This window comes from Peromyscus leucopus, chromosome 20 (assembly GCF_004664715.2).
Source record: "Peromyscus leucopus breed LL Stock chromosome 20, UCI_PerLeu_2.1, whole genome shotgun sequence".
NCBI classification, from domain to species: domain Eukaryota; kingdom Metazoa; phylum Chordata; class Mammalia; order Rodentia; family Cricetidae; genus Peromyscus; species Peromyscus leucopus.
In genome coordinates, this window is record NC_051080.1 from 21,392,953 (window position 1) to 21,636,745 (window position 243,793).

The following is a 243,793-nucleotide window of genomic DNA, read 5'->3' on the forward strand; positions in this document are numbered from 1 at the left end:
TTTTGGGAAAGCTAGTTTCACCCCCAACCATGGGTGTGGGAGAACTGTCTTCACTCATCACCTGAAGAGGGTGGTCCCAACAGCCCTTATTGACCAACTCAGCTAAAACCTGGCCCACATCTGGGGCTGAATTGACACTCCTCAACATCTCCCCCATCTATGACCTACTGGAGCTCATGAAGAGACTGGTCCTTTGTAACTGTATCCACAAGGAGCTTCATGACTCTGGGCAAATGGAGGATATCTGACAGGAATTTCAGTGAGGGGCCAGCATTGATGCTGTACCAGAAGCCAGAGGCCTTGAACCTGACCAGCAACACACTACACAATGAACATTTGCAAGTAAAGCTCTTTGGAGTATGCTGTATGATACCACAGCTCCCAATGCCACTAAGATAGATGAAAAGGTGATGGAGAGTGGAAAAGATGGAAGAGCAAAGAGATTTTTTGTTGTTTTGTTTCACTTATTTGCATTTTTGTTTGTTTTTGGTTTTGTTTAATTAATATTCTTATTTGTGTTTTTTATATTTTATTTTTTATCTTTATTATATCTTTTTAAGTTTTCCTTTTGGGGGATGCTACAAGGATGAAGGGGATTTGGAGGTACAGGGAAATGAATTAGATTTGGATGCATTATGTGAAATTCTGAAAGAATCAATAAAAAACATCATGCTTAAAAAAAGAATGCAATCTAACATCAGGATTTAGCAATATATTACATATGAATAGAGGAAAATAATGGCCCCACCCTCTGACCCCTAGAAACTGGTCCCCAGAAGCCCTTGAGAAGCAAGGGTGCACTGGCTGCAATGGATGTTTTCTTTGCAACCCTGTCCCATACCTTGACAAGGTGGGGGATGCCCACTTTTCCTGAAAGTTCTACACTGCTACTCCCTTCCAGCACAGCATCCTTGGTCACTTCAAAGGCCTCTGTCACCACATACAGGTCCTTTATTCCCATCCTGCAATCCTCCACAAATGATGGCTCCCGATCCAGAAGTTTCCTAAAGGTTTAAAATGAGAATGAAAAAATCCAAATGGCTAATTTCATAGAAACAGAGAACAAATCACGAGAGACAGAAAAAATCCCAAACATAAAATGTGAGCCAGCCTTTAAGAGCTAAAGAGATTGAGTCAGCTTCAGGATGGAATGTGGTTCAGTCTATAAAGTGATGGCCAGGCAAGCATGAAGACATGAATCAGATTACTCAGGAGCCACATTACAGCCCAATGTGGTTATAGTTGACTACATGCTACCTGTGCTTGAACTCTGCTAAGACAGTAGACAGTAAATGTTCTTGTCATAACAATAACAGTTCCTGAGCTGGCAGGACAGCTCAGCACGTAGAGGTGGTTGCTGACCTTAGTTTGATTCCCAGACATACACAGCAAAGGGAGAGATCTGACTCCTGCACTTGTTCTCTGACTTCCACATGTAAGCCATGGCATGAGGGTGCACACATATGCACACACACACACACACACACACACACACACACACACACACACACGTGCAGAGAGAGAGAGAGAGAGAGAGAGAGAGAGAGAGAGAGAGAATATAAATAAATGTAATAAAGAAATATTTGAAATAATGGTTACCAGATGGAGTGATGATATATTACTGGCTTATACTTATATGCCTATCTGACACCAAAATGCTGCACATAAAACATGCATTTCTACTTCTAATTTATATCACAAAAGAGATGTGGTAGAAAATCATTGTAATGGGTTGTCTGAACTTGAGTTCCCTTCTATTTCCAAAAGTTACCTCTGTTTTCAAAGTCTCCGTAAATAACTGCCCAATCCATATTTGTGTTATCTCCTAATATTAAATCCCCCACTGTGTTACCTTAGCCCTTTGAAAACAATTACATATGAAGTATAGAATTTCAGGAAATTTCTAGAAAAAAGAACTTAGCAATATTTGAGTAGCAATTATTGTATGTGGCCTCTTTTGACACTGTTCGCATCATAGACTATACAGAATGCTTGGTTTACAATGTCATTTGACACCACCTTACTCTTTACATTTGGAAAGTCTGACATTTTGGTGAACTGGAAACTTTCTCTGATAACATCAGCTGTCTCAGTGTAGTGGTTAAATACAAACAACTGAATTCGTAACGATGTTTATATAACACAAGCCCACAGCTTAGTGGCTAGCAGTGTTTGCCTTTGCATGATACTCAGATGAGTTTAAATAGTGGTTCTATTCCTCCCTGTCTGTGTGATGGATAAATTACTTCACTTCCCTCAATCACTATTTCTCCACCTGTATTTTGGACATGATAATGTTATAGTGGCTCATGGAAAATGAAATAAAAATATAAAGTTTAAAAAAAGAGATGTGTTAGAGGTCAAGTCCCAAAGTGCTGGGGTATTAAAGTGATTATTACAGTTTTCATCAAATTTTAATCAATATTCTACCCATTTACTTCTATGATTCTTTCCTCACTACATGCCCATCCTCCGTACAATGAACAGAAACTTCTACCACATCAGAACCTTTGTCTGTGTGTCTTGTTTTTCTGTCTCCATCACATTAATAGAACAGTAAAGGTAATTCTGTATTAATGAGTATTATTAGGGAATGCTATGCCATTATTTCAGAGACTTGTAAAAAAAAAAGTAAAATAATGTGAGTTGTCATAAAACCTGCTTGATGCCTCTTTGCCTGTAGCAACACATCCTGAAACATTGTTGACCCATGCTTTCACCTGTTTTGAAGACTCTCCAGTTTTGAATCTGGGATGCTAGTACACCGGACCTCGATGTCGTATACACAGGACTGAACAAACCCGGTTGACGCACTTCCTTCCACAATGGCGTTGACACCTGCGTTAGCCTTTAGTTTCCAGGATAGATTGTGTTTGAGGGGGATGGGAGATGACACTTCAGGCTCTGAAGAGAAAAAGGAACTGAAGTTTAGCCAAGAATTCACTGTGGAACAGCTGCTCTGGGGAATGGGAAATACAAGGTCAGTCCCCCTCCTCAATTAAAACTGAGTCAAGAAGCTAGCTAATAATTATATGTATAGTATATAATAATAATTAATATCTGAAATATGAATTACTACAGAGGACAAATTCCAGAACCAATGAAAACGTAGTCTTAATCCTAAAAAAGAATAGCATCATTTGGCAGTGTCCAGGAGTCCCCTGAGATCATCTTTTCAAGAACAAAATTAAGCCATGGAGAAGATAGCTGAAAAAGAATACCTAGGACCAGCAGACAGATTGACCTCAGTCTGGATCCTAGTTCTACTAGTCTGAACTGTGTGACTTTGAACAAGTTGTTTTAGGAACCTCAATTACTTTTTTGTAACGTGGGTATCATATCTCCCTCTAAAGAGGCTCTTGGAAGCATGATATGACCAGATGCCAGGATGGGCCCAGAAAATGAGTGGATTCCTAAAGGACCTTCCTTGTCCTTTGCCTTTAAGCAGGATGGCTCATTAGCTACCTTGTCTGCACACTGCATAGGTTCTGGGAAGCAGCACCACTGAAAATACTGATTTTCACACTTCTCTGCCCCTTGGCTGACCATACCTGGGACTGGACAATTTGGTTCTAAGATTTGCAGAAGGGAGTATCCAACTGGAGTATCTTCAGATTTCCAAAACAGTGACTGAGGATTCTTCTGCAGTATCTCAAACTGGCGGAACTTCATCGCATCTGACAGACGTTTGACAGGATTCAGATCTCTTCCTTGAAGTTTCTTGACCACATCCTTGCAAACCCAGGCAAATGAGTAGGGCATGTTGCTAGTATCAGACAGAAGGCAGTGCAAAGTTTAGTTGAGAAAAGAAAGAGTGTAATTGATTCACAGTGATTCCTGGTATTTTTCATAAACCACCCAAGTGTGAGAGAGCCCCCAAGTCAGCACACAGCAGAGATATACACATCCAAGTTATCCTTGAACTATTCCAAATAGGCAAAATATAGACTCAGCCTAGATGCACATCAAAAGATAAATGAAGGCAGAAGCTGGAGGGATGGCTTATAGGTTAACAGCACTGTCTGTTCTTCCAGAAGGCCCAAGTTCAATTCCACCATTTATATAGCAGCTCACAATCATCTGTAATCTCAATTTCAGGGGATCCTATGCCTTCCTCTGACTTCCTCAGGAACCAGGCATATATGTAGTGTAACTCTATTCATGCAAAACATACATATACATGAAAATAATTAATAATTAATTTTTAAAAAGATTAATAGAGAAAGAAAATGTGGTATACATGCATGGTTAAGTTTTATTCAGCCATAAACCATAAAATTACACTAGGTACTGAATGGAATTCGGGACCATCATCCCAAATGAAATAGACTAAGCACAGAGATATAGATATTGTATGCCTCTCTCATACACACATACTACATTTTATGTATATAAATATACACAAACATATACAAGGATATGTACATATGTTTATGTATATATACATAAATATATACACATAAAATATGTATTATAGAGTATGAGATGAGAAAGGAAAATTTTTCAATGAGATGGGGCTGTGGAGATAAGCCAGGAGAACTAGAAAACTTAATGGGGTAAACATGAACAAAGCATATACTGGGCAAGTCTACTACAATGAAACCATTATTTCATACTAATTTAAAAATAACAATAAATACCAAAAGAAGTAAATGTGCCAATGACTTGGATAATACCATAAGTTCCTTGCCTAGTGGATTAGAATCCTTCCCTGGCATGAATAAGGACCTGGGTTCAAGACCCAGTACTATCAAAAAGAAATATAAACAACCAAATAGACAATGAAAACACAATGTCACCACTTACCATACAAATGTTAACCAAAATCACAAAAAGATACTATATCTGTCAGGATGCTATTACCAAAAAGTATAAAGGCAATAATTGTCAGTATTAAGGTTTAAAAAAAATGGAACCCTGTACACAGTGGGAATGTAAAATATTATCATCTGTCAGAATATGTCAGCAAGTTGACTAGATATATCGGTGGAGGAGTGTGGATTGTAGAGACCATGAAGAAGGCAGAACAGAGTCAAGAGGACTGCCAGTCAATGTTGTAAAGTGCCTGAGTTCATTTCACAGCCAGCTTATATATAATCTGTAAGGACAGAAGTAGAACAATGCGCCGGGCAGTGGTGGCGCACGCCTTTAATCCCAGCACTCGGGAGGCAGAGCCAGGCAGATCTCTGTGAGTTCGAGGCCAGCCTGGGCTACCAAGTGAGTTCCAGGAAAGGCGCAAAGCTACACAGAAAAACCCTGTCTCGAAAAACCAAGAAAAAAAAAAGTAGAACAATGCACAGCACAGACATTCACCCACTATCTATCTTGTCCTTGAGTCAAGGAGCAGGCAGTTTCATTTTCTATCATGATGTACTTCTGATATGCATCAGCAGCCTGCATATAGCTAGATAGTATGTTCCTTCCCATGGGCTAATCAGGACTTTCTTACAACCCTGGTGCAAGCAAGTCTGAAATCTGTTGACTCAGAATAGACTTCACATTCAAACCAGGAAACTGAGTCACTTGTGGGTTCCCACACTCCTCTAAAGAAATAAACAAGATTTGCCAAAAATTTAATAGAATTGAAAACCAGGTGTAGCAGACTTAAAGGAAAGAAAGGTTCACAAAACGCAATAATTTGATAAATCTTAAGGATGCTGAAGTATATGTCATTCAAGGGTAAACAACCATGGATCTATTTATATGAATTACCTCAAATTCTCCAAGACTCAGAGAGTGCAAGGATGCTATCTACCACAGGACAGAGGAAGGGAATATGGTTAGTCAATCAGCTTAGTGTTTTGTTTGCACAAGATGAAGAAACTGCAGGTCTGTTAGCAAGGTTTGGACCTATACATTTTCTATATTTTCAAACCTGTTGAAGGTAGAGTTTATGTCACATATTTTACCACAATACATTAATTATTATAGAATATATTGTCAATGCATAAAATAATAACTCATGAAGAGGACCACAAAAGTTTTCTAGTGAGATCTGAGCTTGCTTTATCCACCAGGGTTGCAATAGAGGATTGCTTGACCATGTGCATGGGAAAGGTCTACACTTGGCTGAACTAGTGGGAGATCTTTTGCACCACCCCTTGGCATTCCTATAAGTAGCCCTTTAGAAGAAACAAAAGGAGCTGGTGGATATTGATCCAGGCCCTCCTGAGGCTATCCTGTGTTTCTATCTGTTTCTCTCCCCTCTGTCCTTCTATCTAATATCTCTTATCCCTCTCTCCTCAAGAGTACCATGTTGCAAATGTGGGAGCTGGTCTCCCACAAGTGGTGCCCAAACAGAGACCAGGGACTTGGCAAAAGGAGAGTGGGGGCATCATGAGTGTAAGGGGACATGCCTGAAAATGAATTAAACATAAAGGCAATGGTATTTTAGTCTCAAGAGTGAAAGTAAGGCAGCTGAATGCCAAAGTTGAAAATGGAGCTGTAGTAAATATCTCTCTCTATCTAAGGTTTCTTTCTTTTTTTCTCTCTCTCTTAATTTCTATCTATAAAAATTATATATGTGTGTGTATGTATACGTATGTATATATATATATATGTATATGTATATATGGTAAAATGTGGGAGTACAGTATAGAAAAAAACTGAGCATAAGAAGGAAAAATATGAGGTAGAATATAGGATTATAGTATAAGAAGAAATTTAGGATAAGATAAGCAACAAGACAGAGAACTATGTCCTTGATTTTCCAACTATGGGACTATGAACGCAAACTCCTGGGAGGAATTGGAGTCATGATAAAGTACTATAAGAAAAATGGGCAGAAAAAGATTCCTGTGGAAGCTTTTGGCCTGTGGACAACTTAGATCTGAGTCCTGAGTGGCAGGGAAAGAATTTTCCCTGAGGTGGATGTGTGTGAAATAAAACTCTTTATTCCTCTGACATTGTTACTGTATAAAAACATTGTACACCAGAATTAGTTTCCTCTTGGACATGAAGGCAAAGTTTAGGGAACAGAAGTCTTGGGAAAAACTTAGTAATCTTTCTCTCAAAAACTGAAAGCTTTCTTGGGAAAAACTTAGTAATCTCTCTCTAAAATACTGGAAGCTCTTCAGGTCTTTCTCAGATTTTTTTTCTTCCTATAAGAGCAAAAATACATTCAGCTGGAAGAACATCTATCAGAATGGGAGAATCACTTGTAATTACTCTAGAAAAAAACAAGAAACCTCTTGGAATAGAGCAAATTCTCTCTGCTAGTCCTATCTCCCCTTCAAGCCAGCAGATACTTTGGACCCTAGCCCAAATCTCCTGTGGCTAGACCCTAGCAAGGGCACCCAGGAAAGTGCAGTCAGAAGGCTGAGCAGGGACAGCACACCCCCACACCCCCATGGAATGACAGCTGAGGAAAAGCTGCTGGCATGAAGGCAGCAGTGCAGGTTTTGAAACCCTCCCTGCAATGAGGGAGGCAAGGTCTAAGCTCCTAGAAGTAATGACAGCATAAGAAAAGCTGAGGGAAAAAATGACTGTATAGAAACAGGGACATAAGTCCCTACTCACAAAGCAGAGAGCAGTCAGCAGAGTATTGGGCTGTGGCTGAGACACCAGGGACTCTGCATCTTGGGAAAGGGGACAAGTGAGAACAAGCAGGGAATCTATTGGGGGTGGGGAAATCTTTCTAACAAAGCTCTTTTTTCAAATACTTTTTTTACTTTAGGCCTCACACAAAGGAGTAAGCCTCCCACAATCGAGTTAGTTTATACAGAAATTCTACTGCTATATGAGCTACTTAAACAGCTAAAAGTGTCTTTATAATTAGCATGAGTTTTTGTTTATTTGAATGGATACTTTGAAGTAATTTGAAATGACTGCTTTCTCCCATGAATCAAAATAGTCTCTTGAAATTTTTATAGAACATCTGTCAGGATAGAGTTTTGATTTAGAATATGGGTTGGTGCAACTAAGACTGCTGTAATTGCCGTAGATCCATTCCAATCAGGATATTCCATCGTTATTATCCTCTGCTCCTTTACTGGGAGGTGTGGCAGCTACAGAGATTGCTGTGGATGTTTACAAGCTCTTAGTAAAGACCTAGGTCAGAGCCGCGTTAAGCTCTGTACCTCCTCCTGCCAGAGGATTGTAGCCAAAGATGAGCAACTTTCTTCTTGATAGCTTTGAGTATGCTTCATGGAAAATATGTCTCCATGACAGGTAAGGAAGATCAATTAAGAAGGACAAACTAAGACAGGCACAGTCTATCTGAGGGGTGGAGGGGGGGTGCTTTATTATATCTAGAAGAGAATTGTGGAGGACCACAAAGGTTTCCTAGTAATATCTGAGCTTGCTTTAACCAGTAGGGCTGCATTAGAGGATTGCTTGACAGTGTGCATGGTCACTAGGTGATTGAAATGGTCTGCACTTGATTGAGCTAGAGTGAGGTCTTTTGCTTCACCCCTTGACATTCCTATAAATATCCCTTTAGAACAGACAGAAGGGGCCTGTGGATATTGATCCAGGCCCTCCCAAGACTATCCTGTGTTTCTATCTGTTTCTTTCCAATCTATCCTTCTATCTAATATCTCATCCCTCTCTCCTTAAGAGTACCCTGTCATAAATATGGGAGCTGATCTCCCACAGCTCTACATAGTTGGGAATTTCTAGGCTGATAATCATAATCTGCAGATGTTCAAGTGTCTTTGCATATGACAACACACTCCTCCCATATCATTTAAATGGTTTCTAGAGCACATAAAATGATATTTATTAGTAACACTTTGAGTTCCTGTAAAAAAATATCTGATGAAACAACCTAATGGAGGAGAGGTTTATTTTGACACAGGGTTCCAGAAGGCTCAGTCCACAATCCCTTTATCCTGTGCATTTAGACTAAACATCATGGTGACAGAAGAACATAGAGGAGATAATAGTTAATTTCTTGGCAGGCAAGAAGCAGAGAGCCATACAAGGAAGGGACATATAGTCCTAAGTTCATGTCCCCAGTGTCCTATTTCCTCTAGCTAAACCCTCTTTATAAAATTTCCACAGAACTCCCAAAATAGTGACAGTAGCAGGAGCCCACACATTCAATATAACCAGGGGGCAGGGGACATTACACATTCAAAACATGGGAGTCGACAAACCACATACACAGTTGTTGCAGAATACTGGCCCATGCCAAACAGAGTCTCAACATGTTCTATTCAGATGCAAAGCTTCTGAATATTTTCTTTTTAAAATATTTCATTTTTATTTAATGTATGTCTGTGTATGTGCCACATATGGATGCCCATAGAGGCCAGAGAAGGGCAGGAGATCTTCTAGAATTTGAGTTACAGGTGATTGTGAGCCATCCATTGTGGGTGCTGGGAAATGAACTGGGGTCCTTTGGAAGAGCATCAAATGCTTTTAACTGCTGAGTTTATTCTCCAGCCCCTAAATGTTTTCCTTTTTGACATATGTATGTGTGTCTATGTGGTATATGTACCTATAAGTATGAATGAATGTTTGGATGCATAGAGGATCACATTTGCATCGAAGTATGTACACATGTGTGCATATGAAAATCAGTGGTTGTTATTGAGTGGCTCTGTCAATCATGCTCCATCTTCCCTAGTGAGGCATAGTTGTTTGCTGACCCAGGAGCTACCCATTTCAGCTAGTCTGACTAGCCAGCTTGGACCAGAGATCTCCTATCTATACCTTCTGCATGCTGAAGTTGCAGGTGGACACCTTGCCCACTGGGCTTTACATGGTTTCTGAAGAAGTCTGACTCTCACACTTGCTTGGCAAGTGCTGTACCTGATAAGCCATCTCCCTAAGCCCTTTTATGAATATGATCAGTCAATAGTCAGTTAATCCACAGCTGCAGGATCCATGTGTTCATAAGGCCAACTGTACCACAAATAAGCAGCAGAAGACAACTTAATTAAGGCAAATATGACTTAAGTAGATTTGTGATGTGGAAAAATTCTTAAGTATAAAAATTCCAACAGCAAAGAGTGTGACTTACATCTGAAGGTGTTCATAGCAAAATTCAAATAGGAGATATTTGAAGCTTACAATTGGATACTGACTCAAGACTGCTACAGAATCAAATAATAATAATAAAAGGTTCTATGTGGGTCATCAGAAAGACAGAGAAGTGGAGAGGTTTCTACATTGGGCAACATGATGGAGGTGGTGCTGTTTCCCTGAGAGCCATCACAAAGTAGAGAAAGAAAATAAATTCATACCTGTGGGAAATCTGCTCCCACTTTTTCCCCAGGGTACTCTTAAGTAGAGAGAAATGAAAATATTTAGATAGAAATACAGAGGGGAGAGAGATAGGTAGAAACATAGGATATCCTCAGGAGGACCTTGGTCAAAGTCCACCAGCCTCTTCTGTCTCTGCTAAAGGTATTTTAAAGGAATGCCAAAGGGTGGAGCAAAAGACCTCCCCCTTGCTAGATCAAACCATACCACATGGTGCAGCCAAGTGCAGACCCTTCCAAACACCTGGTAACCACACATGTGGTCAATGCAGCCCCTTATGCAGCCCTGCCGTGTAAAGCAAGCTCAGATCTCACTAGGAAACCTCTGTGGACTCCAACACTTACCTTAATTTTGAGAACCAGGGAAAGATTAAAAGAGACAGTCATACAAACCAGCACTCAACAGTAGAAACTATCATGGAAATAAATGTTTTAGACAAAGATATGTGGGTAGAAATCAAAATCTTGGCTGTAGATACTCAAAATCTTGCATATGTCAACAGGTTTTACAGCACTTTGTAGAAAAGACTAAAAAAAGAGTAACATGCTCACATCACTTTCTTTACAGCAAAAAAGCAAGATTTCCAATGAAAAAGAACTGAATGTTGGATAATATGACTATAATAAGACAAGAATTGTCCCTGATCATGCACAAGTACACATGTGACCATTTTCAAAAATGTCTCGAACACCAAACCTGAACAAAGATGTATCACAGACCCTGCCTTTATCCAACACACTCTTGCAAGCAACCCACTAACTCTCTTAGGGAGAACTTAGGGAAGAAATGTTTCCTTCCTCACAGGTCATGTTACATAGGAACCAACCATCAACTCAATTCACAACCAACCTGAATGACTGTCTCTAACTATACAGCCTTCTCTCCTTACTCACTCCTTCATCCCCATCAATACTTACCAGGTTGAAACAGGTTTTCCTCCTCTAGAAAAAGTGCAATTGAATGCGGCTTCTCTGAATCCTTGGACCTTCTGATTCAAGTAGTTTGTACAAACACCAGAACCAAACCAATGTGATTCTCTTCACTGGGTTCCCTTTGTTTTAATAGGTCTCAGTCAGTTTTCAATGCAATACTCTGAACATGTAAGCACAGGCATAAACTCTTCTCTCTAGGAACTAAGCTCTGAGCACAGACTAGTGTTTAAATCCACCATCCAAACAACTATAGATAAGCACCAGAGAGCATCTGAAGGTGTACCTGGAAGACTCTCATTGCTCAAAGAAGGGAGGGTTCTTAGGAAACAGAAAACCAGCTGAACAAGTCTGATTCAAGATTTTTAGGAAATCAGGTTGGAACTATTCATTCATCTTCTGATAAATGTGCTGGGTGTAACGAGTGCCTGTAGATCTGCAAGACAGTGGAGTCCAGATGCACAGGCACTGGTAATTATTTCAAACAGGAAGAGTCTGGATGCACAGGCACTGTGATAGTAACTTCACACAGGAAGCGTCCGGGTGCACGGGTACTGTTAGTTACTTCACATAGGAAATGTCCTGATGTACAGGCACAATGTTAGTTACTTCCCACAAGAAGAGTCCGTATGCACAGGCACTGTTAGTTACTTCACTCATTGCTATGACCAAATGCCTAACACAAAATCACTCCATGGAGGAAAGGGTTATTTTCCTAAGATCAAGTCTAGATCTTTTTGTTTGTTTGTTTGTTTTGTTTTGTTTTTTTGTTTTTCAAGACGGGGTTTCTCTTTATAGCTTTGAGCCTTTCCTGGATCTCACTCTGTAGACCAGGCTGGCCTCGAACTCACAGAGATCCGCCTGCCTCTGCCTCCCCAGTGCTGGAATTAAAGGCATGTGCCACCACCACCAGGCCCAAGTCCAGATCTTAACATCACAAATGAGTTAAGGCCAAAATATTAATTCCCTAGAGAAAAACAAAATCAAGTTTACATTTTAACATCTTGAAGCTCACTAGAAATCATAGAACATAATTTTGAGATTCTGGTTTCACTTTGATATAGGAAAGGTTTTTAATATAAATACTTTTAATACCACCAGTGATTAAATGATAATGACTCTCATACAGATATCAATAGAAACATAAACCACCACAATACTTCCAAATTAATAGTAGTATGTACCAAAATCACCCAAAACGTTGACATTCTTGAACTTCTAATTCCTCATAGAAAAACATGCCCTAAGAAAATAATTCAATTGTTTTCTGTTAAATGGACAAAGTCATTATAAAGAAAATTTCTGTAATCATTTAGATGCTTCAAAACCCATGGAACCAGAATTATAATAGAAAAATATACATGATTGAAAATTTAAAAAAAAAAGAAGAAAATAATTCAAAAGTTAACAAATATTTGGATATAGATATTCACTAAGACATCATTCAAATACTGAAGATATTGCTAGGTATAGTGGCACACACCTTTAGTCCCAGCACTTAGAGGAAAGGTAGAAGCAGAAAGAAGTTTGAGAGTTTAAGGCCAGTGTGACCTCCATGGTGAGTTCCAGACCAGCCAGGGTTACATAGTGACACCCTGTCTCAAAGACACATACAACCTCACATAAATCACCACAGACTGAAAACTGTGGGGACCTAAACTGTGAACACTATAAAGTTAAGTTTTCACAAATACTATACCCATACAATCCACTGTCTAAAATACCTAAATCTAAAAAAAAAAAAAAAGACATCCAGTAGTAGATGCAATATTGTGGGATTTACAGAACTCAGTGAAATTCATACCTGCTCTATTTAACTATTTCTGAAATATACCTCACTCTCATAAGAATGGAGAGGGCTTTACTTCATACTTTCATAGAACTCAGTGTCGTGTTGTTGAACCCAGTACAAATAGGTAAAGACCCAAAAGAAAAGGAAACAGAACAGAAGACAAGAGGCATCAGCATTCCAACGTTGGAGGGTACATGAATGTCATGGATGGCCAGGGACTAGGGTAGGGCTGGGTTGCAGAAGGAACAATAGTGATTGGAAATGTGTGAACAGATCCCTCAATCTCAGATAGACTCCTCTCCAATTTTATAGCCAAGCAGCTATCCTTGCCCAACTGAGAAAAAGGTTACCTGTGAACTGGGTGAGAACTGTTCAGCACTACCTGTAAAATTCATGAACATGTCTTTAATTACTGTTGCACACGTGCACACATATTTATACATGAATACAGTCTGCTGAGTCCATTTTGATCTGCTTGTGTGTGCATATTGTTAGGCCTGACTACTTGGATTGGATAACCTATCAGGGTTTGTCCCTAAGAAGATTTAACTTATTGTAGTCACATTTTTCTTTAGGCCTCCAGCTCACAAATAACAACATAGAGACTTATTAATTATGAAGGCATGGTCTTAGCTTAGGCTTGTTTTTAATCAGCTCTTATGAAATAAATTAACTCATTTTTTTTAGTCTACATTTTGTCATGTACTGCCCATCCTGCTTCCTCTGTGTCTCCTCTTGTCTCTCTCAAATGACTAGATCCCCCCTCTTCCTCCTCCTCCTCCTCCTCCTCCTTTTCCTCCTCCTCCTCTCTCTGTCTGGATGCCACCTGTACCTGCTGCCTTTCTATTGGCTGTTCAACTTCTTATTACACCAATCACAGCAATAAACCTTCACACACTGTACAAACATCCCACAACATTTTATATAAGATTTAGATCAACCTTAAACAAAACTCAAATAGTTTTAAAAGAGTCTAGATTGAATGCACATTTTTCTTAAAGCCAGTTTTTATAAACATTACCCATATCAGAACAATAAACTACAAGAGAACTATGTTAATTTAAATACTTATTTCTTGAATGTAGAAATTGTAAAGCCTATTGTCATCATATACACAAGTGTCATCTTTTGCATGCTATATATAATTCACTCAGATCTTCCAGAACTTCTTAGGCTTCCTGGCTTCATCTTTATCTTTTCCATTCTGGAAATATTCAACTAGATCAACTAAGAACAAAGTGTTATCATGAAGAAATCCTACTTTACTAAAAATATATTTATTCTTAAATACTTTTAATATTTTTCTTCTTAAAAGAACACTTGTTCTTTGTTATCAATATCATGAGACATAATAATATTAACTAATCACAGGTATTAAGCCTCAGTGAGTCAACATCTCCACTGCCTAGCCCAAGCACACTGATGCCACCTTAACTGAATCGGCCACCTTCTTACTTTCCATGACTGGTCCAGCACCTGGTGGGATGTATGCTTTTCAGCTTAAGACCGAGGTGCTGTAACTTTGCATGAGCCTCCAGGTCTAGCAATTTTAGGGTTTTTTCCTTTTGGAAGCTGGTCAGAGTTGGAGGCACATGGCTGGGGAAAACACTTTACATCCCAATAAATACATTATATAAAAAAAGTATCAATTAAAAGAATCCTCCATGGAGTTCTGGTATATAGCATTTCATTATCTTAACAATGTACAAAAGGTCCTCTGACATATAAGACAGTTTACATATATATTTATGAACGTTGGAAAATAATAATATTTGTGGAGCACAAAGGAATACACGAACAAAGTGAATGTAATTACACAAAGCAGATTCTTTTTGTAAAGGGGGTACCTGCCTCAAAACTCATAGGCAGGGCTTAATTGTTATTGTAATGTAGGTAGGGACTCTATCTTTCCCCCCTTGGCTGTGGTCTGACCTCACAGTCTTTCAGAATGGCTAGTTAAAAAGAATCCTAGAAAAGGGAAGGGAGAAGGAATCAGCTCTACAGGCCACCAACTTGAGAGAAAGCAATGGGGCTTTTACATAAAGGTAAGTTTCACAAGGTGAGGGACTTCAAAAATTTGTATAAAACTTTAACAAAATGAGTGTCTCAGTATCTAATGCTGTGAAGAAACATCAAGACCACAGCAACTCTTATAAAGGAAAACATGTAATTGAGGATAGCTTATACTTCCAGAGGTTTAGTCATTATGGTGGGAAGCATGGCAGTGGCAGGCAGACAAGGTGCTGGAGAAGAAGCTAAAATATCTACTTCTTGATCTTCAGGCAACAGGAAGTGAACTATGACTCTGGGGGAAGCTTGAGCATAGGAGGTCTCAAAGCCCACCCTCCCCAGTGGGGGGCCTTTTTCTTTGGGGGCCATTTTCTTTCACTCCCTTTGGGGGCCATTTTCTTTCAAACCACCATCGTGAGGAAAATTCAAATATTTCATTTGCTTTGTATAAGGTTTAAAAATGTGGGAGTGTTTATAGAATAGTGGACCTTGGTGGTCTAAATACTTTCAAAAAGAAAAAAATCCCACATGGGTACAAGTAACATTTATGAGTACATACAAAAAATAGACATATACACACTGAAAACACATGAATGAATATATTTTACAATTGAGAAAAGCAAAACACAGCGTAGGCATTAAGTAAGAGTTTTTCTGTAAACAGAAGGTGTGGCTAGAAGCCAATTTGCACAGTTTATCTCTGTTGTTGTTGTTGTTCCCCTAGGCTGAAAGGTGCTTGGCAGTTGGGTGGAAGAAGCCTGCAAGGGGGGCTGGGGAAGGGATGGTGTTCTTAAGGGGAGGGGAGCTTTGAGTCTGTCTTCAGGTGTGGCTCCCAGAGTGAGAAGGGTAAGTGAAAAAGGTGTGGCTGAAGGCTCTTTGGCAGACTAGAGAAGCAATTTGTAATTCTGTGAACACAGATTAGCATTAAAAAAAAAAAAAAAAAAAAAAAAAAAAAAAAAAAAAAAAAAAAAAAAAAAAAAAAAAAAAAAAAAAAAAAAAAAAAACCTCCAGAGTGAGACAGGTGTGGAGGTGCTGTAAGAAATCGTTACAATTCATCAGGATCTGGAGTGGGTAGAGACAGACTTGACATGTTAGAAGTCCTGAGACTTTGGCACTTGCATTGATCTAGTCTGTCAAGGAGGGACTGTAGGTGGAAGCATGGAGGGGTTTTCAGATAGAGGAAACAATGGCTGGTCCCTATGGCTTGCAGGCCTTGAGACAGGAAGGGGCTGGGTGCCCATATGAAGGGTGAGGGGCTAAGCAGGCAAAGTTAATACTCCCTCCACCCCGGAAGATTGGATGGGGGAAGCAAAGAGAAGTGGAGAATTTTGCAGCACCCATTTGCTACTACATGTTTCAGGGCAAAGGAAAAGCCATAGACTGAGATGTTGAGTGTTGCCATTCTGAGAAGAGAGAACTGGGACTCGGAGAGTGTGTGGCTAGGAAGGCAAGTTGAAGCAGCATTCCCTGCTCAGGAGGAATTGACATCTCTAGCTAGCTTGAAAGGGTCTTTTAGGTTCAAGCAGAGACAGATCTGGAAGCCTTTGGCCCATAGTCCTTAGAAGTCCCAAGCTCATAGAGCCGAGTTCACAGGCACAGTGCCTTGGCCTCCCATAGATTAGCCTGGAGGTTCCTACCAGCCTCTGTGTCAGCTTCCCCAGGGTGTGCAGGCTGAGGATCTTGTCCCATTGCCTTAGGCCCCTCCCAGTCCTACCTTGTCCACCACCTTAAGTCACTCCCTGTACTACTTTGTCCCACCACCATGGGTCCATCCCTGTCCTGCTCTCCTAGATCTTATGGCCTCATGCACTGATCAGCCTACCTCCTCACTCTGAATCCTGTCTTGGGCTGACTCCTGACCCTTAGGCTATCCTCCTGCTCCCATGCAGAGTGTTGCCAAGCCCTGCACCAGGGGTCCAGATCCCACTCCTCCTCTCTCTTCTGGGTTCCAGGAGGATGACACTGGAGGATCCAGGCACTTTCACCTTGCTGACACCCTGCTGCCACAGAAATATTAAAAAGTATTACTCACCAGGTTGAAGCACGTTTTCCTCCTCCAGAGAAAGTGCAATTGAATGTGGCTTCTCTCAGTCCTTGCACCTTCTGATTCAAGTACAGTTTGTACAAATTCCAGGACCAAACCAATGTGATTCTCTTCACCCTGTCTTTTTTGTTTTAACAGGTCTCAATCAGTTTTCAATGCAAAAATCTGGATTGTAAGCATAGGCAAGACCTCTTCTCTCTAGGAACTGAGCTCTGAGCACAGCATCCACCATCCAAAAGACTATGGATCAGCACCAGAGAGCATCCAAAGGTGTACCTAGAAGGCGATCCTTGCTCAGAGAAGGGAGGATTCTTAGAAAACAGATTATCAGCTAAACATGTCTGGTTTGAGATTTTCAGAAAATAAGGATGGAACTATTCAGTGACCTTCAGATAAATGTGCTGGGAGTAACACGTGGCAGTAGGTCGGCAAAACAGAAGAGTCCAGATGCAAAGGCATTGTTAATTATTTCACACAAGAAGAGTCCTGATGAATAGGCACTGTGGTAGTAACTTCACAGGCTAAGAGTCCAGATGACAGGTAGTGTGATAATTTCTTCACTCATTGCAATGACCAAATGCCTGACACAAAGTCACTTCATAGAGGAAAGGGTTATTTTCCTAAGTTCAAGTCCAGATGTTAACAAATCAATTTTACATTTTAATAACTTGAAGCTCACTAGAAATAGTAGAACATAATTTTGAGATTCTGGTTTCACTTTGATATAGGAAAGGTTTTTAATATAAATACTTTTAATACCACCAGTGATGAAATGATAATGACTCTCATACACACATCGATAGAAACATAAACCAACACAGTATTTCTAAGTTAATAGTAGCATGTACCAAAAATCACCCAAAATGTTGACATTCTTGAACTTTTAATTCCTCATAGACTAACATGTCTTAAGAAAATAAAGTAAAAATTAACAAATATTCAGGTATAAATACTCATTAGGACTTCATAATACTGGAGAATTTGCAAGGGGTAGTGGCACACACCATTTAGTCCCAGCACTTGGAGGCAAAGATAGAGGCAGGAAGAATTATGTGAGTTTAAGGAAAGTGTGTTAGGTGATGACCACTACACTACGGAAACTCCCTGAGGCAAGTGTGGTCTACATGGTGAGTCCCAGACCAGCCAGAGTTACATAATGGCACCCTGTCTCAAATACACACACACACACACATAAACACACACACACTGAAGAACTGGGGACCTCAACTGTGAACACTTCGAAGTTAGTTTGCATAAATACTATACCTTTGTAATCTACACTCTAAAATAAAATATTGTGGGCTTAACAGGACTCAGTGAAATTATACATGCTTGTGTTTAACTGTATCTGAAATCCACCTCACTCTCATAGGAAGGAAGAGGGCACCTGGGCAGTGGTGGCACATGCCTTTAATCCCAGCATTTGGGAGGGAGAGCCAGGCAAATCTCTGTGATTTCAAGGCCAGCCTGGTCTACCCAGTGAGATCCAGGAGAGGCAACAAAACTACACAGAGAAACCCTGTCTCAAAAAACCAAAAGGTTGAATGTTTTACTTCACACTTTCATAGAACTCAGTGTCGTGTTGTTGAACCCAGTACAAATAGGTAAAGACCCAAAAGAGAGGGAAATAGAACAGAAGACAAGAGGCATCAACATTCCAACGTCGGAGGGTGAATAAATGTCATGGATGGTCAGGGACTGGGGTAGGGCTGGGCTACAGAAGGAACAGTAGTGGTGGAATTATGGGAACAGATCCCTCAATCTCAGATAAACTCCTCTCCAATTTTATAGCCAAGCAACTATCCTTTCCCAACTGGGACAAGGGGTCCCTGGGAATTTGGTGAGAACTGTTCAGCACTTCCAATAAAATTAATGAACTCTTCTTTAATTATTGTTGTACACTTGCACACATATTTATACCTGAATACAGTCTGCTGAGTCCATTTTGTTGTGCTGTGTGTGCATATGCTTAGGGCTGAACACTAGGATTAGATAACCTATGAGGGGTTTGTTCCTGTAGAAGACTTTAACTTTTATTTTAGTCAGATATTTCTTTGGGCCTCCAACCAGCTCATAAATAACAACACAGTGACTGATTAATTATGAAGGCTTGTCCTTAGCTTAGGCTTGTTTTTAACCAGCTCTTAATACTTAAACTAACCCATTTCTATTAATCTATGTTCTGTCACGTACCAACTGTCCTGCTTCCTCTTTGTCTCCTCTTGTCTCTCTCAAATGCCTAGATTCTTCCTCCTCCTCCTCCTCCTCCTCCTTCTTCTTCTTCTCTCTCTCTCTCTCTTTCTCTGTCTCTCTCTCTCTCTCTCTCTCTCTCTCTCTCTCTCTCTCTCTCTCTCTCTCTATGCCTCCTGCACCTGCTGCCTTGCTATTAGCTGTTCAACTTTTTATTACACCAATCACAGCAATACAACTTCACATACTGTATAAATATCCCACATATTATGTAAATTTAGATCAAGCTTAAACAAAATCCAAATAGTTTTAAATGACTCTTGATTGGATGCACATATTTTTCTTAATATTTATAAACATTACCCAAAGCTGAACAACAACACAGGAACTCTATTTATCTAAATACATATTTGTTGGAACTTTGACCTTAGAAATTTTAATAACCTATTGTCATCATATTCACAAGTGTCATCTTTTACATACCCTACATAACTCAAGTGGATCTTCCAGAACTTCTCAGACTTCCTAGCTTCTTTATCTCTTCTTTTCTGGAAATACCCAGCCAGCTCAACTTAGAACAAAGTCTTATCATGAAGAAATCCTACTTTACTAAAAATATATTTATTCTTAAATATTTTTCATATTTTTCTTTTTAGAGGTCCCTTGTACTTCTTCAATATCATGAGACATAACAGCATTAATTAATAACAGGTATTAAGCCTCAGTGAGTCAACATCTCTACACACTAGCCCAAGCACACTGATGCCACCTTAGCTGAATCAGCCACCTTTTTGCTTTCTATGAGTTGTTTAGTACCTGGTAAGGTGTATGTTTTTCAGATTGGGCCTGAGCTGCTGTAACTTTGCATGAGCCTCCAGGTCTAGCAATTTCAGGGATCTATCCTTTTGGCAGTTGGCCAGAGTTGGAGACACATGGCTGGGGAAACCCCATTTTAATCCCAATGGCTACATCATATAAAATAATGTATCAATTGAAAGAATCCTCCATGGAGTTCTGGTACATAGCATTTCATAATCTTAACAGTGGACCACAGGTCCTTTGACACAAGAAGACAGTTTGCATACATATTAATGAATGTTGGAAAATAATAATCTTTCTGGAGCACAAAGGAATGCATGAACAAAGTATGCAATTAGGTAAGACAGTTTCTCTTTTGTAAAAGGGGTCCAAGCCTCAAAACTCATGGGTATAACTAAATCTTAAAAGATCTTATTAAATAAAAAGCACGAAGCCAGAAATTTGGGTCAAAGTCTTAGAGAGATCAGGGAAATGTGAAAAGCCATGAGCTAAACTCACTTCACCAACTCCACAGATTCCAAGGAGTCCAACTTCCCCTCTACCCAGGCTTATATGCCTAGCTTTTCTGCCCTCTATGGCTCTTAGCCAGTTACCTCACTTCCTCTTCCTACATAGCTCTGTCATTGTCTGTCTGTACAGACCTCCAGGTCTCTATAGTTGGTACTGGGATTAAAGGCATGTGTCACCACATTTAGGGCTGTTCCCTAGTTTGGCCTTGAACAACACAGAGATCCTGCCTGCTAAGGGATTCAGGGTGTGTGCTGCCTGACTTCTTCGTTTAATTAAGATGGCTGGCCAATTCCCTCTGATCTCCAGACAAGCTTTACTTATTAACGCACAAATAAGACATTACCACATTTCAGCACAAATAAAATATCACCACACATGGGAAGGGCTTAATTGTTATTCTAATGTAGGTAGGGACTCTATCTTTCCCTCCTTGGCTGTGGTCTGACCACACACACAGTCTTTCAGAATTGCCTACTTTAAAAAGAATCCTAGAAAAGGCAAGGGAGAAGGAATCAGCTCTAAAGGCCACCAAGTTCAGAGAAAGCAAATGAGCCTTTTGCATAAAGATAAGTTTCACAAGGTGAGGGACTTCAAAAATTTGGATAAAAGTTTCACAAAATGAGTGTCTTAGTTAGAGTTTCTAATGCTGTGAAGAGATGCCATGACCACAGCAACTCTTATAAAGGAAAACATGTAATTGAGGATAGCTTATAGTTCCAGAGGTTTAGTCATTATGATTGGAAGCATGGCAGTGTACAGGCAGACAAGGTGCTGGAGAAGAAGCTGAAATATCTACTTCTTGATCTTCAGGCAACAGGAAGTGAACTGTGACTCTGGGGGAAGCTTGAGCATAGGAGGCCTCAAAGCCCACCCTCCCCAGTGACACACTTCCTCCAACAAGTTCACACCTTCTTCAATAGGGCCACCCCTCCTAATAGTTCCACTCCCTTTGGGGGCCATTTTCTTTCAAATGACCATCATGAGGAAAATTCAAATATTTCATTTGTTTTGTATAAGGTTTAAAAAGGTGGGGGTGTTTATGGAATAGTGGGCCTTGATGGTCTAACTACTTTTGATAAGAAAAAAATCCCACATGGGCACAAGTCACATTTATGAGTACATACAAAAAATAGACATATACACGCTGAAATCACATGAATATATTTTACAATTGAGAAAGGAAAAATACAGCATAGGCATTAGGTAAGAGTTTTCCTGTAAACAGAAGGTGTGGCTAGAAGCCAATTTGCACAGTTTATCGCTGTTGTTGTTGTTGTTGTTCCCCTAGGCTGAAAGGTGCTTGGCAGTTGGGTGGAAGAAGCCTGCAAGGGGGGCTGGGGAAGGGATGGTGTTCTTAAGGGGAGGGGAGCTTTGAGTCTGTCTTCAGGTGTGGCTCCCAGAGTGAGAAGGGTAAGTGAAAAAGGTGTGGCTGAAGGGTCTTTGGCAGACTAGAGAAGCAGTTTGTAATTCTGTGAACACAGATTAGCATTAAAAAAAAATCCTCCAGAGTGAGACAGGTGTGGAGGTGCTGTAAGAAATGGTTACAATTCATCAAGATCAGAAGTGGGTAGAGACAGACTTGACATGTTAGAAGTCCTGAGACTTTGGCACTTGCATTGATCTAGTCTGTCAAGGAGGGACTGTAGGTGGAAGCATGGAGGGGTTTTCAGATAGAGGAAACAATGGCTGGTTCCCATGGCTTGCAGGCCTTGAGACAGGAAGGGGCTGGGTGCCCACATGGAGAATGATGGGTAAGCAGGCAATGCTAATGCTCCCTCCACCCCCAAAGGTGGGATGGGGAAGCAAGGAGAAGTGGAGAATTTTGCAGCACCCATGTCACTACATGTTTCAGGGCAGAGGAAAAGCCATAGACTGAGATGTTGGGTGTTGCCATTCTGAGAAGAGAGAACTGGGAGTCCGAGAGTGTGTGGCTAGGAAGGCAAGTTGAAGCAGAATTCCATGCTCAGGAGGAATTGACATCTCTAGCTAATCAGATAGGATCTTTTAGGTTCAAGCAGAGACAGAAATGGGAGCCTTTGGCCCATCGTCCTAAGAAGTCCCAAGCTCATAGAGCCTAGTTGCACAGGCAAAGTGCCCTTGGCATCCCATACATCAGCCTGGAGGTTCCTACCAGCCTCTGTGTCAGCTTCCCCAGGGTGTGCAGGCTGAGGGTCTTGTCCCATTGCCTTAGATCCCTCCCAGTCCTACCTTGTCCCACCAACATAGGTTCTTCCCTGCCCTGCTCTCCTAGGTCCTATGGCTTCCTGCACTGGTCAGCCTGCCTCCTCCCACTGAACCCTGACTTGGGCTGACCACTGACCCTTAGGCTAATCCTCCTGCTGCCATGCAGTGTTGCCAAGCCCTGCACCAGGGGCCCAGATCCCACACCTCCTCTCTATTCTGGGTAGCAGGAGGATGAAACTGTATGATCCAGGCATATTCGCCTTGCTGAAACCCTGCTGCCACAGAAATATTAAAATGTATCACTCACCAGGTTGAAGCAAGTTTTCCTCCTCCAGAGAAAGTACAATTGAATGTGGCTCCTCTCAGTCCTTGGACCTTCTGATTCAGGTACAGTTTGTACAAATTCCAGGACCAAACCAATGTGATACTCTTCACCCTGTTCCCTTCGTTTTAACAGGTCTCAATCACTTTTCAATGCAATATTCTGAATATGTAGGCATAGGGAAGACCTCTTCTCTCTAGGAACTAAGCTCTGAGCACAGAATCCACCATCCAAAACACCAATAGCACCAGAGAGCATCTGCAGGTGTAACTGGAAGGCTCTCCTTGCTCAGAGAAGGGAGGATTCTTAGAAAACATAAAATCAGCTGAACATGTCAGGTTCAAGATTTTCAGGAAATAAGGTTGGAACTATTCAGTGATTTTCAGATAAACGTGCTGGGTGTAACACATGGCTGTAGATCTGCAAAACAGAAGAGTCCAGATGCACAGGCATTTTTAATTATTTCACATGAGAAGAGTCCTGATGAATAAGCACTGTGGTGGTTACTTCACAGGAGAAGAGTCCGGAAACACGGATACTGTGGGAGTTTCTTCACTCATTGCTGTGACCAAATGTCTGACACAAAGTCACTCCAAAGAGGAAAGGGTTATTTTCCTAAGATCAAGTCCAGTTCTTAACATCACAAATGAATTAAGGCCAAAATATTAATTCCCTAGAGAAAAACAAAATCAAGTTTACATTTTAACATCTTGAAGCTCACTAGAAATCATAGAACATAATTTTGAGATTCTGGTTTCACTTTGATATAGGAAAGGCTTTTAATATAAATACATTTTAATACCACCAGTGATGAAATGGTAATGACTCTCATACAGTTATCAATAGAAACATAAACCACCACAATACTTCTAAGTTAATAGTAGCATGTACCAAAATCACCCAAAATGTTGACATTCTTGAACTTTTAATTCCTCATAGACAAACATGTCTTAAAAAATAATTTAAAAATTAACAAATACTCAGGTATAGATACTCATTAGAACTTCATAATACTGGAGAATTTGCTTGGTGTAGTGGCACACACCACTTAGTCCCAGCACTTGGAGGCAAAGGTCGAGGCAGAAAGAATTCTGTGAGTGTAAGACCAGTGTGGTCTATATGGTGAGTCCCAGACCATTCAGGGTTACATAGTGACACCCTGTCTCAAAGACACACACACCCTCATAAGCCCACACACACTGAAGAACTGGGACCTGAACTGTGAACACTTCGAAGTTAGTTTGCATAAATACTATACCTTTGTAATCTACACTCTAAAATAAAATATTGTGGGTTTAACAGGACTCAGTGAAATCATACATGCTTGTGTTTAACTATATCTGAAATCCACCTCACTCTCATAGGAAGGAAGAGGGCACCTGGGCAGTGGTGGCACATGCCTTTAATCCCAGCATTTGGGAGGAAGAGCTAGTCAGATCTCTGTGATTTCAAGGCCAGCCTGGTCTACCCAGTGAGATCCAGGAGAGGCAACGAAACTACACAGAGAAACCCTGTCTCAAAAAACCAAATGGTTGAATGCTTTACTTCACACTTTCATAGAACTCAGTGTTGTGTTGTTGAACCCAGTACAAATAAGTAAAGACCCAAAAGAGAGGGAAATAGAACAGAAGACAAGAGGCATCAACATTCCAACGTTGGAGGGTACATGAATGTCATGGATGGTCAGGGACTGGGGTAGGGCTGGGCTACAGAAGGAACAGTAGTGGTGGAATTGTGGGAACAGATCCCTCAATCTCAGATAGACTCCTCTCCAATTTTATAGCCAAGCAGCTATCCTTTCCCAACTGGGACAAGGGGTCCCTGGGAATTTGGTGAGAACTGTTCAGCACTTCCAATAAAATTAATGAACTCTTCTTTAATTATTGTTGTACACTTGCACACATATTTATACCTGAATACAGTCTGCTGAGTCCATTTTGTTGTGCTGTGTGTGCATATGCTTAGGGCTGAACACTGGAATTAGATAACCTATGAGGGGTTTGTAACTGTAAAAGACATTAACTTTAATTTTAGTCAGATTTTTTTCCTATGGGCCTCCAACCATCTCATAAATAACAACACAGTGACTGATTAATTATGAAGGCTTGTCCTTAGCTTAGGCTTTTTTTAACCAGCTCTTATAACTTAAATTAACCCATTTCTATTAATCTATGTTCTGTCACGTACCAACTGTCCTGCTTCCTCTGTCTCCTCTTGTCTCTCTCAAATGCCTAGATTCTTCTTCTTCCTCCTCCTCCTCCTTCTCCTCTTCTTCTTCTTCTTCTTCTTCTTCTTCTTCTTCTTCTTCTTCTTCATCATCATCATCTTCTTCTTCTTCTTCCTCTCTCTCTCTCTCTCTCTCTCTCTCTCTCTCTCTCTCTCTCTCTCTCTCTCTTTCTCTCTGTCTGGAAATGCCACCTGTACCTGGTGTCTTGCTATTGGCTGATCAACTTTTTATTACACCAATCACAGCAATACACCTTCACACAGTTTACAAATATCCCACAATATTTTATGTAAGATTTAGATCAGCCTTAAACAAAATCAAATAGTTTTAAATGACTCTTGATTGGATGCACATTTTTTTCTTAAAGCCAGTTTTTATAAATGTTACCCAAAGCTGATCAACAATACAGGAACTCTATTTATCTAAATACATATTTGTTGGAACTTTGACCTTAGAAATTGTAATAACCTATGGTCACATATACACAAGTGTCATCTTTCACACACCCTACATAACTCAAGTGGATCTTCCAGAATTTCTCAGACTTCCTAGCTTCATCTTTATCTCTTCCTTTCTGGAAATACCAAGCCAGCTCAACTTAGAACATAGTCTTATCATAAAGAAATCCTACTTTACTAAAAATATATTTATTCTTAAATATTTTTCATGTTTTTTCTTCCTAGAGGTCCTTTGTACTTCTTATCAATATCATGGAAGTTAATAACATTGACTAATCACATATATTAAGCCCCAGTGAGTCAACATCTCCACCTCCCAGCCAAGCACACTGATGCCACCTTAGCTGAATCAGCCACCTTTTTACTTTCTGTGACTTCTCCTGCTCCTGGTGGGATGTATGCTTTTCAGATTGGGCCCAAGCTGCTGTAACTTTGCATGAGCCTCCAGGTCTAGTCATTTTGATGTTCAATCCTTTTGGCAGCTGGCCAGTGTTGGAGGCACATGGCTGGAGAAAGCCCCATTTAATCCCAATGGCTACATCATATAAAATAATGTATCAATTAAAAGAATCCTCCATGGAGTTCTGGTACATAGCATTTCATAATCTTAACAGTGGACCACAGGTCCTTTGACACAAGAAGACAGTTTGCATACGTATTAATGAACGTTGGAAAATAATAATCTTTGTGGAGCACAAAGGAATGCATGAACAAAGTGAATGTAATTAGGCAAGGCAGTTTCTCTTTTGTAAAAGGGGTGCAAGCCTCAAAACTCATGGGGGTAGCATGAATCTTAAAAGGTCTTATTAAATAAAGAGCACAGAGCCAGAAATTTGGGTTAAAGCCTTAGAGAGATCAGGTAAATGTGGAAAGTCATGAGCTAACCTCACCTCACCAACTCCACAGATTCAAGGAGTCTGACTTCCTCTCTACCAAGGCTTATATGCCTAGCTTTTCTGCCCTCTCAATGGCTTTTAGCCAGTTACCTCACTTCCTCTTCCTACATAGCTCTGTCACTGTCTGTCTGTCTGTACTGACCTCCAGGTATCTATTGTTGGTACTGGGATTAAAGGCATGTGTCACCACCCTTAGGGCTGTTGCCTAGTTTGGCCTTGAACAACACAGAAATCCTGCCTGCTAAGGGATTCAGGGTATGTGCTGCCTGACTTCTTTGTTTAATTAAGATGGCTGGCCAATTCCCTCTGATCTCCAGACAAGCTTTACTTATTAATGCACAAATAAGACATTACCACATTTCAGCACAAATAAAATATCACCACACATGGGGAGGGCTTACTTGTTATTCTAATGTAGGTAGGGACTCTATCTTTGCCCCCTTGGCTGTGGTCTGACCACACACACAGTCTTTCAGAATTGCCTATTTTAAAAAGAATCCTAGAAGAGGCAAGGGAGAAGGAATCAGCTCTACATGCCACCAAGTTCAGAGAAAGCAATGGGGCTTTTGTATAAAGGTAAGTTTCACAAGGTGAGGGACTTCAAAAATTTGTATAAAACTTTAACAAAATGAGTGTCTTAGTTAGAGTTTCTAATGCTGTGAAGACACCATGACCACAGCAACTCTTATAAAGGAAAACATGTAATTATGAGTAGCTTATAGTTCCAGAGGTTTAGTCATTATGGTTGGAATCATGGCAGTGTACAGGCAGACAAGGTGCTGGAGAAGAAGCTGAAATATCTACTTCTTGATCTACAGGCAACAGGAAGTGAACTGTGACTCTGGGTGAAGCTTGAGCATAGGAGGCCTCAAAGCCCACCCTCCCTAGTGACACACTTCCTCCAACAAGTTCACACCTTCTTTAATAGGGCCACCCCTCCAATAGTTCCACTCCCTTTGGGGGCCATTCAAATATTTCATTTGCTTTGTATAAGGTTTAAAAATGTGGGGGTATTTATGGAATATTGGGTCTTGGTGGTCTAACTACTTTTGATAAGAAAAAAAACTCACATGGGCACAAGTCACATTTATGAGTACATACAAAAAATAGACATATACACACTGAAATCACATGAGTAGATTTTACCATTGAGAAAGGAAAAATACAGCATAAGCATTAGGTAAGAGTTTTCCTGTAAACAGAAGGTGTGGCTAGAAGCCAATTTGCACAGTTTATCTCTGTTGTTGTTGTTGTTGTTGTTGTTCCCCTAGGCTGAAAGGTGCTTGGCAGTTGGGTGGAAGAAGCCTGCAAGGGGGGCTGGGGAAGGGATGGTGTTCTTAAGGGGAGGGGAGCTTTGAGTCTGTCTTCAGGTGTGGCTCCCAGAGTGAGAAGGGTAAGTGAAAAAGGTGTGGCTGAAGGCTCTTTGGCAGACTAGAGAAGCAGTTTGTAATTCTGTGAACACAGATTAGCATTAAAAAAAAAAACCTCCGGAGTGAGACAGGTGTGGAGGTGCTGTAAGAAATGGTTACAATTCATCAAGATCAGGAGTGGGTAGAGACAGACTTGACATGTTAGAAGTCCTGAAACTTTGGCACTTGCATTGATCTAGTCTGTCAAGGAGGGACTGTAGGTGGAAGCATGGAGGGGTTTTCAGATAGAGGAAACAATGGCTGATTCCCATGGCTTGCAGGCCTTGAGACAGGAAGGGGCTGGGTGCCCACATGGAGAATGATGGGTAAGCAGGCAATGCTAATGCTCCCTCCACCCCGAAAGGTGGGATGGGGAAGCAAGGAGAAGTGGAGAATTTTGCAGCACCCATGTCACTACATGTTTCAGGGCAGAGAAAAAGCCATAGACTGAGATGTTGGGTGTTGCCATTCTGAGAAGAGAGAACTGGGGGAGGAGTGTGTGTTGCTAGGAAGGCAAGTTGAAGCAGAATTCCATGCTCAGGAGTAATTGACATCTTCAGCTACCCAGAAAGGGCCTTTTTGGATCCAGCAGAGGCAGAGCCGGAATCCCTTTTCCCATAGTCCTAAGAACTCCCAAGCGCCCAGAGCCAAGTTGGGCAGGGACAGTGTCCTTGGTTCCCTTAGGTCAGCCAGGTGGTGCCTACTAGCCACTGTCCTCACTTCCCAGAGGTTTGCAGGCTGAGGATCTTGTCCCACTGTCTTAGGTCCCTCCCTGTACTACTTTGTCCCATCGCTTTAGGTTCCTCCCTGACCTCCTCTTCTAGACCCTGTGGCCTCAGGCGCTGGTCAGTCTGCCTCCTTTCTCTAATCCTTGACTTGGGCTGACCCCTTACCCTGAGGCTATCCTTCCTGCTACCATGTAGAATGTCACCATTTCTGTGCACCAGGGGCCCAGATCCCACTCCTCATCTCTCTTCTCAGTCCCAGGAGGGTTACTCCAGAAATCCCAGGCACTTTCGCCTTACTGAGATCCTACTACCACAGAAATATTAAAAATAATCACTTATCACCTTGAAGCCGGTTTTCCTCCTCTAGAAAGTGCAATTGAACGCCACTCTTCTCAGTCCTTGAACCTTCTGATTCAAGTACAATTTATACAATTCATACAAACTCCAGAACCAAACCAATGTTTCTCTTCACTGTGTTTCCTTCATTTTAACAGGTCTGAGTCAGTTTTAAATGCAATACTGTGGACATGTAGGCACAGGCACAAACTCTTCTCTCTAGGAACTAAGCTCTAAGCACACTCTATGTCTCAGTCAACGGTGCTGGTAGAGTATGGACAATCATCTTTCTCTAGAAGACATTTTCACTTACTGTACTGTACTGGAGAGTCTGGCTTTTCTGTCAATTGCTGCTAATTAGAGCACTGACTCCAGGATTTTCCCTTGACCAGAATTTACAAAGTAGATATTTTGGGGTAAGAGAATTGTGTACATGTGTGTGTATGTGTTTATGGGTGCATGTGCATGAACATTATCCCTTCTATTCTGAGAAGTTGACCTCCACATTGAGGAAGAACTTGGAGCTCTCAGACCTACTCATGTTCTGGCACTCACACAACACACAGATCCACACTTCTGCCCCAGGGCAGAGTCTGAATCCATGGTGTGTGTGTGTGTGTGTGTGTGTGTGTGTGTGTGTGTGTGTGTGTGTGTGTGTATGTGTGTGCTGGAGGATGGTACATTTCAGAGAGCCATGGAAAAACTCCTGTGTTACATTGTTCAGGCCTACTCTTTCTGCTGTGGGATGTTCTATATTTCAAATGTGTTGCTCTGATTGGTTAAATAAATAAAACACTGATTGGCCAGTAGCCAAGCAGGAAGTATAGGCAGGACAAGTAGAGAAGAGAATTCTGGGAAGTGGAAGGCTGAGGCAGAGAGACACTAAAAGCTGCCGCCATGACAAGCGAGATATAAGGTACCGGTAAGCCATGAGCCACATGGCAACTTATAGATTAATAGAAATGGGTTAATTTAAGATATAAGAACAGTTAACAAGAAGCCTGAGCCATTAGGCCAAAGAGTTTAAATAATATAAGCGTCTGTGTGTTTATTTTATAAGTGGGCTGTCAGACTGCCGGGCTAGGCGGGACCTGGAGAGAAAACTCTAGCTACATCTTTCAATGGTGTTGTGCTTCTATTATTATATGGAGAATTAATGAGGCTTTAAGGATCACATGGTGGGCCTGGTGGCTCCCTCTGAGCTTTTGAGAGTGGCAGGACCTTGGCTGGCTAGAGATTGATGACTAGAGATGGCTGGAATTAGACCTGGACTTCAGCCTGCTAAAGACACCTCCATTTGAGCACCCAAGTTGGATCCCTTCCCACATGGGGCTATTGCTGCTTCTACAACTAGCAGTATTGGAGCTTGGCCATGCTTACAGGTAGCTAAGGATGGTGGGACATGTGCCTAGGACAGTGAGAAGTATTCCTTCTGGTCTATAGTCAGGAGAGAAGAGGAGGTTCAGATCTTTGGACAACCCACCCCCACTTGGCCACCTCATCTGCCCAACACAAGTGTTATTCTCAATGACCAGTTGCTTCTTCTTGTAGGCCACCACTGAACCCTTTAGGATAGGCACAGAATCCGTTCTCTCCCTTTGCCACTCTCCCTGGGCTTCACCCTGGGGAGACAAAACATTCCTAGGGGGTTATAGTCCTTGTCTTATAAAAATTATGTTTACTTTTAATCAAGGCAACATATGCCTATAATTTAAAAGTCAAATAAACCTAAAAAGCTCATGAGAAAATACTAACAGTCTCTCACTTCACTTCCTCCTGATCCCCATGTCCAGTTACTGCTTCTCCCCCTTGTATGCCAGTGTTTACCTACGTTGATAATTGGGAGGAGGTGTGCCTGGAGAGGCCTGACAACTGAACCCAGAGCACCATAAATGCCAGGTTGGTATTTACCACTGAGCCACACAACCTGTTGTATTATATTTTGATTGTGTTCTGACAAACAAAGCTTGCCTGGAGATCAGAAGGCAGAGCTAATCACTAGTTAACCATAGTGGCCAGGCCGTGGTGGCACACACCTTTAATCCAGCATTTGTGAAGAGGAAGCAAGAAGATCCCGAGTTCAAGCCTACCATGGTCTACTCCAGATTGAACCAGTCTGAAAGAGAAATAGATCTAGGTGGTACACACCTTTAATCCCAGCACTAGGGAGGTGGAGACAGGAATATAAGGCAGGTGGAGAACAGGATCTCAGCCGCATTTGGTCTGAGGATTTGTTGAGGTAAGAAATCTCTATTGGCTGCTACTCTGCTTCTCTGACTTTCTAGCTTTCACCCTTTATATCTGACTCCTGGTTTTTATTATAAGACTAATTAGGATCCAGTTTCAACAGCTGACCCTATTACAATATCTTCATTTTTCCAAACTAGGTATATGGTTTACTGTCTCCCTCTGAGTTGAGGGTTTCTTTCTCCTACTTGGCTCTCAGTGTTTACTGCTCCACCCGTATTCACATCTGGGTTTCTGTGTAGGTGTTTACTCTCTGTCAGCTGTTGGGTGAGACTGCTTCTCCTCATTCCAGATCTTGTCTCCATCAGGCAGTATGATGTCTTCTATCTTTTCTGGCCTGTTATGGATTGTCTTCTAGGGAGTTGAGAGGTACATGGCTAAAAAAGTGGATACCTAAAGACATCTTTAACTTGCGTTTGATGCACATTTTAAAGGAGATGGAATTCTAAGCTAGAATTCCTTGGAATTTAAGTTGCTTTCCTTTTTTAATATACAATTTATTTTTCTTAAATATTGTTTAATGTTTAAGAATTTCATATATATATAATTCTGGTCAAACCCACAAACCTCATTAACTCACTTCCAACTCCTCCCTTATCCCATCCCCATCACTTTTCCCTCCCATCTTCATGTGCTCTTTTTGTTTTTTAATTTTTATTAAACCCATAGAGTCCCCTTAGTGCTGTCAGAACATGCCTGAGTGTAGGACCATCTACTGGAACACAGAAGCCTTTTGGGGCCTGAAAGAGGACATTTAGCACTTGCCATTCTGGGTCTGGGTTATCTCATTCAGGGTTATTATTTCCAGCTACCTCCATTTTCCTGAAAGTTCCATAATTTCACATGAATAAAATTCCATTGTACGTGTGTGTCATACTTTCATTCTCCATTCATCAACTGATGGACACCTAAGCTGTTTCCATTTCCTTGGCTATTATGACTAGAACAGCAATGAACATGGATGAACAAGTATCTCTGTGATCCCATAGATTCTCTCGTGTATATATGTCCAGGAGTGCTGTAATTGATGCACATGTAATTGATGCACATCTACTTCTAGTTTGTTTGTGTGTCATTTACTCTACTGGTTTTTTTTTAATTTTTTTTATTAATAAATTTTCTATTCACTTTACATACCAACCACAGATCCCTCCCTCTTCCTTTTTCCCACCCCCCAGCTTCCCCCACAACTCACCCCCTATCCCCACATTTCCCATGGGGAGTCAGCAGAGCCTGGCACATTCACCTGAGGCAGGTCCAAGCCCCTCCCCCCCCTGCACCAAGGTTCTGCAAGGTGTCACAACCTAGGCACTGGGCTCCAAAAAGCCTGCCCATGTACCAGGGATGTGTAGTTGAAGTTTTCCTATGTCCACCTAGCTCCTGTATCCTTGGGTTTCTGCAGCTACTCAGACCCAAATAAACACACACAGGTTAATATTATTTAAAACTGCTTGGTCTTTAGCTCAGGCCTACCACTAACTAGCTCTTACACTTAAACTCAGCCCATTTCTGTTAATCTAGATGTTGCCATGTATTCAATAGCTTTACCTTTGTGCCTGTTACATGACGCTCCCTGGATGGTGAGCTGGTGTCTCCTGACTCAGCCTTCCTCTTCCCACAATTTTCTTCTCTGTTTGTTGCACCTATACTTCCTGCCTGGCTACTGGCCAATCAGTGTTTTATTTATACAGAGCAATATCCACAGCAGGGATGGATCCCAATTGCCCTGACTTGAGGACCCCAAACAGTTCAAGCTAAACAACTGTCTTCCATATCTAGAGGGCCTAGTCTAGTCCTATGGGGGCTCCATAGCTATTAGTCCACAGTTCATGGGTTTCCACTAGTGTGGCTGGTCATCTCTGCACATTTTCCCATCATGATCTCAATGTCCCCTGCCCACAGAATCCCTCCTCTCTCTCATTGATTTGATTCCCAGAGCTCATGCTGGTACCCTGCTATGGATCTCTGCATCTGCTTCCATCAGTCACTGGATGAAGGCTCTATGATGACAGTTAGGGTATTCACAAGACTGGTTACCAGAGTAGACCAGTCCAGGCACCCTCTCAATCATTGCCAGTAGTCCAAGGTGGGGTCATCCTTGTGGATTCCTGAGAGCTTCCCTAGTACCCTGCCTCTTCCTATTCCTATGACATCTTCATTTATCATGGTATCTCTTTCCTTGCTCTCCCACTCAGTCCCTGTTCCAGCTCAACCCTCCCATTTCTTTATGTTCTCATTCCCCATTCTTTGCCCTCCATTACCCACTCCCCCCCACTCCTAGTTTGCTCATGTAGATCTCATCTATTTTCCTTCACTGGGATATCTATGTGTCTCTCTTAGGGTCCCTCCTAGTTAGCTAGCTTTTCTGGAGCTGTGGGTTGTAGTCTGGTTTATCCTTTGCCTTAAAACTAGTATCCACTTATGAGTGAGTACATACCGTGTTTGTCATTCTGAGTCTGGGATACCTCACTCAGGATGATATTTTTCTAGTTTCATCCATTTGCCTGCAAATTTCATGATATCATTGTTTTTCTCTGCTGAGTAGTACTCCGTTGTGTATATGCGCCACATTTTCCTTATCTATTCTTCAGTTGAGGGGCATCTATGTTGTTTCCAGGTTCTTGCTATTACAAATAATGCTTTTGTGAACATAGTTGAGTGTATGTCTGTAGCTTGAGAGTTTTCTCTCTGGGTCTCACCAAGCCCCAGCAGTTTCATATCTAACTATCTTTTATCATAACTAAGGAAAATTATAACTTTCTAGTCTTCAACTACATCAAAGACCTCAGAAGGATATACTATTACCTGAAAAATGGGAAAAGGATGCAAGCAACTTTCGGGAGTCTTGCAAGAGTAGACAGAGACAGCTGGCAGCCTGGACATTCATCCAAAGTTTCTTTGTAAAGTTGGGGCATCTGTCTTCAGCCCACCAGCCTAGAGTCTCTCAGTCATTTTTCTCAGTGTCCTTTAAAATGTCTGGCAGTTTCCTCTGCGAAGCAGGAACCTGAAGGACCATTTTGCCAAGCAAAGTTTGGTGGTCATCTTTCCATGGGTCCTTCATGTCCAGTTGATCAAGCAGTCCAGGCAAGAACAGTTTCTTGTCCTAATGGCTATTTTTGCCAAGAAGAAGATAAACTCCATATGGAGTGTTTTCAATGTCCATCCTCCTCTCTAAAGTAAATCTGGTGCTGCCAGGAATAGACGTGTCTCACCGTCTAGAAAGTCTAAATTTTTAAAACATTTTAAATGCCATATTCTGTAGGTCTTTGAAGTATCTAAAGATTACCTATCTATCTGAAATATATCTATATATACCTAGAAAACTAAACTAACATGACTATAAGTTTGATTATCATAGACTATTAATTATTAATCTGTATTTCTTAATTATCCATTACAATCTAAATGAGTTACATAAACATAATACCTCAAACGAGAAATAGAAAGATGTATACAATATAACAAAATTAAGTTTAAATTTGTATCAATAGACTAAAATCCATAGCAATGTAAAACATTTTAAACAAGTTGCTCTTTAAAAGTAGATTCAATAATCTACCCCTTTATCTCATCATTATCTATACTGTCCTCTTTTGTTCTTTAGGAAGAGATTGTATTTATAATAAACTTGTTTTAAATAAAAATATTGGTTTTTCTCTGTCCCACACCAGAGGGCTCTTCTGATATGGGACAAAAGAATTTTTAACCTTTTTTTTTTTAACAATATATTTGGGTTTAGAGAAGGAGTTAGCCAATTCCATCTCCAAAGCCAGCTTGGTATATTTGGGAATTTGGGCATAGCTTCTCTTACTACTTCCTGCTGGAGGGGGTGCTGTATCTTATGGGGACACAAAGAAAATTTTAGAATTATGAAGTAGATAGTTAGTTTTTAAAAATAAAGTCTTTAAAGAGACAGTAAAGGCAGTATAAAAAATAAGCCACATAAAGATGGACATTACACAGAGAATGTGGAGTGTGTTGTCTTTGATATTTTTAACTGCAGAAAAACATTTGACCATAAAAAGCTGCTGAGTTAAAACAAATGTGTATATTTTAAAAGTACTTTGATTTCAAAATTTGGATGTAAGGATATGTTGCTTTGGAAAGGAGGCTCTGCTTTTGTTTCTACAGAAAGCCAGAGGCTATGGATTTGTTCCAGATTAAGATACATCAGGTTTGACCATGCATGTACACCTATGTCTTCTTCTGACCTCCTCAGGCACCAGGCACACAAGTAGTGTACATCTATACAGGCAAAACATTCATACCCATAAAAATACGTAATTTTTTAGAAGATGAATGGAGGAAGAAAATGAGGTGTACATGCATGATTAAGTTTTATTCAGCCAGAAACTGTGAAATTACATGATGTACTGAATGGTACTCAAGACCATCATGCCAAATGAAATAGACTAAACACAGAAATACAGATATTCCATGCTTCTCTCATACACACATACTACAATTTTATGTATATAAGTATACATATATATATAGTTATATACACATATATGTATGTGCATATATATATACACATAAAGTGTGTATGTATAAAATATATGACAAAGGCACAATTTCAGGGAGAGAGGGACTGTGGAGATGGATCAGGAGAACTAGAAAACATAATGGGGTAAACATATGCAAAACATATACTGTGTGAGGCCACCACAATGAAACCTATTATTTCATGCTAATTTAAAATAACAATAAATACCAAAAGAAGTAAGTGTGCTATGACTTGGAGAATGCAATCAGTTCCTTGCCTAATGGATTATAATTCTTCCCTGGTATGAATAAGGACCTGCATTCAAGACCCTGTGTTACCAAAAACACTTAAAAATAACCAATAAGACAATGAAAACATATGCCACCACTTACCATAAAAATGTTAACCAAAATCACAATTAGATATTATATTTGTCAGGATGCTATTATCAATAAGTATAAAGACAATAACTGTCAGTAATAATGTTTTAAAAATGGAACCTTTTATACTATGGGAATGTAACAAAATAAGATTTGTCAAAAACTTAATAGAATTGAAAACGGGGTGTAATACCAGCACTCAAGAGGCAGAGACAGGTAGATCTTTATGAGTTCAAGGCCAGCTTGGTCTACAGCGCAAGTTCCAGGACAGTCAGGGATATACAGAGAAACCCTATATCAAAAAATAAAATTGAATTGAAAACAATGAAATAGCACAGGCATGTTCATTGCAGTGCTAGTCACAAAGACCAAAATGTAGAAACACTCTAAATGTCCATCAACAGGATAAGGAAAATGTGACATCGTACTGTGAACTATTATCAGCCTTTAAAAGGAAGAAAGTTTACAAAATGCAATAATTTGATGACTCTTAAGGATGCTGAAGTATATGTCATTCAAGTGTAAACACCTACAAATCTATTTATATGAATTATCTCAAATTCTCTAAGACTCAGAGTGCAAGGATGCCCTCTACTGTAGGAGAAAGGAATGGAACATGACTAGTCAAACAGTTTAATGTTTCTTTTGCACAGGATGAAGACACTGTAGGTGTGCTAGCAAGGTTTGGACCAATACATTTTTGTAGATTTTAAAACCTGTTGAAGGCAGAGCTCATGTTATGTATTTTACCACAATATATTAACTGCTATAGAAGATATTGTCCATGCATACAGTCATAACTCTACATAGCTGGGAATTTCTAGGATGATAATCAGAATCTGCAGATGTTCAAGTGTCTTTGCATATGACCACACACTCCTCCTGTTGATTTTAATGCTACAGCACTGTATTATTCATTAAGCAATGCTGTTACTGTACAAGAAAGGCCACAACACAAACAAACAAACAGTGTCAAAGCTTTATTAGGAGAAGGGAGGGACACAAGAGAGGGTGACCAGACCTGTGGAAGGCATGTGCACAGAGAGAAAGTGGGGAAGAGAAGAGAAGAGAGGGGAGGAGTCTGTGACCCGATTCTTATGGATTCCCCTGCACATACACATATGGGCTTACGGAGCTATGCCACGCATGCACATAGATTGCATGATCACACTGTGCACAAATTACTTGATCACACAGTGCACGGAAGTAAGGCCCCTTGCTTGACTACTGTGCATGTGCGATCATATAGCTGAGGGAGTGGCCAGGAAGTCCTCTCACATCATTTAAATAATTTCTAGAACACTTAAAATGATATTGTATCAGTAAGAGTTTAAAGCTGCTGTGAAAAAATACCTGACTTCTTAATGGAGAAGAGATTTATTTTGACATAGGGTTCCAGAAGGCTCAGTCCACAGTTGCTTTAGCCTCATCATTTTGACTGAGCATCATGGTGACAGGAGAACATGGAGGAGGAGATCTTGGTTGATTTCTAGGCAAGCAAGAAGCAGAGAGCCATACAAGGAAGGGACTTGTAGTCCCAAGTTCATGCCCCTAGTTTCATATTTCCTCTAGCTATGCCCCTCATCTTAGAGTTCCCCCAGGAATCGCAGAATAGTGACAGTAGCAGGAGCCCACACATTCAACATAACCTGGGGGCAGGGGACATTTCACATTCAAAACATAGCAATAGACAAACTACATATATAGTTGTTGCAGAATACCAGCCCATGCAAAACAGAGTCTGAACATGTTCTATTCAGATGCAAGGCTTCTGAATATTTTCTTTTTAAAATAGTTTCAATTTTTATTTAATGTGTATGTGCCACATATTGGTGCCCATAGAGGCCAGAAGAGGGTAGCAGATCCTCTAGAACTTGAGTTACAGGTTACTGTGAGCCAGCTATTGTGGATGATGGGAACTGAATTGAGGTCCTTTGGAAGAGCATTAAATGCTTTTAACTGCTAAGTCGTTTCTTCATCTCCTAAATATTTTCATTTTGACATATGTACATGTATCCATGTGGCATATGTGCACACATGTATGAGTGCATGCTTTGGTGTTGTTAGGCCCACACTTGCATGGATGTACTCACCCATTTGTGCATATGAAGGCCCATGGTTGTCACTGAGTGACTCTGTCAATCACTCTCCATCTTCTGTATTGAGGCAAAGTCTCTTGTTGACCCTGGAGCTCTCCATTTCAGCTGGTCTGGCTAACCAGCTTGCCCCAGAGATCTATCTATACCTCCCCCATGCTGAAGTAAGAGGTGGGCACCTTGTCCACTGGGCTTTTGGTGGGTTCTGAGGATTAGAAGTCTGACCTTCACACTACTCAGCAATTGCTGTACTTGCTGAGTCATCTCCCTAAGCCCTTTTCTGAATATGATCAGTCAATGGTCAGTTAATTCCAAAGCTGCAGGATCCATGAATCCATAAGGCCAACTGTACCACAAATGAGCAAAAGAGAACACAATTCAGGCAAAGAGTGGCCTAAGTATATTTGTGATATGGAAAAATTCCTCAGTATAAAAATCCCAACAGCAAAGAGTATGACTTACATCTGAAGGTGTTCACAGCAAAGTTCGAATAAGAGATATTCAAAGTTGATACTAGGATGATGACTCAAGATTGCTACAGAAATAATAATAATAATAATAATAATAATAATAATAATAATATGTTCTATGTGGATCATGAGAAAGACAGAGGAGTTCAGCATTTCTAAATTGGGCAACATGATGGAGGTGGTGCCATTTCCCTGAGTATCATTTCCAGTGGAGAAAGAAAATAAATTCATACCTCAGCACCTTGATTTTAAGAACCAGGAACAGACTGAAACAGACAATCATACAAACCAGCACTCGACAGTAGAAACTGTCATGGAGATAAAATGTTTGAGACATAGATGTGTGGGTGGAAATCAAAATCTTGGCTGTAGATATTGATGAACTTACATATGTCAATAGGTATTATAGCACTTTGTAGAAAAGATTTAATAAGAATAATCTGTTTACATCACTTTCTTTACAGCAAAGAACAGGTTTTCCAATGACAAGGAACAGAATTTTGGATTATATGACTATAATAATATAAGAATTGTCACTGATCATGCACAAGTCCTCATGTGACCATTTTTCAATTACATCTGCAACACCAAACCTGAATAAAGATGTATCAGAGAACAAGCCGTTACCCTTATGTGCTCTCGTGTGCTCCCCGCTAATTCTCCTAGGAAGAACTTAAGGAAGGAATGCTTCATTCCCCACAGGTCACATTACATAGTAATAAGCTGGTCAACTCATTTCACAACCAGCCTGAATGACTGGTGACCACACAAGCTTCTCTCCTTATTCACTCCTTCATCCCCATCAGTACTTACAAGGCTGAAGTCAGTTTTCCTCCTCTAGAGAAAGTGCAATTGAATGCAGCTCCTCACAGTCCTTGGACCTTCTGATTCAAGTACAGTCTCTACAAACTCCAGGCCCAAACCAATGTGATTCTCTTCACTGTGTTCCCTTTGTTTTAACAGGTCGGAGTCAATTTTCAATGCAATATTCTTGAGATGTAAGTGCACGCACGACCTCATCTCTCTAGGAACTAAGCTCTGAGCACAGAACTAATGTTCAAACCCACTATCCAAAAGACTATGGATCAGCACAAGAGAACATCTGAGGGTGTACCTGCAAGGCTTTCCTTGCTCAGGGAAGGGAGAATTCTTAGGAAACAGTGTACCTCTCTCTTCCCAAAGAAAACCAGCTGAAAAAGTCTGGTTGCTGAGAAACTCAGGCCCCTGTCAAGACCCCTGCCTTGGCTATTCCTCAGCCATGACAGGCTGTGGAAAAGACCAAACAGGATGTAGACCCCTGGCATAGCATGATGTGCCCTTGAGCCCCTGACCTTGGGCCTAGCTCTAGTTACAAGAAAACTCCACTAAGTGCCCCCATATAATAGGAGAAGCCAATTAAAAGTTTCAGCTAGTAGGCTCATGATAAAGAAAAAAAAATGAAGTTACCACTGCAACTGCTGAAAGAGATAATAATGTCCTTGCAGCTGCAAGCTAACCAAGGACAGCACCTCTCTATGAGAGGTACATCAATCCTGAGTCTGTTTCTATGTAGTACATAGACTCCAACCCCTTCCTTACTATAACCCCTATAAAAACCCTGTCCCATTGCTACTCAGGATTTCTCCTGCTCTGCTGCTGCCTCAGACAGACAGGAAGGCCCAAATTAACTGGCAACAAAAAAAGACTCTTTGCTTCTGCATTGGATTTGGTCTCTTGCTGGTCTTTGGAGGACTCTGGATACAACAGTTCCCAATTTTCAGGAAATGAGGTCGGAACTATTCACTCATCTTCTAATGCATGTGCTGGGTGTAACACGTGGCTACAAGATGGGAAGAGTCTGGATTCACGGGCACTGTGTTAGTTACTTCATTCATTGCTATGACCAAAAGCCTGACACAAAGCAACTCCACAGAGGAAATGGTTATTTTCCTAAGATCAAGTCCAGAACTTAACATCACAGATGAGTTAAGGACCAAGATAGTAATTCCCTAGAGAAAAACAATAGCAAGTGTACATTTTAAAATCTTGAAGCTCACTATGAATCATAAAAAATGATTGAGATTTTAGTTTCATTTTGATTAAGGAAAGTTTTTTTTAATATAAAAACTTTTAAGTACCACCAGTGATGGAATGATAAGGACTCTACTACAGATACAGATAGAAACATAAATCACCACAATATTTCTAAGCTAGTAGTAGTATTGCCAAAGTCACTCAAAACATTGACATTTTTGAATTTTTAATTCCTCATATACAAATATGCCTTAAGAAAATAATTAAAAAATTAACAAATATTCAGGTATAAATATTCACTAGGGCATCATCAAAATACTAAAGAACTTGTTAGATGCTGTGGCACCTTTAATCCCAGCACTTGGAAGCAAAGGTAGAGGTGTGAACAATTAATTCTATGACTTGAAGGTCAGTGTGGTCTACACTGTGAGTTCCAGACCAGCCAGGGTTACATAGTGACACCCTGTCTAAAATACACACAACCTCACATACACCCACACACACCCTCACATAAACACACACACACTGAAGAACTGGGGGACCTAAACTGTGAACTCTATGAAGTTAAATTTGCATAAATACTCTACCCTTAGAATCCACTTTCTAAAACAACCTAAATCTAAGAAGAAAACAGACATGCAGTAGTAGATGCAATATTGTGAGTTTAATGGGACTCAGTAAAACTCATACCTGCTTCTGTTTAACTATTTCTGAAATCAAACTCACTCTCATAAGAAAGGAGAGGGCTTTACTTCACACTTTCATAGAACTTAGTGTTGTGTTGTTGAACCCAGTAAAAATAGGTAAAGACTAAAAGAAAGGGAAATAGAAGACAAGAGGCATCAACAAGACAAAATGGAGGGTACATAAATGGCATGGATGAAGAACCATTGGAGGATCAGGGACTGCGGTAGGGCTGGGCTGCTTCCTCACCATAAAGTAGCCAGACCAGAAGGAACAGCAGTGGTTGCAAATGTGACAAAGACCTTGCAATTCTTAGACCACTCTCCAATTCTGTAGCCAAGCAGCTATCCTTGCCCAACTAGGAAAAGGGTTCCCTGTGAATTTGGTGAGAATTGTTACAATTCAGATAGCTGGAAAAGGAGGCTAAGTTGTTTCTTTCACAGCTCTTTCTTGCTGGGTTAGGGGAGAATCTTCATTAGGAGATCTTAGAACAGTTTCTGGTATCAGAAATTTTGGAGAAGAAAACTGTCAGCATGTCCTTCGGGTGGTATCCTCAATAAAAGAGTTTAGTGGTCCTGCCCCGGACCTCCCATCTGGACAAGAGGTGAGTGCCTGGGCTCAGCCTAGATCCCATCCCTGGGCACCAGCCATTCCAGGGAAGACCTGCCCAACTTGGCCCCAGGTTCAAGCCATCTGGCAGGATCCCCTCTACCCCCACCAGGAAGGCTCTCCTTCTCCAAGACCCCCAGCAGACTCTGCAATCTCCATGCCCATCCGCCCGAGACCCCAGCCACTTCCTGAGACTTAGAGACCAGTCCCAGCTCCCATCCTGCCCCAGACCTCCCATCTGGACAAGAGCTCCCATCCCGCCCCGGAGTTCCCATCTGGACAAGGGAGAGGGGCTTCCTGAATCTGTCAGCTCTGTCTGGACCAAGTGCACTGATAAGACCAAGAACAAATCCACAAGGAGATGGACAGACATCAAGGCAGTCTTGCATCAATGCAACAACAAAATGAAGAGCAATAACCATTACCAGAACCTAGCCCTCCTCCAACAGCTAGACCTGAACATCAAAAAATGGAAGAAGCAGAAGAAACCAGCCTTATGAATAACATCATGAAGAGTGTAGAGGCTTATATAGAAGGAATCGCAAATGAAATTGAGGAAAAGACAAACAAAAAATGGGAAGAATGCTATAAAAAAAAACAGAGGAAAAGCAGAAGAAATAAAGCAGAAGAAAACAATAAAACCCTGAAAGAAAATCATGAAAAAGCAATGAAACAGATGAAGGAAACAGTCCAAGACATGAAAAGGGAAATAGAAAAAAATGAAGAAGACACAAACAGAGGGAATGCTGGAAATAGAAAATCTGAGTAAACGAACAGGAACTTCAGATGCAAGTATAACCAATAGAATGTAAGAGATGGAAGAGAGGATCTCTGGCATTGAAGATACGGTAGAAAAAAATAGATTCATCAGTCAAAGAAAACACTAAAGCCAACAAAATCATGAAACAAAATGTCCAAAAAATTTGGGACACCATGAAAAGACCAAACTTACGAATAATAGGGATAGAGGAAGAATACCAACTCAAAGACACAGAAAATATATTCAACAAGATCATAGAAGAAAACTTTCCCAACTTAAAGAAGGAAATGCCTATGAAGATACAAGAAGCCTATAGAACACCAGAGTAGACCCCCAAAAAAAGTCCCCTTGCCACATAATAATTAACCAACTAAACGTACACAATAAAGAAAGAATATTAAGAGCAGCAAAGGAAAAAGGCCAAGTGACTTATAAAGGCAAACCTATCAGAATAACACCCAATTTCTCAATGGAGACTTTGAAAGCCAGAAGGACCTGGACAGATGTAATGCAGACACTAAGAGACCATGGATGCCAGCCTAGACTAATATACCCAGGAAAACTTTCAATCATTATAGACGGAGTGAATAAGACATTCCAAGACAAAGCCAGATTTAAACAATACTTACAAACCCAGCCCTACAGAAAGCACTAGAAGGAAAATTCCAACCTAAGGAAGTCAGATACACCCTCGAAAACACAGGCAATAGATAAAGCCACAGCAGTAAACCCCAAAGAAGAGAAGAACACACACACTACCACCAAAAAATAACAGGAATGAACAATCACTGGTCATTAATATCCCTTAATATCAATGGACTTAATTCACCCATAAAAAGACACAGGCTTACAGAATGGATACAAAAGCAGGACCTATATTTCTGCTGCATACAAGAAACACACCTCAAATTCAAAGACAGACACTACCTAAGAATAAAAGGCTGGGAAAAGACTTTCTAATCAAATGGTCTTAAGAAACAAGCTGGTGTAGCCATCCTAATATCCAGCAAAATAGACTTCAAACTAAAATCAATCAAAAGAGATCAAGAAGGGCATTACATACTCATCACAGGAAAGATCCGCCAAGATGAAGTTTCAATTCTGAACACTTATGCCCCAAACAGAAGGGTACCCACATATGTATATTACTAAAGCTTAAACCACATATAATACCCCACACATTAATAGTGGGAGAAAACCCATGTTGTCAGAGAAAGTAAGCAAAATCCATGAAAAGGGGGTCTTTCCTCATGGCCTCCAAGTCTGCTAATATCTAGTTACCTAGCATTATCATTTCAAGAAATGAGACTCTAAAACCGCCTGGGAGGGGGACATGCAGGCAATCTGGCTGCTTCCAACTGAAATTGGGGCTTAGTTTCTCCCATGCTTGCCCTCTCAGAACTTGAAGATAAGATGCTGTTATTGAAGACACCACGCACTCAGACACATGACTTGGAGGAACTGAGATGAACTGACCTGGAAGCTATCTCCTTGAGGACTTTCTCTCATAGTATGTGAAGGTGTTATGCAAGCCACCAAAGCAGGAAACACCATTAGTCCTGCCCCACTAAAAAGCCTAAAAACTCCCACTATGACCATCATGACAAGGCATGCCCAAGGATACAGTAGTGACATTTCTATCTTCAGGACAACTAACAACCTTCCACTGGACTTAAGGCCGGCTCAGTTGTAGAGAATTCAGGCCTGGCACTATAAATCTAGACAACTACCCATGGTTCATGAGGTTATGGACCCAAAAGAAAACCTACTGCTGCCACTTTCCTAAACCAGTTTGATTTGTAACCACATTCTACATACTTATCCTTTCCCTCACAATTGACTGTAGCTCTCATTCCTCCTCAAAGAAGCTTCTTTCTTCAGCACAGACTATAGTGTTTTGAATGAGCACATCCCCCATGGGTTCATAGATTCACAATCTCAGTCCCCAGCAGATAAACTGGGAAAGATCAGGACTGTGACCATGTTGGGTAAGTGTATCATTTGGAAGAGGTGTGTAGCTAGGGGTGGGCTTTGAAGTTTCCAAAGCCTACACCAAGCCAAAGTCCCTCTCTCTTTCTTTCCCTGCTGCCCCTGGATTCTGATGTAAAACTCTCCGCTATTTCTCTAGCACCAGGCCTGCCTGCATGTCACCATGCTTCCTGCCATGATGATAATGGACTAACTATCTGAAACTGTAGCAAGCACCACTTAAATGTGCTCTTTTATAAGGGTTGTCTTGATGATGGTTCTCTTCATAGCAGTAGATAGTGACTAAGACAGGGACCATTACAGAAATTTGCAACTAGTCAAAAATGCATAGAATAACTGACCATGAGATACCCACCCACAGTTGATATGTCTATAATATTAGTGCCAAATCTAAGGATCAGTAAACATTGTGGAAGAGAGAATGGAAAGACTGGAAGAGCCAAGGGAATCGGAAGGCTGCTGAGAGATTATGTCCCTCAAAATATGAGAGGAAAGCTGTACTCATGAAATCTCAAAATTAGAGTCACCTAAACAAGACCTACTCAACAACAACACAAGTTGGCATTGCAATGTGGATGGGGAAAGTCTCACGAGGCCCTAACCATATATGGAAAACTATAGGCAATACATGGCTGCTGGGTAGAGTATCAGTTTTTTTTAGGAACAAACCCCTGATAGGTTATCCAATCCCAGTGGTCAGCCCTAAGCATGTGCACAAACAAGCTATACAAAATGGACTCAGCAGACTGTGTTCATGTATAAATATGTGTGCATGTGTGCAACAAAAATTAAAGAAGAGTTCATGAATTTTACAGGGAGTGCCGAACATGGAGAAGTTCCAGCAGGGAGATGGGGGTGAAGGTGATGCAAATACAGTACTCATATATAAAATTATAAAAAACATTAATTGTAAGTTTTAAAAAGAATTATTTGGGGTCTCTATTGTTGCTGACTTTCAGGTACTGGAAGTAATGAAAGTGTCCTAGTTAGATTTCTGTTACTGTAATAAACACCAGGACCAAAAGCAAACTGGAGAAGAAAGGTTTTAATACATCTGACACTCCCAGGTCACAGTCTATCTTTGAAGGAAGTCAGAAAGGCACTCAACAACAAGAACCATACAGAAATTCTGCTTAGTGGCTTGCTCTCTCCCCTATGCTCAACTAGATTTCTTGTACAGCCCAAGTCCATCTGCTTAAAGATGGTCCCGCCCACAGTGGGCTGGGCACTTCCACATCAATCATCAGTCAAGACAATTTCTCACTGAAATGGTCACAGGCCAAAATGATCTTGGCAATCCCCAATTGAGACTGCCTCAGATAACAACCGACTCTATGGCAACAGGAAGCAATACAGAGGGGAACAACAGGGCACAAGAAATCCCATAGGGGAAATGGAGAAAATGGGGGCAGGGAGTGTAATTAGAACAGGTACTGGAAATAAATACAGAAGGAGGGGAGAGGATAAAATGAGTAAGGATGCCTGAAAAAAGTAATAAATAATCACACTATTAACTATCTATCTAAAAAGATTGCCAATTTATTTCTGGTGCAATTCAAAATGACTGACACCATCATCTTTCACCCAAAACAATTCAAAATGCACACAATTAAGTAAAAGTAACATTTATTTTATGTTATATAGAAGAAAACATTTAAATCTTTAACCAACTATTTAAGGATCTTTGACGGATACCAGCATCTTTATTCATGGACATGGCAAGGATATGGCTTAGCTATTACACCCATAAACTGACAGTAGCAATGGTTACCTTCTCACGACAAGAAAGCCAGGGTCACCAACATTCCATCATGGATAGAGGAGTGTCCTATAACGTAATCCCTCCCTAAGACACTGTTGGCAGTTAATGCTGCTGGGGGGAGAGGAGTTATATTCCTCAGCAGTGTAGCCTCTGGAAAGTCACCCTTACTCAAGTTAATAAGCCCACAGTGATACAAACCACCCTAATTAAATGCAACAGAACATAAGGAAAAAGTTGAATAAGAAGTTGTTAGGAAGGAGCTTGGAGGAAGGATATACAAAAAAAGGACATGGGGGTGAATATGATCAAAATATATGATTTATATAATTGTGAATGAATATAAATTGAAAAGAATAATCCTCAGCATCCTAATTCCCACCACCCTAGAACATGCACAGAAAACACCACTCTTGTGTGTACCATGGTCCACATCTCTAATGTCTCCAGGACTCAGCATGGTCTGAGCTGGGGCCAGACCCTGAAGAAGATTTAGGCGCCTACAAGTTGCTGCAATAATGACAGACTCCCATAAAGGGCAGACAGAGGCATCTTGGCTTCCAGATCCCAAGTTGACCTGGGATTATTCAGCTCCATCTTCAGACCACACTCCTTCAGCAATTCATAAGTAATGGCCAAGCCCTCACCCTGGAGTGGGGCAAGAAGTTGAGGCTGGAGAGTGAAGGGGATATTCCAGGGATACTTGAAGTTCGGCTGCAGGATACTCTTTACCTAGAAGAAAAACTCTCAGATTTGACAGACCAGGCTCTGACACCAGTGTGAAAAAGTTTCTGTCCTACAAGCAATGAACCACACAAGATAATGAACTAAGCAAGACCTGGATCACTGTGCATTGGTTCCTCAGCTACAACATGGTAATTATAAGGCCTGTGCTGCACAAGAGTGCCGTGTGTGTGTGTGTGTGTGTGTGTGTGTGTGTGTGTGTGTGCATGCACAAGTGTGTATATGGCTAGGCACACTTTTGTATTTACAGATAAATATATGGGGAGAGAAAAGGCAATTTGAAAATTATAACTGTAAACAGAAAAAGGTGTAACTGACATTCATCTCCTTCATCCCTACAAAGATGCCTTCTTAGGTGGCTAATTTAGATCTAGTAGGCCTGGCCTCTGGGACCACCATAAATACAGAGACTCTCCTGACAGGATCAAACCCAACCTGCCTGATCCCCAGAGAGAGAAGGCAACCAGGGACATTCCCAACTCCTCTATTTGTAGAAACTATATTTTTTTCTTCTAGAATGTTCTTCATCTTCCTGCTTTCCTCTCTCCCACTCCCTGGATTGCTAGGCTTTGGGGTTTCTTACCAGCTCTTGTTGATGGAAGAGGAGCCTCTTCTCCATAGACTGGGCCAGCAGACTGAGTTGGGTATCACTCAGCACTGAAGGAAAGGATGTGTGAGGAAACAGAAAGACAGCCTCAATATTTTCCTCTCAATATGAACTAAGACACCCAATGAGAGGAAAACTCTGGAACAGAGGAATATGCCCCATTGGATTTGAAGGTCAAGCTCACAGTCTCTAGAAAGCTCTTCTGCCCTTCAGACGGCTCCAGATCATAAGAGACATGACCCAGAGCCTGACAATCTAGAGGCTGAGACAGGAATCATCTTATACCAAGGATGTGTGAAGAGAATGGTGACTGCTCACTTTCTACACCTCAGTCTCCATCCACAGTGCATGGACTGTTATCATCCTGAGCCTTGTTGATGTCACAGAGCAGGGTGACATGAGAATGATCATGATAATTCAAGAGCCTTGGGGGAGGTGGATCTAAAAGAGCCCTCTGAGAACCAACACCAGGACTCTCCCACACTTCCCTCAAATCATTCTTACCCATTAGGGCTTGAAGGAGATAAAGAATGAGGTTCTTTAGGTCAATCCATGGGGGTCTTGAGTCCTGTCGCAGCACATCTAGGATCACAGCACCTGGGCCATCCATATGCCCCGACTGATCCAATTCCAGCTAGAGGAGATAGATGTTCTCTTAACGACAGCATTCCCCAGTGCTGTCGATGAATGACTTTATACATGCTGAACGAATCCTCTACCATGAAGCTGCAGCCTGGCTCCCTATTCCTTTCATTTTTCTCTTCTGTGTGACAGGGTCTCAGGTTGTTGCCCATGCTAGCTTTGAACACACTATGTAGCCCAGAAAGGCCTTGAACTTGCAACATTCTTGCAAGTAGCTTCAGCTTCCCATGTCTGGCTCAAAACCATTGTTGTATAATGTGCCTATGTCTACTGGAGTTAAGCAAGGTGTGGGCGATAGGTTCTGACTTCCCCAGGGGCATCCTGAGCAGATTTCAGGGACCACACTCTCTAGCTCTCATCATTGTGCGTGGAGCCAGAATCCCCAATCTTTGACATCTTGCTTAAGCACGTGGGCATCATGTACATCCCTTCACTCTCATCTATCTCGGCACTTCCATTACCCAAACTGACCCTTCGGCTTGATCACCTGTAGGCAGCTATGGAATTCTCACCATGTTCATCAGGTTATACAGAATCTCCCTGTCACTGAGCATGGGCAGGAGGCTAGAGAACACGACATCTTGAACATCCTTTGAAAGCATGGACAGTTCCCATGTTTTCTCAGAAACCTCATCTTGCAGGCGCTTGAAATCTGGTCATAGACAGCAACACCAATCACAGAGTGAGAGCAATTCTTCATTAAATATTACTGGGATGCTAAGCCCTTCTCCTTCAGTACCATTTCCAGTGGTTAAAAGTTCTCCATTGACCTGACTGAGCCCCACTGAGGCAACTATCATAAAGGTAGAAAGAACTACAGAGCAACCAGTGTCAGCGCTCTGGAAGGAGGGAGCACAGCACTGGGAGTGGAGATGGAAATTCTGAAAACTAGTTAACACAAGTGGGAGAAAAATGACCACGTGTTCATGTCGGGGATATGTCAGGAAGAAAATGTACTGTTAGACTCCAGAGGTGACAGTCCTCTGTGTTTTGGATCAGTTTCCATGTGTGATAAATGGGGACATGGTGAGGAGTCAATGAGTCTGTCTTTGTCAGGCACCTGGCACGTAAGAGCCACACTTAGTAATAACTATCTCCACCATCTGTGAAGAACTAGCCCAGCATGCATTGGAGGGTATTCTGGTTCTGCCAAGTGTCCTACAGGGTTTTCGGTGAGTGTGAGAGGATGCCATAGTGGAAGCTTCAAAGACATGGGCACTTTCATCCAATCATTTCACATTGCCCATGCTGGAGTAATGCCTGCTTCCTGGGAAGTCCTCAGTGAACAATGGAGCAGGCAGTTGCTCATATGTGAGTTGAACTAACTAAAAATGTGAACGCAGACCTTAGTTTTCTGAGTTCCAAAGAAAGTTCTTATTTGAGTTCCAAGCCTGTGGTTTCCTGATAGAAGCCTAGGTTTTATAAAGAAAAACAAAAAACAAAAACAAAAACTCACCTAGATGGAAGGGTTCCTCTATCCTTCCTAGAAAGAGAAGCACAAGCTTTCTTCATGCTCACTTTGCTCAGGACACACACACTGTGTCTCTCCTGCCATCTCCTCCTGCCCCATTCCCAGTCTATGCTTTCTCCACACCAGCCTTCCATGATCTTTCCCATCCCACAGGAACCAGAGCCAGGGCTAGGGCTAAGCACCGGAGCATCACCTGGATCTCCACAACAACCCCACCAGACACATACTCACCAATTGGAGAGATATAATTTATCTTCCTGACTAGAAAGAGAAAATACATTACCCCACCCAAGAATTAGTGTTTGACCTTATTTCCCCTGTATCTCTGACATTTTTTTTATCCTCCATCCCCACACCTTGTTTTGAAGACCAGATCTCAAGTCCTCGGGCAAAGACAATCCAGTGGGTTTTTTATTATTATTATTATTATTATTATTATTATTATTATTATTATTTAGTTTTCAGCATGAGGGAGCAGGTCCGACTCTCATAGCCCCAGAACCCTTCACTTACCTTGCCTTCTTATTGAATGTGGCCCTTGAAAGAGAAATTAAAGGGCTCACTCACCAAGACTCACTCTCTCCACTCCTTCCCTTACCTCAGACCTTCCCAACTCCTCCATCCACCCTTGCTTTTCACCTTGCAATTCTACTTTCACAGGAAATTTCCTATGATAAATCCATCCCCAGGTAGATCCTGTACAATAAAGACATACCTGTCTCAATGACTCCAGAACATATTCCGACCATCTCATCTGAGGCAGCAAAACCTCTTAGCAGCCTAGGTACCATACCTAGAAAGGTTTTCTTCTTAGCTTTAGCAGAAAGGAGAATGGCTGAATGGAAAAGAAACTCAATTAGGAGAGATGCAGTTACACCTGCTAGAGTAGTTCCCACACACCATTTAGAGATTCTCAGGCCAAACCCTAGGGATGATGTCAACCCAAACACTAGCCTCTGTGACCTGTAAATCACACCCTTTGAGAGTTGCCCTAAAACTTGCATTTTATTTTATTGAATTGTTTTCATTTATTTGCTTATTTATTGTGTGTGTGTGGATGCCACAGAGTACATAGAGTGGTCAGAGAAAAACTCTGGAAGTCAGTTATCTCCTTCCAATATGTAGGACCTTGTCGGAGTCTCTCCCTGACCTGTTGAAGGGTTCTTGGGGGGACGAGAGAGGAATGAGGAAATATTAGATAGAAATATAGATGAAGAAGACAAGAAAGACAGAGACACAGGATAGCTTTGTGAGAGCCCTGGGTCAATACCCAGCCACCTCCAGATTTAGTCTAATAGGCATTTTATACACTATGAAGGGGAGAAGCAAAAGACCTACCCATTTCAAGATAAAAGCACAATATACAGCCAAGTGTAGACTCTTCAAAATATCTAGTAAACACATCCCTGGCCAAATCATTCCATCATGCAGCCCTGCTGGGTAAAGCAAGGTCAGATTGTCTGGCCTTGAGTAAGGCCTTACTAAGGAGGCTCTGTGGGCCCCTACATAGTCCCCCTTATTTGTGGGGCATACATGAGCTGCAAAGAGGGTGCCAAGGGGAAGTTAGACAAATAGAGCTTAAGCTGTTTATGCAGAGTAGACACAAATGGTGCCAGAGGAAGTTAGTTTAAGCTGTTTAGCAGAGAGTAGATACAAAGGATGGTGTGGAGAGGAAGTTAGCTTAAGTTGTTTACACTTAGAGTAGATACAAGGATGGTGCTGAGAGGAATTTAGCTCAAGTTGTTTATGCTGAGATAAGATACTAAGAACAGGAGATGATGTCAGTGCATAAACAACTCGTAAACAAGAAAATGAATATAGGGTGACCTTTAAAATGATTGGTTGGTTCCTTCACCCCTCCTAGAGTTCTGAGGTTTCTGCTATAAAAGAGGCTTACTGCCTAACAATAAATGAGTTCTTGCTTGACTTGACTCCCCAATGCGTCTGATTGTCTCCTGGTAAGAGGAAGGCTGGGAAATGGGTGAGCGGTGCACTTACCTTTCCTGAGTTCCAGGCCATCTCTTCACAGGTGACCTAAATTCCCAGTAGAGCAGGACCTCACACTTCTTTAAAATATAAAGAGTCCCTCAGACCCCTCAGATGGACTGTGCCTGTATTAGGTCTTCTTTTTCAACCATACAGTTTTACCCATCCTTGAAACACACTTTCCAACAAGTATGCTCTGTCTTAGGTTGATAGCTCACAAGAAGGCCTTACCCATCTCTGACTACCAGTCTCTGGAAGGGGAAGGTACAGAGCCTAACTTCATGAAACTCTGAATCAGCTTTCCACCAAGGGCTTGCAAATAGCTGTAATAATTACAGCACTACTCCTGCTTCTTTGGCTGCTATACCTCCTAGTAAATGAGTAGAGGATGATCAAAATGGAATGGCCTTTTTAAACAGATCTAAGATGACTACAGCCTTTTTAGGTGCATCAAGCCATTTTTTAAATCAATAAACTCCTGATACAACTGCACCAAATTAATCAGTAAACTCCTGATGCAACTGCATCAAATCTAAGGACTCCTTAGCATCACCATACCATGGTTCACTAACATTAACAAGTTAACATCATAATTCTAGCATGAACATTACTGTACAGAATTACAATTCTCACAAACTTACATCCAAAAGCAAACTCTTAATAGAACTCTTTATACTTCATAGACACAAAATAATTCCACAAACAGTTCCATTCCTACACAAAACAGTTCATGAGTCACCACAGTTAATAGAGTAAATAAGTGTAGGTGAAATCAAAACTGTCTCATTTCTGAAGTCTGAAAAATTCAAAAACTCCTTTCTAATACCAGTCTTCACATTCCACTGAAAGCTCAAGATCAGGGCCTGACTTGCCAGCTGCCCCAAAGTCTTTGTATAGCTGTTCAAATCATTATGAATCTGAAGCAAAAAGCTCCAAATACAAAGAAACCCATGACCAAAAACTTGTTGCAGTTCCCTTGAATGCAACAACCCAGTTGAAACAAGAGTCTCTAAAATTTGCTCTCAGCTACAACAACACTTTCTGGCCAGAAGAATTCCCCTGGAAAATCTACCCTAGAGCAAAGTTGGCATCAATGTCACTGTAGCTGAGTGACTGCAGACCTCTTCAAAATAGCTCTCCTTACAACCAGAATGAACCAGGATGCCATCTCTTAAAGTAGCCACGCATTTGTTCACCACCAGCAAATAGAAACTGTGCAGCTTTAGCAGCTAGCTCTGTCTTATTTTGGCTTTTTTTATAGTCCCAGTCCTTCTGCGCCTCCTATCTCTGAGCCTGCCAGTCTAGAGACCCTGGTATCCTGAGAGTTGAAGGTTCTCAACTGCCTCACACTGCATGGGCTCAAGTTGCCTCCCTGCCAGTACAATCTGAGGCTGCCCTTCAGCACCCTGGTCCCATTACCTGCTCTACTGGTTGCTTGCACAATCAAATGCCACCCCCAGGGTGGCTCTATGGTTCCAGCTGTACCACTGGGGGCTCAGGCTGTCCTAGGTTTCAGCCCATCTTCTCTCCATTCAGCCTGGAGCACAGCTCTGTCTCAACTCAGCAACCTAGCGGACTCAGACCCTGCTTATTCCATTACAGGGGGTATTTCAAAACCTCTTCAGCATTCTCCATGCAGCAGCCATTGTTCACCTTTTCCATACTGTCTCTGCTCAGCTTGTCAAGGCTGAGGAATATAGCCTCCAGCTATGTCAGTCTGGCTTCTACAAACATCCAAGCCAACTGTGTTCTCCTCACCACAGTTCCTTCATGGCAGAAAGCACACAGACCCTCTCTACTCAAGATGGCTCTCTTGGCATCTGCTGCCTATGACTCCATGATGCTCCATGGCTCTTAGCCACTGATGCTGGGCCCAGGCAGTCACTGCTCTCGCTCTTGGTTTCTAAATCTGGAAGTCTCTAAAGTGGCTTCTCATTCTTGGACTGCTAGGTTTGAAGTGTGTGCTCAGTCCCAGATGGTGCTTTCTGCCACTAAAGACAAAAAAGTCGTAACACAAAACGTCCTGGAAATTTGGGACACCATGAAAAGACCAAACATAAGAATAATAGGGATAGAAGAAGGAGAAGAATACCAACTCAAAGGCACAGAAAATATATTCAACAAAATCATAGAAGAAAACTTTCCTAACCTAAAGAAAGAAATACCTATGAAGATACAAGAAGCTTACAGAACACCGAATAGGCTGGATCCAAAAAAAAAGTCCCCCTTGCAACATAATAATCAAAACACTTAACACACAGAACAAAGAAAAAATATTAAGAGCCGCAAAGGAAAAAGACCAAGTAACATATAAAGGCAAACCCATCAGAATAACACCAGACTACTCAATAGAGACTATGAAAGCTAGAAGATCATGGACAAATCTCATGCAGACACTAAGAGACCACAGATGCCAACCCAGACTATTATACCCAGCAAAACTCTCAATCACCATAGGCAGAGTAAACAAAATATTCCAGGATAAAACCAGATTTAATCAATACCTGTCCACAAACCCAGCCCTACAGAAAGCACTAGAAGGGAAAATCCAACCCAAAGAAGCTAAACACATCCATGAAAAATCAAGCAATAGATAATCCCACACACCAACATACACCACAGAAGGATAACACAACACAACCACAAAAAATAACAGGAATCAACAATCACTGGTCATTAATATCCATCAATATCAATGGTCTCAACTCACCTATAAAAAGACACAGGCTAACAGAATGGATAAGAAAACAGGACCCATCCATCTGCTGCATACAAGAAACACACCTTAACTTCAAAGACAGACACTACCTCCGAGTAAAGGGCTGGGAAAAGGCTTTCCAAGCAAATGGACCTAAGAAACAAGCTGGTATAGCTATTCTAATATCTAATAAAATAGACTTCAAACTAAAATCAATCAAAAGAGATCAGGATGAACATTACATATTTATGACGGGAAAAATCCACCAAGATGAAGCCTCGATTCTAAACATTTATGCTCCAAATACAAAAGCACCCACATTCATAAAAGAAACACTACTAAAGTTTAAAATGCACATCAAACCCCACACATTAGTAGTGGGAGATTTTAACACACCACTCTCACCAAAAGACAGATCTACCAGACTGAAACTTAACAAAGAAATAAAGGACCTAACGGATGTTATGACTCAAATGGACTTAATAGATATCTACAGAATATTCCATCCTAACACAAAAGAATATACCTTCTTCTCAGCACCCCATGGAACCTTCTCAAAAATTGACCACATGCTTGGACACAAAACAAATCTCAACACATACAAAAAAATTGGAATAACCTCCTGTATCTTATCAGACCACCATGCCTTAAAGTTAGACCTCAACAACAACAAAAATTATAGAAAACCCACAAACTCATGGAAACTGAATAGTGCCCACCTGAAACATCAATGGGTCAAGGAAGAAATAAAGAAAGAAATTAAAGATTTCCTAGAATTCAATGAAAATGACAGTACAACATACCCAAACTTATGGGACACTATGAAAGCAGTGCTAAGAGGAAAATTCATAGCTCTAAATGCACACATAAAGAAGATGGAGCAATCCCATACCAATGAATTAACAGCACAACTGAAAGCTCTAGAACAAAAATAAACAAACTCACCCAGGAGAAATAGATGCCAGGAAATAATCAAATTGAGGGTTGAAATCAACGAAATAGAAAACAAGAGAACAATACAAAAATCAATGAAACAAAGAGTTGGTTCTTTGAAAAAATCAACAAGATAGACAAACCACTAGCCAAATTAACCAAAAGGCAAAGAGAGAGCACCCAAATTCACAAAATCAGAAATGAAAAGGGAGACATAACAACAGACAACGAGGAAATCCAGAGAATCATCAGATCATACTTCAAAAACCTGTACTCCAAAAATGGAAAACCAGGAAGAAATGGACAATTTTCTGGATAAATACCACATACCAAAATTAAATCAAGACCAGATAAACCATTTAAATAGACCAATAACCCCTAAAGAAATAGAAACAGTCATCAAAAGTCTCCCAAACAAAAAAAGGCCAGGACCAGATGGTTTCAGTGCAGAATTCTACCAGACTTTCAAAGAAGAACTAATACCAATACTCTTCAAAGTGTTCCACACAATAGAAACAGAAGGAACACTACCAAACTCTTTTTATGAGGCTACAATTATCCTGATACCCAAACCACACAAAGATGCAACAAAGAAAGAGAACTACAGACCAATCTCCCTCATGAACATTGATACAAAAATACTCAACAAAATATTGGCAAACCGAATCCAAGAATACATCAAAACAATCATCCATCACGACCAAGTAGGATTCATCCCAGGGATGCAAGGATGGTTCAACATACGAAAATCAGTCAATGTAATACACCATATAAACAAACTGAAAGAAAAAAACCACATGATCATCTCCTTAGATGCTGAAAAAGCCTTTGACAAAATCCAACACCCCTTCATGATAAAGGTCTTAGAAAGATCAGGAATACAAGGAACATTTCTCAACATAATAAAAGCAATTTATAGCAAGCCAACAGCAAACATCAAATTAAATGGAGAGAAACTCAAAGCGATATCACTAAATTCAGGAACAAGACAAAGCTGTCTACTCTCCCCATATTTATTCAATATAGTACTAGAAGTTCTAGCTAGAGCAATAAGACAACAAAAGGAGATCAAAGGGATACAAATTGGCAAGGAAGAAGTCAAACTTTCACTATTTGCAGATGATATGATAGTATACATAAGTGACACCAAAAACTCTACCAGGGAACTCCTACAACTGATAAACTCCTTCAGTAAAATGGCAGGATACAAGGTCAACTCAAAAAAATCAGTAGCCCTCCTATACACAAATGATAAAAGGGCTGAGAAAGAAGTCAGAGAAACATCACCCTTTACAATAGCCACAAATACCTTGGGATAACACCAACTAAACAAGTGAAGGACCTTTTTGATAAGAACTTTAAATCTCTAAAGAAAGAAATTGAAGAAGATATCAGAAAATGGAAGAATCTCCCATGCTCATGGATAGGTAGGATTAACATAGTAAAAATGGCAATCTTACCAAAAGCAATCTACAGATTCAATGCAATCCCCATCAAAATCCCAACACAATTCTTCACAGACTTGGAAAGAAAAATACTCAGCTTCATATGGGAAAACAAAAGACCCAGGATAGCTAAAAGAATCCTATACGATAAAGCAACCTTAGGAGGCATCACCATCCCTGACCTCAAACTCTACTATAGAGCTATAGTAATAAAAACAGCTTGGTACTGGTATAAAAACCGACATACGGACCAATGGAATCGAAGTGAAGACCCTGACATTAATCCATGCACATATGAACACCTGGTTTTTGACAAAGGAGCCAAAACTATACAATGGAAAAAAGAAAGTATCTTCAACAAATAGTGCTGGCATAACTGGATGTCAATATGTAAAAGATTACAAATAGATCCATATCTGTCACCATGCACAAAACTCAAGTCCAAGTGGATCAAAGACCTGAACATAAATCCAGTTACACTAAACTTAATAGAAAAGAAAGTAGGAAGCACTCTTGAACACATTGGCACCGGAGACCATTTCCTAAATATAACACCAACAGCACAGACCCTGAGCACAACAATTAATGAATGGGACCTCTCGAAATTGAGAAGCTTTTGCAGGGCAAAAGACACAGTTAATAAGACAAAAAGACAGCCAACAGAATGGGGAAAGATCTTCACCAACCCCACATCTGACAGAGGATTGATCTCCACAGTATATAAAGAACTCAAGAAACTAGACATCAAAATACTAAACAGTCCATTTAAAAAATGGGCTAAAGAGCTAAACAGAATTCACAAAACAAGAATCACAAATGGCTGAGAGACATTTAAAGAAATGCTCAACATCCTTAATCATCAGAGAAATGCAAATCAAAACGACTCTGAGATACCACCTTATACCTGTCAGAATGGCTACGAACAAAAACACCAATGACAGTCAATGTTGGAGAGGATGTGGAACAAAGGGAACACTCCTCCACTGTTGGTGGGAATGCAAGCTTGTACAACCACTGTGGAAATCAGTATGGCGGTTTCTCAGAAAATTAGGAATCGAACTACCTCAAGACCCAGCCATCCCACTCTTGGGCATATACCCAAGGAATGCTGATTCATACCATAAAGATACATGCTCAGCTATGTTCATAGCAGCACTATTTGTAATAGCCAGAACCTGGAAACAACCTAGATGCCTGTCAACTGAAGAATGGATGAAAAAAATGTGGTACATATACACAATGGAGTACTCCTCAGCAGAGAAAAACAATGAAAGCATGAAATTTGCAGGCAAATGGATGGAACTAGAAAAAATCATCCTGAGTGAGGTAACCCAAACCCAGAAAGACAGTCATGGTATGTACTCACTCATAAGTGGATTCTAGATATAAAATAAAGAACAATCAGACTACAACCCACAGAACCATGGAGGCTATATATATATATATAGCATGGAGGTCCCTAGGATGACTGTGGCTTATAATAAATTTTGGTTTTACTCAATTACTGAGCAAGCCTCAATGAAACATCTCACTATTAAGATGAGAATACATACTCTATCAAGATGATAATAGAAAAATAATTAATTAATTTTAAACAATAAAAAATAAATAAAAATAGAAAAATTTGAAATATTAAACATTTTACTAAAGTTAAAAAAAGGGAGAACTAGGGACTCATCATTCCTCTCCACATTCTATTCTTTCCCTTGTTTTATATATTTTAAATTTTTTTATCGGTGGATTCTGCTGGAGTTTATCAGTGGATTCTGCTGGAGGATCTAATGCAGATAAGCACTGGAGGGCTCCTGTTGCAAATCACCCTCTGGAGTGATGGAAGGATCTTTCTACTAGCACGTGGAGGAGACCTGATCTAGTGTTGGTGTGGCCCCGGAGTTTGGTTTATGTCTTTCCTCAAGACAATGAGGTTCCTCTTTGGATTCCTGAGCACTGAACGTGCCCTATGGCTGATGCTGAAGAAGATCAACATGACAGAGACCTAATGGGTCATCATGAAAAAAATCTACCCTTCTGATGCCAATGGATATTGAGAGCCCAATATGGCCAGCTTTGGCAAGCATTAATGTAAGCCTAGAAACTGTAGCCATAAGATTGGATTCTCCAGAAGAGCTGCCAGCCAAAGTCATGCTCGGATCAAGAAAAACGGGCCTTGGCAGTTCGTGTTTCTGGAGCTGTATCCGTGCCAGTGGATGTCCACACAATCCAGAAGAGAATTTGACATTGCTGCTGCCGCTGTTGCTGTTATAACAATGGCGCACACCACTGCTACTGTTTCTGGGATTACCATTTCATAATTGCTTACTACAGCTAGCACAGTGGAGACCCTGGCAACAAAAGTAGCTACTACAGTTAGTTAATCTTTCATTCTATTGGGCATGATAAATTTAATTCAGTAGTTATATACATCTCGATTGGCTTTAAAAATTATAAATTTATAAACTCAAAAAATAAATAAATAAAAAATAAAAAAATACTCCATGCCTTGTCATATAGGTTTCTTGTTAGCCTTCTAACTGACCCTTCCTTATCCACACTACATCTGAAAATCTTGCATTGTTTTACATTATATCCATAGAGATATGCTGAGGTCTGAGACTTGCCTTAGAACAAAGTTCAAGCATTTGACACATGAAATGAGGCAAGAGAGAAAAATGACAGCATTTAATGTGTGAATTAAAGTTAAACAAAAAGCAAACTTCAGAGTGTCTGCAAGTCACATTCTGAGCACTAGGGGGCGAGCAGGGCATCTTATTTACACAATCAGGCACAGCAGGAAAGGGACCAACTGGGACCACGAGCTGATTGACAAGTACAAATTTAGTCCTCATAACAGACCAAAAAGGACTTCATAATTGCCACATCACTGACCCATCACTTCAGAGTAAACTGTCCTTCTCGTGTGTCAGGGGGAAATGAGACTTTCTCCCCAAGCTGACATGAAGGCAGGAGGTTAAGTGACCTCCAGCAAAGCATCCACCCCAACCTGTCTTCACTCCTTAGGTTTACCAAGCTCTTTGCCTGATCTGACAACATTCTCTGCACCTTCAGAAACCATCACCCCAGAGTCCCCTCCCATGATCACCTCTTCTCATGCACATCCCCCCTCTAGTCAGCTCCCCTAAGTGCCCTCTACATGGAACATCACTTCTCTCCTTCTATGTACACCTCAGTCTTTGCAGTTTATCAGGTGGGGAACTCTCCTGGATTGGGCCTCTACAAACATGGCCTTGGTTCTCTGGCTACAGCTTCTGATCTAATCAGATCTGAGGTTTTATTTGTTTGTTTGTTTCTGGTTAATGTTTTTATTATTTTATTTTATTATATCTTTCCCTCTGAAAATGAAAGCTCTTTTCATTTACTATGATCTGTAATAGTAACAACATCTCCCCCAGGCATTTCAAAGGCATCTCCAGCCTGTACCCACTCCCCACCCTATGACTCACTCAAGGGTGCCTGTAGGGTGTGGATAATCTTTCTCCATAAGCCACGGTCCACTAACTGTACTATACTAGAAAGTCTATTGCTGTCAACTAGAGGATTGACTCCAGGACTTTCCTTGGCCAGAATTTACAAGATAGATATTTTGGGGGTGGGGGAAGATTGTACATATGCGTGCATGTGTGTATGTATGCCTGTACATGAAAGGCATTCCCCCTTTTTCTGAGGAGCTGCCCTCCACATTGAGGAGGACCTTGGAGCTCTGAAACCTACTTATGTTCTGGCACTCACATAACACATATTCCTAATTCAGACATCTCTGCCCCAGGGCAGAGTCTGAACCCATGGGGGAGGGGTGTGCTTACCTGGATGCATACATGTGTTTTGTGTGTGTGTCTGTGTGTGTGTGTCTTTGTGTGTGTTTCTTGATGAGAGCCATGGAAAACTCCTGTGCTATGTTGTTCAAGCCTTCTACGTACAGTTTCTTTTGTGTAGTGCTCCTATTATTTTATAGAGAGTTAATATGGGTTTTAAGATCACCTGGTGGGCCTGTGGATTCCCTGCTGAGCTTCTGAGAGTCGCAGAACCTTCACTGGCTAGAAATGAATGACTAGAGATGGCTGGGATTGGGCTTGGACTTCATCCAGCTAAAGACATCTCCATTTAAGCACTCCAAGATGGATCTCTTCCTACAGCTAGTGGTATTTGAGCTTGGACATTTTAGGGGTGGCTAAGGATGGTGGCACATGTGACTTGGACAGTAAAAAGTGTTCTTCCTCGTCTACAGTCAGGAGAGAAGAGGAGGTTCAGGTCTCTAGACATCCCACCCCCACCTTACTCCCAAGTCTACTCACCACATGTATTATTCTCAATGACCAGTTGCTTCTTCTTGTAGGCCACCACTGCACCCTTCAGGATAGGCACTGAATCTGTTCTGTCACTTCGCCACTGTCCCTGGGCTTGACCCTGGGGAGACAAAACATTCCTAGGAGTTTATAGCTCTTTGTCTCTTAAAAATCATGTTTACTTTTAATCAGGGCAACATATGCTTGTAATTTAAAAGTCAAATAAACCTAGAAAGCTCGTGAGAAAACACTAGCAGTCTATCACTTCCCCTTCTTCTTGGTCTCCATGTCCAGTCACTGCCTCTCCCACTTCTATAACAATAGTACCTGCACTGAAATTTGGGAGGTGTTCCCAGAGAAACCTGATGATTGAACCTAGAGCAACCATGATTGCCAGGCTAGTAGTTACCACTGAGCCATACAACCAACCCTATTACAATGTCTTCATTTTTTCAAACTCATTCTCCTACTCAGCCCTCGATGCTTGCTGTTCCACCCATATTCACATCTGGGGTCTGTGTAGGTGTGTACTCTCTGATAGCTGTTGGGCAAGACTGCTTCTCCTCATTCCAGATCTTGTCTCTATCAGTCAGTGTGATGTCTTCTGTCTTTTCTGTACTGTTATATATTATCTTCTGGGGAGCTGAGAGGTACATGCTTGAAAACCTTGATATTCAAAGACACCTTTAACTTGCATTTAGTTCACATTTGAAGGACATAGAATTCTAGGCTGGAAGCTGGGCAGTAGTGATGCATGCCCTTAATCCTAGCACTTGGGTAGTAGAGACAGATGGATCTCTGTGAGTTAAAGGCAGCCTGGTCTACAGAGTGAGTTCCAGGACAGCCAGGACTGTTTCACAGAGAAACTCTGTCTTAAAACAAGAGAAAAGAAAAAAAGAATTCTAGGATGGAATTCCATGGAATTTAAGTTCTTTTCCTTTTTTAATGTACAATTTTCTTTTCTTAAATATTGTTTATATTTGAGAATTTCATATATATACATATATAATGTATTTTGATCAAACCCACATACCCCATTAACTCAATTCCAACTCCTCTTTTATTCCATCCCCATCACTTTCCCCTCCCAATTTCATGTACTCCTTCTGTTTTTTATTTTTAATTAATCCATTGAGTCTCCTTAGCCAGAACATGCTTGAGTGTAGGACCATCTACTGGAGCACAGCAGCCTCTCAAGGCCTGAGAGAGGACATGAGCACTTACAATTCTGGATCTGGGTTACCTCATTCAGGATTATTATTCCCAGCTATACCCACTTTTCTGAACGTTTCATAATTTCCATAAATAAAAAAATTCCCACAGGAATAAAATTTGTGTGTGTGTGTTGTGTGTGTGTGTGTGTGTGTGTGTCACATTTTCATTCTCCATTCATCAACTTATGGACATCTAGGCTATTTCCATTTCCTGGCTATTATGAATAGAACAGCACTGAGCATGGATGAACAAGTATCTCTGTGGTCCAGTACAGAGTCCTTTGGGTATATATGTCCAGGAGTGCTGTAATTGAAGCATGTGGTATATCTACTTCTAGTTTTTTTGTGTGTGTCATTTACTCTATTATTTCTATGCTTATTGTTTCATCTGGATAAACTGCCAATTGGCGAGACTGAGATACTGAAGTCACCTGCTGTGTGATGTCTTTCTGTATTCTGTGAATATATATGGCTCCCATCATATAATTTTTAAAAAAAAAAAAAAAAGCTGTTTTGGACTATGGCAAGAAAGCTTACAGCCAGGCAGGAAATCTGAGCAGAGAGACAAGAGAGAAGGGGGCGGAGCCAAGGGAGATTCTAGCCCTTTGCCAATGTAGCAGCAAGATGCCAGCAGACAAGTAACACCGTGGCCATGTGGCAACATGTAGATTAATAGGAATGGGTTAAATTAAGATGAAAGAGCTAACTAGAAAGAAGCTAAAGCCATAGGATATACAATTTGTAATTAATATTAAGCCTCTAAGTGATTATTTTTTAAGTGGCTGGGAGAGCTCAGATGGAAGAGATTCATCCAGACCTGGAGGCTTGGCAGGACTGGAGAAACTTCCGGCTACAGTCATCTACCATTGAGGTTAATCCGTTGCTTTACATTTAGAAGTATTTGCATTATGAAGCTGTGTGGAACCACGTTTGGTGCAAATATTTTTAGAATTACAATGTCTTCTTGATAGGTTGATCTCTTGATCAGTGTGGAGTGACATTATTTCTTCTGATTATTTTTGGATTGAATTCTATTTCATTGGATTTTACTGTAGCATTTCCTGTTAGTCTACTTGGCTTTGCTCTGAATACCTTTGTCCAATCGTCACTCTTAAGATAGTTTCCATCTTTGGTGGTTGAGTATGTTCCTGGGAGACAGCAAAACAGATCCTGTTTCTTAGTCCAGTCTGCTAGTCTGTGTCTTTTATTAGGGAGTTGAAATCACTAATGTTCTAAGTTTATTGATTCTGTCATTTTGTTTATTTTTATGGTGTTTGTTGTCTTTTGTTTAATCACTGACCTAACACTATTAATTTTTCCTGTCACTACCTAGATATTCTTATCCCTTTTTTGGGCAGAAATATTCTTTTTAGTTTCCTCTGTAGGGCTGGCCTGATGGTAATAAATTCCTTTCACACGCTTTATTGTGAAATTTTATTTCTCCTTTGACTATAGCTGACAGTTTTGCTGGGTATAGTTGTCCAGACTGTCTGTATTCTTTTGGGATTTGCAGTATATTAATTTGAACTCTTCTTGGTTTTAAATTCACCACTGAGAAATCAGCTGTTATTTTGATGAGCCTGTCTTTATATGTGACTTGGTCTTTCTTTCTTGTGGTTTTCAATATCCTTTCTTTGTTCTGTACATTTAGTGTTTCTACTTTTACATGATATGATAGTTTCTTTTCTGATTCTATCTAGTTAGTGTTCTACATGCATCTTGCATCTCAATAGGCATCTCTTTCCCTAGATTTAGAACATTTTTTTCCATGATTTTGTCAAACATATCTCCTGTGCCTTTGTCCTGGGTCTCTTCTCCTTCTTCTATACCTATTTTATAGATTTGGTCTTTTTATAGTGTCCCAGAATTCCTGCATGTTATGTGTACCGGGTGGTTTTGTGTGTCAACTTCACACAAGCTAGAATCATCAGAGAGGAAGGAGCCTCAGCTGAGGAAATGGCTCCTTGAGATCCAGTTGTAAGGCATTTTCTCATTTAGTAATCAATGAGGGAGGGCCCAGCCCATGGTGAATAATGCCATCCCTGGACTGCTGGTCCTGGGTTCTATAAGAAGGTGGACTGAGCAAGTTATTGAAGCAAACTAGTAAGCTGTTCCCCTCTCTGGCTTCTGTATCACCTCCTCTTTGAGTTCCTGTCCTGGCTTCCTTCAGGGATAAACAGCAATGCTGAAGTGTAAGCCAAATAAACCCTTCCTCCCCAACTTGCTTTTTGGTCATGGTATTTTGTAGCAGTAATAGAAGACATTATGTTTATGGGGTCTGTCATCAGCTGTGGTTGATCAAATTCCTCTTCCTTGACTTCAAGCTCTTTCACTTGATCTGTTCTGTACTGAGACTTTCCACTAAGCCTCTTAACTTCCTGAATTTTTTTCATTTCAAGTTTATTTAAATTTGAGTTTTCTTTAAAAATGCTCTTTATCAAATTCCTTATTTCATTCAACTGTTTTATTTTCAGTCTTCATCCTGGCATTTATTCATATCTTTTTAAGGTATTTGAAGGTATTTATAATTGATATTTGAAATTATTGTCTTTTTTAAGATTTTATTTTTTTATTATGTATACAGTGTTTAGCCTGCAGGCCAGAAGAGGGTACCAGATCTCATTATGGATGGTTGTGAGCCACCATGTGGTTGCTGGGAATTGAACTCAGAACCTCGGGAAGAACAACCAGTGCTCTTAACCTCTGAGCCATCTCTCCAGCCCTGAAATCATTGTCTTTGGTATCATCTAAAGTTGTTTTTCTCCTGGAAACTTAACTATGGGAGTACTAGTTTTTCAAGGAGACACATTAATTTGGTTTTTTTTTTTTTTTTTTTTTAGGGAGGGTTGTTTTGTTTGTTTCGTGTGTGTGTGTGTGTGTGTGTGTGTGTGTGTGTGTGTGTGTGTGTGTGTTTGGTTTTTTGCAATAGGTTCTAGGCATATGAAGTTAGGCTGTTGGCACATTTGTTTGTTGAGTTGGCATTGCTATTACCCCAACTGTCAGTTTTTGAACCACCCGAATGATGCTTAAGATTTAGTCTTGGGACCACTTGGTGTTGATGTGAAACTGGAGTATCAGAAGTAGTCCTAGCTCAGCTAGAGCTAGGTGCAGCTTCTGAACACAGGAACAAACCTTCCAGAGAATTAGCAGGGACTCACTGCAGACACTCAGAAGTCTGTGGAAGGCTTCCATGGTTCTACTGTGGTCCTTAGGTGTCAGGAGCTGGAGTCAATGGAGGTCTCATGCTCCAGTGGACAGTTGTACAACCATGATCACACAGAGTTCTCAAACTCAGTGGGTTATGGAGCAAAACAAAAGACTTGAATGGGGGAAAGCAACTTGAAAGGAAGAGGGTGGGTTGCTGAGTGTGGCAGGAAGGTAAGAGAGACCAGGGCAAGAGTAATCAGAATGCATGTTATATATCTATGAAATTATCAAAAATAAATTTAATTAAAATACTTAGTGAATACAGAATTGAAATATAGAGAAGAGAGATTATGTTCCATATTTTAGCTAATAAATGAATTCTATGATAATTTTTAAATAATGTTTGGTTGTGGTAAGAAGACTGTGTAAATCCCATGTGCTTAAAGTATTTAAATTTTGCCCCTTCAAACATTCCTTATCAAAGTCAGGTATAGTGGATATACCTGTAATCCCACAGCATTTAGAAAGTGGAAACAGCCTAGCAATGGTGACACACACCTTAAATCCCAGCACTCAGGAGGCAGAGATAGGCCAATCTCTGTAAGTTTGAGGCCAGCCTGGTCTACAGATTGAGTTCCAGGACAGCCAGGCCTGTCTCAAAACACAAATAAACAAACAAAAAAGGAAGACCCAGAGTTCAGGGTCAGCCTCGGATCCATAGGCAGTTAGAAGACAAATCTAGGCTATATAAGACCTTGTCTCAAAAATTATTTGTAATCAGATGGTCATAGAAAGTAGATTAACAGCAGCAGTTTAATTAAGGTATTCCCATGTTTTTCCAGCCATGAAACTCAGTGTGCAAATAATACAGAATCCTCACATTTTTATTTCTGAAGCAAACTATTATTTACTCAAAACAAAACATGGTACCAAACAACTATGTCTAGTTTCAAATGTATCAATATGTGTTAATCCTATGTATTAAAGCATTATAAATGAAGGCGGTAGGATGCAATCTAACCAAGTGAACTAACTGGCTGGCCCCTCACTGGCCTGCCCCCTCATAGGAGAGCTGCTCCCTTCCCCAAATTTGGGAACGCTGGCCAGCCCCACTTTGGGTGTAGTGAGAGCTGGCTTCACCCTATCTCAGATGAGGTCCCAACAGTCCTTGCTGACAAATTCAGCTACCCAGACCAACATCCAGGGCTTTGAGTTGGCACTCTACCAATATTTCCCCATCTATGACCTACTGGAGTACATGAAGGGACTGGTCCTTCGGAACCATAGCCACAGAAGCTCCATGACTCCAGGCAATAGCATGATACCCGAGAGGAATTTCAGAGAGGGGCCAGTATTGATGCTGTACTAGAAGCCAGAGGCCTTGAACTTGACCAGCAACACACTATACAATGAACATTTGCAAGTAAAGCTGTTTGGAGAAAATACTGCAGGACACACCACAGTTCCCAATGCCACCAAGATGAATGAAGAGGTGACAGAGAGGTGGAAAATATGGAAGAGCAAAGTGGTTTTTTGTGGTTGTTTTGTTTCACTTGTTTGCATTTTTGTTTGTTTCTTGTTTTTGTTTGTTTGTTTGTTTAGTTAATATTCTTATTTGTGGTTTTTATTTTCTTATTTTTATTATTGGTTTTTAAGTTTTCCTTTGTGGGAGATGCTACAAGGATGAAAGGTGGATATGGAGGGACAGGGAAATGAGTGAAATTTGGAGTGCATGATGTGAAATTCTCTAAGAATCAATAAAAAAAAAAATATGTTTAAAAAAAGAATGCAAGCTAAAACCAGGAGTTAACATATATTACATATGAGTAGGGAAGAATAAGGACCACACCCTTTGACACCCTAGAAACTGGTCACCAGATGCCCTTGACAAAGATGGGTGCACTGGCTGTACTTGATGTTTTATTCTCATCCCTGTCCCATACCTTGGCAATCTGATGGGGGATGCCCACTTTTCCTGAAAGTTCTACACTGCTGCTGTCTTCCAGCACAGTACCCTTGGTCACTTCAAAGGCCTCTGTCACCACATACAGTTCCTTCTTTCCCATGCGGCAATTCTTCACAAATGATGGCTCCTGACCGAGAAGCTTCCTGAAGGTGTAAAATAAGAATGAAAGGATCCAAATGGCTAATTTCAGAGAAAAAGAGACCAAATCATGAAAAAAAAATGTGATCCAGCCTTTAAGAGCTAAAGAGATTGAGTCAGCTTCAGGATGAAATGTAGTTCAATCTATAAAGTGATGGCCAGGCAAGCATGAGGACATGAATCAGCTTACTCAGGAGCCACATTACAGCCCAATGTGGTTATAGTTGACTACATGCTACCTGTGCTTGAACTCTGCTAAGACAGTAGACAGTAAAAGTTCTTGTCATAACAATAACAGTTCCTGAGCTGGCAGGATGGCTCAGCATGTAAAGATGGTTGCGGACCTAAGCTTGATTCCCAGACACACACAGCAAAGGGAGAGATCTGACTCCTGAAGCTGTCCTCTGACTTCCACATTTGAGCCATGGCATGAGGGTGTGCATGAACACACACACACACACACACACACACACACACACACACACACACACACTCAGTATATAAATAAATGTAATAAAGAAAAATTTAAAATAATGGTTACCAGGTAAGGTGATAATATGTTACTGACTTACACTTATATGCCTATATCAAAACAAAATGCTGCACATGAAACATGCATTTCTACTTCTAAATTATACCTCAAAAGAGATATGGTAGAAGTCAGCTAAGTCCCAAAGCACTGGGATGTTAAAGTGATTGGTACAGTCTTTGTAACATTTTAATCAATATTCCAATCTTACTTCTACTGATTCTTTCCTCACTACATGCCCATACAATGAACAGAAACTTCTATCACATCAGAACTTGTGTCTATCTGTCTTGTTTTTCTGTCCTTATCACATTAATAGAGCAGTAATGGGTGATTCTGTATTAATGAGTATTATTAGGGAATGCTAAGCCATTATTTCAATGACTTGTAAAAATGATAAAGCAGAATAATGTGAGTTGTCATAAACCCTGCTTGAGGACTCTTTGCCTACAATAACACATCCCTGAACTTAGCTGACCCAAAGTTTTACCTGTTTTGAAGACTTTCCAGTTTTGAATCTGGGATGCTAGTACACTGAACCTCGATGTCGTATCCACAGGACTGAACAAACTCTGCTGATACACTTCCTTCTGCAATGGCGTTGACACCAGTGTTAGCCTTCAGTTTCCGGGATTCAGTGTGTTTCAGGGGGATGGGAACAGACACTTCAGGCTCTGAAGAGGAAAGGGGACAGAAGTTTAACCAAGAATTCACTGTGGAAAAGCTGCTCTGGAGAATGGGAAATACAAGGTCAGTTCCCCTCCTCAATTAAACCTTAGTCAAGAAGCTACCTAATAATTATATGTATAATATACAATAATAATTAATATCTGAAATATATTTTACTACAGAGGGCAAATTCCAGAGCCAATGGAAGCACAGTCTTAATCCTAAAAGAGAAAAGCATCATTTGTGAAGTGTTTAGGAGTCCCCTGAGATCATCTTTTCAAATACAGATCCAGCCCTGAGGCAACTGGGTGAAAATGAAAAATACCAGGGACTTGCAGACAGACTGACCTCAGCCTGGATCCTAATTCTACCATTTTGAGCTATGTAACTTCAAACAAATTGTTTTAGGAACTTCAATTACTTTTTTGTAACATGGGTATCATATCTCCATCTAAAGCTTGGAAGTATTATATGGCCAGATGCAAGGAAGGGTCCAGAAAATAAGTGGATCCCTATAGGACCTTCCTTGTCCTTTGCCTTTAAGCAGGATGGCTCATTAGCTACCTGTCTGGACACCTCGTGGTTCTTGGGAAGCTACACTACTGAAAATGCTGATTTTTACACTTCTCTGACCCTTGGCTGACCATACCTGGGACTGGACAATTTGGCTCTAAGATCTGCAGGAGGGAATATCCAACTGGACTGTCTTCAGATTTCCAAAACAGTGACTGAGGATCTGTCTGCAGTATCTCAAAGTGGCGGAACTTCATCGCATCTGACAGACGTTTGACAGGCTTCAGATCTTTTCCTTGAAGTTTCTTGACCACATCCTTGCAAACCCAGTCAAATGAGTGGGGCATGTTGCTAGCATCAGACAGAAGGAAGTGCAAAAAATTTAGTTGAGAAAAGAAAGAGTGTAGTTGACTTGTGGAGACCCACGGAGGATTCCTAGTAATAAATTACTCAGGGTCTGAGACTCTGAGCCTGCTTTACCAAGCAGGGCTGCATAAGAGGATGATTTGACCATGGGTGTGGTTACCAGGTGTTTGGAAGCGTCTACACTTGGCCGTGCAGTGTACATTGATTGAGCAAGGGAAGGTCTTTTGCCCTGCCTCTTGTCATTATTATAAAGAGCCCTTTTGAAGAGGCAGAAGAGGCCATTGGTTATTGATCTTGAAGCTATCCTGTGTCTCTTTCTCCTCCTCACTATCTTTCTATATAATAATTTGTTATCCATCTCCCACCGTCATAGGTGGTAGCTGGCCTCCCACAGATGGTGCCACAACTTGGAACTTGGGAGCAGAGGAGACAAGGAAGAGAGAGTAGGGGAAACCGTAGAATCAGTTGGACATGTCCAGTTATAAATTAAGGTTAAGGTGGTGGTATTCTAGTCTTTGGGAGTAAAACTGTATATAGATAAAGCAAAGCAGCTGAAAATTAAGCTGAAGCAAATAGTAAAAGTTTGGCTACGGCAAGTATTTCTCTCTGTCTAGGTTTCTCTCTTTTCTCTCTCTCAATTTCTATCTATTAAATTAGGTAAAAAATATAGGGTTTAAGTATAGGGGTATTATGGTGGTATTTTATTTGTACTGAAATGTGATTTTATTTGTATGTTAATAAATAAAGTTGCCTGGGGGTCAGAGCTAATAGCAAGCCATAGCAGAAGCTGGGCGATGGTGGTGCACACCTTTAATCCCAGTACTTGGGAGGCAGAGCTAGGCGGATCTCTGTGTGTTCAAGGATACAGCTAGCATGAAGACACACACTTTTAATCTCAATACCAACCATAGAAGACCTGGATGTCTGTATAGATGGGCAGCGACAAGGAGGTCATGTGGTTGGGTTTACAACCAATGAGAAGGCAGAATAGAAAGTCAATAAAAAGGACACACACACACATAGGAAGTAGGTCTCTTGCTGAGGAGAACAGCAGTGGCAATGAAGGGTAAGATTTTTAGCTCTTAGCTTTTGCTCTGACCTCTTGAGCTTTTAAGTTTGCAATTGGCTCTGTGTTTCTTATTTAACAAGACAGTTACATCTACAGGATATTTTGTAGAGAAAAACTTGGGGTAAGAGTAGAATTTCCCTAGTGCCAGACCTGGCACACAGAAAATGAGTAGCCACTGCGGGCTTAGCATTCTGAGAAAGAAAAGCCAGTATGGGGCAGGGATATAGTAGGCAGATGTTTGAATATTCACCTGTAGAAAGTTTGAAAACTAGGGGAGTTAAGTTAGAACCACAACAAGTACAGAGGTTCTTGGATTTTATAGAAGACCTGTGTCCTTGGTTTTCTGACTATGGGACTCTGGACATAGACTCCTGAGGGAGAATCAGAGTCAAAATGCAACAAACTAACAGGAACATGGGCCAGAAAAGATCCCAGTGGAAGCTTTTGGCCTGTGGGCGCTAATTCTGCATAGTTTAGATCTGAGTCCCAAGTGGCAGGGAGAAATTTTCCCTGAGGCAGACATGGACAAGACAAAACCCTCTGCTCTTCAGGAGTTGGTGCTGGATGGGGACATTTTTTTTTACAAAATCATTCTATCAGGATCAGTCCTCTATTGGCCATGAAGCTGAGTTCAAGGAACAGAAGTTTTAGGATGAGACAAGGGAGGAACTGAAGGGCTTGAGAGACTTAGTAATTTTTCTTTCTCCAAAACTGGAAGGTCTTCAGGTCTCTCCTTCTCAGAAGGGTACTCCTTTTCCTTCTGTAGGGGTGGAATTAGACTCAACTGGGGGAGGGTTGTCTCTCAGAATGGTAAAGTCACCCATAATTGCCCTGGCACAAAAGCCTCCCGGAGCATGGCAAACCCTTGCTGCTGGTCCTGCATCTCCCCTTCAAGCCAGTATTAGAGAAGCAGCCAGCAGAGGGAAGGAGGTGCAAGGATTTCAAATGTTCCCCATAACTGAGCAGCCAAGATGCCCAGGGAAATATAGTGTGGGTGCATGTTCCAATTCCTTTTAAACAACTTAAGGAATTAAAAATAGCATGCAAACAATATGATCCAACAGCCCTGTTTACACAAACTTTGTTAGAAAGCCTTGCTCTAGAAGCCTTGACTCCCGGGGACTGGAAACATGGCCAGAGCTTTCCTGTTAGGAGGAAATTATTTGTTGTATAAAAGTGAGTTTGTGGAGCAATGTCAGGCCACAGCTGAAATAAATCAGGTCCAGCAGATTCCCATTACTTTTGACATGCTTGCCAGAGAAGGCCTTTATCAGGAGATAGGTCAGCAGTTAAATTTGGCTGATATGTTAAATTAAATTAAACTATAAAATAAAATTTTTTCATGTGGTAATGTATGCTCAGATTAATGCAGCTGCCTCAGAGGCCTGGAATAAGCTTCTGTGGTCTGGAAGACAGAGTATTTATCAAAGATAAGGCAAGGGCCTGATGAATTGTTTCACAACTTTGTCTCTAGGCTAATGCAAACAGCAGGCAAGTTAATTGGGGATTCAGATGCTGAACTTTTGCTTGTTAAGCAACTTGTCTATGAAAATGCCAATGCTGCTTCTCAGACCACTTTGAGACCTTGGAGAAACAAAGAAAACATCTTTGACAGTATTTGACTTTGCTCAGATATAGGGCCCTCATACAGTCAGGGGATAGTTATGGCTGTGGCATTACAGGAAAAAATATATTTTTTTTCTTTACCAACAGAGAAATTATGACTACAGACAAGGGAAAGCTGTCGGACCACCAGGAAGCTGTTTTGGGTGTGGCCAGATGGGACATCAGGTCAAAAGGTGTTCTAAAAGGGGAAAAAGCCTAAGGGCAGATAATGAACCTGGGTTGTGCCTGAGATGCAAAAGAGGGAAGCACTGGGCTAATATCTATCAAAAATGGATACCCAGGGGAATCCTTTTCAGAGAAATGGATGGAAGGGTCAGACCCAGGCCCTGACAGAGTAGATTTTTGGGATAATTCTGCAGTTGGTCTCCCAGCAAAGGAGTATATTCAGGACCTCTACAGAGCCCCCCCACAGGTAGTGCTGGATTAGATCTCAGCTCTTCCATCTATACAGTTTTGACTCCTGAACTGGGGGTGCAGGCCCTCCCTACTGGTGTTTATAGGCCTTTGCTGGAATGCACTGTAGGGTTGTTGCTGGGAAGAAGTAGCACCACCATGCATGGGGTCTTTGTTGCTCCTGGAGTAATTGACGTTGATTACACTGATGAAATTAAGGTGGAAACTCACTCACCTAAGGGAATTTCTGTAATAAAGACAAGTCTGAAACTCACACAGTTAATTTTATTGTCTCATGTGCAAACAAGAAATACATTTAAGGAGGCTAGAGAGGTAGCTCAGTAGTTAAGAACACTGCCTGCTCTTTCAGAGGTCCTAAGTTCAACTCCCAGCAACCACATGGTGGCTCACAACCATCTCTAGTGGAATCTGATGCCTTCATCTGGCATAAAGTTGTACATGCAGATAAAACACCCATATACATAAATAAATAATAAAAATCTTTAAAAGAAAAAAAAGAAACCCAGTTAAAAGGGATAAGAGAGTAGAAGCTGAATTTGGTTCATCAGATGCCTATTCGCTACAAGCATCCAGAACTCACTTTGGTTATAAACAGAAAAAGTTTTCCGGGTCTTCTAGACATGGATGAGGACATGTCTGTTATTACTGCTAGTCAATGGCCTTCCATGTAGCCAAAGATGGAAACTATTACACAACTGAAAGGGATTGGTCAAACTCAGTGTCCTGGGCAGAGTAGCAATGAACTCTCCGGGAAGGATGAGGAAGGTCATGAAGGAACTTTTCAGCCATACATTGTTCCTCACTTACCTGTAAATTTGTGGGGTTGAGATGGTATGAGCCATATGAGAATATATTTATATAGCCCCAATACAGTAGTCACTAAACAAAAGGTTCCTGAGCAGGAGTTAGAGTATTTTTAGGAAGGGTCATTGAGCAGCCTGTACTCCATGCAGATCCTATAACTTGGAAATCTGATCATCCTGTGTGGATAGATCACGCCCCTAACAGAAGAAAAACTACAAGCCATCCAGCAGTTCATGCAGAAGTAGTCGGATGGTGACTATAAAGAACCCTCTAATTCTCCTTGGAATTCTCCTATTTTTCTGATCAAAGAGAAGTCAGGAAAATGGAGATTGTTACAGGAGCTATGGAAAATTAGTGAGACCATACAGCCAATGGGAGCTTTGCAGCCTGGAGCCATACCAAAAAAATACTCATAAAATTATTTTGGATTTAAAGGATTGTATTTATACCATCCCTTTGACTCCCAAGATTGTCTAAGATTTGCACTTAGCGTTCCCTCAGTTAACTTTAAAGAGCCCATGAAAAGATTTCATTGGAAGGTTTTGCCCCAGAAAATGGTCAATAGCCTACCATTGTATCAGAAATTTGTGGCTCAAGCTATCCAAAAGGTTAGAGATCAATTTCAGCAAGTTTGTATTATTCATTATATGGGTGATATTTTGCTTGTGCATAAAGAAGAAGATATTTTGCTTGACACCTTCGGACAGCTTCAGCACTGTCTTACTCATGCAGGGTTAATTATCACTCCAGGGAAAGTGCAAAGACAGTCACCTTTTCAATATCTAGGATATATATTATACCCTAAGGAACTAAAGCCTCAAAAATTGAAAATAAGAAAGGATGGGTTAAAAATTTGAATGATTTCCAAAAGTTATTAAAGGACATTCAATGGTTGCACCCTATTTAAAATTATCTACTGGTGATTTGGAACCTTTAAGTGATATTTTAAAAGGAGATAGTGATCCTAATTGGCCCAGACAGTTAACTGAAAAAGGTACACGGGTTCTTTTGCAGGTTGAGAATGCTATTCAATATCAGCAAATACATTATATTTATTATGATCTACCTTGGCATGCATATAACTTGCCCAACTAGACATACTCCTACAGCAGTATTATGGCAAAACTGTCCTCTTTTATGGTTACATCATTTTGTTTCACCAGATAAGGCATTAAATCCATATTATGAAGCCGTAGCTTATTTGGTACAGAAGAGCAGGATTGAATCTAGACGTTATTTTGGTTAAGAACCAAGTGTGATCAATGTTCCTTTACAAAACAGAAATTTGGTTGGCTTTTTCAAAATAATGATTCTAGGGCAATTGCCTTTTCTCAGTTTTTAGGTCAAATTGATAATCAGTTTTCAGCTGATCAATTGTTACAATTCACTCAAATGCATTCATTTATATTTCATAAGATTGTAATGAAAGATCTTGTAAGAGATGCTATGCTAGTTTTTACTGATGATTCCTCCAATGGGAGGGCTGCTTAGGTTATCAATGGAAAAAACTACATAGTAAAAACAGCCCCTGGTTCAGGGCAAATAGTGGAATTAAGAGCAGTGAATATGGTTTTTCGGTTTCTTTCTTTCTTTCTTTCTTTCTTTCTTTTTTTTTTTTTTTTTTTTGGTTTTTCAAGACAGGGTTTCTCTGTGTAGCTTTGCGCCTTTCCTGGAACTCACTTAGTAGCCCAGGCTGGCCTCGAACTCACAGAGATCCGCCTGCCTCTGCCTCCCAAGTGCTGGGATTAAAGGCGTCTGCCACCACCGCCCGGCAGTTTTTCAGTTTCTTGTACACAGTTCATTTAATTTATATACAGATAGGCAATATATTTATAGAGCTCTTCAAGTTATAGAAGCTGTTCCATGCATTGGGACTAGTAACAGTCAGGTTAGAATGCTGTTTCAACAAATTCAAGATTCTATTCACCAAAGAAAGCTATCATGCTTTATGGGTCACATTAGAGCTCATTCCAATCTTCCTGTTCCTTTAGCCAGTGGTAATGTAACAGCTGACCAATTAACATGGATGATCACCTTATCCAAAGTAGAATTAGCTCAACAATCACATGCTTTTTATCAACAAGATAGGAAAAGTCTAAGAAAGCAATTCAATCTTACCAAGGAAGTTGCTTGACAGATAGTTAAACAATGTGGGGGTGTTTCTGAAGTATTTTCCTGTACCTCACTTGGCATCTTCTTCCTAATCATTTATGGCAAATGTATGATATTCATATTGTGGAATTTGGCAAGTTAAAATATGTACATGTGACCATTGACACTTATTCAGGATTTTTAATGGCTAGTGTGCAATCTGGAGAAGCTACAAAGCATGTAATTTCTTATTGCCTGAAATGTTTCACCTATATGGTGATACCAAAAATTATTAAAACTGATAATGGTTCTGGATATAGTAATAAAGCATATGAGCAATTTTGTTCCCAATGGCAAATTGAACATAAAACAGGCATTCTTTATAATCCTCAAGTACAAGGCATAGTTGAGAGAGCCCATGGCAGTCTCAAGATGCAGCTTCAAAAAATAAAGAGGGGTGACTTGTACCCTCAATCACCACATAATGCATTGAATTATGCTCTTTTTGTTCTGAATTTTTTGAATGTATATGTCCCTGAGCAATCTGCCCTGGATAGATTTTTGGCAGGATGGCACCTGATTGATTTTGCTCATATAAAATGGAAAGATACTTGCTCAACATTATGAAAAGGTCCTGATCTTGTTTTAATATGAGGTCAAGGGGTGTTTGTGTTTTTTCACAAGATGAAAATGAAGCTTGATGGCTACCTGAGCAATTGGTATGGTGAGTGGAATAGAGGGATGTTAGCTCTGATTACACCATAGCTGCTGACATTCCCCCAGAGGAACTGGAGTGAGAGCAGCTGAACCAGTGTTCCTGGCCCACAGATGTTCCATCCTGCAGTTGGGGGAAGGCAGAAGACTAAGGAGGCCACCCAGACTGCTGAGAAGGAGTTTGGGACAAAGGTTTTGTCACTATTTGGTATTCAAGGACTGAGACTGTAAAAGCTGGAATGTAACAGATACACTGCTTCTGATTGCTAGTGGCAAACCAATGTATGGCTCCTTTAAGAGACAGTTCCTGATTCCTACTAGCTGAGCAGAAAGCTTTTCTAAGAATTACAGCAGCTCAGTAGGGTAATTCCACCTTCACCCTAGGGCAGCTCTCCTAGGGAAGGCTACCAGAAAACACAGAGACTTGTTTGGACTGGGTTGTTGCACTGCAACAAGTTTTGGTAAAGGGACTGCTATACAAAGACTCCAGAGCCACAGACAAGTCAGGCTCTGATTGCAAATTTTCAGGGGTAATTTAAAACTGGTATCAAAACAAAACTTCAAGCTTCAGAAATGGAACAGTTTTTATTTTGCTTACAGTTTTAACTGTGGTGACTCACAATTCATGTACCCTCTGTCTTGTTGAAAGAAAATGTAAATAGTTCTGTTAAGAGAACACTTTTGAATGTTAAGTTTGTAAAGTGTAAATAGTCCTATAGAGAGTTTGCTTTTGGATGTAAGTTTGTAAGAATTGTAAATATGTATAGGCATATTCATGCTAGAATTATGTTAACCTGTTGATATTGATGAACCATGGTTTGGTGAAGCTAAAGGAGTCGTTTGGTTTGATGTGATTACATCAGGAATTTATTGATTTATTTGATATGGTTACATCAAGAGTTTATTGATTTTAAAAAGGGCTTGGTGTAGCTAAGGCTGTTATAGACATCTTAGACACATTCAAAAAGGACATTCCATCTTGGTCCTCCTCTACTCCCTTACTGGAGGGTGTGGAGCAGTAGGGATTACTGTGGGTGTTCCAGCTACTTGCAAGCTCTTAGTAGGGACCTGAGTCAGAGCTGAGTTAAGCTCTGTATGTTCCCCTGTCAGGGGCTGGTAGTCAAGGATGGGTAAGTCCTTCTTGCTAGCTGTCAACCTAAGATAGAGTATGCTTGATGGAAAGTGTATTCTATGATGGGTAAGGCTGATTAGTGAAGAAGATGACCTAAGACAGACACAGTCTATCTGAAGGGCCTGAGAGCCCTTTAAAATGTTGAGAAGGGGGAGCTGTGGAGACCCACAGAGGTTTCCTAGTGAGAACTTATTCAAGGTCCGAGAATCTGAGCTTGCTTTACCCAGCAGCATAAAGGGAGGATTTGACCCTGGGCATGTTTCCCAGATGTTTGTAAGGGTCTACATTTGGCTGTGTGGTATGCTTTGATCTAGCAAGGGGGAGGTCTTTTGTCCTACCCCTTGACATTATTATAAAAAAATCCTTTTGAAGAGGTAGAAAAGGCCATTGTGTATTAACCCATGTTCTCCCAAAGCTATCTTGTGTTTCTGTCTTTCTCCTCTTTGCTATCATTCTATCTAATGTTTTCTTACCAGTCTCTCCTCCACATAGGAACCCTTTAAAAGGTGGGAGCTGGCCTCACACACTGACACTCAATGATTCCTGATATGTTTCATAAACCACCAAAGTGTGAGAAAGTCCCCATATCCACACACAGCAGATATATACACATTTATTTATCCTTGAACTATTCCAAATAGCCAAAATACAAACTCAGCCTAGATACCCATCAAAAGATGAATGGAGGCAGAGACTGGAAGGATGGCTCAGAAATTAACAGCACTGTCTGTTCTTCCAGAGGGCCTGGATTCAATTCCTAACACTTACATGGTAGCTCATAATCATCTGTAACCCAGTTCCAGGGACTCCTATGCCTTCTTCTGACCTCCTCAGGCACCAGGCACACATGTAGTATACATCTATGCAGGCAAAACAGCCATACACATAAAAATAACTAATTTTTTAAAAGATGAATAGAGAAAGAAAAATGTGGTGTACATGCATGGTTAAGTTTTATTCAGCCAGAAACTGTGAAATTACATCATATACTAAATGGAACTCAAGACCATCATGCCAAATGAAATAGACTAAGCACAGAGATACAGATATTGTATGCTTCTCTCGTACACACATACTACATTTTATATATATATATATATACACATAAATACATATTAGTAGATACACATATATATTTATATACACATAAATATACACATACATACACATAAAATATGTATATATAAAATATTAAATCAGAAAGGGACAATTTTCAGGAAGAGAGGGGCTGTGGAGATGGGTCACAAAAACTAGAAAACATAATGGGGTGAACATGAACAAAATATATACTGTGTGAGGCCACCACAATGAAACCCACTATTTCATGCTAATTTAAAATAACAATGAATACCAAAAGAAATAAGTGTGCTAGTGACTTGGATAATGCAATCAGTTCCTTGCCTAGTGGATTAGAATCCTTCCCTGGCATGAATAAGAACCTGGGCTTAAGATCCAGTACTACCACAAAGACATATAAATAACCAATAAGACAATGAAAACACAATGTCACCACTTATAAAAATGTTAACCAAAATCACAATGAGATATTATATCTGTCAGGATGCTATTACCAAAAAGTATAAAGGCAATAACTGTCAGTATTAATGTTTAAATAAAGGAACCCTGTATACTGTGGGAATGTAAAATGTTATCTCTTCTAAAGAAATAAACAATATTTTTCAAAAACTTAATACAATTGAAAACAGGATGTAATTACAGCACTCGGGAGGCAGAGACAGGAAGATCTCTATGAGTTCTAGGCCAGCCTGGTCTACAGAACAAGTTCAAGGACAACCAGGGCTACACAGAGAAACCCTGTATCAAAAACCAAAAAAAAAAATCACAGAATCTAATCAATATTTATATGTATAATTCAGTTATCATTTGGCTTAAAAGGGCATATTGGGAAATGTTATTATTTATACTATTTTCTACAGGAAAAAATATTTTACTGTTTAAAATAAATAAATTAATTTTTTAAAGAAAGAAAATAATGAAATAGTATACTCATGTTCATTGCAGCGCTAGTCACCAAGACCAAAATGTAGAAACACTCTAAATGTCCATCAACAGGATGAGGAAAATGTGACATCTTACTGTGAACTATTATCAGCCTTAAAGAGAAAGAAAGTTTACAAAATGCAATAATTTGATAAATCTTAAAGATGCTGAAGTATATGTCATTCAAGCGTAAACACCCATGGTTCTATTTATATGAATTATCTCAAATTCTCCAAGACTCAGAGAGTGCAAGGATGCCCTCTACTGGAGGAGAGAGGAAGGGACCATTGCTAGTCAACCAGCTTAATGTATCATTTGCACAAAATGAAGAAACTGCAGGTCTGCTAGCAAGGTTTGGACCTATACATTTTTTTCTATATTTTAAAACCTATTGAGACACAGCTCATGTTATGCCTTTTACCACAATATATTAACTACTATAGAAGATAATGTCCATGCATACAGTCATAACTCTACATAGCTGGGTATTTCTAGGCTGATAATCAGAATCTGCAGATGTTCAAGTGTCTTTGCATATGATCACACATTCCTCCTGCATCGTTTAAATTGTTTCTAGAACACTTAAAATGATATTATATCTGCAACAGTTTTAAGCTGCTGTGAAAAAATACCTGACTTCTTAATGGAGGGGAGATTTATTTGGACACAGGGTTTCCGAAGGCTCAGTCCACAGTCACTTCAGCCCTGCACATTTTGATTGAACATCATGGAGACAGGAAAACATGGAGGAGACAATGGTTGACTTCTTGGCAAGCAAGAAGCAGAGAGCCATACAAGAAGGGCACATGCAGTCCCAAGTTCATGCCCCTACTTTAATATTTCTTCTAGCTATGCCCCTCATCTTAAAGTTCCCCCAGGAATCACAGAATGGTGACAGTAGCAGGAACCTACACATTCAACATAAACTGGGGGCAGGGGACATAGTTTTCATTTTTATTTAATATGTGTCTGTGTAAGTACCACATATGGGTGCCCATAGAGGCCAGAGGAGGGCAGATCCTCTAGAACTTGAGTTACCGGTGATTGTAGGTGCTGGGAACTGAACTGAGGTCCTTTGGAAGAGGACCCCAAATGTTTTTAACTGCTGAGCCATTTCTCCAGCCTCTAAATATTTTCTCTTTTTAAATATGTATATGTGTCTATGTGCATGTATGTATGAATGCATACTTGGATATGTACAGGTGCACATTTGTGTGGATGCACACACTCATGTATGCATAGGAAGGCCTGTGATTGACAGAGTAACTCTGTCAATCATTCTCCATCTTCTATATTGGGGCAAAGTCTTTTGTTGGCCCCAGAGATCCCCATTGCAGCTAATCTGGCTAATCAGCTTACCCCAGAGATCCCCTATCTATACCTCCTGCATTGTGAGATTACAGGTAGGCACCTTGCTCCCTGGATTTTACATGGGTTCTTGGGCAAGTGCTGTACCTGTTGAGCCATCTCCCTAAGCCCTTTTCGGAATATGATCAGTCAATGGTCAGTTAATTCCAAAGCTGCAAGATCCATGAATCTGTAAGGCCAACCATACTACCAATGAGCAAAACAGAACATAATTAAGCAAAGAATGACCTATGTAGATTTGTGATACTGAAAAATTCCTCAGTATAAAAATTTCAACAGTTGAGCCAGAAGTAGTGGCAGATGCCTTTAATTCCAGCATTCGGGAGGCAGAGGCAAGTGGATCTCTGTGAGTTCAAGGCCAACCTGGTCTACAGATCAAGTTCCAGGACAGACTCCAAAGCTACACAGAGAAAACCTGTCTTGGGGGGGAAAAAAACAACAGCAACAACAAAAATCCCAACAGTGAATATTGTGACTTACATCTGAAGCTATTCATAGCAATGTTCAAATAAGAGATATTCAAAGATGACACTAGGATGATTACTCAAGATTGCTACAGAATAAAAAAAAAAGAATTAGTGATGCAGCTTTTGTGGGTCATGAGAAGACAGAGGAGTTCAGAGGTTTGTAGATTGGGAAACATGATAAGAGGTGGGGCTGGTTCCCTGAGTGCCATTTCTAAGTGGAGAAAGAAAATGAATTCATATCCCAGCACCTTGATTTTGAGAGCCTCGGAAAGATTAAAACAGACAATCAGACAAGCCAGCACTTGACAGTAGAAACTGTTGTGGAGATAAAATGTTTCAGACATAGATGTGTGGGTAGAAATCAAAACCTTGGCTGTAGATACTACTTAACCTGCATATGTCAACAGGTGTTACAGCACTTTGTAGAAAAGATTAAATAAGTCTAATCTGCTTACATCACTTTCTTTACAGCAATGAACAAGATTCCCAATGACAATGAGTTTTGGATGATATGACTATAATAAGACAGAATTATCATTGATCATGCACAAGTCCTCATGTGACCATTTTCAGTTATGCCTCCAACACCAAACATGAACTAAGGTGGTTCAGATATCAAGCCTTTACCCTACAGGCTTTCATGAGCTCCCAGCTAACTCTCCTAGAGAGAACTTAAGGAAGGAATGCTTCCTTCCCCACGGGTTACATTACATAGGAATAAACTGGTCAACTCATTTCACAACCAGCCTGAAAGATAGTCTCTGACCATTATAGCCTTCTCTCCTTACTCCCTTCTTTATCCCCATCAGCACTTACCAGGTTGAAGTGGTTTTCCTCCTCTAGAGAAAGTGCAATTGAATGCAGCTCCTCACAGTCCTTGGACCTTCTGATTCAAGTACAGTTTGTACAAACTCCAGGCCCAAACCAATGTGATTCTCTTCACTGTGTTTCTGTTTTAACAGGTCGGAGTCAGTTTCCAATGCAATATTCTGGACATCTAAACACAGGCGTGACTTCTTCTCTCTAGGAACCAAGCTCTGAGCACAGAACCAGTGTTCAAATCCACCATCCAAAAGACTATGGATCAGCACCAGAGAGCATTTGAAGGTGTACCTGGAAGACTCTCTTGGCTCAGAGAAGGGAGGATTCTTAGGAAACAGTGTACCTCTCTCTCTTTGCAAAGAAAACCAGCTGAACAAGTCTCATTCCTGATTTTCAGGAAATGAGGTTGGAACTATTCACTCATCTTCTGATGCATGTGCTGGGTGTAACACGTGGCTACAAGATGTGAAGAGTCTGGATGCACGGGCACTGTGTTAGTTACCTCACTCATTGCTATGACACAAAGAAACTCCACAAAAGAAAGGGTTATTTTCCTAAGATCATGTACAGAACTTAACTTCACAAGTGAGTTAAGGACCAAAATATTAATTCCCCCCACCCTGGGCCCACCCCACATCTCCTCCTCCAAAAAAAGTAAGGGCTCTCATGGGGAGACAGCAAAGCCTGGTACATTCAGTTGAGGCAGGACCAAGTCCCTCCCCACTGCATCAAGGCTGAGCAAGGCATCCCACCATAGGTATTGGGATCCTGTAAGCCAGCTCATGCACCAGGGATAGATCCTGATTCCACTGCTAAGGGCCCCTCAAACAGACCAAGCTACACAACTGTCTACCATATGCAGAGGGCCTAGGCTGGTCCCATGCAGGTTCCACAGGTGTTTGTCTAAAGTTTGTGAGTTCCCACAAGCTTGGTTCACTGGTCTCTGTATGTTTCCCCTTCGTGATGTTGACCCCACTTGCTCATATAATCCCTCTTCCCTCTCTTCGACTGGACTCCCAGAGCTCAGCCTGGTGCTTGGCTGTGGATCTCTGCATCTACTTTCACCAGTTACTAGATGAAGGCTCTATGATGACAGTTAGGGTATTCACCAATCCGATTACCAGGGTAAGCCAGTTCAGGCACCCTCTCCACCATTGCTAGTAGCCTAATCTGGGTTCACACAGAAAGTAATTCTGAGATTCTAGTTTCACTTTGATTAAGGAAAGTTTTTTTTTTATTATAAATACATTTTAGTACTACCAGTGATGAAATGATAATAACTCTCATACAGATATTGATAGAAACAAACCAACACAGAATTTCTATGTTAGTAGTAGTATGTACCAAAATCACCTAAAACATTGATATTCTTGAGCTTTGAATTCCTCATAGACAAACATGCCTTAAGAAAATAACTAAAAAAATTAACAAATATTCAGGTATAGATACTAATTAGGACATCATTCATAATACTGAATATATTGCTAGTGGCACACACCTTTAGTCCCAGCGCTTGGAGGCAAAGGTAGAGGCAGGAAGAATTCTGTGAGTTTAAATGTGGTCTACATGGTGAGTTCAAGACCAGCCAGGGCTACACAGTGACACCCTGTCTCAAATACACACACAACCTTACATACACCCTCACATAAACACACACACACACACACACACACACACACACACACACACACACACACGCTGAAGAACTGGGGGACCTAAACTGTGAACATTATGAAGTTAAGTTTGCAAAAATACTATACCCTTATAATCCACTTTCTAAAACAACCTAAATCTAAGAAAGAAAACAGACATCCAGTAGTAGATGCAATATTATGGGATTAACAGGACTCAGTGAAATTCACACCTGCTTCTGTTTAACTGTATCTGAAATCCACCTCACTCTCATAAGAATGGAGAGGATTTTACTTCACACTTTCATAGAACTCACTGTCGTGTTGATGAATCCAGTACAAACAGGTAAAGACCCAAAAGAAAGGGAAATAGAACAGAAGACAAGAGGCGTCAGCATTCCAACAATGGAGAGTACGTGAATGGCATGGATGGTCAGGGACTGGGGTAGGGCTGGGCTGCAGAAGGAACAATAGTGATTGGAAATGTGGGAACAGACCCCTCAATCTCACATAGATGCCTCTCCAATTTTATAGCCAAGCAGCTATCCTTGCCCAACTGGGAAAAGGAGTCCCTGGGAATTTGATGAAAATTGTTAGCACTCCCTAAAGAATTAATGAACTCATCTTTAATTATTATTGCACACATGCACACATATTTATACATGAATACAGGCTGCTGAGTCCATTTTGTGTTGCTTGCATGTGCATATGCTTAGGGATGACCACTTGGGATTGGATGACCTATCAGGGGTTTGACCCTAAGAAAACTTTAATTTTTATTGCAATCAGATTTTTCTGTAGGCTTCCAGAATAACACATAGAGACTTACTAATTATGAAAGCTTGGCCTTAGCTTAGGCTTGTTTTTAACTAGCTCTTATGACTTAAATTAGCCCATTTCTATTAATCTATGTTCTACCATGTACCACCCATCCAGCTTTCTCTGTGTCTCCTCATGTCTCTCTCATGGGCCTAGATTCCTTCTCCTCTTTTCTCTCTCTGTCTGGAAGGGCCACCTGTAACTCCTGTCTAGTTATTGGCTGTTCAGCTTTTTATTACACCGATCACAGCAACACACCTTCACATCGTGTACAAAAACCCCACAGCATTCTATATAAGATTTAGATCAACCTTAAATAAAACCCAAATAGTTTTAAATGATTCTTGATTGGATACACATTTTTCCCTAAAGCCAGTCCTTATAAGTATTACCCAAAGCAGAATAATAACAGGAGAATTCTATTGATTTAAATACATATTTGTTTGAATTTTGACCTTAGAAATTGTAATAACCTATAGTCATCATATACACAAGTGTCATATTTTATACTCCCTATATACTCACTCATATCTTCCAGAACTTCTTGGGCTTCCTATCTTCATCTTTATCTTTTTCCATTCTGGAAATATCCAGCCATCCCAACTTAGAACAAAGTCTTATCATGAAAAATCTTTCTTTACTAAAAATATATTTACTCTTAAATACTTTTAATATTTTTCTTCTTAGAGGTTCCCTTATACTTTTTATTAATATGAGACATAATAACATCAATCACAGGTATTAAGTCCCAGTGAGTCAGAATCTCCACTCCCTAGCCCAAGCACACTGATGCCACTTTAACTAAATCGGCCACCTTTTTACTTTCCATGAGTTGTCCAGCACCTGGTGTGATGTATGCTTTTCAGATTGGACCCGAGCTGTTGTAACTTTGCATGAGCCTCCAGGACTAGTCATTTCAGTGTTCCATCCTTTTGGCAGCTGGCCAGAGTTGGAAGCATATGGCTGGGAAAAGCCCTTTAAATACCCCAGTAGATACATCATGTAAAATAATGTATCAGTTAAAAGAATCCTCCATGGAGTTCTGGTACATAAAATTTCACAATCTTTACAGTGGACCACAGGTCCTCTGATACATAAAGACAGCTTACATATATATTTATGAACATTGGAAAATAATAATCTTGGTGGGGCACAAAGGAACACATGAACAAAGTGAATGTAATTAGGCAAAGCAGTTTCTCTTTGTAAAAGGGGTGCCTGCCTCAAAACTCATGGGCAGGGCTTAATTGTTATTCTAATGTAGGTAGGGACTGTGTCTTTCACCCTTTGCCTGTGGTCTGTCCTCAGAGGAATGGAGAAGGGTTCAGCTACTCCAGGCCAGCAAGTTCATAGAACACAACAGGACTTTTGCATAAAGATAAGTTTCACCAGGTGGGGGACTGTAAAATTTGGATAAAAGTTTTACAAGATGTGTGTCTATTGCTGTGAAGAGACACCATGACCACAACAACTCTTATAAAGGAAAACATTTCATTGGGGGTAGCTTAAAGTTTCAGATGTTTAGTTCATTATCTTCATGGTAGAATATGGTGGCATGCAGGCAGACATGGTGCTGGAGAAGGAGCTGAAAGATCTGCATCTTGATCTGCAGACAACAGGAAGTGAACTGTGACACTGGGTGAAGCTTGAGCATAGGAGGCCTCAAAGCCCACCCTCCACAATGACACACTTACTCCAACAAGTCCACACCTACTTCAATAAGGCCACACCTCCTAATAGTGCCACTCCCTTTGGGGGCCATTTTCTTTCAAACCACCATCATGAGGAAGATTAAAATATTTTAATTGCTATACATAAGGTTTAAGTAGGTGGGGGGGTGGTTATGGAATATTGGTCCTTGGTGGACTAACTACTTTTGATAGAAAAAAAAAACTCACAAGAGCACAAATAACATTTATGAGCACAGATGACAAATAGCAGCATACATATACCTAGGATGACCACACACTGAAATCACACGAGTACATTTAACCATCGAGAGAGGCAAAATAGTGACACCCAGATCCCCGCAGACAGTGTAGGCATTTGGTAAGAGTTTTCCTGTAAACAGAAGGTGCAGCTGGAAGCCAGTTTGCTCAGCTTATCTTTTTTTTTCTTTTTCTTTTTTTTTTTTTTTTTACGTTCCCCTAGGCTAAAAGCTGCTTTGCAGTAGGGTTGAGGAAGTATGCAGCGATGTGGGAAGGGTATGAAGGGGAGGGGAGCTGAGTCAGGAGCTGACACGCCTGAGTCTGTCTTCAGGTGTGACTCCCAGAGTGAGAAGGGTAAGTGAAAAAGGTGTGGCTGAAGGGTCTTTGGCAGAGTAGAGAAGCAATTTGTAATTCTGTGAACACATATTAGCATTAAAATAAATAAATAAATAAATAAATAAATAAATAAATAAATAAATAAATAAATAAACAAACAAACAAACCTCCGGAGTGAGACAGGTGTGGAGGTGCTGTAAGAAATGGTTACAGCTCAGCAAGATCAGAAGTGGGTAGAGACCGACTTGACATGTTACAAGGGCTGAGACTTCGGCACTTGCATTGATCTAGTCTGTCAAGGAGGGACTGTAGGTGGAAGCATGCTGGGGTTTTCAGATAGAGGAAACAATGGCTGGTTCCTATGGCTTGCATGCCTTGAGACAGGAAGGGGCTGGGTGCCCATATGGAGGGTGAGGGCTAAGCGGGCAGTGTTAACACCCCCTCATCACCCCACCCCTCCCGCATGGTTAGATGGGGGAAGCAGGGCGAAGTGGAGAGTTTTGCAGCACCCATGAGTCACCACATGTGTCAAAACAGAGGAAAAGCCATAGACTGACATGCTGGGTGTTGCCATCCTAAGACGAGAGAACTGGGGGAGGGGTGCGTGTGGCTAGGGAGGCAAGTTGAAGCAACATCCCCTTGCTCAGAAGGAGTTGAAATCTCCAGCTAGCCAGCAAAGGGCTTTTTGGACCCAGCAGAGGCAGAGCTGAAATCCCTTGGCCCACGATGCTAAGAATTCCATGTGCCCAGAGCCGATTTGCGCAGGCGCAGTGCCCTTGGCATCCGGTAGGAAGTCAGCCCGGTGGTGCCTACCAGCCGCTGTCCTGGCTGCCCCGAGGTGCGCAGGCTGAGGGCCTTGTCCCACTGTCTTAGGTCCCTCGCTGTCCTGCTCTCCTGGACCCTACGGCCTCGGGCACTGGTCAGCCTGCCTCCTCCCTCTGAACCCTGATCTGGGCTGGCCCCGACCCTTAGGCTACCCCTCCTGCTGCCATGCATAGTGTCGCCATTGTCCTGCACCAGGGGCCTAGATCCTATTCCTCCTCTTTCCTCTGGGTCCCAGGGGGGTAACACTGGAGGACCCAGGCACTTTCGCCTTACTGAGACCCTGCTGCCACAAAAAAATATTTAAAATATCATTTAATGCTGTTGTGGTGCTAAAAAAATATACTAATATCTTGCTGGGCCGTGGTGACGCACATCTTTAATCCCAACATTCAAGAGGCAGAGGCAGGCTGATTTCCAAATTCGAAGCTAGCCTGGTCTACAAAGTGAGTTTCAGGACAGCCAGGGCTACACAGAGAAACTCTGTCTCGAAAAACCAAAATAATTAATAATAATAATAATAATAATAATAATAACAATTTTTTTAAAAATTCAAAAGAATATACTAATATCTTATTTTTTTAGTATTGAGACATACTTAGGCTTAAAAGGTTCTACTTCCCTTCTTCCTATTTTAAAACAAATGCAGACATTTCTCAGAATCCCTAACATAACTAACTGTGAGAGCCTAGCTAGGCACTGACCCGAAGAGACGTGGACCTGGCACCTCCCGCTGCCACCAGGGCTGTGTGCAAGGCTCTCTTCTACAGCTCCCTGCTGCCCTGGTTCATTTTCTCTTTCCCGTCTGCAGCCCAAGGCTCATCCTAAAACTGGCACCTAGCACATGCGACAAACCGGTGGATCCCGGACCCCACCGCAGGGAGGTGCTGGCTTCAACACCAAGTACAGATACCATCAAATGCCGCTGGAGCTCGGAGAGGAAGCTGTTGTCTCATCCTAGATCCTTCCGCACAAGACTTTGTACAAGCACAGCGAAGGCAAGTAGGATTCCTGCTCCTCTCTCAACCCAGCTCCTCCTTCTGTAGACCACACTGGGTCCCCAGTGCCTCTGGGAAAGAAAGTGAGGCCAGAACGCAAAGACCTATGGACCTAGGCCAGTTGCTGAAGGTCTTTACAGTTAACTGAGTCCTCCCAGAGATGAACGGAGGAGGCATTTTCTAAATGTGATGAAACCACCTCATTGCAAGGCACGGAGGGATTCAGTGGTGTTCCCAAATAAACATTCGTAACCCAGAGAAGCGAGTCTAAGGCCCTGAACTGCTCAGGCTCCAATGTTGTCCGCTCGGGTAACCTAGAAGGGTATTTTAGGCCAACTGTGGCTTCTACTCTAAGACCAGGGTTGGAAACCCGGCTCTAGACCAGGTGTGACTCAAGCAGCCAGTCTGGCCTCCCAGTCTTCGCTCCTCTGTTTCCAGCTGGCAGCTGTCACCGAGCCCTCCCATAGCCACCCCTGGATGATAATGTCCCTTGCCTCTAAGGAGCATGCCATCCTTGTTCTTGAGGACCACGAAGAACCTGGTGAGAGAGCTGGGCAGGAAGGGCGAGCTGGTACCCGTGGACAGCCTGAACAGCTCGCCTCGCCTGCGCCCCTTCTGCCTGTTGAGGAAGAAGCACAAGCGTTACCTCTGGCCTTGGGACACCCCGCTCATCCCCACAGACTTCTCCCTCCTGGACGTGCTGGAGCCTGGCTGCCCTAATCCAGGTATTTTCTGTGAGGAGGCTGCTGCGGAGCGGGGTGGGACTCCCAAGGGAGGCAGATGAGTGTGCCGAGAAAAATAAACAGGCTTCTACCCTGGTGCCTGAAGACCCCTGGGTGAGGTTGGCAGAGGCATGGCCCTCATAGCCTCATCTCGTCCTATGTTTCTCCCTGGGAAATAAGTCATAGCAAACAGTTATTATTTGTTTTTATTAATTTTCTAAGTTAGTGTACAAAACAGTGGGCTTCATTACAGGATTTTCTTTTGAACAGATTTTTTTTTTAATATATTCATTTACTCCTTGGGGGTGTAGTGTGGTATGCCACAGTGCCCACGTGCAGGTCAGAGGGCAACTTGTAGGAGTCCCTTCTCACCTACCCACCACATGGGGCCCAGGATCCAACCCAGATTGTCAGGCTTATGCTCCGAGCACCCATCATGCCACTTGATACACGTATATTAATTTGTTTGTATTTGTGTACCTTTCCCCAACCATTCCCCTCCTCTTGCTGGTCCCCCTCCTCCCAGACAGTGCTCCCTTCTCCTTCATGTCACTAAGATGCCCTTACTCCCACTCTCCCCTTCCACCCTTAGATCTCGTCCCCTCTTTCTACTTCCATGCCATGTATGTGTGCACACCACACACACAGTCTAGTTCTAGAACAATTATTTCATTTTATTTAAGATTTACTTTATCTGTGTGTGTGCGTGCACATGTACTACATGAGTGCAGGTGCTCAGAGACCAAAAGAGGGTGTAGACCCCCCTGCAACAACAAATGGGTGTGAACAGGCCAACATGGGTGCTAGGGACTGAACCAGGTCCTCTGGAGCCAAGTACTCTCAGTACTGAGCCATCTCTCCAGCCCCAACATTAAGTTTAATCCACTATAAAGGCTACCATGGATTCCACGCTTTCTGTGCCAGACACCACATTGGCAAATCTACCTTTCATCCTCAGATCCCCCTAAGAGGAAGCCTGTGATTGTAATCTGAAGTTTCCCTGTGTCCCTCCCAGTCCCGCAGCCGCTTGGTCCCAAGTAAACACACAGAGGCTTCTATTACTTGCAAACTATATGGCCTATGGGTCAGCTTATATTAGGTAGCTTTTTCAACTTAATTTAACCCACTCCTATAATCTCTATGTTGCCACGTGACCATGGCATGACCGGTCTGCTGGCATCTTGTTCCTTCAGTGGCGGGCTGCATCTGCTGTGACTCCACCCTTCTTCATCTCCTCTTCACTCTGAATGTACCACCTAACCTTATCATGCCCTGCCATAGGTCAATGCAACTTTATCAACCAATCAGAGCAACACATATTCACAGCATACAGAAAGACATTCCCCAGCACATGGTGCTCTTTCTTTGCAGCATATACATGAGGACATTAAGGCTCCAAGAGCTCAGTGGCTTCTGCTTGGCACACACAATGCATAAGTGCTAGCAGCCATTTTGAGACCTGACGGAGGCCACTGCACCCTGGGCCACCCTGCAACCTGCCTCCTTCCCCTGCCAGGCACCTGTAGTTTGAGCTTCTCTCTCTGCAGAGGTGAGCCACAGCAGTCCCATCAACGTCTGGGAGAAGGTGGCAGGAGGGCTAACAGGGGCTGTGAGCCTGAGCACTGGGCTGCAGGGCCAGGTGACCGGAAACAGCAAGACCACCTGCATCTCTGCCTTGACTGTGCAGACACTCTGGGTTCCCCCTTGCACCTGGGAGATGCTGCTTGAGAAGAGGTAAGAGCCAGGGAAGGTTCCTTGGCAGCGGGACTGCCAGCTGGGGTCATTGGGCACGGAGCCTCCAGGTGTGAGGGAGAAACCAAGGATGCTGCCAGCCCGCGGCCTGGCAAGTCATATGCAAGGCTAGGGTGCAGGAGCCCACCATGGGAGTGAGCCCTGGGCCCATGTGGAGGCTCATAGGGTTTAGGCCAGATACATCCAGGGCCAGGAAAGGAAACAGAACAGTAGGAGTGTGAGGCACCAGGGAGTGGTAGGAACTATGGCAAACTGGAGACACCTGCGTGAGGCTGGTGGCTACTCAGTTGCTGCCAGGTTCCCCAGGTTAGCATTATGCGTCTTTTTCATCAATTTTAATATTATCTCCCAAATTTTAAATTTCATTTTGATCTGTCTGGATATCTGTAACCTTGAAGAGAACTGTTCCAGGCTTTCCTCAGTTTCCCCCTTTTGGGGCCCAACCCCACTCACTTTAGAAAAGCAGTCCTTTCACCCCACCCCCCACCCACCTACCACCCCACAACGCCAACACATCGCCCCCACAAGCTGCTGAGATCAGCACAAATAGCACCAAGCCCGGAAAGGCCTTCGACTCCCCAGCTAGATAGATAGATACCCCCTCCCAGCTCTCTCTTCTCTGCTTCCCACACCCTCCAGGAAACTGAGGTCGCCTAGACCCTCCTTCCTCCAGGAACTACAGAGCCGGAAGGAGAGGGAGAGCCTGTACGTGGTAACAGAGGCTGTGGAGACACTACAAGAAGCCGTACTTCAGAGCCAGGGCCAAATGCTAGGAGCTGGGCAGCTGTCCCTCCTACAGCTGGGCCATGTTCAGGTGTGGGCAGTGTGCTGGCGTGGTACATGGTGGCACATTGGCAGGCAGTAGGATTGGAACACTGAATACCACCAGCCTCAAGAAGGTGCTCTGCCTGGAAGCCTCCCTACCCTGAAGGGGAATGCAGTCCTTGGAAGCTAACATGGTCTTAGCTCTGCCTGCACAAGTTTTTGTTGAGGTTTCTCATGCCCCTCCCCAACTGTCCCCTCCTTCCTTCTGTTTTGAGTCAGGGTCTTAGGATATTGCCCAGTCTGGACTCAAGTGATCTCTACTTTCTGGGTACCCGGGGTTACAGACCTGGCGGCAGCATGGGCACCTACTCAAGTTATCATGGGTCTGAAATAGCACACAATCCCTCGTTTAGTTTGTGGTTTTTCCCAGATGATCCCTGCATGTGTCCTTCGCAGCAGGAGGATTTGCATGTCTGGTTACAAACTTCTGTTCTTAGGTCTTTTATTTCAGCCTCTCATAGAGGGTCACATAGAAAAGCTGGCTTCACACAAGCATTCTAGGGCTCAGGGGCTCACTGTCTCCCACATATTAGCTGCAGGCACAGGTGGCAGATCCCCTTAGCATGCCCACCAATGCAGATGCCTACAAATAGGGACCACTTTTAAGGAGAGCCTCCCATGATGCCTCCCATGATGGAGTGTTGCCTGTAAGCATTCAACAGGCCTTATCCATTCATCCTGATGATTCCAGGAGGTATGTTTATTACATCTGCTTCTTCAAGTCTGACCTATGTGTTCAACACACATTTGAACAGCAGCGCAGCCTGTAAATGCAGATGGCTGCCATTCTAATCGCTTGGTCCCCCAGCAGATGTGACGATCTACTGGCAAGTGAGAGGAAATTGAAAAATAACATTGGCTCAAAAGAAGAAAAGCATTTTCCGCTTACACAAAAGTCCAGACAGGAGCCAAAGAGTCCCAGTGGTAGACTGCAGCTTTCCAGGATCTGGTCTTTCTATTTTTCAATTCTGTCACTCCCAGTGTATGGTTCTCACCTCATGTGCCAACATGGCTATGGTATCTATAGTTACCATATCCATCCCAGACCACAGAACAGGGGAGAGGGAGCAATGCTCCCCAAAACTTGCACACATCACTATCCTGTCAGCCAAAACTTGGCTATGTGGCCGCATCTTGCTGCAAGATGGTAGCCTATATCCAGCATGATCATGTTGCCTGCTGAAGGTGTATGAGTTGTGTGACTATTGCTTGAAAGTAGCTCTTTCCTGTGAGAGCAGGCAGAAATGGCTGTGCCGATGGAACAACCGTCATGGAAGCCTGGCTTCCAGGGCCAATGCCTTCCTTTCATATCTTTCCCTCTCTAAGTCTTGATTTCCATGTGGAAAATGGGAGAAAGGGACTTGGTGGCCATGTGGAGTCTAGATAGGCCTCCCTCCCTCCATGCCTCCACCTCTGCATTTCCCGAGTGAGTGTCCCAAAGAAAGTGTAACACGTTTAATGGGACAAAACACACTGGTGTCTTTGTTGTGTAGCTTCTTAAAACTTTATCAAGCCAGGTGCATTGTTTAAGTCCAGAATGTCTTGGGTTGTTTTCTGGAATTATCTTCTATGCAGGCATATTTTGTGTTCTTGCCTCACATAGGGGTCCCTCTGGTCCCACTTTCACCTACCTGTCACCAACCCTTCAGGAATCTTCTCATCAAGACCTTGATAGTCTTCCTATCTGCCTCCAAAACCCATTCTTGAAGCTTCCGGAGGCCCGAGGCCTGGTGTCCATTTCGCTTTGCCTCCCTCCCAGGTCCAGGTTCAGAGCCACATGGACACAGAGAAAGCGGTGAGCATCCCACGGGGCAGTATACTGGCCTACAGGGCTCTGCAGCTGGTGGTGGAGGAAGACGGCTGGGGTAAGCCTATTCACCCCTGCTCCCTACCCGGCCCAACCCCCTACCAACAGTCAAGTACCAGAGAGCAGTGAGGAGCCAAAGAGATAAGGAAGTCCCAGTGCTCCCCACTGGCTGAGCAATAAGTTGGTCAGGCCACCCGACAAGAGTTAACTTTTGTAGAAGGCTGGTGAGGTCAGATGTTGGGGAAGCTTAAACCCAGTCTGCCCCAGCTTGCCCTGGGGTGGGGCTGAATTCTACTAGGGCCTTTGTTACGTAACTGGCACAAAGTCTCTCTCTGCATGCATATCTGTAGTTAGAAATTGAGCTGAGAGGCACAGTGGGCCTCGCTGCCCCCATCCATGTCCTAAACCAGAAACGCGTCTGGAAACTTCCTAGACGGCCCCAGCTCTGGGCACTCAGTCTGGACCTTGGATCTTTAGGGTTGACCTTGGAGTGAGAGAAGGCAGCAAATGGAGACAGTTTCTTTGTCCCTGTGGAAGGGAAAAGCATGAGTTCAGGAGCCGACTATTGTCCCCTGTGGCCCTGGCCATGCCCCTGTCACTCTCTAGCAGGGCTTGGGCTGCTTTAGGATGGCACGTGGGAGACCCTGCAGTGTGCCACCCCTGATGGCCAGCACGGAGCTGCAGCCTCCCTGACCATGTCCCGCATGTTTGGGTTTGTCTGTATTTTCCCCTGCTCTGCTCCATACAGCTGTCCTTCACTTCCCTGAGAGGAAGATCTGCGGGGACACCGGGAGAGGTGAGTGCCTACCCAAGATGGGTGACTGCCCTGGCATAGTTCCGTGGCCCCTACCCAATGCTGTGGGGTGACCCACCCGATAAGGTAAAGTGAGTCAGAATTGCCAAGAGGAATGAGTGGCAGAGTTGCCCCACTGGAGACTCCTAACTGTTCCAACCCTGGTTCCCTCTCTTTACACAGAGCTTGGCACTTAGCTCTCCAGCCTAGAGGATGAGAGCCAGAGCCTCAGAGGCTGGGCCTGAGTCAGCCAGGGTTCCCACAATTAGAGAGGCCTAGCAGCCCTGGAAGAGAAAGCAGGGTCAGACTTTGTTCTTTCCCTGGGAGCACGGTGAAGTGGGGAGAAAAAATAGAGAGGCTGGCTAATACCTGTGACTGCCTGGTATGGGCAAAATGCCCTGCAAATGTCTCGTGAAGGTATAGAGGAGGAGATGAGGTGAGTACATGTAGCACATATGTACTTTTGTGTGAGGGAGCTGCACAGGGCCACTCCTGGGACATTGGATCTCCTGGGGAGGCTGGGAGCACAAAGAACCCCTGAACAGGCGACTGGGCCCAAGACTAAGTGGCTGTCCACCTGATCTCTACAGGCTTAGCCTTCAGCCAAGATTCAGAGGAGGAGTCTAACTTACAGAGCTTGCAGGACCAAGTGCATGGCCAGTTGCAGGACCTGGCCACACTGTCCTCAGAGCTACGGGACACATTGCTGGGTGCCCTCCAGGAGCTGCTGAAAGACCGCCAGGCACTCCAAGAGCTGGAGGACACGGTGATGGGCACACTGGCCAGACTTGGCAAAGGCCCCAGATCTGGGCAGACAGACAGGGAAAGGGTAGAAGGGGCAGGAACAGGGCATGGTGGCTGACTGGGCTTTCCTGGGGCTCTCACACACACTGCCCGGAATGTGAGGTTGGCCATGCATGGACTGGCATGCCATAGTGTCAGCTACTGTGCCAAACACTGAAGCCCAGACCCCCATTGGCCCACCCAGTTAGGAGGAATCTGGTTCAGACAAGCTCAAGCCCAAACCCAGCTCTTTGCACACTCATGGGTAACCCAGAGGCAGGAATGACTCCTTGGATGGACAGGGGCATTGAATGCATGAACAAGGACCTCTTCCTCACATCTTTTCCCTGCAGCTGGAGCAGGCTCTGGACACTGGGTTGCTGGCGCAGCTGGGGGGCCCTGGGGGCTTTGTCTTAAGCATCCTCCAAGACTCCACAGGCAACTTGTCATGGTCGAGAGGCAGGGCTATCCTCTACATTCTGGGAGCCCTAGCAGGTAAGAGGGTCAGGGATTGGAAGGAGATCCTAAAGTGTAAACAAGAGTGACCACATGCCGAAGCTGGAGGCTGCTTGGGTGTGGGCTTCCTGAGCTGTGTCTCTGGTCCTAGTTCTGCACTAACAATATGAGTAGCCTTGGCCAAGTCTTGCCAGGCCCTGGTTAATCACTATTGCTCAAGGCCACTTCCAGTGGAACAGCTCGGACAGGGCATCTGACGTCCATTGCCAGCCCTTGATAGACTGTTCCAGGGTGACACAGTTTTTACCTTTAAGAATCTCTTGGGAAAGATAGCACCTCTGGTGCCAGAACTAGCTAAGCTTCTCCTCACCTAAGAACCCCTGAGGTGCAGCCCTCCCTCCATTAGAGTCCACAGAGAAGGACATGATACAGAGCACCTGGGACCTCTTCTACTTGGTGACCATCCCCCCCATCCCCATCCCACCCCCCACCCCCACACACACGCCTTTATTTCCCACAGCACTGAATGAACCCCAGCATTGCCTGTTGGCCCAGTCCATAGAGAGACGAATCCTAGCTGAGGAATTGGAACTGGTGAGAGCCTCAAAAAAGGGGGTCCTGGGATTCAGGGAGGTGCAGGAAGAGATGTGGGAAGCACATGGGGATGCTCTGTAGGAAGATCTGGCCTCCATTCCCCGAGAGCCTGTCTGCAGTTCATTCATGCAGAGAGAACAGGCTCTGGGTCTGGTCTTGCAGCCCACAGCTCTGAGCAGCCTCATGCAGGGGATCCCACTTTGTCCTGCATCCTGAAATGCTCTATACATCCACATCATTCATGTTCTCTGCCAAGCCTGAAAACGTGAAGGGAAAGAGGATGTCCCACCCTCCCGGTGATGATGGATGTGGCATTAGAATGAGCCCATACAGGCACTTTCTGGTGGAGACAACTCTGGAAGTCCATAAGCTAGGGGTGGGCAGCCTGGCAGGATAGCAGTTCTGATGAGTGGTAGGGATGCCTCACTGCAGTCAGCAGCAGCCAAGGAGAATGTGCACAGGAGTAGAAATAAGGTTGCACGACCTTCAGAACCAAATGCAAAACTGCATAAACCCCTGGCTGCTGCTTGAGTGTGGGGGCCACCACCCAAGGCCTAGGTGGCCCCTGTGTTCCTTCTAAGTGGTTTATTGCAGGTGGCGAGCGTCTTGGAACACAACTGTAACGAGATGGAGGAAACAACCTGTCCTCTCCCAACAGGAGTCCTCAGTGCTCTGAAGAGTGAGGATGTGGTCCTCATCCTAAGCCTGGTGCAGAGCTGTGGGCTGGAGCTGGAGCTGGAGCAGCCCAGCTGCCAGCTCACCTGGGACCCCACAGTGATGCCTCAGCTCTCGGCTCTCTATGGGTGCCTCACAGGAATGCAGCTACTGGCTGACCTAAGCCCTGGGCTTTCTAGTGAAGAGGGAACACTGATCTGTCCCTAGGGTCACATCCAACCTGACTCCTGGCAGCCTAGGATGTCACTGACCCTCTAGTGGCCACAGCTGATGGCAGGCTTCCACCAGGACAGGCCCCACCCCACTCAGGACTGGTTTCAGGCATTAGAAACACCCATTCGGAACAAGGAAGGCCAGGGCCACACCCTGGACTAGGATTCTGAGAGCAAGGCAGGCAGGCTGCAAAACTCAGTCATCACTCCCAGCTCTGTAGCTTAGACAGTATAGCCCCTCTGTGCTCAGGTGAAACCCGCCATTGTACAAGGAGATTTGTGAATTCCTAGAGCAGAAGATGGCAGAAAGAACTTTCAAAATTATGTGTGGCGTGCTTCCAAGAGTGCTGTTATTGTATGGTGCTGGGTAAATGAGGCGACACAGAGAAGCAGCTCTCCAGAGTAACACAGGACTTAGACAGGCTGTCCTGCCTTACATTTCCTGCAGCTATGCCCCGCCCACCACCCCTGCCACCATAACATGACAAATGGGTCAAGCTGCTCAGGTTCCAGCCAACTGCACCTGTTGGAGCATGGGAGAGTCAGGAGAGGAGTCTTCAACAACAAAAACAGTAGAAACTGGACCCTTCCCTGATAGACCAGTCTCTTCCCAGTCTTAATTGTGCAGTGGCTGGGTCTCCCTTAGCATCACCCTAGATGTGGGTTTCTTCTGTGATAGACTATTTCTAGTAAAACCTACATTCACCAATGAGGGGTTCCCACCCCCCACGCATGTGTCCGTGTGTCTGTGTGTCCGTGTGTGTGTGTGTGTGTGTGTGTGTGTGTGTGTGTGTGTGTGTGTGTAAGGGAGAGGAGGAGGGAGAGGGAGAGGGAGAGGGAGAGGGAGAGGGAGAGGGAGAGGAGAGAGAGAGAGAGAGAGAGAGAGAGAGAGAGAGAGAGAGAGAGAGAGAGAGAGAGAGAGAGAGATAGACACTGACTTGCAGACCTGGAGGACGGAACCCAGGGAAGTCACAGGTCAAGAGCAGAAAGGGGCTAGACCCAGTGCTATGGCACCTCCTCTACCTGGCCATCCAGCTGTCTTTCTGTATACCTCTTGCTTTTCTCCGGGCCCTCTCATGTCCCTGTGGGTAGTCCCTGCTGAATAGAATAATGTCCCCAACCTATTTTCCATTCCCACTTATCCTTCCAGGCACTCAGGCCAAAGGCCCAATTAATTCTCCACTTTGTCCCTCCACAGCTAGTTTACTGAGGAAGCCTATTGCTCCCATCTTCAAGTCACACCCTAAACTTGGTCATTTCTCCCACACCGATTGCCAACTCGACGTCAGTCTTTGTCTTGATGATATCTACTGCTTAACTGGCCCCTGCTTCTGTTTCCTCAATCTCTTGGGACAGCTGGAATGAAGTCTTTCAAATAGATCATACTATGTCTTTCCTCCGAGCCCTCTGAAGCCTGAGGAGCACAGCCAGTCTCAAATGGCCTCAAAGGCTCTCTGTTCTGCTCCACTCATCTTGGCCGCACCTCCCTTCCTCCCCTCAGCTTCTGGCCCAATGCTGTCCCGTCCTTGGCTGTTGGCTGCCTTCCCCAGGTTCCTTCACTGCAGAGGGCTGCCTTCTCTTCTTCCTGGTTTGGCTCACAAGATACCTTCTTTATTGAGCCCTATCCCTGTTCGCTCTAAGCTGCAAACTGCCCACAAAGCTTTCCCACAACCCCTGGCATCTTCCATAGTAACATAGACCCTAGTGAACTAAGGTCAAAGCACTGGCAAGATATCAGTGCCGGACCAGCTCTTAGGGAATGGAGGACCCGGCCTCCCAGGAAGCAGGTATTGAGCAAGACTCACACATCACTTCCTTGTGTTGGATAACAGTTTGCCAGAAGCTGGCAACAGGAAGAAACAGCATTCTGGGAGATGATTAGCCCCTGGGACTGTACCTGTCAAGAAAACTGATCAAACAGCTCTGCTTCCCTAGCAGGGACTGGAGGGTAGGGTTATCTCAGAAGATTAGAACTGTTTATTTAAAGGCCTCAGTATCCTCAATTGGACTATGCAGATAGCTCTGCAGTTAAGAGCAATGGCTGCTCTTGCAAAGGACCTGGGTTCAGTTCTCAGCACCCATATGGAGGCTCATAATCATCTGTAACTGCAATTTCAGGAGATTGATGCCCTCATCTGGTGGGAGTATTGCATGCATGTGGTACACTTACAGGCAGGCAAAATGCTCTTATACAAAAAAATCTTTTTAAAAGATACTGAGTTGAGCATCAGACAGGACCCACATACCTTAAAATGCCAAACTAATGCCGAGCAAGTGGACTCACCACTTTATAGTGACTCTATTTTCAGGTGTGAAAACTTGCACCTTGGTATGCTGTGTGCCTCGTGAGGCTCTATAACTTAAATACTAACTCTTCAGCGGCAGCACCAACCCATGAGATGCTCATGAACATCACACTAGTTAACAGGCAAGGAGATGACAGCTTCAGTGGCATTACAGTGGCTCTAAGGACATGCAGGCAGCTCCAGGTGGCCCAGGCCCACTTGACTTACAAAAGCTATGCTATTTCTCCTACACCATGGGTAAGCCATTAGCACTTCTCAGCAAACAGTATTTCAAAGATTCTGGCATTTTGTGTAGGTGATCAGAACAGACATGGACAATATATGCCAGTAAGAGACCTCCTCAGCCCAGAATGCCCTCCCTATACACTCAGAAAACTCATTACCTGGTCATCCACAGGCTGTGGCTATGACAAGTACTACTTACTCACTAAGATGGTTTGTCAACATGCTCCCTGAAGCAACTCCCACTCACTGGAGCTTGCCATTTAAAAGCATCTGCAGGGACTGGGCAAGTAGCTCAGTGGTAGAGTACCTACTTAGCCTGTGAAAGATCCTGGGTTCCACACCCCAAGCACTGTAAAACATTAAATTTAAAAAAAATGTGTTTAGAGATCTGGAGAGACAGCTTATCAGTTAAGAGCACACACTGCTCTTACAAAGGACCTATGCTGGGCAGTCCATAACTACATGTAATTCCGGCTCTAGAGGACCCAATGCCTTCTTTAGGCTTCCTCAGAGACCCACACTCATGTGCATATATGCACAAAGACACATACATATACACATACTTAAAAATCTTTAAAAAATTGTCTCAAATGTACAGGCTAATTGCCTGCTAATCAGGAAACTGAATATTCATGCAGAATATTCCCATTTATCCATTACAAGATCTATTACGGATTCATTCAGATTGTACCTTCAACTAAGCAGTTGAACCAGTAGTGTTCTCTAGAATGAAAAATCTATATTACTAGGCAGGACACCAGGAGTGGATTGTAAAGCTATAATGGCCAAAATACTAACACTGAGCACTCCTTGCCTGTAAACATCCAAGGCATTGACTACTGGTTTATTGAGACCCTCTCTGAAGAAATACCATGTTTCCTGTTTGGGGACATTTAACCAAAGTCACACCAAGTTGAGGGAGAAAGCTGAATACACTCAAGCTCACTGACTGAACTTTGTTGTAACTTGTCATACTATTACTGCCTTGCTGACAACATGAGACATCCTAGTGGTCTGAAATCAGTCCCTTCTCCACTACTGATGAGGAAGAGAGCTGGGCAATGCTGTGGCTTAGGTGTCAGGGCTCTGAACCCACAGGTCTTTCCACTGTCTTCCATTCTTGTTCAGTTGATGGGCCATTCCTTTAAGAATTTCTGGCATGGCAGTTACTGCAATCTCAAATGGAACCAGAATGGCATTTCAACAAGAAGTATTTCAACTCAAAAATTTAGATTTGAGCAGAGATATGCCAGTTATACTCAAAAGCCTAAAATATTTGCAGTAACCTTAGAGATCCAAAATGCTAATCTAAATCTTTGTAAACTGAAACAGAAGTTGAAAGCACCACGACAGGACAGCTTACCCTACTGTTTTGTTTCGTTTTCCTTTTTTTGGCTTTTCGAGACAGGGTTTCTCTGTGTAGTTTTGGTACCTGTCCTGGATCTCGCTCTGTAGACCAGGCTGGCCTCAAACTCAGAGATCCACCTGGCTCTGCCTCCCAAGTGCTGGGATTAAAGGCGTGCGCCACTGCCACCACCACCTGGCTTTACCCAACTGTTTTAAACCAGAGGCACAGGAGGTCAAAAACAGGCTGAGATGTGCTGACAGAGACATACTTTAGAAAACCAAGAGGGGCAAGAGGAGGCAAGCTTCAGAGCTAGATTTACCACCAGCAGAGCAGGGCTAACCTCTGGCCAGTGGGCAAACAGACCCTTTGCTTGGCCTCTGCTATGGCTGTGCTACGACACCCAACCCCAGAATCCTTCACTCTGAAGAAAATTTCCTAAGCAGAGAAAAAAAATTGCAGTGCAAGCCAACAATGTTCCTTGTATTACGTGAATGGCAAATATCAGATGTGAGGCTGAGCCCATTCTCCAGCAGAGGCAGCTCCTCCATCACACTGCAGGAGTGTGCCCCTATTACTCCAAGCTGTCAAACAGACCTGCTCTTCAGTACAGGGCAGGGACACACTTTAGCCTCTGATGGCCTCTTTGTCACAACTATGCTGCTACAATGAGCAAATAGCCACAAATAATATACATATATATATACAAATGAGGAGGCTATGTTTAATAAAATTTTATTTATGAACACTGGAGTTTGAATTTCATATACTTTTCTCATGCTACAAAATATTTTTTTTCAACTTTTAAAAAAACATTTGTTATCCTTTATTCCCCCAATCTTTTAAAAATCATTCTTAATTCACAGGCTGTGTAGATACAGAAGAAGGTGGATTGGCCCAGAGCCTGGGCTACTGACCCCTAGGCTAGATTTGTTTTGCCCACTTAATCTTCAACATGCAGAGTGTGAACCATGTTACCTGAAAAGGCCACAGCAGTATTACTACATCTATTTCATTCACTCCATTCAAGCACTAACTTGGCAGCTATCCATATTTAGGTACTGTGCAAGATCCTTCCTTGGGACACTGGAGGGAACAGGACACGGCTCTTCTCTCAAGCTCTCAGTCTCCACAGCATCTCAACACTGTAATTTTTCAAGAGTATCAGAAAAGATCCAAAAGTATGAAGTACTAGGCTGTTTTGAGAGACAGTTGTATTCAGTGCTTACGTTGACTGTAACAAAGTACCACAAACTAGGTGGCTTGGAATAGAAATTTATTTTTTCACCATAATAGAAGATGGAAGTCTGAAGTAAAAACAGCAACAGGGCTGGTTCCTCCTGGAGGCTCTGACGGAAACTGTTGCATGACCCTCTTCTAGCTTCTGTGGCTCAGGGTGTTCACCTTTGCCTCTATCCTTCCAAGATTTCCAATGTGTCTGTTTCCCCTTCTTTTCTCTTATCAGAATTCTCTTATCAATGGTGTTAGGGCCCACCCTAATGCACGATGATGTCATCCACAGATCCTTACATTCACCTGAAAAGGCCCTTCTTCCAAATTGAGGCCTTATATATAGGTTCAGGCAGACATTACCTGTTGCAGAGTACACTATTTAACCCATTATAATACTGTTAGAGGACTCCTAGAAAACATGGCCAGGATCATCCAAACAATTTTCAGGAGGAAGTAATAGAAGCTGACTTTTAAAAGACGAAAGCTGGTGTTGGTCAGAGAGTCATGAGGGAGAAAAGAGAAATCAGATTCAGGTCATAGCCAGACTGGAAGCAACACCACATGGAACAATCTGTAAACAGCAGGTAGTTACGCTTGGCTGGAGAACAGGGTGAGAAGTGAGACAGGAGTAGGCAGGAAGCCAGAGAAGTCAACAGGAACTTGATCACCAAGTGCTGCGTGCTCTGATGGAGAAGGCCCCGAGGAAAGCCTGTGATCCTCTTCCATGGCTAACCACTTTACTGTACCCCATCTCAGATCACCTTGTCATTAAACCCCTGACAAGACTGAATTAGACAACTTTCAGGCAGCTTCTCTCAACCATGATAAATTTCATGACTCAGGTTTGATGATTTTAAACTGAAACCCATGGTAGCTTTCTACTACTAGTGAGATGGCAGTCTTTTGTTTCCTCTGGGAAGTATTCTTATTGCTCACTGTCCTCCAATGTCAAGGGCTCACCTTACTTCTGAAACACCCTGTACTTCCTGTTGCTGCCCTTTCACTCCTGAAACTGAGAGCTGAGAAAGTGTGGTTTTCCTTCTACAACTACACTCACACAAGATGAAATCAAAACAGAAGTCAAGTTCATGACACAATCACTGGTCATCTTATATACAACAGGTTTAAAAGCAGTTAAACTTATGTACACAGACAAAAATAAAGAAAAATACAACTGAAAAAGACATAGCTATCCTCTAAGAGAAAGAAAAATTATGTAATGTGTCTATGCATTCCACAGAAATATATACAGGGAAAACTTCCAGAAACCTCAGTAAACCAAGCCACACTTAGAAAAAGGAAGCTGATTTTTATTTTATCAACAGCCATTCTTGAACATGAACATGCATACGTAATAGTCTACGCACACATCACAGTTTTTAACGTTAGTTAATAAAGGTTAAACACACAACATACATCCTCACAAAAAAAAGTCAAAATGCAAACTTAAAACTTTAAACAAAAGTCTTACTAATTTAAAAAAGGTTTGTGTTGGGTACCATTTGTACAACACAGTTAATTTAAACATTTCGTTTTGGCTGGACATGAAAAAGCGGCAGTAGAAAATAAATTCATGAGGGTTTTAAATAGCAGAATAGGCAGTTTTGCCATGCAGAAGAAGCAATATTAAATATTAGTTTTCAAAAAAAAATCCACATTTAAAAATATTTAGTTCAAGTCACAGAACTTTTCTCAGTAGAGACCTCAATGCAATGCATAATTAGCTGCCTTAGATGGCCTGTTTTGAAAGGACAAAATCCCTTTCAAAGTATAACTTTACTGATTTTGGCACAGAAAAGAAGTCTTAAGAACAAGAACATGATTAAAAAAGTGGGAAGAGGAACAGAGGAAAGAAACCAAAGCAAGAATAAGGAGATTTAATGGCAATCACTAAAGACTGCATTCTCGGTCACTGAAGAACACTGCTGTGCTCCATCTGCAGCAGGGGCTTGCTCCACAGCGCTTACTGCAGCATGGACCTAATTTGCTTGGAGGTAGTCTCATCATTCAAATGTTTTGTCGTGTACCTATAAGAGACAGTGATCAATGTTAGGAAATCCAAGTCTGTATGTGCTCTGTAATAAGGCAAGATGAGCAGCTAGCCAATCAACCTCACAAAATCACACCTTCGAGTGGCAGTTTTAATCCTGACCAGGCTCACTCTGCTTCTCTCCTCCATCCAATAGAGCAGCCTGTTGCTGCTGGTCATCTAGTTAGAAGCACCTTGCTGAAATATCAGCCAAACTCTGAAATAAATAGCTACCTCTCATGGATAGCAAAATTACAGATCTATCCCAGGTGTTGGCAAATTATGATCCCTGAACCAAATACAGCCTACCACCTATTTTTTTCATGGCATGTGACTTAAGTACATATACTTTTTTTGTTTGTTTGTTTTTTGGTTTTTTGAGACAGGGTTTCTCTGTGTAGTTTTGGTGCCTGTCCTAGATCTCACTCAGTAGGCCAGGCTTGCCTCAAACTCATAGAGATCTGCCTGGCTACATATACGTTTTTTAGATGTTAGATCGCTAAGGGAGAAAAATAAATGAACAAAACAATAGGCAATATTTGGTATTAGCATATGAAATTTAAATTTTAATGTTCACACACAAAAGTTGTATTGAAGGGGTAGGAGTAGGCATAACCAAATACACTGAATGAATGTATGAAATTGTCAAAGAATAAAAACATATTTAAAAAGTTGCACTAGAAAATTCCAAGTTGGTCTGAAGTTACCTTACTGGCACAGTAGAAGACTTAAGTAGCTATTCTAGCAAACAGCCCTCAAAGTGCAAAGTATTTACTCACATTCTGGCCCCCTTACAGTTTCACTCTACACTGTGTAAAAACATTGCCCTGCCAGGCAGTAATGACACACACCTTTAATCCTGGCACTCAGGAGGTAGAGGCAGGAGGATCTGAGAACGAGCTGCAGATCAGCCAAGGCTACACGGAGAAACCTTGTCTTGAAAAACCAAAAGTACCCTGAACTATCTATATTCTCTAAGTACCTACTTCCAGGTAGGTGTATTTTGAACAAGTATGCAAATCCAAACCCACAATGAACTAAAAAAATACTCCAAGAGGATGTTCAACTGAGGAGCTGCTACTGAACAGTGAAGGAGATGTCTAGAATCTGAACCTGATTAGTAGCATCAGACACAGGTTTGCAAAACTTGGGTATGGAATGTATCCTGAAGATAATTCAAACAGGTGATTTAGCTTGTAAGCATTTCACATAATTTTCAAAAAAACTAGATGATTTGAAGTAGGTCTATGTTAAAGAACTATATAAACAACTGTTAAATGTATTCCAAATACGCTTTAAAAGTGGAGATGCTATCTGTATTCTTTGTAAAGGTGAAGAGACAGGCGTGTTTATCACACATCTGGAGTGAACTACATCAGTGTTTCTCAGCAGTCACTTCTAAACTGTTCTCATGAAGAGACACTGGAGAGCCCAGTAGATAACGGGTGTTCAGTAAATAACTGCAGGGCAGGCAGGTTGTTGGGCTGGAAGGAAAAGTCCATAGAGCAGTGGTTCTCACCTTCCTAAACACTGAGACCTTTAATACAGTTCCCCATGCTGTGCTGACCCCCAACCATAAAATTATTTTCGTTGCTATTTCATAACTGTAGTCTTGCTACTGTCATGAATAGTAATGTAAATATTTTTAGATGCTGGGGATTGCCGAAGAGGCCACGATCCACAGCTTGAGAACTGCTGCCATGGAGGGATAGTTAATGAAATGGCAGTAATGGGGCAAGATTTAACTGTTCTGTTTGGACCAAGTATGTATGACTTTTCGATATCAAAAAATAGATGTCAACCATCTATATGGCTTCTTTCCCCCTCCTTTACTGAAAATAACTAAAGAACAGAGATAGTCAAGTCTGTACCACATAATAGTCAGCAATGCTTACACTCCCCAGAACTGTGTCTGGGGATGTGGCCATGATAACAGTTCTGGCATCCTACCCCGGAAGGCAAGGCCAGAGGTGCTCCATCACCTCTGACTGAGTAGAGATAGACTGCATACGAGATATATGGATTAATTCTTGTTTGCACAAAACACCCAAGTCCTCCTTCAAGTGCCTGTGGCTTCTCTACTAGAAAACAATGGCTACCTTTACCCTGAAGTTCAGCAAAGAATCAAGTACTAGCACTACACCCGAATGCACAACTCGAGCTCCGTCTCATGACTCGCTGCTGTCTCCCTTTAGCATACTGTAATTTGGAGGTACTATATAATAACTCACAACATACCCAATTATAACTCTATTCAAAATCTTTTGTTCATTAATTTGCAAAAAGGTTTTTTGTTTGTTTTTGGTTGCTATGAGAAAGCTTAGTTTCAGCAGTGTTTTAAAAAGTTAGGGTATTTATTTAAAATGAGGGCCTGAGTTTCCACTCAGATCTAAGTTGAAATCTAAGGAAAGGGACTCTAGGTGATGACCTGGAACTCTGCATGTTTTACAATCATCTACTCCAAAGCATACCCACGTTCAATACATAATGAACCAAAGGCTAGGATATCATAAAGCACGTCAAATTTAAGGAATGAAACTCTGCATCATCTTGGGCTGCTCAGCACCTGTACTACTTGCAGAGTTGATGTGATATGCAGCAAGTGCTCACAACCACCATATCACCCATAGCTCTGGTGATGAGAAGGCTCACATTCAAGACTGTACTGGAAATATTGGGGTAATAAGAAGTGACACACTGCTGTGGGATGTCTTTCTGTACATATGTGAATATGTATTGCTCTGACTGGTTGATAAGTAAAGCTGCATTGGCCTATGGTAGGGCAGGATGGAGCCAGGCAGTAAAATCCAAGAGAGAATGTGAAAGGAGAAAGAAGAGCAAGGGAGACGCCAAACCATGTCCAAGGAGCAGCATGTAATGGGACGCAGGTAAAGCCACAGAACATGTGGTGATACATAGATTAATAAAAATGGGTGAATTTAAGATGAAAGAGCTGGCTAGCAAGAAGCCTGCCAGAGGCCATACAGTTGGTAATTAATATATTACCTCTGAATGATTATTTTATACAGGGCTGCAGGACTGGGGGGGGGGGGGTGTGCAGGTGGGACCAGAGAAACTTCCAGCTACAACACATGTCCCTTCTATGAAGCATCTAAGCACAATGACTAGCATACAAACCCCAGATAACAAACTGAGAGCCAGACACAGCATATGCTCACTATGAACAAATCAGTTCGTAAGTTTTCTTTAGAACTTAAAAAAATCTAATAGGATACTTTGTCTTCCTCGACCCTGAGTCCTGTGTACACTCCCTATCACTACTGCCCCTCTGCTCTGACACTAAGAGAAATAGACTGCACTAACCCTCACCCATACATGCTACAAGCAAAAATTAAAATTAAAATGTAGTTTGCACTGCCAAAGTGAGAAGAAAATTTCTAGGTGTGTAGCCTGGTAGTATATGGATTTAATTAAACTAAGTTTTTCTCTTCTAATGTTCATTTAAAGTAGCTTTCCTGTATCATCCAGGCAGAAACTGCTTACAGAGCACTTCCCATAATAAAGTCATGTGAAGGTTTCCCTCAGCTGAAATGAGTTGACATGTGCTGATAAAACATCATCACATAAATATTTCTGCACTCTGGCAGGGCACTGTTTTTATACAGTGTACAGTAAAACTGTAAGAGGGCCAGAATGTGAGTAAATACTTTACACTTTGAGGACTGTTTCCTAGAATAGCTACTTAAGTCTTCTGGTGTGCCAGTAATGTAACCTCAGATAAAATACATACTAACCAACTTGGAATTTTCCAGTGCATACTTTTTTTTTTTTTTTTTTTGCCTAAACCTCACATAATGAAGTATACAAATTAGCTTCTAGGTTGTGAAATTATGTTTTAAGTTGTTTTTGAGCACTAAGATGTCCACTTACAAAGATGCCATGCAACACAGAGGCTTCAGTAACTAAATCAACAATGACTCCTCAGAACAAAGATAATGTAGACATGGGATCATGGACACAGAAATGCCACTAACCTACTCAAGAGGAATACAACTACTCATAGAACTTTATATTGTTGTATCAATGGGCTAACAATTACATTGAACTATGATTCTCTATGCATGCAAGGAAAAATCCACTAGGAAATCAGATACACATGGTGAGATCACATGGTTTTTCTTCAAATTTCCCCATGTTTGTGAATCAACATATATTAAAGTTGGAAGAGCAATCCCGCTTCAAAGAGGCAAAACAGCAAAGCAAAATTTTGAGCCAAGAAATGAAGCTGGTATTCTCATTTGTCTCACACAGCTCTCATTATACAATATTGTATTACTATTCAGGAGCAACACTACCAATAAGCAAAACTTCCAGCTTAAACATAACTAAAGTATTTTTTAGATGCTATTCAAACATTTAACATACATTTTTCTGTCACGCTTAAGTACATATACATACCTGAGAGCATTGAGAAGACCTTCTACACTATTAGGAGGTTGGTCCTTAAGAACTTTGATACAACCTTTCATCTGAGGAGAAAAGAAAAAGAAAAAGTAAATATCTGCTTTTTAATGTAACATTCATTTCAAAAAACAAAACTGAAACCTTAACTACAGTACTGAAGAGATCATATACTGAAAATGCCTAATTATTCACTCTTTGTGGTGGGGGTAGCAGCAAATGCTATTATTTTCAGTCTCTCAATGAGGCAGAGCTTTCTGGAAATGCAGTCAGTCAAAATGAAGTTCCACTCAGACTAATGAGGGAAGAGAAGTCATCCTGAAAAAGATTCTATGCAGCAGTTGCAGGGAGAGAATGGGTCTGCTCCAGGAAAGAGGAGTTTCCAGGGAGCCTGTGACAAGCAGAGGACAGATAGGAATCCTGTGGTGATGAGAAGGGAACTAGAGAATCCAGATGATTCAGGTAAAATTAACTGGCAAGCAGGCAGCAGGGACTTCTACAGGCTACTCAGATGGAGGTACTCAATGAGGATGGTATTTCAAGATCGGCCTGGTTGTCGTGAAAAGCATGGCAGCACAGATTTCAAAGACGAGATGTGGGTTTAGCCTCATCCTCTACCACTTCTATTACTTAATCTCATAAAGCAAAGCTGCTCTAGTGAAGGGGAAATCCTAGGACAATGTTCCAGGCACATGGGAACAATGAAAACATTCTGGGATACAGTTACCACAAAAGTAAGTAACTCATTTTTCCATATAAAACAGATACATAAGAGCTAGTAACCCATAATTCAGATCTAAAATGCTAAAAGTCTGAAGTAGTAATAAAAGGGGGAATTATCAAATAATCCCCACCAAACACTAATTAGATTGCTGATGTTTAAGAGTGCCCAGAAAAATTACACAGAGAAATGAGAAAAATACTTTATTTCTAAGAGGAACTTCCAGGCAGATAAGGAAAGTAGAAACCAGTCACAAAATATTATGAACAGGGAAGGGAAAGAAAAACACAGAATCTTCCACTTTTCTTTAAAAAAGCATTAATGCTGACTCTTAATATACATTCTCAAATAAACCTTACCTTTGGTTATTGGCCAAAGGATACAATTAGAAAATTTATGTAATTATTAGAGATATTACAAAGAAATATTCAACATTATCATCATTATTCAATCACCTATCAGTAACATTATCATTCAGTTACCTAACACACCTGCATATTGGCTAGCAACCAGAAATGCAGAACAGTGGAGAAGAAGGAATTCCAACTGTATCCAAACTATGGTCAGAGTCTGTGAGTCCAACCTGCTACTTTTTTTTTTTTTTTTGGGGGGGGGGGGTGTTTCGAGACAGGGTTTCTCTGTGTAGCTTTACGCCCAACCTGCTACTTTTTAAATAAAACCTTATGATTTCCATGCAAGAAAACAGTTTGCAATCATATCAAACAATATGTAACTTACATCAATTTTGGAAGTTTTGGCAAATGCTCCCACTGGATGGACGTGGTCATAGAGTATTATGACACCCACCATTACCCTCAAGCAGAATGATACTGTCTCTTCATTGGTGAATCTGCTTCTGTATTCCCTGGAGGGCAGACAATTTGTATGGATGAGGCACGTCACAAATTCTATAATGAACTGATTACACCTGCACTCGATCCTGACTACTTTGATATCTGAAAGGGACACTAGTACTACCCCTTCTCCACAAGGTCCATAGGGAGAGGAAATGGATTTGGGAAGGACTTACCACCCACATATTGTGGTTCCCACATTTGTACCCCCAGAGTATTCTATTACCTCTTTACAATTTTAAAAGTAGCCCTGAAAAAAGTTTGGGGATGGGTGCTTAGCAATGTAAGAAAAGTCACTAGCTCAATGGAGCAAGCAGGTTTGCTATTTTATGGATATCTTGATCTGAACACACTATTATATTACAGGATCCAATCATATTCTCTTACTTAGGAAAAGGGAAACAGAATTCTGATCTGCATAGAAAGTAATGGGGGGCAGCAGTAGACCTGATCCAGAATGGGGGCACTATGTATCCCTTCATTTCCTGGACCCCATTTCTTTCCATGGGAGGAAAGAGTGGGAGGTGTTTGTCTTGCTCCATGAGTTCATCAATAACACAGTATACAGAAGAGCACTGTGGGAAAAGACTGCTGCAAAAACAAAAGTTCTCTAGTAAAAACCATCTCAGTCAAGAATCCAAGAGACATTCTTTCGGGTGCTAAGAGGAAAATCATATGTATCACAAATGCCTTCAGATAATTCAGGTTTGTGAGGAAACAAGGACAAACTGATAGTGTAAGAACATGTGGTAAATGGAATATAATTACAGCCCTCTGGAAATTCTTGGTTCTGATAAGAATAAACTTATGGCAGTACCCAGAGTCCAGTTCTATGCATCAAGAAGAAATGCACTAAGCTGCCAAATTATTTTGACTTTGTTCACACATTCAACATTTGATGGATAAACATCATTTCTCTTCCACACAGGCATGTTTGTATTTGGATATGTTTTGAAATACCAGTTACTTCAGCAGTGTCACTGGAGTGAAAAAGATGGGCTAATACTCACGGGGTCTCCAGCATGACTCTGCATACACTCGCCATGGTGCTTAAACAATCCGTGGTATTTTCTATTGGTAAATTTTTATTCTACAAAGTGTACAGAGAACAAAAGAAGTAAGTTAAGGTGAAAAACTTGTCACTTAATAATTTAAAACTTAATAGAATCCCCCAAACAAGCAAATGATCTGGCTCCTATTTCTAATTCTCTAAGCCAATGATCATGATTCTAATCACTGTTCCATGATCAGGGGATAGAGCCATGCACAGAACAGCCAAGACCCTGCTGCCCTGAAAAGAGATTACCCTTAGCTGAGCAAGAATAAGTACAGCCTTGTAAACACAGGAGTTGAGGGGCTAAGATACTGTTTATCCTGAAGGTGCTGGGAAATTTTATTTATTTCATTCCATTTTATTTATGGTATGTGGGCACCCTCTTGTGCATGTGTGGAGGTCAGGAGAGAACCTGTGCTAGTCTCTTCTCTCCTACTATTTGAGTCCCAGGAAACAAACTCAAAGCATCAGGCTTGATGGCAGGCCATCTCTCCAGGCCATGGGAAACATTTCAAACAGCAGAAAAAGAACTAGAGTGGAACAAGAGCAGAGGTAAGGGTAGGGCAGAGGGCGGCAGTCTGATCTGATATGTAGTAGGAGCAGAGTACTTTATAAGCATGATGTACTTTAGAGGATCCAGCAGAGTGATCTGTGGGACAAATGAAAGCAGTGCGAAAAGGAATTTAAAATGATGATCCCTAAGATTCTGACTTGTACCAGTGCCATTATTAACTGAGAAAGACAAGAGAAAGGGGAGGGCTAGAAAAAGGCAATGGGAACATGGCATGCTCAAAGAACCTCCAGAGTGACTGCAAGCTAGTGGGTGGCTGTGCCCATGCGGGTCTCATTCGGGGGGCCAGACTAAGGGTGATATTTGAATCATAGCACCACTGAGGTCACCACATCTGTAGTGAGTGAATCAGCATCAAAATGGAGAAAGGAGGGGTTGGGGATTTAGCTCAGTGGTAGAGCGCTTGCCTAGCAAGCACAAGGCCCCGGGTTCGATCCTCAGCTCAAAAAAAAAAAAAAAAGGAGAAAGGAGCCGGGCGGTGGTGTCGCACGCCTTTAATCCCAGCACTCGGGAGGGAGAGCCAGGCGAACTCTGTGAGTTCGAGGCCAGCCTGGGCTACCAAGTGAGTCCCAGGAAAGGCGCAAAGCTACATAGAGAAACCCTGTCTCCAAAAACAAAAACAAAAACAAAAACAAAATGGAGAAAGGTCTGCAGCAACTCACCTCTGATACAAATTTTGTTGTTGCATCACTTAAGGTTTTCAGCATTGGGGTGGCCTCAGCATAAAACAAAGACATTCGATTTGCCAATTCATTATTTACTTCATTTTCTCCTTCTGCCTGTGTGGAAATCACTTCACATTAATTCCCAAATTATTAAATATGATGATGTGCATAAAAGGTCCAAGAATATCTACTTTATTAAACCAATCTAGAGGTCCAGACCTTCAATATACAAATACTATTTAAATACTCTTTAAAAATAAATAGACTGCAAATGATACTAAGCAATTTTTAAAAAAGAACAACTATCCACTAATGCATATTAAGTGGTATTATGGAACTGCAAAACCTGGATGGGACATCTTACTACACAAGAGACTGTTCAAAGGCTCTGGAAAACAAAAAAGATGATTATGAAATTATGCCCTATCTTCCACTATTAACATAAAAGGATCCATGCGATACCATGATAAAAAATAGGCAACAGCAGAAAGGAAGGGACCTCAGACTAGAAAATAATGAGAAGAACCGATAAAGACTTGGGCTTTTACAAGTGATATAAACAAGATATTTCTATCAGCAGGGGGAAAATACATTTTAAAATGACTTAGCAGGCCACATACTGACACAATCGGTGGAATAGGAAGGCAGCAACTGGTGAAAATTCAAGTACGAGTGGGGACCATAAAGGGCCTTAAATGCTACTTTAAGTCAGCATTTTCCTTACAAATAGGGAGCTGTTTCAAGTGTTAAGAGTGTCAAGTAAATGTCTTTAAAAAAAAAAAAAAAAAATCAACCCATAATAGTAGGCAGACAGTTCCAAAAGGCCAGAAAAAGAAATTATGCTGCTACAAAGTAACTGAAAGAGAGAGGGAAATGAGCTCCGAGGTGAAAAAAAAAAAAAGGAGATAAAAATATGCAAGATTGCAAGAATCTGAGAGATCTTACTGAGAACTACTGACTTTATATCTAATTAGTGAGAGGGTAAGCCAGTTGAAGATCTCTCTAATGTCCTTGGCCTCTTGAATAGTGATGGTTAAGAAGGTAAAAGCTTAACTATTGTTTTGATTTACAGGATGGTTATTAAAAACAGACACTATCATTCGCTTCTCACTAGGAAGTCAGTATAAATTCAAACTGTTGTAAAGAACAGAGAAACCCTTTAGTGCTGGCCTCGTGCTCATTTTACAAAAACTACTTCATAGAGGTTTTGCAGTATCAATAAATATACCAATTACCACAAAACAGATTCCCTAAACACAATGTAGTATTTTCTCCATGTGTAATTAAGTCCCTGAAAGTAGAAAAAAGCACTAAACAGCTTGGGAGGATAGGGAGAGAATAGCAGTCCTAAAGAACCAAGAGAGGAGCTATGCTGCCAAGACAAAGGCCAAGAAGTGACTTTCTCATCAGCATGACACAGATGTGCTAATAATAATGGTCCATGATCTCAAGCACCCTCTCACCACTCGCAGTTAATTTCCTCATTTTAGGTCAACTTTCTTCAGGATTCATCATTCTAACCATAAACATCAGGATTCATCATTCTAACCATAAACATTCATGTAAAAATTTGTTCGGTGAAAATAAGAATATACAGAGAGATTTAAATTATCAGTGTTATAAAAGAAAACACAATTTTACTAAGTGGTTGTGGGAATTGAAAGGCAGTAGAAAAAGAATGTATGCTATATGGTTTGCTATAGTTTGAGCTCTCCTCCCACAGCTATGGTTACTGATAATTGCTAGCTTTAACATCTGAATAAGCCAGGCATGAAAGTGCACACCTTTAGTCCCAGTACTCAGGAGGCAGAGGCTGGTAGATTTCACTGAGTTTCAGGCAAGCCTGGTCTACATAGTGAGTTCTAGGACAGCCAGTGCTATGTAGCACTGTCTCGGTAGAAAAAAAAATCTGGTGAGTGGGTGAATAAATGAACAAAGGGAAGAATAAAATCAAGTTATTCTTCCCACCACTAAACCTAACTCAAAGCATAAACTTACCGGGACATTATTAATTCTCATCCGACTCAACGTTCTCCTGTAATAGCTGAAGTCATTCTGTATGGCAGGATTTGTCATCTAAAGAGGGAGGACATGAATGAAAGAACACTGTTATGTGTGAAAGACGACTGTTAAATACCAAATGCTAAGGTAAACCAGGTGAAAATCTACTATAGTTTGAACTGGTAACCCAACATTTTCATCTAACTTTAACAACTCTCTGGTAGAGTATTTTTCAGTTGTAGGCATTATGCATTCCTCCTTTTCAATAATTTTAGGTAATATCTTAAATGCTTGCTTATCGAAAAATTGATATTACAAAACCAAACAAAAAATGAATGTAAGGGTACTTGTTTTGAATAAAAGAACATATACAGGGCCTACAGGGCATTTCTCCAACAGATTAAGTATTTACATACAAATCCTTTGTGCCCAAAGTATTTAGTAGAGAATTAAGTTGTTCATAATACAATATGAAGCAACAGTTAGAAACATAATTCTTCCATTTTCTAGAAAAGGTAATCAAGGTCTTGAAAAATCAAAGGTCTCATAATTTCAACTCAGGGCTCCAGATAAAAAATACAGTGCTTTTTTTAGACTGGTCCTATACAGCAACACAGACTTATGGGTACAAATACTATAAAGAGGAAGAGGACAAGAGTAAAGGGGGAAAGAAAAAGTGGTGGGAAAGAGAGAGGAAAAAAAAATTAAGTTTTGTATTAAAAAAAAAAGGTAAAATAAACTAGACAAAGAGAAAACCAAACATCAGAAATGCATCTGAGATTACTTATTGTTTTTACAATGAACAATGACCCCTGGTACTTTGCTGGTGGCCACTTCAGAAGAGCTGCTATTTCAAATTTAGCTCTCCAGTTGGGCAGAAATCATTTCAATACAGGTTAACAAAGCTTCTCCTATGACTACTCATTGAAAACATGATTTTCATAAAAACTACCCTACCTTGAGTTCATCAAACCGGAGTGTGAAGTGAAGAATCTCTGCAAACTGTTTAGCGAGAGCCTGCTCTCGCTCTAGATGCTGGGTGGGAGAGTATGGTGTACTGGTCAAGGCTCCCAGAAGACCTCTTAATGCTGCTTCTAATGAAAAGAAGATAAAGATGTTAGGTTGTCAGGGAGTTCAATTCCCAACCAACATTCAGATACGAACACACTCTCGCTCTTTCTTTGTATAGCCAAGACAAACCTACACCTTGCCACTGCTAATACTGCACACACTCAAACTGTCTCTACAATTTAATGAAAACCTTAAGAGAACTAATTCAATAAACTCAGATTCAAAATGATGCAGAGCATGAATCTGAACTAAGCACCAAGAACACAGGGGAAACAGCCCTCTGTGTTCCTTGTCTGGTAGCTCTAGCATCCTGAGCATCCAAAATGCTGAAATTAACTCTGAAACTTGATCAAATGTATGCAAACACTCATTTCTTTTCTTGAACATCCTGTCACAGCAGACTTTCATGATTTTCTTCTGTTCTAAAGGCTCCCAAACTTTGCTTTCTAGTGACCTTAACATCTATGTGGAATGAATAAAGGAAAAAATAATACCCCCACCCCAAACTGAAACTGTTTCCCCTTACTTGACCTTCACATCCACTCTTGTACCTTGTAAGGTACACATAACCTCACATTCCAGTCCTTACATTGCAGGTAAGATAGCATTCGTTTTAACATGGTAATTTGATAATGTCATTACCCAGCTTAAAAAGTTGTTGAGCTAGAAGAAGGGGGAACAATATGACCAGAAGAGAACGCCCCTGCAATGAGTTCTCCGTTTAGAGACAACTGTCACTGATTCTCACCAAAGGTCATCCTACCATTCTCAAACACCAGACCTTGAATTATCAGAAGAAAACCAAAAGGGTATCACTGGGGGGAAGAGGGCCACAGATGTAACACATTCAACACTTAGGAACACAATTACTTTTGCTTTTGAATCTTTAATTTTTTTTTTTAATCAATACAGCAGGCTGGGAGTGTAACTCAGTTGAGATAGTGCTTGCCTAGCAGGCATGAGGCCCTTGATTCAATCTCCAGTAACACATAAACCTGGCATGCTTACACTGAGGAAATAGAAGCAGAAAAATCACAAGTCCAAGAGCACAATGGGGGCTGCCGGGAGGCACCCAACTCTCTGGAGGCAAAGGCAGGCGTATATCTGTGAGTTTGAGGCCAGCCTGGTCTACACAGTGAAAACATAACCCCGCCCACCCCCAAAAAGCTCAAGGCCAAAGCCAAGAGACCAGGAGATCCACAGGACCAAGAGTGGGAGAAGAAAAGAACCAAGCATACAATCTGATTTCCACAACTACTCTGTGATGCAAATAAACTTTTCTTAAAGAGTAATTTATTTTTATGCATGTGTTTGCATGCATGTATGTATGTGCACCATGTGCATGCATGGGACCCATAGGAGTCAGATCTCCTGGAAATGGACTTACAGATGGTTTTAAGCCACATGGGTGCTAGGAATTGAACCTAGGTCCTCAGAGCAACAAGTGCTCTTAATCACCGAGTCATCTCTCCAGGCCCTAAATTAATGTTTTTTTTAAAAAAAAGGTTCAAGGTCATCTTCAGATAGTCAGTTCAAGATCAACCTAGGCTATCAGGGATCCTGTCTCAATAAAAACAAACAAACAATTCACTGCTTTAAAAAGAAAATCTATCAGTCTGGCAGTGGTGGTGCATGCCTTTAATCCAAGCACTTGTGAGTCAGAGGCAGGCAGATCTCTTAGTTCAAGGGCAGCTTGGTCTACAGAGTGCTCCAGGACAGTCAGGGCTACAAAGAGAAACTGTCTCAAAAAACCAACCAAACAAACAAACAAACAAAGAGCCCAATGAGAACAATCAACATACTGAATACACTCCATAAGCCCTGGAACAGAAGAAAGACCTTGGTGAGATAAAGAATTATGTCTACTGTCAACACAGCTGCCTCAACAGGAAAGGCCTGTAGGCCTGAGACCAACACAAATACAGAAAATTTATCTAGCCATTAAAACTGTCAGAAAAACTCAGCATCTTCCAAGTAGTCTGGCATTATTGGCTTGTACTCTAACAGATGAAAACAAGCAAGACACCAGGGTCTCTCTTCTGAAGTACAACCCATGAAGGATACGCTGCAGCTAAGGCCACAAGCTCCTTCATTGGTATTGCAAGATGCTGAAGGATTTGTACAACTTAACAGTTGATGGAGTTCCCCAAGCTGCCTGGTATTTATTCTCATCTCTGGCTCCACATTGGAGGGGTAGGTAGAGAACAAATAAGAAAGGCTTAAGAGATACAGGCAGAAGACCGTGCAGTCTGGACAGAATACTTAAATTCTGGAGGTTATCAAGATTGTTCATAGCTAGTAAGAGTCAAATAGGAAGCCGGGCTGTAGTGGCGCACGCCTTTAATCCCGGCACTCGGGAGGCAGAGCCAGATGGATCTCTGTGAGTTCGAGGCCAGCCTGGACTACCAAGTGAGTTCCAGGAAAAAGGCGCAAAGCTACACAGAGAAACCCTGTCTCGAAAAACCAAAAAAAAAAAAAAAAAAAAAAAGAGTCAAATAAGGTTGTCTCAAGAGCTTAACATGTACTATTATTGATCTTAAAGACCTAATACATATTTGAGATACCAAATTTGTGTAGCCATTTAAGTATGAGCTACTCATTCAACAACACTGAGTCTATTATGCAAGCAAATAAATACTGTTAGCAATGAAGCTAGAAACATTAACCAGGTTACTGACCTGTGAGATAGGGTAATCCATTAGATCTCAAAGTTTACTTTTAAAAATATATAAATATGTATTTATTTATTTTTACAATCCAACCACTGTTTCCCCTCCTTCATCTCGTCCCAGTTCCCCACCATTCTCCCCTCTGTACCCCCTCCACTCTTCCTCTGTTTCTATTCAGGAGGCCCATGGATATCAACCAAACATGGCATATCAAGTTGAAGGCTAGATGAGGCAACTTAGTATGAGGAAAAGGGTCCGAAAAGCCGGCACAAGACTCAAAGACAGACCCTGTTTCCACTGTCAGGAGTGCCACAAGAAGATCAAGCTGCACAACCATAACATATTTGTAGAAGGCCCAAGTCAGTCCCATGCAGGATCCTTGGTTATCAGTTCAGTGTCTATGAGCCCCTATGAGCCCAGGTTAGTTGATTCTGTGGGTTTTCTTGGGGTGTCCTTGACCCCTTTGGCTCCTATAATCCTTCCTCCCCCTCTTCTGCAGGGTTCCCGAGCCCTACCTAATGTTTAGCTGTGGGTTCAAAGTTTTACTTTGACTCATGACTTTGCAAGTCCCTAAGAGTTCTTTTATGAAAGGCTCAAGGCCCACTAACAATGGGAAAATTGAAAACTTTTGCTATGAACTGTTATATTATATCCTCTGCTGAAGAACAGCATCCACAGGACACACTTTACCAGGTTAATTCCAACATCTAGAACATCAGAAAACATTTAAATCCACCCACTTTGGTCTGTTTTTTTCATTCTTCACTGATACACACCAAGAGACCAAGACAGCTTCAGTAGAATCTGAGCATTTCAACTTCAAAAGAGGCTAAGTACTAACAGCATAAGAAGGAGTCTAAATATACAGTCAAAATAACCAAGATGAGAAGACCTAAGCTGACAAAGTTTACAGAGGATGCAAAACTACAGACCACAGAGACGCTTGACTAAAAGGCAAATAACTGAAAAAGAACTAATTTTCATGCTTAGGAAAATAAACTACAACTAAAACTTAAAGTAAGAAAATGATTCAGATATCCAGATCCCATGTAAAAGCCAAGCATGGTGGCTGGTATATGCCTGTGACTCTAGTGCTAGGGTAGACATAGGCTGATCCCTGGAGTTTTTCTGCCAACCAGTCTAACCTAAACGATAAACTTCTGATTTAGTAAAAAACCATGTCTCAAAAAATAAGATGCAAAAGTAATCACCAAAAGACATTCCAACAACTTCTGGCCTCCAAGTACATGTGTATGCATACACACAGAAGAGTTTCAAAAAAGATATTTAATATAGAAATGTTTCTCCATTTCTTGTCTGTTATATTAAATGTTTGTCCTAAGGGTTAGGATGTCATTCAGTGGCAAGCACTTGCCTACCAAACACAAGACCCTGGGTTCTGCCCCAATATGAAGAATGCAGCTCATAACAGTCTGTCATCAGGCTCTTGGGTTATTTTAGTCTTTGTTTTTAAAATTACCTGGGAAAGGATTTGTTATAGATATGGAGACCAATTCTACCATGTGGTTTCTTATACTGAGACCCTTAAGCATGCAAATAAATCAGATTTCCTTCTGTAAATCACAACTTGATGAGGAATACAGTCTGAAGAATTCAAAGATCTGGGCCTGAGGACATGATGAGTACATTTCTGTGTGCTCATATACATCCTGCCTTACCTGTACAATAGATACACAGCCAAAACATTCTGAAAACATTCTGGACCTAAGAAACAGGGTTGTTGTTTTTTGTTTTTAACATTCTTTGTAACATGAAAGTAAATATTAGAAAGTTTTACACTTACCTAGCCTCTGAGAAAATTCATAAAACTTCTTTAATTTGCCTACTAGTGGCACAACTGCACCCCATGCCTTCTCTTGCAACTTCTCATCTGCTGGATGCTGGATTGCCTTCAAAACCCAAGAAATAAAAAAGTGAAGATTTATAAATGTCCTAAGTCTTTTTTACATTAAGGCAAAGTTTTACCAAGTAAAGGAGATCCTGATATTTAAAATATAGAATGACAGACACAGGAATTTTTAGTTTGGACTTTCTCAACTCCACAAAGATTATTACCAGTAGATGCAATATAGTATTATAATAAAATAAACCCTATTTGTTAACTATATTACTTCTTGGTGTCATTTAGATCCACAGAAGGAAAATATTTTATACTATTTCCCCTACTGCAGAGACACTCTTGGTATGTCATCAAGAAGGAACGAAGTAAGACAATAAATGAAGACACCAATCCTGGGAAAGGGCCCAGAAGCCTTAATTCAAAGTGCACAGTCCACATCAGCTCTAAGACCTGGCAAACATGAACCTGAGTCAACCTGCAAAGTGCAACTGAGAAATATTGTAAATACTCCTTATTTAGAACTAAGATCCTTTTCTGGTTTTCTGAGGCTTCCTGAGTAAGAGGACAGACAAAGCAGCTTCAGCTCTGAAGGGGAAGAGATCAACCAGGAAGAGACCCCAAATACACAGACCTCTGTCAACATTGCTAGTCCTTCATTATGCGGTGGTCTCTTCTCAGGATAGAGTTATTCCCAGAAGAAAGAATTTTCTTACTTGGACCTTCTTTTGACTTAAAGACGTTTTCTTAATCCTTTACAAAACTCAATGTGTTTTTTTCCTAACAACTTGCTTTGCCTCCTCTAATATTTTAAATAACCCAAACTCACTATCTTAAAGAAAAAAATCTGTAACTATGGCAGGAGCTGCTTATAGGGTCACCAGAAGAAGTGACATGTTTAGTTTCCCTCAAGGCACTAGTACTGAATCTACCCACACAAAAACAAAATCAAGGCAAAATAAAATTAAACTTAGACTTTAAAATGTTGTGAATATGGGCGGTGTTGGCGCAAGCCTTTAATCCCAGCACTCGGGAGGCAGAGGCAGGCGGATCTCTGTGAGTTCGAGGCCAGCCTGGGCTACCAAGTGAGTTCCAGGAAAGGCGCAAACTACACAGAGAAACCCTGTCTCGAAAAACCAAAAAAAAATGTTGTGAATATATTAAGTGCGAATAAATAAATGGGCTGTGCCTTAAGTAAATCACTATATACATTTCCAAATGCCAGGTCCTACTATGTAGCCCAGACTGCCCTCAAACTCATGATCCTCCTGCCTCAATCTCGAAAGTGTTGAAATACAGGCATGTGCTATCACATCTAGCTGATAGTTTCAAATTTTGATTTTTTTTTCTATAATTATTTGAATAATTCTTAGATACAGCAGGGTCCAAAGCCAATATTACCCATGTTACTATCTAGAAATATTATAATAAAAATCAAGTATCACAACATGTAATACTCTTAACTTCATATAAACATGAGATTTCAAACAATCTTTGATAATATGCTAATATCTGGGGAGAAATCCTTTTAGGTCCACAAGCCCAGACTCAGTCCATATTATAATAAGTAATGTAAATTTGTTTATTATTCAGGAAATAAGCAAACAGATAAAACTACACTTTCGTTTTCTCTTAAGTATCCCCCAGCTTCTCTTATGAAAATCTAGGCATCGATTCACAAGTGTGCCTGCAGATGTCATCTATTGTTCCAGTTGGTGGGGCTACTTCCCAGGACCTGCCCTACCTGGTGGAACTGAAGACTGAGCGTAACTTCATGGCTGAAATTCTATGGATCTCTCTAAGTGGCTGGTCCTTCACCTCTCACTTCAGACTCACTGCTGTTATGTTAGTAAGTTTGGGTCCAGTATCCAAAGCAGCTCAATATATAAGAGGGCACTTAGTAATGCCAATGGCAAAGATATCTTGAAGCGAGTACTACAATTCACTTTCAAATCTGCTAAAACTTAGGGCAGATTTCAACATTAGTAGAAGTTTTTATTCCTTCACTAGAGATTTATACTAGAGAACATACTTGACTTAACTCATAATTATTCATTTTAGGGTTATATACTTAAAATTTTGATTTATTTGTATGTATATTTTGTTTGCATGTATGTCTGTGAACCACATGCATGCCTGGTTTCTGAGGGGATCAGAAGATGGTGCTGTATCTCCTGGAACTGGAGTTACAAATAGACGTGAGCCATCTTGTGGGTGCTGGGAATTGGCCCTGGTTCCCTGGAAGAACAGCCAGTGCTCTTAACTTCTGAGCCATCTCTCTAGCCCTAAATCATACTTATTCCATTTTAAATCCATGCTTTACAAATGTTATTTTAATAAATATTCAAGTCTACATCATTAACAAGCTACCAGGAAACAGTGTGTGTTACTTTATGGCAGGTACTGTGCTACACTGTTTACATGGAGGTACATTTTTTTTTTTTGTTTGTTTTTTGAGACAGGGTTTCTCTGTGTTGTCCTGGCTGGCCTTTAACTCACTCTGTAGACCAGGCTGGTCTCAAATTCACAGAGATCTACCTGCATCTGCCTCCCGAGTGTTGGGATTAAAGGAGTGTGCCACCACCTGGCAACATGGAGTTTTCAAATTTTATTACCATAGCAATTTTGCTAGTTGCTTCCATTTTGTTATAGTGAGTAAAGGAGTCGTTGTTCTTTACATTTACCTTTTCCCTTATTTGGAACATATAGAATCAAATACCTGGTTTAAAAGTACAAATAATTTTAGCTTTTTGGTTTTTTTTTAATATAGTGCCAAAGTAACCATTTTATAGTGGCACTTGGCCTTTCTCAATGTGAACTGTTTTCCTTCTATTCAGAGACCTTAAGTAAGTCTATGCACCAACACACATAAAGAAAGCTTCAGCTGCCTCAACATTCTCAAAGCTCAATAAGGTCAATCTCTGACCACTGCTTTATATTTCTCTCTCCTTATACTTTTGTGTTCTTTAATGTTTTCTAGCTATATTTTCGCTTCCCCCATCTAAGCCTTTAAAACACACACACACACACACACACACACACACTTACTTTGAGGCATTTACCTTTCCACATCAAAAGTTATGGAATAATGTGAATTATGTGTAGCTATACCCTTGGGAAATCAACTCTATTATATACCTAGGGCATCTTGCGGAAAATGTCACTTTGGTCATGGTATTGAAAGTTTCTGGCTTTGCAGACTCATTGAGTATCTCATAAATGACCTCAGTAAACTTTCTGATCATGTATTCTCTTCCAGAAATTAAAACTCAATCTCAGCATGAAGTCAATGAAGTACACATGCAAATAAGGAGGAGTACCCCTTCATTCATGGAGCCTTTCCTACACAGACACAAAGCAACCCTTCTGATGAGAATTAATCAAACTTTTTTCAATCCTAAAATTTCTACCTTTAGGGAGAAAAATACATAATGAATGTCTGTGTAGTGAATGAGAATTTTTTCTTTATTTACTATAAGAAGTAAAGATGACCAAATGATAAGAATCTGACTATATTTAATCAACGCGAAGATACCATCAAACCCTTTTTATAATAATTTGTGAATTGTTGTGACTTATAGGGAAGAAACAGTTTACTGAGTAGTGTTTTACTTCCATATCTGATTTTCAAATTATATTTTGATGCCTTCAGTATCTGATTTCATAGTAACAGTCACAGTCTTTCACAAAAATGTTAGGTTAATGATAGCAGAAAGATTAGTCCACAGCTCTAGTAATGTATTGCCTCAACAGTTTACAGCTTATTAAGCACTGAATACACAAGAGCCTGGGGTTTAACCCTCTAAAGCTTAGAGGGTGAGTGGGATTAAAGACAAACACTGGGTCATCATTATTCTTTAAAGTTCATGACTACCACAAAGACCATGTGTTAAGTGCTAGGAACGCAGAGCAGAGAAGGTTATGGACAGGTGAAGGAAAGAAAGAAAAGGCTCTCCACACAAAATCAAAGGGAAGGAGACTGCTCTGCAAGACGCAGGTCACAAACAGTCCAGAGCATGAGTGGCAGGAACTGTAACTGAACTATAATTCCTTCAGTTAATGAAACTACCAGCTGCTACTCTGAATTTTGAGTCATTTCAGTATCACTCCTCCCTTAGGCTACAGAGTTAGTCCAAAACCAGTGTCCTCGTCTTCCTGCACTTTACTCTGTCAGAGTATGTCAGAGGATAAATCAAGACACGAAGACTGGGGACCCAAAATACTGGTCTTTGATGACTGCTATACTACTTGATACTGAGAGTAACAGAAGCAAGGGGAACATGAACAAAGCATGGGCATTGCCTTCCAGAAATGTAGTGCTGAGAAATTAAGGTCTAGAGGGCAAGAGAGTTTGAGTACTGAATCAGAGTAGAGTAAGTACATTCAGAGGAAAGAAAAGCAAATAAAGATGTAATCAAGAAAAAGAATAATTAAAGAGTAAATGAAGTTCCAGATTGGAACTTGAGAATAAAGGCAGAGCTGGTCCTGAAAAGAAGCAGGGGCATTTCAGTTTCAGAAGAACAGAATAGAAAAGAAGAGGCCCAAAAGTCTGTGTAAATTCAGAGACTAGAGGAGCAGAGTGCACACCTCACCTCACACTTTCCAGTTAGCATAAAGCTATTAGAGAAAGGGCAGGTGGGGAGGGAGCTGGATGTGGAAGACTACCTTGGATGGTTTCAGTTTCTCCTAGGAAGCTTAGGAGTTCAAAACTAGACTGGAAGAAGCCAGAGAGTTATATTCTTTTCCACAAAAAGAAAGCATAAATAGTTCCCAAGGGAAAATATAATTTTCATGTGTGACTGTAACAAACAGTAATGTTATTATCTATCACATACGGGTAGGCAACACTTCCCTTTTATAATATCCCTCTGCCAATGGATCACTGCAACCACTTTTGAAATAAAGCCAAGTGATTTGTCAAATATAATACTTTCCATAGCAAGCAAGACCAGAAAATGATAGAAATTAAGCCAAGGAGACACGTAACCAATTCCCCTTTACGGAAAAGCACCTATAATAAATTATAAACTTTACCTCTCGTATTTCATGGCCAGCTCCTCTGTATGACTGCAAGTCCTCCAAGATGCCTTCTGCATCTTTTAACACTACATTCACCTGATTATATATTTCCTTCTCAGATTCTGTAGGCTGGGCATCTAAACAGCATGAAAGTACAAGAAAATTTACAGTGGCATGAATATTTTAATATATCTACTAACTATAAGCAATTAACAACCCAAATTATCAAAAATGAGTTACGTTTTACTCAATATTAATTTTGCACTTTTTAGAAGGCAAATTTAAGCTAATTTCAAATTTATACAAATTATAAAGAAGCAAGAGAAAAACAAATATTACTATATAATATTTAGTTTAATATAAATTATGACTTGGTATATTAAACAAATCTGAGAATTTGAATTAAAATGTAAACTGGTATTACTTATAGTTTTGGTTTTTTTCAGGTAGTTTCACCACACAGCACAGACTGGCTTTTAACATATTATGTACATCAGGCTATCCTCAAACCTGTAAATCTACTGCTTCAGTCCAAGTGCTGGGATTACAAAAATGCAAGAACATGCCCAGCATCTGATATATTTGATGATCCCTTTTTGTACTGCATGCCTCACTGTCACTAACGATAACAAATGAATGGTCACTATTCTATTTAATGCAATCAAAAAAAAAAAGCCTACCTACTAAATTATCTTGCTCATCTACAGTTTAAAAGCTAACACTACTTTATTTCCTATACAGTTCACTTTATTTTAACAAGTGAGGATTGCTAGGGGCCATTTAAAAATGTCTGAACAATTGTGATCACATGAGGTTATGAGAGAGGATAATATAATATGGCAGTGTCGCTGAGCTTCTCTGTTGGTGAGTATGAAAGTCAAGATTCCTGTGCAGGAGTTCACACTACAAAACCACTACAGAACTCCTGAGCAGCTGAAGAGTAAATTACTTTAAGCTACAAGATCACCACTGAAATTCTGAAATGCAAAATCAAAAACTGACTTTCTACATACCTAGGACTGAGGAGGAAGAAAATGAAGGAATAATTACAGTTACAAAAATCACAGTTAGGGATACAAACATATGGGCACTTTTACCACCAGTGGTGCTAACCAGAAAACGTATGTTGATAGGTGACAAAATCTGGATTTCTCTCTGCCAGACAAAGGTAACAGAAATCCCATTTTTATAGCATGGTCATTTGTTTCCTCTAAGCTCAAGTCTCTTTAATATACTCCTTTCTATTTTGAGACAAAAAGGTAGACTACTCAAGCAAAGAGTTTTTCATAAGCATTTCCAGCTAGATCATATTCAATCCTACAAATAAAGTATAAAATACATAAGATCATGCCATAAACTATGTTGGCAGAATTCCTCCATGCTAACATGCTTTTTGGGGGTGGAGGAAAAGAGCCAGTCCAAATTTAAAAAATGAATTCAGAGTATTTCTGGCCAGATTCACTGTTTGCCAGTAATATAAAACTGGCTACTAGACTTTATACCTATTTGTCCTTTTACTTAGAAAATTAAAAAAAAAAAAAACCACACTTGAGACTAAACGTAAAGACATCTTAAACATCTTAAATTATATCTTTTTTTTATGCCTGGGGCAAGTAATGATCCAGTTCCCTCTATTACCTACCAACTAGTCAATAATATACAACATGTTTAAAATTAACAATCACAGTACCCAAGTTTAAATTCAATGTACGTAAGACAGCAGTATAGAAACAGTAAAAAAACATTCACGTGGAAAGCCAACTTTAAAAATGTATTTAGATATTCATTCACTTATTTTAATTACTTTTTTAAAATAAAAAATATAATAAAAAGAGCCAATTAAAATATTAAAAGATTGTGTCCAAAGCTACAAAGGTTTTAAGAGTAAATACTCAAGTATGGATAAATGTCTAGAGTTATAAAACAAAAGAGTCAGTCTGTTGTTTTAAGCAGTAATGTTTTTACATACAGCTAGACCATATTTTTCAAAGCAATAATTAGGCACAATAATTTTAAAAAGCACACCCATTGCCTTTATACTTACACCAGATGCAGCATAGAGAAATACTTTGTACATGCAAAAATGAAAGTTCAGTACTTTCTCATATGGACTGTGGAACTACAGACACAACATTAATAGACACATAGTTTGAAGTTATGAGGTGGGAATTCATGACAAAGGAAAGTATTTTATCTATTACATATCAAAGGCATTTGTATCATTTGAAGACTAAACTATGTATTTTTGGTGTGGTCACTAGGCTAATAACATAAAAATGTGACATTGAGTTTACATACAAATGAAACATCATCAGGTAGATTTAAATAGACCTTGTAAGTAGTTAATAACTAGCAAAGGTTTAATAAGTACCAAGAAATTTAAAATAAAGGAGAAGATTCAAGTTTCCCTAAGAGGGAAAAACACCCAGCACCACACTGATCAAACATTTTTTAGACTGTCACAGGAAAGTCACATTTATAATTTTGAAAGCTGCTGAAGACTGCTGTAGAAATGAAGACGAACAGAAAAGAGCAGACAGATAAGCACTACTTCATTGAAAGCAAACCATGCAAAGGGTGAAATACCAGGGAGGGACAAGAAACTATAAAATGAAGCATTTCTTTTAAAAAAAAAAAATGTCATTATATATAATGCAACCAAGACTTGTCACTTTGATTTTTCATAGCTTTACTTTTAAAATACACCACATAGCCTGCCAACAAAACGATACTCATTTGAATGCAAAGCACTGTACTTACTAAGGGAGACATATTCATTGCTCATCAGCCTTAAATGTACATCTTGTTAAGGGGAAATTAAGGCATGTTCCAATTGCTGTTATTGTTTGAAGGCAAAATTAATTATTTTTAGCCATATCATACCAATTTCCTATCAGGTAGAGAAAGAATTCCCTAGAAGACTCCAGCAAAGAATCACTGAAAGTAATCACTAAAACTGGAGATAGTGGGGTTTTTTGTTTGTTTAAAGAATCAAAAACTGAACTATGAAAGGAGAAAAAAGAAGATAACATAAAAATTACAATTGTGACAAAAGAACCTAGTAGATTTTCTAAAATAAACAGTTTCTGAATGAATGGAAGCATAATCATAAATGAACCTCCAGCTTTTAATTTAAAGGAGGCCATTACACATTTGATCACAGATTAGTTTTCAAAAAATATTTTAAAGATGCCACTGGAATAAAGATATTCCCTAGAATAGATCAAGAGCAATTGAAAATATGCAAGAGATTAAATGGAAAAAAATCACATTAGCCTTAAGAGTGAGTACCAAAAATTTTAATTAAAGGAAGACAGGCAACACAAAAAGATGTGAGAAGAAGTGTATGATTCAATGGGAAGGCACTAATGACAAGCAGAAAAAGTAGACTCCATTTCTTATAAATGACCATTTCTACAAAAACTATTTTGATTTACTTTGATACATAAATGAAATTTAACAAATACTGAACTTCAAGGCTGGGAAGGGACACAAACCCAAAAAGTCCCTCTTCTTCTATGAGCCAGAATTGTGTGAACCACTGACGTAACAGTTGCTAAAGATTTAATCTTAGAATGAGCTATTAATTAACAACCTTAACAGTAGGTCACTCTAAGAATTAGAGGAAGAAACTATAAAATGCTGCCATTTTGTTTTGTTATTTTTAAATATACTGTCATTAGCATATCTGCGGTCATATATTATGAAGCAATTCTGGGCTTATTATCTTAATAGGACTTAAGAGGAATTCCTGTATCTAAAGTGTATGAGGTTTCACTGAACATAGAATGGCATCTGTCTTCAAACCACCGTGCATGTTGCTGCTTCTTTCCAGTGTCCTTCCTAAATGAGCTGTACATATTGCATGCACCCTCCAACACTCACCTCCAACATCATCACCAGAAGGCTTCAATGGTGGTGCCAAATTTACTAAATCTCACCTTCTGATCTATACCTTGAGTATAAATTATGTAAATGAGACTGTGATTCTTCACTTCTATCTACCCTACTAAATAGACTGAGATCCCATGGAAGAGGTAGAAAGAACAATAACCTTTGTATACCTAGTACCTACTGACTGGTATACAAGAGGCTAGCTCTATGTATACATGGATTGAAGTGTAAACCTGGAAAGGGCGTCTAGGTTAAGGGAATAACGACTTCAACACAGTCTTCATTTGTATAATAAATTATTACATACCACAAAATTAAGTTTAAGGTGCATGGGCATATATAATTTGATACATTCGGATGCCCAAAAGCCAGACACAGAACGGTGTCTATCTTAACACCACTGTGCATGTTGCTACGTCTTTCCAGTGGCCTCCCTAACTAAAAAGATATATAAAATTATTTCTATACAGCCCAACTCTGGAGATACGTGGGGATGGGTCCAACCACTAAGAATGACAGGAGTAATAGGCCTAAACTACTGTGGTGATCTGAATATTATTCCATATATAGAAAAATGATAGCTCAGAGCCGAGAGATGGCTCGGAGGTTAAGAGCACTGGCTGTTTTTCCAGGTCCTGAGTTCAATTTCCATCAACCACACAGTGACTCACAACCATCTGTGATGAGATCTGGTGCCCTCTTCTGGTGTGCAAGCATACATGCAGGCAGAACACTGTACACATAATAAATAAATAATTAAAAAAAAAAAAGGCAGAAAGAAAAAAGATAGCCTTAACTACTTTAATCAAATTTGCCTTTATCAAAATAACAAATGAGAATTGGCAGATTAACTACATTTGACAACCTTGATTCTGGTATGTAATAGTCAAAAAGAGGAACCATGTATAGTCTCTATAAGAGCTTAATGATAAAGAGTTCACAATTGTCTATTTCTTTAAAAAGAGAAAAAAAATGTGTAAAATAGAAAATTAATAGCCCACAAGGCAGATCAATTATGTTTGACAACTTTGATTCTGGTATGTAATAGTTAAAAAGAGGAACCATCCAATGGGCTAAAGTCTCTACGTTAGCTTAATGATAAAGAGTTCACAATTGTCTATTTCTTTAAAAAGAGAAAAAAAATGTGTAAAATAGATATAAAATTAATAGTCCACAAGTGTCAGAAGCCAAAGAAAATGAACCTGGGCATCTGAATTAGAAGTTGGGAGCAAATTCTATCCTGGTACAGTATGTCTTCATTGAGCTTCTTTTATGGTATACCAGCAAATAGCAACCAAAAGGTCTATACTGGCTGATAGAAGCAACAAGCGTCATATAAAATGTTTTAACCTGGAGAGTTGACTCAGTGGTTAAGAGCACTTACTGCTCTTCCAGAGGACCCAGGTTCAATTCCCAGCACCCACATGGCAGCTCACAACTACCTGCAACTCCATTTCCAGGGGGAGCTGATGCCCTCTTCTGGTCTACACAGGCACTGCAAACGTGTGCACAGATATAATGAAGGCAAAACACCCATTTTTAATAATAGCACTTCTTGAAAGTTTATTTTTACTTTAAAAGGTTCACACATAGTTTTACACTATTATTTTTGTTGTTGTGATTTGAACTTTTTCCTATCACTAAATTAGGTATTTATATTTAAAATGTGAAGATAATGATGCAACCCTCAACCCCCACAAGCCAAGATCAAGTAATCATTTCAAGTTCTACATTTAAATTCATGATTCATACTTTAACAAAACAAGATGCTAGCTTTATAAAAAGATCAAGTGCCAAGTCTTGAACAAGATCTTGACTATATCAAAGCCAAGATTCTGCAACATAAGACATTTGTGACAAAGAAAAAAGAAGACAGAAGAGTGGGAAAATATAGAGGACCAAGATTCAAACAGAGCAAATAAACTAATACAGCTTTAATGTAAGTTGCCTCATCTGGAAGAACAATCTTTAAGTCAGCAGTCTGCTCAACATCCCCAAGCTGATTAAAATCCATGCTAAACATGCACTTAAAACAGCACTGCTAAATTGTTGAGAAGGGTCAAGAAAACTAAAGTTCATCTAATGTAGTTTCCCTAAAATCCCAAGAATGTAATGTCTCAATTTTGGCTTCCTCCTTTAGTAGCCTACACACAGTACCCAGACTGTAACAGATTTTTGTAGAAATGTACTAAAAGTAGAAAATTATCAGAGACTACAAAGTATTCTACAAAATAAAGATATGCTAGAAATTGCATGTTCCTATCAAGTACCCTGACTTAAAAGGATAAATGTGTTAAATGGGTAACAAAATAGAATGAACTATATAAAAACTAAACTGAAGGTGAAAAACAAACCACTCTCTTTTCAAGTGATTTGCTCTCCAAAATCAGTCTTAAATTTTAATACTTAAAAATCTGTTTAAGATAAGGAATCGCATGATTTACAGCTATCTCTTCACCCTTTCCTAACAATTTTCTAATCAGTTAAAATAGCAACATTCACATTAAAACACCAATTTAAAGTCATTTTTCTCAATTTTACAATCAGACAAGCTGAAGCAATAGCAACAGCCAAAAGCAAAAGCAGAGCATGCAGAGCTCAATGACACTTACCTGCCACTCTTAGATTACACTACAGTAAGTCATGCAACACAGGACAGATACAAGGCAAACTACTTAAAGGTCTGTGAACCCATTATTTGTCTTTTTACTTAAGAATCAGAATAAAATGAATTCCTGAAATACACAAAATCATTTTACCTTCTTAAATTATATGTAAAGATTAAATAATTTAGGTTCACACTTACCTTTTAATATTATGCCCAAATTACTGAGCTCTGAATAGCCTTCATGAACAGATCCATGTTTAAAAATGCTTTAAATATGCATATGGAGCAAATGAAATCTAGTCCATTTTCTCAATTATAATACATTTTTTTCCTCAAATATCATTTTTATAAGTAGATCTTGAGGTAGCGTTTTTTTTTCCCTTTTCAATATTTTTGTGTTTTCATTATCATAGGTCTTCAATAATAACATAATAGCCAATTAAGAGATGAAATCTCTTACAAAATTCAAATAGGTACTTTATTACTGTAATTTACTTTATTAAATCTGATTCAGTTCTAGAAGGCACCAGAAGTTTTACTCAAACAATTCACAGCTCAGTCATGCAAAGCAGTTAAAAAGATGGCAAAGTGGAAACATTCATTAGTGCAAGACAAACGCAGTCTACTGCAGGCAAAGAGAAATAGATATAAAATCATCTTCTCACTTTCAAAATCAAGGAAAAAATTTGGCCCCTGCTCAAGGTCTGTGCATGTCAAAACTTTAAGAAGATTCCCCATGTTAAGGTACCTGTCAAGACAAGAATGAGAAAAGAGAAAATATCCCTTTATAAAAAAGAACAACTGAAATTGACTTAAAGAAAAATAGTAACAGGGAAAATGTTCATTAGGCCATGAATTCATCCTTCAGGTTACCCAGACTGTGCTCTGGCAGACAGCAAACCAGGTTCTCAAGGTGTTGATGTGTAGGACCTAGAGGTGAAATGTGGTTTTTCCTGTACATAATGGCACAACTGTTGCTCTAATTCTTCTCAAAATTCTCCCAAGACAAGTTTCATTAATGGCCTTATAATGAAAAATTCTTTAAGTATTCCAATAGTGCTAGTATTCTGAAAAAGAAATTTCCAATCAAAAATTATTTACATGTCACTTTCTAAGTATAGCAATCAAACAACAATTTATTGCAAGGCCAAATATTAAGAGGTTGGCCAAAGCTCACCTACACATCTCATTTTAAAATGAAAACTTAACTTCCTACATGTTAATAAATATAGCCGGTATTCCTAACCAAATTTGATTTGTAAAATTTGTGGAAGCTATTTAAAGTATTCATTTTAGATATGCAGCACAGATTTTATTTCTTAAAGCAAATTATTATTGGATGACAAGTGAATAGACTTTGGCATAGTCACTAAAGCATACTATTAGAATATTCATCATAAGGCTACTTGCTTCATGGACTAATGAAAGGACAGCACTGGCTACAGACTCAACATGATTTTAGCAAATGAGAAACTAAAGAATTATACATATGATGGTGATGTTTGCCTACAATTAAGGGAAAAAAAAAATCATGCAACCTTTGTTTGATCCCCATGTTTAACAAATATTCTGGCTGGCCTTCACTGTGGTGTGAGTATAATTAATCTTCCACCTTTACCATTATGCACCAGCTGTGAAGGGCTAAGGAGACTTACTTTCAAAGTCCAAGAAAAAATGTGCTGCATTGTGGTCTATGTCCCTGGTTAGCACCTTAATGAGATTACCCATGCCAGCAAACCTAAAAATAAAAATGGCAACATCATTTAGTTCCAATAAAAGGCTGAAGCAGTGGCCTGGGGTTCAGCAAGGCTTGCTTGCTCATAGCTGCCAACAGGTGCAGGTTTACATGGTTCTCACCCTGATAACTTTACAGCTCCTGTCCCCCTGGTTCCACATATGAAAAAGCTAGATAAGCAAGATGGGGAAAAAGATATTTTCACATAGAATTTGCAATATTTACACTTGATTAATATCTATGCTAATGTTCTTTTTAAAAACTTGAGGTACATAATCTAAATCTGAATTAACAGCAAAACTAGTTTTTTTCAAATATGTAACTATCCAGACTATTATTTTTAAATTAATGAAGGTTTTGTCCTTCAAGTTGAATTAAATTCTATTGGAAATACAAAGAAGACAGTATTCAAACCACATTTAACCATTAAAGAAGGCTATCAATTAATTAACCACTTTAGAAAATTATTGTATAAATCACAATATTTTTTTCTAAGATTCACCAAAATTTTATTATTAACTCTTAACTGAACATTTAGCTATATACATAATCTGTGACTAAAACGTTAACCCAGCAAACACCACATACAGAAGCAGCAATTGTCCCAACAATTATTCCAATTATGCAGACAAAGTGTAACAATAAAACACTGGCATAAGTCTTGCCCATGGGTGTGCCATGGCTCTGTGAAGGTGAAAGGTAGTGTCAGGAAACCAGGCTCCAACCTGGCAGGTAGAGTAAAACAGGGCAGCAAACAGATCACACTGTCAGAACTACTCAGAGCCCCCTGTTCCTTCCAACTACAATACTCCTTTTCCTCCACTCAACTGCACAGACAATATTTACAGGAAACAAAAATGAGAAGTAACGATACTTTTATCAGGAAAGAAGATACATTATTTCTAACTCCCATTCAAAAACTGAAAAGAACTGGAACTTTAGTGCCTGTCCTATCTCTTACCTACTCTCAACACTGGGTTGTGTTCCTATCAGCTTCTCAGGAGGAAACAGATATATAGGTGTAACAGTTTCTTATTAGAGGTCAAAGTCAGTAAAACAAAACACATTTTGTATAAAATGTTAAAATATACTAAGTATTAAACTAGGTTCTATTTCTTTCAAATAAAATTCATTCCAAATCATCTCTTCTTACTAGTGTTTGTGTGTATGCATGTGTGTATGTCTATGTGCTCATATGCACATGCACATATGTGCATATATGTGAAGACCAAAGGTTGGTGCCAAGTGTCTTCTCCAATGGCTCTCTACCTTTGTTTTGTTTTGTTGAGACTGGGTCTTCCACTGAACCCAAAGCTCACTATTCAGTAAGGCTGGCTGGCCACTGAGCTCCAAGGACCTACCTGTTCCTACCTCTCCAATACAGGAATTACAAATGCATGCTTTTACAAGCAGCTTTTACATGAATGCTAGGGATTCAAACTTACCCTTACAAGGCAAGCATTTTACCAACTGAACCATATCCCTAACTCTACCTACCTTTTAATTTATACTACTATTTCTATTACACTGAATGTCCCATTCAATAATGTTCAGCATTCTGATTTTGTACAATGTTTCATGTAAGTGGATTCAGTGAATTAGAAAGCATTTAATAGTTCACTGTAATTAACTTATAGATTGTAAAAAGTTTAATATCAAGCTGTTGGTTTTTTGAGAGAGGGTCTCAGGATAGCCTTATACTCTAATACCAAGCTTTCATATCCAAGGAAAAGGTAAGCATTTTTCCTAAATCATCAAATCCAAATTATCTCAAGCTGGTTGAGAGGAAGAGGTGGAAGAAGAAGAAAAAGAAGAGGAAAGGGGTGAAAAGTGGCTCTGTTCCTTTTAACACAAAATAGCAGTGGTAGTTTAAATGAGACTGTCCCAAGAGGCTTAGATATTTGAATACTTGTTCCTCAGCTGGTGATGCTGTTAGGATAGGCTTAGGAGGCATGCCCTTACAAGAGGAAGTATGTCAATGAGTGTGGGCTTTGAGGTTTGAAAAGTCACACATCATTCCCAGTTTGTTCTCTCTGCTTCTAATTCCAATCCAAGATGTGAGCCCTTGGCTACCTGCTCCAGCCTACACTGCCATGCTTCACCTCCCATGATGAACTCTCAACCTTCTAGAACCATAAACCCAAAGGAAAACCTAACTAACACAAAGGTCTTCAACTTATCAAAGGATTTCAAAGTTCTTAGAATAAAGCCCACCTTTAGCACACTTGTGTCTAGAATGCTGCCAAATATCATTTTAACATCAGTCTTCCTAACACACCACCATCATAGTACAGGAGGGAGAAAGAAGGGGGGGAGCAATTCAGTTTCCTTAACTTTTACCTATACATACACCATGCCACCTGCAGGGAAAATGTTTTCCTGTGTCCCCTTCTAAAAATCTGCTCCCATTTCCAGTCATCACATTCTAATGTTGGGCCTACACTCCTCACCACTGCAACATACCTGGTCTTGACCAATTCATTCCCCAGTGTAATGATGTAGGATTTCTAGCATTTTCATCTCAATATAAATGCTTTGAAAAATGCTTTTCTTATCTGGCACTGTGTTCCCCAACCTTGGCACTACTTGGCTGGGTTTTCATTAGTTACTGAGGGCTATCTCACACGTCAGCATATTTAACAGCATCCTGAGCTTCAACTCACTAGTAGCAAACTGAATGCTCACAAACACACTATGTGGTAATCAAAACTGCCCCCAAATGCCTTCTCAGGGCAAAATTATCTCTGGGAGAGAATGACTGATCTAGCACAACTGTTGTCCAATGCCCATTCACTATGAATGGCTAATCCACATAATGAGAAGTGTTTCTCAGGAGGCAAAAGTACGCTGGTTGACAACTGCAGCTTTCAGTGTATAATTAAAAATACCAAATTGTCTTCAGAATACCTATCCCCAAGGGACTACTCCATATATTAAAAAAAAAGAAAACAAAAAAAAACTCTTCAAACCTCTGACCCATTCTTGCATGCAAGAAATGACCTTACTCCATTTTTATATGCAAAATGCAAATGACTCCTGCTTTTAACCCATTACTGAAGGGGTGGAGCCAGTGGATTCCAGGAGCTCGCTGGCCAAACAGTGTAAAAAGAATGGTAAGCTACAGATAATTCCTATGAGTGATCTTGTCAAAAACTAAGGAGGAGAGAGATAAAGGAAGATACTCAATGTCTCCCTGTCTTCCCCATGTGCACACACAGGTATTTCCACCTGGGCACACACACCTGAATACACACGGCACTTTGTGATATCACAAATCTTAACATTGGAATAAGTGTCCTTAGCTGAAATTTCTAGCCCTTCTTTCTAAGTATAGTTATGCTTTAAGGGAAGAAGTTCTCAAGTGAGGTGATGCTGTCCAGGTCCACTTGCTTTATTAGTAACCTCAGGCCCCTCCCTTCGCACCTATTCCTTTTGAACACTGGCTCTGCCAAGCTCAGAACATGCTGTCTGCTCCAGTGCCTCATCATGCTCCCTATCTTCTTTACAACTTGACTGGTAAGTACCCTGTCTGCCATCAGCCTTCTCTACATTTTCAGCTCCCACTCTTCCAATCCACCCTACCTGCCTCTAACACTGACCATGACAACGAAGCTGTCCCCATCAGAAGCAGCTGTCATGCCGACACTATCGATACACTTTTTCATCACTGGTGTAATGGACACTTGGCTTACTGCTTACTGCTCCGCCATCTTGGTCCTGACACCACTGCTTCTTGCTAGGATTATTAAGGACCCTTAGTGGTCGTCCCGCTTCTACTCTTTTCTCCTCTGACAATCTCTTACTAAAGACAAGCTGGTCTTTTAAAAAATACATAAATCAGACTATGTGTTCTTTCTCTTTCTAAAACTACACAATAGCTTCCTGTCAGAACATAAAATCTAAACCCATATCAAGTCTTCTAGAACACTGTGATGGGGGCTGTGGAGATGGCTCAGTGGTAAGAACACTGTTTTCTCTTCCCGAGGACCCAGGTTCAATGCACAGCACCTGGCAGCTCACAACAAAGTACTAAGTGTCCATTGTAGCAGATTAATCTGTCACCATGAATTATAAGCACACGCTAAGATCAAAATTTCTTAATTTTAGTATGGTAAAAGCTGACTTTTAGTTTGGAAAAAACTGACTTTTTATCCCAACTGTCTCACAATGCATGACTTATTTAAAGTGAGTTTACTTGTAAAACTGCGCCCTCCGTTGCTTCAGATACAGGATTCATGCGCTACGTCTTTGGTATGGTGACATCTAGTGGATACACTTTCAACATTGTATTTTAAAATGAAGACACTGAATTAACTATATAAATTTACTCTTAAGGATATGAAGTCATGTGTAAGAAATACAATAAATGGAGAGATCATTACATGGAAGTAGAAGTGAACCACAACCATGACATTCTATCCAATGTTAATAGCATCTGAGTTTGATGGGGACGGCCTTCAGTCATTAGAGCTAACAATGAATGCAGGTAAGTAATACAAGGATACTCAGAATGCTGTGTCAGAGAAATGCTCAAGATTCCTCTTGAAAAATTATTATCATTAAACAGCTACAGTATTCAAAATTCACTTTCTTTAACCTAATACTTTCTGAAATTAATAACAGTAATTATTACACTAATTATATTTCATGCCAAGAACTCAAAAGGGTGGACATTTCATTACTATTCATATCATGAATAATATTCTGTCCTATTTAAGTGTGAAAATGTCACCTTCGGTGTTTTTTTTTTAAGTAGCATTCTGCTTTGAATTATGGTTTCCTTCGTATGTTGTGTTGTCAAATAAATACATACCAACAGTTTTAATGATGATTAATCTGAAAACACTATTTGAAGATGGCTTTATTCTAGTATCCATCCCAAAGTTGTACTATACTGATGTAAGAGGAAAGAGCAATGGGAATGCTGCTGATGGAAGTGTAAACTGGTATGGCTACTTTGAGAAGGAATTTGGTGCTCACTATAAAGTTCTATGCTATATGGACCCAAAGAACTATAATACAGCACAAATAAACTAACACTAGCTACAAATTACTTACTTAGATGAATGAGAAACAACACCATGGAAACTAATCAGCAAATTCCATGTGGAAGCATTAAAAGACATTGTATACAGTAGCTATTTGAGGGGATAAACAGAATACTGGACAACTCAAAAGGTTCCAATAATGTTCTAGTTTATCAATTACTGGTAGATTCAAGGGATTCTCTTAATTTTTAGACTTATAGTATACAAATAATGTGTGTTTCTTTTGTATTTACAAATAACTAAAAACATTTTAAAATGTGGTCAATCACTACAGGGCACATGGGCTTCACTCATATATCCCTGAACAAAAAGCTTGGATTAGAATTCAGATACCCACTCTATTCCCAACATCTATGCTACAAATCATAGATTATCTATTTTATTCCATTTAGCATTACATAAAGACCCAAATGGTTCTATATGTAGTACATAATGTCTCATAGTGATGATGGCTAATGAAAATCTAGTAATGCAGAATTCAAGAGACAAAATGAGATACCAGACTGACTGAAATGAGTAAAAGAAACCATGAAAAAAAAGGAGTATCTAGTCCAGTCTCACTACGGTTGATTAAGACTTCCCAGAGAGAATGAGTTTTAATTCTTTGTTTGCTATTTCTTTAAACCAAAAAGTAACTGGGAAAAAAAAAATACAGCAACATTCATATACCACTTAGATTGAAGTTGTAGCATAACTTGCATTTTACCATTAAAAACATATGCTTCTTTTTATATTTACAGGCCATCCATCTGTACTCATGCACTGAGAATTACTAACTATACTGCCACTATGGCTTTTTTTTTAAATCACTAGTGTTGACAATCTGTGTATGACATTTCTCCCAAAATTTCTCCTAGCCCAGTTTCTGCTAGGTTATGCCAATGGAAGGCAATGGAGGGTAAAGTGAAGGTGTGGGGGGGGGGGGAGTAAATAAAATTCCAAGTTAGGACAAGTTAGCAGTTGCTGAACGGTGGTAATGGGATGATGGCAGTAGACTACAGACTGACTGTCTGTAGTTTCCCTTTTCCTGTAGGTGGAAGCAATACTGAAAACTGAACCTACTAAAAACTGAACCTTGGGCATGCTAGGCAAAATCTCTACCATTTAGTTTTCTCCCCAGTGCACTTGTTAGCTTGGGAGAAAAGGTCTCACTAATTTGCCAAGGGTGGTCTTGAATTTGTGATTCTCCTGCCTCAGCTTCCAAAATAGCTGGGATTAAAGGCCTGTATCACCAGGCTTGGCTTTCTTTTCTTTTCACTACTCTTTATTTCATCTGCCTTTCTTTGATTGTTCCACTCTTTGTAATACCTTTATAACCAATCCTCTAACTCATATTCTGCTTTAAATTCCCAGGTTGATCTGTTTTCTTAACTCAATGCTAACTGGTCTACCACCATTTTTCTTTCCAACTGAGTTTTAAAAATTCTAAATATAGAATTCTGCAATATTAGTTTTTGATGCTTACATTCAAGGGAAATCTTCCTCATTTAGTCTCTAACATTTCTTAACTTTGCTCATGTATTGTTTAAGTAACAGCTCAATTTATCACCTTCTCTTTGTGCTCAGTGCTTATTACTTAAGTAGTAATTCTTCAGAATTGCCTCAACTATTTTTGGCCTTTAATTCTCTGTGTGGTTGTCAAATTCTACAAAAATTCTAAAATGGGCTGGGGATATATCAGTCAATAAAGTGTTTGCCACACAAGCATGAGGACCTCAGTTGGAACCTGTGGTTGTCTGAATTAAAGAACAGACCCCATAGACTCATCCATTTTAATACTTAGGGAGTAGCATTAGGAGGGTGGTCTTGTTGGAGGAAGTGTGTCACTGGGGGTGGGCTTTGAGGGTTCAAATGCTCAAACCAGACTCAGCGTTACTCTCTCTCTCTTCTTGCTGCCCGTCTATCTGGATGTAGAATTCTCAGTTACCTCTCCAGCACCATGTCTGCCTGCATGTTTCCATTACCATGATGATAATGGAAACTTCTGAATGCAAGCAAGCCCCTATTAAATGTTTTCTTTTTTAAGAGTTACCATAAGACATCAACTAAGATAGATCCCCAGAACCCATGTACAAAAGCTGGGCACAGTAGAGAAAGGCAGATCTGTGGGACTCATTGGCTGGCCAGTACAGCCTACACCAAGCTATTCAAAGTGGATGGCATCTGAATAACACCATCTGAAGGTGAGCTCTGGTCTCTGTGTATGCCTATATGAACACGTACCCACACATACTGACAAAGTCACCCTTTTTACCCCCACTCCTATAAAATCCTAGAGACTGTGACTTACATTCAATACATACTTCACTGAGGCAGAACTGTCATCTTATAGTATCAACCACACTGTCACTTAATCTATGGATATAGTAAATTATCTGAATTCATTTTCTACTGCTAAACCGTTTTTGAATTCTCTAGGACGAAATTATTTTTAAAGTGTCTATGGTGTACATTTATTGTTCTTTATTCTGTTCTGCTTGCCGACAGACAGGGTCTCACTAGATAGACCAAGCTGGCCTCTAACTCAGGATCCTCCTCCCTTAGTCTCCTGAGGGGTGAGATAGTAAGTGGGAATTATCATGCCTGGCTCTGGATTTGAATTCCTAATATTCTACTTTAGATTATAAGTAAGACTGGTCTATAAATTCTCTCTCTGCACTTGAATGGCATTTTTATCAGGACTATTTTATATATAAGCTCTTTTTATCCTTCAGAGTGGTTTATAAAGTACAAAACATGTTAGTTCCAGCTGACCCAAGCTGGTGGGAGCTCATAGACTCTGGCCTGTCAGTTTGGGAACATGCATGGGAACGAACTAGGACCTCTGAATGTGGGTGAGTTATGTGACTAGATCTGTTTGGGGAGCTCCTAGCAGTGGGACCAGGACTTATCCCGAGTGCATGAAATGGCTTTTTTGAACACATTCCCTAGGGTGGGATACCATGCTCAGCCTTGACAACAAGGGGGGGGGGGGGCTCGGTCCTGCCTCAACTTAGTATGTCAGACTTTGTTGACTCCCCAAAGGAGGCCTTACCCTCTCTGAGGAGTGGATGGGGTGGAAGTGGGATTGGGGGAGGTGGAGGGAAGGGAAAGGGGAGGGAGGGTGAACTGAGATTGACACGTAAAATGGAAAAAAAAAAAAAAACCTTTTTTAAATAAATAAATTTTTAAAAATGTTAGTTCCTCAATGCAAGTCACAGCAAACTTGGCCAAAACTGCCCAAGTGTTCATCCTTTTCATGTTTCAAATTACTATACAGCAGACATACTCTCATACAGCCAATTTCAATAAATATTTTTTAATTCATAAACTCTTTGATGTGTATGTCAAGAAAACTTTATCATCAAAAAAGCAAACACCTTAAGAAAAACAAGAAAATACCTAAATGACAGTCATTCCATAAAACAAGGGCAAATTTATAATATAGGAGTAAGCTTATAGATTGTGTTGCCTATGAAATTATAATTCAAAAATAAACTCCACAAAGAGTAAGGGAATCAAGAGTGAGGCTGGAAGGCAAATGTTTATTGCTAAGACACTAAGCTGACATAGACAGCAACATGTCCCCATGAAGTTCTTTACCATCACTGAACTCATCGTCTTCACTAATGGTGCTCATGTTTACAAACATCAGAGCAAGGGCCTAAATCCTTACCACTAACATAATCAAAAATAGCATTATGTTTTAGTTTTTGCATGAATAAGGGTTACAGAGATACTACAATTCCACACTATGCTCTGACTTCTTCACAGAAAAGAGGGAGGAGCTAGAAATCTGTCCAAATTTCCTAAGTAGGAATCAAAGTCCAGTGCTAGTGATCTCACTAGGGCTGAAACACTGACTTTTACATTTGTGTTTCCACTGTCTTCTCACAATTCCAGGTAAAAGATAAAGCATTCTCCTAAGTCAGATGTCCCTTATTTTCTATGTGGACCAAGGGTCCTTATATTTCTCCTATAACATTCAAGTAAGTATCCAGCTACTGCTTAAGTATCTTTCTTTGTAGATCTTAAATTTTAGATTTTAGCCAGTTTTTAGGGGGGAAAAATAAAGCCTTTCATTGAATACACATTATAACATAAAGGCTGGCCACAAGAATCATGAAATCTGTATACTGAGCTGAAATCCCTCAAGTATTAATTTCTCTCTATTTGTTACAATTCTCAGAGGCCACCCATAACCAAATATAAATAATCCTCCTAACTACTGAACAGTCTTAAAGTATCTTCAAATATGTGAAAAGGAAGTTGAAAGACTGTTACCCATTAGATTATTACACATTTACTCACAGGGGTAAAACTTCTAAATGTCTCCTAACTAGTAATTCTGAGGGTTGGCTTTTGAAAGAACAGAGCTTGTATGTTTAGAGGACACTTACCATAAAGAGCTTCTTTATACTGCAGACTAAAGGAACAATGGAAGTCCACCTTTCCAAGGTGTGACTGTTAACTGTTTTACCAAAGGGCCCTACAGATGTCACAGGTACTTTATCTACTAAATGCTAGTATAATGAATGAAAATCAAAAATAATTGAGAAAAAAACCTTCAGTAGAAAGATGTTTTGCAGGAATGACTGTTACAGGACACAGGTGCTCAAAAGTCCTTAAATAGTACTCGGAGGTCTTTTCTAGATCTAGCATAATCAAGGAAGTTCGCACAGTGAAACTGTTTCCTCTGTTCTTACAGTTAAAGCTTAAAAATCATTCTCCTATATATAACTCCTCCAGGCTCATCATAATCAAACAAAATACAAAAACAAAAAGTCCACCTATTTTTCTCTGCTTGGTAATCTAATCTTTTACATATGTACCTGAGTAATCTTTTATGCTTATGAATCACTCTTTTTTGGTTTTTGGGTTTTTCGAGACAGGGTTTCTCTGTGTAGCTTTGCACCTTTCCTGGATCTCACTCTGTAGACTAGGCTGGCTCGAACTCACAGAGATCTGCCTGGCTCTGCCTCCCAAGTGCTGGGATTTAAAGGCGCGCACCGCCGCCGCCGCCGGCGCCCCGCCGCCGCCACCACCACCACCACCACCACCACCACCACCACCACCACCACCACCACCACCACTGCCATTCATTTCATGCTTATTTTGCCAAGCAGGTGGTAATTACAAACAAATACATTATTTTTTTCATCATATCAGTTTAAAAAATACTATTTTATTTCATTTGAAGAGTACAAGCAAATCCCCTGGGTAAATTTTATTTTACTTGAGACAGGATTGACTATGTAGCCCAGTTTGCCTCAAACTCCAAAGCATTCGGAAGTAACAATGTAAATGCTGGTGGGTTTGTCTTTTTTAAAGGCAGATTTACACACAAATATTTTAAAAATTATTTTCTTAGTAGAATAGAATTTTAAATGGTTTAAAGTCATTACAAGATCAAATGTATTAAGCATATATCATATAAATTCAACAAAGATTGCCATTAGTTATTATAGCTTTTAAAAAGTTTCACAAGCATAAGTGAGAAATATTTATATAAGCCAAAATTCAACTCACTTATTGCTTTAATATTTCCACTATATGTCCAAAGTTGCTGGGAGGGATAAAAGAGAAAAGAACACAAATGAGAAAAGATAAAAAGAATGCATACAAATAAAGGATGCGTGAAATGATGGGGGAAACTCAACCTCTGAATCTTGTGAAAGGGAACTAAGAACTAGAGAATTTCAGTGATTTAGGCCAAACCAGTAACTGGTGGAACAGTAGTGTTTCCTTTAACAAACCTGAACTGCAGCTTTTGGGAACACCTTTAAAATGGGAGTACTACGCCGGGCGGTGGTGGCGCACGCCTTTAATCCCAGCACTCGGGAGGCAGAGGCAGGCGGATCTCTGTGAGTTCGAGGCCAGCCTGGGCTACCAAGTGAGTTCCAGGAAAGGCGCAAAGCTACACAAGAGAAACCCTGTCTCGAAAAAAAAAAAAGAAAAATAAAAAATAAAAAATAAAATGGGAGTACTGAGGCTAGACCTCACTTATAGAAAGAACTCAGTATCACCATAACACAAATCAAAAGTTAAATACCCAACCCTGGCCCCTTAAAAACCTTTTCCAATCAACCAAACTGCCATAGACCTGCCATTCCCTAAATCTGCAAATGCCCACCAAATGCTCTTTTCCAGAAAATACTGTTTCTGTTGTTACTGATCAGCGAACAGAAGCTTCTTCAAAGCTATTTCACAAACTTCTATCCTACACTATTAGGATATTTCAAAGGAATGAACATTCACTCGCCCTCTTTATTGGAGACAAGATCTCACTACATAACTCAGGCTGGCCACAAAGTTATAATGCTCCTGCCTCAGCCTCCTGAGTGCTGGGTTTACAGTCTTGTACAACCATACCAGGCATCTCTTTTTTCAAGAGTGGTTATATATGACCAGAAAAACTACACTCACTGAAGAGGGATGAAAAAGAAAGGAAGATGTTCTTTTTCATTGTTCTGGAATCCACAGACAATACAATGATCTATGAAACTGAACAGGAAATATTTTACTGACATCTGCATGGAAGTCTATTTTTTCTGCCTGCATGTGTCCCTGCAGACCACAAGAGGGCACCAGTTCTCACTACAAGTGGTTGTGAGCCACCATGTGGTTGCTGGGAATTGAACTCAGGACCTCTGCAAGTGCAATTGGTGCTCTTAACCACTGAGCCATCTCTCCAGCCACCCCCCCATGGAAGTCTTTCAATCAAAATTATAGTCAACAAGCTACAGTAGTAGAAGTAGTTTCCATGAACTTGCTAATAATTAAAATTACAGGTATTTTCATATTACAACTATATGCATCCAAATAGGTAACAGTGACTAGCACAGTTGTTCTAAAGCAGGGGTTTTAATGCTGCAACCCTCATGTTGTGGTGACCCCAGCAATAAAATTATTTTTGTTGTTACTTCACCACTGTAATTTTGCTACAATTATGAATCATAATGTAAATATCTGATTGACCCCTGTGAAAGGATCATTTGACAGCCCCCAGGGTCATGACCCACAGGTTGAGAAGCAGTTCTAAAGCTTATACTCAGGTGGAAGGAGGACATAGTAACCTATCACAACTCTGCATTTCTACTATCTGTGACAGTGTTCCAATCACAAATCTGCATTTCTAATATTTGTGACAATGCTTCAATTTAACTGGCCTCCTCACACAATCATGAGTCATTAGAACCATTACTATAGGACAGAGTTCACAGGTTTCTATTTATTAACCAAAGATGTCCTTGACATGACAACTGGTAACACACAGATCAGGGGAAATAATGACAATTCTGAGGGGTCCTCATGAGAACTGTCATATCTACTCCAATGGCAATTGTCTGTTCAGTATTCATTACTTCTAAGATTTTTAAAACCTGTTTAATCTTTGCTACTTATTTACTATGTACGTGTACATGTACATGTGATGTTTGAGTGTGCACCTAAGGGACAGAGGACACCTCGTCGTAATCAGCCGTCTGCTCCCCTGTTCAGGTTCGGGAACACCAGTCAGGTTTCAGATTCGTGGGAAGCACTTTCTTCCACCTGCTATGCCTGCCATCTCGCTGAAACCTTCCGACACTTTTTTGAAGGACTAAAACTAACAAGACAGACTTCTTATTTAAGATAATGTACAAAAGTATCTTTCTTTCTAGTTCCCAATGTAGAGGTCTCATAATCTTTCCTCCCTCTCTCCCTCTCTTTATACTATTAAACGTGTATCTTGAACTTTTATCGATCAATTCTACTGTTAACAGATAAACAATGGAGAAAGGAATCCAAAGTAAAACATGTACCTCTCCTATTTGAAAGGGCTGTAAGTAAAAGTTCTTATTAAAAGTTCTTATTAGTTTACATGTTCCCCATTACTCTCTATTCTAAGCCAGAAATTACACTATTATCTAAATATACTTCTAGTAATTCAATATAAAAAAACATTTCCCTAAATTAAATTTACTTAATGTAGTTTATAGTTAAATAATTTTTCACTTATGTCTCAATAATCATTTCCCCCAAAGACATATTTACCTTCAGCCAGTGCTGGTGATTCTGTCCTTGTCCTTCTATCTGTTTAAAGAAAAAAAAAAGGGAAGACAGTCTAAAACATCATTATACGTTCAAATATGTCATTACAGCTAACATCAACCATAAATACCCCGAGTTCCCCAGACCTACATAAAGAGCTGAGTATGGCAGCATGCCAGTACATCCCTTATCACCTCAGAACCAGAAGAGAAGGGAACACAAAGACAGACAGATTCCCCCAAGGTCACCAGCCTGCCTACCCAAAAGAGCTTCAGGTTCAGTTAAAGATTCTCTCTCCCTCCCTCCCTCCCTCCCTCCCTTCCTCTCTCTCCTGATTGCACGCATGCAAGCATGCACGCGAGACACACACACACACACACACACACACACACACACACAGTAAAGACTGAGGAAAAATACCCAACTTCAACTTCTGGCCTTCACATATACATACACCTATACAAACAAGCACATATATAACATATACACACCACACCCTCACAAATGCTGTAACACATGTATTTCCTTGGATGAATCCAACCACTCTTTATGAAGGACCTACCTCGAGTAAAGTATCATATTCGCCCTACAAGAACACCAACAGATGGTAAAAGAACAAGGATGTAGCATTCAAGATATTCAAAGACAAACAGTTAACCTCCATTTCATATGACAACTCTGCCTTTCCAGGTTCTCTGGCTGAAAATCTTGGATTCTTCTACTTCCTTCTCTACACTCCATGTTCTACTTTACAGGCCTCACCTTATTAGTTGTATTACATCTACAAACTCTTGAGGTTCTCCATAAGCCACAAAGGTCAGTAAATACAGAGCCAGAACTACCTTAGCTAGAAGTGTGAACTACAGCAAGCCCTATGTGTGTGTTTTATCCCAAGAGGTCACTGCTGGCAACATGCAAAGCTAAAAGCAGGTCAGATATTCACATCCAGCAAAGTTTGTTTACAGCAACCAAACAACTCAGTATGGCAAACAAAATGCTCTGCAGACTATATTTAGTTATTAATCCACTGATTTAAAACTTCTGTCTTATGACTTCACACTATCTAAAATTTATTAGAGTATTAATCCTAAATCATTCATTTCCATCCACATATGTGAGTCATTCATGATCAAAGCCTAACATCACTGTGGTTATCCACAAAAATGTTTCTTGGATCAATGTTATTAATACTAGCGGAATGAACAGCTTTTAAATTTCTTTTTCCTGCAAAAATTAACTACTTTCCCTAATGACTACTGTAGCCACCCAGAAGTAAGTGGCTTGGTTAACTACTTTAATAAGCCACAGGGACAAGACCACATGTTTAAAACCATGAGGAAATTTCAAGTCACATTATCAAGTTCTTAATAAGCCAGTACCTAGTAAAATACTAGCAATTATAGTCATTCACCTTTGAAATAAAACAAGTCAAAAACAATACTAGGTAATAGTTAAATTGAGTAATCCAAGCACCATTTAGTATGTACAAAAACCTAAAGGCTTTCCAAGTTAAGTGTTAAAAATCATTCCTTTGCCTCCAGGAAAGGGTAAGACATAAAAGTTGTGACTCGAGAGCATTGAGTCACTATGTCAGGACTATATAAAACTCAATAACTGCCGGGCGGTGGTGGCGCACGCCTTTAATCCCAGCACTCGGGAGGCAGAGGCAGGCGGATCTCTGTGAGTTCGAGGCCAGCCTGGGCTACCAAGTGAGTCCCAGGAAAGGCGCAAAGCTACACAGAGAAACCCTGTCTCGAAAAACCAAAAAAAAAAAAAAAAAAAAAAAAAAAACTCAATAACTAGCCACAAAACCTAGATACATGGTAAAACCTAACTGAACTCAACTGGTTCATGGTTCCCTTGAAATACACAGACAACAACTTTCAAAACCACCTTAGAAACAACAGAAAGGAGCACTTGGATTGATTAATGGGCCACTGACCAGGTTCCAAAATCTGACAGTACTATAAAATATCTTATACTTCTTCAAAGGGGAAAAGAAGCAAGCTAATCATGGTGGTTTGAATGAGAATAGACCCTAGCTGGTAAAACTCCCTGGGAAGGACTAGGAGGCGTGGCCTTGTTGGAGAAGGTGTGTCACTGTGTGAAACCTCAAAGCCCACACCATTCTCAGTGTAGTCCTCTTTCCTTCCTGCTCTCCCTCTCTGCCTCATGCCTGTGACCAGATGTAAGCTCTCAGACACGGCTTCAAGGCCATGCCTACCTGCCCAGTGGACTGGGCTACCTCCTGAAACTGTGACACCCAAACTAAATGCATTCTTTTATAAGTTGCCTTGGTTATAGTGTTTCATAGAAATAGAAAAGTAACTAAGACACCAACCAATAAAAATTTTTATGAGAAACAGGACAGATAAAAAGGACTCATATCTTAGGGAAAGAGAGAAATTAGAAAAGGTTCCATTATATATAGCCATTAAAAAAAATCAAAGTTTACTATGTACCTAAATCAAAACAGATACCCCAAGACATACGATGAAGATTGTGCTCCCTAGAATCAGAGGATAATTTATTATGAAAGTTAAAATATATAAGGTAAAAATATATTCTGAGAAACAGTTCCATATAGTGCTCTGGCAACAAGAGAAGAGTATATTTGAATTTATACCTAGAGAGAAGGCATGGAAATTAGGTGTAGCAGAAGAGAGTTTCTGATGCCTGTGAACTTTAAGGGGTTTTGTTTGTTTTTTTGTTTTTCAAGATAGGGTTTTTCTGTGCCGCCCTAGATGTCCTGGAACTCTTCTCTATAGACTGGGCTGGCCTCAAACTCAGAGATCCATTTGCCTCTGCCTCCCGAGTACTGGGATTAAAGGTGTGAGCCACCACTGCCCAGCTTAAGGTGAACTCTAAAGATTGGATGGGAGTCAGAAAAGATGGAAAAGGAAATAGAAAGTTCAATCATATGCTAAAGGAGGAAGGTATTATGACTATGCAATAAAATGAACGATTTCTTTAATAAGCAGTGTTAGAATAATCTCTTGGAAAACTTAGACCCTTTGCAGCCAATATATTGTAGATGGATTACAGCTTATTTTTCAGAAATCTCAAAAATATTGTCTTATTAATTATTGGAGGAATAGTATATTAAAATTTAAAGAATGATAAGAAATTTGTAACAGATAGTTATTATCAGTCCTTTAAAAACTAAAAGTGCTGGAAAGGTGGCTCAGTGGTTAAGAATGATTTACAGGTCACAACTGCAGAAGATCTGGGTTTGGTTCCCAACCAAGCACATGGAAGCTGACAACTACCTGTATCTCCAGTTCCAGGGGGTCCAACACCCTCTTTTGAACTCCACGGGCTCCTACACACATGTGGTAAACACACGCATAAGTCTGGCATACACACAAAAATAAATTTAACTGAAAGTAAATAATATAAAAATGTTAATAGTTCCTTAATAATTCATAATCAGGAGGAAAAAATATGATAACTTAAAACATATAGATAATAAACATACATACAAAATAAATACACATTTCATGCAGTTTGCTAAGTTATCTCATTATCTATAAAATCTTTACAAACTAGGATCTATTATTTACAACCTGAATAAGCCCCAGGGATCCTCCTGGATCTGCCTTCCTGGCTCTGGGATTACAGGCGTATAGATACTGTATAGTGGAACTTTGCTGATAACCTCAACTAAGGAATGTTTTAGAATATACAACAATAAACCAAACACTATACAATGGTTTCTGGAGGAAGTGCTCCGATCAGGAGAAGCAGACCTAAGATATGTTTCCATAAAACAAATTAAGTTGTTTTGAAACTCTATAAATTCAAATTCTGAAAACTTCAGTGCTTATTAGGAGATACAGGTACAGTGGCGCTGTTCTTTTTATCTGTTCTATATGCTCAAATGCTTTTATAAAATGTAAACACATGATTCAATTTTAAAGAAATAATAAGTAGTAAAAGGCATTAACAAAGGAAAAACATTTCAACTCCATATACAGAGAAAACAGTATTTTCCTAAAGGTCAAGTTAGGATCAAATCAAATAAATTGCTATTCAAATGCAAAAATGCATTTGCTCCAAAATAATTCCAAATGCTAGTTTGATTTTTAAACTCAGAGGGTTTTGTTTGTTTGTTGGTTTTATGTCTTAACATTTTCTTTACTTTTTTTAAATTTATTTTTATTTTGTATGTATCAATGTTTTGCCTGCATGTATGTCTGTGCACCGTGTGTGTGCAGTGTGTGCCAGAAGAGAGTATTGGATTCTCTGTGTCAGTCCTAGGAATCAAACCCAGGTCCCCTGCAAGAGCAACAAGCAGTCTTAACCACTGAGCCATCTCTCCAGCCCCTGTTTGTTTTTAAATCATGACATAAGTGCATGGCTTATTTCAGCAATGCAAAGTTAGTTCAGTCTATCTACAAGCTGTCTGTACCCAATTAACAAAGAAAACCAACCATATAAATTACCTCAAAAGATATAGATAGGGCTGTTAATGAAGGATATAGACATTTATGGTAAAAGGAAACAGATTAAGTAAAATAAAAATTGCAACAATAAAGTCATCTACTTAACTAAAAGCCTAAAATAAACCTAATTCTTAAGGAAGAACTAATAGAAGTGTTCCCTTTCAAAGTTGAAGAGAGACAAGAACTCCTGTTCACTGCCATCACCTCCTACTCAACACTGCATTTCAGGTCACAGTCAGTGAGAAAAGTTAAGAGAAAAGGTTAAAAATATTAAATTGATTGATATGCTTTTTATTTATGTGTGCATGCTTTTATACCACGCATGTGCAGGTTCTTGTGGAGGCTAGAAAGTACTGCAAAAGCAGTATGTGGCTGAGTCATCTCTTCACTCCATCCCCCTTTTAAAAGAAATAGTAAAACCTTTGGTTCCCACTATGAGAACTACTTACACAGAAAAAAAAAAAAAAACATACTTTAGAGCCCAAGCATTTGGTATGAGTATACTACTAATACAAGAATAACCAACTGTGCTTATCTCAAGTGAAAAATGAGAAAGAATTATTTTCATATACAAAATTGTATTAAAATCAGAACAAGGAATAGATCTAACAAAAGCTGAGCAGTACCTATACAGAAATAAAGCCATAAAACTTCAGGGAAGAGCTGGTGGTGGTGGTGACGCACGCCTTTAATCCCAGCACTCAGGAGGCAGAGGCAGGCGGAGCTCTGTGAGTTCGAGGTCAGCCTGGGCTACAGAGTGAGTTCCAGGAAAGGAGCAAAGCTACACAGAGAAACCCTGTCTCGGGGGAAAAAAAAAAAAAAAAAAAACTTTAGGGAAAAAGCCAGAAATACAAGGTCATGTTCATTACCAGGAACAGAAGCTATGATGGTAGCAACTGACATTTGTTAATAGAGTCTTCCAAATTCACCTAAATACTAAAGACATTTCTAAGCAAAATCTCAAGAACTTTTTGGTAGAACTTAATATTCTGAAATTTATATGAAAAAGCAAAAATTTAAGAGGAATCAAAATCTCCAAGGAATCAAGTATGTCAGCTTGCCCAAACAGATTTCAGGATATAAAATAAGCTAGAGTAGACATCATGGTACTGGTACGAAGATAAACTGGCATAAAGAACATACACTACTGAGAAACAGGATGCATAGTCCAGCAACAAGCACAGGTACACATACAAAGTAGGAGGAAGTTGTGTCCCCACGTGCAGACCACTGAAAGAAGGAGACTGTTACACAAATGGAAGGGAGGCTGATTATTCACAGAAGAAAAAAATTCCTAAACTATGTCATAAATAAAAATAAGTTCCTGTGGGATTTAATCCCAGAGAAAAACCCCAACTTTTGAAATGAAACACACAGAATGCTTCTTTATGGCCCCAAAGAAGATACAAGCAAAGTGTTCACAGAAATGGTACAAAAAGCACTACCCATCAGCAAAAACACTAATAAATTTGACCAAACTAATATCAAGAACTTCCAAGATGAATACAGTGGCTCACGGCTAGTGCCTAAAGCAAAAGGATTGAGGTTAAAACAAACCTGGAATACAAGGTTGAGACATTGTCTCAAAACAAACAAACAAACAAAAACTATTTAGCTTAACACTTTAAAGAAACCAAATAGTAAATAGCTGAGCTGTAAGATACTGGCAAGACATATATCAGAGAAAGGATTGATACCTAATATACAAAAAAATCCTGCTAATTTGGTAGGATAGGATGATTTGATTTTCAAAAATGAACCACAGTTGTAAAACGTTCACAAATAGGAAAACTGTCTGTGGTCTTTACATTTTACAACCATTAGACTGACTAAAGAATTAAGAGATCTAGTGGTTAAAGAGTAATTAACTGCTCTTCCATAGGATGAGAGTTCTCAGCACCCACGTCAGACTCCCTGTAAGGGCAGTTCCAGATAATTTACCACCTTCCTCTGTCCTCTGCAGGAAACTGCACTCAGAGAATATAAACAACTAAGAAAGCTAACAATATCAAATAGCACCCAACTGCGATTATAAATTCTGTGCTTTATATGCTGTTTAATGTCTGTCAATTAAACAAATGGTCCATGTACTACATACATCTAAATATGCTTATAATACCAATTCTGAGACTCATTACAATCAATTAACTTCTACAAGTTGTTTCTAAGGATCTGCATTTTCCAAGATCAAGTGACTATAATATACACTAGTGTTTATAGTCTAAAACACCAGTTCTCAACCTGCAAGTCTCAATCCCTTTGGGGGTCAAGGTTACCTAAGACCACTGGAAAACATAGATATTTACATTACGATTCATAACAGTAGCAAAATTAGAGTTATGAAGTAGCAATGAAAATAATTTTATGGTTGGGGTCACCACAACATGAGGAACTACATTAAAGGGTCACAGCATTAAGAAGGTTGAAAACTCACTGCTCTAGAAGACTTCATTCTAGAGGCTGACATGACCATCTCTAACAGCCAAAGCTATTGCAAGTCTGGAAATTTCCTCCTCATGGAAAGGAGCACCTTCCTTCTAAAACATTTTTGCCCTTAGAAGCCCATCTTAAAGCCAATTTCAAAAGGCTTTGCTCTTAGAGTCCAACCACCAGAGAACTGAAATCTCTCTAATTCCCAAGCAATCTCACCCGATGGTGAAGTTACTCATGTTTCACCTAGTGACGACATTTGTTACTTTCTTGTCACTGCTATTCACTTGAGCAAGGCCCCACTTGCTCAAGCAAAAACATACTTTCTTCCCTTCTCACTGTGACAAAAGACTGGACAGAAGCAACTCAAGGAGGGACCTTTTATTGTCACTCAGTTGGAAATGGTGCAGTCCTTGAAGGCAAGAAGGACACGGTGGCAGGAGTGGCTGTTTTGGGCATGGGTGCTCATGGCAATCAGAACTTGGCTGATAAGGATCAGTCCTCAACCCTGCAACGACCCACCTCCACAACAAGCCTAGCTCCTGAAGACTCCATAACCTCTTCAAAGAACACCACTAACCTGGGGCCAATGTTCAGTCTGTGTAGGACATTTAGCATTCAAAGCACAACAGTCATGTTACTGAAGGAAGACAAATACATGAAAATTATTTAAATCTGTTTTCCAAAAGAGCACAAATCTACTTTTATCTGCTTACTTTCTATTAGTTTAAATCTTTACGGGTGCAGTATCACATGGCTGCTGTGTCTTGTGGCAGTAGAGAGGATGCTTGAGAACTGGGCATACCATTGATGCCACTGTTTCCATAAGCCCAGGTTATAGGTCCCAGCATTACTCTTGTTTAGTTGGGAGAAGCTGTATGTAACCTTGAGCTTCAGAGACCCCTTACTCAAGCAAAAGTGGCTTTATACCACAGCCTTCTAGATATAGTTGCCTTTCAGAAGTCCTATTGCTAGCAGAAATCCACAGACCTCAAATGACAGAGAGCTTTTTTTATCTTCAATTTTTTTGTACCCTACTCAATATTTAGTACTTATATTTCGATAAAGGGAAACAGCATCACATAAAGGTGGAAGTGTTTGATCTAAACTTTAAAAGCAGTCAGATCGCAGTCTGAATTCTTTGCAGTTCTGAGGCTCAAACCCTGGGCCTCAAAAATACCAGGCAAGTTCTCCATCCCTGAGCCACACAGCCCTAAGCCAGTCTGAATTTTAGTTCTGACAACTGCTACAGGCAACACAGGGTCATACAGCCCTCAAACACTGATTTTCTCATATGGAAAATGGAGTTAATAGTTCCCCTACAGCACTAAGCTGTGTTAATTAGGATTTATGAGGATCTGGTAAAAACGCATTTTTAGTATTTAGCAAAAAATACAAAGTAAGCATTCAATGAACTGGTACTATGATTAACAATACTGATTAAACGTCTACTTTTTTTGCAGACACAGTAGCAGCTTCCAGAAACACATAGCTCAAAAATGCCCCCTCCCAAAAGATTTTACCCTAAATGAGTTACTGTTGCAATAGTATTTATATATATTAAAAGTACTGAGTTCAACACTAGTGTGGTGGTTTGATTATGAATGCCCCCAACAGGCTCATAGATAGGAATGCTTGGTCATTAGGGAGTGGAATTACTGGAAAGGGATTAGGAGGTGTGGCCTTGTTGGAGGAAGGTGTCACCAAGGGTGGGCTTTGGGGTTTCAAGTGCTGAAGATAGACCCAATGTCTGTCTCTCTCACTGCATGCTGCCTGTGATCTCAACTACTCTCCAGCACGTCTGCCTGCATGTCATCATGCTTCCTACCATGACGACAATGGAATAAACCTCTTAACCTGTAAAGCAGCCCAATTAAATGCTTTCCTTTCTAAGAGTTGCTATGGCCATGGTGTCTCTTCACAGCAACAGAACTTTGACTAAGACATCTAGATTAATGGAACAGACTACAGTTATAACAAATTCAGAAAACAACAGTGCTCAAATAGAGCCATATTCCAAGTATAGTCTGAGGATCCACCATTTAATCACTCATGAAAACGTCTGGTACTTTCTTATGACTGATGTTGGAATCAGAGTCCATTTACTGTTACTGCATTCTCTGAAGCACAAGGATACACTGTAGACTCCAGTGTGTAAGGCATGTACTGTGAATGAGTGACAAGCAAACATAACAGAAGAGACCGAAAGAAATGCAGCTAATCTATGCTTAAGGCCACAAAGACTGATCATTCTGCTAAAAAGATTTGTATAGAAAAATGAAATGTCAACATATACATGTCAGATAACTGACAAAATTTGGACAGACATGTAATTTCTATTATAAATTAATATAATAAAGAAACCTTAAATAAAATTGTTGGAAGTGTCCATAATGGCTTTACAGGTGCTGGTTTCCCCAGACTGTCAAAATAACTCAATTGCCACAAACTACCACTTTGGGGAAATACCATAATATATTATTGCATGTCTTGATAGCAATCAAAGAAATAATCCTTTTAAAACTGTTTGAAATTGCATGTCTCAACAGATATTTTAAAGATGCTGTGTGATCAGTCCACAGGCAAGCCAAAGTGAGAAGAGACAGAACGGATTCAGAAAAGTAATTGTATAAAAATAACAACAGTGGCTGGAGAGATGGCTCAGAGGTTAAGAGCACTGACTGCTCTTCCAGACAACCCAGGTTCAATTCCCAGCACCCACATGGCAGCTTACAATTGTCTGTAATTCAGTTCCAGGGGATCTGACACCCTCATACAGACATACATGCAGGCAAAATTGTAAAGTACACTAAATAAATAAATCTTTAAAAAATAACAAAATAAAATAAAATGCCTTGTTATATCTAAAACACAAAGTACTAAAATTCAATGAAGATCAATATAGGTGGAGGCCTTGCCCTCCAATACATCAGATGCAAGGCAGAGTCAAACTGCTTAGTAAAAAGGCCTGCCCTCAAGATGTTCACTGTCTATGAAATGACATATAAAGAGATAGCTACAAATCAGCATAATTAAATAAAACGTCACACTAGAGCTCTGTGGTTAAACTCCAATGGCGAGACAGATGAGAAGTAATTTATGTCTAGAAAAGAGTGTCAGAGAAAGCTAGAGAAGTGAAGACGTCAGAGTTTGCCTTGTGTAGTTAAAAAAAACACCACCAGCACTAACAACTTATAAAGAGATTTTTCATATGCTTCAAACTTGGAAAAATAACTTTTAAAAAAGGTTTTGTATCAGTATATCTGCTAGGCTGAAAAAGGGAAAAATTTCTTTCCCTAAAACATGTATTTTAAACACTTGTCATCTGATTGGTAACAAAAGGATACAAGATGAAATGAAACTTAAATCTTAAAAAGGCTTCCCTAATCTAGGGCAACAAAGAATTCAAAGAACAATGGAGGTTTCTCAGTATCACTGAAAAATACAAACCACAAGAATTCCTCCTAACTTCTCCAACAGTAACTATCTCATTTGCTGTACACGCTTAAGCCTTCTATTTGCCCTTTTATTTTTACTTGCTAAGAAGTAAGCAGCCTAATTTCACATTTTGACTATTTAAATCTGAACTTGTAAATCAGATTACAAGGAGACACATTCAAATACAGCTATGTACTATAGCAAGCAAGGACTACAAGCCTATAAACCTAACCTAGGGAGGCTGAGGCACGATGTTTCAGTTCAAAGCCACTTGGGCTACACAATGGACTGTATCTCAAAAAAATAAAATAAAAGTATAATAGGTAGGGAAACTCTAAAGGGAAATGGTGAGATCAATGGTTAACAATCCTTTTATTTATTTATTTATTTATTTATTTATTTATTTATTTATTTATTTATTTTTGGTTTTTCCAGACAGGGTTTCTCTGTGTAGCTTTGCACCTTTCCTGGAACTCACTTGGTAGCCCAGGCTGGCCTCGAACTCACAGAGATCCGCCTGCCTCTGTCTCCCAAGTGCTGGGATTAAACGCGTGCGCCACCACCGCCCAGCAACAATCCATTTTTTTAAAAAAATTTTTTTGTGTGTATTAGTATTTTGCCTAAAACATACATTTGTGCACCAAATGTGTGCCTGGTGCTCACAGAAGCTAGAAGACTTTGGATGCCCTGGAATCAAAGTTATTGAAGGCTGTGAGCTGCCACATGGGTACTGGAAATAAAACAAGGTCCTCTGGAAGAGCAGCCTATGCTCATAACTGTTAAGCATCTCTCTAGCCCTCAATTCACCAATATTTATAAAGTATTATAAATTATCCATTTATTTATTATAAGTTAACCAACCCCTTCCTAATATCTTTTTGAAGACAGTGGTATTTTTGAAACCCACAGTTAATTGTATATAGTCAACAGCTGTTACCCTTTCACTGTAAATTAGGAAATAATTGCTAATGTTGACTAAGCAGCTTTTCAGGATGAGATTTATAACAATGTGTCATTTACTTGTCTTTTCTGTACTAAAAACTGAAACTAGTGTTAGCGTGAGTTACGTGATTTCTTGATAATCAATAGCTACTATTCAGATAAACATTAATGGCCATTTTTAGAGTGTCTGTCCTCTCATCTGAGTCCGAGGTTTTGGGAAAACATGTCACAGGCTCTGAAAGTATTGTCATAGAGGAAGACATTTGAGGAAAGACAGACTGAGGGTATATTCTGAGTGAGAACTGTAACAAATACACACATTCCTCAAGATGAGCTGCAAAAATTTGAAAATTAAATAACCAGGACATTCAAGGGAAGGGAAAAAACCAAACACAATGAGTACTTTTTAAAATATCAAAAAGAAGCTTAAGACTTCCCAGGAACACAGAAAATGGACACATATTTTAAGAATGTAAGAACCTTAAGAACAGCTGATAGCAGTTTTTTGTTTTTTGTTTTTTTCTTTTTTTCTTTTGAGACAGGGTTTCACTGTTGCCCTTGCTGGCCCTGGAAACTGCTATGTAGACTAATCTGGCCTGGATCTCAGAGACCTGCCTACCTCTGCACACACCCTTCTTCTGACAGTGCTTGCATTTATTGCATTTATTTATTTATTTCTAATTTTATACAAAGTGTTCCCTCTACTATAAAACTGTTCTTTTTATTTCATAATTCCAAATTACTCAGAAAAGGACAATGAAGGACTCTAAATCTGGGTCCATTTCTTTAATTCCTCTAATTTATATGCTTTCTCATATACATCAATGAAATTACTTCTTATTCTTTAAAAATATTCCTAATCTCCAACCTTCTAGATGTATTTCTATCAACAGGTAGGACGGATATCAGAAGTCCTATAAAATCCATTTCTGGCTCTCTTGAAAACTTATTTTGCATGTCTGTATGTGTGTATGATATTCATGTGGGTATGTACGGTATGAGTGTGGTATCTACCTCAATTCCTCACCACATTTTTTAATCTTTCTTTTTTTGCATTTTATTACATTTTATTTATTGTGCATGTATGTACTCACTTCCCAAAGTGTGTGTGGAGGTAGAGGACAGCTTCTGGGAGTCAGTTCTCTCTTTGTCATTATATAGGTTCTGGGGACTGAATTCAGGTAGTCAGGATTTTGAGACAACAGCCTGCAGCCACTGAACCACCTTGACACCACTACACCTATTTCTTGAAACAATCTCTCAGTGAACCCAGAGCTCATTAAATCAGCTAGGCCAGCCAGCCAATGAGCTTCAGAGGTTTGCCTATCTCTGCATCCTCAGCACTAGGGCAACAGATAGTTTTTCACATGTGTGCTACGAATCTGAACTCAGGTCCCCATTCTTAACTCGGCTGTCACTATATTAGCTAAGTCATCTCTCCAAATCTCCGGCTCTTTTACTAGGCTTGCAAGATGTTCTTACAATTCACTTGAGTAAGGGGCATTGCTGGCTAAATGCAGAACACGAGTTTCATTTTCTTATCTTATGTAACATTTTATATTTTCTATATTTTACATAAAAAGACAACAAAAATATGGTCAAATGTGGCAGCCCACACTTTTTGGTTTTTTAGTTTTTGTGAGAAAGGGTTTCTCTGTGTACCTCTGGCTGTCCTGGACCTCACTCTGTAGACCAGGGTAGCCTTGGATTCATAGGGATCCGCCTGCCTCTGCTTCCCAAGTGCTGGGAGTAAGTGGACCTCTCTGAGTTTGAAGCTGACCTGGTCTACATAGTGCATTTCAGGACAGAGACCCTGTCAGAAAAAAAGGGGGGGAAAAAGGAAGGAGGGAAGGAAGGGAGGGGAAGGGAGGGGAGGGTAGGGAAGAAAAGGAGGGAAGGAGGAAGGGAAGGGAAGGGAGAGGAGGGGAGGGAGGGGAGGGGAGGGGAGAGGGAGGGGAAAGAGGGAGGGGGGAGGGAGGGAGGAAAGGAGGAAGGAAGGAAGGAAGGAAGGAAGGAAGGAAGGAAGGAAGGAAGGAAGGAAGGAAGGAAGGAAGGAAGGAAGGAAGGAAGGAAGGAAGGAAGGAAGGACAGTAATCCCACCAAAAGCAGCTACAGTTAAGACTTTGTACAAATTTGTCATGGAAAAACTTAGTTTCAACTTTAAAACAGCACACAAAGCTGGGTATGTAACTCAGTGGTGGAAGTCTTGTCCATCATGGGTAAGGGTTTGGGTGGGTTTGAGCCTCAACAAAAATTAAGTGCAAAAACCATTTCACTTATGATCTTATTAAGTAACCCAGTTTGCTAATTAATTTAAATACATCTTTTCAAAATTAAAATTTCTACCAAATCAATGTGATAGCAGTTTTTAACCTGCCTAGTTTCTCCAATCTGGTAAAAGCCCCCAATTTCCAGATTAAATTACCCTTTATAATACAAAGAATAGTTTCTGCAGCCTTTTATAATGTTTACATCACTAAATGTGATTTTTTAAACCATGTATTCATTATACTAAATACTATGATAAGAAAGATGTAAACACCAGGGAAGTTTCTAATAGCAGGATTTGACCTTCCCTGGCTATCCAGTCAGTCCCTCTGCTTCTGACTGTATCTTAGGCTACATCATGGCTACCGGATTAACTCACAAAGTGCAAAACAGCAAAGGCTGCCATTCCTTTGGTAGCATGGTAAGCTGAGTATGCTGTGGGAGTTGTTCTCGTGATAACAAACAGAACTCTCTACCCCTACACATTTACAGACTTTCTGGCCCTAAACTTATTGTCACCAAACATCCCCCCCCCCAAAAAAAAGTTATACAGTATTAAAATGCAGATTTTTAAAAACCTATGTTTGATATTGGACTTGGGGATTAGTTTTGTTCACATTCCACACAGAATGTTATTCATGCAATACACATTTGAACATTTGTTTTAAAGTCATCCTCCACAAAGTAAAATAAATAAATTTTACTTTCACTACCAACAACAACAACAACAACAAATCCAGTTGTTTGTCTCAGAAGTTATAAGTAAAAATCTCAGAGAATTACAAAAGTGCCTAAGAAAAACAGCTCTCTCTTAAAACTGCCGGTAAGTGCATTCACTAAAAATCACACAAATAGGGAGAGAGAGTATGGACAAATACTGTGTCCTGTGTACAATGTGAAGAACATGTACATAGTCACGTCATAAGTAGGTCTGTACAGATGCCTGGGAAGATGGTCACAAAGTGACTACCAACACGATAGCTTTAGCTTTCTATATTGTTTTATTCAACACGAGCATGTATTGTGACAGGAAGAAAGCTGCCTGGCCTGATGGAAGTTTATATTCCCAGCTACTCATGGGCCTACAGTAGGAGGATCATGAGTTCAAGGACTATCTACATAACTCTTTCAAAACAAAAATTACAAAGAGCCAGGAACACAACTTAGTGGTAGAGTGCTTGCTAGCAGTGTGGGATCCAAGACTGAATCTTCAGTCCTGCAAAAAGAAGGTGGATAAGAGGAGGTTGATGTTATTTAACTATTAAAATATGGTAGGAAAAGCTACCATCAGGAAATGGGAATCTTAGATGGCTCGGTAAAGTGTTTGTCATTTAAGCATGAGGACCTAAGTTCAGAGGTCCAACACTCACATTTAAAGTCAAATTTTGCTTATGTGCCCATAATCCCAGCCCTAGAAAGACAGAGGCAGTTCGACCCCTAGGGCTCGATGGCCAGTCTGACAAGCTCCACCAGGTTCAATGGCAGACCCTATCTCAAAGGTAGAGAATGATAGAAGACATCCAATATCAACCTCTAGCTCATACATACACAAGTATACACATGAACACATATATACACCCCCAAAACATGAAAAACAAAAGTAGTCATCATATGGTACTAGCAAAGACACAGAGATCAATGAAAACAAACTTCAAGGTCCAGAAATGAGCACATTCATCTGCAACCAACTGATTATCACAGATGCCAAACCTGATACTGATGCAATTGAATATCCACATAAGAAAAGATGAACTAGAAACTTACTTCACATTATAAAGTTGTCCCAAACGGAAAGAGCTTAAAAATCATAAAACTTTTTAAAGAAAACATTTTTGTTTGTTTGTTTTTATTTTTACACGGTTTCTCTGTGTAACGGTCCTGGCTGTCCTGGAACTTGCTTTCTAGACCAGGCTGGCCTTGAACTCAGACATCTGCCTGTCTCTGCCTTCTAAATGCTGGGATTAAAGGCATGTGCCACTGCCACCACCACCACCACTCCCCCACTCCCTCTTTGGAGAGAATCTTAGAGCCTGCTGCCAGGCACAGATTCCTTAGACCTGCCACTAAAAATATTTGGTTTTTGTTTGCCTTGTTACAGACAGGGTCATAGTCACCCAGGTTGGCCGTGAACTTGCTTGTAACTGAGGCTTGCCTCAGACTCCTGATCCTACCTCCCATATGCAGCCACTATTCCTTTTTTTTAATTCTTAAAATTCTTGTGGAAATGTTTCACTAGTATATGTTAATTAAATATAACTTACATTTTCCTAGATGTATAAATTATTTCAATCATATTCACCCCTGCTACCCTCTTGTCCTCCTTCCTCTGCCTAACTGGTCACTCTGCTTCTATTTATGTTTTATTATTTTTGGTGATCTAATGGGTTTCATAAGGGGTTTACAGGAGCACTGCTGAGGATTTATTTACAGGAATATAGGCACCTTATCAGTGGCTACACCACTAGGCAAAATGTTTCTCCCTCCCCATCAACCATTAATTGGATATACATCCCCAAAAAGCCTCCTTTATATTGTTATGACAATTCACCAAGACCAAGGCAACTTATAAAAGAAAACATTTAATTTGGCTCATGGTTTCAGTGTTGGTCAATGATATAACAGAAAAAGGCATGGCAGCACAAACAACTGAGCACTTACACCTGGAGCCACAAGGAAGAGGCAAGAGGCACACTGGAAATGGCAGGAATCTTTTGAAACCTCAAAGCCCATCCCCAATGACACACCCCCTCCAACAAAGCCATGCCTCCTGAAAGTTCTCCACAAACTGGAAACCACGGATTTAAACATCTGAGTCCACAGGAGCCATTCTCGTTCTAACTACCAAATACCTCAAAAGATATTACTTGCACAGTGGTCGATGGTGGCACATGTCTTTAATCCCAGCACTCAAGAGGCAGAGGAAGGTGGATCTCTGTGAGTGCAAGGCCAGCCTGGTCTACAGATTGAGTTTCAGGACAGGCACCAAAACTACACAGAGAAACCCTGTCTCTAAAAAACAAAAACAAAATGGGGCTGGAGAGATGACTCAGTGGTTAAGAGCACTAGCTGCTCTTCCAGAGGACCTGAGTTCAATTCCCAGCAACCACATGGTGGCTCACAACCATGTGTAATGAGATCTGATGCCCTCTTCTGGCATGCAGGCATACATGCAGACACAGCACTCTTACCAAAAAAAAAAAAAAAAAAAAAAGGTATCACTAAAAATATTAAAAAGCCCACAAATTGGGAGAAAATACTTGGAAATAATGTAGCTGATAAAGGACTTAGATCCAGAATATATAAAGAACTATTAAAACTCAACTGGAATACAAATAGTTCACCAACAATATATACCTCAATGAAACTGCTCTTTAAAGAATAATTATTTAAGTGAAATTTAATTCTTTAAAATCATTACTGAGTTTTGGTAAAAAAAAAAAAAAAAAAAAAAAAAAAAATTTTAAAGCTTTTTTTTTTTTTTTTTTTTTTTATAAAAAACAAGGCTGATCATGCACTACAATTCTTAATATATACCCACCAATGCTAACAGACCCAGAAAAGTCCACACCACATACCAAAGACAGAAGACAGGACACTGGCCAGTTGTCAACACCACTCATACCACAGTGGAACAGGAGCATCCACTTTAAAGAGCCAACCCCAGGCTATGTGAACTTGTTTCTACACGTTGTTCTATAAATACAAAGAGAAAAATTTAACTACGTCCACATTTTCGTATGGAATTTCCAACTATCAAAGAAACCATTTCCAAAATGTTTTAATCCTTGATTTTGAAGTACCTACATTTCCCACTAGCAACTTACAACAGGCTCTGACATAAGCAGACTGACAATTCCAGTATCTAAATTCACAGACACTGATTTAAATGGATGAAGTAAGTGAAGCTGACTCTGAAAACAATGTGGTAAATAGAATTATGAAACGCCCTAAGACATTAACTATGTAAGACAACACAAAATTCAAAGGTCATTAATAAACAGTCTTCACAAAGTAAAATTAACTTGTTTTCAACTAGGCATGGTGGCTCACATGTGCAATTCGAACACTTGGGAAGCTGAAAAAAGAGGATCACTGTAAAGTCTGAGAGCAGCCTAAGCTACACATTGAGTTTCAAGCCAGCCTGAGCTACAGAGCCTGATCTCAAAAAATCAAAGTGAATAAACTTTACATAAAAATAGCTGACAAGGATGGTGAGCCTGGTAAGTACTAAGAGATAAAAGAGTTCCAGTCTGGGGCAGATGGGATGGCTCAGCGGTTAATAGCATTGGCTGCTCTTCCAGTGGACCCACATGGCAGCTCACGACTGTCTGTAACTACAGTTCCAGGGGTTCCGAAACGTTCACACAGATACAAATGTGGACAAAACACCAATGTACACAAAATAAAAAATTACATAAAAACCTTAAAAAAAAAAAAAAGAGTCCTAGTCTGTTAAAAAAAAAAAAAAAAGAAAAATTCCAAGTATGAACTTTTTCTAGCTACCTGTGTTAGGTGTTTTTCTAACCCTACATCTATACTGTCACTCAAAGGGACTTAAACTGAGAGCTACTGTAATTTCATGTAATAACAACAAAGGAGTCTCAAATCTTGCACACCATCGCAGCTTCTCACATTTCACTTCACCACCCCTGAAAGACCACATATAATGAATAATCTTCACATTGAAAGATGTCTGAGTATGTCAGTAAATGTTATTGTGCTATGCATCTACCAGAGAGAAAATTAAAACTCTATCAAGGTCATTACTTACAGGTTGATATATATCAAGAAAATGAGTAATTAAGGCTGAGTAGATGGCTCAGTTGCTAAAGGCACTTGCTGTTCTTTCAGAAGACCAAGGTTTGGTTCCAGGTCCACAAGACAGCTCACAACTACCTGGAACTCTATTTCCAGGAGATCTGATGTCTTCTTCTGGCCTCCACATATACTAGGTAAGCATGTGAAACACATACACATAAAGGCAAAATATGTATGAGGCAAAACACTCACACAATAAAATAAAAATAAATAAACCACAAAAGAAAATGAACTCCAATCACAGAGTGCACTGTGTTCTTCTATGCCAGGAACCTTTCTTTTTCAAAGGCAGACTTATCAAGATCATTTATGTATAATATGTGTGTGTGTGTGTGTGTGTGTGTGAGAGAGAGAGAGAGAGAGAGAAAATAACACTCTGTAACTAGCTCTTTTGCATGTTGAGAGGAGGTACCAGCTGTCCTTTGCTCTACTATCTTTCTAAGATTTCTATACAGTGAACAGCCATGAAAAATAAAATCTTGTCCCCTTCCACAAGGAGACAGGCATGCTTTCAGTGCCTTGTAAGTAACAAAATGTATCCCTCCAGAGCAAAACAACAAACTCTCTATGAAAGATCTGGGTTCCCTAATGGCAGCACTTCACTACAATATTAGCATTACCTAGCACCCTTTACTCTGCACAGTAAAGCTCATAATTATTATCAATGCTGACACTCTGGTTACCACTACTTACTACAGAGGATATACTGCCCCTCCTGTCTGATACAAGAACTTTGTGTCTTCTACCAGCATCCATGAAAATGGGAATGGGAAATTAGAAGCTTGCAATAGGATTAATCACAGACTAATGATTCTTAATACTTTTGGTCTTGAGACCACAATGCTGCCAATAGCCATGACTTTCTAAGAGAAAGGATAAAAACCCTGTGGACTGAGTTCTGGCAAATAAGACAGCATCCTGAAATCCAAGAGTGACCAGTATTTGGTCAGGAGACTATAAAACACTTCTCCATTCCCCTACCCACACCACTGTCCTACCTATTAATCCACAGGAGATGAATCAATGTTTTTTAACAGCACAAAAAGAAGTGAAATGGAAATTAGTGATACAAATGGTGGCTTGGCTACCTCCTCTTATCTGCACTGGTGGAGAGAAGGATATATGAAGCAAATGGGTCAAAAGCCTTGCCAAGCTGGAGGGCAGACCTGGACTTGAGGGACCAATGACTCCTAAGCTAAAATAGGTGGTATAAGTAATATCAGCCTTGCTGCCCTTTACATGAGTGAACCAAAAGCATTCAAGGCTCCTTTGGTTGACGGGAAGGGAACCCTGTAAGTGAACAGTCTTGACCCTGCTCTCACATTTACTCCCCGCACCCTGCTCCTGACCCTCACTCCTTGACTCCCTGTCTGCAAGCCCAAACTTTAAGGAAAAATGATTAGAAATATGACTGATGCAGTCTCCCTGCCTCTCAGAAGCACTGCAGTCCAGACACACCTAGTGGGGCTACCCAGCACACTCTAAGAAGGATTCCAGACTTCACAATTCTCTAGAGGTAGGCAACCTGATCACCACCCTACTTGGTCATGTGGAAAGAAGACACATTCCAATTCAGCGAAAAAGGATTTGGGCAGGGTTTCCAGTGGGTGAAGAAAGCAAATGCCTATGGGTGGGTTCCTTGGGTTATTTCAACTTGCTTTTATCATCTCTACATCTTACACAGGAGGAGAAATAAATTTGAAATAATTTGTACTTGATGGTAGTTTGAATGAAAATAGTCCTATAGACTCATGGTAGGTACTTGGTCCCCAGTTGATGGAACTGTTTCAGAATGATCAGGAGGTGCAACCTTATTGGAAGTGTTGTGTCACTGGGGGTGGGCTAAGCTCACGCCATTCCCAGTGTACTCTCTCTGCCTCCTCATGTTTGTGGATCCAGATATGACTGACCTCTGAGCTGTTCTGACACCATGGGTTCTAACCCTCTGAAACAGTAAACCCAATTAAGTACGTCGTTTTATAAATGCTAGGGGGGTGTGTGTGTGTGTGTGTGTGTGTGTGTGTGTGTGTGTGTGACAGAGACAGAGACAGACAGAGGGAGGGAGAGAGAGAGAAAGAGGGAGACAGAGACAGAGACAGAGGGAGGGAGGAAGAGAGAGGGAGGGAGAGAGAGAGAGACTCCTTGTAACCGTTTTGCCTTACCAGTCTCTGCAACTCTTGGTTTTACTGACTGAGCTATTGGCAATGGGAAAAGCCTTCACTTGGGGTAAGTCTGAGGCTTTGGGCTCTGTCTCCTTTACACTAAGAGGTCTATCTCTTTTGAAAATCAGCTATTAGCTTGCTTCTGGGCTCATGTGAATATTGAATGCCTTAGCTCATGGAAGCTTCCTGACTTTCTAGCCTGCTATGATGGTTTTAAGGTGGGTCAAGCTCATACTCCATGACTAACAATGGTATAAGTCAATGGAAAAAATGGTCACTTGCATGGACTGAGGAAGTATGTCAGTATTAAGTAACCAACTCCACTAAGCCCAGAGTGAGGAAGTCAAGAACCTTATAAACTGAACATCACAGATCACTATCAATTACTTCTTGAAATTTAGTCTCTTGTCTCCCTATAGCCAATCTTACTTCATCTTCAATCTGTTCCCACGGCTATGCACCCCTGTAATCCCAAGGCCAGGCAGTCCTATTCAAGTTGAAGCAAGCATGGGCTACATACTAAATAGAGGCCGAACTAGACTCCACAGCACTGCCTCAAAAACTTAAAAATTAAGGCAGGGCAGTGGTGGCACACGCCTTTAATCCCAGCACTTGGGAAGCAGAGGCAGGAGGATCTCTGTGAGTGAGGCCAGCCTGGACTACAGAGTGAGTTCCAGGAAAGGTGCAAAGCTACACCCTGTCTCGAAAAACAAAAAATAAAAAAAACTTAAAAATTAAATTACAAACAAACCCCTCCCTTTTCCTGATTTCCAAGTTAGAGATAGTCTCCAGGGCCTCTTGCCATGCATACAAATTCCTTAACACTAAGTCACACTCCCAGCTCCAAGACAATCTTTTGGGCCGGGCGGTGGTGGCGCACGCCTTTAATCCCAGCACTCGGGAGGCAGAGGCAGGCGGATCTCTGTGAGTTTGAGGCCAGCCTGGGCTACCAAGTGAGCTCCAGGAAAGGCACAAAACTACGCAGAGAAACCCTGTCTCGAAAAACCAAAAAAAAAAAAAGACAATCTTTTGAAAAGACAACTTGAGTATTTCACTCTTCCAGTAAAACCCTTTAAACGCCCCCCACACACACACACACACACTCATTTAGGCACAACAGAACAGAACTATTACCATGACTCTTGCAGGTGGCCTTACACTTACTTCTCTAGCATCATCTTTCCCAGTCCTCCTTTAACATGTCCCATTACTGCCACACAGCACAAATATAAGATTCTAAGACCTCCCTTCACACCCCCACACATTCAGTATTTGTATGGCTGGTCCACTTCTCAGGTCCTAATGTGGGTGGCAACATACACAGTAAGATGGTTCTCCTTGATTCTCTAAGATTAGAAACCCACATAATATATTAGCACTTAAATCACTGTGTGATTAGTCAGCTGGGAAGAGGAAACCTCAACAAAGGAACTGCCTCCATTAGAAGGGCTGGCTGTGAGCATGTCTGTGGGGCATTTTGATTAATTATTATGTAGGCAAGCCCAATGTGAGTAGTATCATCCATGGGTAGGTAAATGGTCCTGGGTTATCCAAAAAAGCAAGCTGAACAAGGTATAAAAAGCAAGTCATAGCAGAGTTCTTCCCTGGTCTCAGTTCCTGCTTTGGCTCCTTCAAAGGACAATAACTTGTAAGCCAAATAAACTCTTTCCTACCCCAAGTTGGTTTGGTCAGTATTTTATCAGGGCAACAGAAAGAAAACCAGGATGCTCACATACTTTTTCTATCTTCTATGAGAAGGGATCACAAATGATTTTTTCACTGTTATACCCTGATTTGTACTCAATAATTACTGGGGTAACTTAATTGCCATCCACATATCAAGTATTTTGCCATAGGTCAAAGAAAAGAACATATATATGGCCTTCTCTATTGTGAAAAGATTAATAGAAAACTTTCACAGCAACAACTATTCATGGGGGCACTCACCTGTAATATCAACACTAGGGAAGCTGAGACAAGATCTCAAATTCAAGACCAGCTTAAACTACACAAGGCCTGGTCTTTAATGATGATGATGATGATGATGATGATGATGATGATGATGATGATGATAATGTCATAGGCTCATAAGGGAGACTGGCATTTCCATTTTATTGTTTGGGGAATTTGTTCAGAGATAAGGTCTCATGTAGCCAAGGCTGGCCTTGAATTTGTAATCCTGTCTCTACCTCTCAAGTGCTAGACTTACAGGTGTGATTTGGTACTCCATTTTATAATCTCAGGATCTTCCTATTTCAGCAAAACACAAATTAGGAATTAAATGTCATGTTTTATGTCCACATATACAGGTTTTTAATCACATAGAAGCACTATAATTTTATAATGAAAAGAATCTCTACGACTAAAGTTAAACAAACACTACAGCTGTGTGCTTCAAGGGACTAAGACTGCAGCTCAGCAGTACGGCTTATACAGAAGCACATCTAAGGCTCTGGTTTTAATCTCAAGCAGGGAAAGGAGGAAAGGGGGGGAGGGCGATTACTCAAGAACTAGTTAAGTCTCAAATTTCATTTATATTAGTGCATTCAATTCTGTATTACCCTTACTAAGAAGACATGGATGGCGCAAGTAATCCCAACTAATAACGTTTAGGAATGTCATAATTCTTTTCCTTAGGAAATCATTTCCAAAAGTGCTTATTCTGACCTAGTATTCAATATCATCTGAATTGCCTGAAAGCATGCCAACTGATGACTGGAAGAAGTGTCCAGACACAGTGAAAAATCTGTATCAGTCCAGGATTTAACATGTACCATATGATGCACTAGGCAGAATACACCAAGTAGAAATTATTGTGGAGGAGAAAAGAGCTGCAAGTGTTAGAGCTTCAGCATCCCACGCAATACACACTACTGAATCTTTCCCGGTAGAGTACATACCTCTACCTTTTTTAACACAGCCACAAAGTTATGGTTTTTGCATTAGAACTAAACAAAAGACCTCAAGAGTGTTATCTCTGCAATCAGTCATTCTTACCCATGACTGTATTATTTAGATGTGAAGATATGATACAAGAAATGTACATATATATGTTGTGTATGTTTGTATGTGTGTACATACATAAAGAGAAAGTACCAAAACTTTAAGAATGATTTCCTTGTTTGAAGAGTTTTACAAATGTCACTAATTTGCATTCCATTTACTTTCTTGAGTTAAAGGGGAGGAAGCTGTGACTGGTGAGCAAGAATGCATTCACTCAGAGAACACAGAACAAATGAACATTATCCACTCTGTGGTGGCTGAAAAGTTCTGAGATTTCTTGTTCAAAGAATACCCTCTAAATATTAAATATAAAATACAGGACCTCAAACTAGTACCTTGAAATAAAATTTATTTCAAAATCATGAGTCAAAAAGGTCAAGTAACCAAAGCTCCTTGAGCCTTACATTCCTCATGGTGATCAAGGATTAATTAGAAGGTAACCTATATCTTCCAGGGTTATCATCAAGTTAATTTAGTGGATATGGAGCCTCTGAGGGAGAGCAGCTGCTCAACATTACAGCCTAGCACCAGGGTGCTGTGCTCAAAGTTCCTCGGCCTGATTCCTCACCTGTCAGACAGCAGTACACATATTTATCTAACAAGCCATGGCCGGGCAATGGTGACGCATGCCTTTAATCTCAGCACTTGAGAGGCAGAGACAGATGAATCTCTGTGAGTTCGAGGCCAGTCTGGTCTACAGAGCGAGATCCAGGATAGCTACACAGAGAAACCCTGTCTTGAAAAACAAAAACAAACAAACAAATGACAAAAATTAAACTACATCTTAGAGTACTGCCTTGACCTAAATAAAGAGTCTTAGTACTGGTAACATCATCAGCATGACTGCTCCAAAACTGACTTACCACTGCACTGCTGGATTATGCATTTCGGCTAGATGAAAAAAATATCTTTGAGCAAATCAATCTACTTTAGTGAACAAATATAGGATGAGCTCACACAACCAAAAAGTTTATGCTAACTTTCAGAAAACTTAAAGTGAAAAATTGCAAGGGCAATTCTCTAAATTGACTATTGTTCATGACTGCTGGAAAAATGTATGTATTGAATACCCTCTTAACAAACAAACCCCGCCTGTGAATTGGAACGTAGCACAAATGGTGTGTCCATTCTACTATGTCCCCTAAAGATCTCAAAATAACTTAAATAATCCAACACAGCAAATTCAAAATACGCAGGACACTTGAGAATTTGCAGCTCAGTGCAATGAACATCTTTCTCTAAAACTTTTGCCACATAGTTACAATACTTCAAAAGTGCTGTGAAAGTCTAGGATGCCCAAGGCTGTGCTAAGCTGTGTTCTAAAAGAAAAGAACCAAAAAATAATAGGAGGAATATAAACGACAACACAGTTAAGTGTTTTCAAATATTATGGTCTTGTTTGCCTTAAACAGGGAAAGAGAAAATTATAGGCTCTCACAATTGAAGCATCAATACTTAATAAGAATGATAATCTAAGGTTTTCCCTAAGGAGACTAGGAGTAAAATGAAATAACCATCACTCTGTACTTCTCCATCAATTACTATTTACTAAGTAAAGATAAATGGTCACTTCAAATATGAGTTAAACAATCTTGAGCATGGTACCACACCACATGAACTATTTTTAACCTATTTATTTTCAGAAAGCTCAGAGAAATGGATTTTTAAAATTTCATTAAATATCACTTACACTATGTAAGAAATAAATCAACTGCCTTCACTTAGCTTTGCTCTGCATCTCAACTTACATTTTTGCTGGGACAACTAGAAGCAATTTATTAACCTAGCTTCCCTTGATCAAATGGTCACTTTCTTAGGAAAGAAAAAATATATACTCTGCTCAATTACATATAACACTACAGAACATTTTACATTTTACAAAGCAAGGGTTTCCTTCAAGGCAGCTCCATCACTACTAAAGTTAAAAGGAATGTAAAAATCATCTAGCAATACCACTCTGAAAAAAAAAATGAGAAATCTTATTGCTGGGGCAGGGTGAGATGGCTCAAGCCTGGCTACCTTAGTTCAACTCCTGAATCCCATGGAGGAAGGAGAAAACAGAATCAACTCCACAGAATGAACCTATGATCACATACAGGCTCCTGCACTCACACTCTCACACACACACACACACACACACACACACACACACACTTAAAAATTTTTTTAAAGAAACCTGTTAAGTGGCTATTCAAAATCTAAAGCGAGGCAAAAAAAAAAAAAAAAAAAAAAAAAAAAAAAAAAAAACTCAGAAAAAGAAAAGTACTAGAAAATGCTGCTGTCAATATTACAAAGTGCATCCTTGCAGTGATATGTGGTATGCATACTCTGAAATAAACTGGAGTTCACTACGACAGACTATGCAAGTCAGGGCAGAAAGTGCTGTTACTTCATTTTACAGATGCCGATTAGGCAGTTTCAGTTAAACTTTACAACAGACTATCAAATACACTCCAATTATTGTCATTCTCGATACTAGGCTTCTATTTCCATTATAAACCACAATTAAGGATGTAAAAGGATCTATGTGTTGTTCTTGGGATACATTAATCCAAAATTATGTGCAATAAGGTACAAAACACCCAAGTGAAGAGAGTTCCTTCGCTTTAGGAAAACACTCATGTGGAACATCAGTCTACCAAACTGTAAGACTAAAAGAACACAAAATTGATTGACACACATTTCTCATGCAGCAGAGTTCAAAGGTGTCAAACTCAAAACATTTATATGAGAAGGGAAAAGCGCCAACGAATCAGAACACTTTGCTTTACCCAACATGGCATTTTGTGGTTCTGCAAGGGTTCAGGAATTCCAGCAGTATTTGGGGCAGTGAGGGGGAACAGAAGGGGATATAGGAGTGTCTGTAAATGTTGACAGATGAGACAAGAAAAAGTCCCACTAACAGTACAAACAGGTGATGCTGCAAAGCAGGCATGGAATCACAGAAAGGAGCAGACTTTCTGACAAATGTTATGCTCCAGAGAAAATTGGCATATCAAATACAGGGACGTAGTGTGGCTCCCAAAAGCCACGAGGTTACACACACACACCGATGGCCACTCTCACGAGACTTTGACAGACATAGATTTGGGTAATTTTATAGGAAAAACTGTGTGCGCTGGAAGCACATTGAGACCACACCCTAGGATGGAGCATCTGGACTTTAAACGCGGGGGAATTAAAAGTTGAAAGGTCTGGTCTCACAGGTGAAAAAGACGTAGCGACAGGAGCAAAGACACACTAACCCTCCGTGGGCTCGGGGTGTCCCCCAGGAAAAGCGCAGCGTGGCCCGAGGACAGGGGCGAGGGCCCGGAGAGCAGAGGCGTCGGGGTACGGAGGAGCCTGGGGAGCCGGGGCGCAGGGGAGCACGGGAGCAGGGGAGAAGCAAGGAAGCAGGGAAGCGGGGAAGCGGGGGAAGTGCCGGCACGGGGCCGCCGGCTCCCGCACGCGCCACGGCCCGGGCGGAAAGAGCGGACGCCGAGAATGAATGGGCGGAGGCCGGGCCCAGGCCGGGCCGGGAGCGCGCAGGGCGGCCGCGCGGCCCTCCGCGGCGCCAAGGGGCGTGAGGCGACGACTGGCCGGTCACTCACCCGCCGCGAGATCGGGCACTCCGCCGCGCTTCTCCTCGGCCGCCCGCGGCTCCTCACGGCGCTAGGGGGAGCCCCGGGCCCCGGGGCGGGCGGCGGCGGCCGGACCGGGAGCCCCTCCGCACCTGCCCCTCTGGCGGAGCGGCGAAGAGACAGGCGACGGCGGCGGCGGCGGCTTGGAGCGGGGAGGGCAAGAGACCCGGATGTACAGGGTAACGGCGAAGGGGGAGGGGGAGTGCCAGGAAGTGAGGGCTCCGGGGACCTGTCCGGCCCTGCGCATGCGCCGCGCGGCCGCAGCCGCGCAAGGTAAAGCCTCGACCGTCCTCTCCGCCCTCCTCCCCCACCCCTCGGGAAAGGGGCGGGGCGCGTCCGGAGACAGGTGGTCCGGCGCGCCGCGCCGAGAGCCAGGGGGGCGCGGCCACGCCGCACGAGGCCACGCCCTCCCTTAAAGAGGCAGCACCTCCGCGGGAGGCTGCCGCCTGGGTGGTTGGGGGGGGGGGGGGGGTCTTCCAGTGGCGGTGCCCAGCCACAGGTCAGCAAGCTCGGAAAGAGCCCCAAGGCTCTGAGCTAAACCCAGGAAAACGCCGCATTCCAGCATCCCGCACCTGGCGAGGCGAGGCGAGGCTGCTGGCAGCAAGTCTTTCCCCCTGGGGCCAGGTACTTGAGCCTCTCTGGCGTTTCCAGACGCGGCTCTGGCGCGCTAGGCAGGCTCCCCGGGGCCTGCAGAGAAGCACCGTTATCGCCCGAGATGCTATCGCGGAGACGCCCTTGGGAGGTGTTAAATGATCAGTCTGGGAACAGAAATGAGACTCCACTTGATAGCGTGGCTTGCCACGCACAGCACTTTCAGATAAATCAGACCCTTGTTCTGGGGTCGACTCGGCGGCAGTGTCGAGTGGGTTGAGAATCTGGATGTGATGGAGGGCGAAGCCATTTAATTACTTCTCTAATCCCACTGTCACTCTTGGAAAATAAATGCTACCTTCCCTTCTCTACACACAAAATCGTCTCATCTACTAGTTTCCCCCCCCCCCATCCTGCCGTAAAACTCCTGGTTTGCGTGAGCAATAAAAGTAGAGGATTAACATGGTTACCTCTCCCAGGTCTTCTTTCCATGGTTACTTCTCCCGGTTTGCTGAGCACAGCACTAAGATGGAAGTAAAGAATTTTGAACATTTTGGGGTTAAGAGCCCAGTTGAAAAATTAGGTGAAGTTATGGACTTTCCCCTCCTAGGAGGCTGTATATACACATACAAATCTGCGTATGATTTCCGACTTATGAACTTGGCGACAGTATCTCGAAACCCTGATCACGATCCCACACCCTCCACTCCCCAACATCGACCACTTGACCACTGGCCTTGATAAATGTGTCCAGTTAAGTCAGTCTTGTGTCTTATACTGTAGGGAGGCCTTTGTCTTGGTCAGCCTGTCTGCCTCTTGAGTTACATGTAGGCAACATGGTATTCAATACAGTAAGGAGAGCCATGGGAAGCAAAGTGACGTACATGAAGGGACAGCATCCTACATCTCAGATCTTTATACTTCAGGAAGCTTTGGATTGCACACAACGTCTATCAGATTTCCATCAATTTTGATTACACTGAGATACAGAACTGCCTTCACCATCCAATAAGGCTGGTACCTGACACACACCGGCATTCACTGGCCCGTATATATGCACCTTGTATCTGACTGGTCCTTCAGATACCAGTTCCAAGCAGCCACACGACAAAAGCAGAAACCTCACCCATGACTATCCAGCTTAGCTGGGACCTCTCCACCTATGAGGAGCACGTCACTGGAATTGTCAGCTTCTAGGAAACTCAGATTTTACACTGAGCAGAATCCTCATACCCAGCAATCTTTATCCACTAGCCTTAATGTTATCTTTGAGGATCAAAATAGGATACTGGCCTGAGGCTCTGGCACTCCCAAAGAGTCAGTTGATGAATAATAACAATAAAATCGGACAAGTCCTGCACAGAACACAGAATACTCTCAGAGGCAGCTGCCCCATCATCAGCACAGGACCCATATCTAGCCTTAAGAAGTACAAGCAAGCTCCACCACTACCCATGTGGAGAAGCTGGCTCAGGAAACACGCCCCCTCCAAGAAGGGCTAAATTTATTCTTGCACACTTCTTTCTTCATCGTTCTGCCCGACTGTGATCACATTTCAGCTGAGGCCAAAGGTTTCGAAGTTTTAAATTACAAAAGCAAGCAAAAGGACACCAAAAAAGATGTTTGCACAAGAGGAATGACCAATCAGCGATGCTGTAGTCACTGCGGCCACCACAAGTTTCTGGAATCCTGACGCTGCTTACACGGTGCCAAGCGTTGTGCTCAGCCTTTGACTTGTGTTTCCTTTGCTTTTCACAGACATCCCATATGGTCCTGCTTTCACGTCCGCTCTGTGAATGAGGAATGCGGGGTTCAGTATGTGACGGATCCAGGATTCGAACGCAATCTGTCAGCTCCTGGATCTGTCTGTTTCTCCATGTATACTACACCCTGTCTACTTTCTCAAATTTCAAAAGATTGCTCTACGTGCTGTTTTCTTTGAGATTTTTATTATTAAATCAGTTTTAAAGCACGATGATGGTGATAGGGCTAGAGATGCTCGGCAGTGAAGAGCAATTAACTATTCTTACAGAGGACCCGGGGTTCCGTTTCCTTCACCCACATCGGGCCACTCAAAACTGCCTGTCTTTCCACCTCTAAGGGATCTGATGCCCTCAGGCCTTCACAGGTATCTGCACACATGGTGTACATAAACTTATGGACACACACACACACACATAAATAAAAACTAACAAATCTCTATAATGTTAAGTAAACTGTTTTGTTCAGTCAACATTTTGTACCATCCCCTCTTTTATATCCCAGGCATCATGGGAGAGTCTAGGGTAGAGGACACATGGTCCCTACTTTGAGGTCTCTGGGGGCTCCGTGAGAGAACAAGGGTTGTAACTTGGTATTGGTAACAGAGGATGGTTATGTTGTAAGAAGAGGGGAGCCGTCTCTGCTCGGAACAGTTCTGAAGGTTTTGACAAAGCCTTTGGGGTTGGTTTGGAAAACACCAGGAAAGGCATGGCAAAGCGTACAGTGGTGGAAAGGAGAGAATTCTGTGAGTAAGAAGGTAAGATGATAAGACACCAAAGCCACTTCAAATTTTAACACAGCGCCAACAGACGAAAAGATACTTGTAACCAAGGGAGAAACAGAATCGGACTTAGTTCCTATCAAGACCACTTGGAACACAGTGTCCAAAAGACCAGGAGTCTGGCTGAGAGGCTCCGGAGGGGTCCAAGATGAAGATAACAGCTTGGAGCTGGGGTGTAGCTTCGTGGCAAGGCACTTGGCTAGCATGCTCAAGGTCCTGGAGATTATCACCGCCCTGGCCAAGGAAAGAAGAAATACTAAAACTAAGATACGCACTCAGTATTTTCCTGAGTTTATGACTGATTGAAACTGGGGTGAGAGGAAACAGGAGCTGTGGGGACTGGCCCTGAGGCTCTCAGCTGAGAACACTAGCTGGCTGGTGTCACAATTGGGCCCCGATTCCCTTTACCCAGCATTCATGCCTCTCCTCCAACTTTCTGTAAACGCACACTGCTTTTACTGCTGCTATCTATTTATACTGCTTTTAACTATTTCCCAAGCTCTTTTTCACATTTCACCACAGATGCATTTAGCATTTAATGGCTGAACAATATTTCATCACACTTAAATAGCTGAGTTTCCTTCCATCACTATGGGTCCATATCCAACATGCCAGCTGACCCTAGACCTGCTCACCAATGGGCATTGTGCAAGGGCAGAGCTAGGCCAAGAGAAAGAGCCTTTAGGCAAAGGGTTTTGGAAAAGAACAGCCTCGGGGCCCAGCAGACTACAGCTCTCCCTAGAGAGGCCTATGCAACTGCACTGCATGTAGAAGCTGCAGAACTCTGAGAAAGAACCTACCATGCATGAAAACCCAATGTCTAATTCTCTACAGAAGCTGCTGTTAATACCTTGACCTCTTCAAGTCATTCATTCATTCATTCATTCATTCACTCATTCACCCCACACGCATTCTTGGGGGGGCACAAGGTAACAGCAGAACCAAAGCTACTTCAAAACTCTGACCAGGTATGGCCTGGTCAAGTTCAATCCCTGCTCTGGAACTTACACAGTTTCAACCTCTTGCAGCTTTGGTTTCTCCAACAATGTCTAACGTTTCCCTTCCTTCCTTCCTGGTGACTTCTGGATGCCTGCCACTGCACCCTGCATTTCCAAGCAAGCCCATCAGGCCAAGAAAGCACACCAAAGTCCAGAGCCTGAGTGAGCCGCTGAACGAGGGCCACTCATTCGATTTCTGCAACCTCTCATTTCTGACCTGGCCAATGGGGAGAAGAATCTACCTACTTCCTGGAATGGCGTGGAGCCCTCATAAATACTGTATAGGAAAGCATTTTTGTAGATGAATAGTGACCACATAAGTTCTCTGGATTATAATTACCAGGTCAAAGGATCTGAACACGTTCATGGTCTGTTCATTGCCTAGTTGCCTTACAGAAGACTCTTACTGCGTGCTGCCAACCTCGTCTCACGTGCACACCTGCCGTGTGTAGAGCCTGAGCAAAGCTGCTCTCCTTTCCACTAGTCTTGTGTCTGGCATTCAGGGATTGGGCTCATTCATCCCGCACGGTGCATCCCACTCCTGTGCGGTGCTGGCAAACAGCAGCGCCAAAGCCACCTCAAAACTCTGGGTGTAGCCGGGTCAGAATCCAAAACCTGCTCTGACATTCCTCCCTTCCTCTTCCCAGGATGAGCAAACAGGGAATCGTCAAGGCCAGAGGCTCCTTCCAACCATCTCCTCCACAGCCAGGGGTTCCAAACTCCTAACTGAAACCCCACACGGATGAGAGCAAGGAGAGAAGAAGCCTGGGGGTCCCTTGGATCGGGCTGGGAGCTCGTCTCACACTGAACGAAGACATCAGAACTGTCATTTCAAAAGATCGAACCCAAGACCTTCCTGCTGTTTAACAGAAACATTAACCAGTCCCCAACAGCCGTAAAGTTATCCTCGTGGCCAAATTCCCCCTAAGTTAAAAGGTCTGTAAGAGGAGTCCAGGTCACATCTCCAAATGGAACATACGTCTCCCAGGGAAGGCAGTCAGAAGGCTCTGTTCCAGCCATTTTAGTGACCTGCAGCAAGGAAAAAGGACCCCACTGTCCTGCGTCAGCTGTGACATCTCAGAAGCCCAGACACACTTTCTCTTCCCACGGCCGTCTCGGCTCTCAGCTGCAAGGGTTCTTGCCGTACTCCATCCTAAAGATGAACCTCGACTGTCCTGCATTCACCTTCAGAGCACTTCACTTTCACAAACCGTTATTTATTTTTAATGTTTCTTAACTTTAAAACGAATGTAGGCTCTCCCAGACTGTGGCTGTTATGAGCACTGCAATCCCTGCCACACTACCCAACTCCCAGGAGACCTGCCACAAATATATGGAATGATTAACAGGAGAGCCTGGGCTGATGAGATGCCGTGGCCCTCTATGCCACTTCTTTTATTTTTTTTTTCCTCCATTCTGTGTGAGTAATATGTTGACTGAAGCAAAAATTTGAAAATACATATGAGCAAAAAGAAAAACATAAAAACACTCATGATCCAACCACCCACACCCTGTGGATACCCTTCCAAATGTTATTATGTATCTATATAAAGGCAGTATATTTTTGGAGGAACGGCTCATATCAGAATACTAATCTGCTGCGTTCCACCTCACAGCATCTCTTAGCTACCCCTGCTCAATGAAGGCACCACAGTTACGTCACTGTTGGAGGCTATATAATACTCCACCATGTACTCACAACATGAGTTTTGGAACCAGTTGAGTCTGAGAGAAGCTAAAAGAGGGCTTTTCTTCGATGACGAAGAAGGCAAAAGGCCGCACTGCAGCATCCACCTCCTGACAGGTTTCCTCCCGCTGTGTTTGTATTGCTCCAGCGCAGTATTTCCACACAGCCGTACTCCATTCCGCCCATTCACCACCTGGAGTCATTAGCGGCCCCGTCACCCAAAGAAGCAAGTTGTTTGTAACTGGAAAAGCTGAAATATGAGGAAGCGGGGACGACGCCTCAGAGTTCAGCCCGGGAATCTGCCGCTGAGACAGGCGACAGGAAAGACAAGCACTTTTTTTGTGTGTGTGCCAAGATTTTAATTGGAAAAAGGAGGAAAGATCTTCTGTACACACTGTCCCCTCTTCCTTCTAAGCCCGTCCCAAGGCAAAGTTTTCTCCGTGAGGGGTGGGTTGGTACGGGAGCAAACTGACATGGCAAACAGTTTACAGTCCAAAGCCCTCTGCTCAATTTGCAGACCCAGAAAAATGCAAGAGCCATGCTCGGGATGTGTCGCCCTTTGCCACAGACAGCTCTTTCAACCCAGGGTGCAATTCAGCAGCACAAAGGACCGTTCAGCCCTGACAATCAACATGCCCTTCCACAAGCAAGGGCACAGACTTGGGGTGGTCGCCTTTAGGAAGGGACAAGATGACCTGAAATCTGGGACAGCACTGGAGCAAGGGAAATGGAGAATGTCTAGGTGGGCCGTTCATCTCTGCGCTTCCCTCCACTGTCCCCCCAAACCCTGGTCTCTGCTGTCATAGACACCCACCTTCAATAGCACACCCACAGCGTCATAAACAACAGCTCTGGGCTGGTGAGATGTCGCAGTAGAGAAAGGTTAACAGGCCTGACCACCCGAGTTCGATTCCTGGGACCCACAAAGTGGAAAGAGAGAACCGATTCCTGGCAACGTGTTTTCTGACCCCCACATGCACTATGTTGCATCTCTAAGTGCAGACAAAGCCACCTATTTATCAATGCCATTTTAAAAGATTTTTAATACAGTTTACAGAAACATCACACTTACAAAAATGAGAAAATTATCTGGTTTGGCATACAGTGACAGAAGGTACTCACTTGGCATCCAAGCCTCCCAGCACCACCGGGAGACTTTTTACGTCTGCCTGTCTTCAGATGAAGAAACTAAGGGACGAAGAATTCAAGTATGTTCGGGAAGGTCATAAAACCACTGAGAAGCAAGAAGCAGGATGTGACCCCAGGCCTCAACAGCTGCTACCCCATATAATGCTCTCCACCTTCCTCTCTTTCTTCTTTTCTATCAGCTAGCATTAACTAAATCCCCCAGTGCCTGGGCTCCATTTCAAACCCTAACCTTCACCCGAATCACAATGGCTGCGCTGCTCTGATGACTGGGCAAAGTCACAGGAACAAGTGAAAGTCTCAACACTCAAACTGTCTTTGGCCTTTGTGAAAAGAACAGCAATTACATACAGTTAAAACTCACCAGAGCTTAAATGTCGGGCAAGCTCTTAAATGAACGTAATGGTTCACCTTCACTGTCAGCCTGACAGGGTTTCGAATCACCATAGAAACACACTTTCGGGTGTGTCTATGATGGCGTTCCCTTCCTCTAAGGAGGAATGATCCACACAGCAGGTGAGTGGTGTCATCTCATGGGCTGGGGTCTCGCACTGAATCCAAAGGAAAAACTGCAAACTGAGTACCCACGTTCATCTCTGCTCCCTGGCTGTGGGTGCAATATGGCTAGCTGTCTCATGCCCCTGCTGCCCCGACCTCTCACCATGGTGCACTGTGCCTTCGAACCGTGAGCCAAAATAAACCCGTCCTTCTTTGTCAGGCATTTTATCAGAGCGTGAGAAGAGTAACTCAGAACGATGGGTTCTGACGCTGCTGTTTTCGTGTTCAGACTTGGGAGGTTGTTGACGACGCAGGTAGGCTGCGAGTCAGTCTGGGCTCAGCCAGGCCTGCATGTGGAGCCCTTGGTTTTTCTCACCTGAAAAGCGGGGAATGTGCAGACACTTGCTAGACACACAGCAAACACCTGGCAAATATAAGAACTCAATAAATAACAGCCTTCCCTGTTCTTTTCATTATTTGTGAACTTGCTATTTTCACTCAGGTAGTATTTGTATGAGGTTGCTCACTGCAGCATTATTTACAATAAACACCAGATAATAAAAATAAACTTCCAACAGTAGGGAGACAGCGCAGTAGGGTTCTAAAAGAAGCTGTAGAATGAATGAAAACCGTGTTAATTGCCAGGTCTTGAGCAAACCATTTCTTTTCTCTGAATCTGTTTGCTCATCTCTGAATAAAGGGTTTGTCCTCGGTGACTCACACATTCTCTGTACATTCATAGTCCTGACATTCCAAACACACTGCAGTGCACCAGAGCAAAGATCCTATATGGTCACTAAGTACACAGGAACATGAGAGGATACTTTGTAAGCCTTCTTCAGACATAACTGTTTTTTCCAACATGTTGCTACCTCCTCACAAAGCATTACAGTATTTATTGTCTCTCTCCATGAACCTAGACCTAGATCTATAATGCCTGGCTTGTTCCTGGTCCCTAAAACAATGTCTGACACATAATAGGATCCCATTTGCTGATTTAAAATTTCTAAATATTGGGGCTGGAGAGACAACTCAGTGGTTAAGGGCATCTTACTGCTCTGGCAGGGGACCCAGGTTCAGTTCCCAGCACCCACATGGGGGATTTCAACTGTCCATAACTCCACTTCCAAGGGATCTGTGGTGGTTTGAATAGATATGGTCTCCATAGACTCATGGTTGGAATGCTTGGCTCTTAGGGAGTGGTACTATTAGGAGGTGTGGCCTTGTTGGAGGAAGTGTGTCACTGTGAAGGCAGGCCTTGAGGTTTCATACATGCTCAAGCCATGCCCAATGTGGCAGTCTGTCCTGTTGCTACCTGTGGATCAAGATGGAAAACTCTCAGTTCCTTCTCCAGCACCATGCCTGCCTGCATGGCACCATGTCCTGCCATGCTGATAATTGACTAAACCTCTGAAACTGTAAGCCAGCCCCAATTAAATGTTTCCCTTAAGAGTTGCCATGTCATGATGTCTCTTCACAGCAATGAAACTCTAGGACAGGATCCAACACTTTCTTCTGATCTCTGTGGCACGTATGTGGTACACATACATACATGCAGTCAAAACATTCACACACATAAAATATTTTTTTAATCTTTCAAAATGTTTCTTCAAGTTTTATGATTATTAGGAGCTGGGAAAGTAACTCCTTTGCTAAAATGCTTGCCTAGCATGCATGAAGCCTTGGTTTCCATCCCCAACACCAAATAAACTGGGCATGGTGGTATAAGCTTGTCTAATCCTAACACTCAGGAGGCAGAGACAGGAGGATCAGAAGTTCAAGGTCATCCCTGGCTAGAATATACTGAGTTCACAGCCAAATGAACGACACAAGATCCTGTCTCAAAACAAAAACAAACAAAAATTGTGACTATTAAGTTGAAAGATTAAAATACAAATTCATCTATCTAACCAGGTGCTATTTATATATAAAATAGATATCCCTGTGGGGAAATGGCAAAAGGATTAGGGATGTTAAAATTCATTGAAAAAAGGGTGGGAGTAGAGATGAACCCTTTAATGTCTTGAAAGATCTGTTGTTCAAAGAGATGACGACTAAAATGGGAAGGCTTGAGGCAGGACAGATGTGGATGTGGCCACGGGATACGGAAAAGAGCTGGAAGGAGGCATAAGGCATTGAAGAGAGCCAGCGCAAAGAGGTGGCTGGTAATCTATTAACGGAAACGCGATCGCAGGGGAAGAAAGAAAAGTAGGTAATATGACACCAACGAAGAAAAGGCAATTTACCTGCAAGTTTTAATTACAAGCTAATATCTATTAAATTATTCCCAGGTGCACACAACTCCCCCCCACACACACACACTAATTGCCTTGATCCACAGAAGGTTCAGTGAATCTATGCGTGAGCAGGCACTTGGGGCTGTCCCATGCTATGTTCTGAGTCCCTACATGCTTTGTGAACTACTGTCGTAGATGAAACTGATTCGAGTCCCCCAGACGGAAGCTCACTGACGTGCCCCAGATATCCGGTTAGACATGTAGCTGACACATTCCAGCCTGTGTCACACACTGCTAGGGTGACACCCAGAGTTACATGAACTAGCCTTCCCTTCCAGGGATGAAAGGCACACCATCTTACTGCAGAACAAAGCCTTGCAACTGACAGATGATACAGATCAGTGGTTCTCACTCAACCTGTGGGTCGAGACCCCTTTGGGAGAATTAAACAACCTCTTCACAGAAGTCGAATATCAGATATTTTATGGTTGGGGTTCACCACAACACGAGGAACTGTATTAAAGGGTCGCAGCATTAGGAAGGTTAAGAACCACTGATAAAGATGATACATCCTGTAAACTTAAAAAGTAGGAATTGTACCTTCAGCATCAAGATGTCAGGGGAGGAAGGGCAAGGAGATGTCGCAGGAAGTCCTTGTCCTGAGATTCCTCAAATCACAGGAACCCTCAGTTGCTCATAAGCTGAATCTTGATGCTTCCTCTGGTCTCTCCTTGTACTTGGGACCACATGCTGCCGTTAGCACCTCCAGCCCCCACCTGCCTGCCTGGGCTCTTTGCCATGTCCAGCAACTCACCACTTGGAGCAAACCAGGTCAGCCCCCTGTTGTGAGTGCTCTCAAGCAGCCTGTGGTTCTTGTTGACAGCATTTTGCCACTGTGATGGTATGGTTTCCTGAACACCGGGAGCTTCCCCCAGGCAAAGGCCAAGCTGTTTTGCTAACCCTGTACTCCTGAGCCAGCACTGAGGCTGGCATAATCCCTGACAGAAAGCAGGTACCTGGGACACAGCTGCAGCCGGCTGGCCAGGGGCATACACGGCCATCAGTGGTGACTCACCCCAGTCCTGGGGCTAATGTCAATGCAGGCCTGCAAGTAAGAGCTATTTAAGCAGCACAGAGGAGTAAGGTTAGCAGCACTCACAAGTAGCCTAAATGATTAAGTCCCCAGCTACAGACACTGGTATTTGAAACTCATGACTTTTAAACAGAACAACAGGATAAGTCATACAGGAGCGAAATGTGTGACTGAACTTAGCTCCCCACGGTTACTTTTTGAGGTTAGAGAAAAAAAAGTTATTGCAAACAGCTTGCGGGGTTGGGTGGGGGTGGGTGGGGATCAATATGGTCTTTGTCACAAGAAGCTCAACTGACTTAGTTAGCTAGCATCCTCTCTAAAACCCTGGTACAGATTTCATGTTAGAACGGAGACATCAAGAGATTGCATCCTTCCTCAGCCGTAATCTGTAAGGAGGCAAAGAGGAAAATGGTACCTTGCCTAAGCTGGAGGCTTGCCACAACCTATGAATTTGGAGAAAAGAACTTTTGTATCCATTTCTATACGTAGCATTGTCGTGTAACAGGTCACTTGTTTTATGTGTGCCTATGTCTTAGTTTCCTTTCCGGATGCTGCAGAAAAAAAAAAATGTGCTGACAAAACCAACTTAGAGGTAAAGGGGTTTATTTTAGCCTAGAGTTCCAGGTCACCGTCTATCAAGCCAGAAAGTCGAGGCAGCAGGCACTTGAGATGGTCACATGACATCCACAGTCCAAACCAGAGCAATGAAGTAATGCATGAGCGCATGCGGGTGCTCAGCTTGCTCTCTCCACTCTAACACAGTGGAGGATCCCCTGCCTAGGGCATGGGGCCACTCACAGTGGGTGGGTCTTCCCTCCTCAACTAATGAAGGCAAGATAATGACCTACATACACGCCCACAAACCAATTGGTTCTAAACAATCTAGACAATCCTTCACCAGGAACTCCAGAATGTAGCAAGTTGACAAAACGAACCACGGCAGCATGCAGAGTTTCCGATGAAATGACGAATTTTAGACGGAAAAGACTTTGAAAGTCATCTTTAGTCTATTTTACATTTAAAAAAAGAAAAAGAAAAAAAAAAAAAAAACCTGAGTGCCCAAGGTGTCGAGGAACTACCTGTCCACAGCTGGATATGAGGAGTGCAATCCAAGCCATCCACCCCACCAGACTGGGATCTAGGCCATGAAGTTCACAGAGGTTTAAGTCTACACTACACTGAGTTCATCTTCAAAGGTCATTCTGACTCCCTGAGGCATGAACAAGAGTCCTGTTTCTTTAATAAAATAATAATAATAATAGCTCCTAGTTAGCAACGTGCAAACTTTGGTATGCTATCTGGTATGGTTTTCAGGGCAAATGGAGGAGGGGGGATCAATGAAGTTATTCTTATCTAGCCTTTCACCACCCAAGTGCCTTCCAACAATGAAATTTTTTAAAAAGTTAGGAGAAGCATGCGCGCGCGCCTCGCATGATGAGAAACACAAGTAGAAATGCCCAATGATGCACATTTCCAGTCTCCCATTGTTAATATTCTGATCCCGCCCCTTGGCGCCACCCTGTATCCTGAGGTAAAAGTCTCTTTAAGGAAAAACTCCGCCCATTTCTCTCTTCTCCCCCACCCTTTTTCCCCCCACGAGGTGCGTACCTCTTGAACCCCTCGCCCCCCTCCCTCTCTATCTCTCCCTTCCCTTCTTTCTCTGCCCCCTCCACCAAATAAAACTCTTCCCTGAGCGCCTTCTGCATGGCATCTCTGTCTCTCACCCACCGTGGAGCACCTTGGCCCTACCCACCAGAACCTCCCACCGGAACCACCCCCACCCACCACCGCCAGCACGTGTAATATCCTAACGCCCATGATAGTGGGGAGTGGAGCCACTCTTGATGGAATTCTAGGCTGACTGCTGAGCGCCTGTTAGCGTCTTCTCTGCTGCTGGGCCTTTGCCCAGTCCTTCCACCCTCCCAAGAGCACCTTCCCTCCCGTTCTCCCACCTCCCAGTAGGACTCTTACATCAAGACTCCAGCCAGAAACTGCTACACACGTTTGGTATGCGTGGCTCCCCTTTCTTACTTCATGGTAATCCACAGCCCTATTTATGCCTCCCATCCCTCTGGGAAGGTATCAAACACATGAGCAACGGGATAAGGTTTACAGAGGCACTGAGAAGAGTCCTGCAAACACACAAGATGGAGTTATTAATTTACTTAATCTAGTTTCTTGAGACACATACAGCGGTTTGCAGGCCAGAATCAACCAACCCAAGATTAATAGCCTACTTTACTGCGTTCTTTTTCTCCTTCTAAGCCACAAGTCAAAATAAACTTACCCTCAATGTACAACTTTGCAAAATATGGCTTTGAATATTGACTCCCGAATCCACTGTGGTTATTAAAAGGATGGCTGTATCCACCAGGGTGTGGACAGGTTATGCTGTGGTAACAACAACAACAACAACAGAAACCTCAATCACAGACTAAGGATAACCACAGTGGTCTCTCAGGGACAATCAAGATAAGCCCAGCGGCCTCCTCTTTCTGGCCTTTACCTGTCAGTCTGGGTCAGTCCACTCTACAGATACCAGTTTGAAGCTACAGCCACTCCTGTCCTTCTCCAGCCTCCCACAGAGAGCACAGGGAAGACCCATGGGAACATTTGTAAAAATTCAGCAGATGACCTGGCCTAGAGATGCCAGCCAGTAAATGCCAATGGCCCATGACCATTTGTCGCTACCACATTTCCATTCCTCTCCAGACCATCATCAGGTTATAGTTGTCACACAATACTGCTGTAGAGCCTGTCTGCCACTTGAATCACCTGAAGAGCTTAAAAACTACTGACTGTGGCGGAGGAGATGGCTCAGTCAATAAAGTGCTTGCCATACGAGCTTGAGTACTCGAGTTCGATCCTCAGCACCAACATTAGGAAAGAAGTCTGGTGTGGTGTGTGTGCTTGAAATCTCAGCAACAGAGAGACAGAGATGGGGGATCCCTGCAACTCAACCTGCCAGCCTAGCTAGTTCCGAGCCAGGTGAGAGACTCTGTCCCAAAAAATCAAAAAGGATAGCATCCAGAAAGGAATATCACCCACGGTTGCTCTCCACAGGTACGTACACACGTACACACACACACACACACACACACACACACACACACACACTAATGCTTATGTCCATTTCATTCCCAGAGTTTGTAAATTAAATCTGCTATCATGTTATCTACAGCATCGAATTTTAAAAGCTTTGTAGGAGATTCTTCTCTGCAGACAAATTTGGAAACCATGGTCATAGCGGCAGCAAGACTTACATGCACATGCATATGTATATTTAGCATGTACACACATAATGCAAGATGGCCCCTCCCAGGAGCCATGAAGCCCGTTCTCTAGGAGCAGTGGTTATAACTACTGATGTATCAGAGTAAAGCCGGGTTCTGCTGTCGTGAGGGGCTCTCAATTTCACACCTAATAACAGCTATCAATGTCATCCTCCCGGATCACAGCAAGCCTCAACAACCTTTTGTTTAGAGATAAAATGACTTTCTCTGACATTTAACCCTAAGCCTTGTGCCCACAGGCATTTCTTCGCATCCAATTTGACTTCACACCTTTTCTAGGCCCAGCTGAACCACTGTCCAGAGTAATCAGAATCCCCAAATTAGACGGATGGGAATGGATGAAAGTAAATCGGGGAGGCCATGTCCACCAATGGTTATTTATTAGGAATAGAAACTGAGCTTTGAACGTCTCTTCGTCCGTGACCCAGAACGGTAAGCAGAGAACTTAAGGGACATCTGGACAGGTTACATACCATTCAGTAATGAGCTGGGGAAAGCGGGCAAACAGACTAGGAACTCACAAAAAAAGGACGGCACCTAAGTTACTGTTGGAGTTTTTGAAAACTTAGCACAAACTTAGACATGCCTGAAAAGAAGGAATCTCAGCTGAGAAACTGCCTCATTCAGACTAGCCTATAGAAGTAGTTTTCAACCTGTGGGTCACGAGCCCTTTGGGGGTGTCAAGTGACCCTTTCACAGAGGTCACATATCAGATATCCTGCATATCAGATACTTAGATTACGATTCATAACAGTAGCAAAATTACAGCTATGAAGTAGCAGCGAAAATAATTTTATGGTTGGGGTCACCACAACATGAGGAACTGTATTAAAGGGTCACAGCATTAGGAAGGTTGAGAACCACCGGCCTATGGGCCTGTCTAGGAGGCATTCCCTTAATTGCTAGTCAATGTAGGAAGGACCAGTCCATTAAGAGCTATCCCATCCCTGGGCAGGCGGGCCTGGGCCAAATAAGAACGGTACCTGGGCAAGCCAGGCAAAGGGAGATGGTAAGCAAGCTTCTCCCATGGTCTCAACTGCAGTTCCTGCCTTGACTTGCCTGACGATGGAGAGACTGTGGAAGAAACCCTTTCCTCCCCAGGTTGCTTTTGGCCATGGTGTTTATCCCAGCAACAGAAAGCTAAGCGGGACACTTGGCAAAGCCTCGTGTGTCAGCTAGACGCCAGCTGCCATTTGGATCTCCCCAACTGTATTTCACTTCTCTCGGGATAAATGTGTTTACCGGGAGAGAAGAGAGGTGAGTGAGGGGGGTGCCTAAAAACAAGCAGGTGCCCTTTCACTTGGGCACTATGTTCAGAGCATGCATGCCATGCACAGGGTGGCACAGCATTCCGTCCGACACCGGCACAAAATGATTCCAGCACATCATCTCCCTGCCCTGTGGGATGTTGTCTCTGCAGTGTCTGGAGAAAACCAGAAAACCCGGTTTGTTTGCCTTTGCTTTGGCAGTTTAATTTAGGACTCCCACTAGCTCCGTGTAAACTCTTTGCCAACATGAAGAGACATTCTGCATTGTTGAAGGCACAGTTAACTTGGGCCCAAGGGAAGGAGGCATTGTATAGATTACATAATGGTTACTCTATTGCTTTAAAAAAAAAAATGGCAGCCTCTGGCAGAAAAGTTAAAAGAAGAGAAAACTCATTTTTGTAAAAGTATCTGAAGCGACCATGTCTTCTGAAGCATTGTGAGTCAACAATGGATCTGCCTTTCTTGGGGGCTTATTCAATTATCTGTTACTTCCCTGAGCCTGGGGAAAAGAGACTTCCTCCCATCTACAGTTGCCTAACGGAAGAAGGCAGGCAGGATTCTCCTAATAAAAGCTGCAAATGAAAAGCAGTAACTACTCCCAAGGCCCTGCTTATTGTGAAGAATCATTAGAAACCCCTTTTTAGGGCCTCTATTAAGAATCTATTTTCTCTACAAACCATCCCAAAAGGGAAATAGAGTGGGATCCACAAGCCCAGACACATCTGGCTGGCTTCCTAGGGCCTGACTGCCAGCAGCAATCTAACCTTCCCTACACTGGTTTTCTCATCTACAAAATGGTAATAATTTTATAGAAATATGATGAGAAGTCACTATGAAAATGTGTAAAATGGAGCCGGGCAGTGGTGGCGCACGCCTTTAATCCCAGCACTCGGGAGGCAGAGGCAAATGGATCTTCTCTGAGTTTGAGGCTAGCCTGGGCTACAGACTGAGTTCTAGGAAAGGCACAAAGCTACACAGAGAAACCCTGTCTCAAAAACCCAAAAAGAAAGAAAGGAAGGAAGGAAGGAAGGAAGGAAGGAAGGAAGGAAAGAAAGAAAGAAAGAAAGAAAGAAAGAAAGAAAGAAAGAAAGAAAGAAAGAAAGAAAGAAAGAAAGAGAAAGAAAGAAAGAAAGAGCCGGGCGTTGGTGGCACACGCCTTTAATCCCAGCACTCGGGAGGCAGAGCTAGGCAGATCTCTGTGAGTTCGAGGCCAGCCTGGGCTACAAGTGAGTCCAGGAAAGGCGCAAAGCTACACAGAGAAACCCTGTCTCGAAAAAAAAAAAAAGAAAGAAAGAAAGAAAGAGAGAGAGAGAGGTAAAATGGTGAGCATTTAAAAATCTATCAATGTCCATTTATTCCAACGTGAATTTGTTATGAGAAGAGTGACCACTGTCCTGACACATCTTGGTGTTTCCATCCTTGCATGGAGACCACTTGGAGACTGTCATCTCTTCCATTCATCCCCCACAGGAGCCATGCAGACTTGACTTCAATTCATAAGGTGGCCCTGAATGGCCTAAGACAATGCTATACTCTCCTCTGCCACCATATTGGTCTGAGACATGGATGCAGGTCCCGAGATGATCCAACCAGAGGGAAGAGTAGAAATTTTGTTCAAGGACTCTACAAAGAGATGATAGCTCTCTCCTTTAAGCTATTGTGAAGGATGGGAACCTGAGAACAAGCAAAGCCAGGAGACCGAAGTGCAGAGCCTAGAGATCAGAAAGTCAGGGCCTGGATCACAGTACCCGAAACCCACCCTACTTCCGCATATGTCAATCACTTACCTGCTTCTACCAGTTACCCCAAATGAATTGGGAGCTCTGTAGCTTGCAGTTCAGAGCATTCCACCTGACCTGTCCTGAATGATTCACTACACAATAGATGAGGCAGAAACGTAAGCACATTTCCGATGATTTAAGCTCAGACTTCATGTTCTCTCTCAGAGGACACAAATAGGTCTTGGTTGCCCTGGATCTTAGGACTTAATAGCTTTTCTATACATAGGCCCTCAAACAAGTATTTTTCCAAATAAATGAATGGAATGAAACTATCAAGTAACCTGGAGTTTCAGAAGCATTTAAAGCCCCAGGCTCTAGCTGGTGCATAAAAAAGGAAGCCCCAGGTGTGGAGCGGTATCTGAGCCTGGGATCAAATCATAGGCACAGCCAAGCTCCAGCTCCCTGCTCTGTTCTGCACAATGGGGTAATTATACCTGTCTCCCCGTGGTTAAAGAAGCCATGATAAGGAACAGGAGAGGCCACACTCACACAGTATGTATTTCCCTCCCTTTCTGCAGCTGACCTTCTTGCATACCATGGACTCTGCGCTGGGGTTCAGAAACCAAAGTTATCATAAGTGCACGATGGTAGGGCTGCACAGACAGCCCCAAGAAAGTGGGAAGTGAGAAGGCATGCCTCGAGGCTACCCCTTCCCACCACCCACATACATTCATGTTAGGAGCAGCAACATTAGTCGGACGGTGGTAGCACACACCTTTAATCCCAGCACTAGGGAGGCAGAGCTAGGAGAATCTCTGTGAGTTCGAGACCAGCCTGGTCTACAAAGTGAGTTCCAGGGCAGGCTCCAAAGCTACACAGAGAAACCCTGTCACCAAAAACCAAAAAAAGAAAGGAAGGAAGGAAGGAAGGAAGGAAGGAAGGAAGGAAGGAAGGAAGAAAGAAAGAAAGAAAGAAAGAAAGAAAGAAAGAAAGAAAGAAAGAAAGAAAGAAAGAAAGAAAGAAAGAAAGAAAGAAAGAAAGTATATACATTAAACAAGGTCTCCAGCTATCAGCTGTGCTATCTGCGAGCAGAACAGAGGTCGTAGACTAGTGTGGCTGTCAATACCACAGCCCCACATGCTCCTAGAGGGTTGAGTAACAAGCAGAAAGGATGTGGAACTCAGCTAAACTGAAACTCCAGGGAAGCAGGGGCTTGTCTCATTCACTGGAACTCAAAAAGCACCCCATGAAAACATTCCTCAGTACTTGACTGGGTACTCGAATGAGTGGACATGCAGAAGGCAATGAAATCAACATTCTAAGAGTAGATCTTAATGAAACCCTGATGTATATAGTGCTGCCTGCCAGGCAGACAGCAGTCAACCCAAAGATCTAGAAATTAAAGGGGGGTGTTGTGAGCCTGGCAGAAGACAGAACTCTGACCCCATCAATGCCCATGCCTCTGAAATTCTCCAAGACAGTTTCTTTCCCTGACAAACACAAATTATCAAGATTAACTAAGACCTAGGTATGGAAATGTGTGCCCCAAGTCCCCACACTCAGGAGGCTGAGGCAGGAGGACTGCGGAGAATTCAAAGGCTACACAACCAAACTCAATCTCAAAATAAACAAGCATATAAGCATGTAAGTTTCCAAATGCAATGAAACAAGAGAAAGGGGGCTGAAAGGCATATCAAAATATTAATTACAATTAGTCCTAGATAGTGAAGTTATTAAAGACTTCAGGGTGTGTGTATGGAGGGGTGAACATGGGGAGACCAGAAAACAACTTAGAGAAGTTGGTCCTCTCCTTCTACCTGTGGGTCCCGGGTATTGAACTTGGGTCATCAGGCTTGGCACCAAGCACCTTTTATCTACTGAGACATCTGGCTGGCCCATTTTGGGATTTTCTATAGTCAGCACAAATTGATTTTCTAATAAAAATTAAAGTGTCTATCCCAGCACCTACGGCACAGAGTAAGGGACTCAACCGTGCTCCTGCCCTGACAATGTCCTCCAGACACCTAGAAACAGCTATCACATGTCTGTCTTAGGTTTCTTGTTAAATATTTCAGTTAATTTAGTGGCTGGATTTCAAGGCTGGATCCCTCCTCTTTGCCAAGCTCCATCTGTTAAGCCCAGAGCACGTACCGTACAACCAGCACTCACTCTCACCCTCCTCTGCTCATTCCTCCGCTCATTCACTCAACAAGGAAACACTAATTAAACACCTACCACGCTGGACATCCTTTGCTCTTGCCTATCTTATCATTCAAACACCGTTCCCAGACTTCCTTAGGGAATGAGCACCTTGCCTCATTCTCTGTCCCTGTGCCCCAAGAGACCTGCAGACCCCAGCCTAACTTCTCCAGGGGGCAGGCACTGGGCATAGAATGGCCATCAGAGTACTGAGTACACTTGGCAAGACGGTTGACTGTTTGGGGGATGTGCATGTTATCCAGAGCCGGGGGGGGGGGGGGACGCGGGAGGAGGGGGGACCTCGCACAGTAAAATCGATTCTGAGACTTTCTGCTGGATTATTAGGAAGGCGACCTTTCTAAACCCGCCATAACTGCTAACTGCTATCTGATGCCACAATGTGGAAAGGAAATGTATTTCATCAAGAGGTGAAAAACTGTCCAGACTTGGCAAGACTTTTAAGCTTTGGATTCTATGCCTCAAATTTTATCTTTAAACTTTTCAACTAAATAAACAATCAAATCTTCTCTTTACAGAAGTCAGCTCAAGCTAGAGTCATTCGGAAAGGGTCTGAATTTCTGGGAGGACATGAAGCAAGCTGACCCACGCCACCTTCCCAGGCTCACAGTCTGACATGGAGATAGCACTTTTCCTACAGCTACAGAAAGCCAATATGATAACAGCCGAATTAAATTCTACACAGTGCAACATAAGCATTAAAAGGGGCATCAGCAAAGGGTCTCCCAGGGCAACAGTACTTAAGCCTGCTTTCTATCCCTACCCAGGCAATGAAGACAGAGTAACGGTCTGAGGGAGTCAGATAACACTGTTGATTCGCATCCCTCTTCCAGGAAACTAAAACCCCCGAGTCCCGGCTTGCAGAGTGGGCAATGATATGCCAAGCCAAGCGCTTAATGGAACTCCGAATGAACCCCCGAAACACTGCCTTGAGAGATATGAGAAATGCCACGGTCAAATAACCATCACTCGGGGACACGGGACAGAGGAAGTGATGCCCTTAACACCCAGGTTGGGTTCCTGCCATCTCCTCCGGAAGCTGAAGCTGCCTGCCATCACCCTCTCCTGACTCTGTAAGCTGGTTGGCATCCCTGTCCCCATACCTATTTGGGTTACTGTTCACCAAATCACAGGAAGTTGCCATCGAAACCTTTCAAGATGGATAACCCACTTAGGGAACTTATCTCCGAACTGTGCCACGAGAGAGACAAGAGGAGAAACCTGTGGTCCTATAAAACAGCTCATGAGTTCGACATGTGGCCAACCGCGGCAAACAACAAACAACAGTGAGCGCTCCTCCGGGAACATCTATTTTGCTAAGAAAGGCCATAAATGTTCTTTGTCAATGCACAGGAGCCGGTGTCTTGGGGCCTTTGATGATAACATCCTCTACAGGCGGTGGGCAGATCAAATAAGTCTAAAAAAGGATGGCACAGAGGGACAAATCTTCACCTTCGTTGCTTGCTAAAAACGCATCAGGGATTCCTTTGTACCAGAAACAAGAGTTCTGACTTTCCAGAACAAACAGGCTTCAAGTTGAGACAATTAATCCTGACTGGAATACACCACCCTGTAACCCAGGGGGTGGGGGCTGTCAAAGGTTAGTGGCAGGTGGGGGGGGGAGCTTGAGATGCCTTCGGAGTCCCCTGGATGGCTAAGCAGTGATTGCGTAAACTTGTTTATAACAATGCCTCTAAAGCCACCAAACTCCCTCTACTGCATGGCAGGACTTGACCTAAGTCTGTCTGTCTGTCTGTCTGTCTGTCTCTCTCTCTCTCTCTCTCTCTCACACACACACACACACACACACACACACACACACACACACACATCCTGCAAATGAGATTCATATATTTATCACCTATTTACTAGATGGCTTGAGAACCCAGATAGAGTCAATGAGGAAACCTCCAGCGGCAGATGTGTGAACTGAACCAGATAACACAGAGAAAGGCCTAGCTAGCGCTCAGCACTGGCTTCCCATTGGAGACTTGCTAAGCCCCTCTAACAATGGGAAGGGCTCTCATGTGGGAGGCTCCCCAAGCAGTTTTGTTTTGTCCCGTGATGGAATGCCTCTATGTAGCCCAGGCTGGCCTTTCACTCTGCCTGCCTTGCCAAGCACTTGGATTATCAGCACATGCTTCCATGCCTCGTCCTAAGTAGTCTTTTAGCCACAACTGATTCTTCATCAAAAAAGCAATATGTGACCAAGCCTGGCAGCCCAACTCTTATAATCCCATGACTCATCTGAGGGAGGAGGATCACAAGTTCTAGGCTGTTCTGGGACAGAACACAAGTTATAAATTAGCCTGGGATATAAAACACTGCATGTTTCCAGCTGCGCTCTAAGCAGAACCAAGCAAGTGTGCATGCTGTGTCTGAAGGCAGATACGAATAAAAATTCATGCTCCCCTCTTAACACATATATGAATACCTACCACATATACGTTTCCGGACATTGCTTTTCTTACAACTCAAAAATATATCCTGGCTACCTTAGGAGCTGCTGGTCAGCAAAGCCCAAAACAATACAGGCTCTGGCTTTTTGATGGCCCACTGACACTAGACTGTAAGACCTCACTGCTGAAGACACCATACCCCTCGGCTGCACGTTAGCGAAAACAAGCTGGAACTGAGCAGGAAGCTTCCTCCCTGCTCCCTAGCTTTCATAATGATGAAAGGTGCTACACAGGCTACTGGTAAGGATACATTCGATCAATTTTGCATCGGCAGCATTAATTAATCTGCCAGGCAAGATGTCCCCATGCCTGCAACAGTGGCACCATTGTTATGGGGCACCCAACTGCTCTGTGACGAGATTTGAGACCATATGACAAGATCATATGACAACGTTCACAGCTGACACTGTAAATCCCATCAAGAAGAACCCATGGCTGGAAGGTCATAAACCTGGGAGGATGGGGACTTAACACTCGTGTTTAGCTAAATTGACATGGTGTCAGACTGTCTCCTAAACATTCATGTGTATATCCAGACACAAGCTACTCTCAACCTTAATCAGAGAAGCTTCTCTTTGCAATGAATGGATGGTAGTGAACATGGGGACTTAACGGCTGTTCAAGGTTCTGAGAAAAAGGGAGGGCCGAGTGTTCAACCCTCAAAAGGACATTTATAGCCCTCCTAACACTCAGGGAACATTACGGAAGAGCGAGAAAAGAATGTGAGAGCCACAAGGTAAGAGGGAGGACTACAAAATGCTATCTCTTGGACATGACACAGATAATACGAACACGAACTCACAGCAGCTACAGTTGTCTGAGCTGGGTCCACACAGGACTAGTTCTGTCAATAGTCAGTCATCGGTGGTAGAGGGACATATGGGACTTACCCCTCCCTGATGAACTAGTGGCTATTGGTGGCTTCTGAGGGAGAAGAGACAATGTCTTCAACTGTCACAGAACAAATTTAATTAACAACAAAAAGGATATAGTTGAGAACCCATTTTTGGGGGTGGGGAGGTTTGGTTTTTCAAGACAGGGTTTCTCTTTGTAGTTCTGGAGCCTGTCCTACAACTCACTCTGTAGACCAGGCTGGCCTTGAACTCAGAGATGCGCCTGCCTCCTCTATCTCCCAAGTGCTGGGATTAAAGGTGTGAGCCACCACGGCCCGGCAAGAACCCATTTCTTGTTAGCATATAGGCTTACTGCTTTGTACAACAGCACTGATGACATCTGACTTTAGGGATATACATTCAATCAGTCTCTCATTGATACATATCTAAGTTGCTCCCAAGGTCTTGCTATGACAATAAAGCACTTGAGGCACTTAGACAGGAGGATCACAAGTTGGAAAGCAGCCTGGGTTACACAGCAAATTCCGGGGAAACTTAGGCTCCATTATGAGATCGGCTGCAAATCAAAACATAACAAAACAAAATCTTGACATAGAACTGCCGAGTCAGAGAGCATGTTCACTTGAACCTCCATAGAGACCTCCAGGTGCCCCTCAGAGTGCAATCATTTTCACTCCAGCCAACAGCACAAGGACTATGCCATGCCTCTACCCACATGCACAAAGGGCTGCCTTCCTGTTTTGTTTTCAAGCACAGTGGGGAAAAGAAAGGCAGAACTCTGCTCCTGTCCCATTGTCTCTTCTTGCCCCTATGAATCACCCATGACATTACTACTTCCTGGAAATTCCACTCCTAGGTGCACAACCCAGAAGCAGAGCTTAAAATAGCATGAACATGTGAGCCAATGGTGTGCCGGAACCAGTTCATGTCGTTTCAAGAGACCTGACCATGTTCACAGCTTTTCAACTCCAAGTTCAGAGACACCATGTTGCCAGCCTGAAACCGGTCATTAGGGGAGTTGTTTACACCAAAGAAATCAGCAAATACAGGGCTAGGGAGTGGCTCCGTGGCTAAGAACACTGGCGGCTCTTCCAGAGGACCCGGGTTCGATGCCAGCACTCACATGGTTGGCTAACAACTATCTGAAACTCTAGTTCCAGCGGATTTGATGCCCTCTTCTGGCCTCCATGGGTGCTGCACACATGTGGTGGTGCATGGACAAACATAGGCAAAACGTCCATTCACATCAAAAGTAAAATTAAAAAATAAAAATTAATCTAAAAAAAGAAGTCACCAAATGCTACACACCAGCCTTTTTTTTCCTTTCCTCAGACAGACTGCTGTAAACATTGATTGGCACATTAATATATACTACAGTGGAAACTGAGGCTCTGCCTCCCTTCGCTGAGTGTCTTATCCTTGATGCGGACCTGCTCACAAATTCTTAGAAATCAAAGATTACAGGAAATCTCAAAGAACATCTTGTTTTCTCACATGGCTTCTCCTTTAGTCCCACCATGGGATAAGAAGTAGTAATTCTCCATGTCTCATTACTATTCTTTCCTATTTACAATCCCTTGGCCACACGGTGATTTGATTATTCTTGTTAATTCTTGCTGGGGTCAAATCCCAGCTCTGTGTGCCACCGTGAGTAACAGGATTTAACGGTGTTGGTTTTTTGTCATCTACAAAACAGAGAGGACAATGGGACGCAATGCAAAGATGAATGGACTGTGGGGAGCCCAGCTCCAATGGATCCATCTGCAGAATAGCTCCTGAACCTAGGGCTCAGGGAACCCTACAGAGGAGGGCGTGAGGAGGTGTAAAGGTTGTAAGAGTCCGAATACCAGGAAGACTGTCGTGTGACTCTTAGGGATGCATCAGGAAGACCAGAACCATGAAATATCAATAGACATGCGACGAACATGGAAGGGGGCAAACCTCACAGAAATCCCACCCCTAGACAAAGAACTACAGGGAACTAATGACTGCTGAGAGAGTATTAGCCCCACCCAGATTTGAGCCCCTGATTGGTTCCCCAATATAAGTAGTCAGCCCTGAAACTGTACAAACGAAAAGCAAAAACGAACTCAGTGGGCTGTGTTTATATACTTGTCCATATGTCTGTAACAATAATAAAGAAAAAGAGGCTATCAAGCTGAGAGTGAGGAGGAAACATCAGAGGGGTTGAAGTGAGGAAAGGGTAGGGAAGAAATTATTTAATTATATTTCAATTAGAATTGTAAAATAAATAAATAAAAATACAGATAACCGTAACAATATCCCCTCACAATTTTGTTCTGAGGGCTAAGTGAGTTAATGCAGAAGCTCAAAACAGTATCTGACAGACACTTGACACAGGACAATGCTAATACTGTCCTATAGCTCACTTATTCTCTTTATAGTCCTTTTGTTAGGTTTTAAATAAAATGACTCTCATTTCATCTCAGCTGGTTTTTCAATTTTTTTTCTTTCTTTTCTTGCTTTACCTTTCTGATACCATTAGTCCTCAACCATTTTAGATATACTATTTCACAGTCTTATTGAAAGGTGACGTTTAGCAACATCTTGAAATGGCTTCTTCCTGGGTAGTTTATTGTTTTTAACTGTGACTGCTGTAGAGAAACTCTTTTCCTTTTTGTGGAAATTGATGAAATATCCTTAAGGCTTGAGTCTGTGTTTGTGGTATGTGTTAGACCAATTTTCATATTAACTGTTCAGGTTGAAGGATATCATGTCATAAGTAATAAAAATATAGACTCCACAAATATGTATATATATTTATAGTACAGTATCAAGTTTTTTTTTTTATTTCTTGTGGGTAACATTCTTTCAATTAAAGGTAAACTTCCAGATAGTGAAGTTTTTTGGCCTCATTTTCATAAAGAAATCAGACCTTCAAGGCTCCTGGATATTAATTCTACCTTCTATCAGGCCTCACTTCTAGACTCCCTGTTGAATGAAAACCCCAGGCATTGGAATCTTGGGCTACAAAAGCCCCACATACGTCATAGCTTTTGCTCAGACATACCCCCTGGCTTATATGTCTCTCTGAATTTCTGGTGGAATCTGGAATATTCATTCTTACAGACTCCCCAAGAAGTAATGCTTTTACATCCATCAACTCTGCATTAGTACTGGGAAGTATTTGTGCAAATCAGCTTGGTGTATATATCACACCAACCACAGACTTCCAGGTCACCAAATCCAATGTAACCACTCATTCATGCTTCAGTTCTACTGGCATTAAAATAATAGCTTACAGGCTGCCGATATGGCTCAGCAAGTAAAGGCACTTACTATACAAGCCTGGGGGCCCGAGCCCAATCACTAGAACCCACATAGAGGGGAGCAGAGAGAACAGACTCAAAAGTTGTCTCCTGGCCTCTCTCTACATGGGCATACATGCTGTCCCCTCCAGATTACTCCAGATTTAGCATCTAATGTCAGCATGTAATATAAAAACTAAAAACTCCAAAGTGGTTCCAAATCCCATAAGGCCTCACACTGAAGACTGGCAGACTATCTTTCTTTAGCTGAGCACCCATATGAAAGCTGTTTTGGATTTAAGGGACATGCTGTGTGATAATTCAAATGCAGAAATATAGGAGACACTTGATGGCACAAGATGCTCAAATTTAGTTGGGTGGTGGCGGCGGCGGCGGTGACGCTCGCCTTTAATCCCAGCACTCTGGAGGCAGAGCCAGGTGGATCTCTGTGAGTTTGAGGTCAGCCTGGTCTACAGAGCGAGATCCAGGACAGGCACCAAAACTACACGGAGAAACCCTGTTTCAAAAAACCATAATAATAATGAAAAAAAATATGCTCAAATTTTAAAAGGCCCCAAGAAGAAAGAATGACAGGTCCATATTCACTCTAAGACATATGCCCACCAGGAAAAATGACATGATCACCTATGCTACTTAAAGTGTATTTGTCTTCAGTTTGTTTGTGTTACGTCTGTGTATGTTAAAAACAAGAACACAATAAAGATCACCGTGGTGCCTGTTACTCAAGCAACACTAAGGAGCATCCTAGAATGACTGGAATACTGAGTCTCCTGATCTGTGGCAGTTAAACTGGGTATGATAGTAAACATTCATCCAGCTGTAAGATTAAGATCTGTGTTTTACCGCATGCACAGCTCCGTCAAAATACACATGAAAAGCATGCCTGAGCAGAGGCTGCCGTGGGACACTCCAGGAAAGGTTCCATGCAATGGCGAAGCCTCACCACAAGTTGGCCAGCCCTGTGGAAGATGGTGAGTAGGCCAAGAGGTACAGGAAGAGGAGACAGAAGATGTAAGTGCCCTGCCAGCTAGGGGGCACTAGAGCTCAAAGGGAATGTCTTCTCCTAGGTGCCCTCAGAGGGTGACCAAAATTACATGGGTTAACAGCACTGGCTTGCAATCCAGGTGTGAATACTGACTCTGCCCCCAATAACAGAGGGACCGGGGCAAAGTATTTCCTTCCCACAAACTTCAGGTTGTAGAGCTGTTGGGAGAGCTGACTGGAGTAGTGGCTGCACAACAGTCTATGTTCCAAAAAGTCTGCTGCCACTGTTTCCTAGGACAGGAAGTAAGGAAGGATCACCATCGCGCCAAAGTTAGCCACTTAGATTACTACTCTGACTCGATAGCCTGCAGAGTCTCAACATTCACAGGCAAAAGGAAGAAACAAGGCGCTGCGTGCTGTCACTCCAACAGGGCAGAGATGCTTGTACTGAAGTGAGAGCCACCTCCTGGCCACTGCTGCCCACAGAATGAGAGTGAGGAGTGCAGGATCGAGAGCCAGGTGGCCAGGGCCCCATGCCAACTCTGTTACTTACCAATGTGGTCACCTCGAAGGAATTAGTCAAACTCCAAGCCTCAGTTTCCTCTCCTGTAAAAGAATAAGAGCAAGGATTAAGCAAGCCACCACAGACCTCAGCACTCTAGAAGTCCCTAGTAATCCTGGCCTTCACTAGTACTTTTTTCCCCTCCCAATACTAGCTAGTACTATGGTCTGAGAAGAAGAATTTTAAGGACCATTTATACAGACCACGGCAAAGCATCCAGTCTTTTTGGCACCGTAACACGGTGTTGTCGTCTACAAAGATCATGCTCAAGAATTATGTCAGTGCTAGGCATTAGAGGTGAGCACTTTGATCCAGCATGTTTGTGGGAGGCAGAGGCAGAGGGATCTCTCGTGAGTTCAAGGCCAACCTGGTCTACATAGTGAGTTCCAGAACAGCCACTGTTTGGGGTTTTTTGTTTTGTTTTGTTTTTGAGCCCTGACTCAAACAACAACCCTATATAATCAAGTTGCAAATACAGAAATCATACAAGGAAATGGAGAGATTGATCAGTGGTTAAGAGGGCTTACTGCTCTTGCAGAGGACCAGGGTCCAGTTCCCATCGCCCACATCAGGGATTCACAACCACCTGTCACTCCAGTTCTAGGGGACATGACACCCTCTTCTGGTCTCCACAGGCACCTGCACATATGTGGCACACATAAACTCATGTACACAGAGAGGCAGAGACAAGTGGATCTCTGTGAGCTCAAGGCCAGCCAGGTCTACATAATCCAGACCATCAAGAGCTAGAGTGAGACCCTGTCTCAAAAAGACAAACAAATAAGCAAAATAAGACCTTTTAAAATGTCATGTTTTAAGTAAGTTTGCAGTTCTGTGTTGGGCTACATACAAACTATCCTTAGCTACATGAAGCCATGGCATGCAGCAGGAGTGCTTCTCAAACACTTTTCTCACTTAGTGCTTAAAATAGCTCTAGCCATCACAAAAGAAAGAGGAGGAGGGAGAAGAAGAGGGGCAGGGGGAGGGAAGAAGATAAGAGATAGACGGATGGCGAGGGAGGAGTTGATTCGGAGCAGTAATTTGCTGATGGCTGCACACAGCAAGGACAAAGCCCCGAACATCTATAACTCAGGGCCATTTGGGTTGGACTCCATGGTCCCAGAGACAGAGGATGGGGCCAAATTCTAAGTTAAAAGATCTGGAAATTTCTGGTTGCAGCAGAAGTCCTGGTCCCAGAAAAATGCTCAGCTCAACTTGACTCTGAACTGGTTGGTCTCAGTCATCCTGCCCCTGAGCCATTTCCTGTTTGGGGGGGGGGCGGGGTTCTGTTCTGCACAGAGAAGAAAGCAAACACGCGCTGTGCCCTCAGAGTTCTCACTCTCGGAAACCTCTCAGAGCAAAAGCTCATAAATCAAAGAGAGTCTTCAGAAAACCAGAGTTCAACAGCATCCCTCTTCACGCATGGCCAGCACTGAGCGTGAAAAATGGAGCAGGGGTGCGTACGTCTGGCCACACTCACTGCCAGGTGGAGGTGGAAGAGATTCTCCCCTTTTTCTGAGCAAATCTTCAGCTGCCTGGGTGTTTTCACTGAGTTCATGGAGTTCCCAAACTACCGGAAGCCATTTAACCTGCTTCGTTTTATTCACAAAAGGTGTGAGACCGGGGCTCGCTGTCACAGGAGACCACTCACTGCTGCAGCCACCAAGGTGTGCTTTGCCAGCTCTGCTGCTGTTCCCAGGGCACGTGCCTTCCCCTGGCTCTGGCTGTATGTGTTACCATTTTGTTCTAAATTCATCACACATAGCATAGAGAAAGAGAAGACGACTCAGCTGGAAGGCTATCTAACGCATGCTCATAGTCATATCCCCAAATGTGTACGCACACATGCACATAAACTACGAGTATATACCACACCATATCGCACACATATGCACACCATATACAAGTATAACCCACCCCGCAAATAGTACACATATCATATACCTATATGTCCCACACTACACCATGCACACTACACACATACAAGCACACCATATACATAGCATGTCACATGCCATAACATACCGCACATGTACAAATGAAACACATGCACCACACACATATAAACTATATATATACATATGTATCAAACATGACACATACCATGAGTACACATCACATATATCCCACTTAAACACATACAGCACACACACACACAATGTGACCATCTACCACACACATGCACATTCATGCACATACCACATTCATGAATCATACTACATGAATCACATATACAACTCATATATACCCTGTATGTATGTATGTGTGTGTGTGTGTGTGTGTGTGTGTATCACAGTGGATACACACCATAAATAAACCATACATGCATATACCACACATATCCTCACCCATGTTATAGCAAACCACACACATATATACCATCAGCAAATTGCGCAAATGCACACTACACACACAGACACACAACTGCCACTTTCCCCATCTCTTCTTGCTCTAATTCTTTGACCAGATTTTTAGAACAGAAAATGGGGACAAGTTGTTCATTTGGGAACCTTTTTAAGGCCTTGTGCAAAGTCCTAGAAAGGAGAAAAGGCATAAAAACTCCTGGCTTGCTTTGTTTTGGGGAACATTAAGGAAGCTGACCACTGTACAGCTCAGACACAAACCCTAAACACAGAGTATCTGTAGCGGAAGGAAGGTGGTATCTAAAGACAGATGACAATCTCTCACTCCCAAGTTTCTTGCAGAGAACCAAACTACGGCTGCAGACTCACCACAGGCTCCAGAGCCACCTGACCTGGGCCCAGTCCCCCCTGACCTCCCGCAGTCTGCTACAGTGAAGACGCATGCTCCCAAGCACCCAGGGTCCAAGCACTGTGGCCCCAGAGTGAAGCCACACACCGAGCTTTCCAGCCACCCAGGGCTCTCAAGATCAGGAACGAGTACAGAAGAGAAGCAATTACAACTGAGCAGGTCAAGATGGCGAGAGGGGATGAGGATGGGTGTGGACAGGCAATGGTATTCCATTGGCTCAGCCGGATGAAAGTGGTAAAGGAACCAGCAGGGCTTCCCTGAAGAGGTCCTAGCCACAAGGACAGCTACGAGACAAGTGGCAGTTGTCCAGAGGCAGGAGCCTATCCGATCAGTAAATAGCCCAGATAAATCAAGCACAAGAGGCAGCAGGTAAGAGCTAGATGTGGAGAAGGGTAGTTTCCCAGAGGAGCCTGCCTGGCCCAGGTCTGGGATGGCCCCAGCTAACCCTGGATCTCACTGGCCACCCCGCCTGGTTTATTTGGTAAGCTACAGGCCAGTGGAAGACGCTGTCTCCACAAACAAGGTGGTATCAAGATGGCTGAGCGGGTCAAGATGTTTGCTGCCAAACCTGATGATTTAAATTTGATGTCCAGGACTCACATGGTAGAAGGAGAGAACTGACTCCCACAAGCTGTCCTCTGACCTCCACACATGCGCCATGGCGTACCCCAATAAATAAATAAACATTAAAAAAAATCAAGTAAGGGCAACAACAAAATGATTCAAAGGGTAAAGGTGTTTACCACACGAGCCTGTTAGATCTGAGTTCAATCTTCAGAACCCACGTAAAGGTAGGAGACCTGACTGGAAAAAGTTGTCCTATGACTTCCACACTTGCACCAAGGCACATGCTGGCACATGTGTGTGTGACGTGTGTGTGTGTGTGTGTGTGTGTGTGTGTGTGTGTGTGTGTGTGTGTGTGCACACACTAATAAGAAAGAGGGCCAGTGAGAAGGTTCAGTGGGTTAAGGTGCTTGCCACCAAGCCTGACGACCTGAGTTCCACCCCTGGACCCTTATGGTGGAGGGAGAAAATTGGCTGCTGCAAATTATTCTCTGATATCCCCCCCCCCACCCACACACACACACATATGCAACTCCACCCCACACATGCATAGCCTCTTAGGATGCAAGTCACCTACAGGATGCTGCTGATCAACACGGCCAACGCAGAGTTGGACTAGAAATTAACCTGAGACATTTGGGGAAACGTTTTGTGAGCCTGCTTCATTCCGTAATTACCTTGACGCCCTGCTCCCCACCCCACTCAATGGGAGACAGACAAAGGAAAACAGGTGCCGGGTGTATTCCACGTGGCGCCACAAACTCAGCTGCCGAACTTCACAAGGTCGCTTATCACTGAGACATTCAGGGAGGCATTTTCTTCCACCAGTGAAATGACTTCGATAGCTTGCCCAGAGATTTTGGCGTGACTGCTGCTGGAAGTCACCCCTGTGCAGGTAAACAGGATCCCAGAGGAGGTAACCGAAGCACCAGATGGCCCTGCCGCTCCCTAGGTGATCTCCTCGAGCAGCTGGGCCTAAGAAACACCAGGCAGGCTAACTCATTAGCCCAGGGAAGCCCCTGGGAAATCTTATCTGCAAGTGAAGAACTCTTTGTAATTAAATAAAATAGCAGATGTAAAAGTACCCAGCAGTGCCTGTTACCCAGAAGACAATAAATGTTAATTAAACAAGCAAATATAATTCAAATAATTACTCCTTCCCCTCCACGAATACATCTTGGAACTTTATTGACTTGTTTATCACTTCTCTTTTTTTTTTTTTTTTTTTTTTTTTTGGTAACCATGATTCATTCTTTTCCTGATAATATAATTATAAACTTACACCCATAACCCTGTTCCATTCCAAGAGCCTTGTGAGAGTCCTTGCAAACCTCAATCACTTCATCAGCGGGTAAAACTTTCCCCAAGAACAGGGCTAATAAATAGTAACTGTGCAATAGACTTTCACTACTTAGAATGAGTCTTCAGATTTATTTTCACTTGGAATTCACCATCATTTTTCTAAACGAGGCTGAAACACACTCCACAGGATTAGGAGGATTTAGCAATGAAGTAGCAATGATGTGGGGAAAGACACAAAAGAAGCAACTATGCATATTAATTACTTTTGCAAATGGGGGGGTGTGGAATCTCAAAGCCATGGATGCACAGACATCTGTCCACCAAAGGAGTGTGAAAATGATCTTGTTAACATAAAGTTCTTCTCCGAGTTACCTGGAAACAACACTACAATTACCTACACGCTGTCCCTCATTTTAACTTCTCCCTGCAGCCTCAGCGACTCAATGACCTTTAGCCTTCAGGTTTGAGAAGCCAAGGAAATCTGTCTTTTAAAAAAAAAAAAACAAGAGCCAGGCTGTGGTGGCGCACGCCTTTAATCCCAGCACTCAGGAGGCAGAGTCAGGCTGATCTCTGTGAGTGAGTTAGAGGCCAGCCTGGTCTACAGAGCGAGATCCAGGACAGGCACCATAGCTACACAGAGAAACCCTGTCTCAGAAAACCCCCCCCCAAAAAAAAAAAAAAAAGAAAGGAAGGAAAGAAGGAAGGAAGGAAGGAAGGAAGGAAGGAAGGAAGGAAGGAAGGAAGGAAGGAAGGAAGGAAGGAAGAAAACAAAACCAAAAACCAAACAAACAAGTGAAAAAAAAAAAAAAAAAAAAAAAAAAAAAAAAAACAGCTAGAAGCAAACCTCTGAAGGAGGTTTCACTCTAAAGAGAACATTTCCAGAACATTTCCATTGCCCTGCTGGGCTAAATGACTCCCAGCCAGTGTGCCAAGCCAATGGAACCTTCCTCCAGGTCACCTGACCCTTGTCTTACTTCCCTTCCTCGTGCCTCCTCTCCCCCAAAATGGTCACACCATGTCTAAAATGCTCAAGAGTCAGAAATGCCATGCAAACATCCGGGACCACGTAAGATAATGGCGTGATCTCTCAGTGAGAACGGAGCAGCTGACTACCGCTTCCCAGCATGAGATGAGGACATGGCCCACTCACTAGACAAGGGTCTCCAGGGGAGCTAACATGCTGGCTACAGCCACACACAGTGTCTATGGCTCGACAAACCTGTAGGCAGGATCACAGACGCAACACTAATACTTGCCCTCAAAGAGAGTGAAATAAGAGAACAGCCTTAGACAACAGTAACTATTAGAGGTTCTCTCAGCCCTTGTCAGCCACGTCCCCCCTCATCTTGCTGCCATTTTCTATCAGCCCCCAGTATCCCTCCTGACACTTTTAATTCGATCAAAAGCACCCTCAGGGTGGACAGCTTGTGGAGTCGTCACAGAAGTATTCGTTTTCATTTTGATAATATCAGTAGGTTATACAGCTCGACACGTGAACAGAGACCTTCTAACTCATGTTTCGTTCACTCTTCCAGCCAGCCAAGCGCTAGATTGCTCTTACAGGCTGGCTGTGGAAAGGTTCACACACAAGGGATTCCAATTTGTTTTGAGGTATTTGATAGAAAAGCTGCATCCGAGGCTGCGGAGATGGCTCAGTCAGGAAAGCGCGCTTGCCGTGCAAGCAGAAGGATCTGAGTTTGTTCCCCAGTACACTCACAGAGAAGGCTGGACCCAGCAATGCACACCGACAATACCTGTGCTGGGATGGAGGGGAACGGCAAGCTTGAGATGGCGCCTGCTCGCCAGCCAGTCTAGCTCCAGGCTCAAGGAAAGACCCTCAGGTGCAGAGAGACAGGGAAAGACACCTCATGTCAACTTCTGTTGGTGTGCGAATATGCACACATAGGAACGCACGCACAGCCTCATCTGAGGTCGCTTCACTCTTCACATTTAATAGTCTCTGACATTGTAATCCTGTCCACTGCAGACCCGTAGACAAGAGCCGCCTTTGTAAGGGTAAGAAAACCCCCAACATCATCTCTCAGAGCCAAGAGAAATAGTGCCAGGACACTAGGCAGATCTTGGTCAAAGACAACACACGGCAACAAGGTCCCTTAGCTATTTTGTTTGTTTGTTTGTTTGTTTGTTTTCTTCCAAGCACTTGCAGAAGGCATTCACATTTTCCCCTGAGTGAGGCAGGCATCACTGGTGGGACAGGCCTCCAACCCCTCCAGAAGCGGGCCGATCTCTGTGAGTTTGAGGTCAGCTACATCTACATAAGCAAGCTCCAGGCCAGATGGGGCTACACAGTGAGATCTTGTTTCAAAATAAAATACGTTTCCCCATAATATCAAGATCTATTGCTTGCATATAAAATTGTTTCTCATGAGGCTTCAGTATTTGCAACTCTATGCTCAAGTGATAAATCTGCCTTTACCCACTAGGAGATCTGTTGTCCTTTGAGGGGGGACAGCAACTGAACGGTAGATACTTAACATGTTGGTAAAATGTTAAAAATAAATATTTGGAAGCCTTAAGCCAACCATCTGCTTAACCTAATAACATTGATGATAACTGCACTTCAATAAGGTTTTGTTTTGTTTGTGGTACTGGGGACTGACCCCGGGGTCCATGCACGCTGCCCAAGCACTGTACCAACAAGCTACATTCCTCAGATGTTATAAATGGTTTTATTCAAAAACCTGACTCAACCTTCCTTTGGTTCAATGAACATACCGTGGAGTTGAAGAGGAGGCAGATAAGGATGGAAATACACTAGGACATGCTGGATAGACACACAGAATCCCAGAACTGTAACAGTCAAACCCCAATCCTGTGAGATAAGCTACGGTGGGCACATGGGCAAATCCCCTTGGCCAATGGACAAACAGCAGTGCGGTTCCTGAATTAGCGGAGAACTACTTACCAAGTATCTTCTCATTATAAAGATGGGATGCCTTTAAAGATAAATCACTGCTAACCTGAAGGATGGGGGATACTTCATCTGGGGACCTGGTCTTCAGATGAGGGGCTCTGAGGGCTACGGACCATACCAGCTGACATGTTTCCTGGCTCATCAGCTCTCACTTCCAAGCCCCCTCCACCTGGCAAACAGCTTCCCAGGTTTGGTGTCTCCATGCCCTCCAGATGGGTGAACACCTAGGGTGTGGTCGCACTTCACTGGACCTGGAATCCTTCTTGTGCCCTCCTAGCTCGAAGAATGTTAAGTAGCGGCAGCAACATGTAAACTGTGTAGTGACCCGAGAGACCAAGTTGTCACGGACTTTCCCCACTTTGGCCATGCAAGTCCCAGTCAGGATGGCAGGTCACTTCCCCGGAGGACAGCAACAGGATCCCACAGCCTGCTGGAGCCTTTCATCATCTCCAAACACCCTCCCATTCACAGCTCTGGCACATGGCTCTGGCCGTCAGTGGTGTCCAGCTGAACTTTATACCATGATGGAGACTGTCTTCAGCAGCAGCTGCCTGTGTGGTCACGGGCACTGGAATTCTGCCCAGTCCAGGAACAGAATTTTAAATTCTATTCCACAATAATCAATATACTCTTAAATAACCCCATGTAGCAGATGGCTACCTAGTCTGTACACATGAAATATGGCCTTGAATAGCCAATCACTGCAAATGGGAAGGTTCTCTGGAGTCAGGGAGACCCAGGTCCAGTGCTGGATCACTTAACACAGCACTCGTCTCAAAGAAATTTGTATCATCTGCCATTCTTTTTTGTTTGTTTGTTTGTTTTTGTTTTTTGAGACAGGGTTTCTCTGTGTAGTTTTGGTGCCTGTCCTCACTCTGTAGACCAGACTGGCCTCAAACTCAGAGAGCTCTGCCTCCTGAGTGCTGGGATTAAAGGCGTGGGCCACCACGGCCCAACTCAACTGCATTCTTTTTTTTTTTAAAGATTTATTTATTTATTATGTATACAGTGTTCTGTCTGCACACACCCCTGCAGGCCATAAGAGGGCACCAGATCTCACTACAGATGGTTGTGAGGCACCATGTGGTTGCTGGGAATTGAACTCAGGACCTTTGGAAGAACAAGCAGTGCTCTTAACCTCTGAGCCATCTCTCCAGCCCCTCAACTGCATTCTTTAGGAGCAACTTTCCACAACGTTCAGAAACATGCTGGGCCGTAGGAGAACCTCTAAAAATAGGGTCTCTCAGCATGTAGCTGAACAAATTTCATGAAAAATGAAAAAGAAAAATCTTAGACCGAACAACAGCAGGAAGCCAACATGTGAGCATCAGCTGGGACAGAATTCCAAATCCCTGTCCATTTTCAACTGCATCTTCATGGCCAGGGCTGACTTCCGGAGCTCACCACACCTTGTTTTCTTTATCCCCTGAACTTCATCCTGCTGTCACTGAGTTTCCTCAGAAGACATCTAGTCATCGCCATTGTGTACCTAATAAACATGACTATGTCTACACTCATTAAGATGTGTAAGCTAAATATGAGCAATTTATGCACGCCAGGTCCATACACCTTAACAAAACCATAAAAATACCCTACTTAATAAAACTGAGCAGGACTCCCGATGGGGCAGGTACTAACAGGTGGTAAGTTCAACAGGACCCCTTAACCTTAACCTTACTGGTTGACTAAAACCTCAGATGGTATGGAATCCTATAGACACCCGTTTTTTCTTCTACATAAATACCTATGACAAAGTCTAGTTAAGGATTGGGAATGACAAACTAGTAATAGACTCTAACAATGTACTGCAATAAAAATTTATGTGAATGTGATCTCCCTTTCTTTCTGTGAGCCACAGCTGCCATGGGGCAGGTAGCACATACAACGTGGAAACTCTGGATGAAGGGATGATATGCATCCTGGGCAGAGCACTGGGGGGTGCTGAGAGCTTTCACTGCACTACTCAGAACACTGTGTTACTTGAAACTCACAAATTGTTCTCTCCTAAGATGCTCCATTCATATTTTCAGCTATGGGAACAGAAATGGCGTCTCTCATCCATGGCTTACTAAGTGAAACTGTCCTCACTGCCTACTCTGTGCTCTGGAGTCTGGCCACACAGATGACTGTTTTCTCCCTTGCCTTATCCTTCTCTCCTCCCCAACCCCCAGGCAAGTTGTCATCCCACCTAATAAATTTGTATAGGTATTATAGAAAAACCGGGTGTCTATAGGATCATACCTTGACAGTCATAGTTAAGGATCTAATACAACTAGTAATAGACTCTAACAATTATGGATATTTATGGAATGATCTTTTCTTTTTTGACAAGCTGATAAGGTAGACATAACGTGGAAAGCTGGAAGAAGGGAAGATAAATGCAGTTTGGACAGAAGCAGCTGAGAACGCAGTCTGAAGACTGGTTCTTGATCCATTTGTTCTCTCTAAGATTTTTCATTCATATTTTAGCTATGGAAAAATGGGTTCCTATCCATGTTTCTAAGTGAATGTTCTCCTAGTCTTTGTGCTTGGAGCTCCACACAGAGGCGGTCTCTGGTCCTGCCAGTCCCCTAGCTTTTCTCTCGGGTGCCTAGTCCCTCCACTGGCAATGATGACCAACCATATGGCCAGAGGCACCTCATTTCCCCCCAGTGCCCAGAACTAATGAGAAGTAACCATTTTGATTCTCCAGTCAAGACTTTCCTAATTAATGTCAAATATTTGTTCACTGTCCAAAGCCCATAAAACTGAACCGGGCAGGGGAAAGGGGGTGAAGAGACACAAAGCACATAGATGCAAACATGCAATGCATGGCTGGCTAAGGTGGATCGCCATCGCCTGAGAGGGGAAGACATATACCCACCACCGAGAGCCTGAGGAAGCAGCTACTCCCAGAGCAGTCACCTCTTGGCATCCTCATGGACCTCCACAACCCACCAAAACTACAGAAGGTCCATTGTTGTTGGGTTTTTGTTTTGTTTTTTGCTTTTACTCTTTGAGGGGCCGGCCACCCAACTCCCAAATAAATACACGGAGACTTATTCTTATGAATGCCTGGCCTTAGCTTGGCTTGTTTCTCCTTTTCTCGCTCCTTGCCCTCCTCTGTTATCTAGATTTCTATTATTCTCTAGATTTCTCCTGCTATTCATTCTCTCTGCCTGGCAGCCCTGCCTCTCCCTCTCCTGCCTAGCTATTGGTCATTCAGCTCTTTATTGGACCAATCAGGTGTTTTAGACAGGCACAGTAACACAGCTTTAGAGAGTTAAACAAATGCAACATAAAAGAATGCAACACATCTTTGCATCATTAGACAAATGTTCCACAGCATAAACAAATGTAACACACCTTAAAATAACATTCTACAACAGTCCATTCTGTGAAAGGCCCCTTGTAAGTCCTTGAGAGCTCATGGGGTGGTGATGCAGGGGAGGGAAAAGCATTTTCTTCCCAGGCACAGGGTACTCTCTAACAGGAAGCATTACCTTTAGCTGTTCACTGGCCTGCTTCCAGACCAGCTGGGAAGGAGCACTACCTGTGGTGTCCTCCCCACTTGCCCACATGCCCTCACACTTCCCAGCCGCCAGCAAGGAAAAAAAAAAACCACATACACACACATGCCAGGGAGGTGTCCCCTCTCTGTCTCTGTCTCTGTCTCTGTCTCTGTCTCTGTCTCTGTCTCTCTCTCTCTCTCTCTCTCTCTCTCTCTCTCTCTCTCTCTCTCTCTCTCAGCTGTCATAGAGCAGGTAGTGCATGACGCATGGATACGCAGATAAGAGAACTGATAACCATCACAGGGACGACAGTGTTGACCTTCCTGGCCATCACCCCTAGGCACAAATGAGAGAAGCGTCATCAAGAGGGCAGAAGAGCACAAGGGAGGCCTCAGAAAAAGGCGAAAAAGGAGAGAAGAGAAGGAGAGAGAAAGAAAAAGGACAGTGGATTCACATAACACTGACCGGAAGGGCAGCCCACAGAACCAGCCTCACCTCCCTCCCTCCCTCTCCCCTCCAGATACTCACTGTCAACTACAAATCACCAATGTAGCCGAAGCCTCAGTGGCCGGGAATGGAAAAAGTGTCATGCCCTGCCTTGCACAGTGGCTCTCTTGCCTGGCAGCCCCATGGCCCTCTGGGGATGCACTCACGTTTCCTATGGGGCATCCTAACTATCCCTCCGTGTGCTCCAGGGGTGGCATGTGACCTAAGCGAATACTGTCAAAGCATGGAACCTTCCAGAACCAATGATGGATGGTTCAAGAACAGACCCAAGATTCTAGCTGGCCTATAATTACTTTTCCTGTCCTTTCACTAAAGCTGAGGGAAGTGCCTTTATCCCAGCGGGATTACTCAGGAGAAGACTGAATTTGTGTCCAAGTGGCTGTCACCTCTTGCCACCTGGAAGACGGACACACCTGGGAGACAGGAGACCAACCTCAGCAAACAGGCCACTGGAACAGCCCCACACAGTCAGATCGCTGCTTGACATACAATTCTCTTTCACGCCGGTGACTCGGGCTAGCTGAAGGGAGGGTAGTGTCATTTGCAATCCGCAAAGTAACCGGTTCGATGTTGAGTGGGTGACAGGCTGCTGCTGCCACCTGTGCCCACTTCCTGTCCTGGCCCCATGTCAGGTCTGGCTTGTGGTTTGCAAGGAAGTAGAGCCCTGAACATCCGTCTCTCATCAGGGACCCCACTTTTCGTCTTGCTCTCTTGCTCCTTCTGACACCTTGTCTCAAGACACAAATCCTGCAATGGCTGGTTGCTGTTTACGGACTGGCTCAAGGTCCTCGAAGACAGCCGGCAAAGCCACCATGGAGCTTCTTTTGCTCAGTGCGGCAGCTCAGGCCCACAGACCAAACATACTTTGAGCCAACTCCAGGAATGGCATGTGTCATCTGGAAGGAACAGGGTTTTCAGGGTCCTCATCTATGGCCTAAGTCCTTTGAGGACAGCGGTGACCCTCTCATGTTCTACATCTCTCTTCTTGGGTTAAAGACCCAGGTTCTCCCAGGGTGAAAGTCCACTTTATTTATTTATTTATTTATTTATTTATTTATTTATTTATTTATGTATTTTATGTATTTACTTATTTTTTTTTTTTTTTTTTTGATTTTTCGAGACAGGGTTTCTCTGTGTAGCTTTGCGCCTTTCCTGGGACTCACTTGGTAGCCCAGGCTGGCCTCGAACTCACAGAGATCCGCCTGCCTCTGCCTCCCGAGTGCTAGGATTAAAGGCGTGTGCCACCACTGCCCAGCGAAAGTCCACTTTATAAGGGTCTCCTAAACCCAGTCTCTCCCTCTTTGAGCCTGACGGCCTCCAAAGCTTTCTAACACTTCCCTCACTTGGGAAGCCTCTGGGTTCACTAAGCCTTTGTTATTTAAATTACAGCAAAAAAAAAAAAAGAGGTTTACTATTGTAATTGAAAAAAAGTCCACAGCTTACATTTCAGTGGGAGACTATGAATAAAACTTCTCTTGACACTGAACAGAGACAATAGTGACATTGCAATGTCCCAGGAGTCAATTCACCTTCCCTGTTATTAAGTCAGGGTTTCATGTACCCCAGTCTGGCTTCAAATACTATGTGGTACCTAAGGATGACCTTGTACTTCTGATCCTCCCACACACACACAACCTCTATCTCCGAGTGATCCAAGAGTTACAGGTGCACACCACCACACCCAGTTTAAACTGGTGCTAGACATGGAAACCAGGGCCTTCCTCATGCATGCTCGGCAAGCCCTCTGCTGAGCCACATCCTCAGCCCCAAACTTTCCCACTTAACGGAAGTCAAAGCTGAAATGCCAAGCAGTGACGTCACCTCTGACATCACACCCACGGGCAGAAGCGCCAGTCTGCCTTTCCCTCTAACACCTAGAAATGGCTGCATCTTCGTTTCAAAGTGTTTCAACTCCAATACTAACACTCACTTAAAACTGTAAAACACACAGTTCTCTAGTCTTCTCTCTGGACTCATTCTCATGGGGCTCTGAAACATGGCATCTGTTTACTGGAGAGTGATGGTAATCTTCCAAGCTTTGGGCCTCATGTGGTTTCACACTCTCTGCCTGGTGGGTAAACAGCCCCGACATGGGCAGCTGTGGGGGTGTTCTGTAAAACTGTCTAGCCTCTCCCAGACCCTGCAAGTTGCCCTATTCTGGGTCATTACGTCTTCTTAATCTCTCACAGTCAACTCAAGGACGTCTTGCAAGGTCAAAGTGGCTCTGGGCGCAGACCAGAGTCTGAATTTCCACTGTTTCTTCTCTCACTGCTCATGCATAACAGGAGTGGAAAGACCCAGCAAACCCAAGGCCATTACCGGCGTGAGTGAGGACGAACCTGCCCACTGCAGGGGGTAGAGACTTTCACACAACAGAACACATCTGTCTCACCAATAAGATACACATAATACTGTGGGGGAACCCTCAAAACACACTCAGTTAAAAAGAAAGCCAAGCACCTGGGCACGGTGGTTCACACCTGTAATCCCAGCATTCAGGAGACAGAGGCAGGAAGATCAGGATCAGAACCATCCTCAGCTAGATAGCAAGTTTGAGGCCAGCCTGGGCTACCTGAGACTCTATCACAAAATGAAGACCACCCATTATTATTTAATGTCTATGATGTACCCAAAGGGTGGGATGAGAGAAGCTCAAGGTAGATGAATGGTGGTTCCCCGATTACCTCAGGCTGAGGGAGAAGATAAGAAGAGGAACGGAGTATAAACTGCAACGCGTTGAGGAGGATGTTCTGAAATAACATAACGAACGCATCTGGTGCATCCATCATAAAGAGACAAAGTATCCCTGAATTATACTCTTGGAATGGGCAGGTTCTCCTGTGCAACATATACCTTCCTAAAGCTGCTGTGGCCAATTATCACAGCCTGTTATTTCACTTAGCCGAAGTCCAAGTGTCAACAGACAACATTCTCTAGAGGCTGGGGATAGGGGAGAAACACTCCCTGGATCTTCTGGCCGAGTCCAGCCCTCAGTACATGCAGCTCCTGGAGGCACAGCAGGCTTGGCTCTCTCCACTCTGACCTCTGGCTGCATCTGCACATGTTTGCGCCTCCCTCTTCTTAGGACTCTAGAGATTACCAAGGTCCACAGGAAAATAAAATTATCGTCCGACTAGGAGTCCTTCACTCAGTCACATCTGTGAAGTCCCCGTAGCCATGTAAGTAACCAAATTCACTGACTCTGGGGGTGAAGATAAGGACAACTTAGGGGCCATTTTTCTGTCTAACATTGATGACGACGATGATAAAGCTACCATAAAACCAAAAACAGAGCCACAGAGGGATGCGCTCAGCAGACAGAGCTCAGTACAGCACCTGCGTGGATCCCACCACCACTTCCACCACCAAACCGAGGCCTATGGTGGTGGACGGGGTGGGGGTGGGGGTGCTGCCCTGAGACTCAGTGACCCAAGGATGGCCTCCTCACTTGGGCTTCTAAATCAAAGGAAGCTGGGGAGATGACTCACACCAGGAGAACCCTGGGAACTGGCGCTGTGTGGTCACCTAGGGAGGAGGGGGAGAGAGGAAGGACTTGGAGTCCTCGCTGGTTTAAAATCCCCTCTCACACGCACATGCACACACTGTCAGTTCTAAAAAGAGAGAGAGAAGTGTTAGGCTCACACGGATCTAACTCTCTGAGTGGTTTGAGATTTCCATCTCACTGGAGACTTTAAAGAACCCACAGTAAGCGAGTCCAGAGACGACATGAGTTTGGCAAACACCTAAATCAATAGGTAAGAGCCGCTCGGCGCTTACTCAGCAGGGACTTTCGAAAGATGGCAGGTTCTGAACCAGTCACCTCATTAAGACAGGAGAGAGAGAAAAAACAGAACTCACTCCCTGTCTCCGCGGCATTTTCTGGAGGGAGGGTTGCCAGGCCGAGAGCTGCTGCCTCTTGAAGCACTTGCTTCTGTGGGCTATATCCCGACACAGAGTGGGTACCAAGGAGGAGCTCCGCCCACACTTGTTCCAGGACTGTGTGTATGTTCAAACATTTATCATGCACATTCACAAATAAATGGGTTTTTTTGTTGTTTGTTGTTTGTTTGTTTGTTTAAAGAAGGGTCTCACAGTGTTCCTGGCTGGCCTGGAACTCTCTTTGTAGACCACAGAGTCAGCCTGCCTCCACCTTCCCAGTGCTGGGATTAAAGGTGTGTGACACCATGTTCTGCTATATACAATATATACAGCATATGACTATGCCCATGAGTGCAGGAATAGGCACAGAACACATTGCTTGGATATGGTGGTGCACTCCTTTAATCTCAGCAACTAGGGAGGCAGAGGCGAGTGGATCTCTGTAAGCTGAAGGCCAACCTGGTCTACACAGTAAGTTCCAGGACAGCCAGAGCTATGTAGAGAGACCCTGTCTCCAAGAACAACAAAAGACCAAGCTAGGAAGGTGAAATGAAAACTCCAAGGGACAGTGTCCATAAGCTTTAGCCCAGTGTCCACCTGTGCTCAATAAACAGCTGTCACTTAGGAGGTAGCAGGAGAATCAGATCTTTCTTAGCTACACAGGGAGTTCAAAGCCAGCCTGGCATACATGAGGCTCTGTCTTAAAAAAAAAAAAAAAAAAAGTGAAAGACCTGACCTGCAAGAAAGACTATCAAAAACAGAAGGAAACGAAGAGAGAAGCAGCGGGAGGTATGAACAGTGTCAAACAGAGGCTACCTTGCAGGGCACAGAAGGCAGAGGTGGACTACAGCCAGTGAGGAGAAGCAGAAGCCATGAACACCAAGGAAGGCAGCCTGGGCCGCGGGATCTTGGAGTCAGCTTGGCTTTCTTTAATGGTAGCAGGGAGCTACCGAGGGCTTTAGGCCACAGCCAAGCAAGAGCTGACTGGTCCTTTTAAAAGATCTGAAGAGGGACGGGAAAGATGGCTCAGTGGCTAAAGGATTGGCTGATCTTCCACGGTTCCCGGGTTCATTTCCCGGAACCCCTGTGGAACTCCATTTCCAGGGGATCTGACATCCTCTTCTGGCCCCCAAGGGCACCAGGAATGCAAGTGGTACACATTCATACAATCAGACAAAACACAGACAGGAAATCAAGGGCATGGCGGTACATGGGTGCACGTCGTTAATCCTAGCACTTGGGAGGCAGAGGCAGGTGGATTTCTGAGTTCAAGGCTAATCTAGTCTAAATAGTAAATCCCAGGCCAGCAATGGCTACAGAGGGAAATCACCCACCCAAAACAAACAAGGTGGTGAAACACGCAGGAGGCAGAAGCAGGTAGATCTCTAAGTTCAAGGCCAGCCTGGTCTAGGGAGTGAGTTCCAGGACAGCCAGGGCTCCACAAAGAAACCCTGTATTTAATATATATATATATATATTAAAAACCTGATGAAATCCCAAGAATGAGTTGACTACAGGAAATGTCCTCTGGGCATCTGAGTTATCAGACTCACCTTCCCATCCCCCTGTGTATAAAATCAGAAGTCACCAAGTCATCCCTGGCTCACTCCATCTGTCAAAGCCATGTCATGAGTGCAATGTACCCACCCAAGCGCTGTGAGAAATGCAGGAGGCAGAGACGAGGACACCCAGGCCTGTCCTTCCACGTCCAAGATCGGCCAGCGCAGTCCAGACAAGAGGCGTGGAACTTGAGGAACTGGAGGCAGAGCTCTGGCGCCCCTCGCCTCCCCCTAGCCCTATGTCCACCTCTCCTTATCACTGTTTATATTTTCTCTCCAAAACAAATTTGAAGCCGTTTATACGAAAGCACTCCTGAGGATTATAAACCGAGGAAGAAAATGTCAGCGGAGCAAAGGAGAAGAAACAGACAGAACCTGAGAGCTGGCGGCGGCTGCTATGACTGAGTCCAAATGGGGGGCCCCCGAGTGTCATGAAAGCCGAGGCAAAAAGAGAGACAGGGTAAGAAAAAAAGAGCAAACGCCTCTGTGGACACGGCATCCCCTGGCGGCTGTGAAAGATGAAATCGAATCTGCTCTGGGTAAGCATGGCTGCAGTATGCGTACTGGTGGGTAGGTCCCTGGATTCATTCCATCCACCGAGAACACTGTATCTTTCCCACCAAAGCACCCTGCACCTGGTTCCAGAAGTAGAGCAGCACGGAGACCATCTTCAATGTCCCTCCGTTAATGGGCCACAAGTTTTGCAGGCACCCCACCATAGTTCAAGTGTGTACTTGCCTTCCAAGTGCAACTTCACTCACTGTCTTACTACAGGCCACAGACTGTTGGGGTACCTCCCTGTAACCGAACTCTCACATCATTGCAGAGGTAGTGTTTTCCTAGAATTTGGGAACCTGACTATATCACTGTTCTGTGCACAGTCCTGCCTGGAGCAATCTTGTTCCACCCTCTCCCACTGGCAGGCAGCCATATACAGGTTTAGGAGGGACTGGCATATTCCTTGGCAGGGTCCTTAGCCCCTGCCCCTGGCAAGTTGTTTGGTCCTGATCTGTGGATGAGCCGTTTAAAGAAGGGAGAACCCAAGCAGAAGCCAATTCAGCATAAAGTATTCTCAGATGTACACTTCACCAAAGCTGATCCAATGAGAATGAGGAAAGGAAACTGATCCGAAGGCCGGAACTGCTACAGCCATTTTATCGCTATGAGGCAGGCAGCCCGAAGATGAAGCTCACACATGAGGGCAGAGCTGAGAAAACAGCAGAGAAATGAACCAGACCCGCATCAAAGCATCGGAAGCCCCTCATACCCAGGTCACTCCCACTGGGTATCTTCACTCTTCCCTATCCTGGATTCCTGCAGAGCCCCCAGACAGAGTCTGTCTTTACTGAGAGAAGAGTCCACAGCCCCTGACATAGAAGTGATCATTCCCGATTCTGCCACCCTCTCCCTGGTGCAGAGGCTTCCTGCAGGAAGACCCTTCTCGCTGTCCAACCACCGGCCCCGTTCACTCCCTTCAGCCTGCCACACCTGGCTTAGGTGGCAGGCACTTGGAGGGTCCCTGTCTGGGTCAGGAGTCCTAGAAGCAACCCTATCACCCCAAATAAGCTCCACTGTGGCACCACATGCCTTCCTGCCCTATCAGTAAAACTATGGCAGACAGCGGAAGCCGGCTAGGACCACTGAATGGACAAGTCCGTATGTGAGTTTGCTGTGGAGACAAGGAGAGATCCCCCAATCCAGAGGCCAGCTGGAGAAACATAACTTGAAAAACAATCAAGAGAGCTAGAGCAGAGGGAAAAAGTGGCTTCAGCCAGGCCACCGTGTGTTTGCTTAGGACAGAACCACCTCCATGGCTCTTGACATGATCACCTCCAGATGGCTCTGCTCAGGGATGACAAGGCCCCATAGCCCAGAGGATGCTGGGAAAAACATGTTCTGGTCTATCTCAGCTGCCTGCTGGAACGCAGCAAGACTCATACATAGACACTTCGTACCCCAAATATAGGAGGTGTCCATAAGACACCCAATCCCCCAAACTTAAAGTCAGTAAACACAGACCCATGAATGAGCCCCAGGTCACTGCTGACCGCGAAAGGAGTTTAAGAATAAGGTCTCTGCGTGTCTACACCGCCCAGAGCCCAGTGTTGACAGAGGAAGTATTTCTCCATCACTCACCGCAGAGACCAAGCATGAAGCAGAATGCGAAGTACGGACTATTTCAAAACATCTCAAGTGGAAAGGTCACTTCCAGAAAGAGCCTCTCCCCTGACCTCCAAGCCATTCAAGGGCAGCTACTTTCCAGAGAACTGAATTGCCGTGGCCTGCAGTTCATGCAGTCACTAATTCACGCAGTCACTAATTCACGCATCCTCTCCTTCATTCTGAAAACGACAAGGGTTTATCAGGCTCCCGTGCTGAAGACTAGGGTTTCAAAGAAGAACTGGGTGCCAACCCCCAGGCTTTCTGTGACTTCAGAAGGACTAAAAGGAGGTTTCCTTTGGTGGTGGGGGGTGATGGCGATTGTAATTAGAGGCTGTCACCCCAATTCTCTGCACTCACATCCCAATGAGTTACCTCCTTAGCAGTCACGAGCTAGGATGGTGGACCCAAGGACAAGGCTAGGTGGCTGTATAGAAGATCCTCACAGGAAAGGTTGAGGGCTGGGTTGGCTACAAATGCCAAGTCCTGGGCAGTCTGTGTGCCCAAGATGGGGCTCCAGAGGGTGTCTCAGGACCCAGGGTACCAGACTCTGGGGCAGAGCCTGGTCCTGGCCATCAGCTGGTTCTCAGGAAACGAGACGCAGCATGTACTTGGTGCTTCCACAGCCATCATGTGGCACCACACCTTCCTGCTCATAAACCACTACAGCTACTTTTTGCCTCCATCTCTGAGGCACTTAGCTAAGATTGCCTAAAGTAAGGAACAGACGACACAGCCCTGAGGTTGCCAATACCAGCTGTTGGAAGTCCTCCTTAATAACACGTCCCTTTGCCCCTGGGCCCAGCCCTTCCCAGGTAGATCCCTAGCGCTGACCCCAGCCTTTGCCTCTAAGCGTCCTGGTTTGAGTGGAACACTCACTCATCTGGACCAGACACTGCTGCCCTTCCAGGGCCCTACGGCAGGAGCACATGGGGACCATGAGAGTCAGAAACCCAGTGGGGAAGAGCAACGGACTCTGCAGGTACAGCCCTGTTTCCTCCCTCCCTGCGTTTACAGAACAGGAAATGTGTCTCAGCTCAGACGACTTGCCCAAGATGTTTCTGTAAGCAAAATGGCTGGGGCTCTAATCTCACTCTCCAGATCAACTCTCCCCCAGCCAGCAATGAAGGTCCCTTCTCCTCTCTGTGATCAGTTTATTGCTGGGGGTAAAATGCATCCTGCACACCCTACCGCCAGAGTACTTTTTAATGATATCCTGCATGTATGTGTGTGTGTGTGTACATTTTTTTCTCTCTTTCCGTGTGTATGCATGCTCATGCACATTTAAGTGTTGTTAGGTTTGGTATATCTATTATCCTAGCATTGGGAAACTGAGATAGAAGAATTATGAGTTTGAGTTTGATCCCTGGAACTCACGTAGTAGAGAGAACCAACTCCCATGGGTTGTCTTCCAACCTCCACAGGCATGAGCATGCAGACACAATACACACACACACACACACACACACACACACACACACACACACACTGAATACACAATAGATGAGAATCAGAAATAAAGGTTTGAAAAAAAACATGTTAACTGTGTAGGGGGACAGAGGAAATGAGGAGGGAGGAGAAGGCAAAGAAGGGGAAGGCACAGGGATCCGAGTGATGGAAAGACAATGTATGTTTGTGTGAAAACTGGGTAAAGTGGGCCGTCGAGATGGCGTAGCAGGTTAAGGGGCTTGTTGTACAAGCCTGGCCCTTGAGTTCAAACCCGGAACCAAGGTGGTGAAAGGTGGAAGGAAAGAAATGACTCCACAAGATAGTTCTCTGTCTTCCAAGTGCATTCCGTGCATGTGCCCCCCTCCAAATCATGCACACACATATACATACACTATATAAAAATATACTACATACACCACAGTAAAAAAATGTTCCAACTTTTACAAATCAATGCGGAGGAACAAATGGGCAGAGTCCAGTATCTGCCCAGTGGATCACTCAAGGTGTAGCCTCGGCTAACACATAGTCTGTGGGGAAGGGAGACCACACATCCTTCACTCCAGTCCCCTGGAATTCCCACTGCGGGTGGCGCTCCTGTCACGGCTCCCCTGCTGTCAAAAGTTACCAAAGAGGAGAACCGGTGCCAGCTTCCTCCTTGGCTGCTGTGGGTTTCCTAATTAAAGTTTGGGGTGTGTGTTTATTCAGGGTTGATAAACACAGACCCACAAAAAAAAAAGTGTTTAAGAGAAAGCAGATGCAATGTAGAGCAGGACTAGCTAATAAAATCAGGAGATGCTGTGAACTTTCAATCGTGACAGCATCACTTGCAAGAAACCGAGGCCCAGAAGGGAGTGCGGTGCCAGGTTGCCAGGGTAAGACGCAAACCATCACTTCCTGCAAATTAATTGCTCCCTGGCAGGAGATGTGTACAAAGTTCCTCTGCCCTGGGCCAGGAGAATGATGCAGCCAATGTGGCTTCCCTCTCCTGCCCGCCTGCCACCAGGTGGTCCCCCAGCATGCCAAGGCAGCATTTCAAACTCCTACAGATCTGCCTAGCGAGGGAGAACTCATCTTAGGACCCCACAGCAATGAAGTCAATGGAAGAGTCCAGAAGCTGAAGCCACCTCCTCTCCAGGGACCTCAGTCTCCCCTAAGGACCCCTGTCCTAGGTACCAGCTGAAGTCCTTTCCAGAGACTGCTTCCCACGCCCTAGGTTCTGGGGCAGCCTGGAACAGAGAAGCGCCACTGCTGTGAGACATGTGAATGTGGCCTAGATTGGAATGAACGACCAAGAAGTCCAGGAGCCAGGAGGCTGAAGGATTCCCCAAGGACAGGGATGGCTTCCCAGACATCAAAAGGAGGCTGGGAGGAGTGGCGCCCAGGGCCAGCCTTAATGAAACCGTAATGAACAAGTTTCCACAAATAAAGACAACAATGGGAGGACAAGCAGAAGGCCCAGAAAACAGTCGATGCCTTTGATTAAGCACTGATGAAATTCCCCATCAGGGCTTTCATCCCCCTCCCGAGGGATTTCCTTGGCTCTGCAATGTTTTCAAAGAAAACCATCTTGAATATACATTACTCCCCAAGCCAATGAACAGAGGGCTTGGCCCCTGCTGCTGCCTTCCAGCCCCAGGCCAGGCAGCAGTGTCCCAGATGGCCTCTCATGCCAGACAATAGCCACCCCAAGATGCTCAATGAGCCATGCTGCCTCACTTCTGTACAAGACCATCTTTGTCATTAGCCTGCACACCACTGGCCTAACTCTTCCGGGGTCGCTATACACTTCAAGGGACTTCCCGGCAATGGTCTGGGGGTTAATTCCACATTGAAGTAGCTCCCTACTCATCTAAGCCAATCTGGCTTCTAGTTAAGAACTACTGAAGGACTGCTACAACGGAACGGGTAAGATCCACCTGTACCTCATCAAACGGCATCCTGCCTCCTCTGCTCGAATCTGCTGTTCTGTCCATGAATGCAGTTCCCAGCACGGACCATCCAACTCAGTCCAAACTATCCCTTTCTTTATGATCACCTCTCCAAATCTGCCAGGCAGTTTGGCTCCCCAGTTCCCGAGTGATCTTGGCAAGCCCTGGGATGGCTAGAAGTACACAGGGGAGGTTCATCTGTATCTGGCTACATACATGTATGTCCTCATGGGCAGTTTCCAGATAAGTTCCCACTCAACAGCTCTATTTTAAAATGTTTACTGCACAATATCTAAGTTATACAAAAAATTATGCCGAAGAACACCACCTCTTACATCCACTGCAAGCTTAAGTAGAAAAATTTTAAAAATACAATGAACAGGTTCCCAGGTGGCCAAGTCATAGCCCTCTCTCCACCCCAGAAGTCCTACCCTCCATGTAGCATCTACCATGTCCTGCACCTCTATTTAGTTGTGCACAAGCAAGGGCCTGGGATGAAGCTCAGTTGATGGCGTTCTTGCCTAGCATGTATGAAACCCTGGGTCCAATCCCTAACACTCCACAAACCAAGAGTGCTGGTTACGGACCCCGTTGCTAGGCTAAAATACCCTGACAACAGCAACTTGTGGGACTGTTTCATTTGTCTCAAGGTTTAAGTGTTTCTTAGAAACAGTCCATTATGGCAGGCAGGAAAGTCACAACAGCAGGAACATGAGGCTGGTCACATTGCTTAGGCAGTCAGGAAGCAGACAGTAATGAATGATGGCTGGTGCCAGCTAGCTTCCCCTCCTTTTCATGCTGTCCAGGACCCAAGCCTAGGGGATGATACTGCCTACTTTCCGGGGGAGGTCTTCCCACTTCAATGAACCTAACCAAGATAATCTCTCAGATGTGCCTATCAAGCAGTGGTTCTCAATCTATGGGTCACGACCCCCTTTGGAGGTCAGATGACCTTTTCACGGGATCACATATCAGATGTCCTGCATATCAAATGTTTATATTGCAATTCATAGCAGTAGGAAAATTAGTTATGAAATGATTTTATGGTTGGAGGGGTCACCACAACATGAGGAACTGTATTAAAGGGTCACAATATTAGGAAGGTTGAGAACCACTGGCCTAAAGATGTGTTTCCTCGGTGATGCCAGAACCTGTCAAGTTTATAGTCTCCACTAAGCATTACAGCAGGTATGTCCTCCCACAGAGTCAGATGTTTGTTACCCTTAGCTACACAGTGAATTGTGTAGAGCCAATCTGGAATACTTAAGATCCAAGGAGGAGGATGACAATGTCCCAAAGACTGAAAAGTACAATGCTTTATGTTTTAAAGTACTCACCATTTTAACACTTTACATGTGTCCACAACAATCTGCCTGGAGTCTGGGACCATCTGAGGACAACACCTGTCTCCTGTGATTAATAACTTACCCTTGCCCCTAATTCAAGCTTGGGCATAGTTCACACTTCATACTTGCTTCTGAACATGGAAAAACAGAGGACATGGAGTACAGGCTCACCCCCACAGCACAGGCTTACCCCACCCATGATGTGGGCTTACCCCCAGGGCATACAGCACTCCTAAGAGCTAAGTCAGGAAAGGGACAAGAAAGACCATGGGGGCTTCCACCACAAGATCTACTTCCTTCTCAATGTCTCATACTGTCCTAGAAGCCTGACAAGTTCCAGGTCCCAAGGGCAACATCACTCAGAGTCCACCCCAAGGACCAGGCATTTACTGAGTTTCAGTACTCACAGCATGTAGCAGAGGTTCTTCTCTATGTCAGACCATTTCTATGGGGGTTGGGGGAATTCAGGAGCCAGGACCAGGCAGTGGGGGCGCAGAAAAGTCCCCATTCAGCAAGGACATATGTCTACTTCCGCCTCACCCTGCCTCGCCTCGCCTTGAAGCTCACTGAACAATACAGCTGCTCCATATGGCTTCTAGGATCTTCGGAGGAAACTCAGTGTCACACAAAGGAGAAAATGCTCAAACAGGCAAGGAACAGAGGGGAGGGAGGGAGGGGAGACAGCCACCATGAGAACAGGCTAATTTTGAGGACAAGGAATTCCACCGAACTTCAGAGTCAATGGAAGAACGCCCCTTCCTCCTTAAATGCCCTTCCCACTCAACTATGGCTTTGACTTTAACCTTCAAAGTCTTCACCTGCCTGTAGTTCACACGTGTGGACCTTGACAAGAGCCAAGGCTAAGGAACTCAAGTCCCCACTCTGGCACAGACCAGCCATGCAGCTTCCAAGAAACCTTCCAACCTCTCCGAGTTTCCATTTTCTGAAAAGCTTCCCTGAGTACTCCTGAAGCGATGGCCTCCCGTGAACTCGGCCTGTAGTCCTGAGCTCGGCCGTGTTTACTAGCGTGGGGCCAAAACATAAGCACAAACTGGATGTGAGGTGCTCTGGGATGCCTAATTTAAGCCACTTTTGGACTCTTTTGCTTCCTTCTTTCTGGTTTTAAGCTTCGGGACTTAGTGCTTGGTCACCGCTGCGAACACAGGCCAGGAAGCTCATTGTAAATTCAGTGTCGACAACATTCAGCTCAGCTCAAACCTGGCACACTGCATTCTTCAGGCACATCTATTCATAGACGCCTGTTCCTAGAGCGAGCTCTCAATTATTCACGCTACAGAGGACTTTGTCCCATGTGTGAGACCGGTGTGGTAGTGAGGACACTGGGAGGCATGGACAGTAATAGCCACAGCAGCCACACCCTGTGGGTGGGTGGGCAAGGCAGCATCATCCTTGGGTATGGCTGGATGTGGGAGGGGCCGGTGGTCAAGGGCCTCCCGTGTGGAACACTCCACTTCATCCCCTTCAAGACACAACATTCAGAACCAACAAGCCAGCAGATGATAGAGCGTGCGGCACATCATAGAGCTGAGGCTCAGGTGTGCCCAGCACCCTTCGAGATGGAGAGACCCAATGATTAAGTCCAGCTTGGTGCTGCCTCCGATCCACAGGCCCCTGCTCCAGAGGACCAAGCCATGCATGCGACTGCTTCACAGCAGATGGGAAGCCGGCAGGGGTTTGCTGAGCTCATGGAATTCTCCAGTAGGTTTGGGTAGGGATGCATGCAGTGAGCTGCTCATTGCCCGCAGTATGCTCTGTCATCCGAGTTTTCCATCCACCTTTCATCTCCTTCCTTGAAGAATGAGGAGCATGCATGACTCAGCTCGGAGAGTCCTGGGAGGGTGAGCATTTCCTCATTCATCTCAACACAGCCAGGGAACCCAGGGACATCTCATGTCCTCTCCAAGGTGCTGACAGCAGGGTGCACAGGGCCAGGAGGAGAGATCAGCAAACGTTGAGTATAACTACAACGACACATCTTCTGGATGTGACAAAACACCCGGTAAAACCGATTTAAGGAAGGAGGGGCTTATTCCGGCTCACAGTTTGATTGACTTAAGGAGGGCTTATTCCGGCTCACAGTTTGATGACTTAAGAAGGAGGACTTATTATGCTCACAGTTTGATGGACTTAAAGGAAGGAGGGGCTTATTCCGGCTCACAGTTTGATGGACTTAAGGAAGGAGGGGCTTATTGCGGCTCACAGTTTGATGGACTTAAGGAAGGAGGGGCTTATTGCGGCTCACAGTTTGATGGACTTAAGGAAGGAGGGGCTTATTCTGGCTCACAGTTTGATAGACTTAAGGAAGGAGGGACTTATGGCTCACAGTGTGATAGACTTAAGGAAGGAGGGGCTTATTCTGGCTCACAGTTTGATGGACTTAAGGAAGGAGGGACTTATGGCTCACAGTGTGATAGACTTAAGGGAGGAGGAGCTTATTCCGGCTCACAGTTTGATGGTTCAGTACAAGCATGGTGGGTGGGAGGAGGAGGTAGTTGGTCACATGTCCACAGTCAGGAAGAACAGAAGTGAATGCTGGTGCCAGATCAAGACAAATTAAAAGGAAAAGGCCAGGTATATTTGAGCAAAGCACTTCTGGGTGACTCTCCAGCCCCCAGAGATGAGGCGGGGGAAGGGGACAGGAGAGAAATCACATGGCCACTCTAAAGGACGGAGCTTAAATACCCTGTAGGCACGGGGCCAGAACAAATCCTCCACACGCTGGGTTTGTGCTCAATTATAAGCTTTGGGTGGGGACTTGGGGAGCTGGCAGTCTCAGAGGAGGAGTACCACTTGGCAGTCTTCCTGAGAGGATGGGGTTTGGAGAGGGAAGAATGTTTGGATCAAGCAGGGGTGAGCTGGAGATGCCAGCTGAACACTCAGGTCTTGTCCTTTTCTGTTTACTTACAGTCCAGGGCCTCAGCTCACGGGATAGTGCCATCCACATTCTCTGGAAATGGCTTCAAGGACATGCCCAGAGGCAAGTTTACTAGGTGACTTTCAAGTGCAGTCAAGTTGACAACACTAACCACCCAAGGGCAAAACAGATTTTTCTGGACACCTGATAGCTAAATACCTACTCAAGGTGCTAACACTGGTGCCCTACCACAAAAACTTACATACATGTAAAAGCAATAAACCTATTGGCAGAGATGTAACTCAGTGGTAGAGCACTTACCTATCATGTGCAAGGCCCTATCTGTACTACAGGGGAAAAAACAGAATCAACAAACCATGTGTGGTACCCCACGCTGTAATCCCAGCACTGAGGAGGCCCAGACAGAAGGATGAAGAGTTCAAGGTTGGTTACATGGTAAATGAATTCCAGGCCAACCTGGAATACATAGTGAGTCTCAAAATGAATATAAGGAGGGAGAAAAGAAGGGAAGGAGGAAGACAGAGAAGGAGGGAAGGAAGATCTCAAGGGTGGGTGACATAAATATTTTAAAGGACACCGATTTGAATTGTCCACTCAAGGTAGAATGCAATTTGTACACTTACTCATCAGACATAAATGATTCGCCTAGAGCCTTGGTTGCTGTGTACCCTTCCTTTAAAAAATGCCGTGCCCTAAAAACAAACAAACAAAAAATGGCTGTGGCATTTTTACATCAGATTTCCTCTAAGACACAGGCAAAGACGGCAAGTGGGCTGTATGACAGACACAGAACTCCGGGGAGAAGATGGCATTTTAAATACCACGGAGTCTCGGAATTTGCAATTCCATAGTCAGCACAGCATGGCCTCCTATGGTGGCAGCACCTTCGGCTGCCTGCTTCCTTCTGGGCTGCTCAGAAAGGCACGTTTCCACATCCCTGTGCATCCCAGAGCACAGAGCCCTGGTGCTAGAGAGACACCTGAAGGCCCGAGGCTCGCCAATCCAGCCCGCCATCCAACCAACTTCCTTTTCGCCTTGGGCACTTACAGACAACGCCCAGGTGGAAATCCCTCTGCTGCTGTCAGGCGTCGCTGTCACGCATTCTCATAAAAAAAAAAACAGTCTCTACAGGATCTTCAGGCCGTTACTGAACTGGGTACCGCTAGATCCCTTCAATCTACCCAGCTAGCTGCTCACTGGGAAGAAGCACAATGATTCTAGAAATCTCTTGGCCTCTCTCCTGAAATGGAAATGTTGATGACTTCCGCGTAGATGTAGGAAGGCTGGCCCAGGGTGACAATTACTCAAAACAGATCAGCTGTCTGCTCACACTGTCACTAGAACTGCTGCTGTATTAACTCAAGGGGACCTAAGTTTTATTAGTTAACTGACTGCTAAACCAGAGAGTAAAGGTGCTGGCCACCAAGCCTGACAACCTGAGTTCAATCCTCAGGACACACACGTGGTGGAAGGAGAGAACCAATTCCTTTGAGTTGTCCTCGGGCATCTCTACATGTGTGCTGTGACACACGAATGCTGATACACACACACACACACACACATACATACACACACACACACACACACACACACACACACACACACACACGCTTAAACAAAAATAAATAAATAAATGCAGTAATTCTTTATTGATTGGCTGACTGTGTCTCGGTTATTAAGTGACCTAAGCTTGGTTTTCTTCCTTTACCCCGTGTGGTAGTTTGAATGTAACTGTCCCCCCTCATCTCATAGGGAGTGGCACTACTAGGAGGTGCGGCTTTGTTGAAGTGGGTGTGGCCTTGTCAGAGGAATGATCCTAGGTGCTCTCCAGCTCTCCCTTGATCCCAGATGCTCCCCAGCTCTCCCTTGATCCCAGATGCTCCCCAGCTCTCCCTTTATCTCAGATGCTCCCCAGCTCTCCCTTGATCCCAGATGCTCCCCAGCTCTCTCTTGATCTCAGGTGCTCCCCAGCTCTCCCTTGATCACAGATGCTCCACAGCTCTCTCTTGATCTCAGGTGCTCCCCAGCTCTCCCTCCATCCCAGGTGCTCCCCAGCTGTCTCTTGATCCCAGGTGCTCCCCAGCTCTCCCTTTCTCTCAGGTGCTCCCCAGCTCTCCCTTTCTCTCAGGTGCTCCCCAGCTCTCCCTCCATCCCAGATGCTCCCCAGCTCTCCCTTTCTCTCAGGTGCTCCCCAGCTCTCCCTCCATCCCAGAAGCTCCCCAGCTCTCCCTTGATCACAGATGCTCCCCAGCTCTCTCTTGATCTCAGGTGCTCCACAGCTCTCTCTTGATCGCAGGTGCTCCCCAGTTCTCCCTTGATCCCAGATGCTCCCCAGCTCTCCCTTGATCCCAGATGCTCCCCAGCTCTCCCTTGATCTCAGGTGCCCCACAGCTCCCCCTTCCCACCTGGGAGCTCCACAAGACACTGAAGAAAACCCCAGAAGATGGAATCAAACGGTCACCCTCTCTCAAAGGCATGTAGAGAAGAAAAGGGGATACAAAAGACCAGACTCCTTGTCTTGTTGAAATTGTCCAACGTCTTAAGCCAAAGATGAACTCACACTAGGAGAGAGATGTTTTCTAGCTACATTTCCCACTATGAAGGAAGAGACGGCTGGGGACATTGGAAGTCACACCTACAGTATTCCTCTGTCCTCCTGAAGGGAGGTCAGAAGGCAATCAGGGAGCACCCGATGGTGCTCTTCCCACTTTCCACATTCCCTACTGTAACTCTGAGAAGCCTGCAGGAGCAAAGCACAGTTTTACTGGAGGGGGGACCTCGGGGACCAGTCACAAGCGTCCCCACTCCCAGCACTTTCAGATCAACTCTAAGAAGGAGTGAGAATAACACGAACTCACTCTGTGATCAAGAGACTCTCTTTCATTAAAAAAACACAGTCAGGCCCTGTCCAGTCCAAAAAGGTCACTCCTCTCATCCCCGAGTGTCCTGCACAGACAGCCAGAACCACTAAAACCTTCCTGAAGGGCCATCACACTTGAGCAGAGACCCTGGGGTGAGAGAAGACAGGCCCCCCTAACCTGCACAACCCGCCCTGGTCTCAGCAGAACTCCCAGGCACACTGAGTATGTTCCCACTGTCACAGTAGACAAACCTGGCTCACCTAAGCCAGATTCCACTGCACTCACAAAGACTAATTTTTTTCATTCTTTCTATTCATTAAAAAAAAAAAAAAAAAAAAAAAAAAAAAAACTTGTCGGGCAGTGGTGGGGCACGCCTTTAATCCCAGCACTCGGGAGGCAGAGGTAGGCGTATCTTTGTGAGTTCAAGGCCAGCCTGGGCTACAGAGTAAGTTCCAGGAATAGGCGCAAAGCTACACAGAGAAACCCTGTCTCAAAAAAACATAAAACAACAACAACAAAAAAAAAACCTTAGGGGTTGGGGGCTGTGCTGTGGCTCAGCAGATAAGACTTTAGGCCTATTACAACCAAAGCCCTGAATCCCGCCACCCAAGAAACTAAGCCTGACATTCCAGCACTCAGAGGACGTAGGCAGGGGGATCACCAGCTTAAGGTCATCCTTACTACACCGTGAGTTAGCGGCCAGCCTGGGCTACATGGGACCCTGCTACAGAAAAACAGGGGTTGTTGATTTTAGCTCAGTGGTAGGGAACTTAGCCCCAACACCCGAAAAGAAATAATAAATTTGGATTGTGACGGCTGGACAGTGATAGGGTACTTACACAAACGCCACTCCTGCGGCCTTGGGTTCCATGCCCAGCAACTCAAAATAAAGAAATAAATATGAACAAATACAACTGATACTGTAAATAATGTAGACATGCATTCTTGTGCTGCTCATCACGCTCCTCTGTATTTGCTTCTTCCTTCACACTCGGTGGTGGTGGTGCTGCTGCTGCTGCGTGTGCATGTGTGTGGTGTGTGTAACTGTATCTATGTGCTGTGTTTACGTCTGGCTATGTGGATGTCCGTCTGCGTCTCTGTGTACATCTCTGTATGGCTGTCTCTGTGTGTCTATGTGCACAGGGGAGGACACCAGATTTCCTGCTGTATCCTTCTCTACCCTTTTCCTCCTAAATCAGGCTCTCTCGCTCAACCTTAGGCTAGTTGCCAGCGAAACCCCAGTGACCCCTCCTATTCCCCCACAGTGCTAGAGTTATGGATGTGCACCCCCGGCCACACCCCGTTTCTCACACGGGATTCAAACTCAGCAGCACCCTTTCTTCCTCACTGAACCAGTTCCTGGGTCCCGGGTGCCGTACCTTTGAGTGTCAACCTGACCACACAGCATCCTGGACTCAGGCCAGTGTGTGCAGCACAGCCCTTCGGGGTTGGGCTGGGTCAGTGAAGTTTCGCCCGCCGGGCTGACTTCCACTTGCCAGTGGTCAGTCAGTTCCCCTCTTCCTTGGTTTTCCCGGTCTTAAGCAAGGGCTGCGGGTCAGAGACAACTAGAAAACCAGTCTGTCTCAAACGACAACAGGAAACCAATACTCCAGGCTGACGGGCACATACAAGAACCAGTAACTTCATAACCCCTCCTCCCCAGGACAGTCCAGTCAAGAGAACTAGTTCTCCCTGTAGCCACGCACTGGCTGCATGACTTTGCAAGGCTTTGCCCCCCACTGCCTGGTAAGTCACTCATGATTTTCAAGCTCCTCCATGACACTGGGAAACTCACATTGCCTCTCCGGGCCATGGTGGCATGTCTAAATAGGTACCACTTTGGAGGGGAGTCAGAGAATTAGTCCCCCCACTCAGAGGGAGGAGGTTACACTGTGCCAGAACCCTGACCTCAACACCGGTGCAGTGGGGCCCCAGGGTCAGTCCCCTCCCAAGTGGAGGTGCTTCCTCTTTTACTGTCTGGCTCATGGCTCAAAACTTACTCATCCCATTTCCTCTACGGGCCATGGCCTGAGAAGTGCTGGGGATACAACCTGGTGACCTTCAGGGTTTTTCCTGTCTCACGCCAAGTGCCCAGCCCCCAGCCATGCAGAACCTGAGACATTTGTAAAGGGTAATGGATTAGTCCAAATTATCACACCTCTAACGGGGCATCAAGGACCAGGCTTCAGTATCTCTCGAGAGTGCTCTTTAAAAATTGGGATTCACCGGGCGGTGGTGGCGCACGCCTTTAATCCCAGCACTCGGGAGGCAGAGCCAGGCAGATCTCTGTGAGTTCGAGGCCAGCCTGAGCTACCAAGTGAGTTCCAGGAAAGGCGCAAAGCTACACAGAGAAACCCTGTCTCGAAAAACCAAAAAAAAATAAATAAAAATTGGGATTCGAGGCCTGGGGTCTCAGCCTATGCTTTTTAATTCACGCGCTCAGGAAGCAGAGGCAAATGACTCTCTTTGAACTTGAAGTTGGTCAATTCTACACAGCCAGTTCCAAGCCAGACAGGGCTACACAGTGAGACCCTGTCTCAAAAAAGAAAAACACATTTTTTTCTTTTAAGTGGGGATTCTGGGTTTGAGGGTGTGACTCAGTTGGTAGAGTGCTTGCCTAGCATACACAAAGCCTGGGTGGCAAGATTTTTTTTTTTTTTTTGAGACAGGGTTTCTCCGTGTTGTTTTGGTGCCTGTCCTGGATCTCGCTCTGCAGACCAGGCTGGCCTCAAACTCACAGAGATCCGCCTGGCTCTGCCTCCCGAGTGCTGGGATTAAAGGCGTGCGCCGCCACTGCACCGCAGCCCTGGGTTTTAATCCCGATCACCCCCATAAAGTTAGCATGGTGGCACATGCCTGTAATCCCAAACAGCTGGGAGGCAGAGACAGGAAGATCAGGAGTTGAAAGCCATCTTCAGCTATATGGATTGAAGTCACCCTGGGAACAGATGAGGCTATCTTAAAAATAAAAACAAAAAATTGAACTGGATGGGGGAAGACGGCTCAGACGGAAAACGGCCTACCACATAAGCAGGAGGACCTGAATCTGGACCCCCAGCACCCTAGCAAACACCAGGCCCAGTGGTGCGTCTGTAACCCCAGCACTGGATGAGCAGGGACAGGCAGGTCCCTGGAGCTCATCGGCCCGCCAGTGTAGCCACTTGGTGAGCTCCAGGTCCAGCGAGAAACTCTGTCTCAAAACACAAAGTGGAAAAAAAAAATACAGGAAAACACCTGATGTTGACCATTGCACACACACACACACTGAGGGGGCATTCACATGTACATACATCCAGACAAACACATGCATCGCGCACACACATACATACGTACATCCCCCCAATGAGTAAATTAATATATATATTTTAAGTATACTGGCCGGCTCCCTAGGCAGGTTTGACAAACCTCAGGCACGCACAAAGCGATGAAATGCTGCAGAACACACACATACACATACACACACACACACACTTCTCCTTCCCTGCCCATCTCATCTCCCGAGGGGTGCTTGTCACAGGCGGAAAGGTGCCGACCACGTGACACCCTACAAATACAAACCCCACCAAATCCACAGAGCACCAAGAGGACTCTCAGGGGCTTGGAAGATGGCTGCTTAGTGGGTAAAGAACCTGAGTTCGGTCCCCAGAACCCACATTTAGAAAAAGGGTGTGGTAGTCTAACAATGGTAGGGAGGCAGAGACAGGCAGCTCCCTGTGGCTCACAGGCCGGCCAGCCTAGCCAAATTGGTTAGCCCTAGGCCAGTAAAAGACTATCTCAAAAAAAAACAAAAGATATCTGTGGAATGACACCCAAGGTTGTCCTGTGGTTCATACACATAGATGTGGAGAGAGAGAGAGAGAGAGAGAGAGAGAGAGAGAGAGAGAGAGAGAGAGAGAGAGAGAGACTTGAGAAGTCTTCTTATTATGGTCAGTTTCCCACCAACGTTACCAAAAATTTCTATACAGAGACTAGCCCAGCAATAAGGAACCCAGGGCTGTCTGGTGAGTCACCCACAGTCATATGCCATCCTAAGGGGAGCTCTCAGGTCAGTAATCCCCCCAGGATGTTGGGGAGAACCCACTCCCCTGCCCCAAGAGTCCAGCTGGAAAGCCCTTGCTCCAGATGCGGCCACTCCATACTTTCTGAATTAGGTTCACAGGTCCCTGGAAAGACGCAAAAGAGAAGTGGGCACTCAAGGTGATGTGGAATGTTTGAATTCCCACTCTGCTTCCTATGAGCCTCAATTTTCTCGACTACAACGTGATGGTAAATGTGACCTGCCTCGCCAAGTGCCTGGGAGACAGGCTACCCAAAACTCAAAAGGCAGAACACACATAGGCATGAGAGAGAGCTTTGCCGGGAGCTTAACCGCCTGGACTGGCTCCTCACTCTTCCTTCCCTTTGAGCCAAGCTCCTGCCCTGCCTTGCTGGTGCCTGGTGCCTGAAGAAAACTGGGCTGGAGAGAGGCTGGGCTTGGGTCAGCCAGAAGAAACAAACCCCAACTCCCTCCAGCTCCACACTGCTCAGGCCCCATAGGGATTTGTGTGAGTGACAGCCAGACACCGTCTGCTCCCCATGGGGCTGCATCACAGGCCTGCTGCACAGCAGCCCCTTGCTTTATTACTTTGCTGAATGGCGGGAGAGATCCCATGCCTCCATCACCAACTAAGAACTGGCGAGCTAGGGACACGTGTTTGGGGGGGCGGTATATGACTGTAAAACACATTTCAGAACACAGGATGGCCATTTGTTGCGTCTCTCCACAAGCCTGTAAGATCGGCGTGTGTTCCAAGCTGGTCTTTGGTGCCCAAGGTGACAGAACAGTACAGAAGACCTGGGTTCAGGGGAGCGGAGCAGACACTGGGGGATGGGACGCCCCAAGTTTCACTTCCACGCTGTCTTCTGTGTCCTACTTCACTCTGGTTTTGAACAAGGCTGGGTCTGGGGAAGGCACTAGCAGGACAGACCTTCCTCAGCTCTTCCAATGCTCCCCATCTCTGAGTCCTACCCCTGGGGGTGCCGTACCGACCAGAGACTCATGTGAAAGAGCAGCACATGGATGCCCGACTCCAAGCCAAAGTTATGGAAACATTTTCAAAGAGCTACAACAAGCCGGGCAGTGGTGGCGCACGCCTTTAATCCCAGCACTTGGGCGGCAGAGCCAGGCGGATCTCTGTGAGTTCGAGGCCAGCCTGGTCTACAGAGTGAGATCCAGGACAGGCACCAAAACTACAGAGAAACCCTGTCTCGAAAAAAACAAAAAAACAAAAAACAAAAACAAAAAAAAAAAAGAGCTACAACAGCCTGGGAAATGGGCACTGAGATGCCAGCATACAACTTGCAAGCAAATTCAGTCAGTCAGTATGAACCGAGGCACTCCTGCTCATGGGCCCATTTCTCATCCCACCACTGGCTCCTTTCAAAGATGCCGACCTCCTGGGCAGAGCATCCAGTGTTGGGTGACGCCACCTCAACAGACTAAGAACATCAAATTCACAGCCCATCTCTGGTCCATAAGAATCTGGCTCTCTGTGTGTCCCTCAGAAAAGCTGCTGCTCGAGGAACATCAGGGGCAGGAATACATCTAGGGGCCCAGGACCCCACTGTCTCTAAAATGTGCCAGCAGACATCCTTGGCAGTGGGCCAGGGGAGAAACTGGGCTTTGTAACCAGAAGGCCTTGAGTCCCAGCCCTGATTCTGCCCTTCAGCATGTCTTCTGCCTCTGGGTCCCCATTGCCTTGGCAGGTTAAAGGAGAGGGGCAGTGTGCGTAAGGCTTGGGACTCTAGGCATGAAGGTCCTACTCAGCCACAATCAGACCCGGTGGGAAGAGCAGTCTGCTCACACTCTCTCCACCCCCTGTAACTTCTCCAGACCTTCTGGGTTCACCTGAGATGAGGAGACACTTGCTGACAGGTAACGGAGGGCCTTATCATCTTCTCCATCATCCGCATCCACTCCGTGACTGGACTCAGGACTATTCTGGACCCCCATCATTTAACAATGTATTTTCAATACACCTGCCTCTGCCCGCTAGCTGCCTGGGGAACCGACCGGGGCATATATCAGATTTGCATCCCTGTGGCCTGTCTTCCTGGTCCAGCCCAGTGAGGGGAGAAGCAAGACAGTAAGGCAGGATGATCCCCAAGTATACCTTACTGAATGTGTGGCTCACAGACCAGAGGCATCATAACCTGTGGCAAATATAGACTCTCAGGCCACCCAGACCTGACTCAGGCTGTGGGGTAAGGCCCAAGTGACTCGGCACACACTCAAGCTTGGGAAGCACGCCTCTCAAAGGACCACTTCATGCCTCTCAAATTGTGGGCCTGACAAGGACTCACTCCGGCCCAAGTATTAATTAAGAGTCTGGCCTAGGGAACATCATGGAAAAGAAGGAACGTAGGAACACCTGGACGGGGTGGAGTGCTGTGGAACACTGACATCTGGGCATGATGTGGCCACTGCATCACATCACACACTCACAACAGCTGTGATGACCCGCACACGACTGGGCCGTCAACAGCCTGCCATGAAAGGGGAGAAGTTCACACAAGTCCCACCTCTCCCTGAACAGGTCGAAACTATAAACCAAGATTGCTGGAAGAGGGAGAAGCATTTTCTTTCCTGGAAAATGCCTGTTCTCCAGTACACAACCCTAGTTAAATGCACCAAGTCACCAAAACAAATAAAGGATATGAAAGGACGACATACACACACACACACACACACAGAGAGAGAGAGAGAGAGAGAGAGAGAGAGAGATTTCATAATGAAACCCATTATTGTGTGTGATTAATATGTGATTTTTTTTTTTTTATTTTAAAGAGATCGATTTTAGGAACAACCTTCAAGAACCTTCTGTGGAAGACAAAATGGGACCTGAAATGTATATACCCAGAAGGCATCAAGGCATGGGTTACTTCACTACCCTCTGAGTCTCACGGGTACCCCAGCTTTGATAGGTGACACTGGTCCTTGTCCCTCAAATCCTCACCCTCTCGCCCCACCAACAGGCTGACACATAGGAGCTGTCCACTGACCCCTCACAGGTCCTTCATCTGCCTTCCAAAAACGCACTTCCCTCCTGTCACGAAAGGGAGCCTTTCTGAGCACAATTTCATTTTTTTAAAAATAAGTGCTGCAATTCCTCTAACAGTTTCAGGTGATCTGAAATATTATAAAAATCGCTCTCAGGCACACTCCTTCCACCAGACCTCGTCGACTTCGATTATTTATATATTTATGAACGATGTTCATGGAGCAGATGGCAGCTAGTAAGCCTTCGACAAGTGGGAGAGAAAAAAAAAATCAATGGGACAGAATGTAAACTGGATGACTCGCCCATGTAGTCTTGCCGACAAGCTCGGATGGAATCATCTCCCATTCAGTGGAAGCCCATACAACAGCCGGTCAACAATTGGATTAAAATAGCACTCTTGGACTTCGCAGCACATGCAGACTCCAGAGCTCTTCTAGGAATAGCCTGCCAGCCCAGGGCTGCTTCCCAAGCAGAACTGAGTAGGGATGGGGCGGGGACGGGGGACAGAATGATGGCATCAGGTGAGGACAGGGAGAGCCTCAGAGAGGTGAAGTGATAGACATTTACTGAGCACCGACAGTGCGCAGCACAATGAGGTGACAACCTGTGTTGATCCCAACGCCAGTTCCAGAGGGCCAGCATTACTCCCCATGTTACAGATGAAGAAGGTCCAAAGAGAGAGGAAGGACTTTGCCCAAGGTAACACTGCCTCTAAGCAGGGAATGTGGGCAACCTGAGCCCCAAACCTATACCGTCAGGGCCTCTGGCAATAGAATAGGATGGGGGTGGGGTAATTGTCCCTCATCTGTATCCTTGACTACGAAGCCATCTTTCAACCTGAGGCCATCCAGCCTTCAGGACTATGTGAAGATTAAACTCTAAAGCTCTACTGAAACAATTTGAACCTGGTCCACCTGAGAACCACGGGAAGTGAAGTCTTGGTGGGAAAACAGGAAGACGATAGAAAAGTTCTAGAAGATAAGGGGTGGGTGTCACAAGCACATGGAGGGCGAATGAGTTGAGAGAGAAACAGAGAAAGAGGTGAGGGGAGCTGGCAGGGCCAAGCCTCTCTACCTGGAGCTGCAGAGACACAAGAGCACACACACACACTGTCTTCAGCAACCGATGGAAATCATTCCCCTCTTCGGGAAGTTAGCAGTCCTCCCTCCCTGGTCCCCTCTCACTTTCTCTCTGGAAGTTTCACATCAGTTGAAACAGAAAGGAGCTCCCACAGTGGTTTTGTCTGTCCTCTGACAGGAAAGACTGCCATTATTGTTGCCATAATTATCCTGTTCCCAGGGCTTCCGTCACATAACTGTCACGGAGACACAACCAACCCCCATGACTCTTCTGCCCATTTTACAGATAAGAACACTGAACAGTAACTTGGATGTGCACTGTGCACAAGAAAGAAATGGTTTAAATGTAGATCCTACTCTTATCTGGATACCCTGGGCAACAGGCATGGGCTGGAACTGTTTCACCTATTTGCAGACAGGAAAAGAGGGCTTCAAGGTGATGTTGACCTAAGATTACATGCTGACCACACAGATGAACCCATGTTTCATTGTTAGGGGTATGTGTCTGTTTCAGACAGGGGCTCACTATACAACACAGGCTGGTCTTGAACCAGTGACCTTCCTGGCTCAGCAACCCCAGTGTTACAATTACAGGTAGAGACCAACACACCCAGCTCAAATAACATCAATTTTAAATCTACAACGCCCAGCCTCGGATGGTTTGCTAAAGATAGCCAAGCGCCATGCCACCAAAGCCACAAGAATGGTGGTCTGTTCAACTAAAGAGATGGCAGAGATGCTGAACATGAGGCCACCACGTCCTGACATGCATCAGTGTCTCTTTCTGAACACCAGTCTCTGGATTCTTATGCAAGGCCTGCCAGGGACCAGGATCCATGACTTCACTTTAGGGAGAACCACCAAAGGACAATGCCAAGGTCACTTAGAAGCCAGATGCTGACCTTGAGATGTAGACAGAATGTATTCACGAAGAATGCAGGGGAAACCAGCATTTTCTCATTCGCTCTGTCAGAAAATGGGTCCATCGCTCCCAGTCTAAGTCAGGTGGCCTGCCAGGCATCCGGGGACACAAAGGCATTCAGAATGCAGCAGGACAACCAGAAGCCCAGATGAGCTTTGCAGCCCAAAGGCTTAGCTGATGACCCTGCACCTGCCTCTCATGGGCTGAGAGTTTCGGGAACCCCTGGCCTCTCTCCCAGTCTGAGTGAAATGAAAAGTCCCTCTTGCCACACAGGTAATGGTGGCCACTGTGTGAGTGACAGGCGGCAATGTCACTGCCTGGAGGAGCTTGCCTGCTTGCCTCTTTAAATGAATGGACGTGAGCTGGACATGGGGACACACACCTGTAGTCTCCGCGCTCAGGAAGCAGAGGCCGGAGCATTTACCACAAATTCCGGGCCAGCCTGTGCTATGTCATGAGATCTTGTCTCAAGAACTTCAAAAACAAACCAGACAAATAATAGTAGCTCTCAGACTTCTCCCCTGCGCTGAGGTGGAACACCACCACCTCCAAGGTCTTCAGAGAGGTGCTCAGAAAGCTTTAGACCATGAAGAACAGGGACGGCTATCTGAGGAAGCAGCGTTTCTTTAAAATTTCCCAAAGTGCACAAACACATCTTAGGCCTTTATCCAAAAGCCATTTCTGTATATCCCTCTCTAACACCCAACACACACACACACACACACACACACACACACACACACACTCCTCATAATCCACAGCATGCTTATTACAAAGCCCCTCCCCGGGAAGAAAGCCTCCCCAGTCGACCCGTTCTGCATGCTACATCACAGGAGAAAACCCATTCTCTCTCCAGCCTCCTTCCCAGTTACATGGAGCCTAGACCCTGGGAAATCATCCTAGCTGGCAACCCTGCCAGCTACCTCCGCTGTCATCTGGCCATAGCAAAAAGAAAAAAGAAAGAAAGAAAAAAGACGCTTCCTTTTTATGCACACTGAATACAACCCGACCCCTCCAAGAATAGGAAGAGTCTCATAGTCAGAGTAGAAACGTCTTCACTGGGAATCACTATTTCCTCCAGGACTCCATAGATTTCTAGAGGCTGAGGTAGCAAAATATGGCTCTGGTGATTATGGGGTGGAAATTAAGGGTAAAGGAAGCAAAAATGAGGAAGCATCCGGGCTCACTTCTCAAAATTTACCATCCACCAACTCATTTCTCAACTATGGGGGGGGGGCGCTCCCTGTGCTCCAGGCACGTGTCTTAGGGAATGGAGACATTAAAGGTGAGGTGACATTCCCATCCTGTGCCTCAAGGCCAGGAAAACCTATTCTCATTTACTCAAAGCAGCCCATTTTACAGACAAGGAGCTTAAGACCCAGAGACCGTAGCCAACTTGCCCAAGGTCACAAAAATAGTGCGTTGCAGGACCAGGAATTAGACAGAGGTGCACAGTCCACGTGACTCTCCCCTGCTGCGCCACCTTCACACTCAAGCCCTCCCCCACCCCTCCATTTCTAGCAGCAGGGTGGGGATCAAAGACAACCCGCTAGGGCTCTGCCGGCAAAGGAAGTCCAGGTTCCTCTTTCCTCCCACCCCAGACACAAGACCCACATTTAGAGGGCACACGGGTTCCTTCCAGACCTACTGTGTGTGCACGACCCCCCGGGAAGCCCTGCAAATGCATCCATCTCTCAACACTGAACTTCCATTAAAAAAAAAAAAAAAAGATGATGATGATGATGATGATGATGATGAAAACATAACGGGCAAAGAGGAAGTACTGTTTAAACGCCGGCGGGGGTCGGCGCAGGAGGAAGTCGGGCCAGTGCAAGTCTATTCGCCCTTTTGGTTCCTCAATTCGGTCGCCTGGCCTGGAAAAACCCCTGATGAAGTTAGCGGGAGGGCAACGCGCGCGGAGCTCGGATCAGGCCCTGCAGCGCTCACCTGGCCTGCAAGAGGGGTGTGCCCGGGGACAGCCACTCGGACCCCGCGCCCCTGCCTCGGGGTGCAAGCCACCCCAGGCGCTCGCTCCCTCCCTGCAGCCGGGTGGACCAGGGCGGCGACGCCGCAGCGGACTCCCTGCGGGCCCTGCACGTACCTGGCAGCCCGATGGGCGGGCGAGCGGGCGGCGGGAGCCTGCGGTGCACACACGCCGCTTCCGGGTCGGCGGCTCGCGCGTCCCCGCCGCAGGTTCGCGAGCGGCCCCGCCGCGGCGGCAGCAGCAGCAGCAGCAGCAGCAGCAACAGCAGCGCCCCGGCCCCGGCGCGGCCAGAAATCGCTATAAAAGGAAGAGGCGGCGAGGAGGAAGAGGAAGCGCTGTTTACCTTCACAGCCCAGCCCGGCGCCGCACAAAAGGAGGACGCGGCGACGCGCCGCCCCCGCGCCCCGGCCCCGCCGCACCACGGGCCCCGCGTCACCGCGCCCGGGACCGCCCCGCGTCGCCCCCGCCCCAGCCCGCCGGGTGACCTTGGGCGAGTCCCGGACGCGCAGGCCTGACCCCCAGGGCGCCGGGCACCCACGGCTCCTCGCTCACCTGGGATGAGGGGTCTAGATGCGCGCGTCCCAGGTCCTGCCACCTGCCTGGCTGCTCCAGGCCCGGGGTTGCCGCGGAAGCCAGGCAAAATCCTTGCCAGGCAGAAACACCCACAGGGTCCAGTGGTGCAAGCCCACGGGGACCAATAAAGCAGAGGCAATGAGCGGTGGGGGTCTGGGCTACCCACATGGTCATCCCAGGACTTGTAATTTCGTGGGGGACACTCCCCAATTAATATCTCCTTGCTGAGAGTCCCATTTCTGTTATTGTGGGAAACCCTGTCTTTCCCCTTGTGTAGGACGTGATTAAGGGGCATCTTTGCTCTCTTTTACTCCCCTGCCCTCAAGGCACCGTTATCTTGATAGTGAATCAGATTTTTTTTCGGGAATATATAGTGTTATGTAAAACAACTTTTTCCTGACCTCTAACATGATATCAAAAGGGTTACACCCACAGTTTTCATCACCTTCCTTCAGTCTTCCTACCCCTCCAACTGTGCTGGGGGATTTGGGGTGCACCTAAACAACATCAGGGACTGATTTACCCGATCTATTTCATTTGGGGGGGGGGGGTGTCGGAGAGTGGGGAGGAGTTTCGAGGCAGGGTTTCTCTGTGTTGCCCTGACTGTCCCGGAACTCGCTCTATAGACCAGGCTGGCCTCTAACTCCTAGAAATCCTCCTGCCTCTGCCTTCCAAGTGCCGGGATTAAAATCACCCGCCCTGCCTCTGCCACCCCCACCCTGCTGGTCCTTTTCATCTTTAATAAAGGTGTGTCCTGATTTTCCTTAGCCAGTCCGGGGAGCTCAGCGCTGTTGAAATGGACTCCAGGAGGGCTTTCAAGGACTTTTGGTTGGGAGGGAACCGTGCCGTGCTATACAAAGTCACTCCTCTGATGATAACTTGCTCGCACCGGGACCAGCAAGAAAAGTTGTATGGCCCACTTGGAACCGCAGACCCAAGGGGAGGGCAGAAGTCCTTTCCAGAAGTTTCAGGAAGGATTTAGGCTAAGGGAGGAAAAGAATTGCCAGAGAGGCCGAAGGCATGAGTTCAAATCCTCCCTCGCCACAGCATTTCATG

General features: G+C 42.8%; 4 protein-coding genes across 11 annotated transcripts in view; 1 reads left to right on the forward strand and 3 right to left on the reverse strand.

Moving 5' to 3' along the window:
- LOC114697700 (gasdermin-C-like) overlaps positions 1 to 3,762 on the reverse strand; it is a 14,584-nt gene extending 10,822 nt beyond the window's left edge. The window contains exons 1-3 of the mRNA XM_028875993.2: positions 3,552 to 3,762; positions 2,721 to 2,904; positions 842 to 1,004 (exon numbers count right to left, since the gene is read on the reverse strand). Of these exons, the coding sequence (XP_028731826.1) occupies positions 842 to 1,004; positions 2,721 to 2,904; positions 3,552 to 3,762 (558 nt within the window). The remainder of the gene's footprint in view (positions 1 to 841; positions 1,005 to 2,720; positions 2,905 to 3,551) is intronic.
- Positions 3,763 to 46,406: 42,644 nt separating this feature from the next.
- On the reverse strand, positions 46,407 to 82,785 carry LOC114697707 (gasdermin-C-like). The gene is made up of 13 exons (XM_037197502.1): positions 82,428 to 82,785; positions 69,696 to 69,910; positions 68,868 to 69,051; positions 67,688 to 67,853; positions 61,393 to 61,504; positions 50,736 to 50,855; positions 50,534 to 50,557; positions 50,252 to 50,281; positions 50,006 to 50,032; positions 49,062 to 49,201; positions 48,412 to 48,541; positions 47,884 to 47,957; positions 46,407 to 47,288 (listed from the first exon to the last, which is right to left on the reverse strand). Exons 2-13 carry the CDS (start codon positions 69,904 to 69,906, stop codon positions 47,049 to 47,051), a joined length of 1,458 nt encoding a protein of 485 aa, XP_037053397.1. The 5' UTR covers positions 69,907 to 69,910; positions 82,428 to 82,785; the 3' UTR covers positions 46,407 to 47,048.
- A 5,113-nt stretch (positions 82,786 to 87,898) lies between these two features.
- On the forward strand, positions 87,899 to 98,323 carry LOC114697699 (gasdermin-A-like). 2 transcript variants are annotated; one of them, XM_037197503.1, is made up of 11 exons: positions 87,899 to 87,985; positions 88,781 to 88,967; positions 89,469 to 89,692; positions 91,237 to 91,423; positions 92,081 to 92,255; positions 94,026 to 94,131; positions 94,822 to 94,869; positions 95,457 to 95,632; positions 96,003 to 96,144; positions 96,626 to 96,699; positions 97,294 to 98,323. In XM_037197503.1, exons 3-11 carry the CDS (start codon positions 89,473 to 89,475, stop codon positions 97,579 to 97,581), a joined length of 1,416 nt encoding a protein of 471 aa, XP_037053398.1. In that variant the 5' UTR covers positions 87,899 to 87,985; positions 88,781 to 88,967; positions 89,469 to 89,472; the 3' UTR covers positions 97,582 to 98,323. The 2 variants fall into 2 exon arrangements, with proteins under 2 accessions (XP_037053398.1, XP_037053399.1); XM_037197504.1 differs by having other exon boundaries at positions 87,981 to 88,066.
- A 5,661-nt stretch (positions 98,324 to 103,984) lies between these two features.
- Positions 103,985 to 242,445, reverse strand: Cyrib (CYFIP related Rac1 interactor B). 7 transcript variants are annotated; one of them, XM_028876037.2, is made up of 13 exons: positions 242,282 to 242,445; positions 201,482 to 201,534; positions 146,928 to 146,966; positions 132,797 to 132,879; positions 125,645 to 125,766; positions 120,557 to 120,662; positions 115,970 to 116,106; positions 115,010 to 115,087; positions 113,009 to 113,125; positions 111,732 to 111,811; positions 110,606 to 110,732; positions 109,144 to 109,214; positions 103,985 to 104,722 (listed from the first exon to the last, which is right to left on the reverse strand). In XM_028876037.2, the coding sequence occupies exons 4-13, from the start codon at positions 132,867 to 132,869 to the stop codon at positions 104,659 to 104,661; spliced, it is 975 nt and encodes a 324-aa protein (XP_028731870.1). In that variant the 5' UTR covers positions 132,870 to 132,879; positions 146,928 to 146,966; positions 201,482 to 201,534; positions 242,282 to 242,445; the 3' UTR covers positions 103,985 to 104,658. The 7 variants fall into 7 exon arrangements, with proteins under 7 accessions (XP_028731870.1, XP_028731873.1, XP_028731874.1 ...); XM_028876040.2 differs by lacking the exon at positions 132,797 to 132,879 and adding an exon at positions 133,787 to 133,869 and having other exon boundaries at positions 242,282 to 242,394; XM_028876041.2 differs by lacking the exons at positions 132,797 to 132,879; positions 201,482 to 201,534; positions 242,282 to 242,445 and adding exons at positions 133,787 to 133,869; positions 174,021 to 174,272.
- Positions 242,446 to 243,793: the final 1,348 nt, after the last annotated feature.

Coding starts and splice junctions, on each gene's coding strand:
- LOC114697707 (XM_037197502.1), bottom strand. CDS start 69,906: ATGCCCCACTCATTTGACTGGGTTTGCAAGGATGTGGTCAAGAAACTT. Junction 69,052..69,695: donor GCCAAATTGTCCAGTCCCAG/GTATGGTCAGCC, acceptor TTTCCTCTTCAG/AGCCTGAAGTGTCTGTTCCC. Junction 50,033..50,251: donor AAATTATATCTCTCCAATTG/GTGAGTATGTGT, acceptor TTCTCTTTCTAG/GAAGGATAGAGGAACCCTTC.
- LOC114697699 (XM_037197503.1), top strand. CDS start 89,473: ATGCCATCCTTGTTCTTGAGGACCACGAAGAACCTGGTGAGAGAGCTG. Junction 89,693..91,236: donor GCCTGGCTGCCCTAATCCAG/GTATTTTCTGTG, acceptor CTCTCTCTGCAG/AGGTGAGCCACAGCAGTCCC. Junction 94,870..95,456: donor CTGCGGGGACACCGGGAGAG/GTGAGTGCCTAC, acceptor TGATCTCTACAG/GCTTAGCCTTCAGCCAAGAT.
- Cyrib (XM_037197505.1), bottom strand. CDS start 150,284: ATGCCAGACTTATGCGTGTGTTTACCACATGTGTGTAGGAGCCCGTGG. Junction 120,663..125,644: donor CTGGCCATGAAATACGAGAG/GTAAAGTTTATA, acceptor TGGGTTTTGAAG/GCAATCCAGCATCCAGCAGA. Junction 115,088..115,969: donor TCCGGTTTGATGAACTCAAG/GTAGGGTAGTTT, acceptor CTCCCTCTTTAG/ATGACAAATCCTGCCATACA.